At 41.9% G+C, this 288358-nt stretch overlaps 1 protein-coding gene across 2 annotated transcripts; it reads left to right on the forward strand.

The window, feature by feature from the left end:
- Positions 1 to 59064: 59064 nt before the first annotated feature.
- On the forward strand, positions 59065 to 185735 carry LOC132828800 (TLE family member 5-like). Of its 2 annotated transcripts, none has more exons than XM_060845900.1 (7): positions 59065 to 59647; positions 89581 to 89678; positions 104236 to 104299; positions 106459 to 106503; positions 170691 to 170753; positions 170933 to 171007; positions 178044 to 185735. In XM_060845900.1, exons 1-7 carry the CDS (start codon positions 59624 to 59626, stop codon positions 178269 to 178271), a joined length of 597 nt encoding a protein of 198 aa, XP_060701883.1. In that variant the 5' UTR covers positions 59065 to 59623; the 3' UTR covers positions 178272 to 185735. The 2 variants fall into 2 exon arrangements, with proteins under 2 accessions (XP_060701883.1, XP_060701884.1); XM_060845901.1 differs by having other exon boundaries at positions 178047 to 185735.
- The last annotated feature ends 102623 nt before the right edge of the window (positions 185736 to 288358 follow it).

Here is a 288358-nt window from a genome sequence, read left to right on the forward strand (position 1 = left end):
CTGGTGTCGGCATGGGTTTCCTCCCCACCAATCCAAAAGATTAGATTACCTACAGTGTGGAAACAGGCCCTTCAGCCCAACAAGTCCACACCGACCCGCCGAAGTGCAACCCACCCATATCCCTACCCCTTCACCTAACACTATGGGCAATTTAGCATGGCCAATTCATCTGACCTGCACATCTTTGGACTATGGGAGGAAACCGGAGCACTCGGAGGAAACCCACGCAGACACGGGGAGAACGTGCAAACCCCACACAGTCAGTCGCCTGAGTCAGGAATTGAACCCGGGTCTCTGGCGCTGTGACGCAGCAGTGCTAACCACTGTGCCACCGTGCTGCCCTTAAAAGATGTGTAGGTTAGGTGAATTGGCCATGCTAAATTGCCCACAATGTTCAGGGATGTGTAGGTTAGGTGCATGCATTAGTCAAGTGTAAATATAGGGTAAGGAAATGGGTCTGGATGGGTTACTCTTTGGAGTGTTGGTGTGGACTTGTTGGGCTGAAGAGCCTGTTTCTGTACTGTAGGGTTTCTGGGATTATCAAAAGGTATAACCAACAGAGCAGTCATCTTAAAAACCATCAAGTAAGGTTGCCAGCCATTCTGCCCCATCCTTAATCACAACCAATAAATCTTGGGCTTTATTTCCCCATCTCCAAAAGAGTAATCTGCTCCAAAAGATAGATTTACAAACTAGGGACCGTGGGCTCTGGAGATACTGTGAGATTGCCAGGATTCTGTCTATCTCTCGTCAAATTTATTAATTTTGTTTGATTTGTGAATTTCTTGTGAGATTACTTCTGTAACTGGATTCTTCAGCGCTGACAGGTTTAGGTTTGATTGATGGCTCCGCTTTCAGAGGATTCAGGACAGAAGAAAATGTCATTATTTGCATCCCCTACCCAATAACTGCCCTCATATAACCACTAATTAAGCACAACTTCGGCACAAAGCATGGAACAGATGGAACCTGAATTGAATTTATTCCACTTAACAGAAATAATTCAAACACCAGAGAAAGTATTTTAATTCTTTTCTCCTCACTTAATGGGAACACTTCACATCAGAAAGAAATCTGTCAGGAGTAATTTTCAATATTGCAGGCGTGAGCTTGGTTCAATTTGTAGCATCGTCCCTGAGTCAGACTGCTGTCAATTCAAAGGAGTTAATGTTTCGGATCGAGAAACCCTTGCTCAGAACTCAGTTCTGATGGAGGGTCACTCGACTCGAAACGTTAACTCTCATTTCTCTCCACAGATGCTGGCAGACCTGCCAAGCTTTTCAAGCAATGTCTGTTTTTGTTTCTGATTTATAGCAACTGCAGTTCTTTCAGCTTTTGTTGTCAATACCAGCTCCCCTCTTAAACTCACAGCTCTGTGTCAGAAGATTGTGGGTTCAGCTCTCACATGGAGAGAATTATGTTGAAATTCCATGTTTAGTACAAAGTTAAAAATCACACAATACCAGGTTATTGTCCAACAGGTTTAATTGGAAGCACACTAGCTTTCAGAGCGACGCTCCTGCATCAGGTGGTGTGTTTCAAATTAAACCTGTTGGACTATAACCTGGTGTTGTGTGATTTTTAAGTTTGTACACCCCAGTGCAACACCGGCATCTCTAAATTATGTTTAGTACAACACTGAAGGATGTTACATTATCCAAGATGCAATGGAATTAAACAAAAGCTGTGTCTGGCCTCTCAGGCAGACATGTAAGATCCTGTGGCACTATATTGAAGAGTGGAGGAGTTATTGTTGGAATTTTGGCCAATTTTTATTCTTCAACCAATGACATTCAGCCAAATGCCTAACGTGGTCATTATCTAATTTCTTTTTGAAACTGTTATTACTCTTTAACACCAGCTTTGCTGAATAGTTGAACTTGGTATTTGTATATCTGGCATTAGACTCTCAAAGAAACTGCTCTGTTCAGAAGTTGGTTAGAATAGGAGGTTTCTGGGAGGTTAGCAGAAAAGCTTTAGGGATGAACACAGAGCATCCTTTAAGAAATTAAACAGCTTTGGTGACTAATGAGAGATCTGACCTAATGAAGAAGATTCATATTTAAAACTATTCTGCATTTCATTGCATGATTAAATCTTGCAAATTAATTCAAAATTGCTTTGCATATGGTAAAAATAAATTGTGGTGACCTGCTAATTTTCCATATAGTCATTTATATTGAGAGTCTTCATCAAGCACATACATAGGTGAAGTCAAGGTTTTGGAGAGAAGATGCAAGCATTTCAACAGTTCGATGTCCTCAAATCGTTTGCTGCATCTCGGAATCCATGGCAGTGGCCAAAATTTTAATGTAGACTTTAGATCTTTAGGATATCCCAAGTTCTTTCTTTATTATTAAGATGTAATAGTTTTTAGTTATTTAAGAAGCTTAGCCAGGCAGCTAATCTGCATTTCATTGCATGATTAGGTCATGCAAATTAAGTCAAAATTGCTTTGTATATGATAAAAAGAAATCGCGATGACCTGCTTATTTTACATACAGTCTTATTACCAAATAGGCTTCCAGGTTTGCAATGCAGTCAACAGACCAACATTGAAATGTTGTCTATGTAATTTTCACTGCTTGAGATTGTCAGGTGTGGTATAGTAATTGAACATAGCAGGGTTTATGCATGCTTATACCAATGTGGTCAGTTTTTGCCAAGTAGTATGTTTGTTTAATTTTAATGTAATAGCCCATGGTGGTTTAACTGGGGTCTTCCAGTCTCATGTCAGACTATTTCTAACTACCAATACTGGATGTGGTGTGGACATCAGAAATTATGTTAATGCCTTATTTATGTTACAGCACTATCACTGAGGAGAGCCATGAAGGATACATGACTTTAAGTGGGACAGCATTCCTCCCCCCCCCCCCCACACAGTGGCATACAGTGACCCTTGAAGTAGTAATTTTCTCATCTCCACCCTTGCTGTAGTTCTCCAATCTTCAGGCTGACCATCGGTGGGGGGACAGACACCATTTCTTCCTGTTTTGGCACAATGTAACTAGAACAGAGTGAAGAAGGTTAAGAGGACCAAGTCATCACAATGTGAAAGGAACAATAGACAGGTAAATCATCACAGATGAGGATGACTCACTTCCACTCTCCAGGGTGAGTTCGTAGGTGGCTCTACAGTCCGATGCATCTTCCGCAGACTGTTACACGGGGAGCAGAACGCAGAAAATCGTAAGAAGAGGTAAATGAGGCATTGGTTTGGCAGCTTTTGCTGTTTTCACCCGGCTTTCCCTTTATGCCAAAGGTAAGTCTAGTGATGCTTGATGTCTTCCCAGATGCTGCTTCTCTGCTTTGGCTAGTCTTGGGCCCTTCTGTAGGAATGCCTGCATTTCACCAGTAAGGCCTTGAGGGTGTCTCTGAAGCACTTCCTCTGTCCTCCTGGGGCTCACTTGTTGTTTCGGAGCTGCGAGTGGAGCCCCTGCTCAGGGTGTCTGCGATTGGTTATGCAGATATTGTGTCCAGCCCATTGCAGCTGATCAAGGGTGGCCAGTGCCTCAATATTGGCCTGAGCGAGGAAGCTGGTATTGGACGGTCTTTCTTTGCAGGATCTTGTGCAGGTAGCATCGGCAGTAATGCTGCAGTGCCTTGAGGTGACTGCTGCAGACAGTTCAAGTCTCAGAGCCATATAGGAGAGGGGGAACCATCACATCTCTGCATTCCATGAGCTTGGAGTTGGATCTGATGTTGTAGTTCTTGATCACCTTTTTCCTTAGGCACCCAGGGCTGAGCTAGCATACTTGAGGCAGTGCTGGGTCTCTTGATCAATCGACATATAACATGAGTCAACACCATCACCCTGCCACTGTCACTGACAGCAAAAGGCATCTAGATTTATTATTCTCACTGTGGCTTCAGGCATTCCAGAGTGGGAACTTTAGATTCGATTTCCCTTTTGTTCAGATGTGCATTACCCTGCCTCAGCTCCAATCTGGCTGAATGTGAACCTATGGATAATTTCACATTGGCTCACTTCCCGTTTGGAAATGACTTCTGCAATCGTGCTGTAACCGCTAGAGGTTCCCGGTTTCCTACCTCTTTAATATCGCACATATGGCTGGCAAATTGAGCTTGCTAATACAAAGGCCCACTATATCAGATAATTTCAATTCACCGCTCTGTTTGTGGGGGTTTAAGAAAACAATTGCAAAGTGCCCACTTGAGAAAAGTGCTGCAACCCTGCTAAAGCTTCCTATAGTCAAAAAAATAAATTCACATTCTATTCATCTGCTTTCTAATTATTCGGCTGCTAATTATTTCCTAATTTAGCTTCAGCAGAAGCACCGTGCTACACACACACAAAAAAAAGCTGCCTGGAGACATTTTAATGAGTAGCCTATTTACAAGCCGCACTTGAAATTTGTGTAAGGAGCATTTAGCAGCATTTGCATGCTGACTGACTGGCTGGCTTTGAATTCAGACCTCCAGCTGGGGACTTTGCAAATCACTGCTACCCCTTGTCCTTTATTAGCATATACCACCTGTGGAGCTGACAATGGTAGAAACATGCATCCCCTTTTTAATTATTAATAGCGGCCGAGCTCAGTCTGTCTTGCACAGAGCAGCTTCAGCAAACACCAGGGCTGCGGCAAAAGGCCATTGCTTGTCTACTTTCAGATGGGAGATTCTTTCTCAGATGTCACGTTGTGTAACTGATTTATTCGTTCAGGGAGTCATGCCACTTAGATTTTAATGTCTTTTTCTACAATGATACTTCTTAGAAGATAGGGGACCATGTACAGAAAGATAAATATTACACACACAGGCACAGACAGACTCACAAAGATATGTACATTATGCTTAATATATGCACACAGTTGGCATACTGATAATTGCGAATTGCATAAACCATGCAATCAAGCGCTGACACTATAATTACATCCTGATATTCCAATGCATTATTTGTCAGTAATGCTGATCAGGTTGTAGCTGATTGCGAAGCAAATGAAATTACATAAGTGTTATTATTAATATATTAAATTACTGTCGTTATAACTGTTATCTCCTGACACTTGGAAATGAGAGCTCAAATGAAGAGGACCTTGATTGTCCATGACAACGACTTCATGGCAAATGATTATGATCACTGTATGCAAATAAAGCAAAAGAGTATATCTTGGTGACTATGTGTATTATGTATGTACGTGTGTGTTTGTGTGTGTGTGTATGTGTGTAGTTGCTTGTGTGAGTGCGCATGTATGTGTATGTGTGTATTTTGTGTGTGTGTGTGTATCTGTCTGCCTGTGTATGTACACATGTGGGTGGGTGTGTGTGTGAGAGAGAGAGCGCGCGAGAGAGAGAAAACCATCAGTTACTGTCATCGGAAAACTGAATGGGTGGCAGTTGAGTCTATTTCACGATTTGCAAGACAAGTGGGCGCTGTGCCTGATTAGCCCTGCTTCAGACAGGAAATTTGAGAGCTCCATGCTCTCCCTCAATGACATTGTGGCTTTTAATGTCTGATCAGCTTACCTGACCAGTTAGAGATGACCACAGTTGAATGTTTCACCTGAAGGATGAGTCCTCTCAGAGAGTTGGTTCTTTGCTGGAATCTCAGCTCAGATTAGGCTTTCAAGGTTCCTGTTGTAGTGATAGTGTAGTTATAGTCTGGCGTACTGACCTCTACAATGCAGAGGCTGAGCGCCAGCTTCCAGATACCTCCTCCTGTCTCCCCCAGACCATGACACATCAGGTCATTGTATCAACTTCAGTCACTGATCTCATTTCATTTGGTGATCTTCCCCACACTACCTCCAAGCTGATAGTCCCACAGCCCCACACAGCTCGCTTCTACCTCCTTTCAAAAATCCACACAACACTGCCTGGGCAGACCCATTGTTTCAGCCTGCTCCTGCCCCACAGAACTCATCTCTTCCAAACCGTGATTTGATCTTTGCTCCCCTGGCCAATTTCCACCCTGACCTCATTTTTGCTTGGTCTATTCTGTCTTTTCCTTTCCTCAACCTCTATATTTCCATTTCTAGGCCATTAATATCCACTATAAACCCAATGACTCCAACAGCTGCTTAGACTATACATCCTTGCACTCTGTTTCCATTCTCCCAGTTCCTCCATCTCAGTCACATATGTTCTGATGAGGCCAACTTCGATAAGGGAGCCTCCGAAATGTCCACCTTTCTGCTAAACCGAGAATTCCCAGCACTGTTGTCGACAAGGCCCTCAACTGGGTACAACCCAAGTCCTGCTTTTCCGCCCTCACCCCAACCTGCAACAGTGATAGGGTTCCCCTGGTCCTTACCTACCAACCCACCAACATCCACATCCAGAAGATCAGTAGCTGCCATTTCGTCCACTTCCAGTGAGATACCACCACCAAAAACATATTCCCCACCCCTCCCTTCTCCACCTTCCACAGGGACCATTCCCTTTGGGACACCCTGGTCCACTCTTCTTTCACTCCCAATACCAACCCCCACAGCCCCATGGCACCTTCCCCTGCAAGCACTGAAGGTATAACACCTGCCCATTTACCCTCCTCCCTCCTCAGTATCAAAGGGCCCAAACATACCTTCCAGATGAAGCAGCACTTCACCTGCACTTCACTCAATCTAGTCCATTGCATTCACTGCTCACAATGTGGTCTCCTGTACATTCAGGGAAATGAAACATAGACTGGGTGACCGCTTCATAGAACACCTACATTCTGTCTGCAAAAAAGACTCGGAGCTTCAAGTTGCCTGCCACTTCAACACCCCAGCCTGTTCCCTGGCCAGCATCTCTGTCTCAGGTTTGCTGCAGTGCTCCAGCGAAGCTCAGTGTAAGCTGGAAGAACGACACCTCATTTTCCACTTGCAGACTCTGTAGCCTCCAATGCTTTGAATTCAATAATTTTAGGGCCTGACCTCTCCCATGTCCTAGCCCCAACCCCACACAGCAGGTCTTGTTATCAAATAGTCTGCCATTATACACCATCTCGTGTTAGCCGCTAACAGTCTCCATTGACAGCCATTTACCCTCCTAGACAGATTGTTCTCCACTCCTTTATCTATCCAACTGGTCTTCTCTCTCTTTGGGCTCTATTCCCATGTATCATTTACTCCTTATCCGCTCCCCCCCAACCTATCTTCTGGATGTAAACTGATATTTTCCTAGCTACCATCAGTTCTGAGGAAGGGTCATTCAGTTTTCTCTTCACAGATGCTGCCAGACCTGCTGAGCTTTTGCAGCAACTTCTGTTTTTGTTTCTGACTTACAGCATCTGTAGTACTTTCAGTTTTTATTGAGGTTCCTCCAGTGACTGGATTGTGTCTGAGGGGAGGTGTCTAGAGGAAGTACAATTGAAACAACACAGTGCTGCCTGGTGTAGAAAACACAGCACAAACTTACATGCCAAGTTAACACATCAGATAACAGAGTACCAACAACAGCCCACATTTATATAGTGCCTTTAACTAATAAAATACCTCAAGGAGTGTTACAATACTAAACTGTTCATATCAAGCCGTAATAGGAGATATCACCGCTGATGACTAAAAGCATAGTCAGAGGTTGGTTTTAAGCAACAGCTTACAAGCAAGCCAGGAAGAAAGTGTGAGAGGCAGAAGGGTATAAGATGGTAATTCTAGAGTTTGAGCCTTGGCAGCAGAAAACAAATAAAACAATTAAAGTCACCAGGACAGGGGAGGTTAGATTTATCTGGCTGAAGGGGATTATACTGACAGAGAAGAACGAGGCCATGAAGCGACTTGAAAAAGACGCCAATTTTCAAATCAAGGGTTTAGTTTAACCAGGCTCATTGTCTGTCCGCGAGCTCCCAGGAATGACATGTGAATAGGGCTCTTTATGAGGCAGAGTCGAGAGTGTGGTACTGGCAAAGCACAGCTGGTCAGGCAGCACCCAAGGAGCAGGAGAATCAACGTTTCGGGCATAAGCCCTTCATCAGGAATTCTGGTTGATCTCCAGCTTCTGAAGTCTTCACTTTCTCAGAGTTTTGGATGACCTCAAGTTTACAGAGAGAGACTGACTGGGAGAGCACTGGAAATTCAAAACAGAGATGAGAAAACCAAGGATGAAAAGCTGTGGCACAATCAAACTTGGGCTGTGCTCCATAGGTGGGAACAGACCATCTTGGTGGTGACATGAATTTAATGTGGAGTGCTCATCCAAGAGTTAGATTTGACATGATCATCAGTCTGGAGTTGCCAAGGTGCTGATGATGAGGAATTAGAGTTTGTAGCAGGTACTAAAGACAAGGGCTTCTCAATACTTCATGGGATTAAGCACTGATATCAGGAATTTCCAGGATGAGAGGTATCATATAGATCTCCACAGAAAAAGACGAGTTATCCTATTTTGCCTGTGCTGACCTCTAGAAGAGCAGTTCATTTAGTCACTTTGCTGTACTTGTTTATAATCTTTTCTCTTTCTAATATTTGCTGACTTCTGTTTTAAAATTTATCATGGATTTTACATTTACTAATGTTTCTGGTAAAACATTCCATATTCAAACAATGCCCTCTACTATAAAAAGAACTTTGTTCTCCTGATTACTTGAAATAATGTTATCCTATTTACATGATCAGCTCCACCAAATAACCTTCTGTATGATGAAGGAGATTCAAATTCTCCAGTCGTTCCTTGTAATGACAACATCTCTACTTTAGGCATCACCCCTTGTTTGCCCCTCTATTGCATCAAGCAAAGTTGGGAGAAGTGAAACCAGTGACAGGGAAGAGGATTTTTGAATGCTGATAGGACTACAGAGCAATGCAGTAGTCTGCTGTCATCTCCTCCAAGTATTACTAAAGAAAATTTTCTTGCTGCTAATTGTATTCTTCTTTGCCATTTTATATTTATTCAAAAGGGGTGCCTTAGCAAGATCAGAACTTATTGTCCAGCCTGAATTGATCTTAAGCAGATTGTGTTGCACATTCCTCTTGAACTGCAGTAGTCAGAGTGTTGAAAATGGTCACTTATAGCTGTTAAGTCGAGGGGTTCCAGGACTCTGACAGTGACACAGTAAGTAACACCAGTTCATGCCCAAGTTAGAATAGTGGCTAAAGGCAATATACTGTGGATGGTGAAAATATGAAACAATAATGGCAGAATTCTGAAGAAACTCAGCAATTCTGGCAACATCTATGAAGAAACAAACAAGAGTTCAAATTTTGTGCCTGGTATGGCTCTTCACACTTCTCAGGGTGTCCTTACATTGTATCCTCAATAGGGTCAGGAAGGTTATAGAAAGTTTACATTATATTAAGGAGGCCATTTGGCCCATCTTGCCTAGCCTGGCTATCAGCAACTTTGGCTCACTTTCTGTTCCCTTATGCTTCAATATTCTTCTCTTCTGATAATTGTCTAACTCTCTTTTGAAGGCTTCTACTGAACCTGGCTCCATCACACAATCTGGGAGTACATCCCAGATTCTAACCACTTGATGCATAAAGTAACTTTCCAAATGTCGCTGTTGCTTCTTTTGTTACCAATCACTTTAACTTGGTGTCCATCAATTCTCTATGTCTCTGTCAGTAGAAAGAGCTTCCCCTTACTTCATGGCTGAGCCCATTCACAATATTAAACACCAATCCCATCTGCTTTATTGATGGAAAAACAGCCCTAGTGGTGTTGCCTCTATGCCAAAGGAAATGGGAGTTTACTGTAGGAACTTCTATGTGTTCTTACTCGTGGTAACTGTGCAATCTATGTATTCATTGAAATAACTTACACCTTTTATCCAGTCACAGAGCTATAAGGTTCAAAGATCAGAGGTCAGCAGATAAATTAGGCGGGACTTCACTGCATTGCTTAAATAACAGTTAGGCGTTACTATTCCTGGAGAGTACAATTCACTGCCAGCAGTGTTGTACTGCAAGCTGATTCTGACCAGGGGTCACCCACTCTGCCCTCCAGGAGACAGTGCTGTGCATGAACAATTGCCAGCTTGTGCTGAGCCCTTCTCCAGGCAGACACACTATGAATGTTTTCAGCAAAAAACAGTGTACATATTCTCCAAACACTAAAACAAAGTCCTGTTTGCAAACCTTTCAGTATGTCCAATCAATGAGATTTTAAACAGGGCTAAACGCCAGAATGATGCGTTCCTTCGTCACTGTCTCAGGATATACAGTAGGCCATTTAGGACAGAGATGAGGAAAGATTTCTTCACTCATAGGATAATGAACCTGTGGGATTCTCTAGCACAGAAGGCTTGAATATATTCAAGAAGGAGAGTTATAGCTAAATGTGTATCTAAGGCATCAAAGGATACGTGGAAAAAAGGCGGAATATGACATTAAGATAAAGGATCAGCCATGATTTTATTGAATCAGGAGGTGGGGAAGCCAATGTTTCAGTGTAAACCTTCTTCAGTGTTGCATCCAAAACATTGACTTCACCACCACCAGATGTTGCCTGGCTTTCTGTGTTCTTCCAGCCTCCTGCCTGTCTACCTTGGATTCCAGCATCTGCTGTCTTTTTGTCTCTAAACAAACTTATTGAATAGCAGAGTAGGTTCAAATGGCCAAATGGCTGACTTCTGCTCTTATATTTCTATGTAAAGTCCCAATAAGTCTCACACCACTGCACTGCGCAGTCAGACCTGCTCCTAGAGTCACACTTACCTATGTCTATAGGTGAGTGTATAAAGGCTTTGAGGAATCTTTTTGCATGGTCTAAATAGTTGAGGTATGAAGCCGAATTGAATTATGCGCTTAACAGACCAGTACCAGAAAAAAAGGCTTAATTAACTCCTTCTGTGCTGAGAGATTCCAACAGTCATTTGAAAGACAGCATCTCCTTTATGTGGATATCTGATGCAAAGAGACGCTAACTGTGAAGGTTCAATTCCTGCCCTGACTGAGATTACCAGGAAGGGCTCTCCTTCACAAACTTCCCATTGCCTGGGATGTAATAACTCTGATGTTAAACCACCAGTGTCCTCTCTCTCACTAATGACAAAGCAATGCCAGAATACAATTACTGAACCTTACCTTTACCTTCAACTTTAGATTGGAGAGGAGGGGTTAGACATGGGCAAAGATAAATTTATTTTGGAGTGTGTGGTATCATCTACATTGGATGTAGGAATCAAACCCAGAAAAAAAATATCATTGAGACTATTAGCTGTGGAGGAGCCAGTCCATAAACCACTAAGTTAGTGCACAGGCACATAATTAACTAAAATGACAAGTGAAATATTGTTTACCTCAGAAAGATGAGAATTCAGAAGTGAGAATGTGAAGCTTCAGCTTTAAGGAGACTTGGCTAGACCCCCATTGGATCTTTCTTGCAGAATCTTTATTCTTCAAGATCATGATGGCCTTCTATGTTTTTACGTTTCCTCTCACCAAAGCATACACAGAAGAATCTGAGAGTGTGTACTTCAAATATAATGGTAAACCAAGTTTCCATCTGCCTGATGAGGTGGATTTTAAGAGCTCACATCTCTACCTCAACCTTCTTCACTCAAACAAGAAAATAGAATAACTATTATTCATTCCAATACTTCAGTATCACTGGCAAAAGACAAATTCTATTGAAGCTTTTTGTCTTGCACTCATCGGGACAATGCCTTGACCAATCTGATAGAACCTGACTTGTTTAAAACTTAAAATGGCAGTTATCTGTTGGTCATCATTAACTGGAGAATTCTCTATGATACCAATCAGAGTCCACTTGAAAACTGGTCAGCACTTCCCTCTCATACAAAGTCGTCTTTCTTTGCCTTTGGTACTTTTTGTGAATTGCCCTGATGATTATAAGAAGCAAAACTTCATTAGTGCATGTCTTTTTCTCAGCAAGACCCACGTTCTGTGCTACTAAATTACTATTTGCATCTTATTTTTATTGGTGAGATATTGCTTCCACAGATTGGCTGCTGTATTCACCTACATATCAACAACAATTGCTCTCCAGAAAGCAATCAGTCACTCAAAATGTTTTGGGAGAGGCAGTGGACAGAAGTTTTTCAGCTTAGCAGTGGAGACAAACTATTCCACCCTTTTCCAAGATTCCCTGAGTCAGGATTCAAAACAAGCAAGGAACCTCCTCAGATCTGATTAGTAAATAATTACAGAAGTTGTTCAAGTCTTTGAAACAATTAAATCGGTTTTAATCCAGGATCCTGAATTTCCTAGGTACAGAATATGTTTCTCAAACTGCTTGCACCTCGCCAGGGTGCACAGATGGAAGAGCTTCTTCAGTGGAATTGACAAAGTATGAAGGCTTTGATCAGTTACACTGAGGAATTCCAACCCAGGCCAAATCAAAAGCTGCTGTTCAAAACACATCTTCTCTCACACACTACTTCAGGAGTAATTGCCAACATCCTGGAAGGCGCTATACCTATCTATAACGTCACTCATCTTCCTGTTGCATTTCACTGATACCAGCATTCAGCATAACATTTGAACAGTTTATGAAATCTCCATTTTTCGCCCCTACTGAGGAACATGAACTGAAATCACGTTATTAGCAACATCTTCAACAGAACACCAGCTGTATTCTCCTCAGCTTCATGTCACTCTGAAATCAGAAGGGATGTACCACCAACTGAAAGGAGATGAAATCCCCAACTACAACAAAGAACCTGTTTGAGCATCAGTGCTTCAGGAAGCAGAGAATGTAGTGATGGGTCATGACTGACACCATTTGCCTCTCAGACCAAGATTCCTTCCCAACAGAGCAACCAGGCATGTATTGCCAGTAGCCAACCAAGCACCTGTCACTGGAGTACTACAAGGCCTTCTTCCACCTTCTCGCCAACTTGTGTGCTCACCACTCCTTTAAAGACAGAAAGCAGAGGTTCATAAAGTGTGGGGAGGAGGGAAGAACATCATTTCTGGAGGGTTAGTATGAGGCATGGGTATGTGTGTGCTGATGGCAAGAGTGAGTGTTTGGTGATTGGATGGGGATGTGAGGTCCCTGCAGAGAGATGAAAGAGTGATGATGCAAACATGTGACGTACTATGATCACCAGACAGTCGCCAACTCAAAGTGTGGAGCTTGGCACCTGAATATAAGGTGGCCCTCACCTTTCCTATCCTGAGGTTCTCAGTCTTCCTGGTCCAGTATATCCAGGTTGGAGGGATTATGGTATTGCTGACATCCTCGATCCCTTCCACCCTGCTTGGATGCAGAGATGACCCACTCCCCCACATCCTTGGGAAAACTCACACTGCCACAGGCCCTCAGCTCCCACAGCAGTGCCTCCAGGTAGGAGCAAGAGACCCAAATGAGCAACCATCCTCTTCTCTGTTTCTTTGGCTGCTATGACCCCCATAAATCCAAGTCCCACGGAGCCCCTTTAATTAAAAATGCTTCCTTGGTTAGAATGGATACATGATCCTGACCATCCTGCCTAACTGGCAGGAGAATCTGGGTGAGGGGGTTTGAGGTGAATGAAAATCAAGTTGGTTTGCGAAACAGTAACAACTGAGTGTGAGAAGTGATCCAAATGTTCTTCCAGCAGGGACAAATATAAGAAGGTCCAGCCAGGGTCTCCTCTAAGAGTCATGATGATTATTGCCAAACCCCCTTGTCTGAAACCCTCTATTCAGGTGTCTGCCTCATCCACAGTCCTAAGGTAGCTTCAATTGCTATCTGTAAGTTGGGGGGACATATTGAGTCGTAAATTCAAAGAAAATTAGATAAAATTGCAGGCCTGCAGGAAAGCAGAAGGGGAGTGGAACTAATTGGATAGTCCACCCAAAACATGAGCACAATTAGTCAAATGTCCGCCTTCTGTAACTGTCTGATTCTGTGATTCTACATTAAATAAAATCTGCCTAATACCAAGAACTAGATAGCAAAGACAAAAACAGGCAAAGCATCATTTTTGAAAATCTCAGTTGATACATGACCACAGGATACAGGGCTCCTCTGGGAAATTAGCAGGTAAAGACGCATACCATTCTAGCTCATTATATTTGAAGTTGACTTATTCAAACTGCATAAATTTCAGTCCATGAAACTTGAAAAACATTCATCGCACCTGTCAGATGCAGTCTTATATATCAATAATATTAAATCCTAGAGATTATTGTTTTTAAAATGTACCCATCAATGTTTTAAATGCTTTGGAGAGGGAGTACAGGGCTCTGGGAGGAGTTTTGACAATAAGAGGACATAGATTTAAGATAATTGGCAACAGAACCACTGGGGAGAAAAAGGGTTTTTTTTAATATAGCTGTTTATGATGTAAAATGCATTGCCTGAAATGAAGGTTGAAGCGTAACAATTAATAATTTTCAACCAGAAATAGTCCTGTGCTTGATTTAGTAAATTTGTGGAGTATGGAGAAAGGGCACAGGCTCTAATTTGATAGCCTTTTCAAAGACCTAGCATGGATATGATGGGCCAAATGGGCTCCTTTGCTGTAAAAAGCAATGGGTAAAATTTAATACCCACCCCAGTGGTGAGTTTGGAGGCTGGGGGTGCATTTAATAGGGCAGGTAGCTGCCAGGTGAGGACTCTGCTGCTTTCCTGCCTCTGCTTCAATTCAGGCTATGGTGGGTATGATCCATGAACAGCCTTCCCATCATGCCACCACAAATTGAAGGCCTTAAATGGACATGGTGGTTACACAAAACCAGCAGGAAGGCAAGCACTGTCAAGGTTACTTGTAGGCTCCCAGGGAGTGGATATAATTCTCATCTTGGATTTAATTGGAGTGGTATCCAGAAGTTGGCAGAGTTCCCACCATTCACCAATTCTACAAAGAAAATGTCCCCACTATCGAATCTTCGGCAGGGGTGGCTATTAAACTCTGCCTTATATTACCAGTGAAAGACAAATCTCCACTTGTTAAATGTGTTGCCTTTACCCTAGTCTTCTGTTTGGTAGGTGTAACTAACACCAGATGTGTCATGCTGGAAGCTGATGAAAAATTCCCTTAAAATACTCCTGCTTTCTGAAAAAATGTCCTAATTTTCCTCCATTCCCCTTGACTCCTTGTTGAAGGAATTTTCCTATTTGTGCCAGTTGTCCCTATGCATTCATGTAAAGCTTGGCATGTGATTGAACCAAGACAAATCGCCAAGTCAAATTCTGTCCCCACCTGATGTCAACCCATGCGTAGTTCTGAGCATAGGATTCTGGGTAGCAGCCAGAAGTAGAAGTTGTTGACTTATTTTCCTCTTCTGATCCCAATGGTATTTAGGTCAATTTTGACACAAGTAGTGGCGTGTAATTCCCCCAGTGATCAAATTACTCTGTGCATACTGAGGTTCTTTCTGTTTTGCATGTTCAGCTACTCATTATATAAATTCAGTAAGTCAGTCGGGGAAACTGAGGAGGGAACTGTTGGCCCATTATGCTTCTACAGAAATGCAAAACATTAGTTTGAAAGGCTCCACTCCTAACAAGGAGGCTTACTGGACAGCTCGAAAGTTTGGCACCAGCATTACTGTGAATTGCCCGAGTATCAACTGTAGATTACTCGACCCGTGGGTACAGTGTCAGCAGATAAGATGATATGGGCGCTGCAGCTGAACTCCACCATTGAATCTGGCAATGGTCCAATTTTTGGAAGTTTGGGGGAGACACTATGATATGCTGCATTAAAGATTCTACAAAATGCTGATGGAACATTGCTGAATGTGTGTCTGCAGGTAAACCCAGCATTGATATGGACTAATGCTGGTACCTGGTTTACACTACTTCCTTCCACATAAGGTAGAATTGCAGTCAGCAGATACTCATGTTTGGTCCCTTTTGGCAGATTTAATACCCTAAACCTACCCTAATTTCTTATTGTTAATAACATAGTGGAGAAATTACTAACTTTAAATATTAGCAACTTTAAGTAAGTAGCTAATTGGGAATTGTGATCCATCTGTGCTCAGTGGATAATGCAGTAGATGATCTTGTAAGGATTTATTCAGGAGGCTCACAAATGATAGAACTCTCCAAACACTGACTCTTCCAACATTAAGAAAGCAGCAATATTCCACAGTGTGCTGCACACTGATCTTCCTCAATAAGATTGATAATTAAGACACTTAAATCTACAATAGTGCGTTATAACAACTCAGAAATGCACACAGAGCTCTTGGGAGACCAAGTCAAGATAAGCCTCGGGCAGACATTCAAGGTTATATTGAGTTTTCAACTGTGGGTTTTTTTTGAAGAAAAATAATCCTTTGCTCTGAGTTCTGTATTCAGATCCTACAGAATTGTCAGTACAAGGAGAGAACCAGATAGCAGCAGCTCCCTTGCTCCTGTGCATGAGATGAATACAGATGACATAAACAATTTGACTTGTCGAAACTTAACTATCCACAAAGATAAAAACTCCTCACCAACTGCCCATCACCTGATCTGACTATATCTCAAATGAATCCAATATTTTCACTTCAACTACCCTACCCTGAAAACCCACTCTGAGTTTCAATCATAGCTCTAAATAGTCCTTTCTCATTTTTGGCCCAGCTCCCTGTTGTACATTTATTGTACTGTTCCATATCCACAGAGCAGCTATTTGAAGGGAGAAAATATTAGTCAGCGTTCCATCTGTCCACATTGCTATCCAATAACAGCTGATTGAAAGTACAGATATGAACCATGATTGAGAAGAACATTTTAGCAGCTCGTATTATGAACTGAATAATACTTGCATGAAGTAAAAACAGAAAATACACAACGGGATGCTGCAACATCTGAAAAAGAAAAGGTAGGTTCATGATTCAGCTGAAGATTTGTTTTTATTAACAGCACAGTATTATGGATGCAGGAGACCTGAAATAAAAACAGAAAATGCTGGAGAAACCCGACAACTCTGGTAATATCTGGTCATTTCTCCATTAAGTATATATTATGTATGAACAATAAGAAGTTAGGGTAGGTTTAAGGCATTAAATCTGTCAATAGGGACCAAATGTGAGTAACTGCTGACTGCAATTTTACCTTAAGTGAAAGAAAGTAGTACCAGGTACCAGCATTAGTTCACATCAATGCTGGATTTACCAGCAGACACATATTCAGCAATGTTCCATCAGAATTTTGTAGAATCTTTAGTGCAGTGCAGGGTAGTTCTTCTTTGGAATGAGAAGGGAGATCAAGAACAATAAAGCTGAACAAGCCAAAACATTAAAGTATAAATTCCATCGGAGAGAAGAGCAGAGCTTCTTCAAGGTGGGCATACCTGGAAGAGAAGTGGCAGTAAACTAAACACTTAAATGAAAACAAAATACTGCAGATGTTGGAAATCTGACAGAAAAGGTGCTGAGGAAACTCAGCAAGTCTGGCAGCATCTGTGGAGAGAGAAATAGAGTTAACATTGCATTTGAATGATGCTTCTTTACAATTTTTTTTGTCAGAAATTATTTTCAGTAAATGGCAGTGATCCCTTTTGATCTCTCAGTGTTATCCACAGTCCCAATTGGTAATGAGGTTGATCACTGTCTCTGAGGGCTCAATGTGTCTTGATTTCTAAGCCCAGTCACTTGGGAACATAAAATCTCTCCACTTTCTGTTTGATTAAGAGAGTAATCAATGACTCATCCAGGAAAAACAACTTGTATTGATATGGTGTAATATAATGTCTCAAAGCAGCCCACAGAGATGATTGAGTTACAAGTTTCAAACTTCATATTCGGGTAGATAACTAAAAAGTTGAAAGAGTGTGCAGGCTTTAAGAAGTGTCTAAGAGAGGTAGAGAAGTGGAAAGATGTTAGGTCAGAATTCCAAATCTTAGTAACTGAAGGAACAGCTGTAAATGATGGAACAAATAATCCCCAACATGCCAGAATTAAAAGAGCACAGATATCTCAGAGAATAGTGGGGTTGGAGGAGATTGCAAAAGTAGGGAGGGCTGAGGTTATAAAGGGAATGGAAAACAAGAATGAGAATTTTCACATCATGGCTTTGCCAACTCAAAGGCAATTCGGGTCAGCAAGCACAAGTATGTAAGAGCAAACAGAACATGGTATGAATAGAGACACAGACAGCAGAAGCTGTGATGACCCCAAGTTTGTAGAGAGGAGGATATGAGAGGTTGGCTCAGGAAATGTGCTGAAGTGGGAATAAACAGTATTAATAATGGCATTGACAAATTGTCTGAAGCTTATGTCAGGGTCAAGCATGAGACTAATGTTAGGAGCAGCCCAGTTTCACTTCAGACAGTCACTGGCAAGCGGGATGGAGTGGCCAGCTAGGGAATGGAGTTTATATCAGGAACAGAATGCAATAGCTTTGGTCAACCCAATATTTATTTGGATGAACAACACAATTTCCTTGTCTAAGTTCATTAGTGAACCAGGTGGCGTTTGACAACAATTTGGAAGTTATATCTTCTGACCACCAAAATGCACATTTTCCAACAGCTCTGGTGGAATTTGAACTCTTGTATCCAGTTATTAGCCTGCAAACAATGCAAGTGTTGCTTTAATGGCTAGGTTTACTGTGACACTAAGTGAAAGGTAAATGTTGGCAAGGACATCAGGGAGAACCCATCTTCTCTTCTTTGATTAAAGCCATGGGTTCTATAATATCCAACCAGGTTTTTCATTTAATGCCTGGTCAGAAAGACTTCATCATTCTTGGTCAGCACTCCACTGAACGTCAGCCAGATTATTTACTGTTGTGTCTTGACTGGGACTTGAACTCACAACAGTGTCGACCTAGAGCTGCCAACCGAGCCAACTTCTGGAAATTGTTATTCCCAGTCCTCATTCTGTGAGTAAGATAATTAATGTCACCTTGATCCTGCCCATGCAAATAATGTTTCAGAAGACAGTCACTTGATAGTAATTAGGATAAATGCAAGCTTACTCACTTTATGTAACTCTGGCACTGAGATTATTTGCAGCACCTCACATTGCTATTCAACAATGGAAGTGAACTCAGCACAGATTGATGATGTGACATGGGATATTCAAGGTAGATGTGACTTAATGAACACAGCAAAATTAGCTTAACACACACTGAGGAGTTTGGAATTATCATTTCCTACTTTTGTTGCAGCAACGTTAGTTCAGCCTCTAACATTTTAAATTCTACTTGTTCTAAGAATAAAGGTAGCAGCTATTGACTGCTTAAGAACATTATCAACAATGAAAATTATCTTCAGCAATACATCAAATATTATCCATTGCCAGCTGCTGTTCATACCTTCATAAAGGAATTATTGATTTCATTCTTAGCAAAAAAAAAGCCTGAGACAAAATATCTTGGCTGAGATGTTCCAAGAAAAGCCTGTGATGTTTATCGGTGTGCTTGCTGGCTGTAAATTGTTAGCCAGGGAGAACAAGCAGAGCTTGCAGTAAGCAATGCAGAGAATAATGGATATAAATCGACAGAAGCACAGACTATTTGAGAGACAATTACAAGCAAAGTACCAAGGAAGCAAGAAAAATTATAAGCCAAGTGTGGAGAATTTGATAAGGGCCACTTAGATTGATAATAATATTGTTGTTTTGTTCCTTTGTTGGGGACATTCTGGTGATTACCAGAGATGTGGATCTCATTACTAGGCCTGACTTCACTTGTACCATTAATAACTACCTCAGGGCCAGTGATGACACTACGACTATATTAAGAGCGCAATGGGCTCTACAATTGGCAATAATAAGCAGGAGTTGTAACAATACATATCAAGGGTATGCCTTCGCAGCTGGGACTTTGTGAATCTCAATATTTAAATTAAAAAGGCAATAAACATAGACATAAGATACAGCTTTAAAATTACTTAGGTTTATATTTATTAAGAAATGAAAACCTTGTTGTGACATTTTGATAAGAAAAAATATATACTTTTGTTATGGAAGATTAATTTCAAAGTCCTCAGGGCCAGTATATTTGTATTGTAGTTAAAGGTACATTGTCATTTCACGGCGATGCTCATTTTCCTCTCTCTTTCCTGAAGATGTTGATTCCTGTTCAAATAAAGTCTGATTACAAATGTCAGTGACCTTTCAGCTCCAATCATCCTTTAAAGCACGAAGCTAGACAGAAAAGCCCTGTTTTAAAATTACCCTTAACTTGATGTTAATTTAATTTTGATGGTGGATACCTGGGAAATGGGAGGGGGCTACATTAAAGTAAGTGCAGCAACAGCCTTTCTGTATTTCCACTGCCTTCTGGCTTCTTCCCAACATTTACCTGATCTTTTGAACAGCGGCATGAAAGATGTTCTAAATTTGAAAATTGTGTTCCTGTGATTTCATCGGCAGCTGATGGACATTTTAATCCAGGGTCCAAGCAGGGTGGATTTCTAAGGTCCTCACAGGCCACAGATCCCCCGACCATGGTCAACTATAACCTGAATTCTCCCTCCAACTTCCTCCCCATCCCATCTGTGAGCCAGGAAGTGACTCCAACCTGGAATCTGCCAACATTTGTGGAAATGAGGTCCAGCCATTAAATTAGAAAAGTTTCAACGCCCCGCATTTATTTCAGAGTGTGCTCTCTTTTGGGCCTCACACACAAGCCTAATTGGCTTAGTGATAGAAGACAGAGGGTGGTGGTAGAGGCTGTTTGTGTGACTGGAGGCTAGTGTTCAGTGGTATTCTACAAGGTCCCTTATTGTCTGTGACATAGGTAAATGATTGAAAAAGAGAAAGTGAGAGGATGATAATAAAGTTTGCAGATGACACAAAGATTGACTGCCTGGTTAATAATGAGCAAAAAAGTTTTAGGTTACAGGAACAAGGGGAGGCAATCATCTCGTGGCTTTATCACTGGGCTGTTAATCCAAAGAGTTGAGACTGTGTTGCCGGAAAAGCACAGCAGGTCAGGCAGCATCCAGGGATCAGGAAAATCGATGTTTCAGGCCTAAGCCCTTCATCCAAAGACCCAGGCAATCTTCCGGGGACTTGAGTTTGAATCCCACCAAAGCAAATGGTGGAATTTGAATTCATTAAAAATCTAGAATTGATAGTATAACAATGACCACCAATCCATTGTTGATTGTCAGAAAATCCCCAACTAGTTCACTAATGTCCTTTAGGGAGAGAAAGTGCCATCCTTACCTGGTCTGGACTACATCTGACTCCAGATCCACAGCAATCTGATTGACTCTTAACTGTCCTCTGGGCAATTAGGGATGGGCAATAAATGCTGGTAAGCCATTGATGCCCGCATCCCATGAATCTACATTTTTTAAAAAGGAAAATATAGATAGATTGATCAAATTGGCAGGTTAGTATCAAATCGAATTTAACCCTGAAAACTATGAGGTGATGCACTTTGGAAGAAATAACAAGACAAAGGAGTACTCAATGAATGGAAGGACACTAGGAAGTTCAGAAGATAGAGGGACTTTGAGGTAGTTGTCTATAGATCCCCAAAAGCAGTGGGATGGGGTAACAAGGCAGTTAAGAAGTGATAGAGGGATAAAACAGAGTCAAGAGTGTGGGGCTGGAAAGGCACGGCAGGTCAGGCAGCATCAGAGGTGCAGGAGAATCAACATTTCGGGCATTAGCCCTTCAACAGGAATGAGGCTGGTGAGCTGAGGGGGTGGACAGATAAATGAGAGAGGGGTGGGGCAGAGGGGAAGGTAACTGAGAGTGATAGGTGAATGGAGGTGGAGGTAATGGTGATAGGTCAGAGAGGAGGGTGGAACAGATAGGTGGGAAGGAAGATTGACAGGTGGGACAGGTCATGAGGGCAGTGCCAAGTTGGATGGTTGGATCTGCGATAAGGTGGGGGGAGGAGGATTGAGGAAACTGGCAAAATCCACATTGATGCCGTGTGGTTGGAGGGTCCCAAGATGAAAGAGGTCCCACTTCCATCCACCTATTGCACTCTCAGCTACCTTCCTCCCAGCCCCACCCCCCGTCCCATTTATTGTTCCACCCCCGAGGCTCACCAGCCTCATTGCTGATGAAGAGCTCATGCCCGGAATGTTGATTCTCTTGCTCCTCAGCTGATGCCTGACCTGCTGTGCTTTTAGAGCACCCCACTCTCGACTCTGATCTCCAACATCTGCAGACTTCACTTTCTCGTACTTGCCTTTATCAGTCATGGCATAGATTTTAAGAGGAGTGAGGTTATGTTGGAGCTGTAAAGAACTTTGGTTAGGCCATAGCTGGAGTACTATGTGCAGTTCTGGTCACTGCACTATGGAAAGGATGTGATTGCACTGGAGAGGGTGCAAAGGAAATTCACCAGGATGTTGCCTGGGATGGAGCATTTCAGCTACGAAGACAGGCTGGATAAACTCAGGGTGTTTTCTTTAGGGCAGACAAGGCTGAGGGGGGTCTGATTGGAGTACATGAGATTATGAGGGCATTGTCAGAGTGGATAGGAAGTAGCTATTCCCTTTAATTGAAGAGCAAATAATGAGGGAGCATAATTTTAAGGTGAAGACAGGTGGTATAGAAGGAATTTGAGGAAAACCCTGGGAATCTGGAATGCACTGCCTGGGTGAGCAGGAGAAGTGGGAAACCACGCATCCTTTCAAAAAGGTATATGACTGAGCATTTAAAAATGTCATAACAAAGACTATGGGCCAAGTGCTGGAAAGTGGGATTAGTGTCGGTAAGTGATGGGTTTCTTTTTTAGTGATGCCTGCTGGTATGATATCATTTTGTGTCTAAACAAATTACAATCATATTTCACAACAACAGTTCTTTTCATCCCTGTCGAGACAAATAACATTTTGAAGAGAAAGGAATCCCTGCTAGTCAACAGAAAGAAAATCAGTGTTAAAGCTTTCCTTTTTTTACAGCTTTTCTTGTAACAATCAAAATAATTCAAACATGAACAAATATTACAAAGGAGTAAAAATCATTTTAAATAGTTGATACAAAAAGGATACAACTTGTAGCTTCACTAATGTCCTTTAGGGAGGGGAAAATGCCATCCTTACCCAGTGTGGCCTACATGTGACTCCAGACCCACAGCAGTCTAGTTGACTTCTAACTGCCCTCTGGGCAATTAAGGATGGGCAATAAATGCTGGCCTGGCCAGCGATGCACTCATCCCATGAATGAACATTTTTAAAAAAGGAAGATATAGACAAATTGATCAAATGGGCAGAGCAGTGACAGATTGAATTTAACCCTGAAAAGGGTGAGGTGATGCACTTTGGAAGAAGTAACAAGGCAAAGGAGGCCTCACTGAATGAAATGACACCAGGAAGCTCAGGAACAGAGGGACTTTGGGGTGCTTGTCGCTAGATCTCTGAAAGCAGTTAGGGATTTACATTACTTTCAATACAAATATGACACCAGTTGTAATCTCACAATCTTGCTCTGTTGTCACAGCTATCACGGCTTGGTCTTGGGGGTTGAGGAAGTCCTGTCTGTGCCCCACCACACCCCGCAGTAACTCCAAGTCCCTGTCCACACAGCAGAGCACCGATTTACCCCTATCTGTCAATTCCAGGGCAAATGACAATCGCCAGGCAGATGACTGCAGGCTTAACAGAATGAACTGTGCTTGTCTGAGCGTACAATGGCATTCAAGGATGGTACTGGCATTGGGTACTGCCAGTTAATTTTTCGAAGCCCTAGTAATATTGAGTTATTCTGGGTACAGTGAGTGACAGAATAGAGCTAGAATCAGATGGGGGAGGGAGGGGTTGTAGACAATTAATGAGGCAGGTAGCAAGAAAACACACTAGGTGTTGCAGAGAGAAAACTACCATGAAACTCATGAAAACTAACACTTCGCCAAAAAACATAAGATTCAGACCAGTTTTTCAGTCTTTCACTTTTACATAACACTAATGCTGAGTTGTTTTTTTTAAATGAGCCTTTTTCAAATGTTATGAATAGAGTAGATTTTTTTGGGCAAAATACCATTGTACCTCCTGTCTACAATAAGATTTTTTTTTAAATTATCCACACTAACTGGGTGACACAGTGGCTCAGTGGTTAGCACTGCTGCTTCATAGCATCAGGGATCTGGGTTTGATTGCATCCTCAAGTGACTGTCTGTGTGGAGTTTGCACGATCTCCCCGTGTCTACGTTGGTTTCCTCTGGATGATCTGGTTTCCTCTTGCAGTCCAACGAAGTGCAGGTTAGGTAGATTAGCCATGCTAAATTGTCCATAGTGTCCAGGAATATGTGAGCGAGGTGGATTAGCCATGGGAAACGCAGGGTTAGAGGGACAGGGTGGGTCTGAGTGGGATGCTTTTTAGAGTATCAGTGTGGACTCAATGGGCTGAATGGTCTGCTTCCACACCATAGAGATTCTTTGAATTGAATCCCTGCTTGAAATAAGAAGACTCTGTTGTCAATTTTATGTTTGGACTGTTATATCAAAAGCATCTTGGATACTGGATATTGTTGAATGAAGTGGTTAGACTTCTCTTCAGATGTTCTTATTGGATAAACAGCAAAAGTGAGCACAAGATAGAAATGTCCATCAATGATCCCAGCCTGTATACTTGCTGACGAGAATGGTTCCAGGCATGATAATTTTTTCTTATGAGGATAGACGCAAAGGTTTGGACTGTTCTCCCCGGAAAGAATGTTAAGAAGAGATCTAAGAGAAGTTATCAAAATCATGAGAGGTCTTGATAAAGTAACTGGGAATAAATAGTTGCCATTGAGAAAGGAATCAAGCAAGAGAGGGCACAAATTTAAAGTGATTTGCAAAAGGAGCAAATGGAAATAAACTTTTCACACAGCGAGCGGTTCAAGCCTGAAAGTGTGGTGAAGGCGGGTGCAAGTGAAGCATTCACGACGGCGTGGATCATTATTTAAATAGAAATAAGCTCCTAGAGTAAGCAGAAAAGTCAGAGAATGGCACCAAGTCACTGATGATCATTTGGAAATCCAGCGTAGACACAATGGGATGAAGGCCCTTCCTCTGTATCGTAGCACTTCTGTGATTTTCTCCTTCCAGGCTATTACACTGCAACCGTGAAGGACAATATGGAGCAGAATGGTACTGCGTTCGAAACTGGTTTGCACCAGAAAGAGTGGGCGCAGGGCACACTTGATATTTGAACCTATTGACAAGAGACCTCAGATTAGTGTTTATTTTGTGGCTTATTACTTTCATTTTTGTAGCAATACCTCCTGGTGCCTTCTTGGTGACGATGCTCAGTCTGAGCTATAGGTAAATGTTGTAACCTGTTCTTTTCCAGCTGTAATTACTGCACCATTTCAAAGGTTCCCTTGCCCACCAGGATGTTTAAGCCTTGCTCAAGGAGCCTCTGCTGTTTGCTCACCGTTAAAATCCAATTGGGACATCTCCTACAGATTACCACCTTGCAATGCAGATTGTATCTGCTTTGTTGTTACTAATTCTCCTTCTCCAGGGAGCTGCTAACTCTCCTGTTACAGCATGTCTCTTACCAGATCTGAAGTGCTTTTATTATTCCCAAGAGTATTCTTCCTTGCTGATGATTGCCACAAGGATATTTTCTCTAGGGTTTTTAACACTTAAGCTCTTCCCTGTTGTTGACTGCACCATATGAGCAAACTGAGTCACAAGATGGTAAACTGCCGTTCACCATTGAAACACAATATTGTACAAGGATTAGAATAGTCATAGAGATGTACAGCACGGAAACAGATCCTTCGGTCCAACCCATCCATGCTGACCAGATATCCCAACCCAATCTCGTCCTACCTGCCAGCCCCGGCCCATATCCCTCCAAACCCTTCCTATTCATATACCCATCCAGAGGCCTATTAAATGTTTAATTGTACCAGCCTCCATCACTTCCTCTGGCAGCTCATTCCATACACGTACCACCCTCTGCATGAAAAAGTTGCCCCTTAGGTCTCTTTTATATCTTTCCCCTCTCACCCTAAACCTATGCCCTCTCGTTCTGGACTCCCCACCCCAGGGAAAAAACTTTGTCTATTTATCCTATTCATGCCCCTCATAATTTTGTAAATCTCTATAAGGTCACCCCTCAATTTCCGACGCTCCAGGGAAAACAGCCCCAGCCTGTTTGGCCTCTCCCTATAGCTCAAATCCTCCAACCCTGGCAATATCCTTGTAAATCTTTTCTGAACCCTTTTAAGTTTCACATCTTTCCAATAGGAAGGAGAGCAGAATTGTACACAATATTCCAACAGTGGTCTAACCAATGTCCTGCACAGCCATAACATGACCACCCAACACCTGTACTCAATACTCTGACCAATGAAGGAAAGAATAGTTAGATGCTAAATGACTAGTGCAGGCATGATGTGCCAAGGGACCTTTATCCTGCTGTAACATCTCTTTGATTCTATGACTATCTGTTGTAAGGTCAACCAAATCAAATTAGCACTGCTTGCCACCACGTTGTGTGGCCATGGGAACTGATTGTGCCACTTGACCTGCTGCTCATTTTGCAGCTTGTTGCCACTATCCTCTTTAAGCATTGGAAACACTTCCTAAGTGTTGCTTAGGTGTGGTGGAGCAAAACCACTTCCTGTTCCAACTAGAAGACCATGCCTTGTACTTAACAAGATATGGTTTATTATGTTTTAGCAACCAATTGCAGGTTACGTTGGTAAAAAAGATATTGTTACAGAAACTTTGAGGAGGATCAGCTGTTAGTAGGCCTCGCTCCTTCAAGATCCTAAACTGTTCTGCTAGCAACTCAATTTGACATCACCAAAGTGAATGTTACTTACCGCACTCCTCAGTATTAACCCTTTCAGATACATTTGCAACACTGAAAGAGGATAGTGGCAGTAAAATGTGCAATGAGCAGCAAGTCATTTGGCACACTGAGCTCTCATGCCCACATAACATGATGGCAATGGTACAGCTTTAATTTGATTGTCCACACAACACATCATTAAGATATTACAGCAAAAAAAAGGCCCATTGGCCCATCGTGCCTTCATCAGTCATGAAGCATTTCTAACTGTTCTAATTTGAATTCAGTTTTTAAAAATCTGGAATTAAGAGTCTAATGATGACCATGAATCCATTGTCATTTGTTGGAAAGACCCACCTGGTTCACAAATATCCTTTGGGGAGGGGAGACTGCCATTCTTACCTCATCTGTACTACATGTGACTCCAGACCCACAGCAGTGAGAGTGACATCTGAGCAATTAGGAATAAGCAATAAATGTTGGCCTGGCCAGTGATACCTACATCCCACGAAAGAACTTAAAAGAAAATCCATGTGCGCAATGCTGCTTTAATGGTGAACAGCAGTTTGCCATCTTGAGACAAGTTTGTTCACTTGCTCATACAGTACTGCGAGCAAGAGGGAAATTTTAAGAACTTCAGAGAAGAAATCCTGTGGCAATTCTCAGCAAACCAGGCATGTAATAGTAACTGTGCTTTCCGGTGTAAATCACATTTCATGGAATGCAGTCAGCCCGGAACAACCTAACTCAAGTCAGCCTGATCTTATAAAGGGGGCCTCAAAAAAGCAGGTGATTCCTAATTTTATAAGTAAAGGCCTGCCATAATTTTCAGTTATGGGTTTGGGGAATGGGGGGGGTGGACACTTCCCTGCCATTATATTTATTAACATCTAATTAACGCAAGAGGATTGCCCACCTTATTTCCTGAAGATTCCTGAAGAAGGGCTCATGCCCGAAAAGTCGATTCTCCTGCTCCTTGGATGCCGCCTGATCTGCTGCGCTTTTCCAGCAACACATTTTCAGCTCTGATCTCCATCAACTGCAGTCCTCACTTTCTCCACCTTATTTGCCCCATTTGACATCCGTTTTGCATCGAAAATATCTGGGCTAGCTCCAACAGGTTTCCAGGGAAATCTACTGAACACAATTCGACACATTGTACCTGATGCAGGTGAAGCTTTAGCAGATGATTGGGTTGAAATGGATCTGTGCAGTGTGAATGCATGGACATACTGACATGTTTGAAGTTCTTTTGTCTGCCCTTTTATCAGAGGCATTCATTTGATTATTTTAACCTACATGGCCTAATTTCCGAGGCTCAGTGTGATTCAGATGAAAAGCATATGTTGCAAACCAAAACACTGATGGTTTTTTGGATTTTTAAATAGGACTTGAGAGGCTGATGTTGAGCCACTAAAGAGTTAAGTACAATCTTCCCTCACTCTGGAAACAGCGTATGAGCCAGTTGCCTATTAGTGTTATACCTGGGGCTAGAATCCTAAATGCGACAAGCTAAACTGCAGTCACGTGGCATGGATTCATTTTTTTTGTTTGCTGCAGCTCTCTATATTATTTCCTTCAGGCAACAGTAGTCAATGAGTGATGTCAGAGAGCAACAGCAGAAGAGCCTCTTTGATTTATTGAAACAGGGCTATCTCATTTTCCAGCAAGCTATTTGTCAATTTCTGAGGTTTGCTATTGAATCTGAACTGGCTATTGATTCAGATTTGATGTGTGCAGTATGGAATATGCAGACTTGACTTGAAGAGTGCATGGTGGGGGGAATCATGGTTGGTTTCACATTACTGAAACTCTTCTTACAATTACACTGGTTGGCCTTTACCTAGTTTCAAAAGCTAAACACCGAGCAAGATGCAAGGAAGAAAGGGCTCGAGTCAAATCTTACTCTGATGTTTATTTTATTTCTGAATAAAAATTAGTTGGAACCTGTAATAATTAATAGCTGATTTATAAAATACAGGAGGAAGTAAGGCCAAAGATTTTGATTTGAAAAACCAAAATTTTCAATCTTACTCTCCCCACTATTATGAGCATAACAGTAAATAAACTCCTACTTGTGCTCTCTAACTACAGTTGCTACTCTTTTGAAAATAACACACACACACACAAACTGAGAAAATTAGATCTGTTAATCTTTATAGCATACACTTTAAAAATATGCCAATGTTGAATTATTTATCACAATGACTTCATGATCTTGGCTGAACTCTGAGAGAAAGGATATTGGGGGTGGTGGAATCATGGGGCATGTGGAAACAAGGTGTCGGGCCACATAAAGGATAAATATTTCTGCACATGTAGAAGGAAAGAATTAGAGAGTAACTTAACCTCCAATATACTTCCCAAATGACGAGTTTGGGAACTTTTTTTGGTTCAGTTCTAAAATCAGACTTTTTTTTGTCTCCTTCTGTTTTTTTGGGATCATAGATTATGAACATCTCAATAAAGAGAGAAACTATGGGCTGGACTTTCTAAGGAATGGCAATCCCTCACAGATCACCATTCCACCACTTTTTAACCGAAGGAGCAGGAACAGGAGATTCCAACTGGGATTCCCTCAGAAAGGGGGAGCCATACTTCCATTTTTATAGTTCTCTCACAGTAAAGATCTGTCAGTTAAGGGTGGCAGTGAACCATCTACAGCCAATTGCCATATTCTTAACATTAATTGACCAGAAACACAGACAGCCACATTGACAGCTACCACTAAACATTAGGAAAATATGATGTGGGGGTGCCAGGACACTGCAGTGCCAGATAGGTAGATAGTAATGTACCAAGTAAGTAGTGTGCCAGGTGGGATAGGGTGCCAAGTGGATAGGGGCAGGGTGCTGCATTTGTAAGATGCCAATGGGTAAGAGATAGGGTGTCAAGAGCTAAGATAACAGGTGGGTACAGTGCAGGAGTGCAAGGGTGCCAGGGAAATGATGCAGTATTTAGGATAGGTCAACGTGGATAGGAGAAATTGAATGAGTGTGAAGTGGGTGTCCCAGTGAGGGTCAGGTCCAGCAACAAGATAAGAGAGGGGTTAGTTGGGTCTGGTGCAGAAGAAGAGATCACTGCAGATCCAGAGAGGGACAAAGGAATGCAGTGGATTTGGAGCAGGGGAAGAGGGTAGTGGGGTGATTTGGTGGTCGGATCTGGAGCAGGAAAACATGCCAATGGGGGAGGAGATTGTTGGGTGTGGAGGGGAGAAATGGGAGTGTCAGGTATCTGAGGAAGGAGTAGTTTGGAGTTTATACGGTCAGTCGAATTAGATTAGTATAGATTTCTTACAGTTTGGAAACAGGCCCTTCAGCTCAACAAGTCCACACCAACCCTCTGAAGAGTAACCCACCCAGATTCATTTCCTTACCTTTACCCCTGACTACTGCACATAACATTATGGGTAATTTAACTTGGCCAATTCACTTAACCTGCACATCTTTGGACTGTGGGAAGAAACCAGAGCACCCGGAGGAAACCCACACAGATATGGGGAGAATGTGCAAACTCCACACAGATAGTCATCCAAGGCTGGAATTGAACCAGGGTCCCTGGCGCTGTGAGGCAGCACTGCTAACCACTGAGCCACCACGAATTATTATTCAAGAATTCAACTACATATTTATCAGTCAAACTTTTCCAGAAAAACTATTTTAACTAATGTCATCAGATCCTTCTGAACTGTCCAGTATAAATGGAGAGGATTCCTTTCAGAGGATTCCAGAGAAGGTATTTGCTCTGCAGAATCTTCAGTTTCCCGGGCAGTTCCTTCGGAGTGTGCAATGCTGTGGATTCTGAAAGGCTCCATGTGCAATTCATCGACAATGAAATAACAACTGCCTGGCCATCGGAAAATCCAAGCCATTGGAAAAAATGGATCCCAACTTCCCTGAGGTTTCAAGGTCACTGAGTCAGGTCATTTGGGAATGTTCCAAGTTTTCTTTATGGTCATTAATGAGTGTATGGAACCTCAGTCACACTGATGTCAGGCCAGAGAATTCTATAGAGATTGGTCTGAGTTCCCAGTTACTAACTGATATTCCTTGCATGGAATTTTATATATGGACATTGGAAAGGGACAAGGTCAGCTGAGATTGCTGTTGGACTGCTTAACACAGCTTGCTGACGAACGCACATGAATGATAACCTTTGCTTTTATATCAAAGGGCAACCACTTGTTGACAGAGAGAAGGAGAGGCAATCAGAAGGCAAGTAAAACAGAGAAATGAGCAAAAGAAAGTTATCTTCAGATTAATCTCCAGTTTAAAGCTTTGTTGAGATGGAAACAGAGATAGCATACCAGGTAGTTAATAATTCTCTGAATAATTAACAGTGCACACCTGAAACTGTTGTCAGCAACATTAAGATAAAGTTAATTTATGCTAGGCTGTCTAAAAATTGTTGTAAAGGATTGTCACAGATAATAATGATCTTGAATTGGTGACGTTGGAAATTGGAGAGTTGAAGCATGAACTTACTAACCTGAATTAAAGGGCGATTGTCATAAATTAAAGTGTGATGTGAAAACCCAGAAAAGGCTTTCCTCTTTCTTTTTCTGTGTGCATTACCTGTTTAATTGGGATTACCCACCTTCAGGGAATTGATGTGGAAATTCAGAATAGGAGTGGGCAGCTTATTGAAATATCATGGCTTGAGTCATGGCAAGACCAGACATGCATGTGTCAGTGTTTCCCAGAAGCGAGAGTTCACTCAATAGAATCTAGGACACTGATCTGGTTTCAACCCAGACCATCCCAGTTCCTCTTAGGTCAGATCCAGCATTCCAGCCAGCTGCAGTCAGGGATTGGAGATCCAAGTTGGGAATCTTCCTAACTTATCTTTGAAGTAAATTCAGAATTTGTTGGGTACTTCCTGTGGACTGAGTTGTACCATTGTAGCAAAAACTCACATCCTTAGGTTAAATGCCAGCACTTTCTGCTGAGCAGGTTTAAGCTAGCCTCCAGGCTTTTGGGTCATGAATCTAGACCTTATGCAGGACTCAGGAACCATTCCTGAGGCAGTTACAATGGGCCACAAATAAAAATTAACCACCACACTTTCAGACATTTCAGCTATTGTACTAGATCCTGTTGACTTAACACAGGTCAAAGGGCAGTAAATTGAACAGCAGTGTTAAGATTATAGGGTTTGAACTCATGGGATTTGTGTTTAAATAGGAGACAAAGAGCTGATTTAATCAGCTGCAGCTCCCCTACTCCAGAATGCAATTTCCATTTTGAGACACCAGGGCCATTAGAAGATAAATCCATTAGAAATCCCTTTAGTGCCGATTCGATTTAAAAAGGGTTATGGAACACAGCAGCTGCCTAAGTTAAAAAGAGCATTCCTGCAACATGATTATTGCCTACTTGCTTGTCAATTAGATTTGTTGGACTTTAATTGGGCACAGTGGCTCAGTGGTTAGCACTGCTACCTCACAGCACCAGGGACCCAGGTTCAATTCCTGCCTTGGGTGACTGTCTGTGTGGAGTTTGTACATTCTCATCTTGTGTGTGTGGGTTTGCTCTGGTTTCCTCCTACAGTCCAAAATTCAGGTGAATTGGCCATGCTAAATTGCCTGTAGTGTTAGGTGCATTACTCAGGGATAAATTTAGGGTAGGGGAATGGGTTTCTCTTCAGAGGATCGGTGTGGACTTGTTGGCCGGAAGGGCCTGTTTCCATAGTGTAGGAATGAAGGAGCATGTCAATGCAGCAGAAATGATCTCCAATCTTGTGGGTGCTCTTGTAGTACACTGGTAGTGTCCCTACCTCTGAGTCCTGGAATTCAAATTCCACCTGTTCCAGAGGTCAGTAATAACAAACCTGAAAATCTTCAATGAGGAAAATGTCTATGGCCTACAAATTCAATTGTGCCCTACACTCATAGGTTTAATATGGGCACCTAAGCATTTAAAATGACAGCTGCCTACCCTGTTGATAAAAGTTACGGGAGAAGGGCCTTTCATTTGTCTTTTTCCATACAAATATATTTATACAGTGACTTTCACTGCCACCAGAAAGCTCAAAGTGCTTTACAGCCAATAAGATTCCTTTGAAGTTCACATCATCTGAGCACATGGCAAAACTCCCATAAACACCATGATAATGATCAGTTAATCTCTTAATGATTTTATTTGAGGGATTAGTATTCATAGGACACTGGGTATAATTTTCCCACACTTCAAAATGGGGCCAGGGAATCTCCCCTACCCATCTGAGAGGGTATCCTAAAAGTCAGCCACTCTGACAGGGCAGCACTCCTTCAGTACTGCTCAGGAAATGCCAGCCATGATTACTGTACTGTTCTCCTGCTGTGGGATATAATGACCTCATGCCTGTTTATGACAACAGCTGCTAAATACATTTGTGTCTTCCCAAGTGTGCTCTGAACCAGGTGCTAAACAGCTAATGCAGTGAACCTTAAAGATTAGGTTTAAATTTCATTTATTATCCTTCTCATGGAGCCAGGGAGACAGCAGTGCTCCTCCTAAATCCATGTTTAATTTGCAACTTGCCCCTGGACTCTGCTTGTTCCTGATTTCCCCTCTTCCTCCCAAACATTTCCTTGCAACTTAAACCAACTTGTAAGGTGCTGATCTTTCCTCCTCCTGGAGCAGGTGAGTTATCTTAGAATCCCTACAGTATGGAAATAGGCCATTCAGCCCAACGAGTCCAAACTGACTCTCTGAAGAACATCCCACCCAGACCCAAACCCCCCCCCCCCCACTACCTTATCCCTGTAACCCTGCATTTACCACAGCTAAACCACATAGCCTGCATGTCCCTGGACACTATGGGACAATTGAGCACGGCCAATTCATCAAACCTGCACAATCTTTGGACTGTCGGAGAAAACCCACGCAGACACTGGGAGAATGTGCAAACTCCACACACTCAATCCCAAGGGTGGAACCAAATGCGAGTCCCTGGCATTGTGAGGCAGCAGTGCTAACCACAGAACCGCTGCACTGCCCTGTGTCTATTTCTGGAGATGTCACTAGCATTGAAATAGTCGTTAAAAAATACAGATAGTGTATCACTTGTCATTGCTTTGCCGGTTCTGGCCTCAGAACCACATCCCAGTGCAGGCACAATTCTGTTCCCAAACTTATATTTTGTTTTATTTTCCCAGTTGCCTCTTCCTCTTGCTGAAAACACTGAGGCTCACTTGTATCAGGGTTTACCAGGTCTCTGGCACCGTAGCCATATGACCATTCTTCATGCTTGAGACCAAGCTGTAACTATTTGTAATGTTTTTGCACATGGAACACATCCCCAATGACCAATAGCTCAAAAGCAAAACACTACAGATGCTGGAAAGTGCTGCTCCATGAGAAGGTGGTGCTGAGCTGCCTTCTTGAATTGCAGCAGTCCATGTGCTGTATGCTGACCCACAATGCCCATAGGGAGGGAATTCCAGGATTTTGACCCGGGGCACTGAAGAAGTGCCAATTTATTTCCAAGTCAGGATTGTGAGTAGCTTGGAGGGGAATTTGCAGGTGGTGGAGTTCCCATGTATCTGATGGCCTTGTCCTTCTGGATGGAAGTGGTCATGTGTTTGGAAGGTGCTGTCTAATTTGGTGAATTTCTGCTGTGCATCTTGTAGATAGTACACACTTCTGCTACTCAATGATAGAGTGGGAGAGAGTGAATGTTTGTGGATGTGGTGCCAGTCAAGTAGTTGCTTTGTCCTGGATGGTGTCAAGCTTCTTGACTGTTGTTGGAGCTGCACCCATCCAGGGCAAGTGGGGAGTATTCCATCACAATCCTGACTTATGCCTTGTAGCTGGTAGACAGGCTTTGGGGGATCAGGAGGTGTGTTACTAACTGCAGTATTCCTTGCCTCTGACCTGCTCTTATACTACCTGTGTTTATGTGGTGATTCCAATTGAGTTTCTGGTCAATAATATCTCCCAGGATGTTGCTCGTGAGAGATTCAGTGACACTAACACCACTGAATATCAAGAGTGATGTTCAGATTGCCTCTTATTGGTCATTGCCTGGCGTTTGAGTCCCCCGAACGTTAGTTGCCACATGCCAGCTCAAGGTTGGATATTGTCCAGATCTTGTTGCATTTGAACAATAACTCAGTATCTGAGGAGTTGCAGATCATTGTGCAATCATTGGCAAACATCCCATTCTGACCTTATGATGGAGGAAAGGTCATTGATGAAACGGCTTAAGGTTGGGCTTAGGATACCACCCTGAGGAATTCCTGCAGAGATGTTTTGGAGCTGAGATGACTGGTCTCCAACAACCATAACCATCTTCCTATGTTCCAAGTATAACTCAAACCACGGAAGAGTTTGCCCCCTGATATCCATTGATTCCAGTTTTGCTAGGCTTGATGCCACACTTGGTTCAATGCAGCTTTGATTTCAAGGGCTGTCACTCTCACCCCATCTCTGGACTTCAGCCCTTTTTATCCATGTTTGGATCAAGGCTGTGATATAGTCCTGGCAAAAACCAACCTGGGCATTAGTGACAGGTTATTGCTGAGCAGCACACCTTCCATCATTTCATTGATGATCAAGAGCAGACTGATGGTGTGGTCATTGGCTGGGTTGGATTTGTCCTGCTTTATGTATATAGAACATACCTGGGCAATTTTCCACATTTTGTAGCTTACTGGAACAACTTGGCTAAGGGAGTGGCAAATTCTGGAACACAAATCTTCAGTACTATTACCGGAACATTTTCAGGGCCTATAGCCTTTTGCAGTATCTAATGTCCCTAACCACTTCTTGACATCACATGGAGTGAGCTGAAAATGTTGCTGGAAAAGCGCAGCAGGTCAGGCAGCATCCAAGGAGCAGGAGAATCGACATTTTGGGCATGAGTCCTTCTTCATGCCCGAAACATCGATTCTCGTGCTCCTTGGATGCTGCCTGACATGCTGCGCTTTTCCAGCAACACATTTTCAGCTCTGATCTCCAGCATCTGCAGTCCTCACTTTCTCCATCACATGGAGTGAATTGAATTGGCTGAAGACTGGAATCTGTAATTCTGGGGACCACTGGAGGAGGCCGAGATGGATCATCCACTTGGCTGGGGATTGCTGTGAGTGCTTCAGCTTTATCTTTTGCACTGATATGCTGGGGTCTTCCATCATCAAGGATGGGGATATTTGTGGAAACACGTCTCCTCCAGTGAGTTGTTTAATTGTCCACCACTATTCAAGACTGAATGTAACAAGACTTCAGAGCTTAAATCTGATTCATTGATAATGGTATTATTTAGCTCTATCACATGCTACTTATGCTGTTTGGCAGCTACAGCAGATTGACACCTCATCTTCAGGTATGCCTGGTGCTGGTCCTGGCATGCCCTCCTGCCCCCTCCATTGCGCCAGAGTTGATCCCCTGGCTTGATGGTAATGGTTGAGTGGGGGATATGCCAGATCATCACATCAAACTGTGCTGGAGTTGGTCTTTCTATATTTCTCTATAGGATGTTTGTGTTACTAGTGTAGTGATTGTAATGAGGTGGACTGAATATGACTGGAAAATGAGTTCCCTGACTGAGCCAGATTAACAGCCCCAATCAGGGAGCCCTGGCTGACAGTTATAAACAGGAGAGTCCAAGGTTCTGTTCATTCTAAGAGCTGAGAGAGTTATTTCAGCTGGCAAGGTCAGCATTTGTTGCCATCCCTAAATGCCCTTGTGAGGGCATCACTATGGGTCTGGAGTAATATATGAGCAGAGGAGGTAAATATAGAGCCATAGAGATGTACAGCACAGAAACAGACCCTTTGCTCCAACTCATTCATGCTGACCAGACATCCCAACCCAATCTAGTCCCACCTGCCAGCACCCAGCCCATATCCCTCCAAGCCCTTCCTATTCATGTACCTAGTAGATTTAAAACAAAAACAGCAATTGTACAGTTTGTTCTGCTATAATGTGGGTTTCATGAACATGAATTCACTGTAACGTGATTGACGAATTAGGGACACTATTTCTAACCTGTGAACTTGTAAAACATGGGTCAGCTGTAATGCGATTACATCACCAACTCTTTAAACACCGTCTTTAAAACACGATTTTTCTATAATGCAGGGTTGCACAAGAATGCAACCATTGGGTTATGGAAGAACTACCTGAAAGGAGAGTATAGTATCCCTGCTTCAGAACTGAAAGGGAATGGTATTATGTTAAAACATGTTTGACGGAAGGATGAAAGGTACAGACAGTGTGACAGACAAGTGCAAAAGATTGCTAACTGGAGTTAAATGGAGATGGAGATGTAAAATGGATGAAAGATGAGGTACGGAAGGGTGAAAATGTATCCTGTCCACCCAGGCCAAAGTAAATCATATGCAAACAGGACAAGGCCACAGGGGGGTGAGAATGTAAGAAAAATGGAGGCAGACATCAGGCTCTGAAGTTGTGGCATTCACTATTGAGTCCTGGAGTCTGCACTATACCTGAATATAACTGAGATGGGGTTCCTCAAGCTTATGTGTGCTACATTGGAACATTGCAGCAGATGCAGGTCAGAAATATTAAGCAAGGTGGTTTATTCATAGCAAGTAACTGGGAGGTCAGGGTCATTCATATGGACAGAGTAGTGTGGTTCCACAAAGCACTCACCCAATCTGCTTTTGATATCACCAAATGGGGTGATGTGGTGGCTTAGTGGTTAGCTCTGCTGTCTCACAGTGTCAGGGTTGCAGGTTCAATTCCACCTCAGGCAACTGTCTGTGAGGATTTTGCACAATCTCCCTGTGTCTGTGTGGATTTCCTCTCACGGTCCAAAATGTGCAGGATAGGTGTATTGGTCATACTAAATTGCTCATAGTTCCCTGGGATGTGCAGGCTAGGTGGATGAGCCATGTGAAATGTAGGGTTATAGGGATAGAGTAGGTGGGTGGATCAGTGTGCACTTGATAGACAAAATAGCCTGATTCCGCACTGCAGGGATTCAATGATATAAAGGAGGTTGCATTGTGAGCAGTGAATACAATAGGCTAGATTGATGCTCATTCATCAGGAAGGTGTGTCTGAGGCCTTGGACAGTGAAGAATGAGGAGATGAATGGTCAAGTGCTCCAACTTCTGATATTACATGAGAAAGTGCCACAGGGAGTATGGAAGTGATTGAAAGATTAGGCCAGGGTGTCATGGAGTGAACAGTGCTGATAGGGAAGATGTGTTTGGTGGTGGCATCCTGCTGGTAACAGCAGAAATGGTAGAGGCTGATCCTTTGAATACAGAAGTCAGTGAGGTGGAAAGTAGAGTCAGAAGGAACCCTATCATTGTTCCAGGAAGGAGGGCAAGGGGTGAGGGCAGAAGTTCAGGAAATGCGTACATCATCGCTGAGGGCTTGGCCAATCACAGTCAGGAGGCATGTACTCAGTTGAGGAAAAGGCCCTGTCATTCCAATTAAACTTCCTCACAACCTACTTCCTGCAAAGATTCCATTCCATTCTCACAGTTTCTCCATCTCCATCACATGTTCCAATGACGCTACCTTCTATCGCAGAACATTCAGTGCCAACTAGACCTCAAACGTTAAATATTTCTCTCTCTCCACAGATGCTGCATTTTTCCAACACTTCCTGTTTTTATTTCAGATCAATAGCATCTGCAGTTTTTTAAAATTTCCCTTCTAGTTCTGAAAACCTGGGTCTAACATTTTTATTTCCTTCATGGGTTTTAACTCTCTAGGTCATGGAGGGATTTCCAGAATTTGTACAAGCAACAGCAAAGGAGTGGTGATACAGTTCTGAATCAGTATGATGTGTAACTTGTGAAGGGATGGGGTGCAGGCAAGTGGGTGTTGTGGGAATTTGCACTTGGTCGTATTCCCACGGATGTGCCCCCTTGACATTTTTGGTGGCAGATGTGGCAGGATTGGAAAGTGTTGTTGAAAGAGCTTTGGTGAGTTGCTGCAGTGCATCTTGTAAATAGTACACACTACTGCTACTGTCAATCAGAAGGGAGTGAACATTTTTGCTGGTGCCAACCAAGAGGCTACTTTCTTCTGGACTCAAGCTTCTTGAGTGAGGTTCAAGCTGCAGTCATCCAGGAAGGTGGAGAATAATCCATCACACTACTAACTTGTGCCATGTAAATGATGGAGAGGAATTGGAGGACAACAGACTCCTTAGCCTCTACCAGCTTTATAATCACAGCATTTATATGTTTCTCATCAATAGTAACCCAGAGGAGTTTGATAGTGGAGTTCACATAAGTGCCAGGCAATTATCATTTCCATTAAAAGTTCATCTAACCATCTTCCCTTGACATTCAATGGCATTGAATGCTATGTGAATGTTACTTGTAGTTATCAACTCAAACTGAATGTTGTCCAGGTCTTGCTGCCTATGGACACAGGCTGTTTCCGTATCTGAGGAGTTGCGAACGGTACTGAACACTACACATCATCAGTGAACATTCCCATTCTGACCTTATGATGGACAATCATTGGTGAATCAGCAGAAGATGGTTGAGCCGGGGTCTTTATCCTGAGGATCTCCCGCAGAGATGTCCCGGGTGGGGGATATACCTGTAAGCGGTGTGGCTGTGCATATGGGCAGGAGCTTTGAGATGCCATGCAAGGCAATCTGCTTTGGCAGGCTTATAATGGCATGACTTTGATTCTGGAAGTCACTGCTGCACACAGACCTTTAAGATTAGAGGGCACAGACCCTCTAATAGGCCTCCACAACCATTTTCCTTTGTATTAGAGATTTCTTCAATCAATGGAGAATTTTTCCCTAATTCCTATTGACTCTAGTTTGGTCTAGGCTCCTTGATGTCACATTCAAGTCAAATACTGCTTTGACACCAAGAAAGTCACTCTCACCTCACCTCTGGAGTTCAGCTCATTTGTCCATGTGTGGACAAATACTAGAATGAAGTCAGGAGCTGAGTGGCCCTGATGTATCCCAAAACCAACTGTCAAAGAGCAGGCTATTATTGTGCAATTGTCCCTTGATCAGAGGACCATTGACTCATTTCATCATTCTGCTGATAATTGAGAATGGACTGATAGGGCAGTAATTGGCCAGATTGGAACTACCCTGTATTATAGGTGCAGAAGACACTTTTAGGAAATTTTCCACATTGTTGGGTAGATGCTATTGTTGTAGCTGTATTGGAACAGCTTGGCTAAGGGTATGACAGATTTTGGAGCATAAGACTTCAGTGATATTGCTGCAATGTTGTCAGGGCCAATATTTTTACAATGCCTTCTGCTGTTTTGTGATACCATGTGGAGTGAATTGAATTGAGCTGAAGACTGGCATTTGAGATGCTGAGGACCAAAGGATGAGGCTGAGATAGATTATCCATTCAAAACTGTCAGCAGAAGGTTGTTGTAAATACTTCAGCCTTAACTTTTACATTGATGAGCTGGGATCCCCCATCATTAAAGATGGGAATAATTGTGGAGCTAACTCCTCCTGTTAGCTGTTTACTGTGCACCACCATCATTACTGGATGTGGAATGGCTGGAGAGCTTTGATCTGATCCATTGGTCATGGGATCACTGAGTTCTGTTTGTCATATGCTGCTTCTGCTGTTTACCATTCAAGTGGTCCGACAATGTAGCTTTACCAGGTTGACATTCCATTTTGAAGTGTGACTGGTCCAGCCTTTGGACTGCCCCCTTGTACCTTTCACTGAACTAGAGTTGATTTCCTTATTTGATGTTAATGGTAGACCGCGGGATGTGCCAAGCTGTGTGATTATAGATTGTGGTTACATGCAATTTTGCTGCTGTTAATGATTGACAGTGCCTGATGGATGCCTAGTTTTGAGTTTTCAGATTTATTCTGTTCATGATAGTGGCATATCACACAACACAATGGAGAGGATTCTTAATGTGAAGATAGGATTTTGTTTTCACAAAGACTCTGTATTATCCATTTCTACTATTACTGTGTGGACAGATGGATCTGTGGCAGGTAGATCAGTGAGGATGAGGTCAAGTTTGTTTTCTCGTCTTGTTGATTCCCTCGCCTGCCACACATACATCCAGCAGCAATGTCCTTTCATATTGGACCAAGAGCTACTGAACTACTCTTTTTGAAGGACATTGAAGTCCCCCTTGGTGCATCTCTCGTGGTGCATGTTCTAGCTGGCACTGGAGAACTGATTTATCAGCTGAGGGTGAGAGGAGAGGTGGAGTTGATGTATTTGGTAATCAGTAAGAGGTTTCCTTTCTCATGTTTGACCTGATGCTATAAGTCTTCACGCAGTCTGGAATTAATGGATAAGTACATGAATAGGCGAGATTTGGAGGGATATGGGCCAAGGAGCAGGCAGGTGGGACTAGTTTAGTTTGGAATTATGTTTGGCATGGACTGGTTGGACCAAATGATCTGTTTTCGTGCTGTAATACTCTATGACTATGACTCTATGACTGCCAGGCAATTTTCTCTCAATTGTATACCACTGGCCTGCCCCTGCTGAGTTTGTCTTGCCTCAGGCACAGGATATATGCAAGGATTGTCATGGTTGTCTCTGGGACATTGCAAGATATGATTCCATGAGTATGACTCTGTTGTTTGACTACTTTGTGGAACAGCTCTCCAGCTTTTGACACAAGCACCCAGCTGTTATAAAGGAGAACAACGTTGTTTCCAGTGCCTAGGTCAATGTTCGATGGGTTCATACATTTCTGAGATTTCTCAGTGGACCAGTCAACAATCACCTTTAGATGGGAAACTCCAGATTTTATTAAATAAATTCAATTAAATCATGGGATTTGAATCCTTGTCCCCAGCCTGGGCCTCTAGATTACATTGCAGTGATATTACTACTCCACCACCAATTCCCCTGGAGCTACACTAACATTGCCTGAGATCAGTGAACTCAGCGCAGATAAAAATCAAACTGGGGACCTTTTGATCTGTCTGTCTCAGTGTCACAGTTCTGAAAAGGTAAGAGCCATTTTATATGACCTTTCGTGTGATAGATTAACAGGAACTCAGCCACCTCCAGTGCTGTTTCTCTTTAACGCTGTTGTTATTGAAAGCTTTGACTCTTCCAAATCAATTGCAGCCACTGAAAATTAAAAATTCTTCCTCTGTTTGTAATGAAGTGCATTTATAGTGTGCCACATATATCGCACTGATAATTACAGGGTATTAGTCCACATTTAAAGCAGGTATAAAGGTCATTTCAGTAACCTGAGGGAAAATATTATAGCAGTACCAGTTTAAAAAAAATTGCAGTAACTATTGATTTTATTGTACCCATGGGCCTTGTTAAAGCAGAAAGTAATACTGCACTGTCAGCTTGTCTTGAAAGTGAGCAAATGAGCGTGCCGGTCTTTGTACTGTAATGAGATTTTCTGGTGGCCTATTATCCTTTAAATAAGGAATAATGGATAGGTAGGATGGAGCTACAAGACAGGATCACAATCGAGGGATTCAGGTGTTATAATAAACCATAACAGTGGAGCTCAGGCAGTTTATACTCAGTTGAGCCTTACAATTGCATTCCCTGCTTGGTTCGCTAATGTTTTTGAATCCTGTCCCTCATTCAGAAGACACCACGTCATGTTGAAGTACCATCTGACTATGCAAACATTCTCCAATACCTCTCCCAAAGGGGCACTCTTCACATGCCAACCTGAAAAGGAAGAGTTGGCAAACGACATCTCACCTGAGCCAAATCCATTCTGCAGCAGATTTCTACTCACGGCTGCTTGTCAGCATTGAGCATCACTGAATCATGATCAGTTGTCAGAATCCAGGATGATATTTTTACATCCTCTTCCAAGCCCAGGGGATCTAAGCATCATTAGTTTAATCCCCAGGAGGGAGATGTCCGTGGCAAATTGTTGGATTGGAAGGACATGCGGATCGTCTGTCTCTACATAAAAAAGGCCCATGCCTTGGCCAAACAACTCTTCCCCAATAAGTCACACTAAAGAATGATTATTCATCTCGCTGCAGTTTATGGGATCCCACTAGAGCAGGCATGGGCCTTTTTTTATGTAGAGACAGACAATCCGCATGTCCTTCTAATCCAACAATTTGCCACGGACATCTCCCTCCTGGGGATTAAACTAATGATGTTTAGATCCCCTGGGCTTGGAAGAGGATGTAGCAACAGTTACTGCTTGTGCAAGTAATTAATTGTGAAACATTTTGATGAGGCACTGTGCAAATATAACTTTTTTTCTCTTTAACAATTAACTCTACCAAGATTGGAGAGTGAATTTGGTTTCAGTGGTGTTATATACCAGCACATGAAGGAAACATTTTTGTATTCCTTTGTAAAATAATTGACATTTTCAATTTTGCAGTCTCCCAGTACTTTCTGAATTTATTTGTTGGGTAACATTTCACTGTATTTAAATATTTCTACTTCATATGTAAAATTATGTATCACTACACATCTCACGCAGCACTGTTACTTCCATTTACATTAATTGCCAATGCTTTTTAATACAATGTTGACACAGAGGATAGGGACTAAGAGTGAAAAAGACTTGATGTAGGATAGAGAATCAAAGCAAAATACAGAATTATTTGATTTAAAAACACTAACACTGGAGAAACTCAGCAAGTCTGAAGAAGAGCCACATGAAACTTGAAATGGTAATTCTCTCCACAGATGCTACCAAATCTGTTGAGTTCCTCAACGCTTTCTATTGATGTGGGATATGATACGAGAAGCAGGGTTTGAAAAGGCTGACGTTTTAGACACTGGACAAAATGAGTCAGGATGGAGAGTGGCAGTAGGGAGCAGACAGAGGTGCATAAAATTTGCTGCATCTGCAAGCTGGCAACAATATGGATACAGCCATTGTGCTGAGATAGGGGCAGAGCTGGAAATGAAATGTTTATATTGGAGAAGTTGTGAGACAGGAAGCTCAACACAAGGTTTGAATCATGCACAGTGATGATGAATGGTGGGATTTGCCTCAGGGAGTAGCTAGATCACAGAGAAGTGAACAAAGCTTGTATCATGGGCAGAAGATGACAGCTTTAGCTGTAGTGAGGCATTGTTTCAGATCTTCCAAATGCTGGTTTCTTGGCAAAGATTATGTCAACATAGTGGAGCACCAGGGCGGTTGGGAATGTTTGCGGAGAGGCATTGGGGAGGTTGGGGATGTTGGAGGTGTTCATGAGAGGCATTAGGGAGGTTGGCAAGATTGGAAATGCTTAAGGACAAGAGGTAAGAGTTTGGATTGTCCATGAGAGGCGGTGGGAGGTTGGGAATATTTTTGGAGAGAGACAGAGGGGAAGTTGAGAATGTTGGGACTGTTCATGGAGAGGTTGGGAACATTTGGGAGAGGCAGCAGGATGTTCAAAGAGAGTCAGCAGGGAGGTTGGGAGAGATAGTGGGGAGGATGGGAATGTTCATAGAGGATAAAAAGGTGGGTAAGAAAAGACTGTCTTTTTAACAGTAGGGAGAAGTTGGAATAGCATGGCATTGTCGACTGTGTCAAAGGCTGCGGAGACAATGGGGGACCGTGAGTGTCATTGCATTCCAGTCACTGAAAATCAGTGACAGTCACAGTGTCATGACATTGGCTATTTCACTGGCTGAAACATGTAAAAATCTGTCTAAAATCTGTCTACTAACATCTGAAAGACAATGGAGTTTTAACATTCACCAAGAGCCATCGATTCCATAGGCTAGAGAACATTCAAGATACGAAGAAAATTATTAAAATGTTTCCATTGATTGAACCAAATTAGTCTGCTGTCATTGTAAAGAAATATTTTGTGTTTAAATGAAGTTGGGGTAACATTGCACCGATGCTAATTTCACAACTTGAAAAATCTATATAACCACAATATATTACTGGCTATTTCTTCCATTTGATTTGTGTGCATGTACATTGACATAGAATTCTTTTGTCTGTGTACTCACCTCTTGCGTGGCATTTACTTAAAATTGTCACTTAACATCTAACTGACCACATGATGTGCCTGTTAACAACAATTAGATCTAATTATCTTGAAAGGACATGGTTTCATCTTAGGAACAGGCTAATAAATTGCAGCTGAACTAGTTCTACGAAACCAGCTTCCAATTTACTATGAACTGTGCCACAGAAAGAAAAATACATTTTATTACAGAAAGTAATAAACATCGTGCAAAGGGTTAAGACAATATTTCAGTTTGCACCTTGGTGAGGCACACAGACCACTTGAGTTTCCCTTGTGGTTTACAATGTCACAAAGAACTACTCAATTGAATTACTGCCTCATAAGTTGGAAGACATCTGATATCCGGTGTGTAACGGTCATTTCACATTACCAAATTACCATATTAGATTATCCAACATCACAGGATCCTGTTGAAATCAACTCATTGAACAACATGGAACTACACTGGGGATATCCACAGACATTGGCATTGCACGGTTGTTTACAGAAGAAGTTGAAATTCAAGTACTTATAGATATTTTTATCAATCTGTTCTGACACAAATCTGAGGACTTAAACCTTCTGACCCAAAGGTAAATTATATGATCATTCTCAAAGCAGTTTCAATAAAATTACTGAACAATGCATGCGTTGCTAATAATGGGCGGCATGGTGGCTCACTGGTTAGCATTTCTGCCTCACAGCACCTCAGGCAACTGTCTGTGTTGAGTTTGCACATTCTCCCCATGTCTGCGTGGGTTTCCTCCCACAGTCCAAAGATGTGCAGTTTAGGTGAATTGGCTATTCTAAATTGCCCGTAGTGTTAGGTGGATTAGTCAGAGGAACAGGTCTGGGTGGATTGCTCCTCAAAGGGTCGGTGTGGACTTGTTGGGCAGAAGGGCCTGTTTCCACACTGGAATCTAATCTAATATAGCCTGATTATCAGTGAATGCATACAGCACATCTTTTCAGTGTGGGCAATAAACTATATTGATCATACAATGCATAAAAAAGCATAATCATTTTCCTTTTGCAGGGAGGAACTGACCTTTTATCTTATATACAGATTTCTCCCTTATTCTTCCAGTTTCCCTAATTGAAAAACTGGCAAATCCACTACAAACACATTTTGACTATTACTTTGTAAAAAGGAAAGAACATTTGATTTTCAGTGCTTCTGCTATTTTTTCCCTGCCTCTTCAACAGCCCGAGTGTGACTGAAAATTGACCTCATGAAGAATTGAACTGTTTGCGTAGGAGTAGGAGTTGTGCCTCTGACAGCATCTTAGTTGACCCATTGACCCAGGATATTAGTCTCCCCACAACTGCAATGCTCAACTGCATCTCCTCAGAATAATAAGTGCGCACCAGTGGCCGTTCTCTGCAAATTGCTTCAGCTACAACAGTATGAAAGAAAGAATGATCTACAATTTCACAACGTCACTACTGATAAATGTCACTTCTGAAAACTGGCATCTGTGACAATGTAACACAGATACATCAGCTTGAATTATACCCTGATGTTTCTGGCGTGGGAGTTGAAACCACAACCTTCTAACTCAGAGGCTCAATAAGTCATGGTTGATACTACATCAAGAAAGTGTCCTCTGTCTGCAGGATTGCACATTTACCTCCTGTCTGCCCTCTCAGGTGAACATAAAAGATCCCATGGCTCTATTAAAGGTGAGCGGAAGAGCCTTTGCCACTGTCCTGGCCAATGTTTATTTCTCAGTCAATGTTTCTGAAAAAGCTGATTTGGCCAATATCTCATTTTGAGAGCTTGCTGTGGACCATTAACAGCTATGTTTCCTGAGCTGTGACAACTACTATACTTCAGTAACACCATTTAAGATGTCCTGACAAGTGCCAGCAAAGTACAAGTCTTTTTTTTAGTAATGGCAAGTGTTACAATTGTAAAAGGCAGGCAAACAAATGACACAGATTTGTACAAATGCTAACCGGCACAGGTGGATTTTAAGGCACAGTTGTAAGTCTTCAGATTACTGACCTTGAGAGCAAAGAAGAAACATTAGGAATTACAAGGATATTATGGGACAAGTCCTATGTTCTTCATATTCCTTGTAAAGCATGCTAATAATACTATACATCATTTGCTTCAACAATACTATAAATCTCTTCTGAATCTAACACATTCGTTTTTCAAAATAACCGTGGTAAACAACACAATCTGAATCAACTTGTCTCATTATTAAACATTGATCGCTGACAACTTACCTACTCTAGTCTAACTGCCACATTGCATAAGAAAAATCAAACACATTTTAAAATTTAAACACACTATAAATTATTTATCTCTAGCAATATAAGGACCAACACATCTAGTCTGCAATTACTTCAAGTGCTGCACCATACGATTTCTGTAAATCAGAAAAATGTAGTCATTTGGAATGGATAGACAGACTTACTCTGTACTTCAAAATACTTTGTTGGCACAAGGAGCAAAGGGAAAGATAACCATCAATATCAGTGGCCCCAGGGTGTAGTCAAAGGAAATAGGGACAAAGAAGATAGTGGATGAATCCACCTTTGGCTGGATTCATCCGATGACACCCAAAGTCATTCTCCACCTTCAACAGTTTGATGGTAAGAGGGTGCAACCTTACATTGTGCAACAATAAACTTACAACAGCAAAACAAAAACTGAATGGATCAGGCGAAGTGTGAGGAAAGGTTTAAAAAACAGTCAGGAAGAATAGAAACATTAACAAAATGGACAAGGCAGTTGCAAGTTGCACAAGTTAAAATCACCGTGGGTGGCCCAACAGCCAAAACACTTCAGTGGTTCAAGAAAGCAGGTCACTAGTATCTTCTCCAGGGCAATGAGGTATGGGCAATAAACATTGACCCTGACAGTGATGCCCACATCACATTGAAAAACAACAAAAGAGTGTATAGCTGGGTATTTCAGACAGAAACAAACAGGAGTAAGATCATACACTCAGTACAAAGAAATCAAAGGATGTACATAAACCAAAGGAGCTTCTTCTGCTTCAGCATTGGTTGTGTCAGCTGAATTAATATCCATATCTTGCCAGCATTAGGAATTTAGGCAGCAATGTGGTAATTATCAGATCATCTGTATTTGTGATGTTGATTGTTGGCCAGGTCTCTCGGTATTACTCTCCTCCTATTCTGCAAAATAGTGCTACAGGATCTTTTACATTCATCTGAACAGGAAGATTTAGGTTTAATGACTCATCAATAAGGCAGTACAGTATTCAGGCAGCACAGCACTCCCTCAGTACTGCACTGGAGTATCAGCCTTGATTTTATATGCTCAAGCCCATTGAATAGAGACATAGCAGTTCACAAGTGTACTTAAGTAATGCCTTACATAAAAAATGAAACACATTTTTAAAAATTGTAGCAGTGAGCACAAAAGCAGGAACAGGAGCAGGATTGGACCATATCATTTCTCATTTCTGCGTCATCTGACAGTCTGATTGTGGCTGATTTTCAGGATCAATTCCACTTTCCTGTCTGCCCGCAATATTCCTTGATTCCGTTAATATGATGAACTTGTCTGAAAGATTTGTTAGTCTACAGTTGGAATCCTGTGTACAGTTTATGGTAGAAAGGCGTTAAAGCAATGAAGTGTACTGCAGGGCAGGATCCCTTTTTTTACAAATACCTGACTTGTGAACACACATACTTGGGACCACAATTTCATACATGGGTGTAATTTTAATGATCTGGCATATGAACAATTCTTGTATTTACGAGCGGACACTTTATACTATCCTGCATTGTGTTCCGAGTTGTGTACAAATCAATATGTAAGTGAGCTCAAGAAATTTCCCAACCTGGAGACTGCCTGTACAGACTGTAGGTTCATACGAATGATGTCAGGGATGGAAAAATATAGTAATCATAAAAGCCTGATACACCAGAACTAATCCTCCTTGAGCAGTGAAGACAAAATGTATATTTTTTTGATTAGATTACTTACAGTGTGGAAACAGGCCCTTCGGCCCAACAAGTCCACACCGACCCACCGAAGCGCAACCCACCCATACCCCTACATATACCCCTTACCTAACACTACGGGCAATTTAGCATGGCCAATTCACCTGACCCGCACATTTTTGGACTGTGGGAGGAAACCGGAGCACCCGGAGGAAACCCACGCAGACACGGGGAGAACGTGCAAACTCCACACAGTCAGTCGCCTGAGGTGGGAATTGAACCCAGGTCCCTGGCGCTGTGAGGCAGCAGTGCTAACCACTGTGCCACCGTGCCGCCCCAATTTAATAGAGGATTTTCAACATTCAAAATTGTCGAAGTGAGGGAGGAGCAACCATTTCCTCCTTTTGAAGAGTGAATGGAGAAGAATTATCAATCTAAAACTGATGATGATACTGAGGAAAGATATTAGTGGGCATCTGGATTGTTGGGCATGGGGTAATTTGTTATTGGCAGCAACAGAAGCAGAAGCAATTGCATTTTTAAGGTCAAATTTGGTAACTACTGGAGCCACAAGAAGATTAATGGCTAAAAGGACACAGCAGGAGATATGTATTAGTTTTGGATTGCACTGCAAAATAGTAGAATATTCCCAATGGACTGAATGGCCTCTTTCAATACTGTAAATGTCTAAGGTTTTGTAAATTGGATCTCAGAGCAAAATAATAGATGTTGTGTGATATGGTAAGACACGTATAAAATGGTATTTAATCCACAAGGGATCCACAACAAGTTTATCAAAGGTCACATTCTGGCTCTCCCAATGCTGGCAACAGCTGGACATGAGCCTGGTTCAGACATCTTATTTCTTCTTATTTGCTTTAAAGATTTCTTGCTGGTCCTTTGCGTCCCATTAACAAACTCTTTGATAAACTTCACAGGGAGGCAACTGATAGAGAGTGAGTTGTTGGCGACACCCACTGCCCTCACTTTGAAAACAATGGCACCATTTGGTGACACCACAAGACTGACATTTTATTTCAGAATGCAATTTTCATAACAGGCTGACATTCAGATTTGCCTCCAAGGGTATTTGAAAATATAGTCCCATTTTTCTGAAGGAGCTTTGAAGTGCCACTGTACTTTTTTTTTATTTCCTGCTATTTGTGACTTGCTTTCAAACAGCATTGTTGCCTCTGATTCATTAGGTCAAGACTTCAGGACATAACCCAGGCAGGAACACTAGTGTACTGCTGAGCAAGTGCTACACAATCAGAGAGTTGAGAGTGTGGTGCTGGAAAAGTACAGCAGGTCAGGCAGCAGCCAAGGAGCAGGAGAATCAACATTTTGGGCATAGGCCCTTCATCAGGAAGGAGGTTTGTGGGCTGGTTGGGGTGCTGAGAGATAAATGGGAGGGGGGTGGGGTTGGGGGAGGTCACTCGGAAAGTGATAGGTGGATGAAGGTGAGGCAGAAGGTGATAGGTCAGAGGGAGCAGTGATGGACCGGTCCGGAGGGTGGTGCTGAGGTGGAGGCTTGGGACTGGGATAATGTGGGGGGACGGAAAATGAGGAAGCTGTTGAAATCCATATATATCCCGTGTGGTTGCAGGATTCCAAGGCGGAATGTGAGGCGTTCCTCCTTCAAGCATTGCTAGTAACAGTTTGGCGGTGGAGGAGGCCCAGGACTTGCATGTCCTTGATTGAGTAGGAGAGAGAATTGCTTTGTTCAGCCACAGGGCGTAGGGGTTGGTGGATGCTGGTGTCCCAGAGATGTTCTCTAAAACAATCCGCAAGAAGGGTCCTGTCTCCATCAGAGGGACCAACTTTCAGATGAAATATTAAACTGGAGCTGGTCTGCTTGCTCAGCACAATACCAATATCATACGCCACTATTACAAAAGCATAGAATTCATTTCAATTTTCTGGTCAATATTTATTCCTCAACAAATATCATTTAAACAAAACTTAAATCATTGTTCTGAGAAAAAATCGTGACAGACAACGTCATCTTTCATTGCCCCTTCCTACTTGCCCTATGAATGTGTGGTTTATGAAATGACTATTGTTCACAAGGTGGAGGCTACTCCCAGTAAACAGTAACCTGGGCAGCACCTTGACACTGACCAAGTGATGATGAAGAAAATGTAATGCACGTTGAAGTCGGGATGATGTGTGTTTTGGAAAGGAACTTGGAAGAAGTAAAGTTCCATGCACCAACTGCTTTTCTGCTTCGAAATTATCAAGACAATAGATTTGGAAAAGACCTCTGAAGAAAGCCAGATGATTAAGGTGGGGTGGTGTCATAATAATAGCAATATCACTGGCCTAGCAAACAAGGGACCCAGGCTAATCCGCTGGGGACATGGATTCAAACACTATGGCAGCTAGTAGTGGAATTCAAATTCAATTAATTTTAAAATAAATCTTGAATTGTAATCTACTTTCAGTATTGGTGACATAAGACTTGTTCTTAAAAAAACACATCTGGTTCACTAATGCCATTAAAGAAGGAAATCGTTTAGAGGTGACTCCAGGTTGATTCTCAAATGTCTTCTTAATTGTGTGAATATGATTGAGCCAGGGACATAGTTCTTGTTTATCTTTTTCTTATTCAAAATTCTTGTTAAAAGTATATGTTTAGTTAGAGACAAAAAAAACTGCAGATGCTGGAATCCAAGGCAGACAAGCACGAAGCTTAAGAACACAGCAAGCCAGGCAGCATCAGGAGGTGGAAAAGTCAACATTTCGGGTGTAACCCTGAAGAAGATTTACACATTGACCTCTTCACCTCCTGATGCTGCCTGGCTTCCTGTGTTCTTCCAACCTCCTGCTTGAATATGCTTAGTGACGGACCTCAAATAGAAGGATAATATGTTTGGTCTATCAAGCTAGGCCTCATTCTGGGATCTAATTGGTCAAATACAGTATTATTCTCAGCTGGGATCACAACAAGTGCAAGTTATTTATTTGTAAAGTCACTACATAAGGTCAAATGGGTCACTCCATTTAGTGGCAATAGGAATAGGCAACAAAAGCTGACCTTACCAGTGATAACCCACATCCAGTGAAAGGATAAAAGTAAAAACAGAAATTGCTGGAGAAACTCAATAGGTCTGGCAGCATCTGGCAGCATCTGTGGAGTAAAAGCAGAATTAATATTTTTGTAGGCTGCTCATACAACAGATCTTAGAGCACAGGGCACTGTGATGTGATGATTTAGGCGAGTGGTGGATACCTCATCTTCCATTGATACAGCAGATGGCTATATCATCCATATACTGTGTAAACTTAATTGAGTCCAGGGTATAATTCTTGTTTTTCTTTTGCAAAATTACATTTATGTTCTTCATTAAAAGTACATTGACAGCCCCTTGAGTCTCTTGTGAATATATTCAGTGACTGACCTCCATGGGAATCAAGTAGAAAAATAAGACTTTATGGTCCATCAAATCAGGTCTCATTCTGAGATCTGATTTGTCAAATATTATCATTACAATGGGACCATGATGAGTGCAAATTATTTATTTGTATATCATTATATCTCATTGCCAGCCAGTATTGTCCTATATACAATGATTGCCGTTCAAATTCAGCTGGTCAGCCTACACTATGATAGAGATTAGGAAAGTATCACCAAGGGAAATGAACCCAGTTCCATTCTAGTGCAGAATATTCTAGAGCTGTCCATCATTGTGTCTTTTATTTCAGTTGGACTATATCACCTGTACAATACTATAAATTGGTTCATTCTTATGAGGGTGAGTTGCATTATGAATTCGTATTTCACCACCTTTCCACTGCTGTGCTACCTGGAAACACACATTAATTTCACTTTCACAAGAAAGGGACAAATGGGAAACCAATGGAAATAGGAAATCAACATCTAACCTCAGGAATTGAGATTTTCCCTCAAAGCTGTGTATGATTAAATCTGATTCAAGTCAGACCAGTATCATGGTGGAGCTCAGTATTCCCAAGTTGGTGAAGAAGTGAAAATTATCCAAGGTTCTAGTTCCTCACCATTGACCAGTAACTTTTGCCAGTAGATATAAAAAGAATAAGAGAGAAAATAACAACATTTAATGTTTCAATATCTTTTTTTTCATTTTTCTAAAAGCATACATGCACAATACTAAAAAACAGGAATTAATTTCACCTTCTATTTATTGTTAGGAAGAAACAATTACACATTCACAAATGGTGGGAGCTGAAATAGATTAAGTTATGGTTACCTGGTATCAAGTTTAAGGTGTTATAAGTATGTTATTGTAGGACAGAATTAAGGCTAGCATGAAATTCTGCACCATTTGATTCCTGGAAAATAAACAATATGATGTTATTAACTTCAGAACAGCATGAACGTGGGGAATAGTAAGGGAGGAAAAAAATGACCCATTTGGAGGAGATGACAGGAGAAAGAGAGAGCCTAAAGGTTACTCATTTTACATTTATCTGGATTTTGTTTTTCTTCTTTTGAGCTGAAGAGTGCAACAAGTTGTTGATTATTTTCCCCCTCCCTAATTAATACTGCCAGAGGGGTCTGAGAAATATCAACTTATCTCAATGGTATTGGAAGATATCTCATGACATGAAATCATGCGGTATGGTGATATTTCAAAAGGAGTATTAACTGAATGGACACTATTAATTCTCTTTCTGACATTCAGTATTTTTTATACTATGTGCAAAACAAAACTACATCTGTTACTGCTCTGAATGTTGCCACTCAAGAGTTGTGATGTGGGCCTTCACAAGACAGCCACATGATGCATTGTATCTAGTAGTCAATTGGCATACAAGACCATTGTTAATAAAATGAAAGGAAGGAATACTTGGGTTTATGTCATGCCTTTCATGAGCTCAGGTCATCTGTAAGCCCATTACAACTAACTAAGTAGGGTTTTCTTTCTGAAGTGCTGTCATGAAGGGAGAGAAAATGTGTGTCTGTAATTGAGTCCTCATTTTGAGGTCACAAGTTCTGTTTTAGTTTTTCTACATTTCGATATCGTATTTGTAGTGGAACTAGTCCACCCAAACTTGTCACAACGTAATCGCACCTTCCTGTCATTGGTCCCATTGCAAGATTCCCACGAAAACTGGCATCACACAGTGAATCTTTGATAAATACCTTAGAAAGTTGCCCTGAGTTCACTGTGTTGTCATTTTCCCTCTTTGTATTGAACTGAAATGGTGGGGAACATCTTCCTCAGATTCATCAATTTCATTTTGGGAGCTCATCTGCCTGGAAACACTTGTTCATGCTTTTTTTGTTTGAAAACCTGACAATGGCAGTTGTATCCTGGCCAATTTCCTGACTTTCACCCTCCAAGAACCTGAGCTTTTCTGAAACTCTGCTGCTCAGATTCTAAATTGCATCTTGTTCCATTCACCCATCAAGCCTCTACTTGCTGGCCTGCATTGGCTTCCTGCCTTCCAATGCCTCAATTTTAAAATTCTCATCCTTACTTTCAAATCCTTCCATGGCCTCAGCCTTCCCTGCCACTATACCATCTCACAAACAGCAAAGGCTCCTATGCTCCTCTGTTTTTGGACATCTCCAAGTTTCCTCTGTCCATGATTAATGACCATACCTACAGCTTTATAACCCCATCCTCATAAAACGCCTTATATAACCCCATCCACCTCTCTTTCCTCTTTCAAAACACTTCTTAAAACCTACTTCTTTGACCAAGTGTTTGGTTGCCTGTCATATCATCTTTCGTGGATCAGTGTCAATTTCTTTGATAAGACTCCTGTGAGGTACCTGGAGGTGTTCCACCATACTAAGGATATATAAATTACCACGAGGTAGGGAAATGATGGGAAAAAATTCTGAAGTACAGGACTAATCAACATTTTGAAAGGCAGGGATTGATCAGGGATCATTGTCATGGATTTGTTGGAGGGAGATTCTGCCTAACTAATTTAGTTGAGTTTTTCAAAAGGTGACTCAATATATTGGTGAGGGTAGTGCAGTTGATGTGCTTTCCATTGAAGCCTTTAACAAGGTCCCACATGGAAGGCTGTGTAGAAGAGCCCATGAGATCCAAGGCAAATTCGCAAACTGGATTCAAAGTTGACTTGCAAATAGGAGGCGAAGGGTAATCATGGAGAGTTGCTTTTGTGATTGGAAGTCTGTGACCACTGTCACAGGGATCAGCGCTAGGTCCCTTGTTGTTTGTTATGTACATTAACAGTTTAATTAGTAAGTTTGCAGTTGACATGAAAATTGGTGGTGTTTTTGATAGTGAGTAGGATGATCTCAGTCTACAGTGTGATATTGATAAGCTGGGAAATTGCATACAGTAAAGGCAGATGGAACTTAATCCTGATAAGTGTGAGGTGATGCATTTTGTAAGGTCCAATAAAGGAAGGATTTACACATTGAGCGGTAGGTCTCTAGGGAGTACTGAGGAACAAAGGGACCTTGGTGTATAAGCCTATCGATCCCTGAAGTTGTCAGCACATGGAGACACTGTGGTGAAGAAGGCATATAGGACGCTTGACTTTATTAGCTGGAAGAAATTGAGGACTGCAAATACTGGAGATCAGAGTCAAAATGTGTGGCGCTGAAAAAGCACAGCCAGTCAGGCAGTATCCGAGGAGCAGGAGAGTCGATATTTCAAAACATTGATTCTCCTGCACCTCAAATACTGCCTGACTGGCTGTGCTTTTCCAGCGCCACATTTTTTACTAGCTGGAGCATAGAACATAGGTGCAAGGAAGTCTTGTTACAACTTTATAAAATATTGGATAGGCCACAGATGGAATACTGTGTGCAGATCTGATTGCCATGCTATCAGAAAGACATGGTTGCACTGAGAGGGTGCAGAGGAATTTCACCAGAATGTTGCCGAAGATGGAAAGACGCAGTGAGACTGACTAGTCTGAGTATGCCTTCCTTGGAGCACAGGAAGCTATGGGGAGATCTGATTGAGGTATGCAAAATTAGGAAAGATGTAGACAGAGCAGATTGTGAGATTTTTTTCCCCCATGGCAGACATGTTTAAAACCAGAGTTTTAGCTGAGGAGTATGTGATTTAGAGAGGATCTGAGGAAATATTCTTTCACTTAGATGGTGGTAGAAATATGGAACATAGTGTCTGTGAGGGTGGTGGAGGCAGGAGCCCTCACATATTTAAGAAGTGGATGGGTACTAAAGATGTCAGGGCATAGAAGACAAAATAATTATGGACTAGGTGTGGTAATGAGATGAGTGCACTTTGGTGTTTGTATGCTTAGGGCTTCAAAGATCCTAAGACTCCATGACTCTAAATGCAAGTTAGAGTTCTTTTTTGAAGGAAATCTATTTTGCTGCAAAGATCATGAGGAGAAACAGTATTTGGACTTTGCAGAAGCGAAAAAGCACGATGGTGTCCATAGCAGAAAGAAACACAAGATTAGTTTTTGTATTGAAAAAGAGAGATTGGACATTCTGCAATATCCTAGTTGGTTTTCCTCACATTTATAATGAGTGTTCATTTCAATATACTGTAATGAGAATGTAATAGGAAGGAAATGAATTTCAAAATACATTGATAAGTTGCACCTTAGCCTTAACTGTCATTGTCACTGCATATCAATGTGGGGGATTCTGGACAGTAATATCTTCCATGGTACCCATCCCCAACAAAACGAACACAAAAACAAATCAAAATTTGCAGTCTTTATCTTTTCTTTGTATCTATGAGTGTTCTTTCTGATTAATTTAAGTGTCTGTGCCATTTGAATCCCATTGGTTTCCAAAAGAAAGTCTCCCCGATCCAATGCCATAAAAATAAAGAATCATAATACATAAAAAAAAAACAGCATCTTGAATTTCTGATTCATTGATCAAGTTCCAGTAATCAAATTCAATTTCAGGATAAAAATGCAGGCATTCTGATTGGCCTGAACTTTGGAACCATCTTGCCACATTGGCAATATCAGCCATAACCATTTCATGACATTGTACCTGTTTATGCACCAGCCCACCATACTAGCAGCAGTTGGACATAGCTACATCAATACATGAAAGGCACGAGTGTAATAAAATGAGATATATTGGAATAATTACAAGGCAGTAACCTCAGCTCAGGTTCACACTGTTATAAACTCATTGAACTTTGATCTCACTAAGAAGATAAAGTCATATTTCTCGTTTTGTATAGAAAGAGAAGACGTATAATGCTATCAACTTTGTGATGTCTACAAGTGCTGTATAACCAATGAAATACTTTATTGAGGGAATTGGTTTAGCTTAGTTGCCTCGATTGTTGGTTGACCGAGCAGTGTGATGACAATGGTGTGAGTTCAACTCCCATCACCGGTTTGAAGTTACCATGAAGGACTTGTCTTCTCAACCTCTTCCCTTGCCCAAGGTCTGCTGGCCTCAGATTAAATCACCACAGTCAATTCTGTCAAATGAGAGCAGCCCTTATGGTCTGGCAAGACTACGGCAACACAATAATAATAACTTTATTGAAATGAATGTTAGAAATGCAGCACCATAAGACCATAAGACCATAAGACATAGGAGTGGAAGTAAGGCTATTCGGCCCATCGAGTCCACTCCGCCATTCAATCATGGCTGATGGGCATTTCAACTCCACTTACCAGCATTCTCCCCGTAGCCCTTAATTCCTCGAGACAACAAGAATCTATCAATCTCTGCCTTGAAGACATTTAGCGTCCCGGCCTCCACTGCACTCCATGGCAATGAATTCCACAGGCCCACCACCCTCTGGCTGAAGAAATGTCTCCACATTTCTGTTCTGAATTGACCCCCCTCTAATTCTAAGGCTGTGTCCATGGGTCCTAGTCTCCTCGTCTAATGGAAACAATTTCCTAGCGTCCACCCTTTCCAAGCCATGTATTATCTTGTACGTCTCTATTAAGTCTCCCCTTAATCTTCTAAACTCCAATGAATACAATCCCAGGATCCTCAGCCGTTCCTCAGCATGGTGGCTCAGTGGTTAGCACTGCTGCCTCACAGTGCCAGGGACCCGGGTTTGATTCCAGCCTCGGGCGACTGCATGGAGTTTGCACATCCTCCCCGTGTCTGCGTGGGTTTCCTCCGGGTGCTCCGGTTTCTTCCCAAAATCCAAAGATGTGTAGGTCAGGTGAATTGGCCATGCTAAATTGCCCATAGCGTTCAGGGATGTGTAGGTTACTGGGTGGGTTACTCTTCGGAGGGTCGGTATGAGCTTGCTGGGCCTGCCTCCACACTGTTGGGATTCTATGAATTTGCAAACAAGAAGATCTCACAAACAATAATGAAATTAGGACAAAAAAATCAGTTGAGGGATTAACAGGACCAACTTGACAGCTCTTCGTCGATTGGGAATTTTTACATTCATCTCAGAGAGAAAGATCGTTCAACTTCTTTTCTGAAAGACAGAAATCGAATAATGTCACACTCCCTCAACACCACATTGAAGTATCAGCCCGAATCGTTTGCATCTTTGTCCAGAGTGATGGGAATACTGAGGTATTAAGAATCAACTTAAAGGACACAAAGTTTGAATTATCAAATCAAAGCTTTAATGGGAATTTTTTTGCTTGTTTTTTCCTGTAACTGCATTGAAAGATGTGCAGTGAATGATAACAGCCATTAAGGATAAAGTTATGAATTGCAAAACCTTGATTTCTCTTTCAATGACTTTCGCAAGTTGAAGGGTGAGCTAAATGAGGTATTTAAACTATAAGAGATTCACTACTAGGAGCAAATTACTGCAGATGCTGGAATCTGTACTGAGAACAAAAAATTAGTCCAAATGACTCTAGCTTGATTTCTCTCTGTGGATGCTGCCTGACCCGCCGTGACCTCCAGCAATTTTTGTTTTCAGTTCATAATATTCACTAGAGTAGATACATTGAAAAAGGCATTTGGGACGAAATCGGGAAACACAGAAATCTGCTGATCTCTCCCCAAAAGACTGCTGGGTGTCAAGTGAAATGATCAAATTTGAGATCAAAGGATTTTTTTCTAAATGAAATCAGGGATTTGGAGCCAAAGTAGATTAGTTGAGTGAATTGCATGTTGAAGCAAGCTCTCGGGTCTGGATACTCCTGACCCCGTACTTTGATGAGGACAAGTCTTCCTTTGCACTCATTGCTGACCTATATAATTAACTCGTGCCTAATTTAATTCTGTTCGGTATTCGACGCATCTTTCAGCCTCTGTCTAAGCCACTCCCCTATCCACCCCTCTCTCTCTGTGCCTTCCGTGAGTGGAGCTGTCGTTTCCGCCCACGCGGGAGACAGCTCCGGGACAGTATGAGGCTAATTTGGAACCTGTTAAACAAACTGAGATATCCCTCCCCCACATTAGCATGTGTTGACACCGTCTGTCCTGACAATGTGGCGTTGGCGAAATGAAATCTAGCAAACATGATGGGTGGGATTACCAACAGAAAATAAGCCGCCCTGATTGATGTGGTCTTAAACCTTCCACGAGGCTTCTCACTTCTCTCTCTGGGTTATCCGCTATTTTTGCATATACCCTGGCAATACTGAATGTTACATCCACGTCCCAAATCATACACAATTTGCGTGAAATATATATATATTTTTAAAAATGTAAACACCCCCCTCCCATTTATGAAGCAACACTGACGAAATAATGACATCTGCAAATGAATTGAGGGGGAAAAAGACATACATTTAATGGATTAAAATGTGGAAGAATACACTGCGTTTAATGGGAGACTTTTTCATGGGAGATATGTTTTTGCTGAAAGAAAATGTTAGGGGGAAATGATTAAAAATGGCCCTGGGTAGCGGCTCCACTTCCGCATCACATGGCGAGTCTCTCACTCATTCCGCCCTATGGGGGCTGGCGCTCCGACGTTACATTCTCGCCTTCGGTCAATTTGTTACAGTGTCGCCCCGCTGTTGCGTTCGGCAACATTTGTATCCCAACAGAGGAGGACGGAGGCAGTGAAAACAGAAGGCAACAAAGACAGTCTCATCTCCCTCTCCCCTTGAAAGAATATAAAAGTCAGGGAGAAGGAAGGTGGGGGCGGTTTTAAAAAAAAACAAAGCAAGGAGGGATTGAGCAAAAAGGATGCAGACTGAGCAATGCACCGAGATGTCTCAGCGCTAAACACAGCGACTCATATCGTCGCCGTCTTTTGAAGAAAAGAAAAGGACGGGGTACAATGTATCGTGACTGCATTATGAAAGATACAAAATAAATCCCAGACGCAACCAAAATCCGTGCGGAAAGTGTCGGCGGAAACAGCTCATCTGGCTTTGTTTTACCCTCCGTCCGTACGCAGGATTTTTTTTTCCCTTGTGTGTTTTGTTCTTGGATTTCAAGGGAGGCTGTTTCATTTCAAAAGAAATTGGGGAAAAACCTACGTTTGCAAGCGAGAGGGGGGAGAAGAAAGGGGGCGATGTATCCGCAAGCCAGGCAGTCGGTAAGTGACTTGGTGTGTCTGGAGCGCACGTTTCAATTTCAGCGAGTTAATTTCACCCCACCCCCGTAACCGAAAATACTGAAGTGAAACTGACCCCGGCTCTGAATCCTGCCTGAGTGACCCTCGCTGCAGTTTCCCGAGCCTTTCCAAGCTGTACTTATCATTCCCTAGGGGTGTGTGTGTGTTTTAAATCAAGCATTGGTTTCTGTTCGCTTCTTTATTTCATTATTAAATTGAGGTTTAGATGCAAACGTTTTATTTTATTTCGATCCCTGATCGTTTAAAAAAATAAGTTCGATAGCATTAAGCTGCATGCTTCCTGCTATAATTTTAAAAGGGAAATGTGCACATACCTTGTCTTGTTTGTGTAATGCCCTGGCACTAGCCTTGGCATCTTTTGTTTCTGGTTGGTTATTGCCACTACATTTTAATCTGTACGTGGGCCCCAGTAATGTTTGAATTAACTGTTGTTTTGCGCATACTGAAAAAACACAAGTACATTGGCTATTTGTTTGCAAATATAATGTCTCAATTAAACATGGAGGTGGGATTGTGTACACAATATGATTGTCTTTTTTTTTGATGCGCAGAAGTTTTTTTTAAGGCCACTTCAGGTTAGCCATGAGTTGCGTTACTCTTAGAAATGACCTTTAACCTATTTTTAGATCACATCCAGTTTCCATTTTGTGTTTGCAACATGTCACAGGCTTCAATTATAAATCGTCCCTCAACCGATGTTGCTCAAAATCCAGCTCACTCCCAACTGATCAGAGAGCACTGGATCTGAAAGCTTTCTTAGTGCAATCTCTATTTGGTGATCTTTCCCGGTTCGCCTTTTCCCGGTGCCCACGAGCAGTATGAGTGACAATGAAATTGGGTTGAAGGACTATTTAAAAAAAACACTTAATCCATCGAATTGTATTTCCTCTAATTTTCTCGCCTCACCTTTTGGAAGTGCTGACGCATGCTGGGGTATCAGTCTACACGTCTCTGCGTAATTTTTTACTCGCAACTCATTCTCTCTGTGAGAGTGGAGATGTTGAATCCGGGCACTGTTTTTGTTTTTGCTTGGGTAATTCTATAGTTGGCCAGACTGTGAATTTACTAGTCAGGGATATGGAATGATCTGGCAGTGGGAACTTCAGTGAATAGTCCACCCTTCTAATGGATGTTGGTTTTGGCACCACCTTATGATGAATGAATGAGATCCACGCAGGGTAACAGATCTACTCTCTCAGCTGCGAGAGAGGCGGCTGTGAGGACCAGAAGGTGGTGGTTCCCCTTTGCCATAAGCTATGTGGAAGTATCTAACCTGTCCTCATTATCAGTGCTGTTCATGATTCAGTCACCAGGAGATGCTATTGGCTGGGTGTGGTCCTCCTTGATTTCTACTTCCTGCCACCCTTCCAGTTTGGGAGGTGAAAGAGTACTGTTTGTTCTGAGGATACTGCTGCATGCTGATTTGAATTTCCATGATTGGTAATGTGTACCCTGGATGAAGACAATGAATACCAGCAATCTTTGCTTACTCAGGGTTAAAGAGCTGTCTTAGTTGGATTGATCCACATCCAGTATTGACATTTGCTACCTTTTCAATAGGAGCCCTCGAGAATGGGAATATTGGCTGTGTTTAGTTCCAGCTTTGGGGATACAGATGCTTTGATTGAGCCAGATCGGAGAGCCAGATTAGAAATTATCATTTGTAAAGCTAAATGGCACCTTCAAACCAGGATGTGACCTTCATAACTGGATGACAAAACAAGCTTCCAAACATTGTCAAACCCCTTTGCCAAACATCTATTCACCTAAGTGGACCTGAGCTGAACATTTGACCACCTACTGGTAAATTCTGGCTGAGAAAGCAAGATGTACATTTTGGCAATCAAGTCTTGCCTGTTCTCCAGGGTGTTAGGTGGGGAAAGGGAAGAACATGTTTCCACCAGCCAGTGGGTTAGTTCCATGCTGCTTTGCTATTCCATTGGTGTAAGGTTCAAGTGGGATATTGACCGTGTGTGTCAGCAGTCTGTTCACCCGTGGATGATATTGCAGCCATGATATTGATCCTAGCCTCGGCCAGTGTGACCCATGTGCAAAGGTCATTTAACTTGCAATTGAGAATGGGATCCCTGGCTAATTCCCTTCTTCCAGGGGCACTGAGGCCAATTAACACCCTTCTACCCATCTAGCTCGAGATCAGACAGTTCAATTCAGACTGAGAAATAAACCAGTAATCTTCCAGAAAAGCTCTGGAAGGAGTTTACCAGGGCAATTAAAATCAGCACAAGTCTGTTGTGCAACTCCAGATAATCCAACTAGCAAGGTTTTTTTTTGGAACCGTATTAATATCTGTTCATTCCACCCACCCCAAACAAGACATGCACACACTTTAAATCTTCTCAGTTGTGTCATGCTATAATACAATTTACAGATGCATCACATGGAAGTGATGCTGGATTATCACTGTGGCAGCTTTGAACATTCCGTTGCAGAGCTGGTTGAAGTTGATTGGAAGGTTTCCATCAGACTGGTTGCTTGTTTTTTTTTGTTTGCCTCTTTCCCACGTGAGATGGAAAATGCTGCATGTGTCAAGCTGTTAATGTAAAAATGCAATGAGCCATACTGACTGGAATATTCCCCCGATCAATAGGTATTTTTCTTGAACAGCGTTTAACCGTACTCTTCACTGCAGCATTCATTGTGAAGCAATGCACGTTTTTGAGGCAGGGTTTGTGGGCAGGAAAAGGATACTCTGGTTACCCTTCTGGCTTAGGGCACCACCTGAGAGGCTTGCTGGTAAAAGTCAAATTGTGTATCCATGATCTGTGTGAGGATTTTGTTTTGAGAATGATTTGGGAAAGAATTGTTTTGGCTTTGCCCAAACAGGTGCTTTTTACACACTGCAAGCAAGGTCATTGGCTTTGAGGCAAATACATAAATAATGAGATGAATTTATCAGTGACTGGAGTGTCTTTCATTTCAGTCAAGGCAGTTGTTGAAGAGTTGGAATCTTTCAGTGATTGGGGCTCCAGGTCTAGGGAGAGGAAAGGAAAAATGACCAGGTGATTGTGGATCTTTAACCAGCAAGGAATATAAACTAGGCCAGGACACTGGAGGCAAGATTTGAATGTGCTTTGTTTGAGCAGCTTGTCAATATTTAGTGCATATGCTGTCCTGAAAGTTTAAGGGCTTTTGCCTGAAATGTCGATTTTCCTGCTCAGATGCTGCCTGACCTGCTGTGCTTTTCCAGCACCGCTCTGATCTCCAGCATCTGCAGTCCTCACTTTTGCCTCACCTGAAAGTTGTGTCTAGGTGGTAGTGCTGGTATTTGAGCCATTGCTGTCAGAAGAATATTCTTAGGTTTCAAGGCACAATATTGAAATATCAGCTTTGTTTTGTGCATAAAGGAGTGGAATATTTTCTGAAATTTTTGACGTTGCTCATGGTGAAGACCAATTAATGCCTGTATTCTACAAAACTAGGTAGATGCTTTTTCCCCTTTAGCTGTCTGATATCATCCTGTGACCATTCAGCTTTCAAAGCACCCCCCTGGTCGGTTTGTGGCTTAAGCAATCATTTAGTTGTTCACCTGTCTGTTACTTCAGAGCCAAAATTGCAGCCTTTGTATGTGAATTTGCAGGTGGAGCTGTTGTATCCATTTTTATGTGGAGTGGGCTGGGGGAATCTCAGCTTCCGATTGACATGTTGCAGAGAGGCTGGTGTGACAACCTAGCAGCTCATTGTCACACCCGATCGTGAGCAGCACGAATACTGTAGGGATTGGTAACATTTCATAATGTGTCCTGAAACATCTTGCATTTTATGTTGCAGCTCCTATTCTACAATAGACACTTAACACCATAACTCCTCCCATCTCATTGACTGACTGTTTTATAATCTCACTGCTGTACCTCAAATATTTCGTCTAGATATGTGTGGGCAGAAGGTTTTATACAATTGTGCAGAATTCAGTGCTGACGAACAGGAAACTTCATATTTTTGAGTCTGCAGAATTGGTGGCAATCAGTTCTGGAATGAATGTAGTGCAATTCTATAATGTGAAGTTTTAGATAGAGTGCGTGTGAGACTCTGGGTTTGAGTTTAATTTTTTAGTGTCAAACTATGAAATATCACTTTGACATTAAAAACTATGCTTTAACATCAGTCTTTGAATTGGTTTGATCTCCCCTCTATGCTCTCTGAAATGAACTGTCAGCACACGTGGAACTCAAATTGGACAGAGTGGTTATTGCCACTGATCAAATGCCAATAAAATGAAAGGTTTAAATCTCTAGCTGGGCTTTGCATTCCAGAGTGGTTCTGATGCAGCAGCTTCAGCCTAGGTGCAGGTCCCCTGTCAGCCCATCCACATGTGCAAAGGTGGACTTGGTGCCAGCCAGTTCAGGGCTGTGAAAGCCAACAACAACTCATTCCCAGTCGACACAGCACATCACAGGCTTGCATCCACCCCAGTTCCATTATGTGCCAGCACAGAAACAAGGAAATGCTGCAGGTTTTGTTTATTGATCAGTGCAATACCATACTGACCAAGAAAGGTACACTGGAAACTGCACCTGGAACTATCTCCTCTGTGGCTGAGACAAAAGTGTTACACTTGGCTGTCTACGGCCCTTGGAAAGAGAGGCTGAATTGCCTGGGATTGTCCTTATTTTTGATCGCTATCTGCTGAACGCCTGGAAAGCAACTAGATTTGGTTTAGCTGCAATAACATCCATCATCAGTGAAGACCTTTTATCTTGGATAAGACACAAATGGTGAACTGATACACGCCTACTTGTAAACCAGCATAGCCTCATGTCACAATTTGAGCAGGGGCCACGGAGCAGAGAAGCAATAACATGCAAGTAAAATACTCTTGATGGAAATGTGAAACACAACCAGGAAGTGCTGGAGAACTTCAGCATCTGTGGAGAAAGAGAGTTAACATTTCCACTCCAATGTGACTTCATGAAGAGTCAGACTGGACTTGATGTTGGTTCTGTTTCTATCTCGAACCACTTTTCAGTAGTTTGTTTGTAATAGCACAGAAGCATATTGTTTCCAATATATGCCTTTGTTTAGTCTGTGTGAAGCTCACTAGATCAGAACAACACTATTGTTCAATTGCTGGACATTCTCCATTAGTCCAGAAGTGGAAAGAGCAAATCAGTTGATGGATCTCTCGATAGTTGCTCATGATGCCGCCATGATTATTAGTAAATCTGTTGTTCTTCCTACCTGAATATTGATGAGGTGAAGGTGCAGACTTCTTGAAGGCAGGGTAGCTTTGGGCTGAGATTTAAAATGGCCATGAGCATCATGACTCTTTTCTGTTAAACCTATTGAGCCATGGTGATGATCTGTGAAGTACTGAGATATTGTATTGTTTTCTAACTGCAGTTCAGGCATCGAGAAAATGCTTTAATGCTGTTTGATAAATGTCAAACCATGTTCTGTAGATTAGATTTGTGCTATTGTTGCAGCTACTTTCTGTGGCATAAATGAGATGGTGACTTTGAAACTTACTTTTTGGAAGTTGTTCAAAATTGTCATAGTTAAAAATCCCACTATACCAGGCTGACCAGCTGGTTGTAGAGCAGGACCAGAAGAGACGGCATTTATAGCAAAAGGGTTACAGTGTCATGTTATAATATATTAAACAAAGATGCATACTAAAAGTTGCATTTTTTTTAGAATGTACAACTACCTTACGAAAAAGCAGTGCCTCAAAAGCTAGTGCTTCCAAATCAACCTGTTGGACTATAACCTGGTGTTGTGTGATTTTTAACGTTGTACACTCCAGTCCAAGACAGGCATCTCCAAATCAAAACTTTTTTCATGTTTGCGTTCAAAAGTTGATATTTTAATGCATTATTCACCCATTTGATAAATCCTGGTAATCATTTTGTTTTGACAGTACTGACGGGTCAGATCAACACAGGATAATATTATGCGAGAGGCCTTATTGTAGCTCCTACTTCAATTTACTAAGTGCATCAAAAGCTTACGTACAAGGGGTTAGACCAAAGTGTGTTTGATTAGATTAGATTACTTACAGTGTGGAAGTAATTGTTGTCAACAAGTCCACACCGACCCGCCGAAGCGCAACCCACCCATACCCCTACATTGACCCCTTACCTAACACTACGGGCAATTTAGCATGGCCAATTCACCTGACCCGCACATCTTTGGACTGTGGGAGGAAACCGGAGCCTCCGGAGGAAACCCACGCAGACACAGGGAGAACGTGCAAACTCCACAGTCAGTCGCCTGAGTCGGGAATTGAACCCGGGTCTCGGGCGCTGTGAGGCAGCAGTGCTAACCACTGTGCCACCGTGCCGCCCATCATGGTTTGCATGGTAGTTATGTTGGAAAACTTTTTTACAATGTCAGTGTTCCTTTTTTTTCCCTACAGCAGTAGGCCATTCATCCCTTTAAGCTTGCGGTATCATTCAGTAGGATCATGGATGTTTCCAACATTTCCTCTCATCCACTTTCCAGCCCTTTCCTCATATTTCTTGATTTCCCCTATTGTTTAAAAATCTATCTATCTCACCTTTAAATATGATTTGGAGATGCTGGTGTTGGACTGGGGTGTACAAAGTTAAAAATCACACACCAGGTTATAGTCCAACAGGTTTAATTGGAAGCACACTAGCTTTCAGAACACTGCTCAAACCATCTGATGGAGTGATGCTCCGAAAGCTAGTGCTTCCAATTAAACCTGTTGGACTATAACCTGGTGTTGTGTGATTCTTAACCTTTTTAAATACTATATATATAAAACTGTCCCTTTCTGTTAGTCATTTGTTTACTGCTGTTCATTTCCCTGTGTGAAAGGTCTGGTACAATACTGAAGTTGGATTATCAAATTTTGTGTTGTTTTCACATGCAATGCCACAAATGCATCAGACTATTTTAGAGTGCGAAGTTGAGGTGAATATCAGATGCACGTGGGTAGTATGGTTTGTATCAAGCCCTGACCTCTTGTCATCCATGACCAGACCTGTGGTTAACATCACGCTTGAATCGGTAGCAATTGAGGGTAGAAACTCTTGTTTCTTTTTCTTCCTCTTCGTGCAGATGCTCAGGCTGTTTGTTTGTTGCATCCTTATTGCGCTCCCACTTTCATCTTGCCTAAAATCTGCTAATAAACCAAAGATTGGAAATCAAATTTGTAACCTGCATTAACAATGTTTTTCACCCGAGTCACAACTAAAAGCTCTTCTGTTTGCTGTTGTACTGTTTTGTCTTAAAATAGCCAGTGATTTTGTATTGGAGGAATTAGTGACTGTTAATTTCAGCAGCAATGACCAAGATGCTCAAAATGAAAGGTTCTGAGGTATTTGATGGGTGGACCGGTTAAATTGGTCAATAGTTATGCTGGAGTTTAATCTCTTCTCTATGCAACTCTATTTAAATCCAGATCTCTGAGCAACTCGAAGTCTCCATGCTATGATGACGATCATAAATTAAAGAAGTTGAATAATGTTTTTAGTTCAGAGTCCAGAGGATTGCCTTGAGCATCTCCTGGAGTATTGCTTTTTAGACAGTCATCATTGATTCCATCTATAGTCCATGTTATTTAAAGCTTTGATGGAGGTGGGGGGAGACAGTGGAGAAAGTACCATATTAGATACACTTGCATTCATATTGACCAGTTCCTTGTCTGCACAGCATTGTGAGGTGTTTCATGTGATGAAATATTAAGGTCATATTGGCAAATATGACAGCCTTATTGCACATAAAAAATTTCAGTTAGAGGTATTTTAGGCTTATGTTTTGGGGAAACATTAGTGCTTCTGAAATTCATCTGGATGTGATTTGATGTTTCATCATGGGCCGATGCTCAAGTTGTCCTTGGTGTTTCCACAAAGTGCCAAACTACTTTGGGTGCTGTGGACATGTCTGGCCAACAGAGAGATTTTTGAGTCAAAGTCAGCAGTGCAAGAACACTTAACAATGGTCCTGGTACCCTTTCTAACATCTACATTAAGAAGATGTCCAGTGCAATGACAGCAGTTTATTTACACTGGCAATATCCCCTGATGGCATGATCAAAATCTTTCAATGATGTGCAAACCACATGAAACTGCCAGAAGCTGAATATTTCAATAATTGGAGACTGGAGCACAACCCAGCTAAGTCTGTCACCTCTGCATTCCAACTTGGAAATTGCAAGGAACAATACCCAAAGTACCTTCTGTAGGCAGTGGATGTGATCCTGACTCCCACCTGTCTTGGAATGATCCTTGGCCATACTCTAAGCAACCATCACTGCTTCTAAAAAGTTACTGAAAAGACTAAGCTGGGACTGAACAATCTGTGTAATGAAACCAAAGTTCTTCTTTACTTCTGCCTTAGATCTGACGGTCTTAAAAATTGATTGCATCCATGTGACCCTCTGGTGACGTCATACCAAACCCATTGGTATGCATTTGCACATTATTAGTTTCAAAGTGTATTGTCATTCCTATGTGGTCAACTCCAGTTCAGTGATGACTGATTACCAGTCCTTGTGAATGTAACCCTATCCTCCACTAGACCAGGTGCAGTAACAGAGAGAAATGTCTCCTATCAGGAGGAACTTGGACTTTCCCATCCACCAGTGGGTGAAGAGGACTTCAGGTGGAGTGAGCACCAGAGGATGATTATAATCATAGATTTGGCAATAATAGGTATGAGCAGGCTGATTTGGAATGCAACTGTAATTGTCAGTCCTGGACTGTGAATCATTGTGCACTTCAGTGTTACCTTTACCCCATCCTGAAACCACCCCACCTCCTAGAGTGGAAAGGTGAGCTTCACTGTAGGCAGATTGTAGATATCACACCAAACCAAGGTATTGAGTAATCTGCTTGCGCAGAGTTTCATATTCGCCGACTTTTGATAAGTGCGTTGTCTTCAGGGAGCACCCTAACAGTTTAAATCTGAAGAGCTCATGGTTGAGGCTTACTAATTAATGCAATGTGGGGCGCCTACCCGTAGACATACTCCTAATGAAGAGTAAATCCCTTTTGTGGAGCAAGAGCAGGCAAAACTAAAAGAAATGGCACACATGGAACTTGCTGTTGCATGAAAGGGTTTGGGGTTTCCATCTGAAAACATTCAAGCAAAAGGAGAGTAGAAAATATGCTGTAAGATTGAGTCTGACATCTACAAACTAGCACAGACCAGTTTGGTTGAAGACCCTATATTTTGATGTCCTCTCTCTGCAGTGTTACAGATTCCTCCACGTTTCCCACTGGATAGCATTTAAATATGTCTGTCGTACTCCAAAGTGTTAATATTTTGTTAAACGTAAACGACTTGTTTTTAAAAGGCTGCTCACTTAATACTGGGCTCTTGTGTCTGGAGCCTGACATTTAATGTTTCCAATCTGCAGAGTTCCTTGCCAAACAAGTTAAGCTCTGATTAACCCAAGGCTATGTTCCCTTCCCAGTGACTGGATTTTGAGATACAACAAGGTTACCACTTTTAGCAGCAGAATCCAATGTGACTTTTATGGCAAAACACTCCTATTCTTGTAAACGAATGCGTGACTTCTTGTGGAAGCAACAGTTGGAGAAATAGTCAAGTTTAAAACTGAGTTTTTTGAATGGATTAACCCTAGACAAAAAATAAATCTGGGCAGCTGAATGAGTTGTCAACTCATTTTGTATGAATGAATGTATATATGGGCAATAAATCCCTGAAACTTCAATTACTTGTTAATATTTTGACCTATTGGTGAATAAAATTAATGTAATATTGAGAGAACAATGGTCTACTTATGAATATTACTGACCAACTGATACATGAGTTAACTGCTATTCACATTTATTCTTGGCTTCTGAATGCATGACCAAAAATAAAATCAATTTCACCTTTGGAAATAGCCATTTCTTTTATTTTTATTTTTAAAAACCGAATTGGATTGTGAACCAGGAACAGCTGGCATTTTTTCATTTAGTCTGAGAAGAATGTTATACACGAGATACTAAAAAAACTCGTAGAAACAAGGAAATTCCAAATATGAACCAGTCTCTTTCTAAAGGCTAAAGAGGAGTGTTTAGTGTAACGGTTAGCCCCTGTGATGCTGCATTAGAATAGTCTTGATTGCTTTCATTTTGTCCTCTGAGCTCTGTAGCCCCTCTGTTAAAATGTGGAGTTGTGACACTATCACCTGATGAAGGAGCGTCGCTCCGAAAGCTAGTGTACTTACAATTAAACCTGTTGGACTATAACCTGGTATTGTGATTTTTAACTTTGTACACCCCAGTCCAACACCGGCATCTCCAAATAATGATAATACAGCTGGTGTTCCTTTCCTTGGGGCAAAATAAGCAGCAAATTTGTATTGGGGCAAGGGTGGAAATGACAATTTAAATGCTTTTATTTCCTGAGAATTCTCAAAAATCAGCATGTTGTATGATTGGGGTCAAATTGAACTTTCCTCACTGTACATTAGTACTATAAACCATATCTATTCAAAGCTACTCAGTTGCATTAAAGTTTACATCGATATGGCATGTATCTAAATCAGAAGATTAAATGAAACAATCAGCAAAAATTGCCTCCAATGTTATAGTCTAAAAGAGATGGATAGAATACTTTACAGCATGGGAATAATAACTATGAGGAAACTGTTGTGCTTTTAGTAAATCTCTTGGCAATTGAAGAGTGTATTATCACTCCAGGGAGTCTGGGCCCTTTGTTTCTATTCTGTGCAAATTCAAAACCCAGTTGAATTGAAAGATTGCATTGTGGGGTTGTTTGTCTTGTTACTTAATTGTGTGGTCAAAGAACAAGCACAATGCAACTTTACAGCTCCCTAACCAGTGGTGCAATGGGTTAGCACCTGATTTATCTCTGCAGGTTGAACTACGACTTGAGACAGAAGTCTCTTGTTTGAAATGGGTTTGAGGTATTGAAATGTAATTTCTAATGGATGTGAATTTGCATCCCAATGGAATCTAGTGGACAAGCTCACTCCGAATGGAAGACTTGCAATTATTGAATGCCTGTTGTCTCTCCACGAAACAGTGCAGTGCACTTGTTAGTTTAAATGCCTTGACTGTTGTGGTTTATACCTGGGGATGTGGGGCAGGACAGGAGGAAAATCCCAAGTGTGCTGTAATGTTTGTTATCGTCTTTTGAGGTCATGACCTTTTGTGAAGCGGATTCTGCTGTGGCAAATCCACTACTGATTTATTCTTTTTCCACCCCCCCCCCCCTCATTATTTTGGAAAATAGCCTTAGGTAGGAACACCGTGTTGGTCACACTGCTCATGAGAAGGAATCACTCAGTCGCAAAACGGAAATCTTTCTTCATGAACCTAAGAGTACATGATGTACTGTTGATGTTGAATCTGATGTTTAATCTATAGTGTACATGTTGTTTTCCATTGCTCTGCTGGCAAATACAATGCTCCACTACTGTGTCTGCATACGGTGCAGTTAGTCTCTAGGTCTAATGTCAGCACCCGGTGTTCTATTTGTGTTCTATCCAGATAGCCTTCTCAGGGCTATAAGCAAATTACCTCTCTATCTTGAAGTTTCACGATCAGAAGAGCCATGGAACCGGCTTGGTATCAGGATATAAAATAGGAGCCACGAGAGGCTTTTGGATTTGAAAGGATGTGGCTGATTTGGAGAAATATAGCAAGTGAAACAGTAGATGAATTTTATAAAGGAAAATCCTGCTCTCAAACAGCTGAACTGATGACAGACAAATATCACATTCCTGAACAATTTCATGCAAAGGGTCATCTAGTAGTGAAATGCATTCTTGGACATTTAGAAGCTTATAAAATAATGAGGAGAGGTATAAATAGAAGTAATGGTAGTTGTCTTTGCTGTAGGATGGGGGATTTCAAAACTAGGGGCCACATTAAGGTGAGAGAGAGATTTTTTAAAAAATAGATATGAGGGGTGACTTTTTTTTATTGAGCTTCACGTGTGGAATGAATTTCCTGAGGAAGTGATGGATGTGGGCACAATTACAATGCTTAGAACACTTTTTTTGGATAAGTACATGAATAGGAAAGGTTTGGAGGAATATGGGCTAGGAGTAGGCAAGTGGAGCTGGTTTCATTTGAGAATATGGTCAGCGTGAACTAGTTTGACCAATGGTTCTGTTTCCATGCAGTGTGACTCTGACTCTGTAAGTAGGGCAGTGAAGGTATTGACTAGAGCATCATTTGAGCTGTTTGTTTGTTTATATTTGACTTCAGCATTGTGTCTAGTGGAGGCATTTTTTTAGTTGACATGCTCCCTCAATGACCTAATGAATGGTGGCATTGCCTACAGCTCAGTATTCAAGCAAAGTTACCGACTCAAAGACTCTCAATTATCGATGCAGAGAGAACCATCTGAAAGTTGTTTCCCAGGTTTGGAAAAAGAAGCAAATGATAGAATCTGGAAATCATGGAGGCTAGTTAAGATGCCAAGAAATGGTGCAAAGGAGGATAGCTGACCATTTAAATCTGATTACGTGCTTTCACAGTTGTTTTACTGACCTTGTTAAGTCAGCTCAGAGGTCACCATTTTGATTGCAGTTTGTACAGTTGCTGAGGTAATTCTGATAGCAGATGTTTGCAAATTATTCTTTCACAATATAAAAACAGAGGGTTGTAAACTATTCATATGCTATTAATCAAAAGTAAAATCATGGTATATACCTTTCCATCACTGCACTGAGATAAATCATGGGACGTGTAGTTACATTAATTTTCGCTCACTTTCTAAAGACTGTGAATGCCTTTTTGAAACTTGCTCTCCTCCCACCCTGAGCCCCCACTATCCCTCAAATGAGAGGACATCTCGCTTTCTTTTCATATCTGGTGATGGGAAATGGGCAATACATTTGGTGTTGTGTGATGAAGAGACCAGATTAAAGGGTAAGCAGGAAATAGTTTGTGCTGATGTGGAAGTGAACACTAAGTGTGATTTTCAAGAGCACTAAATTGAACATTAAATCTGAGATGAGACAGTAGTGAATTTCTAGACAAAATTGACCTGATGCATTAAATAGAATCATGACTGATTGCTCCTATTTCCACTGGGATGAGGCATTCAAGCTGTGATCTAGGACGTGATTACAGTTGAAAATGTTTGGAATACCAATTCAATGGAAAGGTTTAATGAATTGGGCACATCCTCGCGTTGAAATGTGCAGACTTGGCTATTTGTCAATGGGATTTCAGTCCAGTACAGTGCTGGATGTTTTGTTGTCTGCCCGTTTGAACCAGAAACTTACAAAGCTGTACAATTGTATTGTTAAAACTTGCAAATATGCATGGTGTTTGGAAAAGTTTAATGGTGTACATTGATTTTAGCTCTGTCACTGATAGTGGGCTAACCTGGGATGATGAATGTAAATTGTACATGTCATGTATTGGGTTTCAGTGTGAACGGTCCCTCTGCCCCAGCATAGCATATCGCACGAATTTGCAAAATAGGCCTGATGGCATTTTGTCACAGGCCAGGCACGTGTGTTATGTTTCCAATGAAAAAGCAATTAGAAGTACTTAGCACTGGTTTGTGTGTGGAATTAGTGAACCAGGTTTGCAACATTAAGGTCAAATTGGGGTGGGTTCATTGTCAAACATTAGTGGCCTGAATAAGAGTTCAGACTGCCCAATCCAGTGTAATGTTAACTGACTTTATCTATATCCCTCGATCTTTATGATCAAAGTTTCATGGCAGGAACCTTGTGGATATGCATTTTAATTCCAAATTGCTGTACTTAAACCAGCCCAAATGTGGCCATTTTTATGCAGGTATAAGATTGAGAGAATAATTTGTGGAGGGGAGGTTTCATACTGGATCTGACTCCGACATATTAATAATGTTTCTCTTTCTCTCTTGGTTTTAACCCCAAACCTCCCTCATTTTCCCTTTTTGATGCTTTAGATTCTGTTAGTAGATAGAATCTATGGGCATTATCACAGATGAGGCTGATTTTTTTTTTCTTTCTCCCTCTTTTTGTTTACTTCCCCCTGCCTCCCCTTTTAAAACACTTTTAAAGAAGGGCTGTTGTGGTGCGGTGGTCGTCTCTCTACCTTTTTTTGAATCAGGAGAGCCCAGGTTCAAGTCCTACCTGTTCCAAAAGAGTGTAATAACATTGCTGAGCAGGTTGATTAGAAAATAGGGTTGCAGTTTCTTGCAGAGAGAGGGCACGTGTGATGCTGTGGTGGGGGCCTACTTCTGATCCTGCTACCAGCCCCAGAGACATGTCTTAACGTTTCTGAATCGGCTGATCAGTAAACATTTTGAGTTGAGCTCCAAATCTTGTGGTTAGTGTGTTTTTTTAAAAACAGAGGTTTTAAAAAGTCATTGACTTTGGTGGGAGAAATTTGCTTGGTTGTGCCTGATGACACTTCTGAGCATAAAAAGAAAAAATTTTTTTGCAGTAGGCTATCTTATAGTGGTAGTGTCCCCACCTCTGCACCAGGATGCCTGGGTTCAAGTCCTATCTGCTTGAAGGGTGTATCATAACACCTCTGAACAGGTTGATGAGAAATATTTAAAGCATGCTGCAGCTGTGTGGGGATCAGTAGCCAAGTCATTGGCCAGAAATGTGTTGAGGCCAGGAGCAATATATCAGTGATGTTAAGCCTCCTGATGGACTTGCAAAATGTAACCTTCACAATTGTACCTCGTAATTGACCAAATAACACTTTGGACTTTAACACCCGTGTCTTGTGTCTGCTAGAACAGCAATCACTTATTTTCAAAGGAACAAGTCCTTCATTAAAAGGGGACTGTTGCTTGTCCAATGCCGAAATACTGCAAGTGCAGTACTGGATGCCTTCAGTCCCTGCATTTCCAGTTGCCGGTGTTTTCTCTCTTAACATAGAACATTAAACATATCTCGATGAATATTTTAAAAGCAAATTCTGTCTCAGTTGTCGACTGTAATGAGGTAGTTGCAGGCTGAAGCTAATGAGTCCCACTTCTAAGTGAGTCTCTGAAGTATACCCACGTCTTGTATTTTTTTTAAGAATCCTCTGTTTGTCAAGTAACTGAGCCTTGCAAGAATTGAGTAATATGCATTGACAAAAGGATGGGTGTCCAAAGGCCTGTTGGAATTGCTTCTCATGAGATAGCAGTTGGAGGGTGATGTCTTGATCATTACATTGAGAGTTTATGATTGCAGCAACTCCAGAGTTAAATCAATATATTATTTGGACTGGGAATGAAGTGATGTCAATGTAACCTGTTGACGTTGCCCGTTTCAAATCCATCTGCAAATCAACTGCAATCAATGCTTTGTGTCTTTTGAAAATGGAAATGGTGTGAATAAAATTACTGGAAAAATTAAAATGGGGATCGATGCAAAGCTGTAACAAGTGGCACTCTGGATTCTTTCAGAGTCGTGTTGAAATTTGAGACTCTACTGGCCTCCGTTTGCTTTTCTTCAATTGTTGACAGTAACTAGGTGAAACCATTTGATATGCTACTCCTGGGCTGGGGAAGGGAGGAGTGATTGCCGAAGTGGGCATTTTGAGCTCTGGGTGAGTGGGTTCCTGACATGCGATCAACTGTGCCCTGCAGGAGTATGTTGAGAGTAATAGTGACTGTATATAAGCATGTGGTTGAGGCAGTCCCATCATTTCCTTGCTGACTGCAGAAGCATGAAGGTTACTAACGGCCTTGGGGCAGATCAAGCGCGTGGGGAGCCATAACAATTTGAGGAGGGAAGCTGATCGAACAGATCGAATTATGAGATTCACATCTGAAATGGAAGGTCAGCATCGAACGTGAACGTTAGTCGACTGAAATATGTTTTGAAGATTCTTGCTGAAATAATAGCTGGTGAAATGGGAAAGTGTAAAGCTCAGCCCTGATGAAGGGCTTTTGCCTGAAATGTCGATTTTCCTGCTCCTCTTATTCTGCCTGACCTGTGTTTTTCCAGCACCACTCTAATCTAGACTCTGATTTCCAGTGTCTGCAGTCCTCACTTTTGCCGAGAAGTATAAATTTAGTTTAAATACTCAGGTTTTAGTAGACTTGTACTCACTGAACAATTTTTTAAAAATTAAAAGCCCTAAATGTTATGTTTCTTTTTTAAAGAAAACATCTGAAAGCAATCAATATGGGAAGGAGTTCCTAATTTTATTTTTATGTGCAATGATGGCCCTTTCACAGTCAGGGACCATCATTTCCTGGAAGTATACTCTCACTTCAGAGGTATCCTTCCTGTTTAACAAACTGATGTCCATGTGTTGAATTAGACATAAAAAGACTCTCATATTCACGAGTACTCATTATAAATTTTAGCTTATCACAAATGCCACTTTTCACCTTCCGTCCCTGTCTGGAAGCCAAGCTCCATTGGCAAAGAACCCACTTTTTTTAGACTAATAGCCTGGGAGATGGGTAGGAAAAAGAGTCCAAGTGATCAGTCCAGTCAGACTACCAGTATGCCACCACCACCGTTTCTCCCCCCCCCCCCCCCCCCCAAATTATTTTAATTGGTGTATTTGTGCACAATGGCACATGTCCAGTAAAGGTGGGTCTTGAATCTTGGCCTCTTGGTTCAGAGGTATGGGCATTACCATAGTGCCACAAGCACTCTCAGAAGCCTTGGGTGTAAGCCCACTACCAATTGACCAATTAAACCAAGCAATGGATTTAAAGCCTTGTCCAGCAGGGGCAATGCAATGATTTAAAAAAAAGTGAAGAAAATGTGTAGAAACAAAGGAAGGAACTAAATCAAAATAATGTCAGAGGGGATCGTGTGCCCCGGTCACTCTAGTGAAGAAACTCGGGTCTCTCGCGCGCTCTCTCGCTCTCTCCAAAAACCCAGGTCTTGATATTTTGTTATCAACTTATTCGGAGACATCATTACACACCTATGGAGCTGAAGGATCCTGAGTCTTAAAAGTGCCATATTCATCGTAATTCATCGCTTGGTCACCACTGCTACCACCACTTGTCAATCTGCAAGCTTAGTCTATTCAAAAGCTCATAGACCTTGTCCTTTTGACCCACACATTACAACTAGTGTGTGCTCGATGTTTTTCACAGATCAGTTGGATTACATCTGATGATGATTTGTCTGTGCTGGTAGCATCTTATCGAAATCTACAATGACTGTCTTGCAAATTGAACTTGTAGTTGGTTCAAGCCTAGCCTTCAATCATTTTGTCAACCACAAGGGTGTACCATTGAAGGCCAGTAAAGAGAGCAGTAACCTTGCCTGCTTGTTTGCTCTTGTAGATGGCTTTTGTGTAATGAATAGAGCTTGATGTGACCACACTGGCAGCATCTGCTTAGGCAGGCACTGATTTGTAATCATAATGTCTGCATTCCTAACCTGAGGCAAGTTAGGAGAATCCATAGTACAGAAGCAGGCTGTTTGGTCCATTGAGTCTACACTGATTCCCTGAAGAGCACCCACCCAGACCCAGACCCACCACCCTACCGCATGTGTTTCCCATGACTCATCCACCTAACCTGCACATCTTTGGACTAGGGTTGGAACTGGAGCACTTGGAGAAAGCCCAGGCAGACGCTGGGAGAATGTGCAGACTCTACACAGTCGCCCGAGGGTGGAATTGAACTTGGTCCCTGGGGCTGTGAAGCAGCAGTGCCTCCATGCCTCCTTTGGACTTTAAGAGTTGCACTTCAAAGGTTACTTAAAAATCACTGATATTGTTTTTTTTTGTTTTATTCATTGTTTCAATTCTTATCAAGTTCAGGAGGGTGCACGCTAAAGATGAGTGAGACAGGCTTGAAGATTCTTCAGTCCAGCTGAACTTAACCCTCCTGCTTTCTCCCATTCTCTGACTCCCCTCATTGTCCCACATCTGCCTCCTGACTATCCCACTACAAATAACTGTAGTAATGTGGCCTCAGTCTCCAAGTGTCAACATTTCATTATAAATTTTCCATACCAATTTTAATCAAACATTTAGGTCAATAATAATCATGCCTTTTTGTGTAAATGTGATCAGTCCAATGGTTACTTGGAGATGCAAAAGTGAGGACTGCATGAAAGGCTCCTGCCCGAAACGTCGATTTTCCTGCTGCTTGGATGCTGCCTGATCTGTGCATTTCCACCCCACTAACCTTGACTCTACTGGTTTCTTAGACCTGTCTTCTCCGGTTGCTTCAAAGAGGTGTTCGGTTTTTGCTGTTGAATGTTCTTCGCTGTTCATTTGGACAACTTAAGAATCAGGAAATCACTCCTTGGTAGCTTTGCCCACGCTGTTTTCCCCTCTGCCCCCACCCCTCCCTGATTTGAATTGAGCACTCCAATACTGCAAACATTGTCAGCTCATGGGGGTTGATATGACAGATTTATTTTGCTTCCCCTTGTGGTACAATCCTGGGTTCCTACACAGTGTACTTTGGCACGTGGTTTTTTTAACTAGGCTCAGGATAACATTGCTTTGTGCTGAGGAATGCTCTGGAGGAATGCTTTGCCCACTCCCATGGGAGATTGTGTGCAGTTGTGTGACAACTTGGTTCTGGTCAGCAGGAACCTTCAAAGTCTGATTGGGTCTTTTTCTCCGAGCTTCTCACTGGCTTGAATTAATAGTGCACATAGCCTATTGCTCAACCACTGGCTGCTGTTTAGCTTGATCAGTGTGCAAGGTTGCTTTCTTTTATAGACTACATATGCTTAATAGATCAGCACTAGTGTTTTAAATGGGATTTAAAGTCAATAGTTATAATGGGAGCCAGATTTGATCTCTGACCAACAAAAGGTCTGACAGAAGATGGGAAGGAGAACGATCCAAAACATTAAAGTTCACGCAGGGAAGTTACATTTTGGCATCAGGATAGGAAAGATATTATTAAATTGGAAAGGGTGCAGAAAAGATTTACGAGGATGTTACTGGGACTGGAGGGCTTGAGTTGTAAGGAGAGGCTGGATAGGCTGGGACTTTACTCCATTGGAACATAGGTGTTTGAGAAATGGCTTCATACAAGTTCATAAATTAATGAGGGGCATGGATAAGCTGAAAAGCAAAGGTCGTCTTCCCCAGGCAGGGGAGTTCAAAACTAAAGAGCGTAATTTTAAGCTGAGAGGTGAAAGATCTAAAAGGGACCTGAGGGGCAACTTTTTCACTGAGGGTGGTACGTGTATGGAATGAAATGCCGGAAGAAGTGGCATATGCAGGTACAGAAACAACATTAAACATGTTCATGAATATCAAAGATTTACAGGGTTATGGACCAAATGCAGGCAAATGGGACTGCTTTAGTTTGGGAAACATGATCAGTATGGATGAATAGGACCAAACAGCCTGTTTCTGTGCTGTATGACACAAAAAAACAAATACTAAGTGTTCCATTATCCTGAAGCGTTCCAGTACTGGCCTGGTGGTAAAGGTTTACAGAGGTTAGGTGATGTTGTGTTTTGGACTTTCTGTCCTACACCATAGCACCCCCCCCCCCCCCTCCCATGTGACTAAGGGTCTCTGCATGTGACTAAGCCCTTCTGCTCAGGAAAGGAGGGTCTGTTTAACCTGGATCTTGTAACTTGTTTCAGAGGAGCACTTGAGTCTTAAAAGGTTACATCTGAGAACTGTTGGTTTAGTAAATAGTGTAAATTCTAGAGCATTCCTTTTAACTACAACTACAAGATGGAGCAAAAGGCGATAGTTTCAAATCCTTTAATTGCAAACTGGCTAATGTTGGGATTTTTTCGTCAAACGATTGACTCTTTTTATGGATTCCAGGGACAAATAAGGAGGGTAAACAAAACATTGGAGTGGATGAAAAACAATTTAAATGCCACAATGGTGAGAATTTGGATCCTGCTTGAATGGGACGAAGATGAGCCAAATGACTGCTTCCATGCAACTCTTGGGGCATTGTGAGCATCTGCATGTCATCTAGCCAGGAATGCATGAACCTGGAGAAATTTGGGACTCATTTTGCTGCGGAGCAGCACATTCGGGTGATGGATTGAAATGTTCCGAGGACACAACTCCCTGATTTTTCAAGGGTCAGTGGAGGTTAGGTGCCAAGGGCAAACCTATTTCTGATGTGTTGGATCCCTCTTCACGTTCCTGTCTGTTCATTTAGCTACCCAACCCTAGAATTAAATATCGCATAAGGAGACACTTTTTGGCTCATTGTGCTTATCACAACTTTGGTTCTCCTTGGAAAAATCTTACAATTTGTGTTTAAAATAGACACTGGAACCTTGCACAACAGCTCTCAGAAGTCCCATGACCACTCTTGTGGTTTCATGTGATATTGAGATTAACTGTACTTTAGTCAGGAAGAGACCACAAGAGGCATTGAAATTAATTGGACATTACCAGGGTCAGACAGAAGCTCTTGGGCGATGGTTCCCCTGAGTTGTGAATGGCTCTTCTTGCTACCTAACGATGGAAGTCATTTGTTATCGTTGCTGAGGTAATTTAAAAGTGAATTTTCTGGACTTGAAGGTAATGGATTGGATCTGTGCCCTGGGCACAGGCAACTGTATGTCTAATATGGAAATGAGCTTCATTAGTTTTGGCTTAGTGGTCATTTTTGAGTCTTGATTTTTATGAAACAGGCCATGAATCATTTTGGAATTTCCCATTCCACCCAGACAAGTGGAAGAATGGTTATTCTGAACTAGGTTACTGAGGACCCCAGTGCCATGGAAATCAAGCAAAGGAGCTTATACTGTGTCCCAAAAACTGATTCTGCTCAGTCCCCTGTGGGGAAAGCCTCCAACTATTCAATTACAGAGGCCATTACAGCTGTGTTGTTTATTTTAAGTTTTCATCCACTTTTCCCCAAAAAAGAATCTTTTGAGAAGTGACAATCTTGGAGAATTCTGCTCCAGAGTCTGAGCTCCAAACATTTAACTCTATTTCTGTCTCCACAGATGCTGCCAGATCTGCCAAAATTCTGTTTGTCTCAGATCTCCAGCATCCACCTTTAATCTTAGGCATTGAAATTGCTTTTATTTGCATAAGAATCTTTTGTCCTTGCCAGCTTTTAATCATTTCTTTTTAGCTGATAATCTTATCACATTTATTGTTGATTAACTACAGTAGTTCTGCAATAAGCTGACCTTTATCTCTTAAGACTAAAGCTTCACTGGTTATTTTTGAAATGAAAGAACCAAATTACAAGGTGACTATAAATGATCTATACAAATTCGTAAATAGTAGACCATTGCTATTACTTCCTGCGCCTGTTCTGAGCATTGCAACTAGTTCCATTTAACTGCTTGTTTTTCTTTAAACTTTGTCAAAGCCATTTCTGATTTTGAACACCACCTAACAAATCATTTTTTTTCTCCAGCCTCTCCTCAGAGCTTTTCCGTTGACCTTGCAGATGCTAGATTTGTAGGTCTGAATTATTACAGACACCAATATGTTCATGATTCATTCTCATAAGAGTCGTGCAGCACAGAAACATACCCTTCAGTCCAACCAGTCCACGCCAACCATAATCCCAAACTCAACTAGTCCCACCTGTCTGTACTTGATCCTTATCCCTACAAACATTTCTTATTTATATACTTATCTGTATACCTTTTTAAATGTTGTAACGGCTGCATCCACCACTTCCTGTGGTCGTTTATTCCACATACAAGCCACCCTGTGTAAAAAAAATGTCCCTTTTGTGTGTGTGTGTGTCCTTTCAATCTTTATCCGTTCACCTTAAAAATATGCTCCCAGTCTTGAAATACCCCACCCTAGGGAAAAGACACCTGCAATTTACCTTTATCTAGTACCGCCTTGATTTTAATACAAGGTCGTCCCTCAACTTCATATGCCCCATGTGAAAAAAGTCCCAGTCTCTCCTTTATAACTCCAGACATGGCAACATCCTGGTAAATCTTCTCTGAACCCTGGGACGCAGCATTTATTGCCCACGATGGTGGGGGTGAGCTGAATTTTGCAGTTGTGTGTTTTAGGTGCTGTGTGTAGTAGTTTGATGTAATGCTATGGCATGCTTACAGTTTCAGGGAGGACTCTTAACAGAGTCAGCCTGATTATTGTGCGATTTGGTGTCACATGTAGGCCAAACTAGGGGAGGGATGGCATGTTTCCTCCCCTGAAGGACACTAGAGTGCCAGGCAGGGTTTTCAAACTATCTCCGATCATGATTGTTATTAATGTGACAAGTATCTTATTCAAGACTTATTACCAGATTGAACTTAAATTCCTCCAGCTGACGTGGCATTTGAACTTGGCTCTGGAGCATTACATGGAGACACTGCATTATTAATTTTCTAGCATTCCCACCATGCTACCTTTCTTTTCCCCACTTGCACCTTCAGAACTTTTTTTTTGCAAACAAAACCTTGTAACTTTGTTCTTCCATCAACCAATATACTTTATTGGAAGGGCAGCACGGTGGCACAGTGGTTAGCACTGCTGCCTCACAGCGCCAGACACCTGGGTTCAATTCCCGACTCAGGCGACTGACTGTGTGGAGTTTTCATGTTCTCCCCATGTCTGCGTGGGTTTCCTCCGGGTGCCCCGGTTTCCTCCCACATTCCAAAGATATTCAGGTTAGGTGAATTGGCCATGCTAAATTGCCCGTAGTGTTAGGTAAGGGGTACATGTAGGGGTATGGGTGGGTTGCGCTTCGGCAGGTCGGTGTGGACTTGTTGGGCCGAAGGGCCTTTTTCCACACTGTAAGTAATCTGATCTTTACTCTGTTTCCTCTTTTTCGAGGCTCTCCAGTAAAACTCTGAAATGTCTTCCTCGATGTAAATATAAAATGAAGCTGGAATGTGGTGCCATGATTTTCTCAAGCTGCTTGCGACAATATTGCACATAGACCTGAAAGAAACGTAAAAGGCTTTGCCGTGTCTGCAATCTGTCACACAAATATAGACCTGCAAAAGGCGATCAACTCTTAATTGCCAATTGAATCTTGCCCTAAGTAGCTACGTTGAGCTCCTGTGATTTATAACACGCACTTGTGGTTTGGTAACCATGGCAATGTCACCCATAGTCTCGCAGCCATTCTTTCTCCCACCAGCTGATCAGTACAGCAACTGATTTCTCTGTTTATATTCAGGCCTTTCATGACAAGCGATACTGCCAGAGTCAGCTTGTCATTGGCAGCTGAATTAAGAATTCCTCTTTTCCAAGAGAGGAGATATTTGTCTTTTTTAGCAAGAAATTGTGCATTTAATTGTTTGAGCTCCAAGTTCCGAGCCACTGTGAATAGAATAATGAGATATCACAGGTTCCAACTTCAGAGTAATATTCAGATACACACACTCATTTTCGGGTTTAAAAATCACACAACACCAGGTTATAGTCCTTCATCAGGTGATTGTTGCTCCGAAAGCTAGTGTGCTTCCAATTAAACCTGTTGGACCATAACCTGGTGTTGTGAGATTTTTAACTTTGTACACCCCAGTCCAACACCGGCATCTCCAAATCATTTTCAGGATAAGTCACAGGTTTTCAGCATATCACCAAGATATTTTGCATTTTTTTTTAAGATAAGCAGAGAGATCTAGCAACATTGGGTCGACGGAATTCAATGTGTAAGGAATTAAAGATCCACGTGCAGCCTTGCATCACAATCAGTGCATGTGCACCATTGAAATGACTTGATAATTGAAACACTCTGACTCTTCCCTCTCAAACTAATCTGATGCTTTTGCATTGTCTTGTTAATTGACTCCACCCAAACAGTCGTCCCAGTGATGTTTTCTGTCACTGCATCAAAACAAATTTGTTCAGGCTTATTCTAAACCGGGGAGGTATGGAGTAGGGCTGAAAATGTGTTGCTGGTTAAAGCACAGCAGGTTAGGCAGCATCCAAGGAGAGGAAATTAGACGTTTCGGGCCAGAGTCCTCCTTCAGGAGTGGGTCAGGTTGTCCTGAAATCTCCTGCAATTAAAGGTTTATTTGTTGGACACTTACACTGGAGACATAGTACAGCATTTTAAAAAATGATTACGGGTTGTCCTTTTCAGACTTGGATGGAGAAGCCCTTCTATCTAGAGGGTCGTGAATCTTTGCTCTGTGAAATTGAGAATTCCAATGAAGGTTCAGTTGAATGTGTCTATTTTTCAATCACTGGGGAGATAAGGATTACAGGGGGCTGTCAGAAGGGTGAAGTTGAAAGCAAGTTAAGATTAGTGACGACCTTGTTCGTTGGCTGAAATAAGCTTCTCAGATAGACTCTTCCTATTTCCAAATTGCTTGAATTCTTCCTTGGGTTGTGTGTATCGCGAGCAAGCATGGCATTTATTGCCCATCTCGATGCTCTTAAGGTTTTGCCGGGTAGGCCATTTCAGAGGATAGTGGAGAGTAAATAACAATACTGTGGATTTGGAATCATGCGTACGTCAGACTAGGTAAGGACGGCAGATTTCCTTTCTTAAAGGATATGAGTGAACTTGATGGGTTCTTGTTAACAAAAAACTGACAGTCACCATTTGGTTAGCTTTTATTTTCAAATTTTGAATTCAGATTTCACCATCTGTCATGGATTTACACATGTACCCAGGACACTAGTTTGGGTCTCTAGAATTATTTATCCAGTGATTTTGCCATTGCGCCACTGCCTCTGCCTCTGCAATTCAGTTCATTTTTTTTGCCTTGAATACATTTTATTTCTCAGAAATAAGATACAGGAAAAAGGCTGTTGAATGGGTGGTTGGAAGGGGATGTTTAAATAATTTGATCTCTAAGGATATGTCCAACAACAGTTGGAAACGATGAGAGAAAGGTGTAGTAATGTTTTAGGGGAACAGGGAAACCCCAAATACTATTTCTGCTCTTATGTCAGCATGTACATAATCATGGCTGCGTGCTGATCTTCAAATTGGTCTCAATCTTTTATTGAACGGACGCAGGAGTGCATTCATAGGGCACCTTGGAATCTTACAGCTGAGATAGAATGGCCATGCCTGTTGCAAAATGTATTGGTCTCATTTCAAACCTGGTTGCATTCAATTGGGCTCTTTAAAGCAATGATTGTAATGTTTATCAGCAATTGCATGCAGAAAAGCTTTGCATTGGCTCAAACCCCTGGGAGGATCTCTGTTTGAGTGACTTGACTGCGAAGATGAGTTAACTCTTTTTGGTTTACTCCCTGTGGTGAATGCAACCCACGTTCTGACTGTTTTTGTTCACAGAAGCACGGATGTTGTCTTTTTGGGGGGTGGGGAGAATGAAGAAAAGAGCCAAAAAATATTGTTTTGCCAAAAGAAATTTCAACTCCACAAAGCACTCTTTGTTTTGTAGGAGAGAAATGTTTCCCTAATTTGTAATTTTTTTTTGAAAACAGGTTTTCTTATTGCAATAAATTACACTTGTCCTGGATGTTGCTTTGAGGGAAGAAAAAGATGATGGACTTGAGAGCACAGCTCTTTTCTTCTTGGCTCACAAGTGTGAGACCTTTGCAGGTTGTGGTGAAACATTATCTATCTTGTCTGAAGCAGCTAGAGGCCATAATTTCAATGCTGGAATAAATATTTTCCCATTAATATGTAGCTTGAACTGAGGGAATTTTTTTAATAATGTGACAGTCATGGATATTTAAATTGTGTTCAGGCATGTGGACAATAAGGATCTGTTGGCAGACTGGCTTTTTATAAGCTACGTTCTTTCCCCTAGCTATACCAACTTAGTTAAAAATTGCTGACTGCAGTATTGCTGGACACCAGCTTGAATGTAGGCAATCCTGGGTTTTTGCAGAGTTTTTTGCCGTCAGGAACTGCTTGGCTTATTTCAACACCACTATCTGCTTTCCAGTATGCACAGTGCCATATCATAATGGTGATTTTCTTCTTCTCTAACTTGCCAGTGCATGTTTCTATATTGATACTTTACAGAATGTCTCACCTTCCCGGACTCTGGTTGTGAAAGCTAGCTGACCTGTGGCAAGACTATTTAACCTCACCAAATACCGAATGTGACACTTGATCAAGTTCCCTGAGCAACACACTTAAACGTGTGTGTTGGAGTTTGCATATTTTAATTCTAGACTTGAACAACCTATAATTTGCTGTCCATTCCAATTGCCAATGGCAAATATAATACATTGTCTTGGACTGATTTATTCTGATAGATATCACTTCTTTATAAGTCCACTGACAATTGTGGGCTGAATAAAGATATAGCAGTCACAAGAGGAAGTGTTGGCCTAGTGGTATCATCACTAGACCATTAGTTCAGAGACGTGGTTAATATTCTGGGGACCTGGTTTGGGATCTGAAATGGTGGACTTTGAATTCAATTAAAACAACTGTGGAATCCATATCTGTGGATGACCATGGGACTGTGGTGTCAATTGCTTGGTGAACAATATCTGGTTCAGTAATATCCCTCTTGGGGAGGAAACTGCTGTCCTCACCTGGTCTGGCCCACATGTGACTCCAGGCCCATATCAATATAGTTGACTCTTAACTGCCAGCCAGTAACACACACATTTAAAAACAAAACACTGAACACTAGAGAAACTCAGCTAGCATCTATGGAGAGAGAGAAACAGAGTTAATGTTTTGGGTCTGGGTGTGACCTTCAGAAATTTGTTTTTATTCAAGGATATAACCGTCTCCTTTCTCCTGTCATTTTTTGAGGTGTTAATCTGGGAAAACAGTGGGCACTTTAGGGAACTGCATCAGCGTGCTTGAGTATTTTTGTGCGCTGAGTGAAGGGAAATAGAGGGAGAATGTTCTGTTTCTGTGGACCGAGCCCCACACTGTTTGCCTTCTCTGTCACAGCTGTGAGCTGTGGGGGCCAGATGGATTGAGCAAACATAAGAAGGTTGCAGCTCTGTTCTAAGCATGGACTTCGAATTTGGCATTGGTGATTTTCAGTGAAGTAGTTAATCAGTCCGGTGCACACTCACTGCTCTTCTCTGTAACATTATTGACTTGTGCTATCCCACTTAGGAAGCAGTTGACACTCCCAATGACTTTCCTCAGGACCATGAGAAACTTTGTAAAAAGTATTTATTCTTCATTATGGATACCATTTGAGCCTAAATGAATCATCAACCCAGGATGCTGATGTTTCCTTGTTATACATTTTTGTGTGTTAGGAAGTTATCTACTTCTGATTGCTATTGAATTACCACCTTTTTGCGGGAAGATATGTGTTAGTTATTTGATGATTGATTGAGAGAGTTTTCCTCGTGCAATCCAACAGTTGAATAACCTGCCATCTCATTACAGTGTATGCTCATGCAAAGAATAGATGCATAGAACATAGAAAGATACAGCGCAGTACAGGCCCTTCGGCCCTCGATGTTGCGCCGACCGAATCCTACCTAACCTACACTAGCCCAATAACTTCCAAATGCCTATCCAATGCCCGCTTAAATGACCATAAAGAAGGAGAGTTCACCACTGCTACTGGCAGGGCATTCCATGAACTCACAACCCGCTGTGTAAAGAATCTACCCCTAACATCTGTCCTATACCTATCACCCCTTAATTTAAAGCTGTGTCCCCTAGTAACACCTGACTCCATTAGGGGTAAAAGGTTCTCAGTGTCGACCCTATCTAAACCCCTAATCATCTTATACACCTCTATCAAATCTCCCCTAAACCTTCTCTTCTCCAATGAGAACAGCCCCAAGTGCCTCAGCCTTTCCTCATAAGATTTTCCTACCATTCCAGGCAACATCCTGGTAAACCTCCTCTGCACTCGTTCCAATGCCTCCACATCCTTCCTATAGTATGGCGACCAAAACTGCACACAATACTCCAGATGAGGCCGCACCAGAGTCTTATACAGTTGCAACATGACCTCAGGACTCCGGAACTCAATTCCTCTACCAATAAAGCGCAGTACACCATATGCCTTCCTCACAGCACTATTTACCTGGGTGGCAACTTTCAGAGATCTGTGTACATGGACACCAAGATCCCTCTGCTCATCCACACTACCAAGTAGCCTACCATTAGCCCAGTAATCCAACTTCTTGTTACTCCTACCAAAGTGAATGACTTCACACTTAGCTACATTGAATTCCATTTGCCACATTTCTGCCCAGCTCTGCAACTTATCTATATCCCGCTGTAAGCTACCACTTCCTTCCTCACTATCCACAACTCCACTGACTTTTGTGTCATCCGCAAACTTGCTTACCCAGCTTTCAAGCCCTTCCTCTAGATCATTTATAAAGATAACAAAAAGCAATGGTCCCAAAACAGATCCTTGTGGTACACCGCTAGTAACTGCACTCCAAGATGAACATAGTCCATCAACTACTACCCTCTGTCTCCTTCCAGCCAGCCAATTCCTAATCCAAACCTCTAATGTATCCTCAATGCCATACCTCCGCATGTGGAGAATCACTAGCTCATGTGTCTCCAACTATAGCAAGATCTCACTACCTTTAGGTTAACAGAGGGAGGGATGAGAGAGGATTGGTTAGTAGAATGAGGGTGTGCTCGATACCTTCACAAAATTGCATTAACCTTTTTTATGGTGGTCCAGTAATCACTAAGTGTAGGTTCTCAGAGTTGTACATGGTCTGAACTTATAAATGGTAAGGATCAGAGAGACTCGATACACATCAAAGGAATGCACAAATTTAGTATACAGGTACAACAAGCACTTAACCAATTGGTGTGGCATGGTGGGTCAGTGATTAACACTGCTGCCCCTCAGCATCGGGCACCTGGGTTTGATTCCAGCCTCTGTGGAGTTTGCACATTCTCCCCATGTCAGCTTGAGTTTACTTTGGGAGCTCTGGTTTCCTCCCACAGTCCAAAGATGTACTGGTTAGATGGGTTGGCCATGCTACACTTCCCATAGTGTCCAGGGATGCGCAGACCAGGTGGAAATGCAAGGTTACATGGGATGGGGTAAGGTAGGGGGTGGAATGCTGTTCAGAGAGTCAGCGTGGGCTGAATGGCCTGCTTCCACACTGGAGGGATTCTATGAACATTACATGTTGGCCTTCAATATTGGATGGAGAAATGAGGACCGCAGATGCTGGAGATCAGAGCTGAAAATGTGTTGCTGGAAAAGCGCAGCAGGTCAGGCAGCATCCAAGGAGCAGGGGAATCAACGTTTCGAGCATGAGCCCTTCAGGATTCCTGAAAATGGGCTCATGCCCGAAACGTCGATTCTCCTGCTCCTTGGATGCTGCCTGACCTGCTGTGCTTTTCCAGCAACACATTTTCAATTTCAATATTGGAATCCAATCACCTTGCACTAAAGGCAGCTTGCAGCAATTGGATTACAGTGAGACCAGCACCTGAAATATTGTGTAATTTTGATCTCTATATGTAAGGAAGGATATATTTCCACTCAACACTGTACAGTGAAGGTTCATGCAATTGGTGGGTTAATTGCCTTGTGATGGGCTAAGTAAATTGGGCTCTATATTCTCTGGAGTTTAGAAGAATAATAGGTGAGCTCATTAAAACATCGAAGATTAATTAAGGGGCTTGCCTGGACCGGGTAGATACTGAGGCAATATTTCCCCTGGCTGGGGAATCAACAAGCAGCCACTGTTTCAGGATAATGGAGTGTTCATTTAGGACTGCAATGATAAATTTTTCAGTCAAAGGATTATGAATCTTTTGAATCATCTGCCCCAGAGGATTGTGGATGCTTCATTGTTGAAGATATTTAAAGCTTAGATGGACAGATGTTTGGCCTCCTGGGAAGTGGATGGGAAAGTTAAGTGCAAGCCACAAGATCAACTATGATCAGATTGAACCGTGGAGTAGGTTCAAGAGATCATGTAGCGTACTCCTCCACGTTTCTTAGCTCTAATGTACATTGAGAAAAGCCAGACACATTTGACAAGCACATTAATGTGTCCCATCACAAAACCACCCCCTCAAAGGTAGAAAATCGAGCAGACAGCATGAACAAGCCTTAAAACTGTGATCTGTCCACCATCATCTGTTTTTGTTTCAACGTTTCCTATTCCTAAAGAAATTATCGTAACACATCTGTTTTTTCTGCTTGTAGGTTAAAATGACTAATTATATATCGTAAGTTGTTTTATCTCGTAATTAAATTTTTTTTCTTTTTTTTAAAGGCTCCATCACAGTCAGCACAACAGTTGAAGTTTACTACCTCGGACTCGTGTGATCGAATCAAAGATGAGTTTCAGTTTCTGCAAGCACAGTATCACAGGTAATGAGATTTTTCTTTCATATACTGGAAACCATTTCACTTTAGGATAATAAACGACAGTACTGAAAGGTGAAAGTTACAATTCATTCTGGCTAAGCTCTAGTGCACATTAAGATGCCAATAACTTTATATTGATGCTTGAAACCAAATGGCAGCCTGTGAGTCATTACTTTGCTATAGACAGCTGCATTCAACCTGTGCACACCAGTCACATCAAATCAAAGGAAGCAAGAAAGAGCTTTCTTTTTTAACAAAAAAGTGCAGAGTAAATGTAGTTCATTCAGTCCCTCAAGCCTGCCCACCGTTCTAATCTATTATCTGAATTCCACACCTTGATACGCAAAATTGATGTGAAGCATCATTTTGTAATTGTGGCCGCCTTCAGGATAACGTTCTGTTCTTAAACTTTATCATGCGTTATGGTAATGAGGTGCTTCATGGCTGAGAAGGGTCTCTTGGTTAACCATGTTCCGGATATCTGATGTCCATGGGTTGTGAAAAAAATTCTAAGCCATACAGTGGGCTTTTAAATTAAAAATTCAAATTTCATTTCACAATTGAAAGAAATGCTGTTTCTTAGCTGTTTAGGATGCCCAAGCAAAATGTGGCCACATTCTTAAAATAGCAATTCAGGTGGCTTCTTTCCAAGCAGGAGGTTCCCTTTTGACTATCCACTCAAATGTAGGTGTTTAGACAGAGGCCTGTCTGGTTTAGTAGCTGCCCTCAACAAAGTAGACTGCATTCTGTCTTAGTTTCTCACAACAAACTGAAATTTAACTTTTTTTTTTACAAAGACATTTTGTGTTTTATATTTCTTGGCGGACCTGAGCTAGTACTGTGGAGAAAACAAATTTAATTCAACGCCCTTTTGTGAAAATAACAGGAATAGTTTCTTTAATAGAGGTCATTAAAAGAAAAAAAAAATTCCAGTTTATTTTTTTTAAGGAGGGTTACTTATAAATTACGTAACTGGTACCAATTATTTGCTTTACTTCCGACCCCTGTTTGGAGCTGTTTTTATTGTTCAATAATGACTAGCTTGGAGAGGCTCTTAATTTATTAGGTATTCACCTGGAAGGAAGCCTGTGAAGAGCATACTGACGATGGAGGAAAGCTTGCTCAGAACAAGCTGTCCATTGATCTCTCCTATTTCTGAAAAGAAAACTGCTTGTTGGGGGGGAAAAAAATTAAGAAATTCTAGATGTTGTTTTTCTTGAACAATCAGAGTCTCTAAGACTTCAGAGAAGTTTGTAATTTGTGACTTGGCCACATCTGGAATATGCTCTGTTTTAGCCGAACAACCCATTGACTAAAGTGTTCGTTTTTTTTTTGAAAGCCCATTTTTGCAGAGAAATCTTTTATTTTCCTCCAAAGTATGTACGTGTTTTGGAAATATTTTGAGAGAAAGCCTTCTATATTATTGATAACATAAGTTGTTGCACTTTTATTGAATAGATTATGTTCAGATAATTAAGACATCTCCTTCAATAGATCAGTTTGTTTAAAATCTAATTTAGATGAGATATTGAATTGGTTGTCTTGGCAACTGGGAAAGTTATGTTTAGTTTTGCTGTGGTCCATGGAATAATGAGACAAGTGGGACACTGTACCACTGTACACTTCAAGCCCCAGGAGCAGCACCACTTAATCTCTAAGCTGTGTTCTTCACTGCAGGACAATACTTTACTTCCTGGATATGGTTGGAATAGGCTAGGGGCTAAATACAGTGTGTTAGATTGGCTGTAAATTGGCAAGTTGTTAAAATGGGAGCTAACTGGGCAGAACATTGGAATCGAGAGTGTGGTGCTGGAAAGGCACAGCCGGTCAGTCAGCATCTGAGGAGCGGGAGAATAGATGTTTCGAACATAAGCTCTTCCTCATGAATGAGGCTTGTGGGCCAAGAGGGTAGAGAGATAAATGGGAGGGGGATTGGGCTCGGGGCAAGGTAGCTGAGAAAATGGTCTGTATTTCCATTTATTCACCAAAAGGGTTTTTTTTCATTTTACTCAGCAAACTGATAGGCAATTGTCTCTCCTTTTTTTCAAAAATGTACAGTGTGATTTCATTAGCAGGCATGGGAACAAAAGGCCAATCACCATGTAACTGTAATCATCTCTCTTAACACTTCTCAAACAGCGAGTGAAGCACTTAACTGATTTCAGATCCGGGAAAAAGTTCAGTGATGCAGCTGTGCAGTGCACACAATTTGTCTCGAAGAGAATGAAATTGGGACAAAACTGACAGCCCATATAAATGGAAATACTTGACTATTAAAATACGTGGCACTGTTATTTTCTTTTAGAGATGTCAAGCTGTTTCTCCATTTCAACCTGTTTGGTCAAATGTAGGACTCTTGAGTTGTGGACTTCCTATAAAATTATTCAGGCAAATTATTGGGAGGACATTTTGTGGCTGTACAGGACATTGGTGAAGCCATTAATGGAATACTGCATGCAATTCTGGTCTCTCTCCTATATGTAGGATGTTATGAAACTTGAAAGGATTTACAAGGATGTTGCCAGGATTTGGAGGGTTTGAACTATGGGGAGAGGCTGACTAGACTGGGGCTATTTTCCCTGGAGCTGAGGCTGAGAGTCATTGAGTCAGATGTACAGCATGGCAACAGACCCTTCAGTCCAACCTGTCCATGCTGACCAGATATCCCAATCCAATCTAGTCCCAGTTACCAGCACCTTGCCCATATCTTTCTAAACCCTTCCTATTCATATACCATCCAAATGCCTTTTCAATATTCCATACACGTACCACCCTCTGTGTGAAAAAGTTGCCCCTTGCGTCTCTTTTATATCTTTCCCCTCTCACCCTAAACCTCTAGTTCTGGACTCCCTGACCCCAGGGAAAAGACTTTGTCTATTTATCCTATCCATGCCCCTCATAATTTTGTAAACCTCTATAAGGTCACTCCTCAGCCTCCGACACTCCAGGGAAAACAGCCCCAGCCTGTTCAGCCTCTCCCTATAGCTCAAATCCTCCAACCCTGGCAACATCCTTATAAATCTTTCCTGAACCCTTTTCAAGTTTTAAAAGATCCTTCTGATAGGAAGGAGACCAGAATTGCACGCAATATTCCAACAGTGGCTTAACCAATGTCCTGTGCAGCCACAACATGACCTCCCAACTCCTGTACTCCAAACTCTGACCAATAAACGAAAGCATGCCAAACGCTGTCTTCACTATCCTACTTACCTGCAACTCCACTTTCAAGGAGTTATGAACCTGCACTCCTAGGTCTCTTTGCTCAGCAACACTCCCTAGGACTTTACCATTAAGTGTATAAGTCCTGCTAAGATTTGCTTTCCCAAAATGCAGCACCTTGCATTTATCTAAATTAAACTCCGTTTGCCACTTCTCAGCCCATTGGCCCATCTGAGGTAACCTTCTTCGCTGTCTACTGCACCTCCATACTGTCATATGCAAACTTACTGACTACCTCTTATGATCACATCCAAATCATTTAGGTAAGTGACAAAAAGTATTGAACCCAGCACCGATCTTTGTGGCACTCCATTGGTCACAGGCCTCCAGTCTGAAAAAACAACCCTCCACCACCACCCTCTGTCTTCTATGTTTGAGTTAGTTCTGTATCCAAATGGCTAGTTCTCCCTTTATTCCATGAGATCTAACCTTGCTAACCAGTCTCCCATGGGGAACCTTGTCGAATGCCTGACTGAAGTCCATATAGATCACAGCTACTGCTCTGCCCTCATCAATCTTCTTTGTTACTTCCTCAAAAAAACTCAATCAAGTTTGTGAGACATGATTTCCCACACACCAAAGCCATGTTGACTATCCTTATTCAGTCCTTGCCTTTCCAAATACATGTACATCCTGTCCCTCAGGATTCCCTTCAACATCTTGCCCACCATCGAGGTCAGGCTCACCGGTCTATAGTTCCCTGGGTTGTCCATAAGTCCTTACCACCCTTCTTAAACAGTGGCACCATGTTTGCCAACTTCCAGTCTTCTGGCACCTTACCTGTGACTGTCGATGATACAAATATCTCAGCAAGAGAAGTGACCTTAGAGGTTTATAACATTAGGAGAGGCATGGAAAGGATAAATAGACAAGGTCTTTCCCCTGAGGTGTGGGAGTCCAAAACTAAAAGGCGTGGGTTTAAGGTGAGAGGGGAAAGATTTAAAAGGGACCTGAGGGGCATCTTTTTCAAGCAGCGGGTGATGCATATATGTAATGAGCTGCCAGAGAAAGTGGTTGGAGGCTGGTACAATTACAACATTTTAAAAGGCATGTAGATGGGTACATGAATGGGAAGGGTTGAGAGGGATATGGGCCAACTGTTGGCAAATGGGACTAGATTTATGTAAGATATGTAGTCGGCATGGACGAGTTGGATTCAAGGGTTGGTTTCTGGGCTGTACAACTCTGTGACCCTAAGAAAGGCAAAGATTATGCTTCAGTCGATTAAACTTTTATTTAAAGCCAGGTCCATGTTTTATTGAGCCAAGTCTAGTCCCTTTTATACCAGCGTGGATTTGATGGGGAGACTGGTTTTGTACTGTGTAATGATGAAAGGCAATTTTTAAAAATGAGGTCTCAACCCTTCCACCCCGCCCCAATACTTTTGTGTATTTTTGACACTTGACAAAAAGTGTGAAATTGTGGTTTAAGCCATCTATAACAAATGAAGGTCTTGTGCAGTGGTCAGATCATTCAAATTCAACAGGCTCCCAGGTCATCCAAATAATAACACAGATTTTTGTGCAATCCTCAGATCATAATTGAGTGCTAAGTTTGCAAGTTGCATGAAACTAGCCGATGAAATCACTGAAAGACCCATTGGACTGGATTGTTACATGAGGTTACTGGACAACAGTGTGAAATGATTAGAAATGTGGCCATCACTTCAGTGATGAAACAGCTATATGATGAATAGATTTTTGTAAACCAGAGTTTGTTCATGGACACTTCATATCTACTCAATTTAGCTTCTACATGAGAAAGAAAAAAACTTGCATTTATATAATGTCTCGCCTAACCTCAGTCTATCTTGGAGCACTGATACCACAAATCAAGTTCTTTTTTTTGAAGTGTGCCACTATTTTAATGCTAATGGCTGCACAGTAAGACCCCATAGATGGCAATAAACTGAGGACCAGGTTTAATATTTATTGAGAAACAAATGTGAGCTCAGACACCAAGAAATTCCATTCTCTTCCAAATAGCGCCAGAGTCTGTTTTGCAATCACCTGAGAGTGTAATCAGGTGTTGGCTAAATGTTATGTCTGAGAGATGGCACTTCTGATAGCAGAATGGGAATGATGCACTTTGGTTGGATTGTCAATGTTGTTTTAGCGCTCAGTTCTCAAAGTAGGTATTCTCATGTCATTTTACCAGGAGCATGTTAAAATTTAAAGGACTGATTCTGTATTCCCAGGAGGTAACCGGTCATGTGGGCTCACGTTTAAGGAGTATCAGCTCTCCACATCACACTTCTAATTGCCAGCAATGTTGAGAGCGCCTAAACTGAGAATACCCTTTGTGTTCCTTTTTATTGTTTCATCTCGATGCGCATTAAATGGTCTCTCAGAACTAGTAATTGAAAGTTCAAGTACAGAACATGGTTCAATGATTTGTGTTCAGATTTGTGAATATGAGCAAAATTAGATTCTGAAGCTCTGTATAGTTATCATATAAAACTCCACTTGTTTTCTGTCTTGTTCCAAACTTCGTTAACGCTTCGGTTTGCCAACCATCTGGTGCTTGGTTGAGAGGATCTTGATTTTTAAAATTCTCAATTCATACTTTCAAATTTGTTCCTCAACTGTGTCGTATTATCTCTGGGATTACCTCTTCCAGATTCGCGCTCTCGCTCTCCTCTCCACCCTCCCCACCCCACCCCACCAACCCTAATTCTGGCCTCTTAGCTACTACCACCTTCCATCACTTAAGTGGCAGTCACTGTCTCAGCTGTTCGGATGCTAGGCTCTGGAATTCCTTCCTAAACTCCCCTATCTCTCCTGTGCTCTGTGTTGCTCTCCTTGCATCCCTCTCCTTTCAGAAGCTGCTTTTAAAACCCACCTCTTTTTAATCAAGCATTTGGCCTTTAGCTGTAATATTTCCCTGTTTGGCCCAGTGTCAAAATTTGGTTGAAAGTGCACTTTAAAAGGGCCTCAGGATGTTTCTGCATGTTCAAGACTCTATTTAAATATACAAATGTTTTTAAACAAAGCAAGCTGGTGCAGAGATGATTATTACGGCAGTGACATGTTACTGTGCATTTAATAAACCAAACGCTACCATCTTGAGCATCAGTTTGACGGATGCCTCCACTGCAACATAATTACAGTTGCAATCGTCTGCAAGAAGTTGCCTGAACCGGAAGCAAACAGAATATATCCACTTTTAGCCTCTGATTGTCTACCCGCGCCCCCCCCCCCCCCCCCCCCATGACTGGTTCAACTGCCCTGCAGTGTGGACCGTAAGCAGGTCTGCATTTCCTCAGATTTAATACCCAAAGGAAAATAGGATCCAATAAGGTCATTGGAAGTGCTGATACAATCCATTTGCTGAAGTATTTGATGAAAATCAATACTCCTGCTTTCGGCATTTTAATTTTGAACTTGTCTGGTTGGGAATTTGTTAGAAACCTGATTCTCGACCAGTGCGGCAGAGGTGCCTGAGTGTCAGTGAATTATTGTGGACAGCGTGTGTATGACTGAGTACAGACACTGCCCCATAATGGCAAATATAACAATCATTGAAATACTCCACTCGTGCAGTTGTTAACTGTGCACAGTTGGTAACCTATTACACATGGCTGTTTCAAGGTCAAGACTGATGCACTGGTTAGCTAGCGTCTCATTTCAATTGTAATTTGCAGGACTTAATATCAATGAGGTAAAGTTGATGGTTTAATTGAAAGTATATGTGCATTTGTGTGTGCAAGTTGGTGATCATATGGCCCCTTTTTTAAAATGGTGGCCATTTTCCACACAAGATCAGGATACAGGGTAAGGGACTGAAGAGAGCAGTAGTAGTGTGTGTCCTTCAAATGACATGCCAAGTTAAAATACCCTCAATCAAAGAAATATATTGTTGTGAACGCTCAACTGATTCCTTTGCGTACTGCACTGTATCTATGCTGAGCAAAGTCATTGCATCAATTTGCTTGGTTTAACAATGGCATCAGACCATTTTTATTTAATAGCACCATGGGGATGTATCGGCTGGGCAGTTCTCTGACAGATTGTTCTGGTATGTGCCTGTCTGGGAAGTGGAGCTACTTGAGCACCAGAATATCCCCTTAAAAACAAGAGTCAGCCAAGCTAGGAGAAATTGATTGTGGTTTGGATTTGAGTCCTGACTGACTGTAGCATTGTGTAATCTATCTTGGGGAGGATTACTGTGTTCAGCTGGTGGGAGGCTAGAGCCTGAAATCGCAGTAGATCTAACCTGGCATTTAGACAATGGCATCACTTTGCTCTTTAGTTCTGCAGTGAAGATGTGGCCCTTGTTTTTGCAGGCATTCTGAATGCAGAGCTTTATAATGTTAACAATATCTCCCATGCTGAGTTATCTGTATGTATGAGCATTCTGCTGAGATTATCTGGAATCTGTCATTACTGCTGGCCTGTTTGTATACCTGTCAGGAAGATCATTGCTGCTTCTGACCTCCGCAAGAATTTATTAACGCAAGGGCTGTAGTCAAACATTTCTGCGTGTGTGTTTTAATAATTAGATTTTAAAAATGAATTGTGTCACATGGGAATTTGTATGCTGATTGCTGACAAGCCTTTTCCCATCAGTTTGCTCCACTTTTTTTTCTTTTGGTGACTAGTGTGTGTTATATAGTTCTACAGATGCTTCCAGCACACACAAACCATTCAGCCCAGCTAACTCGCGATGTCTGTCTTGCTCTCTCACTCACTGTCTTAGTCTGACTCCATATTATTTCAACAAATAGTTACAATCTCTGTCATGAACAAGAGATGGCCCACCTCTGACCCTTTAGGCACAAGTCCCAAATGGCAAAAGATCTAAGACTGTGTTGGAGAACCAAAAAAAAGTCCTGTTGCTCAAAGTGATGAGAATATTTCTTTCTAATAACATTTTAAAAAACTTTTCCTAACTGTCTTTGCTTTATAAATGTCCTGATTTCCTGGAGGGAGCTAGAAGTGTTGAAGCTGTCAGTTCCATCGTGCCTCATCTCCCAGGGATTGGCTATGAATGAAAGACATGCTGTCACTAATTGAGACATCATGCTTGGTATATGAGGTGTGTCCGTTTTTGTGTTCCAGGGAATAACTTCTGTTGGTCAATCTCCTTTTGCTGTTCTGGTTTAAGAACTCTCGCATCTGCATCAGCAGGTTGGAGGCTGTTGCAATTGAATGAAGTCTGTGTAAGACTCTGTGCACAGTTTTGGTCTCCTGATTAAAAGATGCATATACTTGCCTTTTCGAGGTGTGGAGGTTTGAACACCCAATATGAGGCTGGCTATAATGCAGAAGAGCTGGTGGGGATGCAGGTCTCTCACTCTGTGTCTCTCTCTCTCTCTTTCTGGCTGCTACCTAACCTGTTGAGTATTCACAACATTTTCTCTTTCCCAAATTTTGTTTTGGTGTCATAAAGTCCATTCTTTACTTGAAGTGAATGAACTGATTTTATTCTGCAGAAGCTTTATAAATGTATCGTGTTTGCTATTTGAATGCTGCATATTAATGTAGGGTATGTTTAAAGTCAGCCTTGTGGCTGTTGTGCCCTGGGAAAAAGATCTGTTTTTGGTCATCTGTGTTTCGTATGAAGCTCTAGCAAATACTGTTGACTGGAGTGAGAATCCTTTTGGCTTGTTTAGTGGAAAATAATTAAATGTTGTACGTCTCTGTGGTTTACTCAATAACTACCTGTGTGTTGGAAATGTTGAGTTTCAGTTTGACTCCTGTAGTTAACCTCTGAGTCAGTTGCTTTGAGCTCCACTCCAGGATTTTAAACACATTATTTAGGTTAACATATCTCCCAGTTCTGCTACGCCAGTCAGTGGTGCTATCTTTGACAGGAAGCTGCAAAGTCCAAGCAGATCTGAAAAGTCCCACAAGATTGATTTTTTGAACTGGAGTAATCTGGCTACTTATTTCAAAAGTAATGGCGTGCTGCTCAGTTTGGGATGTTTTGAGGATAAGATGCTCCACAAATTGAAGGTTCCTGTCCCTCAGTTTCCAGGTTCTCTCGCTTCATCAAGGTGTTGTTTGAACAGTAGCACAGCCTTGCATTATGCTAAGTCAGAGGTTGTGCTGTTTGACTGAGTATGTCAATAGCCTTTGTTCGTGGCAATGACCTGGAGTTGGAAATCCAGACAATCCTAGGGCTGCTTTCCTTCCTCCAGAGGGACAAGAAAATTTCCAGTTTTTTTCTCCCCCTTTTCCCTATCACTTTTTTTTTCCTGTCCCAGTACTTGCCGTGAACAGTCTGACTCCAAGTTTGGGGAGAATGATGAGCATTAAACTAAAGCTATGTTTTTGCTGTGCGCAGTCCTGGAGTGGTGTCACTGGGTGTAAACGTGAAGTAAGTGTCTGAGGTCTGCAGCTGGGAGAGTAAGTGGTCACTCCCAGATTCCGGGCCTCAGGAAGCTGTGGGGGCTTCGAGAACAAGTCAAGGTCAGTACCCAACAGCAAGACATTGAGTTAACAGGTGTAACCTTTTGGTGAAAGGGTATAGACTGTTAAGTAGCCTTGCTGGCAGCAGTCTACTTGCACACATTATCACATTGATCCACTTGGAGGCTGGTAACTGTTATCATTTTTTAAAAAAAACCTTACGCTTAATAGCTGAAAAAAAATGATACATCAAGATTACACTTTTTAAAATATTCATTGGAACAAATTACTAAAAACACTATTAACTGAACAGTATCTTTCTTTGTGACTTGTTCCATATGTTGTATAACGGATGACTCCCTAAATCTTGGACCTACCAAAATAAACACACACAATCTCCTTTTTAGGTATTCAATTTCTGTAAAATCCCTGCAGTGTGGAAACAGGTCCTTCGGCCCAACAAATCCATACCAACCCTCCGAGTAACCCACCCAGACCCATTCCCCTCCCCTCCCTATATTTATTCCTGACTAACCTACACATTCCTGCACATTATGGGCAATTTAACATGGCCAATTCACCTAACCTGCACATCTTTGGATTGTGGGAGGAAACCAGATCACCCGAAACCCATGCAGACATGGGGAGAATGTGCGAACTCTACACAGATGATCGCCCCATGCCAGAATCGAATCTGGGCCCCTGACGCTGTGAGGCAGAAGTGCTAAACAATAATGCCGCTCCACAAGTTACTCAATCAATCCCAAAGCTAGAAATAGTGAGATGTTGCAGAGCTAAATGGCTTGCATGTGACAGCCAGATTCTTCTGCATTTCAGAGCTTAGATTAGATTAGATAATCTAATCTAATCTAAGCTCTGAAATGCAGAAGAATCTGGCTGTCACATTACATGAATAGCAAAAGGTTAACACCTAGCACAGGAAGTAACTAGGAAAGGCATATTCACACTTATTGAGAAAGGAATTGAATGTAAATATATGGTAGTTATGCTTCAGTAATGTTTCTTCAGTGCACGGGTGTGACCACATTTGGCACAGTGAGCAATACTGGTCTCCTTATTGAAGGAAGAGCACAAATGCCTTTTGAAGTAATTCAATGGTGATCTGTTAGAATAATAGGTGAAATGGGCAAGTTTTCTAATGAGATGAAGTTAGACAGGTTCAATTCGTATCCACTGGAGTTCAGAAGAGTTGGGTGTGATCTAGAATCCCTACAATGTGGAATCAAGCCATTTGGCCCATGGAGTCCACACTGATCCTCAGAAAAGCATTCCACCCAGCAACCCATGCCTCCATGCACCCCCACCCCCCAAGATCCCTAGAACCCACAAATTCCGTGGCTAATGCCTCCAGCCTGCACATCCTTAGACTTATAGACAACTTTGCATGGCCAGTGAACCTAACCTGCACATCTTTGGATTGTGGAAGGAGCCCAGAGCACCCAAAAGAAATTTGCGTAGACACTGGAAGTTTGTACAAACTCCACACAGTTGCCTGAGGCTGGAATTGAACCAGTCACTGGTGCTGTGAGGCAGCCGTGCTATACTCTGCAGCCCGGTAGGTTTGATTGAAACCTAGAAGAACCTGTGACATCTTGACGGTCTACATGAGGCAAAGATTTTCCTGTTATGGGAGAATCTAGAACTGAGGTCTTTTTTTTCTCAAAAACCAAAGGTTTTCAATTAAAGACACCAGATGGGGTAAAATTTAATTTTTACTGAAGATCATGAGTTTTGGACTGCACTGTTTCAAAACTCTGTGGAAGCCAAGTGTTTGAACGTTTTTAATACAGGTAAAAACAATGACTGCAGATACCGGAAACCAGACTCTGGATTAATGGTGCTGGAAGAGCACAGCAGTTCAGGCAGCATCCGAGGAGCAATAAAATCGCCATTTCAGGCAAAAGCCCTTCATCAGGAATACAGGCAGAGTGCCAGAAGGGTGGAGAGATAAGCGAGAGGAGGGTGGAGGTGGGGAGAAAGTAGCATAGAGTACAATAGGGGTGTGAGGGTGGGGATGGAGGTGATAGGTCAGAGAGGAGGGTGGGGGAAGGTAGCGAAGAGAATGGGTGGATGGAGGTGGGATGAAGGTGATAGTGAAGTTGAACACTTCTCCTCCACTTCTGAGCTTAGTTTCACAATCATGACTCCCGCCCACCTTCCGAGGAGCCCTTCGCTCACCTCCACAACACTGCATTCACCTGGACACCCCGCGCTGGCCTATTACGCCCTCGACCTCTTCATTTCCAACTGCCGCCGGGACATTAACCGCCTCAACCTGTCTACCCCCCCCCTCCTACTCCAACCCCGACCTCACCATCAAGCCAGCAGATAAAGGGGCGCAGTGGTAGTCTAGCGCACTGACCTCTACAGCGCTGAAGCCAGATGCCAACTTGAGGACACCACCTCCGACCGCACCCTCGACCATAATCCCACCCCCCTCCATCTCCCAGACCATACAGAACCTCATCACCTCAGGCAATCTCCCACCCACAGCTTCCAACCTCATAGGCCAGGAACCCCACACTGCCCGGTTCTACCTCCTTCCCAAGATCCACAAGCCTGACCACCCTGGCCGACCCATTGCCTCAGCATGTTCCTGCCCCACTGAACTCATTTCTACCGACCTCGACACTGTCCTATCCTCCCTCGTCCAGGAACTCCCCACATACGTTTGAGACACCACCCACGCCCTCCACCTCCTACAAGACTTCTGTTTCCCCGGCCCCCAACGCCTCATCTTCACCATGGACATCCAATCCCTTTACACCTCCATCCACCATGACCAGGGCCTCCAAGTCCTCCATTTCTTCCTTTCCCAACGTCCCCAACAGTACCCTTCCACCGACACACTCATTCGTTTGACCGAACTGGTCCTCACCCTTAACAATTTCTCCTTCGAATCCTCCCACTTCCTCCAGACCAAAGGAATAGACAAGGGCACCTGTATGGGCCCCTGCTATGCCTGTCTCTTTGTTGGCTATGTAGAACAGTCCATCTTCCGTAATTACACCGGCACCACTCCCCACCTCTTCCTCTGCTACATTGATGACTGCATTGCCGCCACCTTGTGCTCCCATGAGGAGGTTGAACAATTCATCAACTTCACCAACACATTCCACCCTGACATTAAATGTACCTGGATCATCTCTGACACCTCCTCCGCTTCCTAGACCTCTCCATCTCCATTAATGATGACCGACTTGACACCAACATTTTTTTATAAACCCACTGACTCCCACAGCTACCTGGATTACATCTCTTCCCACCCTACCTCCTGGAAAAAATGCCATCCCGTATTACCAATTCCTCCGCCTCCGCTGTATCTGCTCCCAGGAGGACCAGTTCCACCGCAGAACACACCAGATGGCCTCCTTCTTTAGAGACTGCAATTTCCCCTCCCACGTGATTAAAGATGTCCTCCAACACATCTCGTCCACATCCCGCACCTCTGCCCTCAGAACCCACTCCTCCAACCGTAACATGGACTGAACCCCCCCCCCCCCCCCCCCCCCCCCCCCACAACCCGGTGCTCACTTTCCACCCCACCAACCTTCTCATAAACCAAATCATTCGGCAACATTTCCGCCACCTCCAAAAAGACCCCACCACCAGGGATATATTTCCCTCCCCACCCCTTTTCCGCCTTCCGCAAAGACCGTCCCCTCCGTGACTACCTGGTCAGGTCCACGCCCCCCTACAGCCCACCCTCCCATCCTGGCAGCTTCCCCTGCCACCGCAGGAATTGCAAAACCTGCACCCACACCAACTCCCTCGCATCCATCCAAGGCCCTAAAGGAGCCTTCCATATCCATCAAAGTTTTACCTGCACATCCACCAATATCATTTATTGTATCCGTTGCTCCCGATGCGGTCTCCTCTACATTGGGGAGATTGGACGCCTCCTAGCAGAGAGCTTTAGGGAACATCTCTGGGACACCTGCACCATTCAACCACACCGCCCTGTGGCCCAACATTTCAACTCCCCCTCCCACTCTGCCGAGGACATGGAGGTCCTGGGCCACCTTCACCACCGCTCCCTCACCACCTGGACATCTGGAGGAAGAATACCTCAGCTTCTACTTCGGAACACTTCAACCCCAGAGAATCAATATGGACTTCACCAGTCTCCTCATTTTTCTTTCTCCCACCTCACCCCAGTTCCAAACTTCCAGCTCAGCACTGTCCCCATGACTTGTCCTACCAGCCTATCTTCTTTTCCACCTATCCACTCCACCCTCCTCCCTGACCTAGCACCTTCATCCCACCCCCATCAACCCTTTGTACTCTATGCTACCTTCCCCCATCCCCACCCTCTCATTTATCTCTCCACCCTTCAGGCTCTCTGCCTGTATTCCCGATGAAGGGCTTTTGCCCGAAACGTCGATTTTACATTTTTAATACAGCCTCAGAAGTACATCTCTGCGTTTATATTCAAGCGCTCTCAAAATAAATGTCATCATTACATTTGCCTTCCTAACTATTGACTCAACGTGCAAGTTTATCTTGAGAGAATTCTGGTCTAGAACACCCAGACTTCTGAATTTTCTGTCCATTTAGGAAATAGTTCAGGCCTCTATTCTTCTTACCAAAGTACATTACCTCACACTTCCTCAGATTGTACTCCGTATGCCACTATTTTGCCCACTTTCCTAACCCGTCCAAATCCTTCTGCACTCTCCACCTCAATGCTACCTGTCCCTCCACCTATCTTGGTATCATCTGCAAACTTAGCCAGAATGCCCTCCGTTCCTTCATTTGGATCATTAGTGTAGAGAGCATGAGAGCAGTGGATTTTTATTGTCTTCAGCGGATGTATTGGGTAGTCATACAAAGAAAATGTAACTGGGTATAATGTTTTCACTTTATTTCCACAAGACAGAGCTTGGATTTGGAATGAAACCTGAATGAAAACAATGTTTTCTTCGAATTTGTCATTTAAAAATTTTTTTTTGTATTTTTAACAACAGCCTCAAGTTGGAATGTGACAAACTGGCCAGTGAAAAGACAGAAATGCAGCGCCATTATGTCATGGTAAGGACTTTTTCTTTGATTGCACCTTTACAAAAGGGTTGTCGTCTACCCACATTGTATTCTGCATTGTGTCAATGTTCAGATGCACATATACCTGCAGGGGTGGGGGAGGTCTCACTAATCGTAAAGAACTATAAATCTTTCTCCACCATGTCATATGTACAGTCTTGCCACCTCTAACTTAAAAATGGTGATATAATGTTGGTATGTTATGCATTCTTTTTGAACTGACAGGCTAGGAACACTTGAGCTGCCTATCCATTTTAGCCACACATGGGGTTTCTGGGCACTGCTCATGAGCAGTTTCTGAAAAGTTCTGTAAATGCTGGAGGTCTGAATTTGATTTATTTTTAAAAAGCTAGAGAAACTCAACCGGTCAGGCAGCATCTAATGAAGTTAGCATTTCAAGTTCAGTGTGAATCATAATCAGAACTGGAAGAGTTAGGAAAATGGTGGATTTTATACCATTTGATAAAGTGCAGGGGGAGGAGGAGGAGTGGAACAGAAGGTGATGGTGTTTAGTGCAAAAGTCAAGGGAGTGCTAATAGTGGTAAAGTAGAGATAATTAGGTGTGAAAACTTTTAAGATTCATTAGCACTCCCTTTCTTTTATCCTGAGTACCTGTCAATCTGTTCCACTTACGTTTGCACCACCCCTCTGTCAACAAAAATAAACCCACCGTTCCAAGGACCTCCAGTTCTGGGGAAGAGTCTGATCAGACTAACTCACTCACACTTTCCACAGATGTTGCCAGAGCTGTTGAGTTTCTCCAGCTCAGTTTTAATTCCAACAGTTGCAATGTGACCCAAATAATTACTCTGGGACTTCCCTGTTTAATTTGAAATGGATGCTTGAAATAATTGTGCCTGATCTTATTACCATCAAAGGTGAACCTGCATTCCACCCCCCCACCTTTGTTTTTCAGTTGGAAGACAGGGCATGAGATTTTTTTTTTGTTTGTGCACTAAGCAGTGGGATTTCCTTACCAACATGGAATGCAACTCTTGGATTAAATATTGAATGAGGAATGTTTGATACCCTATTCTATTTTTACATTGCTCTTGATGTGAAAAGTGTAGTTGACTGTGTGTTCCCCTCTATGCTTCATTTTTCACTCCTCCCTGATCTTATCTCCTCTCTCTTTGTAACTTCTCTTGAATATGGAGGCACATGGGCCACCAAACACTTGATTGTTTTAAGTACTTAATCCTTGATTTTTCCGCTGACATTTCTAATCGGGAGCATAAACCTGTTTCCCTAGCCTACATTCCATTAGCTGATCTCTGCCTTGGTTTATTGATCCAGGCTCAAAGGGGAATTTGACTAAGGTTTCTATGCCTGATAATGCCACCTTTTTTAGATGTGTGTGTGTGTGTATGGTGGTGGAAAGCAGATTTGAAATCTGGACCAAATGTGGCAGGCCACTGGCTAAACGTAAAGTCATTGGACGAGTTACCCAGAGGCCTAGGCTATTGTGCTGGAGATGGGTTCAAGTACCAACATGGCAGCTGGTGGAATTGAATTTAAATTCCCAAATCTGAAATGTAATATTATTTTCAGTTATGATGAGTATGGCAACAATCATTGAATGTTGTAAAAGCTCATCTAATTTACTAATATCTTTCTAAAGAAGGAAATTTGTTATTTCCCACCATTTCCCCCAAAAGCAAACTGGCCTTCACGTGACTGCAGACCCACCGCAAATTGGTTAACTCATTGCTGTTTGACAAAACCCCAAACAGCCACTCAGCATTTAGGAGTAGGCGCAAAATGCTGGCTTTGTCAGGAGCACCCACCTCCCATGGAAGAATACAGAAGCGTGAATGCCCATATAGCCTAGGAACTGCGAGCAGCATCCTAGATAATGTTGGGAGACCGAATGAAGACATTTCTGTCTGGGGGAATAAAAGGCATAGAGCTCACCATTAGGCAGTGTGCTTTATAGCAGTCTCCAAGGACAGGAATTTGGCTTTAAAGGGTTGACATACCTTGTGTATTTATCTGATGCATTACATTTGATGCACAAACCAGTTCCACTAGAGATCAGAAATGGATATCTTGGTGATCATATCTTGGTTGTATGAGTAATAACCTAACCAGAGAGTCATTCAGAAGAGTGCAAGATGTTAACATTTTGGTTTGATTTTCTTTCCCCCCAGTATTATGAAATGTCTTATGGTTTGAACATCGAAATGCATAAACAGGTACGTAGCCTTCTTGGTCTTTTCCTGAGAAACTCTTCATTGCTTGTCATTGAACCGTTTACAGAGGCTATGTATTCTCCCTGAAATTAGTCCTACCATAAATGTGACAAATTTCATGATTGAGCTTGGTTGTAAATAGAACTTTTCTCTTTGTAATTTCCAATTATTCATCAATGAATAATTAAATGTTCTTTTTAATTGGAACTGCCGACAGATTAATTTGAATGATAAATTAATAATGGGCACTGTCTCATTTATTATTACTTTTTATAAAGTGCTTCAGAGCTTTCAACCTTTATTAAATATTTAAAAAGTAAATGTCGTTGACTTCAGTTGTGCACCTATTGTTTGATGTTTTACTCTCTCCTTCCACTCATGTTCCAGGAAATCAAATGTGACATTATATTATGAACTGTTAACATCTTTGGGGGGGCTCATTTCCTGCTGAATAGCATCTAGAAATGGAATGGTAAAGATCCTGTGGTCCCTGGTAGAACTTGTTGACTCCTTGCAGGTTCCTGTTTTTTTTGTGTGGTATGAAAATCCATTGTAATGGGTGAGAAGTTCAAGCAACACCTGTGTTATGATTAATTAACTGCTTTCTCATGGTGTGTAGTTGCTGCATGGATATCGATTAAAAGATTTTTTTTGTAACCTGTCCGCTTGAGCTCTGCAGCAGTCTCAACATCGTGCATCTTGCCTGCAGATTGAAGTTTTGATCTATGTACGTTGGGCTGCAGTATTGTCACTTCCAGATTCCCTTCCCTAAAGGACGGATCAGATTTTTTAAAATAATAATTGATCATGGCCACATGGTTGCTTAGTGAGTTTTATTGACTATAAAATGCTTCGTTTGCCATGATCGAATTCAAACCAATGTCCCCCAGAACGGTAGCCTGGGGTTCTGAATTAATAGCTGAAAATGTGTTGCTGGAAAAGTGCAGCAGGTCAGGCAGCATCAAAAGAGCAGGAGAATCGACGTTTCGGGCATAAGCCCTTCTTCAAGAAAGGCTGTTCTGAATTAATAGTTCAGTGACCTTACTACCCCCACCCCCTCCCCTCCACCAATGATGCCTGACCTTATGAGTTCCAACCGTACTCGATTGTTTTAATTTCAGATTTGCGTATGTGCAGAATTTTACTAGAATGATATCAGCAATGTTAAAAATCACTCAACACCAGGTTGCAGTCCAACAGGTTTATTCAGAAACAGCAGCTTTCAGAGCGCTGCTTCTTTATCAAGTAGCTGTACAGCAGGATCATAACACTCAGAATTTATAACAAAAAGATTAATGTGTCATGCAACTGAAATGCTCAATGTATCATTTCAGTTGCTTGACTCTAATCTTTTGCTATAAATTCTGTGTTTTATCTTGTTCCAATACTACCTGATTAAAGGAGCAGCGCTCTGAAAGCTAGTACTTCCAACTAAGCCTGCTGGACTATACCCTTGTGTTGTGTGATTTTTAACTTTGGCATTGCTGACATCTATGTGGGTGGACAAACTTAACTCTGGAGTCGAGGAGAGGCAAGGGTTGCTGTCCTTAGAACAGAAAGGGTTCAGAGGAGAAGACCTTTTGGTCCACCCAGTCCATGCCAAACATTATCCCAAGCTCAACTAGTCCCACTTACTTGCTCCAGGCCGATATCCCTCCAAACCTTTCCTCCTCCACTTATCTAAGTGGCGTAAAGTAGAGCAAACTGGCAAAAGAACTGGAGATGACCTGAGGAAAGAAAAATTTTGCCAACTTGTTCTCCAGCATGCCTGGCCTGGAAACCATTTCAATCATTCTTCTAAAGGGGAAATTTACAAAGCTCGAAGTGCCAGTACGTTCACAATGGGCAGAATGGTCACCTTCTGTATTATTCTACAAATTATGTATTTCTCTGCTCCCCTACACCAGCACCTTGTTCTCTCCAGTTTGACCAACAGTCTTTCACACTTTTTCTGGTCTTGGGGAAAACTTCATTCCAATTCAAAATGTGACTTTGGACTTTCCAAGGATATTGGCTGAATCTAGGATTTTCTGTTTGCTGTTGTAAATTTTAATGTGAAGTTGCTAAGGAATGAGGTATGATGGGTATGAGTGCTGTACCATAGCCGATTGATGTGGTATTGACACTAAAAATGGCAATTGACGACATCGCGAACAGTTTACACTCAAACTTTCAACTATGTTCATCACTTTGAATAGTCAGTCTGTATGACTTTTGTGCCTGTTTTTGTGTGCTCTCTTTAATAGAGCAAGAGGGTATTCTTGCTATTTAGAATGGAATTGAAAGGAGGCAGGGTGTATAATTTGTCCACTGTTTGTCAAACAGGACTAATTTCTACTCCAAAATTCTGTGTGCTGTTGACCATGTGCACAGCATCAGAAAAATAGTGATAAAATGGAACGGCACTGCAACAGCCCACTCCAAGAGTAGGTCATCTGGTCCCTTCGATAACAGAGCCAGGCCATGATGCTCTCTGAAGGGCTCATGCCAGAAATGTCAATTCTCCTGCTCCTCAGATGCTGCCTGACCTGCTGTGCTTTTCCAATGGCACATGTTTCAACTCTGACTCTCCAGGAACTAGTGTCCTTACTTTCTCCATGATGCTCTCTACCAACTCATTCCCTGGTGTGATCTATTAGCGAGACTAGACTTCTGGACGAGGAGTATTTGGCACCTGCACTGGATAACAACAGCAAATTCTGAGTCATCATAGTGTCATAGAGATGTACAACACGGAATCAGACCCTTCAGTCCAACCCGTCCATGCCGACCAGATATCCAACCCAATCTAGTCCCACCTGCCAGCACCCGGCCCATATCCCTCCAAACCTTTCCTATTCATATACCCATCCAAATGCCACTTAAATGTTGCAATTGTACCAGCCTCCATCACTTCCTCTGGCAGCTCATTCCATGCACAGACTACCCTGTGTGAAAAAGTTGCCCCTTAGATCTCTTTTATATCTTTCTCCTCCTAACCTAAACCTATGCCCTCTAGTTCTGGACTCCCCCACCCCAGGGAAAAGACTTTTGTCTATTTATCCTATCCATGTCCCTCATGATTTTATAAACCTGTAAGGTCACCCCTCAGCCTCCGACGCTCTAGGGAAAACAGCCCCAACCTAGTCAATCTCTCCCTAGAGCTCAAATCCTCCAACCCTGGCAACATCCTTGTAAATCTTTTCTGAACCCTTTCCCATCAGAAGGATCTTGTGAAACTTGAAGGAGACCAGAACTGCACGTAATATTCCAACAGTGGCCTAACCAATGTCCTGTACAGCCACAACATGACCTCCCAACTCCTGTACTCAATACTCTGACCTATACTCTGAAAGCATGCCAAACGCCACCTTCACTATCCTATCCACCTGCGATACCACTTTCAAGGAGCTATGAACCTGCACTCCAAGGTCTTTGTTCAGCAACACTCCCCAGGACCTTACCATAAAATGTATAAGTCCTGCTAAGATTTGCTTTCCAAAAATACAGCACCTCACATTTATCTAAATTAAGTCCATCTGCCACTCCTCAGCCCATTTGGTCAAGATGCCTCATAATCTGAGGTAACCTCCTTCGCTGTCCACTACACCTCCAATTTTGGTGTCATCAGCAAACTTACTAACTATACCTCTTATGCTCCTATCCAAATCATTTTTATATATAACAAAAAGTAGTGGACCCACTACTGATCCTTGTGGCACTCCAGTATGTTGATCAATTTTAATATTGGTTAATCACTGTTGAGAGATGTGTGTTGATGACTGTGGCTCTGTTAGTATCCCTCTTTGCCATTTTGAACACAGGTTCAATTCCCATTCCAGAGCTGCTTCACCTAACAAATCAAAGCTGACTCTCCAAAGCAGGACTGGAGCACTGCACTGCTGTTGGTATCATCTTCAGATGAGACATTAGCCTCTTTGAATGAATGTCACCTCAAAGTAGAGCAGAGGAGTTACCCATGGTGTCTTAGTCAATATTTATCCTTCAATCAGCACAAAAACAGATTAGCTTAATGTCAGTGGGATTTGGATGTTTGCAATATTAACATAACCTAACCTAAGCAAAACTAGGGAGAAAGTCTTCTTGGATTGTGTCTCAGCTAGGCAGCAGATGAATTCACAACTCTAGGAGAATCTAAACTTCTAGAATCAAATTGTGTAGTGAGGACAGATCACAGAAGTTTTTGGCTGATTAAAAAAGGAGTCTGTGGAATGACATTTGGGTATTTGGTTACTGGTTAGCACCAGCTTGATGTTGGGACTGAATGTTGCGTGTTGATAAAACTCCTCATTTGAAATCTCTTGTAGTGTGATGAGATTGAATTGCATTTTACTCTGCAGGGTTTTTAAGAAAACAAATTAATGAGGTTGTAATTTCGGAAACCAGCTGGCATGATGAGCATCAAACCTGACATCTGACAGGATGAATTTCAGGAGGTTAATTGAAGTGAGCCAAATCTTCAGTTTTAATTCAGCTGTTTCGAAATGAACTCGCTGTGTAGGCAGGAAGGGCAAGCTTGGAGTCGGAAATATTACTGCGGTTTAACGTTTTGACTGAAGTACCATTTCTGTGCATGCTCTTTTTCTAGCCTTATTTCTATCTCTCACTGATAGTCGGTGCTTACAACACTTTTTTCCAAGTTACCAGTTGCAGCTCCCCACCTGTGCGATGTTTCTGATGAGGCGGTGCAGTGGTGTGGATTGATTCTGGTTTTGTGTTTGTTGTAGGATGGGGGTGGGGTGGGGGGGGGGGGGTGACTCTGATGCTATGTTGCTGGAGGAGAGATTGTGAATGAATATATGAGAGAATTATGAGGCCTAATATTCCCAAATCTTGATGTTATAATGTCACACTCTCTGTATGTCAGTATTTGTTTTAGTGACATGGGGGTCCGTTAGCTCAGTTGACAGGCCAGTTTGTGATGCAGAGTGGTGTCAACACGAGGGTTCAGAACCCCCACCAGCTGATGCTACCATGAAGGACTTTCCTTCTCAACCTCTCTCCTTGTGTGAAGTCTACTGCCCCTCCAGTTAAACCACCACCTGCCTTCTCTAATAAGAGAGCAGCCCTTGGACCCTCCAAGACCATGATGTGACCAAAGGATGTGACGGTCTCCTGATCTGTCTTGACATACTACTGGAAGCATGTTCCTCTCTTGTTAATGTTAGTCCAAACATTTAAAAGATGTGTCTGTGAATGCAACTCATGTACAGAATAGCTAACTGTAATAAATGTCTGTTAGATTCTTTTAATACCATGATATCTACATCTAGTTTCTTCTGTTACAAAGATAGCAGAAGCATTCTTGCAACCATTGAAATAGCCTGCATGAGGGAAGAACCGCATTGTTAGGCTATGTTATGGAATTATTTAATTTAGGGTACATTTGAGAAGTGAAGGGGTCATGTGACTTGTTCTGAATTCTGCCTAGCACCAAGATTGGCTGGCTTTATTGTTAAAGGGAAGCCAAGGTTGCTTTATTGGGAAGCAGATAAAAGATATTCACACCTGTAGGCAATAGGTATACTGGTAATGGTGAGATCATTTAAAGCGTGGTCTGGCAGCCATCAGTGCACACTTTGCAACTTTAAACTGTCAATTTGATTATGATATTAAGTGGAATTGGTTGTCCAGATAATAAGTAACTAATTAACCTATCTGCCTGGATACAAGGCCCATGAGATAACCACTGCCAGGAAGATGAACTCTGGAATGGGTACTGTCACAGTACACCATTGTAGAATTGGGTTGCAGTTTTTTTACTGAAGAAATCCCTGAACCTTGTACAGTATATAGGAAACTCTACATGAATCTTTGAGCAGAGATTGACATTACCAGTCTCGTTCACCGTGTGGAAAGAGTATGGGAGTTCAAGCTCTGATCAAAAAGACCAAGTTAGAATCAACGAATCCTTACAGTGTGGAAGTAGGCCATTAAACCCAACAAGTCCACACCATCCCTCCAAAGAGTAACCCATCCAGATCCATTCCTCTGACCCTTTATTTACCCCTGACCAAAGCATCTCACCTACACATCACACTATAGGTGATTTAACATGGCCAATTCACCTAACGTCTCTCATCTTTGGACTGTGAGAGGAAGCCAGAGTGCTCAGAGGAAACCCACACAGACACTGGGAGAATGTGCAAACATACAGACAGTCGTCCAAGGCTAGAATTGAACCTGCCTCCCTGACGCTGTGAGGCAGCAGTGCTAGCCACTGTGCCACCCAGTTTTTGAGGATTTGAATGAAGCTGGAAAGTGCACCTAACTGTGTGTGGGAGAGGTAATCTCCAGAAAAACGCATATCACGAAAGATTGTTTGGCAATTAAAAGTTGCCCAGCTAATGAAGGGAAAATAAAGGAGCACTCTAGACCTGTGAATTACTCAGGACTGATTCCTGGAGGGGCAGAGCTGGTCCACTTGAGCAAGTGTAAAGCCTAACTATAACACTTATAGTTTAAAAGTGAGCAGAGAACAATTTGCCTACAAAAGTAGTGCTTAGGTACTGTTGTTTTTAATTTGTTTGTTACAGTAAAAGTTTTAAGTCTTAATCCTTTTTGATTAGTCAGCAAAAATTCAGATTTCTTTTCTCATTAAAACCTTTCCAAGTTTATGGGGATTGAAACAGCGCTATTAATAAATGGTTTATAATACTTTGGCCTCCATCACCTATAGAGATGAGCAAAGCCAGCAAAGGCAGAGTGCTGATCCTGACACAATATTTCTTGTTGTTGAAAGGAAGGTAACACTGAGCAAGGACCAGGACAGAAAATATTGTATGATTAAGATGGTCTCCATTGTTCTGTCAAAGCGAATGCTTTCTGTCACTCAGTGATTGTGCTGTTTTGTACTCTCCGAGCTGAATGATTTCCAAGACGTGGATAGAAAGTTGAAGGTAATGCAGTAAGAGTCATTTGTCCCTCTTGCCCTTCAAAGCTGGGAGCTTAAGCAGTTTTACATTCCTTTGACCCAGCATTTTATAGAGCTGTAATGTGACTGTACATTATGGCACTGATTTATTATTTCTGAAATTTATTTTCAAACCCATTGGTGTGAAGATTGCATTCGTTCTCCAGAGAAGGCTTAATAAAGCCATAAATCAATGTTGTTACAATTGCTGGTATGCTGCACAATAGATTGGGCCCCGATTACACTTCGGCAAAGTCAACCTGATGCTGTTTGGGGTGAGTAATGGCATTTAATGATCGGATGCGCCGCCGGAGTGGAGGAGTTGTAAAATAATGTTAACCAACTAGTGTAGTTGCCTTTGAAATCCCAACTGGATCATTTGAAGTGAAGAGGAAAAGGGTTAGTTCAAAGTTCTGTTCTTTATTGGAAACATAACAGGATGGAGGAGCAGAAAGCAGAGACTGTGTGCTGTTATTGTAAGTACTGGGTCAGTGCTTGTACAGTTTAATCTGTGTCAAAGATCTGGTTAACATAAGTGAGCAGCTATCATATAACAACATGTTTTACTTGGAAGAACATGTTATGAAATAGAAGCAGCCCATCATGGTTGCATCAACTTTGCTGCACATGTGCTTCCTCTTGTCATGTCTAACATTTTCATCGTATCCTTTGACTTCTTTTCACCTTCAGTACTTCACTAGCATTCCCTTAAATGCATTACCCAGTACATTACTGGCTCTCTTAATGTCAGTTGACTAATAGTTTGAGTAAATGGGCAAAACCTTGTCAGATGTGGGATTTTGAGAGAAAATGTGAGGTTATGCACTTAGCCAGAAAGAATAGAGGAGCTGGATATTGTTTAAATGGAGACAGACTGCAGAAATCTGCAGTACAAAAGGACTTGGATATCCTTGTGCATAAATCATAACCTGCTGAACTTGGATGATGGACTTTTTATGGAGAAGGCAAATAGAATATTAGCCTTTTGTGTAAAAGGGAATAGAGTACAAAAATGGAGAGGTCTTATTAAAACTATACAAGACTTCATTCGCCCACAGCTAGAATATTGAACAGTTCTGCTCCCCTTCAAAAGTAATCTATGCTGGCATTGGGGGCAGTTCACAGAAGGTTCACTAGGTTGGCCCTGGATCTGAAAGGAATATCATATGCGAGGAGGCTGAATAGGTTGGTTTATGCTGCATGGAAGTCTGAAAATAAGGTCTCCTCAAATGAGAATTTTCTTAAGGGGCTTGACAGGATAGATGCTGAGAAGTCATTTCCTTTTGGAGGAGAGTCTAGGACCAGATGGAATAATCTGTGTAAGGGAGCCACTTATTTCAGACACGTGAGGAATTTACCCTGAGAGCAATGAATCTATGGATTCACTAAAAGAGCTGTAGAGGCTGCATTAAGAATATTCAACACTCGGTCTGATTTTTAATTGGTAAGTAAGTAGAGGGTTGTGAGGAAAAGGTACAGGAGTGGGGTTGAGGATTAATGGATTAGCCATGATCTCATTGAGTGGTAGAGAAGACTCAACGGGCTAAATGGCTTACTTTCAACTCTTCTGGGCTTACAGTGCACTCAGACGTCGAGGCTAATGATTTGGGTTGAAATCCCACCACAGATTTAAATTCCATTCATAAATCAGTAATGATGACTGTGCCCGTGATCATCAGTTGCCACTCCAAGGATTGCAGTGGTTCAAGAAGCTCACCCCCACCCTCTCCAGTACAATTGGGGTTGGGCAATAAATAATGGCCTAGTAAGCGGCGTCTACAATCCCATGAACACATTTTATAAATAGCAAATCAACTTGGTTTACGAAATATCCCTTTTAGGAAAGGAAATCTGTCTGAAGTTAGTTGGTCTGGCCTGCATAGGACCCCTGACCTCTGGTAGGATGGTGACTCTGAAATGGCTAAGTAAGGCATTTTAATCTAGGGCAACTGGGGATAGGCAACAAATGCCAGTCTTGCCAGTGATGCTGAAATCCCAAGGAATGATAAATGTTCAGTTTGATCATCTATTCCCATCTATTAGCAAGCTGCACATCCTAACCACGCTCTGGCTGTAGATGTTTCTCCTGACTTAAAACATAGAACATAGAACAATACAGCACAGAACAGGCCCTTCGGCCCACGATGTTGTGCGGAACATCTATCCTAGATTAAGCACCCATCCATGTACCTATCCAATTGCCGCTTAAAGGTTGCCAATGATTCTGACTCTACCACTCCCACGGGCAGCGCATTCCATGCCCCCACCACGCTCTGGGTAAAGAACCCACCCCTGACATCTCCCCTATACCTCTCACCCTTCACCTTAAATTTATGTCTCCTTGTAACACTCTGTTGTACCCGGGGAAAAAGTTTCTGACTGTCTACTCTATCTATTTCTCTGATCATCTTATAAACCTCTATCAAGTCACCCCTCATCCTTCGCCGTTCCAACGAGAAAAGGCCGAGAACTCTCAACCTATCCTCGTACGACCTATTCTCCATTCCAGGCAACATCCTGGTAAATCTTCTCTGCACCCTCTCCAAAGCTTCCACATCTTTCCTAAAGTGAGGCGACCAGAACTGCACACAGTACTCCAAACGTGGCCTAACCAAAGTCCTGTACAGCTGCAACATCACTTCACGACTCTTGAATTCAATCCCTCTGCTAATGAACGCTGATACACCATAGGCCTTCTTACAAGCCTCTATCCACCTGACTTAATTATTGAATTTATTAGTGACCTGTCTTGTATATCTGAGCCTTATTGTTTTATTTAGATTTGGTTCTACAGATGGAAGCATTTTCCCGTTTGTCTATTCCATTAAACTGCTCGGTCATTTTAAAGGCGTGCATTAGGGCAGTCTTCTGTCATCTTTGTTCTCCCATTCCCACAGATACTCCAACCAGCTGTAGGGCTGCGCAGGCTGCCTTATAACAACTCTGTGCTCCAGGAGTGGAAAGCTAGGAAAAAATTTAGTACTGAATAAAAATGGAGGCACAAGATATTTCCAAATTTGCTGCATGCTTTTCATTTTGAGACAATTGAGTCTGAATGCATTGTTGTTAGTTGACCCCTAAATATTTCACCATTAGAATTGGACTGATTGCAGAAGACAGTCAGTCAGCTTAGTTGGCTGGACAGCTGGTTTCCAATGCCAACAGAAGTGGTTCCATAAGAACGTAAGAGTTTGAAGTAGAATTAGGTCATTTGAGACTGGTTCGCCATTCTATCGTGTCTGATATGTTTCTCAGTTGTGTTCTCCTGCTTTCTCCCCTTAACCCTCAATCCCCTCATTAATCAGATGCCTATCTATCTCTGTCTTAAATGATTTCTCAATGCCTTAGTCTCCACAGCCTTCTGTGGCAAGGAATTCCACAGATTAACCATGTGCTGGCTGAAGAAATTCCTCCTCATTTCTATTCTAAAGGGCCTCACCTTCTCCTCTGAGGCTGTGCCCTTCGATCCTGGTCTCTCCTACTAGTGGAAACATCATCTCTCCATTCGCTGTACCCATGTCCCTCCGTATTCTTTAAGTTTCGATGAAATCTCTCCTTCGTCCTTAAACTCATGAATGCGGACCCAGAGTCCTCAACCGCTCCTCTTGTGATAAGCACTTCATCCCAAGGCTCATTCTTGTAAACTTTCACTGGAAGAAAGTGAGGACTGCAGATGCTGGAGGTCAGAGTTGAAGAGTGCAGTGCTGGAAAAACCCAGCCGATCAGGCAGTGTCCGAGAAGCAGGAAAGTTGATGTTTTGAACACCTGATGAAAGGCTGATGTCCAAAACATAGTCTGTCCTGCTCCTCAGATGCTGCCTGACCATCTGTGCTTTTCTAGCACTGCACTCTTCAACTCAAACCTCCACTGGACCCAAAGCCGGTGCATCCTTTCTTGGATATGGAGCCCAAAACTGCTCTCAAGTATTCCAAATGTGGTTTGACCAGACCCTTGTATAACCTCAGCAGTTCACCTCTGCTCTTTGTAGCCCTCTTGAAATGAATGCCAACGTTGCATTTGCCTCCCTGACTGCCAACTAACCTGCATGGTAACCTTGAAACGACCCTGAGCGAGGACTCCTAAGTCCCTTTGTGCTTCAGTGTTGCCCTTTTAGAAAATAACCCTCTTGAAATTCCTGCACCGACTGAGATTACAGTGAAGGTCTTTCCTTCTCAACCTCTCCCCTTGCCTGAGGCCTGGTCACCATCAGTTTCGCCACCACCAATCGTCTCTCTAATGAGAAAGCAGCCAGATGGTCTGGTTAGACTACAGCAGCTTTACTGTACCTTCTAATTGCATGCCTTGCATTTGTTTTTTTTTAAAATTCAGTCATGAGGCAAAGGCATCATGGCATTACAGACCATCCCTGATTGCTCAGAGGACAGTTGAGAGCCAGTCACTTTGTGGGTCTAGAGGAGAATTTCCCTTAATTTTTGTTCTGGCTCCAGAGGCCTCTGAGGTCCTTACACGACAGTGACGTCCGGAAGCGGACATCAATGCCACGATCGGCATTTTGACACTGATTACCATGTATGGAACCTCGGAGTCATGCAGCTTTAGAAGAAATGTTGGTCTGGAATTGAGTGGAGGCAAGGTAAGACTAATTCCTTTGCTGAAAGACATGAGTGAACTAGATGGGCTAGGAATATGGCATTATGTTGTACTTTCCTGTCAGACGAAAAGTTCAGGAGGCAAAAAGAGAAATATTTATCCTGCAACGTTGCGTTCTCCCACCCCCCTTGCCCCGTCCCATCCAAGCCTTCAGTTTTGTCGTTTGAGACTCTGGTATGAGAGGAAACGGCCCCTCAGTATGTGCCCTGTCAAACCCCCTCAGAGTCCCGGATGTTATATTCTGGTTGACTGTGTGTTCACTCCTATTCTTCCATCTCCCCACCTTCATTTCCATTAACCTTCGATTTTCTTCTGGTTGACAAATGTGCATCAATTATACTTCAAAGTCCATTTTTTTTCCCCTCTGTCATTTATTTTGAAATCAGTGACTATATTTTTTTGGTGTGGGAGGAAAAGTGCTCTGGGTGCCGAGGTAGAATTGTTGGTGGTTATATTTAGAAAATCTCTGCAAATGAGAGATTCCGTCCGGAGATGCGTGTTCTGCTTTGTAAAACGATGTATCTTTTGTTGAACCTCATTTACGTTCACCACGGGGAGCTGAGCCCTTTCAAGTTGAAGAATCACTACCTCTGGGTGAATTCTAGGAAGAAGGTTAGTTGGTTTTAAGAAGCTTGTGATTTTAACACCGCTTAAGTTTTTATATTCAAATGTTATTAGGCTATTTCTCCAGGGTGTTACATATTTATTAATAAGTCCACTTGCTTAAAGAAGCAGCAATGTCCTGAATTTATACAGTGTTTAACATTAAAAAATCAAGATACTTCATTGTTCAGTAAGCTTTGCCAGATTAGAACATCTGACCTAAGCGTAAGTCAGATGTTTTTAAGGGATGACATCAGGTAGAGAGATTTAAGGTAAATGTCAGGGTAGAAGGTGAAATTATGGAAATTGCACCCACAAGAGGCCTGAAATCTGTTGGGTCATATTTTAAGTAGTATTCCCAGAGCTTTAAAATAAAAAGTTCAACATTTGCCGCATCTGGAGACCTGATGGCAAACATGCAAGACTGTGGTTGGTTGTTCATGTCTCTGGGGCCTCTGATAACCAGTCGTATTTGTATTTGAAGGCAGGAGTACTGTCTGTAGTTGACTTTCCAGTCGTGCATAGCCATCTTCACTTTTGAGAGCAGCGTGGTAAATGTATCATAAATCAACTTGCACATAGCCAGCTGAGTTGGAGCTAATGGCCAAACATGCTCATAAAACTGTAGAGTTTTTTTTTAAAACATCTGTTTTTGATCAAAGAGTCTGGTGTAAAATGACAACCTTCCTTCAAGATGCTTTTACAACTTTTCTTTTTGTAACGAGGACTTGGGACCCTGTGTGTTGCATTTACAATTGTTGACCTCTATTTGCTGCTGCGAAGGTCCTGCCATGTTGAATCAGAAAATGCTTCAAAATATGACTGGGAAATAGGTGTGATACTAATGTTGCACATGCTGAGGTTGTGTCTGTGTTTTGTGATTGCTGTTCTGTTGTTGCTGTGCACGGTATAACTAGAATGTGTGCACACCATTAACCTTTTGTAAGTGAGCGCCTTCCCTAGGTGTGGGGGGAGGAGCAGAAATCCTGGCAATGTGAGAATGACCTTTTTGCTCTAAAATCAAAGTGAACGTTTTACCATGTGTTTTTCTTTCGAATTGGACATAAGCAGAGTTTTCAAGCACCCTTCATGTTTCCCATTAGCTGATGTGGCCATTTGTTTTTGATAGTTTAGATTTTTTAGATTAGATTACCTACAGTATGGAAACAGGCCCTTCGGCCCAGCACGTCCCCCGCAAACCCTCAGAAGCGCAACCCACCCAGACCCATTCCCCTACATTTACCCCTTCACCTAACACCACGGGCAATTTAACTTGGCCGATTCACCTAATCTGCACATTTTTGGACAGTGGGAGGAAACTGGAGCACCTGGAGGAAACCAGGGAAACCGGAGCACCCGGAGGAAACCCACGCAGACTCGGAGAGAATGTGCAAGCTCCACACAGAGTCACCTGAGGCGGGAATTGAACCTGGGTCTCTGGCGCTGCGAGGCAGCAGTGCTAACCACTATGCCTTCAGTATTCCCTTTTTTGTAAAAGGTTGAATATTGTGAAAGGTGGAGGAAGGGAGTGCAGGAAGAGAGGGAAATCTGAAATCAAAGCACACAACACTGACCATGCCTAGCAGGTCAGGTAGCTTCTGAGGAGGAGAGGGTGAACATTTCTGGCTGATGGCTTTTTACTAGAACTGGGACCCATTAGAGATCACGTGTGGTGAGTCTTAAGTGAGTAGGCAAGGCAAGCTGAGTCAGGTGGTAGACAGAGTTGAGAATGAAAGGGATATACAATAATGAATGTTTTGATAGTGCAAGACCAAATGAGGTGGTCGTGAGATTAGTTTGATTTTTAAAGTAAGAAAATAGGTCTTGAGGAGGTGTAACTGACAACAACAGAACCTTAGCCACCCGATTGCCATCCATAGAAAACAAATAGACAGTTAACTGTGAACTGGCATTCTATGTTCTGGAGAAGCTCACACTCTATTTGTATTATACTACTCCCTCTGATGAAAACATACTCAGTTTGTGTCCTCACCTTTACTGGGAGCAGACCTGGCGAAAAGTGTTTCTCTTCTAATTGGCTGAATTTCAGCAACATGGATTGTTTTGGACTGTTGGGAATAATAAATTTCATTTGGAAAGCACCTTTGTCCTCCCCAAGGAGCTTCACAGCAATAACCTCAAACATAAAGTGAATATTTGTCTCTTTTATTCATGGGATGTGGACATGCTGACAAGGCCAGCATTTCGAGTCATACAGCATGAAAACAGACCCTTCCGCCCAACTTGTCCAGGTATCCTAAAGTGAATTAGTCATATCCCATATCCCTCCAAACCTTTCCTATTCATATCTCCATCCAGACGCCCTTTAAATGTTGTAATTGTACCAGCCTCCACCACTTCCTCTGGCAGCTCGTTCCATATGTACACCACCCTCTGTGTGGAAAGCATTGCCCCTTAGGTCTCTTTATCAGTCTTGCCCCTCTCACCTTCAAATTATGTCCTCTAGTTTTGGACTTCACTCACTCTGGGGAAAAGACCTTGGCTATTCACCCTTCCTGTGCCCCTCAATTTTATAAACTTCTTTAAACCCATCAGCCTTCAACATTACAAGGGGAAGAAGTCCCAGCCTCTCCTTAAACTCAAACTGTCCAGTCCTGGCAACGTCCTTGTAAATGTTTTCTGTACCCAACCCTTTTCTAGCTTAACAACATCCTTCCTATAGCAGGGCGACCAGAATTGTATGCTGTATTCAAAAAATGGCCTCCCCAATGTATTGTACAGCCTGAACGTGACCTCCCAACTCCTACACAGGGTGACCCTTGTATCTGCAGAATAGTTTTCTGCGGTTTCAGGTAACCATGTTTAACTGTGGCTCGAACGTATAGGGAACCTTCTAAAACCAGGGACTTGCCGGGAAGATAAATTTCTCATTTAAATGAATGGCTGTGCTCCAATCCGTGATTTCCATTTTCAGTGATAGGTCTTCGAACATATCTCCTGCAGGTGTTGGGGGAGCTGCGTACTTAGTGCACTGACCACTGAAACCAAGTGTGCCAAATGCTGTCGTCTTCACCTTGTCTATCTGATACCACTTTTGAGGAACTATATACCTGCACCCCTAGATCTGTCTGTTTAACAACAGTCCCCAGGCCCCTACTATTTAATTGCATAAGTCCTGCCCAGCCTTATCTTACCGAAATGCAGCACATCCCATTTACCCAGGTTAAACTCCATCTGCCACTTCTTGGTCCATTGGTCCAACTGATCAAGACCTTGTAATCTTAGATAATCTTTTTCACAGTCCACTATACCACAAATTTTGCTCATCATGTCTGTCCCTAATTAGCCTTCAACTGAGTGACTGACTAGGGCCATTTCAGAGCATGAGTAGGGGTTGACTGTGTTGCTGAGAGTCTGGAGTCACGTAGACCAGACCAGTTGAGATCTGCTAAATTAGCCTTCCTAAAGGGATTTTATGACCATTGCTCGTTGTTCATAGTAATCTTTACTGAGCCTTGTCTTTGTTGCTGATTTTATTAATCAAACTCAAATTCTGTTCCTGCCAGGGTGAGATTTGAATCCTAAACTTGAGCAGCTGGACTACAGTTTCAAGGACATTACCATTTTCCTTGTTGGGAGATAGGTCGCCGAAAGTAGTACCAAACTGGGAAATTTTAAGGTGCATTTTATTCGAGAAGAAAATGGTAGAGAGTCTTAAGTTGGGAACTGTAGAGTCCAGGCAGTTAGAGATGTCCAACAAAGGTTACAATGGATGAAGATATCGGCTGCACAAAACTCCAGAATAGGTCCTAGAGAGAGATTGTAGTGTATGATACTAGAGATTAGGAATGGGGTTCGAGGGTGGGATGATGCTGCCTCTTTAACAAAGTTATTTTGTCGGTGGGATTTTTAAAGAGAGGTTGGAAAAGCAGAAATACCAAAATGTTTGGGAAAGAGCCTAGTTCAACAATAGCAGGGGAGTAGCCACTTCTTCCATTTCAGTTTTTGTTTCAGTTTCTTTTAGTTGTGACAGTGAGAAGCTGCTTCAGTGAAAAACATTCCATGCTTCAGCAGATGATCCCTGGTTGACTTCTCTCTGAAATCCCTCCTGCTTATAAGAACCTGTGTTTGAATTTACCTTTTTTTTTGCCAAGGGATGCGTTTCTGGGATATTACGGGAATTGGAACAGCTCCTTAGTTGGTGTCAAGTTGGTTGAGTTTTCAAATTAAGTTATTCTAAGTTCTGTTTTCTTTTGTTTGTGTTTCAGTTGTAGTGTTTAAATAAATCCTGCTTTTCATAAAGCTGAGTGGTTTGACCAGCTGCATCACTCCTGGAATAGCTACTTCACATCTGACTTTAAAATAAGAAGAAGTTAGGGTCTCGGCTGCGTTGAAATATTTTGAGGGGGTCTGGCCTGACTAATAACAAGGGGGTCATCTCGTTAGTGGGTGGTTGTGGATGAAACCAGTTGGAATTTGAAAACCAGTGTGAGTACGTTAAATTTGAGACCGTGTTGCAGCCCACTTTTCTTGGATCCTCCAAGATCTCTTAATGGGAGGCACGGTGGTTAGCACTGCTGCCTCACAGCGCCTGAGACTCGGGTTCATTTCCCACCTCAGGCGACTGACTGTGTGGAGTTTGCACATTCTCCCCGTGTCTGCGTGGGTTTCCTCCGGGTGCTCCGGTTTCCTCCCACAGTCCAAAGATGTGCAGGTGAGGTGAATTGGCCATGCTAAATTGCCCGTAGTGTTAGGTAAGGGGTAAATGTAGGGGTATGGGTGGGTTGCGCTTCGGCGGGTCGGTGTGGACTTGTTGGGCTGAAGGGCCTGTTTCCACACTGTAATCTAATCTAATCTAATCTCTGTGGATGGATTTGCCGCATTGCTGGCTAGAAGATGTTACTATCTATGTCCAGCATTGTCTGTGGACTGTCCTCAAAGCAGTTCCTGTAAAAGCACAAGGAGCTGCATGTTACCAAGCTCCTGAATATATGACCCATCATCTCAGACACCCCAAAGATAAATATTTGAACAGGAAGCTTTGAAATAGAAAGTTCTGCCTACAAATTGCATGCATGTTATAAGTTGTAAATCTGGGTCAAAATTTAATTTGTTAGGATAGACTTTAAATGAGGAATCGTTTTAAAAACAAAAGCTCATGGCATTTTATTGAGAAGGTACAAAATGCTTTTGAAAAACTGATGGATAGGGTATTAATAAACTTTTTTGTTTCATTCAGATTCAAAGCATCAATTGCTTGTAGATCTTGAGAAAGAGTGGAATGTAAATTCCAAAAGCCTCAATGAAAACCCTATACAACCTAACATTCCATGTCATTGGAATTGAATATTATGTGCTTGGTTACCGCTAAACCCTGGTATTTAACTTCTTCAATAGAGTGTTGTATACCCGCATATGTTTCTTAAAGGTATTCATGTGGCAATTCCGTGTTTGAGGTGTGTGCGAATCTGGACGGGGGTCTTGAGGTGATTGACAAACAGCTTGGGGTATTGCTGTTTGGATTTTGCCATCTGTATGGCAACGTAAAATCAACATTGAGAATTATTATTGCACGCTGGCCTCGAACTAGTGCACTACCGTTGCACCAGAAGGGTCTCTCTGGTGTAGAACAGAACAGGGACCAAGTAGATTCATCAGCTTATGAGCAATGAAGGAATCAGTCTGGCTTAAAAATTGATCAGTTGGGATGTTTGTTTTTCCAAAAAGCAGAAGTCAAGTGTAAAGCATGTCATCCCCCAGGGGTGGGAACTGGTGCCCATTCTGCTCAGATACTTGCCTCACTGCTAAGTTTGTAGGGCCCATTACTTTGGTCATCCTCGGTGGCCACTTAAAGCAAGCATCAAGTTCCTAATTCACTATGGGCCCCAGGTGTAACGACCTGTTCATGGATTCCTCTGTGAAGCAAGTTAGCAATGAGAGAAGATTTAACCAGGGTGTTGCTGGGAATGGAGAGTTTAAGATATAAAAGTAGACTGGCGAGATTGGGACCCCTCTTCACTGAAGTGTTGGAGAGTGACCTTAGTATAAAGAAGGTTTGTAAAATCGAGGAGCATAGAGAGGTGAATGACCAGGGCCTTTCTCAAGGGTGATGGAATTCAAAACTGGGGAGCATAATTTTAAGGTGAAAAGAGATTTAAAAAGGACATGAGGGATAGCTTTAATTTTTACAGTGCTTTGTATGTGGAATAAACTTCCAAATAAAGTGGTGGGTTCATGTCCAGTTAATGTTTAAAGGACATGTGGATAATTTCATGAACAGGTAAGCTTTAAAAGCAATCGGGGTCAAGTGCAGGCAGGTGGGACTAGTTTAGTTTGGGAACATGGTCGGCATAGATTTGTTAGATCGCAGGGTCTATTTTCCATGCTCTAAGATTCTGAGACACCGTGTGGCTCACCCTGCTCTACATAGCAACAGAGTGTAGCCTTTCTTGAGCCAGATGGAGTTGGAGAGAGCCTTCTAATTCACAGCCTGGAAAATGTGGTCCCCCTCATCAGGTGAACTGTCTGAGATGAACACTTCACCCCTGATTATGGGGATCAGAATGGGAGGTCAGTTGGGCTTCTGTGTGATAGTATGCAACCAAAACATTGCCCACTATGGACCCAAAAATAAACTATCATTTTAACTTAGTATTTTGTCTTGTTTAAATTAAGACTTTTTTTTTCAAAAAAGAAAGCCCTCATCAAGTGTGCTGTAATTCTAAACATTGCCTTCCCAGTGACCACACTAGCAGAAACCATGAGGAGATCAACTCTGATCGCAACATGACGGGCTCCCTCGATGGTTTACTGATTTAGCGTCCTTCAAGTTTTGAGTTGTTAAATATTCTTGCAGCTTGTGTAACAATGCTTTAAATCGTTCTGATTCCATTAATAGCCTAGATCAATATCCAATCATTGGTTCTTTGGGTCTACATGTTGTGGTACCGAAGCGTGTAACCTAGCTGAGTGCTGTTCTCCAGGGAGTCTGTAATTCATTGGCACCAATGTCACTGTGATGGGTTGATCTGTCAATACAGATCAACCTGGTTCTGCACAGACAGAAACCAGAATTAGCAAGTTACCCGAGTATAGAAGCTTCTACCTGTGACAGAAGTCTTGGATGTTTTTTAAATGGGCATTTAACTTGGTGCAAAGCTAGACCCAGGATATACTTAATTCAACTCCGAAGTAGACCAGGTATTTGGGAAATCCAGAATACCCAGTGCCCTGATAATGGTTCTAAAACACCATGCCCTTTCTTCACCCATTAGAAGCTGAATACATAGAAGGGATCCATCTGCATTTGGCTTACTGCACAAATCTAATTCAACTCTTGCACTTGGCAAGCATGACAAGTGCTGACATACATACTTATAAAATCTTTGCTTCAGGGATACTCTGAATTTGGCAGAAATGATTGCTGTTGTACCTTGACTGTAAGAAAATTTACCTTTTAAGGTCTCCATGTGCTGTAAGTGTTTATATTATGTACGTAAAGTTGAGACTCTGCCTAACCATCTGCTGCGCAAACTGCACAGATAGGAATATCTGGCTTGCTGTGATGTCTGCTTCATCACTTTTATTATGTGTTTTTTCAAATAAATCAACCTATGGCATTAATCAATCCCTAACAAGTGACTGAGTATTAGATCATTATCATTGACCTAACAGGCTGACCCTCAAAAGCAGTCCAAGAAGTCTCCTGGTTTTTGGTAGGTATGTTTAGGATTAGAATGGTAGGATTTGTTTTGGGGGCACTTTAATTAACTACAATTGAAAATTCAGTTTAGTACCATTTTTAATTCTATTTTTGTCTATTGAATGTATACAAGGGCTTGTTTGAAATGAGCGCGATCCTTGACACCAATAATTGAATAAATTCTGAGCATTGCAATATGAGAGGGGGTGCAGAAGAAATTCACCAGGATGTTGGCTGGGCTGGAACAACTCCGCTATGAAGAGAGTCTTCGAGGAGAAAGTGAGGTCTGCAGATGCTGGAGATCAGAGCTGAAAATGTGTTGCTGCGCTTTTCCAGCAGGTCAGGCAGCACCCAGGGAACAGGAGATTTGACATTTCGGGCATAAGCCCTTCCTGAAGAAGGGCTTATGTCCGAAACGTCGAATCTCCTGTTCCTTGGATGCTGCCTGACCTACTGCGCTTTTCCAGCAACACATTTTCAGCTATGAAGAGAGTCTTGACAGGATGGGTTGCTCAGAAGGCTGAGGGGATCTGCTGGAGTTGTAAAAGGCTTTGATGGAATAGAAAGGGGATTTGGAGTGCAACCTTTCCCTTTTAGTCAGGCAGTCAATGACTGGGTGGATATAAGGTAAGGAGCAGGTAGGTTTGAGTGAATTTGAGGTAGACAGGTTGTATTCATAGGTGGGAATCTTTCAATAAATGTAAGAACTGTTTAGATGTACTTTTTGTAATACTGTATTACAGAAGGTTATGGGCCATATTCTGATAAATGCAATGAGTATAGATGGCTGGCATGGACACAATTGGTTCAAGGACCACTTTCGATGTTTTTTATTTAAAACTGACCCTATGAATGAATGCTTTTGTCCATTGAGGAGTATTAGACTTTAAATTCATTTAAGCATTTGAACAGTGGCCAACAGGAAATGATTCCCTGCACCACTTAGGCTATCTCACAGAATAGAGAGACCTCCTTTTAGTGCATGTATTGCGAAACATTGTTCATTTGGTTTTGTGTAGGGTTATTTAAGGCAATTGTTTAAAGTGAACTCTGACAATGAATGTTATACTTGCAGATTCTAGTTTTGCCAGGTTCTGCCTGTTTTGCCCCAAATAATAATGCTGGAGGCCTGGTGATTTTCTGCAAAAGCACTCCATTTACAATTTGATCTAAGTTGTATTCTTAAATAGATTCCAGAAAAGCAGCATAATTTTAAGACCATGTAAGAGCAAATTACTGCTGATGGTTGAATCTGGTCTGCAAGCAAGAAATGTTAGAAATTGCAGTGGGTCAGGCAGCATCCATGGAGAGAGGGCAAGGTAACATTTAGAGTCTAGCTGACTCTTCATCAGAGCTCTTTAAGACAGTTAGTTGGATATGCAGTATGACATTCCAGTGTGAGGTTTCTTGTCTGTCCTTCATTCTTAATGTAACAGAGTCAATGCAATATTTAATCATTGCAGTCAGCAGACTATAATGTTTGTCATGTAGCCATAATGTTGTAAGTGTAGAACCCAGATTATTTGTAAATCTGAGAGTTTCTAACATTGTAGAGTGTTAATAAATTTTAAGAGACCTATCTCAACAAGAGCTCCATATTCATTATACACATTTAATGTGGGATATAGTAGAGGTCACATCATACATAAGGCTGTAGTGCTTGACCCAAAAAGTCGCAGCAATGCATTCTTCCTCTTCACGTTCAGTTAGAGCTCCTGTTCCCTTTTTACTTTTCTCTGCTTTAATCGTGTCTCTCTGACATCATCCCTACATTATTCATTATGTAAGTAACTGAAGTTTTAACCTCATGCTCTATTCTGGTCTGGGCACCTCTTCAAGATTGTGGACACTGATCTTTTGGGTGCAAGTTCACAGCTCCTTGAAGGTGGTGTCACGGCTAGACAGGGTAGTGAAGAAGGCATTTGGCAAGCTTGCCTTTTTATTAGTCACTGCGTTTGGTATAGAAATTACAATGTTGTGTTCCAGATATACGGGACATTGATTAGGCTGTTTTTCGAATACTGCACCCAATTCTGGTCTCCCTGCTACAGGAAGAATGTTGTGAAACTTGAAAGGGTGCCGAAAATATTTAAAAGGATGTTGTTGGAGTTGGAGGGTTTGAGCAATAGGGAAAGGCTGAATAGACTGAATATTTTTTCTGGAGCATTGGAGGCTGACCTTGTAGAGGTTAATAAAGTAATGAGGGGAATGGATAGGATAAATAGTTAAGTCTCTTTCCTAGGGTGAGGGAGTCCAAAACTGGAAAGCATAGGTTTAAGGCGAGGGGAAAGATTTTGAAAGGGGCCTTAGGCAACTTTTTCACACAGAGGGTGGTGCATGTATGGAATGAGCTGCCAGAGGATGTGGTGGAGACTGGTACAACTACAGCATTTAAAAGGCATCTAGATAGGTACATGAATAGGAAGGGTTTAGAAGGATATGTGCCAAATGCTGACAAATGGGGCTAGATTTATTAAGGATATCTGGTTGGCATGGACGAGTTGGACCGAAGGGTATATTTCTGTGCTGTTTAACTCTGACTCTGTGCCTGTCTGAAGAGGACCAGTGTTCTTGCAGTGTGCCAGGTAATATTGCAAATGACTCGTGTATCCTATGAGTAACGCAGTGATCCTGCTGTGTGAAAAATGGCTATTGCTTTCCTATATAAACCACTGCACTTCCAAATCCTTTACAGTATTTGAAGTACTTTGAACCACTGCAGTGTGGTGATGTGCTACATAAATACATGTCTGAAATATTATTCTGGTAATGTTTTATTCATAAATGTGCTGCCTTGATGACATGAAGAATTGAGAGAACAGCATGACTGGTAAAAGCTCAAGCTTCTGGAGATCAATTGTATCAGAATTTACCTGCTGAACATTTTACTTACATTGTATTTGACTGTACTGGGGAGCAGGAGGTACCTGGACATCTGGCTGTGCCTCCATTTTTAACCCCAAATGTTCCATCGTCAAATTCAATTATGGGGTCCAAAATAGAACTTTCTCATTCAGTTGACCCTGTTTTCCTTCTGTTCCTTGTCCCTTTATCCTGTACTGTGCAAAAGCCACGTTTTAATCTTGTGTCTGCACTAGCATAACACACCTCTCTAGTGGTGACCCATTTCGGAAATTGATTCCAAAACAGTCACCACAAGTCAACAATTGACCACTAGGTACAAGTCACGATAATTCAATATGTTAAGCAAACTTTGTAAAGTGACTATTCCAGCTCTGTTCAGTTGTTATTGCTGGAAGCATAGGTTTCATATTGAAGTGCAATTCCATGTCTGAGATCACTCTCCAGTACCACGTCCAGCTGCTTCCTCCCCCCACCATGATCCTGGGTAGTTATTGGCCAAAGGCTGTTTGATCCTGCAGATGGGTGTTTATAATCCAGTCACATCTTGTTTTTAGCCTGTGTCTGAGGGAGCGCAGTATTCTGTCGGAATTGCTGGATTGAGAGTTTTCATTTCACCTAGTTTCTGACTGCTAAGACTGACTTGTCGAGTCACTATGGCATTGGCCAGTAATCAGACTCTTATCCTTGGCATTACTGTTGAGTGTGACTTCTTGATATAAGAAATGAACGCTGAGCTTTAAATTTTTCTGCTGTGTAGTGGTAGAGTTTCCTGGATCATACGCCACTGACCTGAGTGCAGCCCCTTTTTGTTCACTCACATCGCAACTATACAACAAAGACACGGTTCTTGTTGAGCCCAACGTCTTGAAGTTTAATAACCGCATTAGGTGTTTACACTGTTCTCAGTTTTGCACATGGACTAGGTCTGTGCTTAGTGATAAAGTATTCTGTGTACAGAACTAGCTGAACGCACTATCTGATTTCATCAAACAAAGTGACTGAAGGAGAAGCAGGCACCTTTTTTTTATATTGAAATGTCACGCCCTATAAATGTCATGTAACTGGCTGAAAGATATGCCGTCTGTCTGGCCTGGAATCTATGCAATAAAACAAAATACAGTACAGTTGGTTCCTAGGTTAAATTGCTGAACAGAAAATGTCAATATGCTTAATTCCTTTCTTTCTCACTCTCCCTTGTCTGATTTGGATGGTTCGAAAATGTGTATTTATAAAATGATGCCTGGTGGCTGATCAGCTCATGGTTTTATTTGTCTCCTCGACAACTGACAATGAAATGGCACCTGCTTTCATTTAGATTCACGTCAGAATTCTTGTGTAATTCACTGCGGAGGTCTCAAAGAATGGGTTGATGTAGTGATACCATAAACTGCTCGGTTCCTATGCTTTGTGTGGAACTCAAACCCAGTCCATAGAGAACCAGTTGTGGAGCTTCTCTGCATTTGCTTTTCTTGCTGGTTTACTCAGCTGCTGCAATGTTGGGGGAGGGTGGAATGATTTGAATGGGTTGCCTTTGAAAGCATGATGGAATACACCCCGTGTGACAAAAGTCAAGTGCTGTGGTCCATTTGAACACAGTAAATTGATTTTTGACAGAACATTTATTTCACAAACTCTCTTGACCAGAGACTGTTGCTTTCAGAGGCTGCAGAGGTCAGTCAGGTAAAAATAGTTTTTGTGCTGAAGAGGATTTGAAATGGGTGTGGAGTGAGGAAAGAGGAATTGACCCAGACTTGCAAGCTCATGCTTACAGTTTAATGAATGAAGTTTGTTTCCATACTGGACTGTGTTGATTATTAAGGTCAATATGAATTCGCTCCTTGCAGTTGTCAGTTAATCAGCATGTTTATAGCTGGTGTGCAAATTAATAGTCCGGTCCCCCCCCCCCACTGTTGTTCTGGCTTTTTCTATATGCCTGCAATAGGACCCCAACTGCATAGTATTGTTCATGCTACTGTCCATTCTTGTATTTAAAGTTAGCTATAATTGCTGTTGGATTTCATTGCTTGACCCACGTATTCCTCACCTCCTCACACCCCCCCCCCCCCCTCCACGCACACGCACACCCTCTTGCTCCCTCCTCATTTCCCCTGTAATAAGTCTGACCTCAAAACCCTATATTTCATACTAAGCTGAATCTTGTGGATGTAGAATTTCACTACAGTTGGATGCAGGTGATTTCTCCCTTTTCTAAACTTGCGTGTTGTCATGTGCATTGTTTTTAATATCCTCTGTGCACATTTGACTGCAATTCTCACTGAACTGGCGTTAGATCGAGACGAGAAAAAACGCTCAATACCTCCTAATTTTTAGAGAGTGAGGGGGGTGTGTTCATTCACAGTCTGAGTTGTTGGCAAATCTAATATTTACTGTTCATCCCTAGTTGCCCTTGAAAATGGTGATATAGCCTCCTCTGTGCTGCTGTCCATGTGCTGAAGTGATTCTCACATGTTACCAAGTAGAGAGTTTGGGCCAGTGAGGTGGTAGTAATCAGGAGTATAATCTGGATAATCGTGTAGTCATGTCAACTTAATGACTATTATTCTTCCAATGGATACAAAGGCATAGTTAGCAATGGCTCGGTTGGTCATACGCTTAGTCCGAGTCTGCAATTGAGAGCTCAAGTCCCGCTCTAGGGCATTAGCACAACAAACTACCAGAAATGACCATTGGTTGTTTAACCTGAGTGTCACCAGTGAATGGTAAGACCTTTTTAGAACTGAGATGAGGAGAAATCCCTTTAACCAAAGGTGGTGAATCTGTGGAACTTATTGTCACAGAGGGCTCTCAAGGTCACATCATTAAGTATATCTAAGACAGATTCTTGATTTAATAAGGAGATCAAGGGTCATGGAGAGAAGGCAGGACAATGAGATTGAGAAACCGATCAGCCATGATCAGGAGGAATGAAATTGATGAGCTGAATAGCCTAATTCAGCTCCTATATCTATGGTCGCTTTAGAGTCGGTCATCTAACATGAAAACAGATCCTTCAGTCCAAGCATTATGCCGAACATAATCTCAAACTAAACTAGTTCCACCTGCCTCCTCCAGGTTGATAATCCCCCATACCATTTCTACTCATGTACTTATCTATGTGCCATTAAACTGTGCCTGTATCCACTACTTTCTCAGCAAGTTCAGTCCACTGCAAAATACCCGGAGTTTTAAAAGAATTTGCCCCTCATGTTTGTTTTTAATCTTTCTCCTCTTATCTTTAAAAATGTGCTCCCTATGATTGAAATCCCCCATCATAAGGAAAAGACACTTACAGTGAACTCTATCTATAGCCCTCATGATTTTATAAACCTCTATAAGGTCACCTCTCTCAACCTCCTATGCCACAGTGAAAAACATCCCAGCCTTTATAGCCTTTCTTTATAACTCAAATCTTCCATACCCAGCAACATCCTGGTAAATCTCTCCTGAAACCTCTCTAGCTTAATCATGTCCTTCTGATAACAGGGCAACCAGTACTGGACCCAGTACACCAGAAGAGGCCTCACCCAGGTCCTCTACAATCTCAACATGACTTCCCAACTCAAAGGGCTGAGTAACAAAGCAAGCATGCTAATGCCTTTTTAGTCGCTCTGTGATACAAACTTCAAAGAATTATGTACCTCAACTCCTAGGTCCCTTGATACTATAACACTACCCAAGGCCGTTACTTTTAATTGTTTAGTTCCTGCCCCATTCTATATTCTCATCCAAATCATAACTTTTTCTCCTTCATCTTATCCTGCACCCTTTTAATCTTGCAGGGTGTTCTTGGATGATTGGGGAAATGGTCAGTTTGGTCAAAAAAAGGAAGCATTGTCCGGGCAACTGAAAGTAGAGTCCTTGAAGAATATAGAGAAAGTAGGAAGCAGCTCAAACAGGGAGTTAGAAGGGCTAAAAGGGGCTGTGAAATATCCTTGGCTGGCAGGGTTAAGGGCAATCCCAAGGGAAGAGTGTAGCTAGGGGAAGAATTGGCCCACTCGAGTAAAGGAGGGAAGTTACGTGTGGAGCCAAAGGAAATGGATGAGATGCTTAATTGGGTACATTACATTGGTAATCACTAAGGGTGGTGTGTATATGTATTGGGGGGGGAGGCTATTGATGCAGTGCTAAGGTGGGGCTCCATCAGCCCTTTCAGATGGACACCAGACATCCCACGGGACTCTTCTGAGGAATGATCAATATTTATCCTCCGTCGTCATCACAAAAGTTATCTGGTTATCATTGAGCTACTTTGTGAGGTCCTTCTGTTTGCAAATTAGTTGCCATACTTTACAAAAGTGATTGCCCTTCAAAAGTGCTTCATTGATAAAATGCTTTGCAACATCCAATGGTTGTGAAAGGCACTATCTAAAAGTAACTCTTTATTTACAGCTGTGAGTACAACATCATGTAACTTGCATGTTTACATCAAACTTGCTCACGTTTTCCTTTGTTAACCAAGGTAATAACTGCAACTATCCAGTATAGGTTAAAAACATTTTATGATCATTTTCTTATGGGTTTCTATCCAAATCTGAGAGAGTTTGGAAGCTTTCATAAACTGCATAATTTTGGAAGTTATAATTTCATCCAGCACCCTTATGTAGGTATTTTCAGTCATCCCTGATGTTGCGTCTCAATGTGCAGACTCCCTTTTGCGTTCGTTTTACCACCTCTGCAGTTCAGCATCTGCTGTAGTATCCCTCAACAGTAATCACTTGGCACTCCCATATTCTGTTCTCATTCTCTAATGTTTATAGTCATCTGTGATGGGGTCACATTTACAAACATTTATGCAACTTCCCATGGCACTTTGGTCATGGTGTTTCTTAAAATATATGTTTTTGCCTAGGTATGTGCTGTTGACATAAAATCAACTTTTTAAAAAACTGGGGCAGTACAGTGACTCAGTGGTTAACAATGCTGCCAGGGACCCGGGTTCGATTCCAGCCTTGAGCGACTGAGAGTTTGTACATTTTGTGTGTGTGTGTGTGTTTCCTCAGGGTGCTCTGGTTTCCTTCCATAATCCAAAGGTGTGCAGGTTGGGTGGATTGGCCATGCTAAATTTCATGTAATATGCAGGTTAGGTGCATTAGTCAAGGGTAATGTGGAATAAGAGGGGAATGGATCTGGGTGTGTTGCTCTTCAGAGGGTCAGTGCAGACTTGTTGGGCCAAAGGGTATGTTTCCACACTGTCAGGATTAAATTCTATTCTATTCTAACTTCTGATTACATGTGCCTGCTTTGACCCTTTAGCCAATCATTATTCTATTAATTACTATCTGAAAAATTAAATGTTGGAGTAATAAGAATCCTTTGTGACTGAGTCAGCACTGGGCAAACATTCCAACCTGGTTCCTGCTCTTTTGGACACTATTATTGTCACCACAGGCACACAATTAGATAATTTAAAAAGTCAATTCATGTCCTGACTTTAGATCCCTACAAAATAAGAGCACAGCAAATCCTCATTGATTGACTTTGTGCTAGTTGCTGTTGAAATATTAGGACTTTGAAGTTGTTTTCTTGTTTTGTTGTCCTGTCGCAATCATAGCAAATTATAAGACTACACACAAGCTTTTGTGAATGAGAAATGTTGGCAAAAACTTGAAATATGATATGCCCAGAGGGGAGTACGAGACTACAGCATCATAAGTCTGGCATGTATCCTAAGAATGTCCACAATGAGCACTGTGGAAATCCAGGTGTGCCACCTCTGAGAACCATATTTAAAGTTCCAGATTTAAATTTACAATGACATTTAAGAGCTTGAGCTGCACACGTATAAATTGGGTCTTGTGGCACAGTGGGAAGATCCCGAACTCTGGACCAGAAGAGTGGGTTCAAGTCCCACATGCCCCTGAAAACATGTTCTGTAATCATACCTCAACAAAATGACTGGTGTAAGAAGAGTGTATTGGGTGACAGGTTACGGGTGGTAGAATCTCTAATGTGAAAACTCTGCATGCCCCATTAGTGTAGGGCATCTGTTCAGGAAATGTAACAAACACCACCACGCGACAATCTTCGTGTCTCTAAAATAGAAACTATTCCATGTACCTCAAATATAATCCTCATGCTGCTCACCAAGTCGCATTGGGAGACATGACCAAAATCTTGCCCAATAAATTGGGTTTGTGGGGTGGGGGGGGGAGGTGAGAGAGAAGACGTTTCGGAGGAGGGAAGGCGATGCAGATAAAAATCAGACTCTGCTTTTCAGAGTGTTCTTGAAAGTGGGGAGGAAGGGGGTGTGCTGTGCAGGGGACAAGACAGTAGTCCATTCGGAGAAGATCATAGAGTGGGAAGCAGCACAAAAGGTTGAAACAAAAGACAGAAAATGGGAATTTCAAGAGGTCAGGTGGTACGGAGCCTACATAGGTCAGCAGAGACCCAGGTGAAGCGTAGGCAGGATTTAGTGCTTGACAGGATATGCACAGCAAGGATCTCAATGAGCTTGTGGGAATGAAGGATGAGCTGCTGAACTGAGTTAGAAGGAATAGCTGAATTCCTTAAGTCTTTGACCATCAATAATTCTGGTGATCCAATATTTCCAGGAGGTGCCATGTTTGAAAGGAATGCCAGTCAGAGGCTGCAACATGAAAACTTTGATCAATTTATCCTCTGTCTCCCTTCCCATTCCCCTTCCTGCTTTCCACCCCATCTCCCCCCTCTCTTCCCCTCCCCTGCTCTCTCTTCCCCCCGTGCTCTCTCTTCCTTCCCCCCCCCCCCCCCCCCGTGCTCTCTCTTCCCCTTCTCTTTGCCCCCCCCCATGTTTTCTGTGTCTCTCTCTCGCTCGCTCTCTCCTTTTGTGCTTCCTTTGCTGGGTGCTGGTGATTATCTGCCACCTCTGTGCAGTATTTATACAGCATCTTATTATTCTGTCAAAACATTTCAAGCTACGTCACATAATGAATTACTCTAAGGAGTGCAGTCATTGTTGCACAAGTGTCTCAGCCATTCTACAGTAACAGCAATCCACAATAAAGCGCAAAATGAATCTCAATAGTTGGTTTCTTTGAATCAGTCTGGCTAAGGATGGAAGGTTGTTCGGGACTGTAAATAATAATTGACAGGGCGCTCTTTAGATGCATCATATTCAAAAAAGTGGAACCTGCTTCTGTGGAGGCTGGAATCATGCTGTTCTTGGTTTTGGTTTGAATGTGTATAACCTTCTGTCCCAGAAATGGACAAGTCATCAACCGAGCTGGCCTAATAGAAATAACACTACTATGTGAAAAGACAGAGCCTTGCACTGATATTGCACCTTTCATGACACTGCACGGGCTAACATTGTCCATTGCTAGTTGTTGAACAGGTGACAGTGAGCTGCCTTCTTGAACACTTACAATCCAGTTGTAAGTGGATCCACAAACCATTCAGGAGGGAATTCCAGGACTCAGCGGTTAGCACTGACACTGATTAGCCTCACAGCGCCAGGGACCCAGGATTGATTTCAGCCTTGGGCGACTGTCCATGTGGAGTTAGCACATTCTCCCTGTGTCTGTGTGGGTTTCCTCTGGGTGCGGGTTAGATGAATTGGTCATGCTAAATTGCCCGTAGTGTTCAGGGCTGCGTAGGCTAGGTGTATTAATCCGGGGAAATTAGATTACTTAGTGTGGAAACAACAGGCCCTTTGGGCCAACAAGTCCACACTGACCCACCAAAGCACATCCACCCAGACCCATTCCCCTACATTTACTCCTGCACCTAACACTCGGGGCAATTTAGCATGGCAAATTCATCTAACCTGCACATTTTGTTTGGACTGTGGGAGGAAACCGGAGCACCCAGAGGAAACCCATGCAGACACTGGGAGAATGTGCAAACTCCACACAGTCAGTCGCCTGAGGTGGGAACTGAACCCGGGTCTCTGGTGCTGCGAGGCAGCAGTGCTAACCACTGTGCCACCGTGCCGCCCACAAATGTAGAGTAAGAGGATAGGGGAATGGGTCTGGGGGTGGGATAGTCTTCAGAGGGTGTGTGGACTTGTTGGGCCAAATGGCCTGTTTCCACACTGCAAGGTTTCTATGTACAGATTCTATGAAAACAATGTGCTGCAAGTCACTCAGTACCGGAAAGAGTTGAAACGTTTGAGATGTAAACTTCTGAAGAACTCCAGGTACCAAGTGTTGCATGCAGAGATAAGAACAGGTGGACACCCTCCAACTTTGTAATGTTCTGGAGGGGAACAACTAGAGTAAATAAACCAAAGTGCTGGAGAAACTCAGCAGGTCTAAAAAATTCTGTGGAGCGAAAACAGGTTACGTTTAGCATCTGATGTGACTAGTCCTTAAAAAGACCGAGCCTGTGCTCTAAATACCAATTGTATACACTACCCAATTCTCCCCTTCAGAGTCACTCCACACTACATTGGGTTTTTTGATGCTCTCTAGGGAGATGGTCTTCCTGAAGTCAGCCCTGTGCTTTCCTTTTACCATCCTATTTCTTGCCTTAAAAATTGTGGAGTCCTTCTCTTTAATATATTGTACAAGATCTTTAAGCACCAGACTCGGACAGCAAATTAATTTGATCTTTAGCTGCTGCTAAGGAGAGTTTGGAGATTCCTTTTAGCAGCAGGCCCAGTTGAAAATGAGATGAAGGATAAAACGTAATCTGTACTTTTAAAAAAAAATACGTACCCTTCCATCATCAAAAAATCACCAGACTTAAGTTTTTACTAATGCACGATGCTGTAACTGGTGTGTGAAATATTAACCTTCAAGAAGGCTTTACCGTCAAGAACTGACAGCACATAGTCAGCATTTTCTGTCTTAAGGATTTCAACCCATTGAAATAATTTTTAAAAAGAAATTCCTTGCCCTCACTTCTATAGCATGGAAAGCGTGGCCATTAGTTTGAAAGTTGCAAATAGAATCAAATAGTGAATGATTTAATTGCAGTCTGGATCCATGCAGTAAATACAGCACAGCAGGCAATCCTGGACACTGCAGGATGGGTTTGACAGATCACTGATCCGATCTTTCTTCATGAGCGTTGAATCAGACACCAGTTTTCAAAAAGAATAAGACTGCTGTCAATTCCTGATGAGTGATCTAGCCCAGCCTGCTGGTCTGTCTGTGAAGTCTCCAAGCCGATTAGGTGCTGCAGCGTACATAATGAGTGGTAAATTGGGTTCACTCAGCTGACAGGTCAGCTCTATTCAGTGTGAAGTTACGGATGCAGCAATTGCTGAGACTCTGATTATACATGGGGTGACTTGATTGGAAGAGGCCCACCCAAAGAAGGGAAGCAAATGCAGAGAAGCTTTAGCCCTTTAGCTCGTGGGAGCATCTTTCTGGGTGGCATATTGCTTTTTCCCTTCGCTGTGTATTTTAAATGTATAGCTTTTCCAGATGCACACGGAAACCACAGCACTCCCACCTACTATGGAGTGGGCAATGCCGCCTGATATTAGAGGAACAGTTTCAGAAAATCTCAAAATTGTTGCAGCATAGAAGAAGGCTGTTCAGCCCATCATGTCTACAACAGCTTCCTGAATAAATCATTCACTTGGTTGTTCTGCTGCTTTCTTTCTGCCACCCTGAAAATTGTCCCTCTTCATGGATCATTGTAACGTTCCTTTTCGAATGCTTCAGTTAAATGTGTCTCCACCCCTACCCACACACCTAGCAATGCTCCCTTCCCCACTTCATCCCCAACCTCCCTATTTCCTCCTTTCCCTTCTTCTCTCCCTCATCTGCCCCCCCCCCCCCCAAACTACCTCTTCTCACCAGAATTCCTCTCCTCCCCCTTCTCTTGCACTTCCTCTCTCCTTCCCCCACCCCAACTGTCCTCACTTCCTCACACCCCCCACTCTCCCTCCCCATTTCTTTCCTCCCTCCCCACCCCTGACTCCTTCACTTCCCTATCCCCCTCCTCCCTCCATTCTTCTTCCCAATCCTCTCCCCCACTCTTTCCCTGGCAGTGCATTCCAGATCTTAATCATTCGCGGTGTGTGAGGGGTGGGGGGGGGGGGGCTTTTTCCCCATAACACTTTTTTTTGCTTCTCTTTACGCGAATTAATCTTAAATCCTCTGTCCTTTGCGATCCTTTCACAAGTGGGATGTTCCCTCCCTGGGGATGAGTATTTCTTACACTGGCCTGTCTTTACAGCTTTGCTTTGTGCCCTCAGTTGCACGTGTGTTAATGGGGATGGGGACAGAATCCCCTGCTGGGTTACACCATCCACCTCCAGCACTGCTGCATTCCTTCCGTATAACGTTCTTGCAGATCTATTCCTGCATCTGCTTAGCTTATGTTTTCATAACACTTCCTATTTGAACTACTGCCCAGCGTGTTTAGTATTTTTGTGAAGTACTTTTTAAATGTTGTTTTAAATTCCACCCGTGTCCAATGAATTGCCTGGCATGAGTTGTTTCCTGCTGCAACATGACTGCCAGCCGGTTGGAGAAATCAAAGTCTCTGGTGTAGTTTACCCCCAGGCAGCCCTAAGGCTGAATTGACCCCCTTCCCAGGGTGCTTTGTTTCTGAAGCAAAGTAGTGTTGCCCAATCTCCAAGAAGTAAATATTTTAACCTCTTGGATACTGGGTAACTCAAAACAGAAATATCAAGTGTTTTAGAGGGATGTATATTTCAATACAATTCTTTTCTTATTTATCTGTCAAAATTAATTGAAGATGAGGGTATACAGGCTGTTTGCTAGGGAGGGTGGTTGAAGGTGGAGATTATAAAATGGTTATAAACAGAAGCCTTCAGACACCAGATTTGGTGACTCAATACTGCAGGAATTGTAACCTTGCATATTCTATGCATCCATCCCTAGTTTTGATCCTTTTGGGGGGTGACTTTAATACTGAATTTTGTGTTCCTTCTGGGAACGTCTGATACTATATACTGTGGAGTGTGAGGTTTGTGCTTTCCAAAGAGAAGCATGGCATATTGTGAAAATTCTTCAACATATGTATTAATGCCATTCTAGAGGATTTCATTGGCAATTATAATGCTTGTCATTGTAAAAAGAGCATGTCACTATAATCCCAGAGGGCCATTAGAGAGAGACAACTGATGGTGGTTTAACCTGAGGGGTCAACATCCCCCAGACGAGAGGAGAGGTTGAGAAGCTGGGACCTTCGTAGTGACTTCAGCCAGTACAGGAATTGAACCCATGAGGTTGGCACCGCTGTGCTTCGCAAACCAGCCGTCCAACCAACTGAGCTAACCAAACCCCAAAATGTCTTGGCTGTCATTGGCTGCCATGATAGTAATGTGAGCATTCCTAGCAGCCAGGATTGATGGTTTTGAACTACCTGTTATTACATTTTAGTGATTTTTTTTTAAGTGCTACATTGTCCATTGCAACCTTCCCTGGGCATTTTGAAATAAAGACTATGCTGGCCAGCCCTCCTTTTCAGTTGTTCACAAGCTCCTAATCTACCATACCTCATGGTGTTCCATCTTCTCCAACCCTTAAGATGTTGAACTGACAATAGTAGCACAAATCAATCTTTTCTAACAACCTCAACTGTTGAGCTGCTTTCTCCTCCTCTATGCCTCCCTGTTTTTGCTGTTCTATGGTCTTTAGGCTTTCTGAGCCGGGTGTGTTCTGGCTTCTCCTATTCCACATTCAGCAGCCAGATTCTCCTGGCAAGGAGTAAATACTCAGAGGGAGCAATAGTGGAGAATTGCCCAGTTTTTAATTCTTAAAATTATGGGGAGAAAAGGAGTAGTTTGCTGCTTTCTTGCTGGGAGCATCTGATTGTCATTAGGGCATTCTTTGTCAACCTCCATCTGTTCAACTTTGATCTTGAGCTTAGGCCCTTCCCTATGATTTGTTTGATTTTCAAATAAGGGGAGGGTGAATGGACCTTAAATTTTGAAGACGCAATGAAATGGGAAATAAAACCTCCAGGTACGGTGATGTTTAGTAACTGAGTTGGAGTGGGGGGAGATTCAATAATCTGAGAACATTGCTGTGTATGTTCATTCGTGGTTTACTTGGTGCTACTTGAGGTCACTGGGTTCAAGCCCTGTTCCAGGGTTCGAGCCCACCAATGGAGCTGACTCTTCAGCGCAATACTGGGTGGAGAGTTGGAATCATAGATTCCCTGCAGTGTAGGAACAGGCTGTTTAGCCCATCAAGTCCACACTGACCTTTTTGAAGAGCATCCCACCCAGTCTGAGCCCACTACCCTATCCCCATTACCCCACATTTCCCATGGTCAATTTACCTAATGTGCACATCTTTGGACTATGGGAGGAAACCCACACAGACACAGGGAGAATGTGCAAACTTCACACAGACCGTCTCCTGTGGCTGGGCTCGATCCTAGGCCTGTGGTACTGTGAGGCAGCAATGCTAACCACTGACCCACTGTGCTGTGATAGTTGTGCTATTGGTTATATGCTATCTTTTGGATGAGATACTCTGAATCTGGTTATTCAGTTAGATGAGAGAGATTCCTGGAATTGTACTGTACAAAGACCAGGCAGCTATTCCCAGTGTCCTAGCCAATCCCTCCCAACACTCGTGCAAAGTACTAATAATGCTGGAAATCTGAAGCAAATGCAAAAAAATGCTGGAGAATCTCAGCAGATCTCTTAGAAATAATTTAGATTAGATACCAGTCCACACCGACCCTTCGAAGAGTAACCCACCCAGACCCATTTCCCTCTGACTAATGCACCTAACCTATGGGCAATTTAGCATGGTCAATTCACCTGACCTGCACATCTTTGGATTGTGGGAAGAAACCGGAACACCCGGAGGAAACCTGCGCAGACACAGGGACAACATGCAAACTCCACACAGACAGTCGCCCAAGGCTGGAATCGAACCTGGGACCCTGGTGCTGTGAGGCAGCAGTGCTAACCACTGAGCTACGATGCCTGGAGAGAGGAAAATAGAGTTAACACTGTTTCAAGTCTGTTATGACTCTTTGAAACGGACACATCCTGAACTGGACTTTATGTTGACTCTGTTCCTTTCTCCACTGATACTGGGACACATCCACTGCGTTTTCCCTCCATCAAAATCTGGCTGTTGTCACATTGCTGTTTGTGGGAGCTTGCTGTGTACAAATTGGCTGCCATGTTTTCCATGCGAAAAGAAAAGTACTTCAATGGAAGCCGCAAAGTGTTGTGCATCCAAATGGAAATAAAACCTTGTAGTTTTCTGGTTTTGGAAATATTTCTCAGCGTGGTACATTTTTAACGTGTGGGTCTTTGTACAGGAAGGCTCGGGCTCTTGCTGCTCATGTTAAAGAAGCTTCTGTTTCATTATCTTAAACACGAGCCATTTTTTAATTGGAGAAAACACTGATCTGGAAACCAGCTAGAGCCGGTCTGGTGTAATCTGTGCAAATCCCCTCTCCTCTGGATGAAGACCACCCGACCAACGTTGTGCAGCTAAAAGGAGAGCTTCTGCCTCACTCACACTCAACAATGAAATCCCGAGCCACTGACCCTTTTAATTGCAGAGAGGGTTGCTCAGTATTTAGTAATGGCTGTTGTGCCCAGGGATTGTGGTTAGTCTATTGATTAATGGGTGCATTCTTTAATCTGTCTGCTCACTTCCCATTCCCTGGTACAGTTCAGACACACATTATATTTTTTTCCTTCTATTTGTTCGGGCTGCCATTTTTGTTATTGCTGTTATTTTCAGAAATTGATGCCTGGATATATGTATGTACTCTTTCCTCTGCCTCCTGCTAAATGTCTGGTTTGTTGTCCTCCTCATCCATGCCCTTGAGACCTTGATTATTCCACCAAAGCCCCTGGCTGGTCCCTCTCAACTTGGAGGCTATCGAAAACTGTGCTGTGATGATTTTAACTTACAGTAAATCTCTCTTCCCTATCACAGCAGTTGCTGGCAAAGCAAGGTCTTGATTTTAAAAACACTCGCTGCTTTCAAATCTCTGTGACTTTGCCCCCTCCCTATCTTTGTAAGTTCCTCCAAGCCCTGCACTTCTCCTATTTCAGGCCATTGCGTCATCGCTCAACCAGTGGTGTCTGTGCCTTCAGTTATTGGGTCCCAAGTTCTGGACAACTTCCCTGCATCTCCAGCAAGGCAAGACCCAAAGTCATGTACAAACAACTCAGTGGTTAGCCCTGCTGCCTCACAACACAAGGGTCACCGGTTCAATTCCAGCCTCGGGCGACTGTCTGTGTGGAGTTTGCACATTCTCCCGGTGTCTGCGTGGGTTTCCTCCCACAGTCCAAAGATGTGCAGGTCAGGTGAATTGGGCATGCTAAATTGCCCGTAGTGTTAGGTGCATTAGTCAGAGGGGAATGGGTCTGGGTGGGTTACTCTTTGGAGGGTCGGTGTGGACTGGGTGGACCGAAGGGCCTGTTTCCACACTGTAGGGAATCTAATCTAATGTAAAACTACAAATATTTGTTTCCATGACCATCTTTCCTCCCAAGGACCGTATTCCATAGTAGACTGAGCAGCCAAAGGAAATAGTCACTGCCACATCACTGGAAATGGTCATCATCAGGATTGTCATTTTCAGCAGGCCATTCCTGTTGTGGCTAGCTCTACCCATCTAAATGTTGGCAGAATATGGTTATTAGATTGCTGGCGCAACTAAAGCAGAATCTCTCCCTCTGTTGTTTTCCTCCTTTTTTTATGGCACTTCTTTAAAACCTACATATTTGACCAAGCACTTGGCCATCTGACCTAATGCCTGCTGAATCCCAGAGTTATGTTTTTCTGGATTTTTTTTTAATGGTTCTGTGAAGCACTTTTTACATGTTTCTTTACATTGAAGCTGCTATCGAAACAGGAATGGTAGTGCTGGCCGTCCTGTGTTAACAGCATCCTGTGCTGGCACTTGGCTTGCACAGCCAATCAGATTTGGTTTCGGCTGAAACACTTGGAGCAAGTGTAGCACAACTGATGACTTGAAGCGATTTTCAAACACGTGCCACTAAGCAACTCTGAGCTTATCGTCAGCTAAGTGGTGAAGTTGGCTGATTGCACAGACTGCCTTTTAAATCCTCCCTGTTTCATCGGGGTTTCGTACACACTGTCTTGCCTCTTGTGGCATTATAAACATTTGCTAGGGATTGTAGCCCATTGTGTTATTTATTTGTTGGCTTGACTATATTTCTTAAAAGGGATAAATGTCGCTTGGAAGTTCGACTGTCAATCTGTAGTGAAGTTGCAATGGGTTTCCTGGGTTGGGATGGGAGCCAATGAGCTACTGTCTAACTGTTATGTAGAAAAACTAATAGAGCTGGGTGTTGGTGGATTTTAGTGGTGAATAAATCTTAGTGGAATCAGCGCAAACATGACCAGCTGATTAAAATAGGGGCAACTATCTCAACAGAGACAGCAGCCAGGTTTCCCTTGCCTACCCCAATTTACTTTCCTCCTCTTGGAAGAGTTGACTCACCTTGGATACCATCTAACTAAGTGAGCATTCCCAGTGAGACAGCCTTCATAGTGCTGACTGCTTTATTAAATGTCAGACTCTGTAGCTGAATCTGAGCACCTCCCCCTAGGACATGTGTACTTGCACTTGAAAACGTGGATTGCTGAGTGGGATCTGTTACCAGTATTTACCGAACCTTCCTAATGCCCCTGCACCCACACCCCAGTTCCCCAATCCTGCTCCCCATTTTAAACCCTACAGGTGGCAGGGAATTAAAGCAGGGATTATATTTGTGACTCAGTAATGGCTGGGCCATTAAGAGACTTGAAAGAAAGGGTAGTAACTTTCTGGAGCCCAGGAACCTAGCAGAGGTTGGCGAAGACAAGCTAATGGAAGTGGGGAATTTGACCCAAGGTGCTGATTTGTCTGCTCACCTGTACCAATCATGAAGTGTGTCCAACTTGTCACCCCATACCTCTCCTTTACACTTGCCACCTTTCTATCACCAGGTCGATCTTCTCCCCTGTCTCTGCACCTATCACTCCATTCTCCCATGGGTGTTTAAACCAATCATCCAAACTTCCTCCATCTTGATGCTCAATTGCTTTCTTTGACAGCCTCAATTTTCAAAAACACGGTGGGGGGAACCCAGTAGTGATCATGCCCTGTGCAAACCTCCTGCCACAAATCCATGTAATGGTCACTATTGGGGAGCTCTGGCAGCTGCAATGGGATATTGTGTAACTCTGAGTCTCTCCATCTTAAATGCATACACCAAAGAGAGTAGCAGGTTGGAGCACTGCCAAATTGACCTAATTCTGACCCTTCTTTCACTGTTGCTTTTTTTTTTAAAAAGTCGCGCTATTGTTGGAGTTGTGCTCAGAAGTGTTGGCAGGAACTGAAGAAAACAGCCTGTGGCCTTGATTGTATTGAGGACAGAATTCTGATCTTGAGGCCATACAGTGAAGTGGACAAAGTCGCCTTGCAGCATCCCTGATGAAGGGCTTAAGACCGAAACATCGATTCTCCTGCTCTTCAGATGCTGCCTAACCTGCTTTTCCAATACCACACGTTCGACTCCCGTTTCTCCAATGTAGCAATGGTCTCGAGTGAAATATGCTCCCAGCGTGGTAAAGCTAGTCAGGGTACATATAGATGGAGGGCTTATGAAGGGCTTATGCCCGAAACGTCGAATTTCCTGTTCCTTGGATGCTGCCTGACCTGCTGTGCTTTAACCAGCAACAGATTTTCAGCTCTGATCTCCAGCATCTGCAGACCTCATTTTTTACCCTTACATATAGATGGCCCCCTATACGAAGGAATATTTAATGGGTTTGTTTTTCCCTCTTTTATCACTAATATAGACTGGTTGTTAGAACTAGATTAATAGCTTTGAACCTTATGTATTTATTGGACCTGTTACTGCCAAGCAAGATCAGTACACACACTTTAATAGTGTTTGCTTAATGATCAGATAAACCAAATGTTTTACTCACCACGTGGATTTTTCATTAACAGGTTTCCACTGCACTGGGACCAGAATCTTTCCAAATGATGTACAAAGTCTAATTCCTTTTGAAAATGTGAAACATAATGTGTAATTAACTCTTCACCTGCTGAAATCCGTTTCTTTTGTCCCAATTATGTCTGGTCAGCCAGTTGCATACCAAACTCTCATGATTTTTGTTAATAGGATTGGATAAATCTGTTTATCTGCAAAATATGCTGTCAAAGCAGGACAGGCAGAAATATTTTAAATACCTATGCTAATAGGGTTCAATAAATTTAAAATTGCAGGAGACTTGGGTGGACCATAATGGCTGAATAAACCCTTTGTGGGTTCGAACTCTTTTTGGAAAATATTCTCCTCCCAAAACGTTTTCAGAACTAACCACAAAAATAACCCTTTTTTGCTTTTGCTTCTGATCCTTTGGAAATCCAATGTTTTGATTTTGAAGCCATATCAGCTACTCCACCAGGAGAATGTAAAGATGGACTGGAGACTGAATGCATGGGGACATTTCAGTAGCAACTTGAGTCTAGTTTGGTGTGTAATTTATCCTTTTATCGGAAGCTCTACATGTTTCAGGTAGTCAGGTGGGTAATAAAAACCTCATTATTGCAACAGAGAGGTCCAGTATCCTTCAATTATCAGCCATTACTTAACTACCCTCAAATATATTATTCAATCATTCATCATATCTTAAGTTGTGCTGTGTGCTGTTTCGATCCCACATCCCTCACAAATCAGCCTTGTATTTGCCTGCCTACAGTAGCTCCCTGTATGCATTTATTTTAAAATTTTTCATCCTTGTTTCAAATTCTTTTCAGGCCTGCGCTCCTCCGTCCATCACTGTACCTCCACTTCTCGCTAACTTCCTTCAGATCCACAGTGCTCTGAGAATTCTTAAACTCCACAATTGGTACTTTCAATTATTCAGATGCTAAGATTGAAGATTCCACCCCTAAACCTCTCTGCCAACTTGGTTAAAAGTTGCTCCTTTTAAATCAACTCTTTTGTCCACCTGTCTTAAAGTCTTGTGTGGCTCATGTAGGGTCAAGTGCTCCTCCTGGTTTAAGTATAGCTACTGAGCATGTGCAAAAGGTATTGGATGTCAGTTTATATGTGGACAAGTGTGAGGTGATGCACTTTGGATGGAGTAATCTGAATGCAAAGTACTGGGCTAATGGTAAGGTTCTTGGGAGTGCAGATGAGCAGAGAGATCTCAGTGTCCATGTACACAGATCCCTGAAAGTTGCCACCCAGATTGACAGGGTTGTTAAGAAGGCATATAATGTTTTGGCCTTTATTGATAGAGGGATTGAGTTCCAGAACCAGGAGGTTATGCTTCAGCTGGACAAAGCTCTGGTACGGCCACACTTTGAGTATTGTGTACAGTTCTGGTCACCGCATTAGATTAGATTAGATTAGACTTAGTGTGGAAACAGGCCCTTCGGCCCAACAAGTCCACACCGACCCGCCGAAGCGCAACCCACCCATACCCCTACATTTACCCCTTAACCCTTACCACTATGGGCAATTTAGAATGGCCAATTCACCTGACCCGCACATCTTTGGACTGTGGGAGGAAACCGGAGCACCCGGAGGAAACCCACGCAGACACGGGGAGAACGTGCAAACTCCACACAGTCAGTCACCTGAGTCGGGAATTGAACCCGGGTCTCCAGGCGCTGTGAGGCAGCAGTGCTAACCACTGTGCCACCATGCCGCCCAAAAGAAGGATGTGGAAGCTTTGGAAAGGGTGCAGAGGAGATTTACTGGGAATGTTGCCTGGTATAGAAGGAATGCCTTATGAGGAAAGGCTGAGGGCCTTGAGGCTGTTCTCGTTAGAGAGAAGAAGGTTGAGAGGTGACTTAATAGAGACATACAAGATGATCAGAGGGTTAGTTAGGGTGGACAGAGAGAGCCTTTTTCCAAGTATGGGAATGGCAAACACGAGGGGGCACAACTTTAAAGTGAGGGGAGATAGATATAAGACAGGTGTCAGAGGTAGTTTCTTTACTCAGAGTAGTAAGGGTATGGAATGCTTTGCCTGCAACGGTAGTAGATTCACCAGGTTTAAGTGCATTTAAGACATCATTGGACAGGCATATGGACGTACATGGGCTTCAGACTTGTATGACAGGGTGGCGCAACATCGAGGGCCGAAGGGCCTGTACTGCGCTGTTATGTTCTATGTTCATATAGAACTGGAAGCAGAGTCCTCTCTTGGCACACCTTATGCACAGTTATGTTTAATGAAGCTGTGGGAGTGTTCCGTCCCCTCACTGCTGTCTCATACTAAGACAGCTTGGTGTCATGTTTTATCTTATTGCTGCTGTGGGAGTGCCTGGTGATTGAATATTAAAGATGCTACCTAAATGCAATTTGTTGCTGACTAGGATCTTGTCCTATGCAATGTCCTGCCATATGTGTCCATATAATGGCCCCTGCACTTGGGGTGCTCCGGAAGCACTTGGAGCTGCAATGAGGTACTGTGTAACTCTGAGTCTCTCCATCTTAAAATATATGCACCCCAAAGAAAGTAACAGTTCAATGCACTGCACAATTAATCTCATTCTGGTTCTCATGCATTGATACAGTTTATCTTTTAATTGGGCTGATTACTGATGTGCAGCATCCACTATGGTAATGTTTCACGATGCTGTTGTAACTACCTGGATAAGTGGAACGAATCTCTGGATTAATCTGCCCTGTGAAATGGATCTCCAGGAGTGAACAAAGAAAAATCAAAATGGGAATTTTGATCCACAAGGCATGAGATTTTTTTTAAGGGGCAAAAATCAGCAAGAGCTCTTCAATAGACAGCAGTGTTTAGGACGTTCCAAAGCTTTTCCAGTCAGAGTTGTATTTGAAATGCAGGTGCTGCTGTGTTGCAGGAAAGTCTGTTTGGACATAACAAGATCACACCAGTAGCAGGAAGTGATGGGTGAGCAATTAACATGCTCTTGCTTGATAAATGCTCTCTGGGCCACTGAGAGGACTCCTGCTTTTCTCCAAGTTGTGTTTTGTATCTTTCGTGGTCACCTGAGGCAGAAGAGAAGACCTCTGTATAGTATTCTAAAAGTGAGCTCATAATCCCTCCATTCCCTCATTGGAATATCAGTCTGGGTTATTTGTTGAAATACCTACAGCAGAGCTTGTTTTGAGTGGCTGAGTTATAAATTAGATTCGATTAGACTTAGTGTGGAAACAGGCCCTTCGGCCCAACAAGTCCACACCGACCCGCCGAAGCGCAACCCACCCATACCCCTACATTTACCCCTTACCTAACACTACGGGCAATTTAGCATGGCCAATTCACCTGACCCGCACATCTTTGGACTGTGGGAGGAAACCCACGCAGACACGGGGAGAACGTGCAAACTCCACACAGTCAGTCACCTGAGTCGGGAATTGAACCCGGGTCTCAGGCGCTGTGAGGCAGCAGTGCTAACCACTGTGCCACCATGCCGCCCACAAATGTCAGCCAACATGGTATGGACTGACTGTCTTAATGAGGAGAGGTCGGACACATTGGATCTGTACTTGGTGGAATATGGGAAAGTGGTAGGTGACCTTATTGAAACGTGCAGAATTCTTGGAGGACTTGACAGGGTAGATGCAGAGAGGAGAAAGTGATGTGTGCAGATGCTGGAGATCAGAGCTGAAAATGTGTTGCTGGAAAAGCGCAGCAGGTCAGGCAGCATCCAAGGAACAGGAAATTCGACGTTTCGGGCATAAGCCCTTCATATGCAGAGAGGTGGTTTTCCCCTTGTGGGAAAGTGTAGGACCAAAGGGCATAATCTCAGAATAAGGGATCGCACATTTAAGGCAGACATAGAAGTTTCTTCAGAACTGAGAATCTGTGGAATTGTTTATCTCCAAGTACTGTTGAGGCTGGATCATTAATCATATTTAAGAAACAAAATAGGGTGGAAAAAATTAAAGTAATTCAAGGCTGAGGTAAATACTTTTAAGGGAGACGTAGGTAATGGGGTAAGGGCCAGAGAATGGATTTAGGAGGATTATCAGGAGAATGGTATGGAATGGTAGAGCAAACTTGATGGACTGAATGATCTGTTTCTCCTACGTCTTAGGGAAGCTGGCAATATCCCATGGTCCATCTTTGAATAGTCATGTGAGAGATTTCTCTCCACTTGGTTGGTTTAGTGTTCTTTCTTAAAGTCCAGCACTCACTTCACCAACTCTTCACCAAAATGCTGAAGACCCACAAACCTAGACATTCAAGAGTCCAGAAGCAAATCTTCCCCTATCTCCTACCCTTGCATTACTCTGAGGAATGTTCTGTTCAGCAGTCTCCAGTCCTTTTTACCCTTTTTTGTTTCTGTTCCATTATAAACCATTGGATGTTAATGTTTTTCCTCCGGGGCTTCAATTTGGTGGAGGTGGGTGGATGATATTCAAAGGAGACCCAGGGCTTGAAAAAACACTTACCAGCCCTTACAATTTTCTGAAAGGTTTTTATATTGCTTGTATGCTTGTATTTCACTATATTAGCACAACATAGTTACTTTACACAGAGGGTGGTAGGTGCTTGGAACGTGTTGCCAGCAGAGGTAATAGAGGCAGGTACAGCAGATTCACTTAAGATGCGTCTGGACAGATGCATGAGTAGGTGGGGAGCAGAGGGATGTGGATGCTTAGGAATTGACCGACAGGTTTAGACAATAAATTTGGATTGACTCTGGCTTGGAGGGCCTGTTCCTGGGCTGTAAAATTTTTGTTCTTTAATATCAGATGTCTGGCCTGCTAGAAATGAGAAGTTTGTTTCTTTGTGTGGTTTTGTTCAGCTTAGTTGACAATCGGAGGCAAGGAAACAAGGTCAGACTCCTGAGAGGTTGAGATTCTTGTGATTATTGTTGATTCTTTGGGAGTGTTATAAAGCATCTATTGTGCATTTCTTTTGGGTAAAAAAAGCTGACATCATTGGTTTCTGAATAATTGTGACAGATACTTGGGAATGGATGGAAAGGGAAGGACAGTTCTTGTAGTCAATAATTTGGAAGGCAAAGAATTCTTAACATAAGCTCCCTGTGAGTGGCCGTGCCAAGCTGCTTAAGGTTAGCATGACACATTCTTTGATGTTGAACTCGACTGTTTCATTCATACTCCTGAGTCTGGCTGTGACGATCATCAATTGCATGTTGCCTTGGAGGAGTCAAATCTTCAACTCTTTCACACTGAGAGAGACTGCTCCAAGCACACTCCCTTGAAACACTAAGCAGTTAGATGCTAAGTTTACTCAGGCATTTGTCCAGGAGTGCCACCATTATAGCAATCTGTCTACGATGAGCTAATACAAGGGGAATGTTGAACTAAATCTGGATTAATGCTAATGTTTGTATCAGAGGCGCTAGCACCCTGTGTGTGTGAGAACAGTTGGCATTGGATGGCAGTAATCGCTCACTAACTAGTGTGATGTACCACCTGCCATTGGCCATCGGCCCTGTGTGGCCTAGAAACCTGATCCTAAAGCCACGTCTCCAACCACACATTTTGGAAGATATTTCTGTGACGTGGAATTGGACCCTGGCCTTGAGATCACTAGCATTACTTTCTCCAATTCCTTTTCCATACCTCATCTTCCCGACACGCATTCACACAGAGTTGTGTTACTTCATACAGGAAGCTCTTCAAAGCAGGCTTCCTCTAAACAAAGGTCTCCCATGCATTAACACCTATGCTGCATTTCTTGAGAAATGCAATAGTTGGTATATGGAGCTATTGTTGCAGATCGGCCATGATCTCTGAAGAGTGAAATAAGCTTGATGGATAAATTACTTGTCTCTGAACTGGTGGTGAGCTGAAACAGTCTTTGCGATACTAGAACATTTTAAATATGTGACTACAGTCAGCCTTTCCTTCCTTCCTTCCTTCCTGTAAATGTTTCTAATTGTTTGAAATTCCATTGTGCTTGAGTATTATAATGTACAAAGTCCAAAACTCCAGTTATTGTCACCACTGAATGTCACCAGTTAATTCATTATTTTTGTGTGTGCAATGCTCAGCAACTAAATCTGCTGTCTCATTAAACAGCACACTCCTTTTATGCTAAACCATTTATTAAACATTGATTAGATCTCAGCTGAAATATTGCATCCAGTTCAGGGCACCATGTTTTTAGAGAATGTTGAAGTCCTAAAGACTGAAGAGGAGAATGGCAAAAATAGTAGCAACGATGAGGGAGTCGCGTTACGTTACATGACTAAAGCTAGAATTGCTTAACTTGAAGGGAAAGTTCAATAAAGATTTAATAGGTCTTGCCAAGTCATATTGGCTTTTATAGGATAGATGGGGTGAAGCTGTTTTAAACTAGCAGAAGAGTTAATAGCTGGAGGATGAAGATTTTAAGCTCTTTGGGAAAAGAGTTGTTTTAATCTGGTTTAAACTGTCTAAAAGGGTGACCGAAGAAGACTCAGTGATGACTTTCATGAGCAGCAGATATATAGGAGAACCTGCCTTTCGCCAAGCCACTCAACATTGCAACCTAGAAGTTTGTTGCCACTCCTTCATTGTCACTGATTACTGTGTCCATCCCCATCCCTTACTCTCCAAGTTCTGCAGCAGTACAAGAAGGCAGCTTGCCATAATTTTTCTCCAGGACGGTTAGGGATGGACAATACATGCTGGCCTCTTCATTGATGCCACATTCTATGAACAAATCAGGGAAAACTGAATGAGGTACAGATTTAAAAAGGAAAATAGCTGCAAGGTCAATGGAGATAAAGTAGGGCTTTGGGATTAATTAATTTGTTCATTTAAATAACTGATTTGAGCACCGTAGGCCACACGATTGTTTCTTTGGGTGGGTACTTTGGTTTAATGTTTCATTGGAATGTGCTTCCAGGTGAGTTTGCCTTTCAGTGCTTCAAACATCCAGGAAAAGTCAACCACATGGGTGACCAAATGGCAGGTGGGGACTGAGAATGTCGCCCCTGTAAGTGGAATTGACAGGACTGGTGTGAATCTGTCTGCCAACAACAGCACCTCCCAGGAATCACTTGCGATTGGAGGTGCAGTCATGGAACTAAATTACAGCATCTTGGGACTCACCAGGGAAGCTAAAGCTTTTGTCAGGGCTATAGATTGGAGACCTTTGCTGGGCTGCAGATGGAGTTGCAGTGGAGAGGTATCGTTACCAGGGAGTGGAGGGAGATGGAGACTGAAAAATCAGGGACTAGGGACCAAGGCTGCAAGGGAGGCGAAGAATGTTCCAAAACAGTGGGGACCATTTTAAAACTGTCAACAAAGAAATATCCAATAAACGGGGAGCCAGGACAATTTGGAATAGCGAGCTAATGAATTCACAACTGCATGTGGAATCTCTAGTTTAAGATTCTTGAATTTGGAGTTCTGAGATTAGTAAAGAATGCCATGGGTGCAACTATACTGAATACTGTCAGTTGTTAAATTTAAACTGGAGAAAGTGTTGTAACTGTCAAGCTCCAATGTTGTATTGTTATAATTGTGATGGAAATGCATTAGCTGTGATCCTACCACTCTACATTTGGTGTGGTTAAGGGGTGGATTTTTGTTAAAATTCAGTTATTTCAAAAATGGTTTATTGTTTCTAACTTGCATGTGATGTCTTGTGCCAGTTCAATGGTGTCTAGGAAATGAATGGTTTTGTTGTTTGTTGCATTGGACAGTTAATGATTTGTTGAGGATATTGATGAATTCTTTTCAATCTGTTTCTGAGTGTCTAAATGTCCCATGTGTCAATATAAGGACAGGAGTTGTTACTAATTGACTGCATTATCTAATGAAAGAATTAGTGAGAATCAAAAAGTTGCCCACCAAGCTTGCAAAGGTGGAAAAAGAATTATTATTTTGGACCCTGACCTCCAACAATGTAATCCTCCCTTAAAATTGTATTGGAGTGTCAGCCTTGGTTTTTATATTGAAGTCCAGAGTTGGGACTTGAGCCCAGAACCTTGTAGTTCCGTCATAAGGACCACAGTTTTCGTATTGAATTTCAAGTCTTTCTTTTTCCATTTGTCCTGTTCCCTCAACAATACTCCAATTGCATGCAGCAGAAAACTGCCAAGGAACAATGAAATGGCTGGGTGATGTACGTATGCTCTGAAGTGCTGTTCAAAGAAGAAATCTGTCTTGAGAGATTAGAACAAATGAGCTGAGCTCAGTAGAGCCAGCTATTTCCGCGAAGCCTTGTTATCCAGCTTCAGCTTCTTGTCTGATTAAGGCTGTGAACAGACCAAGTTAAAAGAGCAATTCTCAGCCTAGGCCATAGGTTATCCAAATCTACAGTAGTGAACCTTTAACTAGCCTTGAGCGGTATTGATGTAAAGGGAAGCTGGATAGGCACATGAAACTGCAATAATAGAAGGATTCTATTAGTAAATAGCGGAGCCTGGTTATCCAAGTAATTGTTTGGTGTGGAGGAAGGTCCCACGTTGACTAGTTTTAACAGTGGTGATCAGTGTTGGTGTTAGCTATTGTGTAATTGCCTTGCATGTAAAGGATGGCTATTTGGGCAAGGACTAGAACCCAAGGAGCTAGACCCCAGCGAGAAACCTAAATGCCTCTAGGATGACTGGGACAAAATGGAGAGGGGAAGCAGGAAATGGCCTTGGGAATTTCTACTTTGCAAATTAAGCAATTGTCGAATGCCTGTGTGACAGTTGCTAGGCAGTTTTATTCTGGTCCCAAATGATGATTTAAGGCCAGTTTGTTGTCACGGGCTTCACAATGAATGGTAAGTGCACCCCAGGGATTCAGGGCAGTGTTGACCTTCATATTGAAGTGCAGTGCTCATAGCCTCCTTTGATAGTTGTCTGTGGTGTTGTCACTGAGTAGCCTTGTCATCTACTGTAGGTGTGTTTTATGTACAATTGTATCTGTCCTGGGGGGTGGGGGGGGTGGGAAAGCAAAAAAAAACACCCGGTGCTGGAAATGGCCACATTGTGCTATTGCTTGATCTTGTTTCTTTAAAAAGAAATGGAATTAACAGCCACTAACCCAGAAATAAAATGAGCTGCACTTTTTCAATGTGGGGTGAGGATGGGTTTGCCAAGAAGAGAAATAAAACATGTGCACATTTATTAGAAGTGGAAGGCTCCAGTGAATGTTCATGCTAGTCTATCACTGCTCGGTGATTAATCGTTTACAAGAAGGCTGTAATCATTACATCCTTACTGCCTACCTTGGAAGATCAATGAGATTTAGTAAAGCATATTATCACTGAGGGAACTGCTAATTCAATCAGGCCCTGATGTCCTGGCTACAGCAGCAGTTCAGTGCCTGTCTGGAAAATAAGTGGTGCGATTAGCAAAGCAATTTGCGGTCTCTGCTCCCATTGTCATAGCAACAGTGGTCAGATCGGTCCAGTTTCCAAGTATCTAAATAAAATTAAGACGCTTCAGCAAATAACTGTCTTCAGGCCATTATTCAGATCTCTTAATCTGCCTGTAATCTCTGCTCTTTGTTCTTCTCCTGGTATGAGCTGACAGCTCAGTGGAAAAAGATTAACTCTTGGTGTGCTGCAGCCTTGCTTCATGACTGATCTCTCATTCCAAATACAGTATTGTGTGCTCATGAAAGTGCAAATGAATTGATGCTGCTGCCAGATGGGGTGTTCAGGAGAATGTTGCTGAGCTAAGATTTAGCATTTGGAGAGAATTGGAACTTTGGAAATCACTGTTTCTGGTGCTTCAGCCACTGGATGCATCTACACTGCCGTCACAAGTTTGTCTGCATGATTCATTTCAACGAAGCTTCATACTTCAGCTGTCGTGAAGTGGATGGAAAAACCAGTTTAGCCGCATGCCTCTTGCGTCTCAAAGGTATTATCTCAGAGGGGTTGACTGAAGAGGAGAGATTTGTGAATCCTGCAGTCACTGGTTGAACTATCTTGCCTTCCCAATTCAGACACCATTCATCCCATCTCTTACCTGTCCTCAGCCATTTACTATTTCTAGGGGTGTAACAGGAAGGCCATTCCAAATGCTTCACTCTGTGACCAGCTTTAGTCCATGGAAGTGGAGAAACGGGGCAGCAATTCAATCCCTCAAGCTATTCTATCATAGAATCCCTACAGTGTGGAAGCAGGTCATTTGGCCCATCAAGTCTACATCGACCCTCCGAAAAGCATCCACCCAGTCCCACTCCCCTACACTGTAACCCTGTATTTCCCATGGCTAATCTACCTAGCCTACACATCTCTGGACACTGAACAATTTTTATTATGGCCAGTCCACCAAGCCTACACGTCTTTGGTAGGAAACCGGAGCACCCAGAGGAAACCCACGCAAACATGAGGGGAATGTGCAAACTCTACACAGACAGTTACCAGGGGATGGAGTCGAACCCAGGTCCGTGTCGCTGTGAGGCAGCGGTGCTAACCACTGAGCCACCGTGCTGTCCTGTCATTCACTTAGATCTTAATCAACTTGTATCTTGTCTCCATCTACCTGTTTTTTGGGTTTTATAACCTTTAGTACCCTTGCCTGATGATCTAGTGATCTCAATTAATTTCTAATAACCCTGCCTCAACAGCTCTTTAGGATAGTTAACTTGAAACTTTTACTGTCCTTTTGCGTGAAAGGTGCTTTTGACTTTACTCTGAAATGAGCTAGTGTTAATTTGTCATGACCCCTTGTTCTGGAAGGAGCTTATCCCCCTCTTGCTCTGTCCCATCAGCTTCAGCCTCATTAGTACAAGCTCCCCTCATTTGACACATAGCCCCAGCATCGTTTTGGAGAATCTATAATTACTGCATCCAGTAATCCTAAACAAATCTTTAATAAATTTAAGCCCATGTTTTACGATCATGCAATTTAAACCCAATAATTAACACTTTTTTTCCCTTCATCCAGTTAAATTCCAAGATTAAGAAGTTGGGAAGTTGGGCTTCCAATCGTTTATCCTACGGAGTGCATATCATCTTTATAACATGAGTCCATCGAGGGTATGGGGACAGAATGGTTAATGGGGCATGTGTGAGGATAGGCACTGATATGGACTATCTGAAGCAAACGGCAGACTTCTGTTATCTTTAGTTCTGGTGGTAAATGCAACCACTTCAGTAGAGTTCCTGAGGGATCATCCAAAGATGATGATTATCCACTCAAATCGTCTCTTCCTTTTAAAGCTCCACAGTTTGGCAGTGTAAAATCCCTAGAATCCTAGAATCCCTACATTTTGGAAACAGGCCCTTTGGCCCAACAAGTCCACACCGACCCTCAGAGTATCCCACCCAAATCCAACCCCCTACTCTATTACTTTACATTAATCCCTGACTAATGCAGCATCCTCAACACTCTGGGCAATTTAGCGTGGCTAATCTATCAAACCTGCACATCTTTTGGATTGTGGGAGGAAACCGGAGCACCTGGAGGAACTCCACTCAGACTAGGAGAATGTGCAAATTCCACTTAGACGGTTACCCGAGGCTGGAATCGAATCTGGATACCTGGTGCTGTGAGGCAGCAGTGCTAATCACTAAGACACCGTCCTGCCCCTAAATCATGACTACACATCTGGTCAGTATGGGGATTTAACCCATAACTTTGGTGTTATTAGCACCACACTTGAACCATCAGAACTAACTGACCATAGGCCACTTAGCCCATCGTGTTGATGCTGGCTCCTTTTGTAAGAGCTAGTGTCACTTCCTGATGTACCCTATGGCCCTGCAAACCTTTCCCCTTCAAGCATTTATCCAATCACCTTTGTAGAAGTTGTGATAAAATCTGCCTTCTCCATCCTTTTGAGCAGTACATTTCCAGTCATTATAACTCATTGTGGTCTTCTGTATATTGTGTTCCTCTGAAGTACCTTAGGATTTTTAATCTTTTTGTCAAAAGTGCTATATAAATGTAAATTGGCGTAACATTGAATATAATTCTCTTCATCCTATCTCTCTTGTGCATTTGTATAATTCTATTCTGCTTAACTTAGTTGTTGCTTAACTTGAACCTGGCAATCTACATGTTTGGTTTCAGCTGATTTCACCCATTTATATTTTTAAAAATTTAAAGCCTGTAGAAAGGAAGCAATCAGTTCTGTTCTTTTTAAGTTCGATAAATAGGAAAAGGACAGGGGTGGTAGGAACTGTGATAATTTAATAAGTACGCAATCCATTTTGTCTTTATCATATAGTTGATCTTGTATTCTAAAAATGGGAGTGGGGTGAAAGGTTTTAAGCCTAATTAGTAATGACTTCAAAAAATCTATAAAAAGGAGAGGAAAAAAAGGGTCACCTTTTATAAATGAGAGAGGGAGCTAAAAGTCAGAGCTTCAAGTGCAATTTGAATGGAGCAAATTAACTCCGTCCTTTGAGACACAATATGCTGTTTTATGGTAGAGGAAAGAAATTGTCAATTTTGCTAAACTCTTCTCAGGAGTGGCTGCAGACCACCCAAACTCTCATCATTTGGCATCTTTAACACTTAACTCCCGCTGATGGATTTGAAGTCAAACCCCAGAGGTAATAGGCAATGTTCTCATAGCAGTGCCACTCCTCCCCTGATAGCACAACAATCACATTAAATGCTCATTTCCATTTAAAATCATTTCGCCTTTTCTCTGCTGTAATGTATTGCAGCTTTTAATTTGTGTTGTGTGAAATGGTCTGTGGTTCATAGGTAGAGGGTGGAAATGAATGTCGATAGAGAATGAACTCTTGCAGCAGTTGATATTGAATACTCTGGGATACAAGTGACCTTAATGTGAGCTTTTTCATATCGTAATTTGCAGTGCGGAGACTTTTTTAATGGGGGTCACTCAAAAATAAATTAGCTTAAGGAATATGAAATCCATCTTGAGATAAAAATTAAACTTTTAAATGTGCGTTTTCTTCAAATGTTGGGAATAAAAAAATCACGATGGTGAAATGCTCTCAGTCCAGTATCTTCGAGCACTTTATGAAACAAGTGTTTTTAAATGCTGCAATAAAATTCGAACTGCAGCAGCCAATTTCTGCACAGTAAGGTCTCACCAATAACAGAGACTGACAAGTTTCAGTTTTTTTTCTGTTGCTTAAGAGCTAATTGGCTAAGATCGTGGAGGCTTCTCCTTTCATGTTTGGAATGGAGCTTGGGATCTCTCATGTCCACCTGAAAGCGTGTACAGGGCTCTGGCTTAACTACTTAGTTAAGGAAACATGTTGTTACACAGGATTGTCAGACTGGGTTTATGTTCTTAACAGTTCGATGGTCTTGAACCCAAAACTTTCTGATCTCAAGATGTTAAAGTAATACCCCATCTGCTCATTAAGTAAAGGATGAAAGATCCAATGGAGTCTTTTCAGGAAGAGTAAATTGTCTCCCATTGCCCTGGTCAGTGTTTCTCTCTTGATCAACATTACAGGAAAATAAATTAGCTGATAGCTCTTTGATTGTGACCTTACTTTGTGTGATTAGTTACTGTACTTGTCACCGAAGAGTTCATAAGCTACACATAATTAAACAATTAATTATGAATTGCTTTGAGGCATTGAGGCTGCATTACTTGTCAATTTGTTTGTAAAGTTGAACAAGATGTTGCTCTGGCAGCTGTTAGTAAGGCTACTACTTCAGATTCCCATTGTGCACAAAATGGCAAACAAATAACAAAAGGTTAAGCACACACAGCTTGTGTTGTACTGCAGAAACCTTGGACTGGGTATGCAATGCATCCTATAATGGCAAGTCTTAGATTTGGAAGATGTTGCAATGGCTTTTGCTTTTCTCCTAAGTGGCACAATTTTTATTGAAAAGGGCTCTTGACAGCAAACCTAGAAGAAATCTTTTCCAAGAAGGAGTGATACTATAGAGAAGTGTTTTTACCAGGAGCCTCTACTAACCCTACAAACTTTTCTCCCTGACAGCTCTGAACTGAGGGAGTGAAATTATTTGTCACTTTATGGGCTGATTTACTTTTGCTGACAGTTGTAATTGGGGTTAGTTTAAGCTGTGTGGAAAGAATGTTGGCCGGGACAGTCCTACCAGTTTTTTGTTGCTGAGCAGTTTCTAATTATCTGTTTAGTTGTCGGTGGTTTGAGCTCCAGTTGACATGGTTCCAGCTGATGGTAATAATTAGACAAGTCAGATTCCTGAGTGAAACCTTGCTTTATAGATCATTGTCACTGAGTCCTTGGGTCATACAGCATGGAACAGGACTCTTCAGTCCAACTCATTCATGCCAATCATTAATCCAGTCCTGTTTGTCAGCCATGGGCCCCTATCCTTCTAAAGTCTTTCTGTTCGTCCACCCATCCAGATGCCTTTTAAATGTTGTAATTGTACCTTGGTCTAGCAGCTCATTCCATACCCACACCACCAACCTCTGTATGAAAAAGTTGCTCCTTAGGTCCCTTTTGAATCTTTCCCCCCTCCCATTTTAAACCTATGTCCTTTAGTTTTGGATTCCCTTACCCTGGGAAATGACCTTGTCTATTCACCCTATCCATACCCCTCGTGATTTTATAAACCTCAGCCTCTGATGCTCCAGCGAAAATAGCCCCAGCCCATTCAGCCTCTGCCACAGCTCAACCCCTCCAACCCTGGCAACATTCTTGTAAATCTTTTCCGAACCCTTTCAAGTTTCACAGCATCTTTCCTGTAGCAGGGAGACCAGAATTGAATGCAATATTCCAATAGTGGCCCAACCAATGTCATGTATAGCCACAACATAACCTCCCAACTCCTATACTCAATGCACTGACCAATAAAGGCAAGTGTACCAAACACTCCCTTTACTATCCTGCCTACCTGCGATAGGTTTGCTTACCATAGTGGTCAACAACTGAACATGCTCTCACAAAGCTGTTAATATACTTTTAACGAAAGAGCATATGTTTATAATATGGAAGGTGGGGAAGGAAGCTGCAATAAATGACTCCTTTGAAATGTTTCACACGGTAAAAATAATTCGGCCGTTTTCCACAGCAATATCCTTTACGGACACTCAATCCCAATGAAGCATCACTCCTATTTTTCTCTTCAAAACTTATAACTCAACTGCTAAAGTTGAGCACGTTTCCTTTTGGTCAACTTTCTATGTATTCACTAGATATGATTCACTGCATCTCAGAGATGTGTAAGACACTGGTTAATTGGTTTTTTAAAAAAAAAATAACTTTCCCTCACTGAATGCTGAGGACGGTTTAAGAATTATTTCCAGGCCTGTTGGACTGGGCTTATAAACAGCTCAAGACTTCTTTCCAATTATGATGATCTGAAGATTTGCACAAAGCTTTTTTTTAAAAACAAATCCTGCTGAAATTTATATTCATCTCCAACATCCCCACCACCCCCACCCCCACCCCCAAACTTTATATGCTTGTTGCCATTGGCCATTTGTCTCTGTAGAGCTTAGTTGCTACAATATTGAACTTTTATCACACCAGTTAGCTTGATCATTTTGCTTAAGTTTGGAATAACTATTTGAACTTCCGATTGGTTCAAAAACCTTTTACCCCATTCTTTTTTTTTAGGTTAGATTACTTAGTGTGGAAACAGGCCCTTTGGCCCAACAAGTCCACACCGACCCGCCGAAGCGCAACCCACCCAGACCCATTCCCCCCTTCACCTAACACTCCGGGCAATTTAGCATGGCCAATTCACCTAACCTGCACATCTTTGGACTGTGGGAGGAAACTGGAGCACCTGGAGGAAACCCACACATTCTCCCCGTGTCTGCGTGGAGTTTGCACAGTCAGTCGCCTGAGGCGGGAATTGAACCCGGGTCTCTGGCGCTGTGAGGCAGCAGTGCTAACCACTGTGCCACCATGCCGCCCACTATGTCCCTTCATGCTAGCCATCACCATCCAAGGAAAAAGGCTTTAACTATATCTTATCTAACCTTATCTAACCCTCTGATTTTCATATGTTTCACCTAAGTCGCCTTCTTCTCTCTAAGAAAAGTAGCAAACCATACCTTCACAAAACTGAAAACCAAACATTCATTAAACTATATTTTAAAATCCAAGTTCCTCAGAAATAATATAAATTCTTATCTCACCATTGGTAGAAATAATAAAGGTGATGATGGTTGTGGAGTCGCCATGTTCTACATAGCCCAACAGGAGCTTATCATGAGTTATCTTTCTAGTGAGAAAATGTGGTGCTAGAAAAGCACGGCAGGTCAGGCAGCATCCAAGGAGCGAGAGGATCGATATTTCTGGCATAAGACCTTCATCAGGAATGTATTAACACCTTTTCTCCCCCAGCACTCCAGTCATTCCAGATGAAGGGCTAATGCCCGAAACGTCGATTCTCCTGCTCTTCGGAAGATGCCTGACTGGCTGTGCTTTTCTAGCATCAGGTAGGTAAAAACAATGACTGCAGATGCTGGAAACCAGACTCTTGATTAGTGGTGTTGGAAGAGCACAGCAGTTCAGGCAGCATCCAAAGTGCAGCGAAATCGCTGTTTCGGGCAAAAGCCCTTCATCAGGAATAAAGGCAGTGAGCCTGAAGGGTGGAGAGGTAAGCTAGAGGAGGGTGGGGGTGGGGAGAAAGTAGCATAGAATACAATGGGTGAGTGGGGGAGGGGAGGAAGGTGATAGATCAGGGAGGAGAGGGTGGAGTGGATAGATGGAAAAGGAGCTAGGCAGGTAGGACAAGTCCAGACAAGTCATGGGGACAGTGCTGAGCTGGAAGTTTGGAACTAGGGTGAGGTGGGGGAAGGGGAAATGAGGAAACTGTTGAAGTCCACATTGATGCCCTGGGGTTGAAGTGTTCCGAGGTGGAAGATGAGGCGTTCTTCCTCCAGGCGTCTGCTGGTGAGGGAGTGGCGGTGAAGGAGGCCCAGGACCTCCATGTCCTCGGCAGAGTGGGAGGGGGAGTTGAAATGTTGGGCCACAGGGCAGTGTGGTTGATTGGTGCAGGTGTCCCGGAGATGTTCCCTAAAGTGCTTTGCTAGGAGGCGCCCAGTCTCCCCAATGTAGAGGAGACTTTTTTGACTGAATCTCCAGCATCTGAAGTCCTCCCCTTTCTCGTGGTATAATGGTTGACCACGAGAGTCTTCTCTGACCCCCTGGTGATATCGATTCATTGCCAGAATTTCAACAAAGGCGTTCTCAGCTTGTCCACCAGTTTCAGTCTCAGCATTCAGCATGAAAATATGGGAGATGGTTTGAGACTGGATTGAAAACAGCAAATACTGGATGTCACAGCAAGTCAGGCAGCATCCATGGAGAGAGAACGAACTAACGTTTCAAGTCTAGATGCTCTTCACCAGAGCTGACGTCTGGAAGGTACAGCATTTAGGTAATTGTCGGGGCTGGAGAGCTGGGGGAGAAAGGGTGTTGTAGCACAGATTAAGTGGAGCTGTGTGCCGATTTTCATGATCTTGTGGAGACTCACCGTATCGCAATTTTTGTACTTTTGCAGTGGCAAAGGAAGCCGCCTTTTTTTTTGTTGTTGTTGTTAATGTGAGCTTCCAGTCAGCAGCTTCATTAATAATTTGGCGGCATCAATTAGCTCACGTTTTATTGCATACTAGTTTGTTTCCATGCTGATTAAAGCACAATCCTGAAGCGGACTGACTTTAATAAACTACACCTAACTCCCCAAAGACTAGGAACTCAGCATTTGTGTGTGTCAGGTTATGTTCTGCACCAGCTGTGCCTGAAGCCACACTTGCATGTTGATGTATTATGCAATTGATCAACTACATCAGCAGTCTCATTAAAATGAAGCTGTCCACCTTTCTGTTTAGTGGGTGGAAGAAACAAATCCCGAATTATTTTGAATTTGCCAGAAGGCCATATCCTCACAGTAAAAGATATGAAAGTTTCAGCATCAGAAGTACTTTCTGCCTCTTTTTGTTTGTAGTATCATCCTCTGACTGACCATAGTCCCTACTGGGTAAAAACAAAGACTGCAGATGCTGGAAACCAGATTCTGGATTAGTGGTGCTGGAAGAGCACAGCAGTTCAGGCAGCATCCAAAGTGCAGCGACATCAACGTTTCGGGCAAAAGCCCTTCATCAGGAATAAAAGCAGCCAGAGTCACTACTGTTTATAGATCTAGTCTCGATATAGTGCTAAATATAAATTGCAGTGAGCTGCCTTTTCCTCAATTTCTCATTCTTACAGCAGCTTCAGTCTTGACTACTGCTGAAATAATGTGTGTAAGTAATGGCATAGAGTGCAGTGGGCTTGGATAGAAGAGGTGATCATAAGACCATAAGATATAGGAGTGGAAGTAAGGCCATTCGGCCCATTGAGTCCACTTCGCCATTCAATCATGGCTGATGGGCATTTCAACTCCACTTACCCGCATTCTCCCCGTAGCCCTTAATTCCTTGTGACATCAAGAATTTATCAATCTCTGCCTTGAAGACATGTAGCGTCCCGGCCTCCACTGCACTCTGCGGCAATGAATTCCACAGGCCCACCACTCTCTGGCTGAAGAAGTGTCTCCACATTTCTGTTCTGAATTGACCTCCTCTAATTCTAAGGCTGTGTCCACGGGTTCTCGTCTCCTCGCCTAACGGAAACAATTTCCTAGCATCCTCCCTTTCCAAGCCATGTATTATCTTGTAAGTTTCTATTAAATCTCCCCTTAATCTTCTTAACTCCAATGAATACAATCCCAGGATCCTCAGCCGTTCCTCGTATGTTAGACCAACCATTCCAGGGATCATCCGTGTGAATCTTCCGGAACTAAGGCTCCTAAGCAGCCTACCAATTGTGTTTTCATACAGCTGCTCTGTTGTTTATACCAGACTTTGAAGCTGCTTTTGAGCAATGCTTATGAATATTTATCTCATCGCATCTTCCATGGATTGAGAGCTTCGCCAGCTGGACCAGCATTTATTGCCCATTCCCAATTGCCCCAAGGGCAGTTACGAGTCAACCACATTGCTGTGGGTCTGTAGACAAGACTAGGTAAGGATGGCAGTTTCCTTCCCTAAAGGACATTAGTGAACTATGTGGGTTTTATGAATGATGTTAAGGCAACAGTGCAGCTCACAACATGCGGCTCGATCTCGTGGCTATGGATGTCGTAGCTACAGTACATTGTGCTTGGAGTCGTAGAGTCACGCAGCATGGAAACAGACCCTTTGGTCCAATTCTTTCATGCTGTCCAGGTTTCCCAAACTAAACTAGTGTCGTTTTGCCTGCATTTGGCCTATAACCCTCTAAACCTTTTCTCTTCCAGGACCTATCTAAATGTCTTTTAAATGTTAAAACTGACCTGTATCTATCAGCTCATTCCATACATGCATCACCTTCTGTGAAAAGGTTGCCCCTCCGGTCCCTTTTAATTCTTCCTCCACTCACCTTAAAGCTGTACCCTCTAGTTTTGAACTCTCTTCTCTCTCTCTTTCCCCCCCCCCCCACCCTGGGGAAAAGACCTTTGCAATTCATCTTATCTATGCCCCTCATGAAATTATTAACCTCTGTAAGGTCACCCCTCAACCTCCCGTGCTGCAGGGAAAAATAGTCCCACCCCTATCCAAACTCTCCTTATGACTCAAACCCTTCACTCCCAGTAACATCCTTGCAAATCTTTTCTGTATCCTTTGAAGTTTAATAACCTCCTTTCTATAGCAAGGTGATCAGTATTCCAAATGTGGCTTCACTAGTGTCCTTTACGTCTGCATGGTGGCTTAATGGTTAGCACTGCTGCCTCACAGCTTCAGTGACCTGGGTTCAGTTCCAGCCTTGGTGACTCTCCACGTGGAATTTGAACATTCTCCCTGTGTCTGTGCTGACTTTCTCCAGGTTCTCCAGTTTCCTCCCTCAGTCCAAAGATTGGCAGGTTGGATGGATTGACCATGGGAAATGCAGGGTTAGAGGGATTTGGTAGGATGTTCTTTGGCAAGTCGGTGTGGACTTGTTGGGCTGAATGGTCTGTTTTCACACTGGGGATTCTATGAATTAAAAAAGTTGCAAAATGACATTCCAACTCCTGTACTCTTATGTTCTGACCAATGGAGGCAACTGTGCACAATGCCACCTTCACCACCCTTTCTATATGTGACTCCACTATCAAGGAGCTATGTACCTGAACCCCTCGGTCTCACCTATGTATTGAAGAAATTCTATCTCTTTCTCTTTGGGATTTGCCTTGCCTCATATCTGGATAATTATTGACTAACCAATAAAGACAACTGCATCTGAGTTTTTTAAAAAACTTTACTATAATTAGGCTTGAACTCCATTATTGGGGCATTTAATATTCAATGGCTAAAATTCTATCTGTCCATTTTTTAAGATGCTACTTTAAAATCTACCTGTTTGATCAAGATTGTAATCAGTGATCTTGATGTCACCTGAATATGATTGGGTGTCAATCGTTAGGGACATGGGAGCAGGAGCAGCCCATTAAGCCTGCTATGCCATTCAATATGATCATGGATGATCATCCACTTCTAGGACTTTTTTTTTCCCCGCACAATCCCATAGCTCTTTGTTATTGGTATTTAGAAATCAGTGCTTTAAACATATTCAAAGACTGAACTGCCACAACCCTTGAAGGCAGAGAATTCCAAAGATTCTCAGCCTTCCGAGTTTAAAGAAGAAAAGAATTCTCTTCATCCTCGTCCTAAATAGAATCCCTCTTTTATTTTGAACTTGGGTGGAAGTATACCCAATTAAAAGAGCAATCTCCCTGAATATTCCTTTTAAGTACTTTGTAGGTTTCGTTGATATCGATCTTAGTCATTGAAATTCAAGAGAATGCAAGCTCTGTCTCCCTGATCTCTTTGCCATCCTGGGAACAATGTGCTTAAATTCCTGTGCAACAATATCTTTCTCCAAGTAAGGGAACCAAACCAGTGCTCCAAGTGTAGAGTAACTGTGGTTCTACACAATGGATGCAAGACCTTGCTACTCCTTTTTGCATTTCCCTTCCTAATTCCTTGCTGTAACTGACTGTTAGCCCTCAGTGACGTTTTGCAATGACACCCCGTTCCTCTTGTGCATCTATACTTTCTAACCTCTCGTTATTTTAAGAAGCACTTGCCTGTCTGCTCTTTCTGCCAAAGTGGATACCCTCACATTTTTGTTAGTAGTATTTTGAAGCCCGCTGGGACATGGTAAGTATGTTAAAGGAGTTGGATAAATACAGGTTATTGTGATGTGGAAGGATGTTGTGAAACTTGAAATGGTTCAGAAAAGATTTAGAACGTAAGAACTAGGAGCAGGAGTAGCCACCTGGCCCTTTGATTCTGGCTTAGTGGTGCTAGAAGAGCACAGCAGTTCAGGCAGTATCCAAGGAGCAGCGAAATCGATGTTTCGGGCAAAAGCCCTTTATTGTTCAAAAAATTATCTATCTTTGCTTTAAAGACATTTATTGAGGAAGCCTCACCTACTTCACTGGGCAGGGAATGCCATAACCCTCTGGGTGAAGAAGTTCCTTCTCAAGTCAGTACTAAATCTGCTCCCCCTAATTTTGAGGCTTATGCCCTCTTGTCCTAGTTTCCCACCAGTAGAAACATCCTCTCTACTTCTATCTTATTGATTCCCTTCATAATTTTATGCTTCTATAAGATCGCTCTTCTCCACCCCACCCCCCCAACCGTCTAAATTTCCATGAATATAATCCTAGTCTACTCAGTTTCTCCTCATATGCCAACCCCATAATTCCAAAATCAACCTAATGAACCTCCTGTGCACCCCCTCTAGTGCCGGTTCATCCTTTCTGAGGTAGGGAGAGCAAAACTGCATGCTCCAAGTGTGACCTCACTAGCACCCTGTACAGCTGCAACATCACCTCCCTGCTTTTAAACTCAATCCCTGTAGCAGTGAAGGACTAAGTTCCATTTGCCGCCTTAATTGCTTGTTGTACCTGCAGATCAACCTTCTGTGATTCAGATACAAGGACACCCAGGTCCCTCTGCACAGCAGCATGCTGCAATTACATTTACCATTCAAGTAATAGTCCTGTTTACTAGTCTTTACCAGGATGTTGCCAGGGTTGGAGGGTTTGAGCTATAGGGTGAGGCTGGATAGACTGGAACTATTTTCCCTGGAACATCAGAGGCTGAGGGATGACCTTACAGAAGCTTAAAATCATGGATTTTGGGGCATGGATAGTGTAAATAGGCAAGATCTTTTCCTGGAGTCGGGGAGTCCAAAGCTAGAGGACATAGGTTTAAGTTGGGAGGGGAAAAATGTAAAAGGGATCTGAGGGGCAACTTCTTTCACGCCAAGGGTAGTGCATGTTATGGAATGAGCTGCCAGAGGAAGTGGTAGAGGTTGGTGCAATTACAACATTTTAAAAGGCATCTGGTTTTGTGTACAAATAGGAGGAAGTGTTTAGAGGGATATGGGCCAAATGTTGTCAAATGAGGCTAAATTAATTTAGGATATCTGGTCAGCATGGACGAGATGGACCAAAGGGTCTGTTTCGGTGCTGTACATCTCTTATGACTCTGTGTGACTACGATTGTGGAAAAAGGCAAACTCAGTGGATTGTAATTGTCCTCAGTTCTTGAATTCAAGAATGGTTTTGGCAGTAGGATTTCAGTGAAGTGTCCATCCAGGTGTAATTTTTGTGCAATATCAATTTAAACTATGAAAAGCACCCTGCAGTATGTGTATCTGTATAGACTTTGTCCTTTGCAAGTTGGAGTGTCTCTGGAGAGAGCTTTTTGAAACATAAGTGAGGTGAAGTACTGGTGTTATATAGGTCTGTTATAGTGTAGTCACACTGGGGCACATCTGTGTTGTATTTAGAGCAACATACAAGGAGCATATTGCTATCGCATCCTTGGCTTGGGTTAACTCTTTCTTCCACATTCTGTTTGTATTATTGTACTAAATCTCAGAGAACACACAATTGGGAGTCTGTTACGAGGCAGCTGCATCTAGAGAGACCAAAATTGCTGGGAGAACTGTTTAGAACAAGGAGGGTCCCTGGACCTGAAACGTTAACTCTGCTTTCTCTCTGCTGATGCTGCCAGTCCTGCTGAGTTGTCCCTGCAATTTTTTTGTTTTTTCTGATTTCCACAATCCGCAGTTCTTGTGCCCTTTGTTTTTTGCATCCTGAGAGACTCCAATATGTCTCAAGTCTATTGTGTTTCATTATAGTCTGTTTTATTCCTTTAACCAACAGAGCTGTATTTTTTAATCTGTCCTGAGAGATTTAAGAATCTGGTTGTCTTGGCAGGGTGGGTTTAATCAACTAACCCTACTTTCTGGTGGCTGTATTGTCTTCCTTGTTGATGTGATAGGTAGGGGCTTGCCGAAGTGCACCCATTTTTTTTTTTCCCTTTCTCTCTCCCTCCCTCACTCTCTCGCACTCACTCTCCCTCACTCACTCTCCCTCCCTCTCTCCCTCCCACTCTCCCTCCCACTCTCTCTCCCTCTCTCTCTCTCCCTCTCTCCCTCTCCCTCTCCCTCACTCACTCTCCCTCTCACTCACTCACTCTCCCTCTCACTCACTCACTCTCCCTCTCACTCACTCTCCCTCTCACTCACTCACTCTCATAGCCCTCTCTGGGAACATATCCTCTCCCATACCTTGCAAATCCCTTACCTTAACCCCTTTGAGATTGTCAGCTTTGCAACATCTAATGTTGCAGGTCTGTGACCTTTTCATCAGAACTGAAGTATTAATTCTGTTTCTTCCTCCACAGAAGCATCCATTGTTCAGATTTATCTCTAGTTTCCGGCATCTGCAATATTTTTATTTTCGTAAGGGGTGTAATAGGTAGTGTAGACCCATCTACATTGGGCAAATGTTGGGAGTAAAATTTGTCACAAACTAATGTCAGAGCCTGAACACATTTGACCCTAAAAGAAGTCCCCTTAATTAGTTTTAACAAATGCATTTATGCATCTGGAAGAAATCCCCCTCTTCTGTATTGATTGGGTTAGTTAATTGAAACTTAGCTGGAAAAGGTCGTGCGGGATAGCGGCAACTTTGTTTCTAAGGGGTGGGATATGTCAGGACACAGCCATAACAACACTGAAGCAGGCCATTTGGTCCAATGTCTCCATGCTGGCTCTAGAAAATGGAATCTGTCCCATACCCTACTACATCTCTGCAGCTGTGCGTATTTATTTTTTTTTAAAGTGTCCATCCAATTTTCTTTTGCACCAAGACTTTTCTGAAACAAGTTCAAGGTCGTTAGTGTTTGCAGCGTGCAAATGTTCTTCCTCGCTCCCATCAACCCACATCTTTTGTTCAAAGTCTTAAATCTGTGTCCCCTACTCCCTGTACAATCAACTAATGGGAACAGCTTCACTTTGTTTAACTTAAGTGATCCTGTCATAATCATACACACCTCTATTTTTAAACTAAAATGACTTGAGATTCGACAGTTCAGGGCATATCGATTTCTTAATGCTTTGCAGTTGTGCCAGTCCAATACACTCTGCAGTGCTGAGTTTTAATCAACCACGTGCAGGTTATAAGGTCATCTCACTCCTGGAGTAATGTCCCGCTTGCTCTCTTGCACGCTGTCACTCTCACGCGCACTCTCTCTTTTCCCCATACTGCCACCCCCCTCCCCCTTTTCTCCAGCTCCTTTTTTCTGTTACTTTCGTTATGAAATGTCATTTCAACTTATAACTTCATGTTTTTAATGGAAGCTTCTTTCTGTTAAAGTTGTCACTGGATTTGCTGCAGTGATGTCTCTCATCTTGGCCTTGAGTGGGCATTTTATTTGGTTATGCAAAGCCTGTTGAGATTTGCAACGCACTACAACAACAACAACTGGTAGGCAGTTGTGAATGTGTTTGAAATGAACTAAGTATTTCCTTTTCTTCCACATAGGCTGAAATTGTCAAACGATTGAATGGAATTTGTGCTCAAGTCATCCCCTTCTTATCTCAGGAGGTAACTGCATTTTAGTTTAGTTTGACTGACTGTTAAAACTGTCGTGCCAATGCAAGAGTCATTCAGTGGTGGTGTAGCTCAACTTCTGATTTGAGTTGTAAATGATTCGTAGTGCTCACCAGCTCTCCATTTGAAAGGCTGTGGTTTAACTATATTTGTGTCTTTTGTCTTTATTTCAGCATCAGCAACAGGTGGTGCAGGCCATAGAACGTGCAAAGCAGGTGACTGCCCCGGAGCTTAATACTGTCATCAGGGTATGTCAACTTTATTCATCCATACACATGTGCACACTTTCATTCAGCCCAGCAATAAGGCTTGTACCAGAGTGCTGGCTAACTTTGATTTATACTTCAAAGGCTGTTTGATGCTAAACGGTGGTTTGAGAAGCAGTGCCATAAAGATATGAGGGGCTCAGTGTGACCTGAGCTGTTAACTGTATTAATGCAAACCAGCAATAAATATACATAATATTCCCTATCCCTTTCTGAAGGAACCAATCCATGATAGAGCAAGAAAGTATTCCAATGTGTCAGTACTGCAGTCTATTCTGATATAACATGATAGTTCTGTTCCTATGCGATCCTGCGTTATAAGAAAATTACATAATAGCAGCACCGTTTAAACCTATGGGACTGGAGAAGTGTTATAGCCAATACAGGTAAGGAAAGTTCACATTCTACAAATAATGGTCCAAGTTCTTCAATCGCATTCTAGCCAATTCACCTTGAAGAGCCTCGCATTATAGCAGAACTCACTGTATCTGCCTCTAGTGTCAAGCCCAGGTGATATTGCTCAAATATTCAACCATCTATAGCAACACAACGAAGTCTCAGCTGGCTGCTAGATCTCACTTATTATTCCATTAGGAGCTAAGCTTGATAACCAGGTGAGAGAGCACTGGCTATTTCTCTTCCTCTTCCTGCTCTCCTTTATTCCCATCCAGAGAGAGATTTTTAATCAATATTGGAATCAAGGTTATGGGACTAAGGCAGGAAATTGAAGTTGAGGATATCTGATCTGTCACTATCTCATTGAATGGTGGAGTATACTAATTGGGCAGAATAGTCTACTTCTGCTCCTATGCCTTATGTTGTAACCATTTGGAACTTTTCAATGAGGTAAACTAACACAGTCCAGGACAGGGGGATTGTACTTGGGGCCTTCAGAGAATGCGTGTTAGTCATGCAGCTTTTAAATGCTTTACATCTTTAAAATGTCTCCCTAATACTATTAAGATAATCTGACTTTATCGAGTGATTGATGAGTAGTGAAAGCAGCCTGTATCTCTGGGAAAATTACTGTAAAATGTCTCTTAACACTTACTGGCAGAACAAGATACCTTGTTTATGACCTTGTCTCGTTACTTCAATCTCCTTACTTGAAATCCTCCAAAAATAGCACTGCAGAGTAAGTCTCTTTATGATAAATCAGCTGTCTGTTCCCAGACTGCCCTATAACAAACAGTCCTCTGAAACACAAGGTATGGTCACTCAAAGGGAATAGCTTCTAAATTGGCACTTGGCTGTGGCTGGACCATCTTTCCTTCAGCCATCACCCTGCATGAAGCTGTTGCTCATGTGCCTGAGGTTCAGCTCACTGGCTGCTTGACCATGGGATCTTATCCATGGGATAAACCTTGCCCTGCCACCGCAGGAATTGCAAAACCTGTGCCCACACCACCTCCCTCACCTCCATCCAAGGCCCTAAAGGAGCCTTCCACATCCATCAAAGTTTTACCTGCACATCCACCAATAGCATTTATTGTATCCATTGCTCCCGATACGGTCTCTTCTACACTGGGGAGACTAGATGCCTCCTAGCAGAGCGCTTTAGGGAACATCTCCAGGACACCCGCACCAATCAACCACACCGCCCTGTGGCCCAACATTTCATCTTCCCCTCCCACTCTGCCGAGGACATGGAGGTCCTGGGCCTCCTTCACCGCCGCTCCCTCACCACCAGGCGCCTGGAGGAAGACTGCCTCATCTTCCACCTTGGAACACTTCAACCCCAGGACATCAATGTGGACTTCAACAGTTTCCTCATTTCCCCTTCCCCCCCCACCTCACCCCAGTTCCAAACTTCCAGCTCAGCACTGTCCCCATGACTTGTCCTACCTGCCTATCTTCTTTTCCACCTATCCACTCCACCCTGTCTCTCCTCTGTGCCCCCCGACCTATCACATTCATCACCTCCCCCACTTGCCCATTGTACTCTATGCTACTTTCTCCCTACCCCTACCTTCCTCTCACTTATCTCTCCACCCTTCAGGCTCTCTGCCTGTATTCCTGATGAATGGCTTTTGCCTGAAAAGTCGATTTTACTCCGATGCTGCCTAAACCGCTGTGCTCTTCCAGCACCACTAATCCTGAACCTAGTTTCCAGCAGCTGCAGTCATTGTTTTTACCATGGGATATTACTAGTCTGTTCCCTTCTCTTCCAAGGGAGAGCAAAGATATATTGGGAGGAGACTTGTCCACTATTTCCAAATTCAGTGTAAGTTGACCTCTTTCACTTTTAAGACCTGTGTATTTTACAACATTAACGATACTACAATTTTACGCTTCAAATTGCTGTGGGAAAACTCTTTGCTTGGTTGGAGTGGGTCATCTTGGCATTGTAATAGTGCAGTAAGAGGCCATTTGGTCCACGTTGTATGCGCTGACTTTGTGAATGAGGGATTCACTTAGTTCCATTTTCCCTGAAGTCTTGCCCATTGAAAAGGGAACAAAAGTTTAATTCCTTTTGGAAACTTGCCTCCACCACATTGTCAAGCAGACCTTTTACATTGTGAAGAACATTTTGCTTTTGCTGCTTTTACCAATTACTTCAAAAAGGTACGTGCTTATTCTCAATTCTTTCACTAATGGAACAGTTTCTGTATTTAATCTGTTCAGACTCCCCATGCTTTTGAATACCAGCATTTAAAGCTCCTCTCGGATGACTTTTCTTCAAGGAAGCCAGTCCCAATTTCTTTAATCAAACTTCATCCTTGTTCCTGGAACTGCTCTTGTTAATCCCTTCTATATTCACTCTAATGCTTTCACATCCTTCCTAAAGGGTGGTTCCTTGAACTCAATGCAATTGCAGTCGCATGTGCTGCCACTGTGGTGAGAGTTCTTTTGTGTTTTTTGTATTATAAATCATTCTGTTCAGGACCTGAAGGGCAACTTTTTATCACCAGAAGGTGGTGCGTGTCAGAATGTGCTGTCGAAGGAGGTGGTGGAGGCTGGTGCAAATACAACATTTAGAAGGCATCTGGGTGGGTGTATGATTCAGAAGGGTTTAGAGGGATATGGGCCCAATGCTGGTAAATAGGGCTAGATTAATTTGGGATATCTGGTTAGCGTGGGCGAGTTGGACCAAAGGGTTTGTAGTTTCTGGACTGCACAGCGACTCTGTTATGACACACCTCTGGAACAGATGAGACTTTAATGCAGGCATTCTAGGCCAGAGATAGGGGCACTACCACTGGTTCTCTATTATATTCCAACTCTCGGTACATTTCAAAGGTATTTAAAAGGCTGTAAATTGCAGGCAGGTGGATCAGACTTGGGACTGGACAGCCTCAATTAATTCTCACATTGATTGAATCAAACAGTACAGAAGAGACTCTTGAGCCAATTGAGTCTGCACCAACTAAGCTATATTCACTTTATAACACTTGCCCGTCACTTCAAGTATTCTGATACTTGGTGTTCGTCCACGTACTGTTTAAAGGTTGGAGTTTTCCACCTCAGCTACTCTCCCAGGCAGTACATTCCACATTCCCACCACCCTCTGGGTGAAAAACATTTTCTTCAAAACCCCTCTGAACTTCCTGCCTTTCACTTTTTAAAATATCTCCCCTTGTTATTGATAACAGCTGCTTTCTTTCAACCCATCCATGCTCCTCACTATCTCCTGCACCTCTGAGGTCCTCCCTCAGCCTTATCTGCTGTCAAGAAGACAACCTGAAGTTGTCCAGCTTCTCTCCATAGCTAGGATACTGCACCCCCTCTAGTGCAAACATATCCTTCCTATGGGGTGGTGACCAGAAATGTACAGAATACTCTAGCTGGGCCCTAACCAAAGTTCTACACAGCACTAACATAACCTCCCTGTGCTTTTAGTCTGTACCACATTTTGGAAAGGCAAGTACCACATCTCCTTCCAACTTGCCTGATCTTCCACCTTCAAGTACGTCAAGATCCCCCTGTTTCTCTGAGCTTGCTAGTGTCCTACTGTTCACTGAGTACTGCTATCTTGTTAATTCTTCCAAAGCACATCTCCTCTCACTTTTCAGGGTAACTTCCATCTGCTCATTCTGTCTACATCCTTCTGTAACTTAAGACAACCTTCCTCACTATCAACCACCTGGCCAGTCTTTGCAGATGAGACAAACTCAGTTATCATTGCTCCCACTTTCTCGTCTATGTTGCTTTTATTACAAACATTGAGGGACTCAGCAGTGATCTCTGTGGTATACCACTGGACTTCAATCTCCAAGCACAAAAACCATCTTTTACCACCACCCTCTGTCTCCAACCTCTAGGCCCATTTTGGATCCAAATTAAGTTACCCTGCACCCTGTATGCTTTTACCTTCTTTATCGGTCTCCTGTGTGGGACCTTGTTAAAGACTAAACTGAAATAGATTAGATTAGATTAGATTCTCTACAGTGTGGAAACACCCTTCGGCCCAACAAATTCATACCGCCCATCCAAAGAGAAACCCACCCAAACCCATTCCCTCACCCTATATTTATCCCTGACTAACCCACCTAACACTGTGGGCAATTTAGCATGGTCAATTCACCTGACCTACACATCTTTGGATTGTGGGAGGAAACCAGAGCACGTGGAGGAAACCCACGCTAACACAGGGAAAATGTCCAAACTCCACACGGACAGGTGGGAATCGAACCCAAGACCCTGGTGCTGTGAGGTAGCAGTGCTAGCCACTGTGCCGCCTGTAAATACTTCTAATTACAACAGTTGCATTACCTCATCTCTGCACTTGGTGACCATCTTGAAAAATTCAAATTTGCTAGGCATATCCTCCCTCTGACAAAGCCACACTGACTACCATAAATCTCCAAATTGAGATTAATTCTCTCTCTTTTGGAATTTTTCCAATTGTTTTCCTACCACCAATGTGAGACTCATGAATCCATCGTCAATTGTCAGGAAAACCCACTTGGTTCACTAACGTCCTTTTAGGGAAGAAAACTGCCAAACTCTCATTGGTTTATCTCTGCCAGCCTACTTGAAAATGGAACCACATCAGCTGTCCTGGCAGTCCTTTGCCTCGGTTTCTTATCTATGATACGCTGTGCCAATATCGAACTGATGAACAATGTCACCTGGCCCTGTCAAATTAGTTTAAACTCCTCTCCTCTCAATGAGATTGGTGCTATTTCCAGGTCAGATACAGACCATCCCACTTGTATAGGTCCCACTTTCTTCCAGGAATTCCTCCTCCCACACCAACTCCTGTACCTTGCATTCAGTTGCCCCAATCTCCCATTTCTCCTCTTGTGTGAAGTATTTTGGGGCATGCTGAAGTACTGCGTATGGAAATAAACACAGTGCAGAAGAAACATGGCAAGTCTGGCAGTACCAATGGAGAGAAAACATTAACAAGCCCAATGATTCTTCATCAGATGTCTCGCACTCATTTGCTTTCCCATCCATATGGGGACAACTTTGTTTGGAATCATTTATCTGGTTGAGAATAATTCTGGTCAAACAGATGAAGTTAAAGTCATAATATGCTGGATGACTGGCAGAGGAAAATTATTTTCATGTTCAATTGTTATTCAAATTCATCAGTGTTCCTACAGAATATTGACACTCCATAGACGCAGCTCAATCCATGGAATTTCTCCAGCATCATCTGGGTTTGTTTCAGCATCTGCAATTTTTGATTTTATTTTCTATCTACCATGTATTGAAAGCGAAACAAACCGCAGCTATTAAAAAATCTGAGACATCCGTGTGTTTAGATGCGTTGTATAATTTACGAATGAGAAATTTATAATGGGGAGGCAATGACCTAGTGGTATTATCAATGGATCGTTAATCCAGAGACCAGGTAATGTTCTGTGGAGCTGGGTTTGAATCCTGCCACAGCATATTGTGGTATTTGATTTTAATATATTTTTTAAAAATCTGGAATTAAGAATCTGATGACCACGAATCCATTGTCAATTGTCGGAAAATACCCACCTGGTTCACTAACGTCCTTTTAGGGAAGGAAACTGCCATCCTTGTCAGACTACATGTGACTCCAGACTCTCAACAGTCTGGTTGGCTCTTAACTGCTCTCTGAGCAATTAGGGATGGGCAATAAATGTTGCCCAGCCAGTGATGTCCATATCCCATGAATGATTAATTAAAAATTCTTTCTCAACAACGACCTCAAGGTATCGGGGAGGAGATGAGTTTAGGTTATTGTGATAGGATTGTCAAAATGTTCATGAATGGTGGAGTTAGCTCAGTGGCCTGAAAGCCCTATTCTTGTCTCTGTTTTCTATGCTGTGTTGGTTTGTAGGACTGCAGAAGGTAAGTTTGTGTACACTTGAGCAGGAACCAGCGAGTGAGCTAGTTGAGTGGATTTTGTACAGAGAGAGGTCCTTGGTAGAGCACTGTCCTTAAGTTCACATCTTTTAAAAAAAAATGAAATGGCCCACCTGGGGAGAAAGTGGCCTACAATATATGCTGAGATGATTAATGCCAGTTTAATATTCTCCTGTGGGCATCACTGATGTTGGATTTCAATTTAACTCTCAAATCCAGAACAGGTTTCTTTCAAAATGGTACTCAGCCGTAAAGTAAGCATTTTAAAAGGAACACCAAATATAAATTGTGCAATGTGTGTATGCTTTTATGTAATGGCATGCAATGAATTGCCAAGCTTTTAATCAAATCTCATTGTTCGGGTGTTTCATAAAAAGCTCAAAGCTTTGCACTTTGTAATGTGACATTCTCTGAACCCCTCATAATAGATTGGAGTTTTATGATTCACTCTCTGCTATCTGTTATTCTATATGTTTTCAACCAGTGGGATTTAGTGCTTGATCTGCTATTGTGCCTGGGAAAGCTCAGCACAATAATCAATCAACTGCTCATCCTGCTTATGGAAGGAGAGAGCTGTTCCTTCCTGAATATGAGTGTAATATTGCATTAAAATGAAACAGCCGTTGCTCTCCTTTCCAAATAACAAGTCCGTTTGTTTCCATTTCTCACCACCCTCCTTCTCCTACGCTTGGTTTAGCTTCTGACCATCTTTTTCTTTGTGTTCCTGCAGCAGCAGCTTCAGGCGCAACAGCTGTCTCACCTCCATGGTCTCACGGTGCCACTCACCCCGTTACCAGCTGGCCTGCAGCCTCCGGTCATCCCTTCAGTCAGTGCCAGTGCTGGACTACTGGCATTATCCAGCGCTTTGGGCTCACAGATCCACCTCCCCTCGAAAGATGACAAGAACCACCATGATGGTGACCACCAGAGAGATGAGGGGGTACAGAAACCCGATTAGGAACTCTTGAGGATTGTGCAACGCAAAATCCTTAAACATGATCTTTGGTGTTTGTTTTAATGCCTGTATATATCTCGGAGGTGGCAATTTTGTGCTGTGTATGTTATTATTTAGGAGAACAAAGCCTATTTTAAAGCTGCAGTATATTAAAAGCAACTTTGTTTTGGCATGAACAAAGCAGGGGGACACTAAGTATGAATTTGCTTCAGATGAGGGCATAACATATTGGCTTGTCCACCTGATGGACATTTTAGTGTTCAGCATCTTCAAGATAAAAGCTTCTGATTCAGCCTGTCCATTGAAACTGTGCTGGGCAGGAATTGCCTTTCCGACTAATTGCCCACATAATTGGGCTGTTGAGTGATTTTGTTTCAAGTCAAATGACCTGTAACGTGCAGATCAGTACATTGTCAGAAACCAAAGCAAATTTGCCAAATTGATGGTAAGATCGCTGATGTTCTGTGCTCTTGAAATTGCCATATTGTTGACTTTCTTTAAATGGTTGGCCTATTAACACACTCTAAATCAGTTACATGGGAACAAATCTTTTAATAGGAGAAAAATATATATGTATAATAGTCATCTTAGATTCTTTACTTTCATCTGAATGTTTGTGTATTGATCTACAAAAGTTTGAGAACACTTTCTTTTTGCTATCTAATCCTTGTTGGAGATTTGATCTGCAGTTTCAAATTTCTGTCACCATCTAAAGTTTGTTGAGTAAAAGATCTACTGAGCAAGATAGAGCTGATCATTAAAATTGTTATTGTCAGCTTGTTTCTGGATGGGGAGAGAGGAATGCAATGAGAGTTGACTTTAGAATCTGATGGGAGAGCTTGGCAGAAGATTTTTCTGTTGGATTGTGTTAAGCCTTCAGGACAGGGGCATCATCACCAACTTGCAGCTCAACTCCAAACAAAATAGGTGTTTCTGTATTGTGCAGCGTTTACTCAAGAAAGCTCAGATCTTTGAAAAAATATCAGGGAGTGAATTCTGAACACACGGCTGTACAATTGGATGTTTCATTTGCTGCATTGGCAATAAGCTGCGAGGGGGGGGAAAGGTGCACCCAACTTTGTGTCGATGACTTTAACTTGAATCTTTATAGGGTTCAACACTGGGCTTGTTGTGCACCTGAAATGTGCTTGTAATTGGTACCTCCTTCATCCCAGTAATTTGCACATTGTAGTTTTCAGTGATGGGTGAATCAGTTTCATTTTCTTTGCTGACCATATAAGAAGAATCATAAAGGGGATCCATCAAGGCAAGTGGGAGAGGTTGGAGCTGCAATTGTGTTCCTGTTGGTTATGGTTGGTGAAGGATATGTGTATGCCATGCTTGAAGTTCCTATTTTCCTATCCCCACCTCCCACCATTCCACTCCCCCACCCCAAAAAAGGAGAAAATATTAAACTGAGACTTCTCTCTCAATGACGTGGTCACACAATTAACATCCAAGAAAAAACAGCCATGCCAAATTTGGTTTCATGAAGCCCTTTGCAAAAACAAAAGGAATGTAACTCAGCCTGTGGGACAGATTAATGCCCCCCCCCCCCCCCCCCCCCCCGTGGATTTGAAATTATATGCCAGTTTTAGCCATGACTGGGAATGTGTGTAATACATTGAAACCCTCCAATATTAGGCACTTCGCATTCACGTTTTATGGCTTAGAAGGTGGAAAGTGGCCTCAGTAAGGTTAGGGAAAAATTATTGACAATGTACAGCCTAACTCTTGGATAGGTTGATTATTAAAGCTATTTTTGACTGAGGGTGTTTAAGGTATATCTTCAGGATTATTTGCCATCCATGATGGATCATATCCTTTTCGAGTTTTTCTGTCGCTCGTCGACATTTTGAAACCCCTATCCAGCGAAACCACAGCCAGATGATCTCAAAGGGACGGTATGCTAAAATACAGAAAAAATAAGTAAAATCTTAAAAAGGCAGAATTCATCAAGGACAGGGATGAGCTGGGTTATTCAACCTTTCGACTCGGTTTACCACTCATCACCTGCTGTGTTGAGCGTGAGAAATTTTAATTTTCACCTATTACCCACCACTAATTAACCGTGAATTTAAAACAAACTTTATTTCTAAAATTCTAAAATCTAAAACCTTAAAATTAATTAAGATATTAAAACTACTTCTAAAAATATTTAAAATGTCTAAAAACGCTATTAAATTATGTCAAAAGGAGAGATTAAGAGTCCATAAAAGTTCTCAGCAGCTCGAGAGTCAAGGATAAAACCAGATTCGTAGTATTCTGGGCAAAGGTTTTAAATTTCTCAATTCCGAGGTCCTTTATTAATTCTCCATTCTTCTCCAGCCATTTTCCTCGGGCACCCATCACGAATCCGTAGAAGGATATGTTTCCTCTTCCAGTGAGGTGCATAATCTCTTCTTTCAAATGTTTGTATTTGTTTACCTTTTCCTCCCAAGCCGCTTCTAAAGAGTTAAGTTGGAGATCTGACCTAATTGTTACGTCTACTAATATTATTTTTTCCTCCTTTTTAAATATTAGGTCCGGGATCCAAAGTTTCCCTTCTTTATCTTTAATTCTTGGCTCGATAAAAGTTATCCACCCATTCTTTCTAACAAATTTCACGAGTTCCTCAGCAACTCTGTTGTGTCTTTTAATATGCATGTTTTTAACAAACGGGCACCATCTGGAGATATGTGCCAAGGTTTCCGATGTTTCATTACATCTCCTACATATTTTGATGTTGAAGGGTCTTCTGTAAGACAAGGATGCCCTTGTAGGGAACAGGTTGGTTCTTAACAGGAGCGAGTTGATTACCTTTGAAGATTTCATAAATTGAGTTCTCCTCAACCAATTGTTGGATATACTGTCATCCCTGAAGTAGTGGATCCCAGCCCCCTGACAAGGGAGAGCCAGCCACTTGTCCATCTCTTTGGATCTCCACTTGGCATAGTTAGAATTGCTGAGTTCTTCGATCTCTTCATCATCTACTTCATCAACGACATTGACTTCGGCCAATTGTCTATTCAGATTTGGGTTCCAGATACTTTCCTAGAATCTAATTTTCAGAAATCCTTATCTCTAGTGGGACCAAATTCTTCTCGTGCATTTCAGTACATGAATTTGGGCATTCTTAGTGGGGCGACGGTACTTCCTACAAATAAATGGGCAGAATTCCCATAGACGTGCCACATTCTGGTCTTTGTTGAAGAGCAAAACTGAAATTGTAACTTTCGCTCACCGATGTTGTCTATCCTGTTCAGTATTTGCAGCATTTTCTGTTTTTATTCTTGATTTCCTACATCTCTTGTGCTTTGTTTCTGATGCAGTATGATAACGTTGGGCTAGTTTAGAGGCTAAGTGTGGACTCTTTACGCTTCAGTGTAAATGTCAAGGTGGGTCTATTTCCCCTTAACTGGCTCACCTCTGCTTTAATGTTTTGAGTGACAGCCTTTTAATTATTAAGGTACAATTCTAGGTGGAAGTTTCACACTGTAGAATTGCTGGCCAATTGGATGCCGGTAGCTGTGCACACTGGCCCTACCAGGGAGTGGTGGTCACTGCAGATGGTCCAAGGAGTGGCAGTCAGCAAAGAACCCAACCACTCTGGTATGGCCAGGATCTTGCCTCAGTCAGGTTATCCATCTCTGGCAGTGGCAGAGTCACTCGGAGGCCATGTTGGACAAGGTGGTGGTTTGGATTGGAGTAGGGAGGGTTCATTTTGAGTATCTGCCTTCTATCATCTGTGGTGGTGAGTTGAAGCCCAAATTTAGGCACTATTTGACCTACCTGAGGACTTCCATTCTGTCACAGGACCACAAACAAGCACGTGATCAGTAAACTTTAGACCACATGTCTCCAATATTGTAGTAAAGCATATTTATTTAACATCCAGCACCTTCCTGAATAAGGTTCTTTAATCTCAGTAGTAGCATAGACGTCTCACTGATCAAAACCAACCACCATTAACTAAAATCTCCTGTGTGAGTGTGTGTGTGTGTGTCATTTGGGAATGCATTTAGAGTTTGGGCAATTTGATTTTGTTCCATTTTGGGTCAGACCGAGGCTGCTCTCGTTGAGGTTGGATTGGAGGTGGTGAAGAAAGTTGCTGGTGGTGGGGTGAAAGAACCTTTTTGAGTCAATTGGTTTTGTGTGTGTTAAGTGTGGCCTATATTAGAGTAAATATGGTATATTTTTGTTCCTTGTGTATATATTCTGGTTCCTGAGAGCATTTCATTATTCAGGTCAAACTCTTTTTCAGTGGATTATCTGGGCCTCACTTGTGTCGGAAGCAGTGAACAGGACTACAGTGCTATTTTGCTTGTATAATATTAGGATTTCATGTGCTGTTGATAGATTTCCAAATGAGGGCTTCATTGAAATCCGTGTTGAACTACAGTCTATATACTACAGCTTTAAACATTAGACCACTGCAAGTAGCTTCAGTTTGTTTATTTGCTTATGATTTAATACCAGTTTTCTTGCCACTGCTTGTGACTGGCTGTGTGCCACCTCTGACATGCCAGATACAATTACTCAGTTACAACTGGCCCATATCCCTCATCTAGCAACTGAATTACAGACTTGGCAGACAAAGGTCCAAAGATGATAACTTTCTCCAGAGCATATGTTCAGTCATAAAATGACTGTTTTCAGGAGTAAACTTCAAAATGAAGCTAATCTCTAATGGGGGAGCGAATGTTTTTTGTGGCATTATTTGTTTATTTGTAACGGATTTAAATCATGCAAAGCAGTTTCTGACAGTAGGATTGACAGAACGCAAATTCGAGATCTGACCCTAGAGTGCATCAAAGAAAAGTCAAAGGCCCCTCCAGTTTGAGGTGGAGGTGGGGGCTGAACCTGAGTCATGACATGTTTTAGTGCACGCACAAGTATTGTTTCAGAGTGACGGAGAGACCACTTACTCAGTGGGAGGAATGTGGTTCCCTGCCACCCAGCCCCAATCCCAAAGCCAGTTGCTTTGCTTGGAGACCGACAGAATTCACTGTTTGCCCTGCTAACTTTAAATACTGGCTTATTTTGCATGTTGTTTGCATGTGCACATGGACAGTGCTTTGCCAATACAACAGCCATAATCGGCACCTGACCAGCTTTCATTTACTTTTATTTGAAGGGGGCAGTGGTGGGAGCAAGTTTGAACAGTTAGGTGCCACTACATCAATTGCTTTAATCAATTGCCCAACAGTTAAACATGCATTGCCTTCAGAAAGGACTTGCCACATAAAGGGAGCTCTTCATTACTGTGAACCTTCCTCTCAAATTCCTAAACTGCTTAAGATACTTAGTTGGGCTGCTGTTGTGTTTTTTGCACCTGCTAAAACTGGAGGCAAGTGATGTGGCTGAAGCTTTACAGTTAGCGATATGTCTCCCATTCCCAGTTTATTTTTTAGTTGGGCACAGCTTTTCACTTTGGAAAAGCTCCACCTTAAATTGGTGAGGTGCTTGAAGCAACAGGATTGTTTTTTGTACTTTTGAGGGACCTGGTAATTGGACCTTAATGGATCACTGTCCCTTGCATTGAATTTTGCACAGGGTAGCTGACCCACACACAGGTCCGCAGTGGCACTATCTGCCCTGACCTCTTAACTGGAGAAGGGACTTAGTGAGTTGGCCTAAACACACAACAGCATACAGACACTGGCTGCTGGAGTAACACTAGCAGATGCACTCATGGAATTTGAATGGAGAAGGAGAATTTCTTTTGCCATTTGGGGCTTTCTTCTGCTTTTAGAAGTAGTTTGAGCAATAGTTCGCTAAAAGGCTCCTGTTTTCTCTTTGCTGTTTGAACTAAATATGAATCTTTAATAACATTCTTGTGTAAAACTAAAACTTTTAAAAAAAATCCTTGTAGCTTTTGGCCAAGCACAACGTATCTCACATTTGATATATTTTTTTAGAAAAGTGAAAGAATGCATTCTGTACAGCTGAAGTAACACACAGTCATGGTGATATACAGCAGGCTACCCAGTAGCTGAAGGAAGAATAAACATTGCCCCCCTCCCCCCCCCCACCAATCTTTGACCATATGCATTTTGTTGCGGAGTCTTGACATGGAGAATATAACGTTGCCCCTCTTTGATTTCGGTAGAAGCCAGCTCCAAATTGCCAAATTGTTCTCCCAACAACTTATACAGAGAGGTTCTGTAACTGTCCAGTACCTTGCAGATTATGCCTGGTTCCATTGAATTAATCTTGAGTGGAATGCAACACTTACCAACCTGGCCCTAGCAACAACAGTGAGAGATTAAAACCTTTTTCTTTGAAAAATTGCACCTGTACTAAACAGCCACTCATTAAATACAGTGATAGTCATGAGCAAACTTGTCATTACAGCTATGTTTGAAAGTGAAACATGAATAAGTAGTCTCCACGGTCACTTTGTTAATTTAATTTTTATTATTTAATGAAATGAATTGTTACATGCAGCATGCACTAGGGTGCCTCACCTCCTCTAATTTGAGCATGATGTATAATTGTCAAATCTTGAAGTTTGTATAAATACAAAAAAAAAGCTGTGCGCTTGTACAGATTGCTGCATCTCATCATCCCAGTGGCCTCTGTGGAAACTGTGCAATATCAGCATTGCATATCCAGATTAGAATGGCCATAAAAGAAAATGGTTATATCATACGTTGCATTAATGTATTGAAGTGTATCACAAGTTATAATGGGAATAATGTTTTATTTTAAAAATGCATTGTCGAAGTAAAATGTCCTTGAATACAAATAATGCTTTCTCACTCTTGTATAGTTTATATATACCAGTTTTCAGATCCTGAATGCCATCAAGTACAATTGTATCATTCTACAAAATTTCTTCTGTTCTTTGAACCAACTGCATACAAGTTTGAGGTACAGTGGACCGTATTAAAGATTGACTCTGATAAAATCTCTTTAAAGAGTACTTTTATAAAAGGAAAAGAAACACCCAAACAAAGATTATTTTGCATCCCAAAACCCATTCAATGTTCCTATTTTTGGTCGTCCTGTAATGGACTTTATTGAATAGATACTTTTTAATTTCCAATGTATTTATTTTCCTGCCGTCGCAGTCCTCAAAAGGTTAATAAGGCTCCAGAGATAAACGATGCTTTAGAGACCTCCCTGTGAATGTCATTGCATAATGCATAATCTCTCGTATGACAGAATTAGAAAATTATAATTATTGAATTAATCCATCTGATGCTGTGACTTCAGAGCTTCGAATCACTTAAAAATAATAAAACACTTTGCTTTTTCAAAGTCCATTTGTTTCGACTGGTGCTGCAAAGGCTATATACTGCACTTGCACCAGTATCAGTTTGTATGAATATGTATGCAAATTGTGTTGAAGATTAATGTGGCGGTGTTTAAAAAAAACATTATGTCTTAAATAAAACAAAAGTGTATTAAATTAGTTCGCTAGTGCTGTAAGGAAATATCTATGGTGCCTTACAAATAAAAGCAAATGTGATTAAATTATAATGTGGATGTTGTTCTGCTTTTATTTTGCTTCCTCTGCAAATCTGATGATTTTGTAAGTGTGGCCTGTTATCTGGGTTGCTCCTCTGGAGTATTTGTGTGCATTTGATGGTGCCGGCACTGTAGCAGAGATACAATAAAACTCATCAGAAATAAAAACCAAAGATATCAATGTGAGGCATCCTAATATGAAGAGAGGCATGTTTGATTTAAATTAAGCTGATATTAACAATAGCTGCTCAACACAAAGCTACCTCCCTTCATGAAAGAAAAGAGTTTTGCAATTTGTACATAACCTCGTTTTCCTAAATCCAGGTCATCCAAACACTTTTTAACCAATGGAGTATATTTTGAAGCAGGAAATGCAACAGTCACAATTTGTGCACAGTAAACTCACAAAAACAGAAATGCGCGAATGATCAGATAATTGGTTTTAATGGAGCTAATTGAGCATGAAGTATTTGCTGGGACACCATCCTTGCTCCTCTCCGACAAGCACTTTTGAGATTTTCTACATCTGCCAGACAGGCTGGACAATAATGTCTCATCAGTTGTGCTGCATTCTCATGCATGGGTGTGTCCGCCTTGATTTCTATGTTTGTTGAACTACAGCTGATATCTGAATTTGCACTTATATCATGCCTTTTGCGTTCTTCTTGAGCTTCCATTCTTTGAACGGCTATTGAAGTGCAATCCTATTTATGCCAGCTGGTTCAAGAATGTAACGTGCAGTAAGATAAACAATTGGTTCACTGTTTCGGAAATGTAGGTGGACAAATACATGCACAACACTAGCAGCATTCTCATTCTTTCTGCTTGCTCGAGTACTTCTGCAGCATAGTCAACCACTAGCTTACAAAACCAAATCAGAAGTCACACTACACCAGGTTATAGTCCAAAGGCTTATTTGGAAGCACTGCTCCGAAAACTTGTTATTTCAAATAAACCTGTCGGACTATGACCTGAATTTTGACCAGGTGACTTCTGATTTTTGTCCACCCCAGTCCAACACTGGCACCTCCACATCATTCCCAATCCAGACAAGGGAATTTGGAGGGAATGGTATTCTGGAAGGAAAGGATTAAATGGCTTTCTTTACCTGTTTGACCTTGATAATTTTGCACCCTCTCTCTTTGATCAAAAAGGCAAGGAAAGCCATTAAAAGCCATTTGATCCTTTCCTTCCAGAATACCGTTCCCTCCAAATTCCCTTGTTTGGATTGGGAATGATGTAGCAGTTCTTCCAACACAACCAGCTGGTACCTTTATTGTTGAGCGAATTGCTGAAGTAGAGAAATCGTCATCTTGTTTAGCCCTCCCTTTTCTGAAAACCAGGCTTTTTTATTTAAAATCCCTGTCCAGAGTGCAGCCCTATCAGAAGGGTCTTTGTCTGTTTCGACCTTGTAGGACAAGAGCAGTAATTAATCATCCTGTATCTCAAGGTGCACATGGTACCGTTTAACTTTCACATAGTAAAGATCTTCATGTCAATCAACCTCCATACTTCACTAATATTTCCAAAAGAATAAGATTCAATTTAGATTGAATATTTTGCATGCATAAATTATTCAGACCAACATTGACTATTGGGAGTACCAGGCGTGTGATGCTAATTCTTACCTGCTAAACTCTGAATATAAATGTGCCTGTATTAAACATAGGGTTCAATATCATATTAACATACTACCAGCAGGTAATTTACAGAGGAAAATCTGACGTGATTAAAAGAATGATAGGTGCCGAAACAGAACATAACCTAGTTGATCGTTTTTTTTTATGCAGTGTTAAATTATTCTATTTGGAGTCTTGTACAGACCATTAATCATTTAGTGGCAGAGTCATGACATTGCTTCAGTTGTTTAAACTGTGCACTTGCAATGCTTGTGGGTGATTGCCCCTTCTGTTTATGCCAGGGCCTCTGCTATTTTAACCGTGATTGCCTTTCTGTACCTGTAGGCTAATAAAATTAATGGCCGCTAGTCTGTCTCATGTAGGGGTTTCACAGACCAGGGCTTGACGTCCTGGAATGCTTGCCAGAAGATCTTTGCAAAGTTATGCGTGATGTTTTAGACCGAAATGCTCATGAACTTCGCAAATTTAAGTATAGGTTCATTGCGATTGGATATGTTCACAGTTTGTGTCTGATTTTAACAGTGCTGCCACAGTTACTTTTATGGTTCTGACAAAATTTTGCACAGTCCATTTATTCTCATGGGAACAGAACCACAAGTTCTTTGAGGGTGGTTTTGACATTTATTAAGGTACTTTAACTGCAAAAGAATGTGCACCAGTCATTTTTGATTGAAGTTGTACATTCCCATGGAGAAACACAATCATGAACTTCAAGTAAAATGATTTGTTTCCTAAAAGAATAGTTCTTTTGTATACAAGTATCTTGAACATTGGAATGACTATTTTTAATTTGTCAAATCACTCCAAAAGCCTTGTTCAACAATTTATTTCTCCACCGTGTTCTTCAACAGTGTTCTAAGAAGGCGTTTGGTATGCTTTCCTTTATTGGTCAAAGTATTGAGTACAGAAGTTGGGAGGTCATATTGCAGCTGTACAGGACATTAGCTAGGCCACTGTTGGAATATCGCGTGCAATTCTGGTCGTCTTCCTATTAGAAAGATGTTGTGAAACTTGAAAGGGTTCAGAGAAGATTTACAAGGATATTGCCAGGGTTGGAGGATTTGAGCCAAAGGGAGAGGCTGAACAGGCTGGGGCTGTTTTCCCTGGAGTGTCGGAGGCTGAGGGGTGACCTTGTGGAGGTTTACAAAATTGTGAGGGGCATGGATAGGGTAAATAGACAAAGTCTTTTCCCTGGGGTCAGGGAGTCCAGAACTAGAGGGTATAAGCTTCGGGTGAGAGGGGAAAGATATAAAAGAGACCTAAGGGGCAACTTTTTCACAGTGATACAGGTATGGAATGAGCTGCCAGAGGAAGTGGTGGAGGCTGGTACAATTGTAACATTTAAAAGGCATCTGGATGGATATATGAATAGGAAGGATTTGGAGGGATATGGGCTGGGTGCTGGCAGGTGGGACTAGATTGGGTTGGGATATCTGGTCGGCATGGACGGGTTGGACCGAAGGTTCTGTTTTCATGCTGTACATCTCTATGACTCTATGTTCCTCCAAATTGTGTATCCCAACAACCCTTTCACTCCTCCACCGATAATCATGTCTTCAGCTGTCTAAACCCTGTGCTCAGGAATCCCCTCCCTAAAGTTTAATGCCTCTCCTCCCTCATAAAAACCTTTATGACCAAGCTTTTGGTCACCAGTCCCAATGTCTCCTTTTTTGGTTTGGTCATAATTATTCTTTAGTCTATGAAAGCTCCTAGGAAGCACTTTGGAGCATTATACAATAATTTGCACCAACTCCTATTACCCAATCAACTAGTCATACATAAGCCATGAGGATCATGTGGTTGTAGAAGAAAATCACTCATGTGGTCCCATTCCAGAACTACATCCAGATGCACTTTCCAACATGGATGAGGATGGGAACCCAAGTATGTGTCTTCAGTGAACAAGGGTGTGATCTGTAGGTTGATTGACATGAAGATCTTTACTATGTGAAAGTTAAACGGTACCATGTGCACCTTGAGATACTGGATGATTAATTACTGCTCTTGTCCTACAAGGTTGAAACAGACGAAGACCCTTCTGATAGGGCTGCACTCTGGACAGGGTGTTGTAAGTGAATGAGGTCAAATGAGAAAGAACTGTCAAGAAACAGTTCTTTGGATGATACGTGAAGCATTAACTCAGAGTAATGCTAAACCCTCAAGTAAAAAGTGAGGTCTGCAGATGCTGGAGATCAGAGCTGAAAATGTGTTGCTGGTTAAAGCACAGCAGGTCAGGCAGCATCCAAGGAACAGGAAATTCGACGTTTCGGGCCAGAGCCCTTCATCCTGATGAAGGGCTCCGGCCCGAAACATCAAATTTCCTGTTTCTTGGATGCTGCCTGACCTGCTGTGCTTTAACCAGCAACACATTTTCAGCTAATGCTAAACCCTGCAAAGTTGGAGATCATTGTATTTGATCTCTGGCCATGTTTCATTAACTCAGTCAAATCAGTGTTTGAAGGATACAATTAGAACTCAGCACCTCTCAGAAAACGTACCTAGGCTGTCACTCCACACCACGAAGAGCTTTTGCTGGAAACATGCTTGAACATACAGCACCTAAAACAAACCAGCCAACCCAAACTGGTTCATGCCAATAGTCAATGTTCAACTTCTGCTTCTCATTGCAAAACACTGCCAGCAAAGTCTTCTGTTAATTTAAGGTGACAGGCAGGTTTTGTCTACACAGAGTGGTAGGAATCTGGGGCCTACTGCCAGAGTAGTGGTGGAGGTAGGTATGTTAGGGGGATTTCAGGGACTTTTAAGCACAAGAATATGTAAGGAATGGAGGGATATGGAACATAGGCAGGCAGAAGGGATTGGTTTAATTTGGTGTCATGTTCAGCACAACATTGTGGGCCGAATGGTCAGTTCCCATGCTGTACTGTTCTATGTTCTATTTCTCTTATATACATCTAAGTTGCCCTTAAAATGCACCTAGACAAACAGCAAGATCAGGCTCAGCTGTGATTCTTTTTTATGTTCACACTCCCCATTTACTCTCTGACCTGAGCTGTCAAACATAGAAAATAGGAGCAAGAGAAGCCCATTTAACCCTTGACCTGCGCAGCCATTCATCCAACTCAATAACCTGCCCCTGCTTTCTCTCCATTCCTTTTGAGCCTTTAGCTGTAAAAACTATAACTCTTTCTTGAAAACATTCAGTGTTTTGACCTGATGTTTTCTGTGGCAGAGAATTCCACAAACTCACCACTCTCTGGCTGAAGACTTTTCATTTCAATCTGAAATGGCCTACCATTAGGGCTATCCTTGGACTATATTTATCCTATCTAGTCCTATTAGAATTTTATGTGTTTCTGTGGGATTCACCTTCGTTCTTCTAAGCTCTGGTCAATGTAATACTAACTGAGCTGCAAATGTGTTGCTGGTCAAAGCACAGCAGGTTAGGCAGCATCTCAGGAATAGAGAATTCGACGTTTCGAGCATAAGCCCTTCATTATGCTCGAAACGTCGAATTCTCTATTCCTGAGATGCTGCCTAACCTGCTGTGCTTTGACCAGCAACACATTTGCAGCTCTGATCTCCAGCATCTGCAGACCTCATTTTTTACTCGTAATACTAACTGATCCAATTGCTCTTCAAATGTCAGCCCTGTGATCCCAGGGATCAGTCTAGTAAACCTTCATTTCACTCCCTTCAAAGCCAGAACATCCTTCCTTCATCTTGCGTCTGTATCTCTCTTCTCTTTGTCACCTCCCACCCCTTGCCCCCACCAAATTCACCTCCGAGGGTTGTGGGGTTGGGGTGGTGGGCGAGGAAGGTGAATGATGAGTTTCCATCTTCCACGATGATGCTTGACCGATTCCATCTGTAGCGTTAACTTGCGTTAAGTTGGCAAATCGGTCAGCACACATTCTCCTCACGGCAGCTCAGCCCCAAGATTGTTAAACAAAACACAGGAAGATGCCAGCTTTCTAATTCCATAAGCCCACTTGAGATCAGTTAGAACATCAACTTGTTGGGGGTCTGCAAACCCAAGATCCTATTTGCTAGATTCTCTGATGTAATACAGGAATGCTGGGTTACTGAAGGTCAGACAGAGCCCAATCTAGCCAAAGATAACACCTTCAAGACAGAAAGAACAAAAGACAAGTGATAAGAATAAATAAGTAATGAAGTAAATGTGAGAGAGACTCCTCAAACAGTTAAATATATAACTTGCCACCACCCTCAATCTGACTTCTTATCCCTGCCTAAATGAAATCAATTTCAAAAAGTTACATATTTGGTCTTCATGTTTCAAAGGTCCCTTTTATCCCCAATAGTATTGAAACTTAGCCAAGATGTAGGAATTACAGCTCCAGGAACTTTCACACACTGGAGAGAAAGATGGTATTCAGTGTCCAAAACAAAGGGGTCATTCAGTGCGGTTTCTCTCAGCAGATAGGAATACTGGTGTGTTTTGATTTTGTAGACGTTTTCCTGATTATTTTTGCTGGAAACAATTCTCTTTCAGTTCATTTACCTTCAGTCCGGTCGGCCTGGCCTCAGACTCATGAGCTGTTTCATGCCTGCCCTTCAACGTTTTCCAAATAACGTGCAGCTTAACTATTATGAGAAATTACATTTGTTAACCTGTCGCCAAATGCAAGGCAGAAGTTGATGTGTATGAAACTGGGAATGTATCAAGGTCAGGTCTAAGTGGGCTGCATTGAAAATAGCTTTTCTCTTTAATGGTGTGCAGTACAATAGTGCTGTTACAAAAAATCAGCAGGATCAGGATACTATTCCAGGTCTGAATGGTGAATTATTATTTTCAGACAACTCAGTGGGGGATGTAAGATTGTTTCTTTGTGACAATTGTTTTCTAACCTGTAACCTTCAACCCTACCACTGGCCTTCATACACAAAGTTAAATTAAATGATTTTAGATCATAAACTCTGCCTTCATTTTGTTTCTGTTTCTTTTTTCCTAGTTCAATTTTTCTCAATGTGTTACTTTCTCCACTTGCCAACTATTAATACCTCATCTGGACCCTTTTTTTTTGCTTCTCTATCCCAACCATTACCATAAAATCTTTAAAAACCAGAAGAACTGTGGATGCTGTAAATCAGAAACAAAAACCAACATTGCTGGAAAAGCTTAGCAGGTCTGGTAGCATCTGTGGCGAGAAATCAGAGTTAACGTTTCAGGTCCAGTGACCCTTTCTCAGAAACTCAGTTCTGAGGAAAACTCGCTGGACCCAAAATGTTAACTCTGATTTCTCTCCACAGATGCTACCAGACCTGTTGATCTTTTCCAACAATTACCATTCTTGTCATTGTTGATAATAAAACCTTTGTTATTTAATCTCACCTGGACAGCACCCTATTACATGCTTCTCTTTTCTTTTTTCCACCCCCTTCCCCCCACCCCCACATAATTTCACTCACTCCAAACTGATTGACTAAGGAAAGACAGTAAGTTATAATAAAGAGACATTGACCTGAAGCATTTACAAACTTTCTCACTTCAAACACTTCCTGACCTGTTGAGTATTATCAGCAGTTTGAGTTTTTTATTTCAGGTTTTTGACATCTGCATTATTTTGTCTCAATCTATGACCATCTTGATGTCCCTAACTCATTAGCATTGTTAAAAGTCACACAACACCAGGTTGTAGACCAACAGGTTTATTTGGAAGCACTAGTTTACTGAATGCTGCTCCTTGATCAGGTAGATAGTGGGTTACATATGCACACACTCATGCAGACCCTCTCAGGAGAAAGTGAGGACTGCAGATGCTGGAGATCAGAGCTGAAAATGTGTTGCTGGAAAAGCGCAGCAGGTCAGGCAGCATCCAAAGAGCAGAAGAATCGACGTTTCAGGCATGAGCCTGAAGAAGGGCTCATGCCCGAAATGTCGATTCTCCTGCTCCTTGGATGCTGCCTGACCTGCTGCGCTTTTTCGACCCTCTCTCATACACATGCTCTTTCAGACACAACACATACACCCCCCATACTTTCACCCATGTGCACACACTTCTACCCATGCGCACACCCTTTCACAGGCTTAAACTCTGTCACACTCACACTCACACTCTACCAAGCACACGTACATACATGCACATGCACACACACTTGCACTCACACACACGCACACCAACATACACATGTAAGTCTATAGGATAAATTTGCATTTGCAGAATTGTATTTGTAGATACATTCTATTTTGCTCAAAATGCACACAATCTGCAGGCAGTCATAATCATAGGGATGTACAGCATGGAAACAGACCCTTCAGTCCAACTCGTCTATGCCAGCCAAATATCCTAAATTAATCTAGTCCCATTTGTCAGCATTCGGTCCAAATCTGTGCAAATCCTTCCTATTCATATACCTATCCAGATGTCTTTTAATGATGTAATTGTACTAGCCTCCACCACTTCCTCTTGCAGGTCATTCCATATACGCACCACCATCTGTGTGAAAAAGTTGCCCATTAGGTCCCTTTTAAATCTTTTCCCTCTCACCCTAAACTTATACCCACTAGTTCTGGACTCCCCCAAACCAGGGAAATGACCTTCTCTATTTACCCTATCCATTCCCCTCATAATTTATCAATCTCAGCCACCAATGCTTCAAGGAAATTATGTTTCTATAAGATCCTCCTCATTCTTCTACCTCCATTGCGTGTAGTCCCAGTCTACTCAACCTCTTCCTCATAAGCCGACCCTCATTCCGGAATCAACCTAGTGAACCTCCTCTGTACCCCCTTTAGTGCCAGTGCATCCTTTTTCAAGAAAGGGGATCTAAACTATACACAGTACTTGAGGTGTGGTCTCACCAGCAACCTATGCAGCTGCAGATAACCTCCCGGTTTTTAAACTCCATCCCTCTATTATCTGCTGCACTTGCAAACCAACATTTTGTGATTCATGCACGAGGGCACCCAGGTGCCTCTGCACAGCAGCATGCTGCAGTGATTCACCACTTAAATAATAATCCATTTTGCTGTTATTCTTACCAAAGTGGATGACCCCACATTTACCAACATTGTACTCCATCTGCCAGATCCTTGCCCACTCACTTAATCTATATCCTCCTGCGGACCTTCTGTGTCCTCTGCACACTTTGCTCCACTTGCTTTGCTGTCATCTGAGAACTTTGATACATTACACTTGGTCCCCAGCTCTAAATCATCTGTGTAAATTGTAAATCATTACGCCATTTTATAAATTTCTACTTTGCAAATAGAACCAGTCTGACTCAAGGTTGGAATACATACAGACTTTTATGCATTGTCTGAGCTGAGATGTCACTTTTTTCTATAAAAGGTTACGTTATCTCGGGAATGTGACTTGAGAGAGGTTGTGGGATTTACATATTTAGATTGGGTTGCAGGTTTTGATTCATTAATGATGAAAGACTTAACAGCAATCTAGGATTGTTTAATACATCATATTAGTTGCATGACATTTTAATCTTGTGCGATAAATTCTGTGTCTTATGATCCTGGCCCACCAGCTATTGATGATGGAGCACCACTCTGAAAGCCAGTACCGTACTGCCAAATAAACCTGTTGGACTATAACCTGGTGTTGTGTGATTTTTAACTTTGTCCATCCTAGTCCAGCACAACACCACCACATCATTAATATTGGGTGAGTTTGTATCCAATAAGACCTAATTCAGCCAAGTTTGTGTTATCTCCTAGGACTAGGTGTGGATATTGTGCATTGAGAAATCCAACAGACATCTTTTACAGCTAACTGTTAAGTACATATATTACAATCCTCAAGCAAATTAGTATCTGGGCTAATTGTACGCTATTAGTTTATAACAGAGGAGCATGTTTCCAGTAGAATGACATGCTTCAAGCAATAGAAGGTTTGAAGATGTCCAAGAACTTTCTAGCCTCAGGTCACATGCTAGAGTACAGCAATGAAACGCAAGTGTCCCTCAAAAACAAACCAAGCATGTCACAACACAACAGATATGACAATGATTCAGTAAGCTTTCTCCTTTTTGTAACCTGCACATGCATAATTCCTCCTCCCATGTCATGGTAGATGAAAGATGCATCACTATATTTACTAATCATACTCGTTTTGTCCCAACACCTCAAAGCTGAAATTCCTTACAACCTTCAGCCTGGCTTGACTCTCACAACTCATTCCTGATGGAGAGCTTTTACCAGAAACATCAATTCTCCTGCTCCCCGGATGCTGCCTGACCAGCTGTGCTTTTTCCAGCACCACACTTTCAATTCTGATCTCCAGCATCTGCAGTCCTCACTTTCTCCCACAACTCAAAGGCATTTTAAACTCAAGTGAGAGGTCAAATTGGAGGAAGGTCTCCTTCAAGCTAGGTTAGGAAAGGGAAATAAGAAGTCACAGAGATTGATAAACGCTTATTCGTGTTTACTTCAAGGTTAGATATCGTACTTTACTGCTGACTGTGAAATCCATGCCTTTACAACGTTTAACAAATTTTAGAACAACTAGTGGGCTCTGACTGAGTCAAAGTATATTTATAATATAATATAGTTATGATATAACATGAGACCACGATTATTTATTGCCTGGAGTCTGGAGCACATTTGATGTTTAATTCCTAACTGAAGGTCAATGTTTAAAATTGCCATGTCCAGATAACTGAAAAGGTGATACTGAGGAAATCTCATTGACCTGAAATTATAGCTTTCTCTTCCGAGATGTTGTCTGACCAGCTATGAATTTGTGCAATTTCTGTTTTTATTCTAAGTTCAAACACTGTCATTTACAGTGCAATCATAAACTGTGTCAGGTTGTCTCCTCCACTAAAGGTTATTTTGCATGTACTGTACACTGTAAACGAGTGTGACACCTAGTGTGAACATATATGTTCTAGGTACAGTATGTGTAAGTGGGTGCGTGGGTATTTGTACTAACTTTAAATGTCTTGCATGGATATAACAAAATGATGTGATGTTCACGTTGCTTCATTGAACAATGATGGACGGTCCATTGAATGTGTATGAAAACACGCACACACCATAAGACTGTCAATTCACAGAAGTTGTAACAAACATAATTAAATCTATTTGCATTTAAATGTGTAAGTAGACATACTAGTAAAATTGAAATTAAAACTGTGGACAATGCACACAATTACACACATGTGGATGCATGTAGTGCTTTGTAATTATCCATAATTAATATGCAATTGTCTAAACCTACAATGAAAATATTACATAAATTTTAATAATGTTTCTGAATTATAATTATATGTAGAAACACAGAAAATTTATGGCACACAAGGAGATCATTTTGGCCTAATAAGGGTTTTCTTCTTCTTTGTATAGATTATATATTACATAACTAGACTTATAATTAATCATATTACAGATATGTATCCTTTATTCTTTGATGTCCTTTTTGTTGAGTGTGTGAATATGAAATATTTTGAACTGGCTGTGGCAACAAGATTATGAATTGGAATGGATGGTGAGAAAGTGATGGGTGATAAAATGTTCAGAAGAGAGTAGAATGGTGGTAGACAGTGGCTATGCTGAATGTCTATACATGTTATAAGTATATGTAAATATTATTAGAAATACATTTTACTTATACATTGAATGTGGGATGGAGCTGGAGTAAGACAAATAGATATAAAACAAAATACTTTGGATTCTGCAAATCTGAAACGAAAACAGAAATCGCTGGAGAAACTCAGCAGATCTGGCAGCAACTGTGGAGAGAAAAGAGAGTTAACATTTGGAGTCCAATAACTTGTTTCAAAGGAAGGTCACTGTTTCAAAGCTTCAACTCTGTTTTCTCTCTACAGATATTGCCAGACCTGCTGAGTTTTTGAAATAAATATCGTAAGGTATATTTTATATTTATTAATGTAGCAGTTCTTAGGAGAGGCACTTTTTTCAGTTCAGGTGAGAAAGCTTCAGCAGAATAAACAATGTAAGGTAAAGTCATTGGCTCAAGCATCCATTGTTTTGACTAAAGGTGTTCTTTCAGCTAGGAACACAGGAATCAGTAACAGTAAAATTTTGATCCTGTTCTTTTGAGTAATTGCACTTGAGAGATAAGTAGGTATGTTTCAAAGGAATGCATTGAAGGAACAAACATGCATTGGGAATATTGAAGGATCAAGTTTATAAAATGGAAGTAGGCCGACAAAGGAATAAAAGAATGAATTAATAAACTGGAGAAGGTACAATGAATGATTCAGATAAATTTCATTGTGTTAATGAGAAATATCTAATTTTAGCATGCCTATTATGTTGAGTTTATTTTTAGCATTAAAATAATTCTTACTGGAAATATTAAGATATCTGAGTAAAAAAATTGTTATGGAGATGTGTTATCCATGATATTAATCTAAAACATCATTGATTGGACATATATCCCTTTCTTGGACTTTTTGGAATGGACACCTTGCAAAGAAATGGAGATGGTTACTGTAGTGGAAAATAGTGGTACAGTAGGGGCATCTTCTCAACCAATAACCACTAACTCTATAATACTTGCAGTCAAAGAGGTCACGTGACTCAGTTTGTAGGTGTGATAAAGTTATTGGATATGAGCAAAGAGAGCCTAAAGGAACTTGCAAATGTGAATAGCTGCTTTTGCCGACTATCTTTTTTTAAACCCCTCTTATCAAAAGTTTGGCATTGGAAGATATCATTATCATCAGGTGAGGTTCCAAAAGGAAAATTTTAAATAAGCACCACTATCACCATGAAAGTAAATTCAGTCAGCTATCACTGACCAGGGAAGACATCCCAGTACAAACAGTTTTGTGGAAGGTAGTTATGGCAACAGACCAGTATCTGGACAAACCTTAAATAATTCTTCTTGCCTAACTGATCAAAATACCCTTAAACAACAGAAAAAAAAATCAGAATAACAGACATTTAAAAGGCATCTGTATGGGTATATGAATAGGAAGGGTTTAAAGGGATGGGGCCACGTGCTGGCAAATGGGACTAGATTATGTTGGGATATCTGGTCGGCATGAACAAGTTGGACCGAAGGGTCTGTTTCTGTGCTGTACGTTTCTATGACTCTACGTATGTGCATGTGTAAATTCAAATTCAAATCAATGGAGGAGTCAGACAAGGAAAGGAATTGTGTCATCCAGCCTTATCAGTTTTATCAATTGTAAAGAGTTGGTTTGAGGGAATAGATTGAGGAAAACGTGAGGTCTGCAGATGCTGGAAATCAGAGCTGAAAATGTGTTGCTGGTTAAAGCGCAGCAGGTCAGGCAGCATCTAAGGAACAGGAAATTCGACGTTTCGGGCATTCCTGATGAAGGGCTTATGCCCGAAACATCGAATTTCCTGTTCCTTGGATGCTGCTTGAGGGAATAGATTGGCTTATTTAGTAAGCTTATTTAATAACTTCATGTAATGGGTCGTTAAAGTCTATAAATTTATCCTTTCTTCAGTTGGGATGAAAACTTGCAGTTGATCACCTGAAAGAATTATGCCAGTATTAGTTACTCAAAATTCTTCTTTTGTGTTAAGTTTTTTATTTTCAGTCACCACTCCCTCTAGCATCTTGGCTGGCACCAGTAAACTTCCACCTCAGGAGAAGGAGAAACTCCAGGTGTAAATGCTAGAAGTGGCTATAATTCACACCTAAATGTGTTAATGGACCCACTAAGGGTTCCAACATTTCATACCTCTTTGGATTTCCCTTGTAGAGTTTATTTTCCTGCGCATAGCCATATTGTGGCATGCATCTTCCAGTGATAGACTGAGCAAATGCCTGTATTTAGTCAACTAATGAAACAGTTTTACTGCTAATTATTTAACTGTACAATTAGCAGTGAATTAGCATTGAAGTTGCAAGAGAATTGGACTGATGTGTGTCAAAGCAATGTGCAAGCTTCCCATTCTAAGATTCAATTAAAAGCAGGTGTGACTGACAAGTGAGTTATTATATTCAAAACATACTGTGCTCCATTGGCACCTCAATGTTTAAATGCCAGTCAATAAGTGACTATTATTTCTTCACAACTGGATAAGAGCCAGTCAAAACCAATCTGACAGCCAACAGAAATACTTTCTGGGAACAGAATATGTCAAGGTACAGATCAGACCACAAAATAAACAGTGTCCCTAAGCTGTTAATCGCTTGTGAGCAAGCATCCGGTTGTTAAAATATTTGAGGTCACAGAATTCTACTACACAAATATTTAATGCAATTCAAAACAAATTACATTTTTCTTCTTAGTATAAGCCCCCATCTCTTTAGGAGGAACCTGAATAATATAAGCTTTCAGAATTCTGAGCTGTGTTTTGCATATTCATTCCCAATTACTTGGACCTTGCAGAGAAACTGAGAAAACATCCATTGTACAAATTAGAACCAGCGAATCTTTAGAAAATGAATATATTTATTTTTGTAATTATTTTTCTTCCTATGCTGAGATTACCCTTTGCCATGGAGAATAGAGGACTTTGGCTATGAATGGATGAGGTGTTCAATTTTCTTACTCATTATCCTTAGTTGGCCTTTCCCCTTAGTTCTGTGCATTCTTCGTGTGGAAGAATTAATCCTGAAAACCTTGTCCCTTTGATTGCTTTCCTCTAACTGGGAACCGAGGACATCATTGGACTTGACTTCTGTACAGTGACCACAAGTGATTGATGTAGAAGACATGTTCAGGTTACACAGTACAGTTTTTCACCTTTCTTGAAATGAGATACTCTGCCTTTCTCTAAGTGTTTGTTGGCTGGTCAACTATAAATGAAGCTCTTTGAGGATTGATAAGTTCAAAAGGAAAATTGGATTTGCATTTGTCTGTTTGGAAGTGTTGTAATGATATATATGAAGCTGCTTTTGCTTTCCTTTATGGATTTACAGCAGGATTGAGTAAAATATTTTCAAGATTAAAATATTTTCATATTAATTTAAAGGAGCAATTCTTTGCAAGGCAAAAATTGGAATGTCAGGTACTACCGTTTCCCTAATTAGGGAATGTTGTTGAAAGAAAGTATTGGATATTTTTTGGATTAACCAAGAGAATTGTGACTGTGTTCTATTTTGCTTTGTACAGCATTTTAATATTAGGTACAAATATCTCCCACTCATGCAACATCCTCTGTCCTTTTGCTTTTCAGTCTTGGAATATTGGTTGCAAGCCAGTGTTTACCTTATCTATAGATCATATTTGGCCTCACTAAAACTTATCCACTTTTATAGAGTTAAATCAGGCCAAATATAACTGTTCATACATCCCTGAGAGCCTGTGCCCTTGAATTTCCATGAAGGAGCAAGTAAGCTGAACATTGTTACTCTACTTTGGCTGTTTTGCAGATTCAAAGTTGTTTACAGAAGTATTGTAAGACAATGCGACAAATGAGTTAAAGTTGAAGTGGAAAAAATTTTGGGGATTTTTGTAGCAATACAGATTGTATAGAATGAATTGGCTGTCTCCCCATGACGTACCAAATATTAATTTCATAAAACAATGCTAGTTGACTTACAATGGGATAACTACTTGAATTTCCTTCATGCCCGTTACGGCACATATACGAAGGGCAATTTCTTGGCTCTCCTGGTGGCTGTGTAAGTGAGCAGTAGAGAAACTCAGACAGGCAAGGTCACAGATTCAGTTGCGAATCTGCTGAATCTGGCTGATTTTAGCTGGAGCATGAATAGATCCATGCAACAAAACAGTGAAGAAGGCCATTCACCCTTTGTTTCTGTACTGGTTCTTCACGAAAGCTATTTAATTAGACCCATTCCCTCATTTCTTCTTGATAACATTCTGTTGTTAAGTACAGTATTTACACATTTCCTTTTGAAGATGGTTCAGGTACTGCATTCCAGATAATGGTAACTGGACTTATCCTCCCTGGGGCTGTTTGTCATTTATCTCAAATATGCGCTCCCTTGTTACCAAACCTTCTGCTAGTGAACAGGGTTATCTGCCTAACTGCTTTAGTTTAGCCCCTCACATCTGGTACATCAAGTTGTACAGTAATTGGTTTCTGTACCTGAGAAGGAGAGTTGTTTTTATTTTCTTGTTGGACATGGACAATGCTGACTGGGCCAACATTTGTTTCCTGTCTCTAGTCACTATTGAGAAGATGGTGGTGAGCTGCAGTTCCTGATCTGTAGGTAGACCCACAACTCAATCAGGGAGGGAGTTGCAGGATTTTGACCCAGTGAGACTAAAGAAACAGTGATATATTTTCAACTCAGAGGGCTGCTTGCAGATGGTGGTATTCCCATGAATCTGCTGCCCTTGTCCTTCTAGATGGAAATAGTTGTGGGTTTGGAAGGTATTGTCTAAGGACCTTCTGTGAAGTGCAGCTTGTAGATTGTACACAGTGCTGCTACTCAGCATCAGTGGTGGAGGGAGTGGGTGTTTGTGGTTGTGGTGACAATCAAGTATGGCTTCAAATTTCTTGAGTGTTGTTGGAGTTGCACACGTCTAGGTGAGTATTCCATTACATTCCTGTTTGGTACCTTGTAGATGATGGATAGGCCTTGGGAAGCCAGGATGTCAGTTATTTGCTGCAATATTCATAGCCGCTGACCCGCTCTTGTAACATGGTACTGTGGTATTTCTATGGTAAGTTCAGTGAGTTTCTGTTCAAGGATAATCCAGGATGTTGATAGTGATAAAACATGGCATTGTTGGAAGTGCAGGTACAGATCTGAAAATGTACAGAAAATGTATTTGAGACCAGTACTGATGTTCAGAAGTGAAGTAGCCCATCAACACTCACCATCAACTCATGCGCATGATAAATGAATATTTGGGTATGATACCAGATGCCATCTGATGCGAGAAGTAGAACCAGTGAGCAGTCAAACCTCTCAATGAGGTGGCATTGAAGAACCTGGTGAAAATATTTGAAGAAAAATCAATATTCTTTGAGGAAGGGTCACTTGACCTGAAATGTTAACTCTGATTTCTCTCCACAGATGCTGTCCGGCATACTGAGGTTTTCCAGTAATTTCTATTTTTGTTTCTGATTTAAAGCATTGGCAGTTTTTTCTGGTTTTTATGAAAAAATTAACCTTTTCCCCCATTTGTATATTGGACAGCTTAATGAGAGAAGTGTAAAGTGCATGATCAGTGTCAATTTGGCTAGTAAGCATGGATAATAAATTTCATAAAGCAGAATTATTATTTCACAAGAGGAAATAAAAATGAAGGATTCTTTATTTGTGATGTGATTCAACAGAATAGAATATCACACATATGGAAATGAGCAATGAGCCCAAGACCTTCAGTTTTAGCAATAAAGGCATTCCAGAGCTGTGTCTATTTTGAGTTTCAGATTTTCATAAACTCCAGTAGACATGTTCAATTGTCATAGGTGAATGAAAATGGGTACACAGAAGCTAGTGCTTTTCCAAGGCAGTGGGTTTGTGTGTGTATACTATATGGACTATAATCTGGAGATGTGTGATTTTTAACTATATCCATATATGTATATATAAAATAAAGGATTAGCTAGAGTCATAGTTATTACAGCATGTAAAAACCTCCTTAAGCCCATTGCGTCTATGCCAATCATCAAGAAGTTTGCTATTCTAATCTCATTTTCTAGCACTTGGTCCATAGCCTTCTATGCTGTGGTGTTTCAAGCTTCATCTGAAAACTTCTTCAACATCCTGAGTGTTCCTGCCTTTACTAGAGCTCCAGACATTTTTCCCACAAATTACAGGTCTGGGAGCACCTATGGGAAGAGAAGCAGTGTGAACATTTCAAGTCCAAAAGTCTCTCATTCACGACTGAAGGGGATGGAAAATGACTGCTTTTTCATGTTGACAAAGGGAGGAGGAGGAACAAGTGAGCTGATGTGGGAGATGCAGAAAGTAAAGGGCATACTAAAAATGACACAATCTTCCAATCTCTCGCCAATACGCCATCTTGCTCAAACATTTCCATCCCAAGCCTACTGCAGCATTCCAGTGAAGGCCAACACAAACTGAAGGCATAGCACCTATTTCCACTTAATACCCCTCAACCATCAGGACTCGATATTGAGTCCAACAGCTTCTGACCATGAACACAGCCTTTAATTTTGATTACACTCCACCCCTTCTGTGTCTAGTTTGCATGGGTTTGCTGTCACCAGAGTGGCTTCTTTAATGCTATTAATACCTTTGCTAACACCACTAACTTCATTTTTATCTCTCCTTTACTCCTATTAACACTTCCTTTTTTTCTTTGCTTTGGACGCCCTCAGCACCTCCCCGTCTCCAACAGCACAAAAACATCTTTTTCTAGCCCCTTTCACTTCCATTGAAGCATTTACTGGATTTGAAACATAAACTCTATTCCCCTCTCCACAAATGCTCTCAGACCTGCTGAGTTTCTGCTGCACTTTGTTTTTATTTCAAATGGTCCAGTATAGTCTTATTGGGCTGAATAGCCTCCACCTGTGCTATATTATTGTATAATTCTTTGAACTCGAGTGGTAAGAGAGACACGTACTGCATAAACACCAGTGTACTTTAACTGTGCCTTTGTAAGATTTATGCAATTTGTTCTCCATTCCAGTCAGTACAGAATGGGTTGTAGGAAACAGGTCTCTAATATTTTTAAAAACTGTTTTTGCCTTTCATCCTTGTCAAAACACAATAATGGAAACTTAAAAAGTTCTACCCTTGGTACTCTCTGTTCGATAATTCCTGTTCCCCAGTGCTAGTTCTATTATGGACAGAAGTGCTATTTCAAAGTGCCATTTCAGATGATTGCCTTAAGACTTTGAATGCTACTCACTAGTTGAGGGTATAGTTTTTCAGAGGCTGTTATGTCTTCTGCAGAGGAGATACTAGGTTCCCTTTCAGTCTCTTTTCAGTGATACTGTTATTTTCAAAATATACTGCTGTTGCAGGCAACCATGTCATAGGGAGAGGAGGGTCATCAGATCAGTGTGTTTTATTGCTGGTGTGTGAACCAGCACATTAGTTTGAAAGTGTACTTCTCCCTAGTTGCACTCTAAGTGCTGGAAATAACTTTTATGCCATTGTTTTTATCAGGCATCAGGAAGGGATGTTTGTAGCAGCTTACATAATATCTAATTGCATTCAAGAGCTTTCAAGACTGAGATCAATAGATTTTTGTTGACCAGGGTTAGCAAGAGATACAGTGCTACTGCACGGAAAGGGAGTTGATGTCCAGATCAGCAATGACCCTTCTGTTTCTTTGTTCTTATCCAGAAAGCCTTTTTTGGGATTAAAGATTACTGCATGTCGTTGGAGAATTGGCTAACACTGGTTCAAATAAGATGGCCTGTATTAGCTACAAAAGTTTCAAGGACAAACTTTAAATACTTCAGGTCCACACTGGGTTGATTTTGATCAGCAGGTTACTGCTTCAAATTAAAAGCAAGTTCCTTGAGTGAAGCTGGTGGCATCTTCTAACACTCGTTGAGAAGTATATTTTTGATGGTAGAGACTTGGTCATTAGAATCACTGAATCCCCAAGACGTGGAAGAGGCCTTTCAGCCCATCGAGTCTGCCACCACCCTTCCTCACCCAGACCCGTAAACCCACATTTCCCATGGTTAATCCACTTAGCCTGTACCTCTCTGAACCAAATGTGTGATTCAGCATGGCCAATTCATGTAACATGCACAACTTTGGACTGTGGGAGAAAACCAGAGTAGCCAAAGGAAACCCACACAGACACTGGTAGAACGTGCAAACTCCACACAGATAATCATCTAGGACTGGAATCGAACCCGGGTTCCTGGCGGCTATGAGGCAGCAGTGCTGACCACTGATGAGCCAAAGGGCTTCTTCTTTACTGTTTGGTTTACTGTACTTGGATTCCAGCATCTGCAGTTTTTTTTTGTCTCTATGTTTCTAAGATCACAGCTATATTGTAGCAACCTGTTAAGAAGTGACTGAAAATGTGTTGCTGGAAAAGCACAGCAGGTCAGGCAGCATCCAAGGAACAGGAGAATCGACGTTTCGGGCATAAGCCCTTCTTCAGGTTTCCTGAAGAAGGGCTTATGCCCGAAACGTCGATTCTCCTGTTCCTTGGATGCTGCCTGACCTGCTGCGCTTTTCCAGCAACACATGTTCAGCTCTGATCTCCAGCATCTGCAATCCTCACTTTCTCCTGTTAAGAAGAGACACCATCATACACATTGTGTAAAAGAAGGATCTACATCACAGTCCTGTGCAGCTTTATCATTTGGCCACTTACGTTGACAAATCAGAGCAATGGAAGAGATCAATGTCTTGTGGGAAAATGGGATGTTAGCAAAGAAGAAACGCAGGCAACTTCCTGGCAATAGACCCAAGGCAGTCCGATCCAGGGAACAGTGCTGATTAAAAATCAAACAGGGTTTTTGCAGATGAGTTAGGAAGTCAACTAGCTGGTTAGGGGTAGTGGAGACGACAACATGAATTTATGCTCAAGCCTCACCCAGTTTTGACTGCAAACTACCTTTCACCTGAATTAGTTGACACAAATGCCTGAATTTGCTGATATGGACTTTTTCTTCTCATCTCCAACCTGTTTCTGGCCCCTTTCTGTAGGTTATAAATGCTCATTATCTCACGAGACAGTTGTTCAGTCACTTAGCGAAGTCATGTAATTTCTTGGAAAGTCTGCCCTTTATTCACTGTTCCAAATGATATTCTGACCCTTTCTTCAATAAAATCAGATCAGACCTTCACAGCACTGAAAACCAAAAACCCATTTGTCTCTACTTTAGAATCCAAGTTCTCAAGCAATAATAAAAATAATAAACCTTCATCACAAGTCACTCCACTCTTCTTTTTAAAAAGCTGTCATTTGGCATCTGATCAGAAAGACAGTGCCTCTGGCAATGTTGCATCCCCCCAGTCCTGTGCTGGACTCTTAGCTCAGATTTTAGTGCTGAACTCTCTGCACTGGCATTAGAGTCCAGAACCATCTGGTTCAGAAGTGAGAGTGTTCCCCACTGAACCACTGATGAGTCAACCTTACACCAGCCATTTTCAGTTTATTTGGAAATCAAATAGAACAACTTATTACAGCATGCGCTGACTTTAAGTGTTGTAGTTCATCGCTCCTTCATCTGACAAGCAGAAATCCAGGGCAACAGGAACATCATTCAAGAGTGTGAAACTCTTACAAACCTGTCAATACCACCATTCAGGGATATCTTCCAGTTGGAAGATCATCATTGCACCAATGTGGACAGGAAACATGTGCCTGGGCCACACAGAAGTCCCAGTGCAGCTGACTACTCAGAGATTGTCCAGGAATTTTAAACTTTTGAGCAATTAGTCCATGTCTGGGCACCGTCAAAAAATTAAACTTTGAGTTAGAGTCCAAAACTTCAGAGGGTTCCAACTGATGTAGCTGAGTAGTTAGCCAGGAAAGGTTCAGGGTATTAAAACCACCTCCACATCATTGAAAACTATAAAACTGACCCCTTCACTGATGTCCTCCAACAGGTCCCAGCCCAACTTTCCCTATTGATACTTCTTCCAACTATTGGACCTACTTCAATTCCCCAACTTGTCCCCTCCAACCCAATTCCCTGATCCATTTACCCCTAACTACCAGCAATCTGACCTGCCTGGACTTCATCATTTGACTCTAACCCCCATACCCCCCAACTCTCAACCAGGCCTCTGACTTTCCCCAATCTAGCTCTCCTATACCCCCAATATCCCCTCAACTCCCCCCCCCAACACACACCAATACTTGAACCCTCAGCTTCTTCCTTGCAACCCAATCCAGCCTACTCCTTCTTCCAACTGCCACCCTACTTTTGGCAGTGCTTAGTAACCTGCCCATTTGCCTACCTGCTACTTTTCCTACGAACCAGGTTTGGAGGGTTTGAGCTATAGGGAGAGGCTGAAGAAGCTTGGGGCTAATTTCCCTGGAGCATCAGAGACTGAGCAGTGACCTTAAAGAAGACTATAAAATCATGAAAGACATGGATAGGGTGAATAGTCAAGATCTTTTCCTCAAGGGAGGGGAGTACAAAACGAGAGAGTATACGTTTAAGGTGAGAGAGGAAAATTTTAAAAGGGGAAATTATTTCATGCAGATAGTGGTGCAAGTATAGAATGAGTTGTCAGAGGAAGTGGTGGAGGCTGGTGCAGTTACAACATTTAAAAGGCATTTGGTTGGATATATGAATAGGAAGGGTTTGGAGGGTTATGGGTCAAATTAGCTTAGGAAATCTGGATGGCATGGATGAGTGGGACTGAAGGGTTCTGTTTCTTGCTGTACACCTCTACATCTCTATCACCACATAACTGTTGTATCTCTGCCTTAACAGCTGACTGTGCTTATTAGCCAAGGTTGGATGACACCATATGAGGAACGTGCTGAATTAGGGATGTGGACAGAAGTTGCTCTGTACCTGCAAGGTATCAGTTTGCCTGTTCAGTAAACTTACTTGAGATTTTCTAAGTTGAACCTATACTGCTTAGCAATCTAGTATAAGTGATAATTCTGTGAGAAGGAACACAATGCAAGAAAATGCCACCCTATTTACCAAATATTGCAAGGTATTGCGAATAGTCAACTGGGAGAATATCACCTTAAACAGATAACACCCTACATCCTTTCCCATTGTCTCCAACCTCACCCACTCACCCACTGACCTCACTCATCCAACACTTACATGAAGAAGGCCTATTCAATTGTTGCCAGAATCACAGAAACGTTATGACACTGAAGGCAGCCATTTAGCCCATGGTGCCTAGACTGACTCACTATGAGCATCATTATCAAGTGCCAATCTCCTGCTTTATCCCCACACATTACTTTTATGCAAATAATCATCCAATACCCTCTTGAATACCTCAACTGAAACCGTCTCCACCACCTCTCCAGGTGCTGTTTTCCATACACTAACTGAGAAAAAAGTTTTTCCTCAATTTATCCTTGTTTGTTCACCTTTGTTTGCTTAATCTATACCTTTATGTTCCTGTTCCTTTTACATATGGGAACAATTTTGCCTGTGTATTCTATTGAGACTATTTATGATTTTGAAAATCTTTATCAGATTTCAAGTTAGCTGTCTTCTTTCTTACAAGAACTGACCCAACTTCTCCAATCTATCCTTATGGCAGAAGTTTCTCATCACTGAAGTCATTCCTGCCAATTGTTTCTGTGCTCCCTCCAATGTGTTCTCATCCTTCCCATAATGCATTGCTCAGAATTGTACACAAGACTCCAGCTGAGGTCTAACAAGTGTCTTATGCAGCATTGAAAGGCTGGTGTAAAAGCACAGACTGTTCCGTGAGTTGTTTTTCTTCCATCTGGCATTGGTTAAAACTATTTTAATACCTATTATAGATTCTATGCTTCGGTGCAAGTATTGTTCCACCAATTTCTACTGCACTGAAGGGATATCTTTTATGCATTTCATGGAAATGGGGTTAATTTAGCAGAAGATTGAGTTAAGTAAAGTTGGGTGAGAAATGGTTCTGGCCTGGAGCAGTTGGTCTGAATGACGTGTTTCTTGTCACATTGATACAGCCGTCTAATAATCAATGTACTTCAAGGATTGATGAATTCTGTGGGCTAGTCATTTAAGTAAGTAAAACACATTGTAAGTTATAAAACCAACATTATAGTGTACCAACTGATTTCTGTGCTCACAGCTTGCAAACTCCCAGCATGCAGATGCACAACATTGTATACATGCAACATGCAGACCCCTTAAAGGTACACGTTCAGCATGGTACACCATGTAATAATACAAGGGAGTTTTGGCAGGGAGCAAAATAGATAGAAGAATCTGATGAGAATTGGTTAAATTTTCTTTTCCTGCTTTTATCCCCATATTAAAGTCAAGTACATACCCAACAATGACCTCCCCAACCCCACCCCACAACTGCAAACTAATGGAGCCTGAGAACTAAAGTTGGTCGGGTAGTGGACAATTTGGACGAATGTTACAGGTTGCAGGGGGACTTGAATAAATTGCAGAATTGGGCTGAGAAGTGGCAAATGGAGTTCAATGCAGCTAAATGTGAGGTGATGCACTTTGGGAAGAATAACAGGAAGGCAGAGTACTGGGTCAATGGAAAGATTCTTGGTAGTGTGGGTGTACAGAGGGATCTTGGAGTCCATGTACATAGATCCCTGAAAGTTGCCACCCAGTTGGATAGTGCTGTTAAGAAGGCATACGGTGTGTTAGGTTTCATTCGTAGAGGGATTGAGTTCCGGAGCCACAATATCATGCTGCAACTAAACAAAATGCTGGTGTGGCCACACTTGGAATATTGTGTACAGTTCTGGACCCCATATTTTGGGAAGGATGTGGAAGCATTGGAAAAGATGCAGAGGAGATTTACCAGGATGTTGCCTGGTCTGGAGGGAAGGTCTTATGAGGAAAGGCTGAGAGACTTGAACCTGTTCTTATTGGCAAGACGAAGGCTAAGAGGGGATTTGATAGAGACATACAGTGGATTAGATAGGGGAGACAGTGAAAGTCTTTTTCCTAGGATGATGACGTCAGCTTGTACGAGGGAGCATGACTACAAATTGCAGGGTGATAGATTTAAGACAGATGTCAGAGGCAGGTTCTTTATGCAGAGAGTGGTAAGGGCATAGAATGCCCTACCTGCTAACATAGTCAACTCAGCCACTTTAGGGAGATTTAAACAATCCTTAGATAAGCACATGGATTGTGATGGGATAGTGAGCTGAGAATAGTTCACAGGTCGGCACACCATCGAGGACCGAAGGGCCTGTTCTGCGCTGTGTTGTTTGATGTTTTATGTTCCATGTAATAACTCTGAAACGTTCGGATGGAAAATTGTATGTTAAATTGAATGACACGTGTTACACAAATAAGTCAAGTGTTGCAAAAACCAAATACACTGAAACAGGGGGTCTATCTTCCAAGGATGATCTCATTGCATCTGTTCTTCTCGGCTGATAAAACCCACGACTTTCCGCAAAAGGCAAGAATCCTCCTCCGTGGCAGCCCCGAATGTTTACTACAGCATTGCTGCTATCGTTCCAAATCACACAGCTGCCGACCTTCAGTTTAGACGATGCCTCAAGTATATCTAATCTGTAGTAAAAATGCTAACATCGTGGAAAAAAAGTAAATGTTCAAGGAAACTGTACACTTAACTGATAGGGTGTCATCCTTTCCCATAAAACAAACCAACAAAAAATGTGCACAGAAGGCTTCACTGAAGGTGACAGCAGATGGATCTCGTTCTGAGAGTGAATGAATGAGAATTATAACCTGAAAAGCAACGATCAGTTTGGTCATACAAAATTGAATACTTCTGAAAAGAAAGACATGTTGCCAAAACTTTTCATTTTGCATCCTACAAGAGCAATGTAAGCATGTAAAATTTCATGTCAACGAATTAGCCAAATTTTACCAATAGAAATCTTTTTGTAGGTTTTTTTTAAGAATCCCTACAGTGTGGAAACAGGCCCTTCAGCCAAACAAGTCCACACCAACCCTCTGAAGAGTATCCCATCCCCCTACATTTACCCCTGACTAACCTACACATCCTGCATACTATGGGCAATTTTACCATGGCCAATCCACATGATCTGCATATCTTTGGACTGTAGGAGGAAACTGGAACAGCCAGAGGAAACCCACACAGAACAGGGAGAATGTGCAAACTCCACACAGACAGTCGCCCTTGGCTGGAATCGAACCCAGGTCCCTGGCACTGTGAGGCAGCAGTGCGAGCCACTGAGCCACCATGCCATCCCCTTGGTTGTCCAAGCTCCCAGCTAATTCATAGAAATGGAGAAAATAGGAGAAGGAGCAGACCATTCAGCTCTTTGACCCTGTTCTGCCTTTCAATATGTTCATGGCTGATCATCCACTTTAATAATCTGTTCCTGCTTTTTCCCCATATGCTTTAATTTTTACTTATCCACTTGTGCATTACAAGTTAACCAACATTTATTGCTTATTCCTAGTTGCCTCTGAGAAGGTGGTGGTGAGCTGCCTTCTTGAACTGCTGCAGTCCATGTGCTGTAGGTACAACTACAAAGACCTTATTTTGACTCGGTGACAGTGAAGGAGCAGTGATATATTTTCAAAAGTGGGGAGTATTCCATCACACTCCTGACATGTGCCTTACAGATGGTGGACAGGCTTTGGAGAATCAGGTAATGAGTTACTCAACTTAGTATTCCTAGTCTCTGACCTTTCTTGTGGTCAATATTATTATATAATGAGTCCAGTTGAGTTTCTGGTCAATGATACCCCCAGGATGTTAATAATGGGAAGTTCAGTGATGGTTACACTACTGAATATCTATGGACGATGGTTATATTGTCTCTTATTGGTGATGGACATAGCCTGGCACTTGATGGTCATAGCCTGGTGCGATGTTACTTGCCACTTGTCAGCCCAAGCCTGGCTATTGTCCAGGTCTTGTTGCATTTGAACATGGACTGCTTCAGTATCTAAGGAGTCACAAATGGTGCTGAAGATTGAGCAATCATCAGCAAACAACTCGACTTCGGACCTTTTGATAGAGCAAAGGTCATTGATGACGCAACTGAAGATAGTTAGGCCTAGTACACTATCCTGATGAACTCCCACAGAGATGTACTAGAGCTGAGATAATTGACTTCCAACAATCACGACCATCTTCCAATGTGTCAGGTATGTCTCCACAGAGGAGTGTCTACCACTGACTCCCTTTGATCCCTTGAGCCTAAGAGCTATTCCGAAAAGGGTCAAATCTTAAGCATGTTACCTTTGTTTGTGCAGATGGGTCTGTGTATATGGGTGCATGTTACCTTTAGCTAGTGTAAGTAGTTTACCTTGAACTGGTTATTGCCATAGCTATTAGCACTCACCATAAGTAGTCACAATGTCAAAATTACATTGATCGTCAACAGAGTACAGTAGTCCCCCCGTATCTGCGGGGGATACGTTTAGGAACAGAAGCCTGAAACCATGGGTAGGAGTGAACCAATTCATTTCAATGGGAAATTTATCTTCCCAACAGCCTGCTGGTCTCTGGCTCCAAAAGGTTCCCTATAATATGTTCGGGACGCAGTAAACCATGGGTAACTGAAACTGAGGAAAATGATTCTGCAGATACAGGGGTCGCCTTGTACTGTTTCCCTTCATTCATCTCTGAAGATTGGGAAGGTTTCCAACTTGTTGTCCAAGATAAAACTGGCACAGCAGATGAAGAAAGCAAACAATTTTACACTGGATTTCAATGGAAGTTAAAACTAGGCTGTTTCTATAATGGTTGGCTGCGCTGTATTGAAATTTTACACCTGAGCAGCAAGTACAATGTCCACCCCAAAGTGCCTGAACTGCTATCACGAAGACTACATTTTTTTTGCATCCACCTATACACATCACACCAGCTGTTCCACCAGTCGTCTGTCAATTTACTGCTACTTCAGCTTGAAGTTTTTAGAATATTCATTTTCATGTGGATGTCACTTGCTGGGCCATCATTTATTGCCCTGAGAAAGTAGCGGTGAGCTGTTTCTTAAAATGCTGCAAGCCCTTGTGGTGTAAGGACACCCAGACTGTTGTTAGGAAGGAATTTCTGGGATTTGACCCTGCAACATTGAGGGAACAATGAGTCCCAAGTCAGGATGGTGAGTAAGCTGGAAGGAAAATTGCAGGTGGTGGTGCTGCCGTGTTGGGGCTTCCAGCTGGTAAAGTTTGACGGTTTGGTGATTTCTATTCCTGCCTGGGAGGTAGTGCAGCACAACGCAAACTGGAGGGTCTGAAGTTTGATTCCTGAGTTTGCTGATTATAGCTAGGGTGGCAGCAGGAGAAGAGAAAGGCTATCAATCTTCGTTCTGACAGGGCCTCCCTTTGCATTGAGAGCAAGGGCAAGATTGGCTTGTTTGTGCAGTCCTATGGCTGGATAGGTTTTTCATACACACTGTGGTGACACATGAAGAACGATTATTCAGCAGGAGAACAGCAGAGTAACAAAAAAAAAGTTTCATTCCCCCAAGCCATAAAGGTGGGAAATAAATGCAAGGATAATTTTTCACTTCCAGGCCCTGATGAGTTGGAGCGTGAAATTGGAAAATTACTCCAGTTACCAATCTACCCCATCACCTGCTCACTTACACCACCAAGAAGTGATTGTAATAGTTTGTAACTATTGCATTTTTAATGAGGAAACTGTGCAGTTCTGTTTTTCTATAACAGCAGGTAGTAGTTAAAGTGATATCTGTCCAGATGGCGGGATTGCAATAAGTTTTATTGGGACTGGGAAACCAGAGGTTTAACAGCCAAGGCCCGAATAGGAGAGGCACCTGGACCACCCATGTCCATCGCACGTCTCTGATGGCTGTGTACCTGAAAACACACACTTTGGCAAATAACCCTTAATGCATGACCTTCCCTTTTCTGCAATATCTATAGCCAAGCCTTCCTCGTGCAATCCGATAGGGAACATTTCTGCAAAGAGAGGTTTGAGCTTCTCTGTCGATTAAAAGGCAAGATTTGCCAGGACCACAGGAAAAGACCATTATTAAAGGGGTAAGTAGGAATAGCAGAGTTTGTTATAATATAACACTGGCTCTATTTTTTTAAAACAGCCCAACATGGCAAGTCTTTCTCCTTTTTTAATATTTGCAGAACTGACGAGGGCAGAGTCAGTGAGCTGAAGGCCAAATAAAACAAAATGCCTTCACATATTTTAAATGTTTTTTGCTCCATTCTGAGTCGATGTAGCAGGCACATTTTTTTTAATATATTAAATCTGTCATTAGCAATAAATCATGTTTTTACAGCGAACTCCCTCAGAATGAGACCTGCATCCCCATCGTTTTATTGGCCACCTGGGTGCTCTCTGGTACATTTCTCTTGCTTGATTTATCGTTGAGCGTAAGGAATTTGTTATTATCTTGCTCAGTTTGTTCAATAATCTGCAGCAAACAGCACAAGGCTTCTCGTCAGTGCCACATATAAATGCATAAAGGCCTCATTCACTGAGATGTGTTTTTGCAGGTCCTGCAGGTAGCCTAGTCTAACACGCACTGAATATGACTGAATCCAATCTCAATAAAGAAAGATGTCAAAATGATGTCTCTGTCTAAACACAGGGGACAAGAAGCAGTCGAAAACAAGATAAAGATCGTTTTGAAAAAACCCTCTGTGATAGGTTTAGTCAGTATGGGTTTCATCATTTTAAATTGAAACTACAGTAGCGTGTGGTCCAATTCTTCCAGTCATAACCTCTTAGAGGAGAGCATCTGTATAACAATGCTCATTATTCAAGACCTTATGAACATGCACATAAAATTATCCATCTATATCAATCATTCAAATTAACCTAGTAGATTTATCTTTATTTAAATGACATCTAGCACTTATGGTGGAATCCAATATTGTTAGATTAGATTCCCTACAGGCCCTTTGGCCCAACCAGTCCACACCAACCCTCTGAAGAGTAACCCACCCAGACCCATTTCCCTCTGAATGATGCACCTATCACAATGGGCAATTTAACATGGCCAATTCACCTAACCTGCACATCTTTGGATTGTGGGAGGAAACCCATGCAGATGCAGGGAGAATGTGAAAACTCCACACTTTTCCTCCTCACTTTTCCATTCCACATTCTTGTTCCACAGATTACAATGAATGGGGTTTTATTCTTGCCTCCTCTGAAGGCTTTTGAGCTTTCATAAGATCTAGGAGCAGGGGTATGCCATCTGGCCCCTCGAGCCTACTCTGCCTCTCAATAAGATCATGGCTGATCTTTTTGTGGACTCAGCTCCACTTACCCACGCTCTCACTGTATCCCTTAATTCCTCCACAACCAACTGATGAAGGAGCAACGCTCCAAAAGCTAGTGTGTTTCCAATAAAACCTGTTGGACTATAACCTGGTGTTGTTTGATTTTTAACTTTGTACACCCCAGTCCAACACTGGCATCTCCAAACCATCCCTTAATTCATTTATTGTTCAAAAAACATCTATCTTAGCTTTAAAATTGTTTAATGAAGTAGCGTGAACTACTTCACTGGGCAAGGAATTGCATTGATAATTTCATGTAATACAGTTAAACCAATGCCGATGGCTTTTTGGCACCACGCCCAAGTCTTCTATCCTTACTCAAGAACTTTAGTCATCGCTCTCAGCAGTCTGTGCCATTACAGGGGCCCTCACAATTAAGTCTGTCATGTCTGCAGTTGTTAACCTTTGCAGCCAGTTTTGCTAGATAGCAGTCACAACACTGGGATTCTCCACCTTTGACCAAAGCCGATCTCCTCTGCTCACCCTCTACCCTCACCTAAGACCAATTACAGCCGCCCAATTTTGTCACTATGGTTGGAGTAAGGGTTGGTCAGCTTGGATTTTGGGGCTTTCTCTTTACACTGGGTGGCATTTCCCTTCTAAAACCATTGCAGAAACTGACGAGGAACAGAAAATGCTGAATGACAAACTTGAGTGTGTATTTTACTATTGTTACAATGACAGAAACAAGAATAAGCAATGTTATTTTTGTGGGCTTTGCCAGTTATATGATACGGTAGACAAGCAGGAGGCTGGAAGAGCACAGCAGCCCGGACAGCATCAGGAGGTGGAGAAGTCGACGTTTTGGGTATAAACCTTCTTTAGGTAAACCTGAAGAAGGGTTACACATGAAATGTCGACTTCTCCACCTCCTGACGCTGCCTGGCTTGCTGTGTTCTTCCAGCCTCCTGCCTGTCTACTTTGGATTCCAGCATCTGCAGTTTCTTTGTCTCTAACCAATGATATGACAAAGACAGGTTACACAAACTTAGTATTTCTTTCAGTCTAAAAGATTGAATAGAGACCTGATTGAGGTGTTGGATATGTTTAATGATTTCAAGTAGATCGATAAACTATTTAATCTGGTTGGGAGACTCAAACATGAAGGGACTTACCGTACAAGATCAAAAAGCATAGGAGAAATGTGGAATTCTCTGTTCCAAAAGGATATGGATGATGGGACAATTAGAACCATCAAAACTGACATCAATAGACTTCTGATGATGTGGTGTGATGTCTTCAAAGATTTTAGGGTCCACTGCTCTATGCTAGAAATCTGGCTAGAATCTTAGTGCTTTTAAAATTTTATTTATGTTAAACTAACTCCGTAGATTTGAATTAAGCATGAAGTTTAAGTTGTTGCTTCAGGGTCTCTCCATTATATGATCATGTCTTCATCATTGAGATAACTTCCTACGAACATATTCAAGAGTGAACCCTTTTCTGCACAAGTGTCAACAATATGGAGCCAAGACTGAGAAATAGAGTTAAGATGTGGATAACCTAATTGAATGAAGGATCGAGGTTGCAAAACTAAATGGCTTCCTTCTGTACCTAATGGTCCTCGGCTCCTTTCGTTCATCTCATGAATATTTGGAAACCAAAGTTTTACGTTAGGTACTTGTTTCTGGTCCATTCCAGTCATGCTGCCCATTGTGAACTGGAGCTACATTATGACGTACCTTTTCCTGCAATCTCACATTATGTGTAACCACACTCACTGTAGGTCCTGTTTACATTGTGCAACTACAAAGGGTACTCATACTCCTTTAACCATAGCAATACATGGCAGTACAGTTCACAAGAAGATGGATTGACTACTGAGCATGAGTTTGGAGTCTGTAGTGGGCCAACCAAAGACACAGTTGAGGAGTAGGTTCTTCAGGAGCAATTTGAAGGTAGAAAAAACAAGGTAACAAGTGGATTGCTAGAGTGCAAGGCTATAATGACTAAAGGTTTTGTGACTGATAATAAAATAAAGGGAATGGGACGATGTGCAATTGAATATACACAGAAGTTGCAAGCTGGGCCATTGGAGGCTTTAAAGGTAGGATAGGACTCAGTGAGGGATATGTGAATGAAAATAGTCATTTCAAAAACAATCAATTGGTTTTGCAGTGACTGCACCTTACAATGAGATGATATTCAGGATGTGTTATGATACGTTGGGAGCAAATTTCCTCAATTTTCACTTTATCCCACATCATTTGAATACTGTTAGGGATGGCCTTTCAAGGAAAAGCAACAGCAGTAGCCAGATCAGTGGTACCACAATTGGCTCTGTTGTAGAGGTGAGAGCATCAAAGTGTAGGTGTATAGTAATGACATAATCAGGTGCACATTAGACATTTCTGTGTCTGTGAGTAAGATTGCAGGATGGTGTGTTGCCTCCCTGGTACCAGGATCAAGGATATCTCCGAGTGGGTACAGATATTCCAATAGGGGAGCCTGAGCAGCCGGAGGTCATGGTCCATACTGGTACTAATATCATAGACAGAAAGAGAGATGAATCCTGAAAAGGGAATTTAGGGAGTTCGGTGGAAAATTGAAAAGCAGGACCTGAAAAGTAGGCTCAGCATGTGGAGTGCTTGAAGCGAAGAGAGGACTAAATCAGGTAAGTCCAGTAGGAAGAACAGGCAGGACTGGCAGCCTGAAGTGTATCTACTTTAATGCAAGGAGAATGAGTTTGTAAGTTGGATATAAAATTGGCTTTGTCAAAGAAGACAGAAGGTAGTTGTGCAGGGTGCTTTTCTGACTGAAGGTCTGTGACAAATGGTGTTTCACAAGGATCAGTGCTGGCATCTCTGTTGATTGTAATATAGAAATGATTTGGAATCTCACACAGATTGTCTGATTTGTGAGTTTACAGGCTGCATGAAAGTTGGTGGAGTTATGGACAGTGAGGAAGGTTATCAAAGAATACAGCAGGATATAGATCAGTTCGAAAGTTGAGCAGAGAAATGACAGATGAAGTTTCATCTGGACAAGTATGAGGTGACTCATTTTGGGAGGTCAAACACAAGAGGAAAGTTTACAGTAAATGACAGGACCCAGAGAAGCATTGATGTACAAAGGAATTTTGGGGTGCATGTCCATAGCTCCATGAAAGGAGCAACACAAGTGGATCAGTGGTAAAGAAAGCATGTGGTACGCATACCTTCATTGATTCAAGCATTGAGTATAAAAGTTGGCAAGTCCTGTTGCAGCTGTATTAAAACTTTACTTTGTCCACACTTGGAGTTCTGGTCACCAAACTATTGGGAGGTTGTGGAGGCTATGTAAAGGTGGCAAGAGAGGTTTACCAGAATGTTGCCTGGATTGGAGTGTACTCGCTCTAAGAAGAGGTTAGATAAACTTGGATTGTTTTCACTAGAGTGTCGAAGGCTGAAGGGCGACCTGATAGAAGTATATCAAATTATAGGTGGCATGGATAGGGCAGATAGTTGGAGTCTATTTCCCAGGTTGTAAATGTCAAATATCAGAGGTCATAGGTTTAAGGTGAGAGGTGGAAAGTTGAAAGAAGGTGTAGGAGATAAGTTTTTTACACAGAGGACGAGAGGTGCCTAATGCGCTGGCAAGAAAGGTAGTCAAAGCAGATACAAAAGCAACATTTAATCCACATTTAGACAGACACATGAACAGGCAGAGAATACAGGGATATGGGCCATGTACAGGCAGATGGGATGAGCTTAGAAAGGCATTGTGGTCAGCACAGACATAATGGGCTGAAAGATCTGTTCCTGAGTGTACTGTTCTATGTCCTTATAACTTCAATTAAAGATGAGCGAAAATCCTAAAGAACACAGTGAGAAGAGTTCAAGTAGTTCATACAGCTTTTCTAATGATTTTATGGTGCGAGAACAGGAGAACCAGAACTGTCCTTTCCTGAAGAAAAGAGATGAGAATTTGCAAGGCGGTGGCATAACCGATATATTATAAAAATGAGCAATAAGTATAATGTATGGTGTGCATTCATTATTGTCTATATGCATGATGTATGACCAGGTCCTAAATAGAATGTATAAAATTTGACAATGAAGGAAAGAGCACTGTTATGTACCTAATAAATTTGAATTAATTTAAGCTAAATGAATAAAACCTATCTGCAAGAGTACATAATGGGACCATTATTATGTGATTTATTCTTCTTATGTAAACAATATTTAAATATTGTTCGTCAAGCGTAGAATGTAAAAACAGAAAGGTTAGCCAGGTAATCTATCTCCCATTTGTTCCATTCCACATCACAGAACCATGCGGGTCATTGTCATCACCCACTTACCTTTGGATTACCATCATGCCCATCTATTTATTAAGTTTTCCATTTCTTTGTGTCATTCAACAGAGTGCAAGTTGTTCTATAAGGTAATGCTTCTGAATGGGTTAATGTGTGAGCTGTACGCACACGTGGTGGTGAATCAGTTGCATTATGGCAAAAACCCCTGGTGGGGATTCACAGACTGTCTTCTTTGCTAATAATAATGAATATGTCTAAGAGCTGATATCGCCAGTGTATAATTATTGTAAGCTAATACGCTACAGCTTTTTATTTAACGTGCTTCTTACGCCGAGACTAGTCCATCCTCCACCAATGACTACTGAATAGCCCTTTAGCCCTTTAGACTGGCATAGGAAGGAGAACTGGGCTCTTGTGATATGGTGGTAGTATCCCTCGCTCTGAACCAAGAGGCCCCAGTTCAAGTCCCATCTGCTTCAGTGATGTGTAATAACATCATTGAACAGGTTGATTAGAAAAGGAGCATTGGTAGCAGCACTCTACACAACCACAGTCCACCAGTCATTGATAGCAGGGCAACACATCAAAATATAAGAGATGTCATCTCAAAGTAAGAAGGGGCAGAGAAATGGATAATAAAGTGGAGACAATTAACACAAAGGATATTTTTCATTTAGTGAAGAGAGGCAATATGGAATGAGTTAATTAGTAAAAATTGGAGAAAAACTTCATATGAAAGTTTTATTCATTCATGAGATGTGGGCATTGCTGCTAGGCTTTTGATTGTCCGTCTCCAATTAGTAGTTAAGGTCCACAACATTGCTGTAGATCAGCAGTTACATTGTATGTCAGATCGGGTAGTGATGACAGATTTTGTTTCCTAAAGGACACCAGTGTACCAGCAGTAGTAACACAGTCACTATTAGTCCAGATTTGTTTTTCTTAGAATTTCACAATCAGTCATGGGGAGATCAAACCCACATCCCTACAGTATTAACCTGGCAATCTGCATTATTATTCCAGGGACATTGCCACTATACCACCAGTTTCCTCTTAAGTGGGAGTCTGGAACTCAGTGCCTGTCAGGGTGGTTGTGGCAGAAACCCTTAACTGTTAGGCAGTATTTAGATCTGCACTTGTGGAAAATGGAACGAAGAATATCCAGGTGGTTGCTTTTGGTTGGCCAACCTCATGAATGTGCCAAAGGGCCATTTTTGTGCTAGAGATGTCTCTGGCTCTTTGGAAGAGCTAATGTTGGATATAATGGCTGCGGGTCATATGGCCCTACCTGTTAGTTGGACTGCAATGGGCTTTTCCAGTTGTGAGCTGTCAAAATCTCTTTTATGGGCAAAAGTGAGGACTGCAGATGCTGGAAACCAGAGTTTAGATCAGAGTGGTGCTGGAAGAATGCAGCAGGTCAGGCAGCATCCATGGAGCAGGAAAATCGACATTTCGGGCAAAAGCTGTTCCTGATTAAGGGCTTTTGGCTGAAATGTCGATTTTCCTGCTCCTCGGATGCTCTCTGACCTGCTGAGCTTTTCCAGCACCACTCTGATCTAAACCATAATCTCTTTTATACCTTCCTTGTTGTATCTTCACTGTGCCAGGTTATCAACCTATTTTATACATCGATAGCTCCAAGGATGAAGTAGTTAATCCCATTTGCACCTGAGTTTGCTTTATCTTTTCCTCAGTTGTTATGAATTGACGTGTGTCCACCAAGGTCTCCCCACTGCTTGGTGAACGGATTTAATCAAGCTGCAATAGATCAGCCACAACCTAATCAATTTACCTATTTAAATCAGCACTCCTTGAAGCACACCAGCAGTGCTGGCTCAATTTAAATCAACCACAGGAAAGGAATATATTGAGTGATGCACTTTAGCTGCCAGACTGTTAATGGCAGGATCCCGGAATCTGTGATTCTCCTGCCAACAGTCTCAGTCAAAGCATACCACTCCTGCAACCGGGTGCCTTCCACAACTAATTGAACACAAAATGAAAGATCCTGCTTCTATTGTAAACTTGCAAGGTCATATCTTAAAATTATGTTTGCATTGTTATAATATTTACAGGCAGAAATGGAAATTTAAATGAACTGCATCATGGTTAGTTAGCAAAAATATTCTTTCAGAACTGCAAAGATTGTGTTCGTGCATTGCTTTTTTTAATGAATAGTTATGTGTTCTTATATCATAAATAGTTTGTGCATAAATGTGTTTTTGAGTGTCAGTGTGTTTCTATGCAAATATGAATTGTATATTTAACTGTATATGTGTCCGTATTTTTGTGCTGTGTGTGTATGTGTGTATGTGTGTGTGTATATATCTGTCTGTGTGTGTGTCTGTCTGTCCGTGCATGTTTCTTGTGTATAACCAACAGGCAATCCCAAAAATGTATTTGGCTGTGATGAATAAATGATCTACTTAAGTTCAGTAGTTTTACATGTAAGGATTGGGCAATTGGGCAAGAAACGAAACGGCAATGGGTTGCCTTTAGTGGCACACTAGATCTTTGAATCAAGGGCTTCACAACCTGAGTGAGAAAAGGAAGATAAAAATTTAAAACGTCCTTCAGCGTCCGTTGCTGAATGAGCTAGGCGAATGCAGGCTGTGGGATAACAAAAATGTGACTGTTACTTTGTGCAGTCATGCTTGTGGTATATACTTACTGCTATATCTTTATTTTTGCAGATGGGTGACTGCATTATCCGAGATCAAAGCATCACATGCACTCTCAGTTTAGGCAGCTTTTATGCAGCAATGCATTTTCACAGACTGGATGTGTCAGCCTAAACTGGGTAATCCACCTTGATGTGTAGTAATGGGCCAGACTAAAATGTTGAAGTAAATGGTTTACATGGACCTCTGTCGCAATAAAGATACATCAACATGAGTGATGTATCTGCATATCCTGAGCATGTAAATGGAGAAAATCTTTAATTTAAATCACGTCTGATGGAATAACTGGCTCCTGTTGCCATGTCTGATGAATATTCAAACAAGATGAATGAAACCAACACTTCATCCTCAAGCACTGATGATTCTATTTGTTTAAAATCTGATTTCTCTTACATGTATTAGCAGGTTTGGGTATTTCTTTTGTTGTTCCATTATGGGATGTGGGTGTTGCTGGCTGGGCCAGCATTTTTTGCCCTCCCTAACTGCTCTGAAGAAGGCGGTAGCGAAAACATGTTAAGGTACTAAACATGGGTGGCTTCAGGTTAGGGAAGAGTGGGCTACCAAACTTTAAAATGCTTTAAAAAATGAACAAATTAAAGAAAATTAGGGCAGGTAATGGACACTGTAACAAAAGTCAAAAATCCAAAGGAAACTTGCAAATAATATTCTGTAGGGTGATGATGCACCCCAGAGCCTGCAGTGACCAGTGAAACATACTGGCAGATACAGAGTGCTCACTCTTCAAGCATACCCGGGGATCCAGCTTTCCTAGTACAGCCAGTTCTGTTATAACAAATGTCTCTTCAAAACGAATTGGCTTTAACATGATTGAAGAATTTAGAATATTATTTATACAAAGCAAACTTTTCTTACCTGTATTGGCTATAATGCTATTCCAGCCCCATTAGTTTAACTGGTGTGTCTATTGCGCGATATTCTTATAATGCAAGATTGCACGAGAATGGGATTATTACATTATATCAGAACTAACTGTATTTTATAATCAACTGTTCAGAGATATTATTATATATCTGAGCAAATACAAATTGAACACAGAGCTCCTGGCACAAAAGCCATAATCCACCTGTACTGAGTCTAAGGAATATCCAATTAACAGTTCTAGGAATATGATTATTGAGTTTTAACAAAGAGAGACATCTTTCTTACATAACAAGATGTAATTTATTACATGATAGCTATTGATGCAAATTACATTGGGCTAGCGAGACATAATGACAATCATGAGCCAGAGATGACTCTGTCCATTGGGACCTCAGGTTAGTCTGCTCAATTCTCCGTACACAACAATGTCAGATTGGATGGAGCTCAATGCTAATTCAACACTAACTCTTTCAGAAGCATTACATCGTATAACAGTAATGAACTGCTTCATCTGCTGCAGTCCTTGGGATGTAGGTACACTGTTGTTAGGAAGGCAAGTCCAGGATTCTGACCCACTGACAGTGAAAAAACACAGGTACAATTCCTAGTGTAACTTGGTGTGTAATTTGGAGTGGAACTTACTGATGGTGGTGTTCCCTTGTGTCCTCTGTCCTTGATGTTCTATGTAGTGGATGTGATGAGTTTGGAATATGCTGTTGAAGAAATCTTGTTGAATTACTACAGTGCATCTTGTAGATGTACACCCTATTGCTACTCTCCATTAGTAGTGGAGAGAGTGAATGTGTTGAAAGTGATAGATGGATTGCCAATCAAGCAGGCTGCTTTGTCTTGGAAGATGTGGAGCTACTTGAGTGTGTTTAGAGCTGCACTCACCCAGGCAAGTGGGGAGTAATCCAACACACTCCTGACATGCACATTGTAGATGTTGGATGGTCTTTGGGTAGTCAGGAGGTGAATCACAGAATTCTCAGCATCTGATTTGTTTTTGAAGCCACAATGTGCAAGTATGCCTGTGGATGTATTGGGTTATTAGTATATGTGTGTACTGTATATAGGCATGTAAACTTGTAAGTGTTGTACATTATTTGAAATGAGTCACTGTTAAATTCAGTGATTGACAACACTCCAACTCTCCCTATTCTAAATGTAAAATACAAGGTGAAAGTGGGAATGTGGATTTTCTCTCTCATCAGACTTGTATCTTGTTTCGGTTGTACAGTTCTGTGATTTTGGATTGAAGGATTATAAGCAATTTTCTAAAAGGAGTGAATGGAATGCCAGCATTATATGTGTGTCCATCCTTTTTTCCTGACAAAGTGTCCATTCTTTATGTTAAGGGTTACCCAGGCTGCCTGTCTCAGACAGCAATGAAAGGGTTGGGGGAATGGATCCTGTTATAGAAACAGTGAAAAACAAATCCTTCTTCTTACTTCCCACCCAATCCTCACAAAACCAAATCCCATGCAAACAAAATGTAAACTGATTGCTAACCAGCTGTTGTAATCCAGTTGAGAGTGTGGTGCTGGAAAAGCACAGCAGGTCAGGCAGCATTCGAGGAGCAGGAGAATTTATGTTTCAGGCATAAGCCCTTCACTACTCCTGATGAAAGGCCAGCACCCCACTCTCGACTCTGATCTCCATCATCTGCAGTCCTCACTTTCTCCCTATTGTAATGCAGACTCAACATGTTACCAATATCACTATATGTAATTACACAACAGAGGGCTGTGGTAGTGTCCTTATTTCTGAGCCAAGAGGCCTAGTTTCAAGTTCTCAATGCTCCATTGATGTATCAGAACATCTCTGAACAGGTTCAATAGGAAATACCTACATTGCCTTTCATGTAACAAAATGCCACACAGAGCTTCAAGGGGGTGTTATCAGACAAACCTTAACACTGAGCCACATTATGAGATGTCAGCTAAAGTTTTTGATAGTGTGACATAGATCATAAGGAGAGTCTCAAGGCTGGAGAGAGAGGAAGGTTGTAGGGAGGAAATTTTTTAAAAGATTCATTCACAGGTTTTGGACATAGCTGGCTCGCCAGCGTTGGTTGCCTGTCCCTAATAGATCAGTGGGTATTTAAGAGTCCTCCCTGTTGTTGGAGCTCTGCAGTCACATATAAGTCAGACCAGGTAAGGATGGTAGATTTCCTTCCCTAAAAGACATCAGTGAACCAAATTAGTTATTACAACAATCTACAGAAGATGACTTAGTAATCGTTAGCTAGCTTCTCATTCCAGACTTTAACCTACCACCCAGGCATTGGCAAAGGTGGGGTGATTTAAGGAAAGCAGCATTGTGCAAGAAATCAGAATTGGAAAAATAAAAGGTGATTTAGATATTGTAACACTTCATTGTAATATTAAGAAGCTGTAACTTACAGTAAAAAAATTGACTTGCTCGATACAATGTGTCTAGGGAAAATGGGGAGATCCTCTGTTTATAGCCCAGCTTGTGCCTCTGCCTTTGTAACTCAAAATCCCTCTCTGGCCACTCATCCAATCTGGCTGCTATTCTGATCCCTTTAGTTTTGCCTTCTCTCAGGCCTTTTCCTCCCAATTTCTTCCTGCCACCTGTTGCCCAGTAATACACACTTTTCATTTCTCTCCACATGGGTGTGACATTCTGCCACACCTTCTCTTCCACTCTCTAATGTTACTCCCATCACAATGTTACCCAACACAAAACTAATCCTGAGACCAAACTTCTAGCCACCTTCCCAATATTTCCTTCTTTGGTTCCATGTCCATTTCCTTCCCTTGTGCCTCGGGGAAATGCCTTGGGATTCAGTTTGAATGTAATTTGTTGTTGCTATTCCCATGATAGCACAGTAGACTCAGCCAATGTGTCACAGAGCTGTCGAGGAAAAGGACGGTTTGGGTTTGTTTATTGATCCAATCTTTTTCTTTTGATTGCAATGTGCTCCAGTGGTCCCAATGCATCAACTGGCGGTACTCTTGATTTTGATTTACTTTGATTTATTATTGTTATGTGTGCCTAGGTACAGTGAAAAGTCTTGTTTTGCATCAGTAAGGCAGATCATATTATGCAAAGTACATAGGGGTAGTAGAACAGAGCAGGGAATGCAATGTTAAGGCTGCAGAAAGAGCAAGATCAACATTAAATTTGAAATTTGTAAAGTTCATTTAGAAGCCTAATAACAGCAGGGAAGAAGCTGTCCTTGGATCTGCTGGTCCATGTTTTTAAGCTTTTGAATCATCTGCCCACTGGGAGAGATTGGAAGAGATTATAACAGTGGTTTGACTATGGGTTGAAACCTATTTCCAGGATATATACTATCCTGACACATCAGTTTTGTCAGAGATGCAGTTCTTCAGAATAGACAATAAACTTAGAGTGCAGCTTGCTCAATGATTCCTCTCCCCACCCTGCAACACACCATAATCAAAAACATCACAGAATTTTCTCAGCGCCTGAGGAAGCATCCCTCCCTCAGTCAATGACCCGTAATCTGCTTAACTAATTGTTCAGGAATTCACTGCCTGATTGGGTGAAGCTTAAATCATTACTTCCAAAAGAAACTGGATATAATCTTGGAAATGAAACATTTGCAGATCTAGAGGAGGGTAACCAAATTCAATGCGTACCTCTTTTGAATGGCTAAGACAGACATGATGGGTTTAATGGATGTCCTCTATGATGCAAAAGCAGAAAGTATTGAAAAACTCAGCAGGTCTTGCAGAATCTGTGGAGAGTGGTTCTCTGATGTTCTACTATTCTATCATCATTTGCCATTTGTGGATTTTGCAATGGTTACTGTATTTGCCTATAAGACATTACAGACTGTATGCCATATGTAATGCACTTTGAATTAGATGTGCTTCGAGGCATTTGATGTTGTGCCATTTAAATGCAAATCTTTCCTTGTTTTAGTAATGGATACATTAATATTCTTGCACTAATTCTTTGTTTGGAACTGGGTGCCAGAGTGGTTTGACGCTATTCTTTCATCTCTGGGAACTGGATGCAAATCCATCTCAGCCTAAATGGATGAAAATCTCCTGTCTCTGCTGGTTGTAAATGTCCACTGTGAAATCAATTTGGACAGTGTCAATCACAGTGAGTAGATTCACACAGCAAAAATCTGACACTGACTGGCAATCTCATTCACAGAGATCACAGGATAGCTGGCATGAGGAATGGAATTTAAAAAAACACAAAACTGGAGCAATATGGGTCAAACTGTGGGGTAAGCACATTATTGACACGCAGCAATGAATGCTTTATTCCCCGTTGTGGTGGCAGGTACCTGACCTGGGAGCACCAAATGCAGGGAGCTTCATTTCCCAAGATAAGGACCCCTTGAGACAAGGAAACTTTTCAGTCTGTGTTAGGGAAGAGGTGCAATCCAACTTTGGGGACAGTGTGGGGAATGTGTAAAATGGTGGGCAAAGGATCATGGCTGACTATGCAACACATCTAATTTCTTTTTACATGGAAATAAAAATTATGTGGAATCGCTTGTCTGTTTTTACCCACATCAAAGATAAATCTTCCCTCATATGGGTCCAAAATGGGTTACTGCCTTTGCTGAAATACTGAACAGAGGAATCTCAGCACATTCATTATTAATGCAACACATATGGTTTCAAAGCCCTTTATTTTCACATCCCAGATTCCAGTGAAATATTGTGATCTGCTGAATTTCTATTAATTCATGGGACGTAAGCAATATGTACAGGCTTCTGCTTTCTCTTGCAAATATTGAATTGACTTATTAGGGAATTCCATGGGAATTTCACTGCCGCTTGAGTGCTTCTAGTTAATTTTGTTATTCAATCTTTATGTAAATATATTCATGACATTCTTTTCATCTGTTATAATTTTAGCAGGTTCATGTAGCGGAACAAATTTCTGCACCAAAATTGATTGCGTTTGCTACTGCATGGTAACAATGACTGGTTAATCTAACATTTTTATTTGTGCTAGACTGCCTGCAAACAGGATACATTTGCTGCTTGAAATCAGTAGCAAAGATAACCTACTGCATGTATGTTAGTGATCTAGGTGCTTTTGAAGTATTTTTACTTAACTATTGTTTTCCCTAAGCTATTGGTGTGGATTTGTGGTTACCATGGTAATCGTTGCTACTTTGTCACGATTTACCGCATCATTTGAGTCCAAATTGCTTCTATAGGGCCATCTCTTTCAGACCAATAGGTGGCACCCACTGTCTGCTGAGAGTAGGAGATTTCTTTGACTGATTATAGGTCACTGCTAGAATTTTATGTTGCATCATGTGGAAAGGCAATTTCTGTCTGATAATGCTCTTTAAGTGCAGGCTTCTATTATGAAGAAGAATCCCAAGAGCAGAAGAGCAGATATTTTGTAGTTTAAAAGTTGATATCATGTTTAGAACTCCAGTCCAGGTTCACTTGTAATACCATGCTGTCAATGATGGTATAGGCTTGAAAAAATAGCAGTCAGAATTGGGAAGTAATCAGTTGTAGTTCACTTGGTAGCAGAAAGTGAGGACTGCAGATGCTGGAGATCAGAGCTGAAAATGTGTTGCTGGAAGAGCGCAGCAGGTCAGGCAGCATCCAAGGAGCAGGAGAGTCGACATTTCGGGATGAGCCCTTCTTCAGGAATGGCTGAAGAAGGGCTCATGCCCGAAATGTCGACTCTCCTGCTCCTTGGATGCTGCCTGACCCGCTGCGCTTTTCCAGCAACACATTTTCACTTGGTAGCACCCCTGCCACTCCAGGACAAAAATCAAGGTTGGCAAGACACGTGGTACTGTGGGAGTACTGCACAGTTGGAGGTGACATCTTTCAGATGAGATGATGAACTGAGGGCCCATCCAGTCTCTCAGGCACATGTAAAAAAATCTTTTGGCACTATTTTGCAAAGGAGAAGTGAAGTTATCCCAAACCTAACTAACATAGGTTATATCTGCTCAGTGTCATGGCGTGCTGCATATGGGAATTTACTATCAGCTATTTTTCCTGCACAGTGACTGTAAGAAATGCTTTTGAAAGCCATCAGGTCAAGAAACATGGTTTGGAATTCAAGTATTTCCTACATTTTAATTGATGATTAAGATCTTTCAAATTATTGCAATTTTCTACAGTTCTGAAAGGGTGCTTTATAAATTCAAACTTCTCTTTCTGAATTAAGAAATAATGCAAGGTCACTGTAGGTTTCATCATATGATATTGTACGATCGTTGCTGTCACTGTGACCCATTCGTCCAGTAGGATTTCATTTGCAAGCCTGGACAAGATTATGGTTTAATTTATATTCAGCTTTTAGAGTTAGTCAACAAAGGATTCATTTCCAAAGAGACATAACCTGCCTGGGAAGTTGTTGGAGGTAATTAGCTGGAATACCGAAAGCAGCTATTAAAAATGTATGTATTCTCATGTGTCATATTAGTTCTGAGACAATAGAGGACATCAAACACATTCCAGAACTGCTTACATCTTTATGCTACAATGGTTTTTTTTCAAGGCAGCTGGAGTTGGGGGTGGGGGGGAGGAATAGCTTAGCTAAACAGACAATGTAATTGTCAAAGTCCCAAGTCGAGGAAAGGGGATGATTGCAGTTAAGGAGGTAAAGCAGACTGGTGAGCCAATTCTTGACACTCAGAGCAGTAGGACGGGGTCAAAGTGCAACTGTTGCATGTGTATAAGAGTTTCTTTCACTTATTCTACATAAATACCAGATATTGAGAGACGCGTATATAAAATATTAAGAAGGAAAGCACATGGGGTCCAGTGCTTCATAAATTGTTATGAAAGCAGGGAAATAAGGTTTTACATTGATTCTTGTCATCACATGTTAGAAAGGTGAAGGTTCTCCAGATGATGCAGTGGTGATTTACCGGAATAGATCCGATGGAAGGGAAATGATTTGTTACAACATTACACTGGAAAGATATCCTAGGTGTACATGATCTGGAAGGGCTGATTTGTTAGAGCTAGTGTACAAAATTATTATAGAATTAGGTAAGGTAGGTAGGGAAAATCTTTTCCCATTAATTGATGAAAGAAAGACAGATTTTAAATTTGAGGTAAAAATTGGAGGGAGGAAAATGAGGAAGAGACTTCCAATGTTGCGTGTGATAATAAATTGGATCTCTGAGCTGATGAGGATGGATATGGAAGCAATCAATGATTTTAAAAGGATATTGGACAGTCCTTGAAGGAAGTAAACTTGCATGGCTATGGAGGATCAAGTGGGACTAGGCAAGGACAATGACTTTAATGAAGGTCTTGGAAGCCAAAGCTAGCTCAGCCCTCAGGCTGACAATGGACCTAGACACAAAGTGTTGGGCATTTGCCTACTTTGTCGGTCATTACTTCAAAAAGAGGGCACATAAGTTAATGTGAGACAATTTTCAAGGTCATTCCAGCCTACAACACTGGCCTTATGTTCAAGCCTAGTTGTTCTCAGCAGAAACAAATGCAACGGACTATTCAGACATAAATATATATGAAGTAGGGGCAGAAGTAGACCATTTTTCATGCCAGTTTTGAAATCCAATGAAGAGGGGTCACTGGACCTGAAACATTGACTTTGTTTTCCCTCCTCAGATACTGCCAGAGCTGCTGAGTTTCTCCTGCAATTTCTGCTTTTGTTTAATGGCTGATCCATTTGTGTTTGATATTTCATATTCCTATCTACCTCAATTATTCTTCTAGGTGAAAATGGAGTCTTGCTCCTTCTATCCTATGACCCCAGCTGTAGGTGCATTGATATAGGATGATGATGACCCAAATGAATTGACACTCAATTTGCCTAATCTCCTGCATGGGTGGCTTCTCTGGTGAAGTCTCATCTAGCCTGTACCAAACAGTGCACTGGTGTAAGAACAGACTGGGGGAGGGTGAATTAAATGGGACAAATTGAGCTTGATTGTAGGAAGTGAATGTCCTCTCACAAAACAATGCTTAAGAATCAGGCACAAATGTTGCAGCATGAACTGTATGAACCCTGATGAAATGAGATAGCAGCTTGTCGATCAGAAAACATTGCGTGTGCTTGAAATGAAACGGAGATGACACAATGTTCTCTTTATACTTCACAGAGTGAGCCTCTTCCAATAAAAAGGGATTATCATGTTCTATAGAACGTATGAATAGAGTTAAATAGAAAATACACCTTTTCATTGTGGTTTTCCTGGAAGTCACCACAATCTCCTGTGGCAAGATTAGAAGGTCATATGTTGGCAGCAGGTCCCTCTATAAAATGAAGCTATTGAGACCATAATCGTGCTTGGAGTCTTGTCTGAGTTGGTCAAAAAGAGGGCCTGAATTCTGACACTCAATAAGTGCTAAGACTCTGCAAGGCTGATAATGCAATTATAAAATTTGTCCCACAGCTGGCAACCCCATCATGAATCTACCAAATGGGGAAGACATATTGGAAGTGCTTTTACCAAAACGAAATGCCAAGAAGTCTCAAATACACTTAAAAGACTCCTGATAAATACACCACAGCACTATTTTAACATATGCATGATCCCATTTCAAAAGCAGGTGAACAGCACCATTAAAATTGTGGTGGTAAGGCAACTTGCAGCTTTGTGCAGCTGTATTTTAGTTATTCATTCATGGGTTCTGGATGTCACTGGCTGGGCCAATATTTATCACCCTTGAGAAGCTGGTGCAATGCTGTCTTGGACTTCAACCGTCCATTTGAGTGGGTACACAATACTGTGGAGTTCTAGGATTTTGATCTAGCCATACTGAAGAAACAGTAATACATTTCTGATATATTGATTCTATGCAATTGTAATGTGGCAACTAATTTGCTGTTCAAGGTTGGTCAATTCCATAGGAAATTTTCATCCTTGTATTCAAATCCTTCCAATGCCAGGCCTTCGCTGCTATCTCCTGCCTCCTTGGAGCCTTCCAAGGCTCTGAACTGTTCCAGTTTTGATGTTCAATCCATTGGATGTAGTGGCATAGTAGTAACGTAACAGGACTAGCAATCCAGAGGCTAACATTCTGCAATTTGGACTTGAATCCCACCATAGAAAATAGTTTGAAATTCAGAAATTTGAAAAATACAAATCTGGAATAAGTAGTTAGTTTAATAGCAAACGTGTATCTGTTGATTGTTATGAATACCCATCTGGTTCCCTAATTTCCTTTAGGGAAGGATGTGACTCCAGGCCACAGAAATGTGGTTGACTCTTAACTGCCCTCTGAAAGGCCTCATGAGATATTCAGTTCCAAGGCAATTAGTGATGGACAAAAAGTACTGGCCAAGTTAATGACGTTGATATCCAATGAACAAACAAAAAAGAACTCTGTTATGCTACTATTGGCAGTCAAACCTTTACCTGCCAAGTATTAATGTCTAGAATTCTCTCCCCAAACTCTCTGTTTCTCTAACTTCCTATTCTCTTACAACATTCCTAACAACTTGTTTTTTCCTTTTGGTCATTTGCCTAATATCCAATTATGTGATAAACTGAGGACTGCAGACGCTGGAGATCAGAGCTGAAAAATGTGTTGCTGGAAAAGCGCAGCATATCAGGCAGCATCCAAGGAGCAGGAGATTGACTTTTCGGGCATAAGCCCTTCTTCAGGTCATTCCTGAAGAAGGGCTTATGCCCGAAACGTCGATTGTCCTGTTCCTTGGATGCTGCCTGACCTGCTGCGCTTTTCCAGCAACACCTTTTCCGGTTATGTGATAAACAGTCTTACAAGCAATCTCTTGGCCGTACTAAGCATTGCTGACAAAAGAGATATGTTTCTGAAGCTTTTAATTGAATGCTGATCAGGACAAAGAATGACAAATTCCAAATGATCACAATAGTTTATAGAAATGGAGAAAAGGGTGCTGATTGATTGGTAAGTCAAATCTGATTGGCTGAGATGCACCACTGAAATATTAATGGAAACCATTAGCTGTTCAAGCACTTGGGTATTTCTAAGAAAGGTTCAAGACTTAGACAAACTTATTTCATTTACAGAGAACATGTCCCTGCCAATGATTGGAGATCAATATTTCATTATTCTTTCATGGGGTGGGCGTGTGGCTAGCAAAGCCAACACATGTCGTCCATCCATAATTGCTCTCGGGACCTAATGGGCAACTTTTTCACACAGAGGGTGGTGCGTGTATGGCATGAGCTGCCAGAGGAAGTGGTAGAGGCTGGTACAATTGCAACATTTGAAAGGCATTTGGATAAGTATATGAATAAGAAGGATTTAGAGGGATTTGGGCCAAGTGCTGGCAAATGGGGTTAGATTAATTTAGGATATCTGGTTGGCATAGACAAATTGCACTTAAAGATCTGTTTCTGTGCTGTACAACTCTGTGACTCTATGATATTTGATTCGGTAGGCCATTCCAGATGGCACGTAACAATCAAATACATTGCTATGAGTCTGGGGTCATATATAGGTCAGACCAGATTGAGAAAGCAAAATTCTTCCCTAAAATACATTAGTGAACCACATGTCTTTTTATGAGAATTGATGATATTTCAAGGCCACCATAGCTGAGAAAAGCTTTCAATTCCAGAAATATTAAATTTAAATTCCATCCACTGCCGTGGTGGGATTCAGGTTTACAGATTCAAAGCATTAGCCTGGGCCACTAGATTATTAATGTCCTGACATTACCATTTTACAACAATCTCCTGTTTCTAGTTTATGTAAATGAGCCATGTTATGCCCTCAACGAATTACCGTACATTGGTTATTATTGCAGTTAATAGCACACTTTGGATTGTTAAACAATTGCTACCCAATTACAGAGCCATTTCTAATAGTAGATGTTTTGATTTGGGCTTTGTTAGTGTAGGTTGGTTAAATATAGTCTGTTAAAAATAGAAGGGCTCATGCCCGAAACGTCGATTCTCCTGCTCCTCGGATGCTGCCTGACCTGCTGCGCTTTTCCAGCAACACATTTTCAGCTCTAAATATAGTCTGTGCTTATTTCATTGTTTTGTTTTACTATTTTAAATCATTTTAATTACTTATTTTCTATGGTTGTCCATTTAGTGCAAAAAAATCCCAAAGAAACATGCTGCTTGATTTAGTCATCCAATCATTAGAAAATATGGCTTATGTACCAGTATCACACTGAAACTAGCCACGTCTTGCATTAAAAAAAACAGGAATATGTTTAAGCCTTTCACCTTTTCAATTTTGCAGAAATGTCGAGATCTTATTGTTCTCTGTTGCTTTCTCTAATAGCAATGCATTGGCTAATCAGAGTTGACTTGCTATCCAATTGGTACCTCTTTCTCCTGTAGTATGAATTGTTGTGACTGTTGGAAATTTGGCATTCTTGCCATTGTCCTGATGACTGCAAACTGAAAGCTTCAGCAAAACATCTCTCTTTTCAGCAAAGCTGAAGTGTCTTCGGACAATGTATTAAAGGAGCTTTGTTAATGTTAGTTGTTATTATTATATGGTAACTGGAAAGTAAATAAGTTCAGCAAATAGCAGCTCACATTTTGGAAAGCCAGCCAAGACCCACATGAAGCTGAAATCTCACTTCTCTGTATTACACTGCTCCCAACCACAGACAGGGAATCCTAATTGGCAGGACATCACCAATTCACTGACATTACTGATGTCTATTTTTTAAAATAATACTAAATATTTAATTAATACTTTCATGCTGCAGACTGGAGATCCACATATAGATTTGTGTATGCAAAACAAAGAACTCAATTGCCTCAGGATAATGTTGACCTAATGCTTATCATAACACTCTAATTACTGGTCTCAAACAAATAGCACCAATACAATCATGTATCTATCCAGTTTGTGAGATTGATTAGTTCCTTGGTTGGTTGCCTGATTGACTGAGTGAGGTGATTTAAAATTAAGGAAGTGATAATTATCTAGAAAGCTGCAGGTTGAGAGAACAATATGTGCACCAACTCAGATATAGACCTGAGGCACACCCAATCTTGGGCCTCAGCTCTGAGCTGCACTATGTAAAGGAGTTATGGATGTTCTACAGACAGCTTGCTAGTGAAGGAAATACCAACTTCAAAAATGAATTATGCTGGTTGAAAGGAGGAGACGTGCAGAAAAGCAAAGGCATGTTTAGAGCATCTGTTACATCTCTTGGCTAAAGGTTTTTCTGACGGTGCGTACACAAGTTTTTACCTCATTACATAAAAGTAAATAAAATTCTGCAACAATATAGACAATTGAAAAGACCAGTTAAGTATTTTCATTAAAACAAACATGTACATGTCTTCAAATAAAATCAACCTCTTCTCCCACATACTCTCACCTATCACCTTGCTAACTGCATTTTAAATCAAACAGTGAGGCATTTATAATTAAATTCAATCAAGAATTATCATTCTCCGCACTACCAGCGACCCTGTATGGAATAGAATCAGGGTGTGAAGAATTCATTGGAAAGGCTTCTTTTTATTGCAATATCTGAATGAAGATTAATTTTTCATTTGTCCAATAATCTCATGGCGCAAACAGGATAATAACATTCTTCATGCAGCTTCCACTTGGAAGATAGAACTCTTTAGATAGAATGATCTCACAGCTAATGAATTTGATTAGAATTCCAAATGATCACAAGTCAATTCCCTGTAAGGTTCTGCAACAAGTGGAAATTCTTCTGGGTTTCTTAAATTTAAAGGGTGAAATGATCATTACCTCGTAACAAGTTGTAAGAATTGGTGTGATATATGAAGAATGCATTCACTAAGTTATTAAAAAATTTGGAACATAATCTTGCCCCCCCCCCCCCTTTGTTCAGCTTCAATGATTAGCTATTTGAGTTTTCACCATGGTGCCACATGAATAGAAGGGCTGATGAAGGGCTTTTGCCCGAAACATCAATTTTCCTGATCCTCGTATGCTGCCTGACCTGCTGCGCTTTTCCAGCACCACACTCTCGACTCTGATCTCCAGCATCTGCAGTCCTCACTTTCCCCTAGTTGTGGAGAAAGGCTGCTTGCAGTCAAAAAAGGCTATCATTGTCTGTATATTAAGGCGGGTGCCAGATTTTGTTTGATAAGTCTGTCATAAATTGTTGGGATGTTTAACTGCTTTAAAGACCTATAAAAATGCAACTATTGTATTTTAGAATTGCCACTAGCTTCTAAGCGTGCAACAGGTGTACTTATAAAATATTACACCCATCACAAAATATCTGCACTGATGCTTATGGGTCAACTTTCAGTAGCTTCTGTAGTGTCTGTGCATTTTTATGGAACAATTGACCACTACATAAACTCACAGAGAAGACATTGAGCATTGCCGTTAACGAGATGTAAAGCTTGTCTGATTCCTTGAAGGAAAGTTGAGTCTGAGTCTTTGACTATAATGCTCTCATTACCATTAACAATAAGGAAAGCTAAAAGCAGAACAAAACTGATTGACGATTCTGAAACCATAAATAGTAGATCTCCTGGGGTCTTTCTACTTTCCTTTTTTGGAGGTTTTTCTCTTCCAAAAGTAAACACTGTTTCCATGACTTTTATTTTTCTCCTGTAGCAGTGGAGCACAGATCAATGTTTTCATCCGATGAAATGCATAACAACCAGTTGCATGCTTACAGTGTCCCTCAAGGGGATAAACATCTTGTGAGCACTAACAAGGGGAAACAGAAAACACAATAGGGAGACAGATGGAAATAAGGAGCGATGACCAATTACAATTCAAAGGGAACTTGACTTTCATTAGCAAGAACATGCATTCAAATGCAAAGCTTTGCTCACTGCATTTTTATTGATTAGACATTGATATCATAGAATCCCTACAGTGTGGAAGCAGGCCATTCAGCTCATCAAGTCCACCCTAACCCTCGAAAGAGCATCCCATCCAGACCAAACCCCTTACTCTATACCCGTAACCTTGCATTTTCCATGGCAAATCTACCCAGCTTTGGACTGTGGGAGTATTCGGAGTGTCCAGAGTAAACCAGCACAGACATTGGGAGAACATGAAAGCTCCACCTGAGGCTAAATCAAACCCAGGACCCTGAAACTGTGAGGCAGCAGTGCTAACCACTGAGCCACGATGCTAGTTGGCTGAATTTCTTGAGTTTATTGTCAGTTTAAATGTTACATCAGGAAACAATGATCATTGTGATTGTTCCTGTAATATCACTCTTGACTGGCATAAGAGCCTAGCACGACCAGATCTCTGGTTTCTCCCTCCCTGTTCTGTTCTTCCCATTCACCAATTACTGCTGAGGCATAGCTGAATTCTGGAAAACAACTATTTTGAAATTATCAAGGAATGAATAGATGAGAGTCAGTTTGCTGGATGGCTGATTTGCAATGCAGAGTAACGCCAACATGGTATGTCCAATTCCTGCACCACCTGAGGTTACTATGAAGGTCTCTCTTTCTCAACCTCTCCCCCTACTCAAGGCATGGTGACCTTCAGGCGAAACCACCACCAGTCATCCCACTCTAATTGGAGAGCATTCCTATGGTCTGGTTGGACTATGACAACTTTATCTTTAGTAGGATAGTGCTTTAGTTCACACTGGGCTGTGGAAGCTGAGTGTGAATAAGCTTTCTATCGGCACTGTTTCAATTTAACCTGGGTATTGTCATCTGTGGCACTCAGTTGGGGTGAGTGAGGGGGAGGGGGGGGAGTGTGAGAAGGAGGGTGAGGGAGTGGAAATGGTTACTATTGAGCAGAAACTTAATTGAACCAGCCATACTATGGCTACATGAGAAAGTTAGATGCTAGGAATTCTGCAGGGAGTAATTAATCTCCCCAATGCCTGACTGCCATCTACAAGACACAGGTCAAGAGTGTGAAGGAATAATCCTCACTTGTCTGCATGGTGCAGCTCCAACAACACTCCAGAATTTCAACCATTCACTAACTTCAGCGTTCACTTCCTTCCTCAGCAACACAAGAGCATCAGTGTGTACCATCTACTATGTAAGTTACAACAACTTGCTTCCAAACCTGTGACCTCTACCACTTACAGTGACAAGATGCATTGGAATACCATCACCTCCAGATTCTCCTCCAAGCCATACACCAGCTTGACTTGGAACTGTCTTACTACTCCTACACTGTAACAGGGTCAAAATCCAGAAACTCCTTTCCTAACAATACAGTGAGTGTGCATTCATCCCCAAGAAATGCAGCAGCCCACCACCATCTTGCCAAGGGAAATTAGGCATGGTCAATAGATGCTGGCCTAGCCAATGATGCTAATATTTCATGAATGAATAACAAGGAGGACATGGAGGCATTATTGTAATGCCATTGAACTAATAAGCCAGAGAACCAAGCTAACATTCTGGGCACATGTTCAGATCCAACACTGGCAGCTGCTGGTGTTTTAATTTAATTAGTAAATCTGGATTATAAAACTAGTTTCAGTAGTGGTGACCATCAACATATTTTGTAAAAAAAACAACAAATCTGATTTCCAGATAGTGTTACAACATTTAAAAGACAATTGGGCATATAACTGAATAGAAAAAGTTTAGTCCAAACCCATAGCACTGTGGTTGACTGTTGACTGTGCTCCCCTCCCCCCACTTCCCCACTCCCCCACCCCACCCCACAGCCTTGGCAAATGAATGGGGAGAAATTTACTTGGATACAGAGTATAGGTTATTGCTGAGTGAGACAATACTTCATACAGGTTTAGCCTGTACCAAGGATCCAATTACAAAGGGACAACGTAGCTGACTAATACTAAAGAAAGTGGGGGATGGGAAGTCTGTGCACTTTGACCTTGAGCCATTTTAAAAGCCATTTATAAGCTACCATTCATATGTCTTTTTACCTGGGAGATCTGAAGCTGTAACAAAGTTGTAGAAAAGGTTTGGAGGGATAGGGACCAAATGCAACAACAAGGATTAGTTTAGTCTGGGGAGAAACTGGTAGAACTGGAGGGTTTGTTTCCATGCTGGATGATTCTATGATTTGCCCTATATGTAACTCCAGACACACAGAATTGTGGCCAACTCTTAACTGCCCTCTGAAATGATCGAGCAAGCCATTCAGTTCATAGACAGTTGGGGACAGACAATCATTGGCATTGCCAATGATGCCCATATCCCACAAACAAATAATGAAAACATAACAATGTTTCAAAAGTACTTCACATGAGATAGCTGGTGGTCAAGAAAGATGCTGTATAAATGCAGATTTTTGTTGTTGCTGCATATTATATGCTCAGAATCAGCTGGTGGATCGGCTAGAGAGGAATCCCAGAGATAAACGTTTTGTTTTGTATCTTGGGCTGGGAGGAGCAATAATGTTGGTTATGTCAGTACTTAGAAGAGAAAATATCTTCACACTTTGTTTCCACATAGCACAATGTTCCAATTTTTGCTGTATGTAACAAGCATTTGCCAACTGTATCTGAGTGCTTCCCAAGAAACGAAAAGAAATTGATTTGTTTATACCTCCGTTCCTCCTATCATACGTTGTGAAGCACATATAAGTTGTGTTCAGTTGTCTGATTGTTTGTACCCATTAACTGTTTGCTATTTCACCATGAGTTCAGGTTGGTCTATGAAAAAAATTAGAAATTCAGCTAAAGTAGGAAGCTGTAAACTTGTAGTTGTAAATGTTTTAATCTTGTGTTGAGATGTAGGATTTGCCGTGTCATCTTTGCCTATCTCCAAGACGTAAAACCTAACACCTAAAACTGGAAGCAAACCATTTATTTTTACCCAGATGTTATTGCAGTTCTCCCTAAGTATTTATTAATGCCTCCCCTTTGTGGTGTTTGACTGTTATAATGCAAACAGAGTATTATGCACAACAAGGTCACACAACAACACATGGGTGAATGGTCAGTAGTCACATTTCAATGATATTGGCTATGTTTTCTTGGTGAACTTTGTTCATTATCTTTGTATGCTGTCATGAAACATTCTAGACCCTTTGAACAAGCCAGGAACCAATGGATAACATCTCTGACAATGCAGAACTCCTTTAATGCTACACTGAGGATCAATGTATATTGTGCAATCAAATATTCACAAAGGCTTCCGACAACTTTCTGGTTCTGTGGCATTGGCTCTAGCAATGGAACCAAGTTGACTCCTTTGTTTGTGATTAATTTCCTCTTTTGGCCTTAATCATCACACATCGTAGAATTGTTATGATGCAAAAGGAGGCCATTCTGCTCTTGAGTATTTTATTCCAAACATTTCCAGGCCTTTCGTGTCCATCATCTAACAGTATTCTTAAACATTGTCACGAAAGATGTTGTAAGAGTGAATCATAAATTCAGCACAGGTATGATGGACTGAATCCCTCTGCGCTGGTAATAGCCAACTTGCCACATTGATCTTTTGGTAACGCATTTCAAAACCTACAAAATCTACCACCTAGAAGGACAAGGGTAGTGGATGTAAAGAAGCACCACTTCCCTCAAGTTCCCCTTCAAGTCACTCACCATCCAGATTTGCAACTATCTCGCTGTTCCTGTCATTGGGTTGAAGTCCTGAAACCGTCACTTTATTGTTGGGGTTGGGGTCGGGGGGTACCTACACTACAGCAGTCGAAGAAGGCAGATCACCACCACATTTTCAAGAGCATTTGTGGTTGGACAGTCAATACTTGGCTAGCCAGTGATGACCACATCCAGTGAAGGAGTGAGAAAGCTCCAATGAAGTGAGTTATGAAGCTTGGCACAAGATGTGAACTGGTCCAAGCACAACTTTAACTTGCAACATAATTTGCAATCACACATAGGACATGCCATTGTGGAAAGGCTACATAGCAAGTAGACCTGAGCTCTTGAGGTCTATACCTGAAACTATTTGAATCTGAATGACGGGGAGGGTGCCTGATGGGGGTAAGTACCTGATTTGATCTCCACCCGTGTAAATCATCCTGGCACACATACATCATATCAAAACCCCATCATTAGCTGAGGTTGCCACTGAGATTGCGATGTCTCTCTCCTGTTGCATCATTCCCATGGCTAAATTGTAATTTCATCTCTCTCAACCGATTCAACTGAGTCCCAGCTGCCAATTCCCAATGATTAGTGCTTCAGAGTGACTGAATTCAATTTAGATAAATAAGTCCCGAATTGCATATGCCTCTGTAGTGTAAATGGGCTGTGGCTATGCTGTTTACATTACAAAAGCAGGAAAAGATATAATATTTTTTTAAATTCCAGAAATATATCTATGGTAATAGACCAGAAGATCTTTTACAGTCACCAGTGTATCATCTGCAACCAAGAATCTTCTTTAATTCAGAAGTATATCTATGTTGTCCTGTTTGGTGCACTTTATAACACTTGACCTACATTTGACAGATGCAGTTCATTTACCTTTGCTTGTCAGTGTTACTTCTGCATAAATTCAGAAGTGCTGTGGGTCTTCCATTATTGTACAACATTTTCTTTCGAGATCCAATTATCAGATGCATTTACTTTGACATAGGGTTAGAGCTGATTAAGGGAGCCCCTTGGGACCAGCCAAAGATGGATATGGAATTGTACCTGATGCTGCGCAACAAAGCAGTTCATGTACAAAAAACACAATCCAACCAAAGCTGTGCTGATTAAAAAGGTTTCTGAAAAGTTATTGTGGTTCATTTTAAAATGTTAATCCTTCAGTGTTCTAGTGGATCAGAACATTTCAAAATGGAGGCCACATCAATGAAACTCCGTTGTTAAACAATTGATCAACAGGGTAGTATCCTGCTGAAAATATGTAGCAGTATTAAAAAGGATAGTCCCATCTGAAACACTAACCTGTCTTTTGTTCTTTAATGTCTTGACTGACCAAATTGGAAAGAGGCTAGACCAATTTAAAAATGTTAACAATGTGATTGATATGAGGTGTATGAAGTGCTACGGAACTAAGGTAGGTAGATAGGGGTAAGAGCAGATCCAATGAATGGCAGAAAAAAATTGGAGGGCGAATACTTACTCCTGTTCCACTTCCTAGAAATGTCTTTATGCATTATTAGCTAGCTAACACCCTTTCATCATTTTAGTGGCAGCCTTAACCATTTGAAGTATAAGGAGTAATGAAGACAACAGGCAGATTCTTTGCTCTAATATTCATTTACTTCAACACTGAAAAAAAAATGTATAAAACCAGCCACCAACAGTAATGGAAAACAATATAATAGATAATAGGCAGGCATATTCCTGTTAGGGTGAAAGGAAAGGCTGGTAGGTATAGGGAATGCTGGATGACTAAAGAAATTGAGGGTTTAGTTAAGAAAAAGAAGGAAGCATATGTCAGGTATAGAAAGAATAGATTGAGTGAATCCTGAGGAAAGTATAAAGGCAGTAGGTGTATACTTAAAAGGGAAATCAGTTCTATGTAAAATAAGAGGAAAAGAAAAACTAGAATTGATGAGCAGTCTTTAAAATTTTGTTTTCAGGAGGGATCCATTTGCCAATGTTGCCTTTGATTGCCTTAGCTTCTCTAAGTGGATTGATGGTGAACTTTATCCTTGAACTTCTACAGTGCATCTGATACTGGTGCTCCTATAATGCTGTGGGTCTGGACTTGCAGGCTCTTGAGCCAATGGCTTAGCAATCACTGCATGCTTTAAATAAGCTAATTGTGTTCTCATAGTTTGTGCTTTATTTATTCAAGTTGGTAAAACTTGCAGAGGCAATTGGTGTTGTCGAGATAATCTAAATGAGATGCTATAGTGCATCCTGTAGGTCACCTATTACAGCATTGGTTCACTAATGGTGGAACGAAGTGACATTTTGCCAAATCACCAGGGAGCAATCAAACAATCTGCTCCATCCTGAATCATGCCAAGCTTCTTCAGAGATGTAACTGTGCCTGGTCAGATAAATTGAGCATAAATTGCAGATTGTGAGGAGTTATTAAAGGATGTAGAGGAGAACAACTCAAGTAACTGGTCTCCTTTCTGCTCTTTTAGATTGATTTACTTTCTATCTAATGATGGTTGGATAGTTGTGGATAATTTAATGATGATGGAAGCTAGGCAGTTTCTTGATAGAGATGTTCAGTAGCTAACTCTGGCTTAGGGGTTGGTTAGTTTAGTTGACCATAAGACATCGGAGCAGAAATTAGGCCATTCAGCCCATTGAGTCTGCTCTGCCATTCAATCAAGGCTGATAAATTTCTCAAACCCATTTTCCCACTTTCTTCCATAATCCTTGATCCCCTTTACAGTTAGGAAGCTATCTATCTCCATATTAAATATACTCAATGACCTGGCCTCCATAGCCTTCTGTGGTAGTGACTGGATGGCTGATTTGAAATGCTGAGATATGCCAACAGTGTGGGTAAAATTCCTGTACCAGCTGAAGTCACCTTGAATGGCCTACTTTCTCAACCTCTCCCCTCACCTGAGGCATGGTGACCTTTAAGATCTCCAGTGAGAAAGTAGCATTATGGTCCTCTTGGATTATAATAACTTTGGCTTTAGCTAGCACTCTGGTGTTAGCGAATTTTGAGATGATTTATAGCTCAGGTTGGGGTTCTGGATGTAAGTTTGCTCACTGAGCTGGAAGATTTGTTTTCAGATGCTTTGTCACGTAGTACATAACATCATTAGAGAGCCTCCAGTGAAGCACTGGTGGTATGGCCCACTTTTTATTTTTGTACTTAGGTTTCCTTGGGTTGTCGACATCATTTCCTGTGGTGATGTCATTTCTGGTTCTTTTTCTCAGGAGGTGGTAAATGAGATCCAAGTCAATGTGTTTTTTGATAGAGTTCCAGTTGAAATGCCATGCTTCTGGGAATTCCCATGTGTGTCTCTGTTTGACTTGTCCTAGGATGGATGTGTTGTCCCAGTCATAGAGATGTACAGCATGGAAACAGATCCATCGGTCCAACCCGTCCATGCCGACCAGATATCCCAACCCAATCTAGTCCCACATGTCAACACCCGGCCCATATCCCTCCAGACCCTTCTTATTCATTTACCCATTCAAATGCCTCTTTAATGTTGCAATTGTATCAGCCTCCACCTCATCCTCTGGCAGCTCATTCCATACCTTCCTCATCTGTATGTAAAGATACTAGTGAGAGTGGTTCATGTCTTTTTGTGGATAGTTGATGTTCATGTATCCTGGTGGCTAGTTGATGTTCATGCCTGTTTGTCCAACATAGTGTTTATTACATTCCTTGCAAGGTATTTTGTAAATGACATTAGTTTTGCTTGTTGTCTGTATAGGATCTTTAAGTTCATTAGCTGCTGTTTTAGTGTGTTGGTTGGGTTGTGGGCTACCATGATGGCAAGAGGTCTGAGTAGTCTGACAGTCTTTTCTGAGATGTCTTTGATGTAGGGGAGAGTGGCTAGGGTTTCTGGACGTGTTTTGTCTGCTTGTTTAGGTTTGTTGCTGAGAAATCAGCGGACTGTGTTCATTGGGTACCCGTTCCTTTTGAATACACTGTATAGGTGATTTTCCTCTGCTCTGCGTAATTCCTCTGCGCTGCAATGTGTGGTGGCTCGTTGAAATAATGTTCTAATGCAACTTTGTTTGTGGGTGTTGGGATGATTGCTTCTGTAGTTCAATATTTGGTCCTTATGTGCTGTTTTCCTATAGACGCTGGTTTGAAATTCCCCATTGGCTGTTCGCTGTATTGTGACATCTAGGAATGGCAGTTTATTGTTGTTTTCTTCCTCTTTAGTGAATTTTATGCCAGTAAGCATATTGTTGTTGGTCTTGAAGGTTTCCTCTAATTTGTCTTGTTTAGTGATGACTAAGGTGTTATCCATGTAACTGACCCAAGGTTTAGGTTAGACGGTTGAGAGAGCTGTTTGTTTGAGTCTCTGCATTACTGCCTCTGCTAAGAACCCTGATATCGGTGATCCCATGGGTGTTCTGCTGGTTTATCTGTAGGTTTTTTTGTTGAAGGTGGAGTGGGGCATAGGTCCACTAGCTTGAAAATACTGTCCTTGCTGGTCAAGTTGGTAGTGTTTGGTGTATGTGTCTTTGGTTCTTCTAATAGTGTAATCAGTGTTTCCTTGGCCAGGTTGATGTTGATGGATGTGAGTAGGGCTGTTACATCCAAGGAAACCATTATTTCATCATCTTCTATCTTGGTGTCTTTGATGGTCTTCAGGAATTCTTGGGTGGAATGGATGGAGTGGCGTGAGTCTTCTACTCAGTGTTTTAGTCTTTGGCATAGCTCCTTGGTCAATCTGTAAGTTGGTGTTCCAGGTAGTGAGACTATAGGTCTGAGGAGGGCTCCTGGTTTGTGAATTTTGGGTAATTCATAGAAACGTGGTGTGTCAGATCTGTCTGGTTTCATTGTTTGGAAGTCAATCTTATTTATTTCTCCAGATCTCTGAAGTTTTTTGAGAAGGGCTGTGTTTCATTTCTCTAGTTGTGGGGTCAGATCTATTGCCACTTGTTGGTAAGTGTTGCTATCTGCCAGACTACTCAGACCTCTTGGCATGGTAGCCCACAAACCCACTAATACACTAAAATAGCAGCTTATGAACTTGAAAGACCCTACACAGACAGCAAGCAAAACTAATGTCCTTTACAAAATACCTTGCAAGAACTGTAACAAACACTACATTGGACAAACAGGCAGAAAACTAACCACCAGGATACATGAACATCAACTGACCACAAAAAGACATAACTCACTCTCACTAGTATCTTTACATACAGATGAGGGAGGACACCATTTTGACTGGGACAACACATCCATCCTAGGTCAAGCCAAACAAAGACATGCATGAGAATTCCTAGCAGCATTGACTTGGATCCCATTTACCAATCCCTGAGAAAAAGAACAGGAAACGACATCATCACAGGAAATGACATCACCAACTCAAGGAACCGTAATCACATAAATAAAAAGCAGGCCATACCACTAGAGCTTCACCAAAGGCTCACTGATGATACTACCTAGTATGGTGACGAAACCTCTGAAAACAAACCTTCCAACCCAGAGAGCAAGCATACATCCACTCTGGTGTTACTTTGTTATCTCATCCTTTCATATTTAAGCAGACTTTAAGTGTTGTAGAGAGGCTTAGGTTGCAGTCATGATCTGCAGAGTAAAACATTGTAACATTAGCCGACTGGATGATGGTAGAATTAATAAGAAATCTCAGTGAAGGACTCGCTAGGAAGTAGTCACCTCAACATAGAATTTCAAATTCAATTTGTTAAAGAGCAACTCAGGTCTCAAATCAATGGTCTCAACCTAGATAAGGACAATGACAGAGATATGAAGAAAAAATTGCTAAAGTGGGATGGGAAAATAAACTAAGGGGAAAATCAATGGCAAACAACCAGATATTTCATAAAGTGCAGCAAAAACTTATTCTGGTCAAAAAAGACGGCCTCTGTGAAATGGATGAACTACCAATGATTAACAAAGGATCTATTATTAAAGAAGCAATAGCTAGGAGTTTAGAATAACGTATCACAATCAGAATCAATATGGTTTTGTGAAAGGTGAGGCATGTTTTACAAATTTGCTAGGGATCTTTGAGGATGTAACAAATAGCGTTAATAAAGTGGAAATGGAAGATGTACAGTATCTTAGACTTCCAAAGGTGCCATAGAAAAGATCATTGCACAAAGTTGGAGGTCATGACTTTGGATAACGTATCAGAATGGGTTGAGGATTTGTTAACGGATAGAAGTGAAAGAATCAGGATAAATGGTCTTTTTTAGGTTGTAATAAAATAATTAGTGGAGTTCCCCAAGGATGAGTCCCAGGGGCTCAATTGTTTACTCTATTATTATCACTGCATTAATGAAATGGAGAAGGGGATGGAGTATACTGTATCCAAATTTGCTGACCCTACAAAAATAGTTGGAAGGGATGTTGTGATGAAGATATATGGAATCTGCAAGGAGATATAAATAAGTTGAGTGAGTGGGCAAAGCATGGCAATTTTTTTAATTTGATTTGATTTATTATCGTCACACACACTGAGGTGGAGTGAAAGGTTTTGTTTTGCCTGCAGGACAGCCAGACCACACCATACAAAGTGCATTCGGGTAATAGAACAGATCGAGGAATACAATGTTACTGCTGCCGAGAAGGTGCACCAACAGTGAGGCTGACATTACGTTTGAAATTTGAGAGGTCTATTCAGAAATCTAATAACACAAGGAAGGAGCTGTTTTTGAGTCTGGTAGTAAGTGTGTTTGAGCTTTTGTACCTTCTGCACGATGGAGATGTAGTTTAATTTAGGAAAGTGTGTGATCATGCTCTTTAGTAGGAGCACAGTCGAAAGGCAGACTATTATTTAAATGGAGCAAGAGTCTACGAAGTGCAGTACAAAGGGAATTGGGTGTTCTTGTGGATGAAACATTGTTGTTGGCAGCAGGTATTTAAGAATACAAATAGAATTTTGGTGTATTTGCACGGGGGTTGGAGTTTGAAAATGTCCCACCGGTCCATCTTCCTTCCCACCTGTCCACTCCACCCTCAACTCTGAACCATCACCATCATCTCCCACCTGTATTTACCGATCACCTTCCCAGCTACCATTACCCCAACCCCACCTACTTATCTCTCAGCCCCCATCTCCTTCCCTCCACCCTCCCCCACATTCCTGATGAAGGGCTTATGCTCGAAACATCGCCTCTCCTGCTCTTCGGATGCTGCCTGACCTGCCGTGCTTCTTCAGTACCACATGTCTCAACTTTGAAAATGGGGAAACATTGTTACAACCCGACAGGATGTTGGTGAGGTCACACGAAGAGCACTGTGTACAATTTTAACCTCCTTTGAAGTTGAGGTACATAGATTTTTGAAATATCAGGAAGTTGAGGGTTATGTCGCATGAATGAAGAGTTGTCGTTGAAACCTGGGGCAGGTCAGCCTTGTTCCTGTTGAATGGTGGAGCAGGATTGAGGGGCCGAATAGCCTATACCATTCCTATTTTCTATGTGGCTTTTCTCGTATGGAGTTCTGTCCAGTTCCATTCATGGGTGGTACTGCAGTGGTCATTAGTGTTCTTAATGAGTTAAACATTATGGAATGGTCTGGGAAAAGCCCTTTCCATGCCTTTGGTTGTACAAAAAGTCATTAAGGAAGATGTTTAGACCAAGGCGTTTCACTGAGGAAGTCCTTCAATGATGTTGTGACACATGGTCCGGTGCTCTGCAGGAGTCTGACATCACTTCTCTTGCATGTTCTTTGGATCCAGCTAGCTTTTGTGTTTAACATTTCTGGGATATTTTATGAGGCATTTTCATCTGTGAGCCTGGATTTGGAACTGGCTAACTTGATTCCTTGCTCTCACTACAAATGAAATGTAAACAACATGCATCAATGTGAAGCCAAATGTAAACTTGGCATAGATTTTGAATCAGAGACAAACCTTGCCAATGGGTGAAATACATTCAGTGCAAAGTAGTCTTCCAAGCTTCCTATGAAAACACTTTTAAAAACATCTCCCAGCTAGAATGCACAATCTGCTGGCCATTAAAGAGCCAGTATTTCAAATATTGAGTAAATGCCAAGATGGTGCATAGAAACATAAACAGAAATTGCAGGTCTGGTAGCATCTTGGACAGAAATCAAAGTTAATGTTTTGGGTTGAGTAACCCTTCCTCAGAACTGGTGATGCCTGATGGTGCTCAACTGTGTTATGGACTAGATCAAACCCCCTTAAAATATATGAAGAAGATAGCCTAGCCATTTACTTTTTCTAATTTTAAAGACAAGTGCCAGTTGTTGCTTTCCAGCTGCAATTCAATTGGTCAAACTCCCAAACTTGAAGGGAAACACCTCATTCATACACTATTGTTAAAAGACAACAAAAGAAAGAAGAAATCAGAATAACTTATCTCTATTGGAAAACTTAACAGAATAATAGATTATTTAATTACTAAGCAGCAACTGTTCCAATGCAATAACATCCCATAACCCCACTGGCAAAGGGAAATTCAATAAAAGTATAGTCTCACATGAGCATCAGGAAGAGGACCTCAACTTTTACTGTAACTGAGAGAGAAGTAACAGCTTCCACATCCAGCTGCAATTCCCCACATCTGCTACTGAAAAACTAAAACTAAAAATCCTGGTTCTGTGGAAGTTTGACCTCACCCATTCAGGCTGCTTCTATTGTTGCAACTTTAAAAAAAAACCCAAGTCCTCACAATCTGTTTTCTTTATTGGCTTTGGAGCTGACTGCTCAGCACCTCCGTATTAACCATTCTTCAAAACAAAACAGGATAAAAGACACCTCCTAAAGCCATAGTTTTGTCACAATTGACATGAACACTGCATTCAGTCAGCTGGAACCTGTCATCCCATCAGGAAACAACATCCTTTTCTTACCTGTTAAACTAATTTGTAACATTGCTGTACTTCCACCATTACAGTGTGTTAATTCACTAGAGGCCTGGAATTTTCAAGATATAGAGGTGCCGGAGTTGGACTGGGGTGGGTAAGGTCAAAAATCAATATTCCAGCAGGTTTAATTGAAATTGTAAGCTTTCAGGTATGAGGATGGAGCAGCGCTCCAAAATCTTGCAATTTCAAATAAACCTGTCAGCCTATAACCTGGTGTCATTGGAATTTTCAATAAGTATGTGTGTGTGAGTTCTTAGTGCTTTTTTAAAAGGCATGGCTGACCTTCTGATGAGGGTGGCCAACTATAATCTCTCCACAATTGAACGTTGCAACATGACATGACTTGGCCTTGGCCACGAGTTGACGTGGTGCCCAAAGGCAATTGACCCAGCCATTTGGCCAGACATTTTGTCGCTGAGTTTCTTCTTTTCTTTTATAGGGGGCCATTTTTGTGCTATTCATCTCCAAATTTGCACCTGCAGGATATATTTCAAGGATAAAGCCAAGGCAAGTTGCTTCTGTAAGTACAAGGCTGACTTTTACAAATTTATACTCCCTGTTACTTCAAGGATGACCAAATTAGATAAGAAAAGAAAATGTCAGTGAACTGAATTTTGAATCGTTAGGTTCTAGTTCTGATGTATATGTGAGTGCATGATCTGTAATGTTTTATGTTCATTTTAGAAGAGAGCAAGAGGGAAGAAAAATCCCTCGTGGTTCAGTGTTCTCATTTGTTGCTTTCTCTGAGGTATCTAAACCCAATGGCCCAACTCCACAGTGTATATTTGTTTTTTTTCCCTGATAATAACAGACACTCACTTGATCTTTATCAGTATAGTGGAGAACTGTATGGTTTTTTTTAAGGGCATTCTGATGCAAAATTTGTTTCTTTTTGTTCAATCATGTGGTGTGGTCACTTTTGGGAATGTCCAGCATCCATTCCTAATTACTCCAGAGAAGGTGGTTGTGAGCAGCGTTCTTAAACAGCTCAGGTCCCATGGTAGAGCTAGCAGTTTGATAAAACTCAAAGGCTTGCTGGGCCATTTCAGAGAGCAGTTACGTGTCCTGCATATCGCTATGAGCCACATGTCGGCCAGACTGAGTAAGGACAGCAGATTTCTTCTACAGGACTGTGGTGAGTTCAGGGTTAAGATTACATAGGCTAGTTTTTTTTTAAGATTCCAGATTTATTTAATTTGTTGAATTGAATTCCCCTGTTAGAATGATGGGAGTTGAACTCATGTCTCAATTGCATTAGCGCAGGCCTCTGGGTTACTGATACAATAACATTCCAACTATCTTACTGTTCCCATGCTAATGCCAGTGTTTTTATGTTTTCCCTAAGGTCTAATGAGATTGTGAAATCCCTTGGCATTGAGTGTTGCCTAGTTACTCCTTCCCAAGAGCAAATATGAAACAATCTTCTTCAACAATCTGAACTCCACCGGTCCAGTGATATATGGTCTTGAATAATGCATTCCCTTTTCCTGTAGGCCCAGGAAAGCCTGGCCACTACTCACAGTCAATACGCATCTGGCATTGAAATGAAGGCAGCAGGTTCTTAGGGAAGTTAAGGAGAACACAAAACCACTTCATCTGGCAGCTTGTTTCAAATTCATCAATCCAGGGCAATAGCTTAGACATTTCAATTTTAGAAGGAGAAGGTGAGGATTACAGATGCTGGAGATCAGAGGGGAGAGTTGTGGTGCTGGAAAAACATAGCCAGTCAAGCAGCATCTGAGGAGCAGGAGAATTGATGCTTCGGGTATACCATGAAGGGCTTATGCCCAAAATGTCAATTCTCCTGCTCCTCAGATGCTCCCTGATTGGCTATGCTTTTCCAGCACCACACTCTAGATTCCAATCTTAGAAGTCTATTATCAAAAAGCATTGGTCTCTCACTTGGAAATCTTTGGAGGCTACAGCCGAGTAGGAAGCCTTTATCCAAATACTTCTAGTGACCAAAATATTCCCACCTTCTTATGGTCCTATGTATGGGGAAAAGGCAGGAGAGTGGACATGAGGAGTACATTGGATCAGCCATGATCCTATTGAGTGGTGGAGCAAGCTTGAGGCACTGTTCCTATTTTCTATGGTTTTATGGCTTATTTATGTGAGGTCAGGGAAGTGGTTTGCACTGAATACAGAGTGTCCTTATTATCTACGTTCCACAGTATGAGGGCTTCCATCATATCTCTGGTCCCCTTGGGAAAAATACATGGGTTTTCTGGTGGAATGTGAATCACTGGATTCAGAATATGCTTGACCTTTGCATTATTGAAATCAAAGTGAGTTGAAACCTGAAAATATACAGGAGCAGCCAACCACATCAACGCTCTGATCTGGAGTATTGTGTAACATACGTTTGAAGATAGCACATTTAATAGTTGGGAGGTTGTTGAAGACTGAAAAATGCCAAAAATATAAAAGCCATAAATGGGATTAGGTCTGTAGCACTTACACAAATACTGTCTGTGTTGACCAAACAGAATTAACAATAGAGGTACCAACTTTCTTTGGCTGGAAGGGAATTAGCATAATGGCTACTTTGGAAACATTCCAGTGTTTAGCTTCAAAGTGTTTTCCAATGGGCAGCTCACTATTGTGCCTTGATAACTGGAGCTATGAAAGAGATAGCTATCTTGGTATTTTGATTGGAAGGGGTGTGCCCAGTTTCAGTTACAATACCCTTGTCATATTGTCAGTTGTTTTGGCTAGGAACAAACGAGGAAAGGTGTTGAGGAGATTGACATCACAATCCCTTATCCTGCTGGGTGGCTTTCTCACTTAGCTGAAGAAGACCTTGGCTGTGGGGAATCACATGTTACTTGGTTGAATCCCAAGAATTCTCTGCTTTAATTCCTGCAGCCAATAACAATTTCAACAGGAGCCAAAATTGTCTGGTTGTCTGCAGCTTGCCCTTATCGTATTGGCTGTGCTTGCTTGATGTTTAGGCATAGATTGCCAATTGTGGGGAAATAAGGTCAGCCCATCCCTGTGAGAAACTATAAATGATGTAAATCTTGCACACAATTAACATCTTACAAGCCAGTAACACAAATTATTATTGTGTGTTTATACTAACGCGGAATTTATGATTATGAGTTGATGTGTGCATGACCCTGTGGTTGGGTTAGCGTGACCTGTTATAACAGCAGCCATGAATGAACATAGGTGAGTCAGTTGACTAATTCTAGCTGCAGCTTGGTCCTGTGTCTCTGCCAAAAACTCCAGTTTTAATATTTTCACAGTTGATTGTCTTTAAAGATGAATGAATAAATGCGAACAGTTTGAATTAGACACCGCATTTAAAGGCTTACTGTACCTGGGAATCTGTTGATTTGCAAGACGGGTAAAACACCACCCAGGTTTGATTGTTGTTGCCTGAAAAGGATTCTGTTCTAACTGGTGGTTCAGTTAATAATGCCAGTGAGTTTTAGAGCAATAACAGCAGCCCCAGGTTCCCAGTCTGTGTTCAGTTGGCTGATCTCAGACAAGGAAGCAAATTGAGAGATACAAATGGCTTCCTGTGCCTCAGCTAGAATGAGCATTCTGCTCATGATTGCTGCCCACTGTCTATCATTGGAAAATACACATTCTTAAACATTGCCAAGAAAACAATTAATATTGGCTAAGCACCCTGTGGCTAGTACTAGTGGAATAGTATCTACTGGAGTCATGAGTCACTATGACAGCCAGTGTTGAACTATCAGGATCTCTGCACGTGAACAAAACTCCCAGAGTACAGAGCAGTTGTTATCACCTTATTCCTGTACTGTCATTAGACCGAGGCTGTGTATCATAAGAGTTATACATGTGAGTGCGCAAGAAATTCCAACAGCATCACCTCCCCAACCTCCTTAGGATTCAATGGGAGGTTCACCCAACAAAGACTAGTGTCTTCCTTGGAAGCCCGTTCCACAAGTGTTCAGGCAAAACCCCTACAGAGTCAGTTTTGATGGGTTGTGTCGGGGTGGCCAAAAAGCATCTTCTCCTCCACCTCTTCTCTTCTCAATTTTTAGACAGCTAGCATTTCAGCAGAAGATTTTTTTAAAAAATGCTTTAAAGACACCTGAGTCTTTCCTTGAAGCCAGTGGCATGATGACTGTGAGGGGCTTGTGATCATTTGTTCCCAATGGCAACAGCCTGTCGAGGAAGCTGCCTTGCACTTCGAGTCACAACATATTAATGATGAGGCAGAGAAGAAAAGAAAACAAACCCTACTCTTTGGATACTCATGGGATACCCTGCCCCATAAATCCACAGGTCAAAATCTAGCCTGTTCAGTCACCTGCAGAGCCATGACAAAAACCCATGACCCTGAGTAAACATAGTCCCCGAATCAAGGGACAGTCAGTGACGATCCACTGAGATCATGCAGCACAAAAGGAGGTCATTTTAACACGGGGAAACAGATGGGACTTTATACAATGAGGAGCATTCCTTGCGAGCAAGGAAGAGCAGCGGGCACTTCCTTCCTGGACTGCAAGTTTCAGCCACCAATATCAGAGTGCCAACTCCCCTTCCGACCCATGGCAGTGCCAAACCTTCATCCCAAACCAACGTGGCTCCACATTCTTAAAAGGTTGCATTAACAGTCAGTAATAGCTCTTTAAGAGAGTGAAATTAAGAGCTGGACACCCCTAACAATGTTATTCCTCACTTTTGGCATTTACTTTTATTATTTCCATTTATACCTTTATTGAGACTTAAATGGCTCCATTAACTAGAGGAAAAAGCCAACATTTTATTTACATAGGCACATCATCTTCATTACATTACTCGCTTTACTAATACTGGGACCAGCCAAACAACAGAGTTATGTTCATTCAGCATATATCTTGTAGAAGCTGCATCTTAAGTTGTCACGGGCACATTTCTAATGCTAGCGCTTGCTTGGATGTGTTTGCTTCAAAAGGAGGTAGAATTGGACAGAAGAGTTTCTATGCTGTGCCAGAACAGTCACTGCTTTGCTGAAATGGAGCCAGCACAAAGTCTTCAAATGCCTTCACGGATCTGACTAATTCTGCTTCGATGAAGCTTTGGTTTAGTCCCTGAAGCAGAATCAGAGACCTTTTGTGTTCAGCAATCTTTCCAGGATGAGAGGTAATTGTGCTTTTGCCTGACCAGGGAAAATAAGACCTTGTGTATGCAGGCTGAGTTTCTCTTTCAGTTCAGATGCTTGTTTATTGCTGGATTGTGCAGTCTCATCTGGGCTTTTGTCCTCGCACAAGATGAGGCTTGATAGACTGAAAAAATGGGGGATGTTCAACCCCGTACCCCCCCTCCAAATTTTCGTGTTTTGCATGCAGTAGCAGTGGTGTGCCTGCAGTGAAAAGTAAACCTGTGAAAGGAGCCAAGCCAGAAATTTTCAGTCTTATTTATATTTGCAACCATGTGTAGAGTTTGTACTCCGCTCTGCTAGCAGCTTGGTATGTGTGGTTTTCAACTATTGCTACCCTGAGTCTCATACTGCCAGAGGCTGGAATTTTCTTGTCAAATAGCCTATAGGCCAGTGATATCACTGAAGCAACTGTGGTTTCATTGCATGTCTTTCTCTGTGTTTAGTGGTTTCCAGCTTAATTGAGGAAATATGCATGCCTGCGAGTGCTTGAATCTAACTTTCAGTGTTGCTCGACGATGCTTGTTTTATTTTGTAGTTCTTGGAATCCCCTTAGTAATCCATGTGGTTTATACTATCTTCCAATCACATCCTCTAATCCATCCTCATTTTGACAATGCAACACATGACTAGGAAATGAAACGATATGTGAAAAAATCTGTATTGTCAAAATTGGACAACACTTGCCCTCTTGAATTTTACATGAGTCCTGGCTCAGTTTTTGGTTTTCAAGCCCCTCTCCAAAAGCCAGGTTTACATTTCAGAAAAAAACGAGGTTTATAGTTTACAAAGAGAGCTTTGCACCTCCAGAGGTGCTGTCTTTCAGGTCAGATATTAAAGTAAGACCTGTCTCAAGGGAATATAAAAGTCTGCTTGGGAACTCTACAGTGGTCTGGGCTCAATATTGACTTCAATGATTTTAGGGCTTGAAGCTCCTTATCCCATGTCCTGATCCCAACCCCCATACACCAGGCCTTGTTATCACTTCAAAAAGTGAGTCAACTCTCCTGCTCCTCAGATGCTGCCTGACTGGCTGTGCTTTTCCAATGCCACACTTTTTGACTCTGATCTCCAGCATCTGCAGTCCTCACTTTCTCCTTGTTATCACATGGTCTGCTATGACACACATACAATTGATTGTTAGCCATTAAAAGTCCCCATTTGTATCTGTTCATTTTCCTAGGCTGATTGTTATCCATTCCTTTGTCTGTCGAACTGTTGTTCTCTCTCTTTGGGCTGTATCCCCACCTATTGTTTGCTACTTACTCCCTCCCTGCCCCCTATCATCTGCATGTAAACCAACCTTTCCCCAGCTACCATCAGTTCAGAAGAAGTGTCACTCGAACTGAAACGTTAACTCTGATTTCTCTCCATGGGTGCTGCCAGACCTGCTGAGCATTTCCAGCAATTTATGTTTTTGTTTCTGATTTCCAGTATTTGTAGTTCTTTCAGTTTTTATAAAAGTTCCCCTGAGACTATTCAAAGAAAAATAATCCCTGTGGTCCTAGCCAATATTTACCTTTCAAGCAATGTTACAGAAAAACTGATGAACTGATTCCTGTTTGTGGAAGCTTCCTATTTATGAATTGATTCCTGTGTTTCCTATATAACTGTCTACACTTCAAAAAATATTTATTTGGCTATAATGTACTTTCAGACTTTGTGAAGTTGCGAAAATTAATCAGTAAGTTCAAATCAAATAAAGGCCTTGATTTTTTTTTAAAAAGTGAATTCCCACTGTATGCCTCTGTATTCTGGGATATCTTCCTGCAAATATCAAAAATATTTCAGAAGTACAAACTTTTGTTCCAGTTGAAACTGGTACTTGCAAGTTAATTTGCATCTTTAAAATACTTAGCCTTCTTTTATTGAAAAACAATAGTCAAAAGACAATGTAAATGAACAAGAACTGATCCCAAACTATAGCAGTCAAGAGCCAATAACTATTGCTCCATTAGACTGCAATTCTATATAAGGCCATGAACTAGGAGCAGAATTAGGCCAGTCAGCCCATCAAGTCTGATTTCCTTCCTATTGGATGGATGTTGTGAAACTAGAAAGGGTTTGGAAATGATTTGCAAGAATGTTGCCAGGGTTGGAGGATTTGAGCTATAGGGAGAGGTTGAATAGGCTAGGGCTGTTTTCCCTGGAGTGTCGGAGGCTGAGGGGTGACCTTATAGAGGTTTATAAAATCATGAGGGGCATGGATAGGGTAAATAGACAAAGGCTCTTCCCTTGGGCGGGGGAGTCCAGAACTAGAGGGCATAGGTTTAGGGTAAGAGGGGTAAGATATAAAAGAGACCTACCTTTTCACACCAGAGGTGGTACGTGTATAGAATGGGCTGCCAGAGGAAGTGGTGGACGCTAGTACAATTGCAACATTTAAAAGGCATCTGGATGGATATATGAATAGGAAGGGTTTGGAGGGTTATGGGCAGGGTGCTGGCAGGTAGGACTAGTTTGGGTTGGGATATTTGGTCGGCATGGATGATTGGACCGAAAGGTCTGTTTCTGTGCTGTATATCTCTATGACTCTATGACTCTAAGTCTGCTTCACCATTCCATCGTGGCTGCCATGTTTCTCAGCTGCATTTTCCCAACTTCTCCTCATAATTCCTGTTCGCCTTCAAATCGAAGGATGTATCTGTCTCTGTCTTAAAGATACCCAATGACTTGGCCTCCACAGCCTTCTGTGGCAGTGAGTTCCACAGATTCAGTATCCTCTGATTGAGGAATTTTCTCCTCATCTACATCCCACAGGGTCATCCCTTCACTCTTGAGACTGTGCCTTCAGGTCCTAGTCTCTCTCCTTCTAAACTCCATCAAGTGCAAACCCAGAGTTCTCAACTGCTCTTCATTACACAAGTTCTTCATCCCAGGATCAATCTTGTAAACCTCCTCTAATGACAGCACATCCTTCCTTAGATACAGAGCACAAAACTGCCCATTATACTTCAAATGTGATCTGACCAGAGCCTTACACAGCCTCAATAGTACATCCCAGCTCTTGAATTCTAGTCCTCTTCAAATGAATGCTAACATTGCACTTACCTTCCTAACTGCCAGCTGAACCTGTTAAACTTAAAAGAATTCTGAACTCAAGACTCCCAAGTCCTTTTGTGCTTCAGGTTTCTGATGTCTTTACCCATTTAGAAAATAGTCTACATCTCTATTCTGCTAAGTGCCTAACCTCACATTTTTCCACATTATATTCCACCTTACCACTTTTGTGCACCCTCTCTTCACCTTTCCAGGTCCTTCATCAGCCTGTCCACTTCATCAACACTATCCTGTCCCTCCAACTATCTTGGCGTCATCTGAAAACTTAGCAACAATGCCCTCAGTTCCTTCATCCAGATCATTAATACCGAATGTGAACAGTTGTGTATGCTAACATGGATGCCTGTGGAACTCTGCTAGTTACCAGCTGCTATCCTGAAAAAGTCCCCTTTATTCCTAGTCTCTGCCTCCTGCCAGTCAACCAATCCTCTGTCTATGCCAGTACCTTGCCTCCAACATCATGGGCTCTTATCGTACTTAACAGGATCCTGTGTGGTACCCTGCCAAATGCTTCTGAAAATCCAACAAGATCGCGTCCACGTGTTCTCCTCTGTCTAACTTGCTTGTTACCTCCTCAAAGAACTCTAGCAGGTTTATCAGACATGACCACCTGTTGATGAAGCCCTATTTTACCATGCGTTTCCAAGTACTTCATCTTTAATAATGGAATCTAAAATCTTACCAACCCCCGAGGTCAGACTAACCAACCTGAATTTTCAATTTTTTTTGTCTCCTTCCCGTCTTAAACAGGAATGTTAAATAACCATTTTCCAATCTTTTGGGACCCTGCCTGACTCCAGTGATTCTTGAAAGATCAACACCCAATACATTCATAATCTCCTCAGCTGCCTCCTTTGGAACACTGGACTGTAGTCCAGTTGGTCTGGGCAGCATATCCACCTTCAGACCTTTCAGCTTCCCCAGCACTCTCTCCTTAGTGATGGTCACTACGCTCACCTCTGACCCCCGGCCTCTTGAAATGTTAGTATGTTATTGGGGTCTTTCACTGTGAAGATTGGTACAAAGTACTTATTCACTTTCTCCAACATTTCTTTGTTCCCCATTAATGCATTTGGCACCTTGTTTTCCAAAGGTCCAATGTCCACTCGTGCCTCTCTCTTACTTTTTGTGTATGTTAAAATGCTCTTGCAATCTTGAATGATTTTATTGTCACATGTATTTTGCAATGAGAAAAGCAGTAAAATACAGTGAAAAGCTTTTCCACTGTTGCCATGATCCAGCAACATTTTGAATAGTTTTAGCGATAAGACAACAAAAAGGAAAGTATAGCTTAAACAGAGTCCATCAGTCCTGAACCAGCTCATCATCAATGACACTTGCCCCACCATCCGTCCTTCGCTGAATTGCTGTTGTCTACACCAGACCCAAACAATGTCAATGTAAGCGCTCTTCAGGCATCATCTTCCACCAGTGGGCTGATTCTCCTCCCCCACCGCCACCTATGCCAAATCCCAATGTCAGACTCACATCCTTCGCCGCTGCGCCCACCTCGTCAATGTTGCTGTGATGCCCTTCCGCCACCGCCACAGGCTTACGCAATGACAAAGTCTCCGATCCTCAGGTGCCAATTTTCTGGGATTTCTGGGCTGTCATAGAGTCATAGAGTCACGAGATGTACAGCATGGAAACAGACACTTCAGTCCAACCCATCCATGGCGACCAGATATCCCAACTCAATCTAGTCCCACCGGCCCATATCCCTCCAAACCCTTCCTATTCATATACCCATGCAAATGTCTCTTAAATGTTGCAATTGTACCAGCCTCCACCACTTCCTCTGGCAGCTCATTCCATAAACATACCACCCTCAGTGTGAAAAGGTTGCCCCTTAGGTCTCTTTTATATCTTTCCCCTCTCACCCTAAACCTATGCCCTCCAGTTCTGGACTCCCCCACCCCAGGGAAAAGACTTTGCCTATTTACCCTATCCATGCCCCTCATAATTTTGTAAACCTCTATAAGGTCGCCCCTCAGCCTCCGACACTCCAGGGAAAACAGCCCCAGCCTGTTCAGCCTCTCCCTGTAGCTCAAAATCCTCCAACCGTGGCAACATCCTTGTAGATCTTTTCTGAACCCTTTCAAGTTTCACAACATTTTTCTGATAGGAAGGAGTCCAGAATTGCATGCAATATTCCAACATTGGCCTAACCAATGTCCTGTACAGCCACAACATGACATCCCAACTCCTGTACTCAATACTCTGACCAATAAAAGAAAGCATACCAAACGCCTTCTTCACTATCCTATCTCCCTGCAACTCCACTTTTAAGGAGCTATGAACCTGCATTCTTTGTTCAGCAACACTCCCTAGGACCTTACCATTAAGTGTATAAGTCCTGCTAAAATTTGCTTTCCCAAAATGCAGTACCTCGCATTTATCTGATTTAAACTCCGTCTGCCACTTCTCAGCCCATTGGCCCATCTGGTCAAGATCCTATTGTAATCTGAGGTAACCTTCTTTGCTGTCCACTACACTTCCAATTTTGGTGTCATCTGCAAACTTACTAACTGTACCTCTTATGCTCGCATCCAAATCATTTATGTAAATGACAAAAGGTAGAAGGTGCAGCACCAATCCTTGTGGCACTCCACTGGTCAGGCCTCCAGTCTGAAAAACAACCCTCCACCCCCTGTCTTCTACCTTTGAACCAGTTTGTATCCAAATGGCTAGTTCTCCCTATAATCTGTGGGATCTTGATTAGCAAGATCAGTGTCCCATGGGAAACCTTGTCAAATGCTTTACTGAAGTCCATATAGATCACATCTACTGCTCTGCCCTCATCAATCCTCTCTGTTACTTCTTCAAAAAACTCAATCAAGTTTGTGAGACATGATTAACCACGCACAAAGCCATGTTGACTGTCCCGAATCAGTCCTTGCCTTTCCAAATACATGTACATCCTGTCCCTCAGGATTCCCTCCAACAACTTGCCGAGCATAAGAGGTTGCAAGTGTTTTCAATTTGTACCATTGGTACTTGGATGATTGACACATCTATCAGTCTGTAGTAACATAAGGTCATTGTGGGCAAATGTAAGGAAATTAATTTTTTTTTGTTAAAAGAACAATTTCTGTATACAACCTGCTGTCACCAGAGGATTCATTATGCCCAACCACCCTCCAAATAGAATCAAAGCACCATGGTCTAACGTGAAGGGTGGCACAGTGGCTCAGTGGTTAGTACTGCTGCCTCACACCACAGGGAACCCAAGTTCAATTCCAGCCTCAGGAGACAGTCTGTGTGGAGTTTGAACATTCTCTCCATGTCCATGTGGGTTTGCTCCGATTTCTTCCCACAGTCTAAAGATGTGCGGGTTGGGTGGATTGGTCATGCTAAGTTGCCCATAGTGTACAGGGCGGGTGAAATGGATTAGACATAGGAAATGTAGGGTTGTCAAGATAAAGTGGAATATTCTTTGGCGGGTCGGTGTGGACCTGACGGGCTGAATGATTGTTCTGGACTGTAGGATTTCTATGATTCTAAATGCTTGAAGGTGGGTGAGGAGGCAGGGGGCATTGGAGTTATGAGAAATGTGAGGGTTGAGTGTCAGCAGGCCTTATCTTTTTAATTACAACAGGGGTGAGGTGCCAAAGTACTGAGGCATCCACCTAAACAACACATCGGCAACTGGTAGCCCTTGTGGCTGTCTCTGCACTCTCTCTTGGCTGGCCTGAAACGACTGCAGCCTGTATGTGACAGCACATTCCCCACTTGCCTGGAAGCGTGCTGCTCTAACAACTGTCATCAAGTGTTCCCTGATCAAAGTCATTGGCACCAAAGGAGCTGCAGGGATTTTATTTTACAAGCAACTTGTACGGCCAAGTGATTACATCTTAAAATATTACTTCCTTTTTTTTAATCATCATGGGAGGTGGGCATTGCAAATTTAGTGCCTATCCCAAATGCCTAGCCCTTGAGAAGCTAGTGGTGAGCATATTGAACTGCTGCAGTACTTCTGATGTGGGAGACTCAATGTATTTCACGAGGGAATTCCAGGATTTTGACTCAACAACACTGACGGAACAACCACTGCATCTCAAAGTTAGGGTGGTGAGAAGCTTGAAGGGAACTTGTGGGTAATGGTGTTCCCATCTGTTGTCCCTGTCCTTCTATATGTCAGTGATTATGGATGTGGAAGGTGTTGGATAAGGAGCTCAGTGAACTTCTGCAGTACATTTTGTAGATGGTACTTACTGCAGCTGCTGAGCTTGGTGCTGGAGGAAGTGATGTTTCTCGTTGAATGAGGTGCCAATCAAGTGGCCTGCTTTGGATGGTGTCAAGGTTGTTGAATGTTGTTGGAGCTGCACCCATGAAAGTGGGAAGAGTTCCTTCACACTCCTGACTTGTGTCTTGTAGATGGTGGACAGGCTTCGGGGGGAGGGGGGGGGTGTTGTCAGGAGGTGAGTTACTCACTGAACCTTCTTATTCTGCTTCTTTTATAATACATATTAATCCTGATGAAGGGCTTTTGCCCAAAACGTCGATTTCGCTGCACTTTGGATGCTGCCTGAACTGCTGTGCTCTTCCAGCACCACTACTCCAGAATCTAGCAGGTCTACCCATCATTAACTGGACTAATTTGTGAAAAATAGTCACTTAACCAGCTTCTGTGTTTGGAATACTTATAGTATTGCATAGTGAATATCGTTCAAGTGCCCTCATTTTTTCTGCTGGAGGGATAGCTTTCCAGATTTGCAGAACTCTGCAGCTGCAGGGCTAACTTGCAAAATATATTGCCCATTCTCAATCGTGGCTTAAAGAAAAGGAAAAATTTCAACTTATTCAGCATTTTGTTTTCATCCACTAGCCATATCTAAATGTAGTTGCACTCAAGCAATTTTAAACTGGAGACAAATGTGAAACTGAACAAAGAACAAAGAAAATTTACAGCCCAGGAACAGGCCCTTCTGCCCTCCAAGCCTGAGCCAATCCAAATCGACTGTCTGACTGACTCTCTGACAGTGCAGCGCTCTCTCAGTACTGACCGTGTGACAGTGCAGCATTCCCTCAGTACTGACCGTGTGACAGTGTGGCACTCCCTCAGTACTGACCATGTGACAGTGTGGGACTCCCTCAGTACTGACCCTCTGACAGTGTGGCACTCCCTCAATACTGACCCTGTGACAGTGCAGCACTCCCTCAACCTGTTGCCCAATTCCTAAGCATCTGTATCCCTCTGCTCCCCACCTACTCATGCATCAGTCCAGACGCATCTTAAATGAATCTACCATGCCTGCCTCCATCACCTCTGCTGGCAACGCGTTCCAGACGCCCACCAGTCTGGTTTGTGCAGGCAAGGAGTTTACAAACATCAATGAGATGAATGATTGATTTTGGGCATTGCCTGAGGTTAGCTCCCACTCTTCAATGGAATCAGAGTTTGTAAACATCCATCTAAACCATTATCAGGTAGACAGGGCTTCAGTTCAATAGGAAAACTTCAGTGGCCATGCACTCTTTGTGTTTCGGTGTGCACTATGGGTCACAGAAAGGGCTACAATATGGAGCGGAAGTACTCCAAATCTTCAGCTCATTACTGGAATTGCTTAATTTATGCTATTGTCTCTTCCAGGGACTATAGTTCTTGAAGCTTCAGCCCATTGGAGACTTAGTCTGCTAGTTCATATTTTTGAGTCCTGGAGTGGCCCTTGACCCCATGACCTCTGCCTCAGGTCTGACAGTGTTTTGATGAATAAGAACCTGCAGGAAAGCCGGAAGAAAGAAAGGATGAAACAAAGGTTGAAAAGAAAACCAACAATACAGCTATACAAAACAGAAATTACTGCAAATACTCAACAAGTCAGGCAACAGCTAGGAATAAAAGGAACAATGTTGTCCTTTGAGGTTTAACTGAACATTGCATTGGTTACTCCAGTGTTTGATAGGGTCTGAATGTGTAATTTTATTCAGATCAGCCATGATTTAATTGAATGATGCAACAGATTCAATGGGCTGAATGGCCTACTCCTGTTCCAGTGTTAGTCTACAAAGAGATGCCTGGCTCCACAAATGTGATTTGGTTACATAAAAGAAAGCATAATATTTTATTTTGGAGTCTAGCTTTACATATGTTATCGAATTTGCTTTTCCAGGAAGGAGCCATTAACACTTAGTGAGAATGAATCAGTCCAGCAGTTGCTGATTTGAATTAGATTAGTAATGATTTGGTTTTATCTGTTCTTTGTGTCAGATGGTTCACATTCAATCGCAGAAAAATATCTGCTGTTAAAAGCTTTTCAATAGTCTTCCTGATTTCTTCAGAATGCAAATGTGTTGCCGATTTTAAAAAGAGTTGTCAGAATGGAGACAGCTTGATGGCAGGTCCTTATTATAACAAAAGGACCTAGAGTGGTGCACTGAGGAACAAATGATGTCAATCACATTTCTGCCAACGATCCATTATAAGCAATTCTTTGATTATATCCCCACAGAATGAGATAAAAGCTCCGTCCCAGTTTTATTTATAAACCAACATCATGTCGTTTATTACAAAATATCGTAGGAGAAATGCTTGTGACACTGTCAGGGAAATATTATCTTGTGTAAACTACCGTTGTTGATTCTGAACTATAACTGATTGGTAAATTGATGTAAGGCTCTACAAATAGAAAGCACAAAAATGGATGACTATCTGACACGGTAACTTAGTACTGAGCCCGCTAGTGATTTGCTTTCATGACACCTAACCTAGTTCTGTTTCTCAATTTTTGTTTTAGTTTCAGCAGGTAGACTTCCAGTTCCAGTTAGACGGGTTTGTTCAAACCTCTCGTTTGGGTTTGTGTAAAAATAGCAAATAGAGAGCTAGAGGGTTGTCTTTGATTTGAGGTAAAAGGGCAGATCTTACTGTCCTGGGATTTTACCTGCAGTAGGGGCAGGATTGTTGCTGGGCTGGCCGTTGACAGACTGGGGGAAACCCCCCGCTGCATTGATGAAGCTCCCAACCTTTCTCTGTTGACAACCTGTCAACCTTGCCTCAGATTTGCCTTTAATTTGGGGCCCACAAAACCCTCCTTCAGGGATTACCCATAGTCCTGTTGGTATCAGGAGGAGGTGGTTTGTACATTCACAATCCAAAGGGTCAGGATAAGACTATGGGAACACCAAGTTCAAATCCCATCAAGACAGCAGGTGGAGTTTAAATTGAATGTGAATTAAAAAATAGTCACAGCAATAGAGACTCTGAAAATGTTGTTATAAAATCATATCCAGTTTCCTAGAGACCTTTAGGGAAGGTCTTATCTGGTCTGACCTACATGTGACTCCACATGTTCAAGGGCAATTAATGGATAAGCAATAAATACTGGCCCAATAGCTTTGCCCACATCCCATGAATTAATGCTTTAAAGGCTACAGTAAGGTGACAATGAATGAAACTGGATGGATCACCCAGAGTTGACCAGAAGTGACAACCTCATCAACCTTGCGGTGTCCTCCTTGCTAATATGTGCGAGCCCGTGCCAGATTTGGGAGAGCAGTTCACAGACTAGACAAGCATAAGCTTGATATTTAAATACTCATTGAATCATACTTCACAGCCAATGCTCTGGACACACCATCTCAGCTATGTCCTGTTCTACTGACAGTGTAGATCCAACAGAGATGATTCACATTATTATACAGTCAGGAGGGAGTCCTTAACGTTTTGTTCAGAGTCCATGAAATCTCATGACATTGGGTCAAACATGGCGTCCTGCTGATTACCATCTACTGCCGTCCCCACCATCTCCAGCTGAGCAATCAGTGTGGCTCCAAGCTTGGAGGACACACTGAGGGTCTCAAAAGATTAGGATATGGTATATAACATAATGGTTTTGAAAGGGTTAATGCTGAAGACTGCAATAAATCACATCTAATATAATGTGTCCTAAGAACTTGGATGGGGAAAGTCAGAAGATCATTGGGAATCTCAAAGGGACATATCTATTATTACTGGGTCTCCTGGTGGTCTTACTAAAAATGTTTAATGATACAATCTAACTCATGCCCTATTTCCAATGTGCAATAAACTATATCTTGTTCAGATGTGGCAATGTTTATTTTTTTTGTAACATAAGAAACTAGGAGTGGATAACATGGGATTGAAAGATCCAACAGATGTTTATTACATCTGGCAGTTATGTATAATTTATACATTCACAGGCTCATAAGTGTCTGGCCTAGCATTAGGCTCTTCAGTTCCACCAGAAGAGCTTGTTTGTGTTAACAAGTCACACATCAAATAATCTCAAGTAAGATGAGATCTAAGACCTTTCTATCCTCAGGCCACCTGCTATGAAACAGTGACGTTATCATGAGCAGGTCTCTTAAAGCTTTGCTGACTGTGGCCCTCTTTCAAAACGTAAAGAAATTATTTTAAACAGATTTATGTTGTTGTTCATAGACATGTATTGTCAAATTGATAATTATACAAACAGGTAAAACAGAGTTTAAAATGACTAACGTTTCAAACCTCAGTGTAATGCTGTGGAGGTTTGACATCCCTTCCTGATCTGATGGTTGTATCTAGAGCAGCACACATTGTTCTCTATGACATTTGTTTGACAATTTGGTTGGCTTGCCGCTAGCTATTGTCACTTAACATCACTGCGCAACCAGCTATAGTGGAGTTTTCTTCCTCACTCTCATCCTTTTTTATCAGATGTGGCTGTTCCTGACTAGGCCAGTGCTTATCACCCATCCCTCATTGCCCTTGAATTGAGTGGCTTGTTTGACCATTTTATTATTGACCATTACCTGATGGCTGCCACATCCTGTACCCTGGAGCACTCTCATGTACCTGGCCCATGTGCCTTACAAGGCTGGTCACTGGGCTTCCCTGTTTGGACCAATCTGGGGGAGCCCCCAGTATAATCTGGACAGACTGTGCCACATCATTCCCTGTACAATTGGAGCAGGCAATGCAGTGTTGTCTGAATGCTGAGGAATTGGGGAAAAGGAACAATCATCCAAGTAAGAGGAAGAGGAGGAGGAAGAGCACATTAGGGAGGAGGAAGCTGACCTTGTGCATGAGGGAGGTCATCTGTGCCAGGCACTAAAAGCCAGACAGGACATGATTGATACCCAGATCCAATGGACGAGAGCTGGGTGCATAGTGAAATGTAAAATACTCATGGTCATCATGTCAGCATTTGGTCTCCATTGTGGGAACAAACTGAAGCCTCTATTTGTATTATTTGCATTTCCTTTGATGGCTGTAAATAAAAGGAAAAGTGTCCAACTGCAAACCTGTATCTGATGTTCCCCTCTTGGATACGATGTGGGATTACTGTGGGCACTGGGGACAGAGTCACAGTGACTTAGAGAGGGTGTTCAGATGGAATGCAGCTAAGGACAGATAAACTACATGGCCTTGTGGTCAAACAGTGACTCGGATGAGAGAATGGGTTTAGGTGAGCGAGGAAGTGTCAGCCACATCAGCTGTGTGCCAGGAGCAGCATAGGTTTACGGCTGCTGTGCCATTACAATGCCAGGTTGCCAATGCTTGTCTGCATTTACAATGACCTTCAAAAGAAGACACAGGCACAAGGAATACAGGTATTTCAGAGGATATCAGATGAGTGGTGAGTTCGTCCAGAATGGCAGGTGGGAGAACGGGACTAGAATTGAGCATAAAGAGAGCTGGAGGGGTGAGTGAGATGATTAATGAGTCGAGTTTGATAGGATCCAGCTCAAGACCTTGCTAGGCCTTGCAGAGAGAAACCCTTTGTGAAAGGTGACCAAAAAAGAACTAAAGATGAAATTAGATTCAGCCCAATGTGTAGATCTTTGTGTGGTTGGGAAATCTGCTCAGCACATAAGACTTAATAAGTTTGGATTTGGAGTAGATATTTTCTTGGGATCAACATTGTGCATCATCCTGGTAACTGGATGATGCACTTCAAAGACATATCTTCCACCTTGACAGCAAAATGCTGCAAGTGTGATGGTACATCCATTAGCAATTTATGGTGGATCACTTCTTACTGCCTCATCATTTGTTCCAACAGTGAATTTCCTGCTGATTAAATAGGTGTGAAATCGCTTGATGCCAGCACCAAAGTGGAGAAAGTGCAGTCTGCAGATGCTGGGGATCAGAGTCAAGAGTGTAGTGCTAGAAAAACACAGCAGGTCAGGCAGCATCTGAGGAGCAGGAGAATCGACATTTTGGGCATAAGTCCTTCATCAGGAATGAGGCTTTTGGGCTGAGGGAGTGGAGAGATAAATGGGAGGGGGGAGGGGTTGGGGGCATGTTAGCTGAGAAAGATAGGCAGATGAAGGTGAGGGAGAAGATGATAGGTCAGGGTGGTGGTGGTGTGTGGAGTGGATAGATGGGAAAGGTGATGGACAGATTAGGAGGCCAGTGCCGAGTTGGAGATTTGGGACTGGGATAATGTGGGGGGAGGGGAAATGTGGAAACTGTTGAAATCCACAATTACCTGTGTGGTTGCAGGGTCCCAAGGCGGAAAATGAGGTGTTCTTCATCCAGGATTCTTTAGGGCCTTTGACAGAGGTGAGGGGGGAGGTGTGGGTGCAGGTTTTGCATTTCCTGCAGTGTCAGGGAAAGGTGACTGGAGTGTAGTGCGAACTGGTGGGGGTGCGTGGACCTGACGAGGGAGTCGTGGAGGGAATGGTCTCTCTGGAATGCTGACATGGGTAGGGAGGGAAATATATCTCCCACTCACCTCCGTCCAAGGCCCCAAGCGATCCTTCCACATCCAACAGAAATTCACCCCAACCAATGTTGTCTACTGTACTGTTGCACTGGATGTGGTCTCCTCTCCGCTACATCTCCTCGGATGCTGCCTGACCTGCTGTAGCTTTTCTAGCACCACACTCGTGACACCAACACCAAAGTGAAGGTCTCATGCTCTGTATTGTAATCATTTAATTGTGCAGATGACAGGGCTTTTGAACCAAAATCTTGACATCTTGCAAAAGATTTGCACCTCAGCCTTTTTGTAATACATCCTGTTTAAGAAACATGTTCTTCCTGAGGTGATTGTATTATAGTAAATGAGATTTTGCTGAGAGAACAATACCACTCATTGTGCACAAGTCTTGAGCAAATCTGTCAACAGAGATACCTTTTCCAAGAAGCAGGAATTACTGGAAGTTAAAAAATCCTATGCAATGTTGCAGATCCTCTTTACCCTGTGGGTTGGTTTAACATCTTTGATCTCACCTGGATTGGGACAGACTCCATGGGCAGGGTAAATGAACACAAAGATGTTTGCCTGGTTGACATTGAGCTGGCAATTCTTGCTGTGCAGTGACTTTCAGTGTCATGGTGCTGCTGCCATCAGTGGGTGAAGGTTGTAGTCATCCTGTGATTTTGTCTTAGCAATGACCACAATATCACCTCAGGCAGGTCCATTTTCAATAATCCTATCCATGGGCTGCTGAAATGCACCTTAACACACTGTGGGACCAAATGGTGGCTGTTAGAAACCATAATATCCACTGGCACTCTGAATGGTGTGAGCTCCTGGGACTCTGCTGCTAAATGGGTACTCTGGTGACCAAGCTTTTCATTGAGTTTAGAAAAGAACCTGGCTCCAAAAAAGTTAGGATTCAATTCTCCCAAGAGTCGGTATTTGTGAGTGACAGGTTGAGGTGCCTTGGATCCAGCTGAAAATGTGTTGCTGGTTAAAGTGCAGCAGGTCAGGCAGCATCCAAGGACCAGGAAATTCGACGTTTCGGGCATAAGCCCTTCATTAGGAATGCCTTGGATCCAGGCATACTCTTATGGTGCAAACTTACTTTAAGAAGCACACGATATAGCATCACTGATCTGAGAGGTTGTCAGCCTTCTGAATTATATCATTCCATTCCATCCTGTTAAGTTCCAATTAAAGCTTCTCCTGAATGTTCATATTGCTGTTCCTTGGAGGTAAATAGAATTGCTTCACCTTTGAGATATAATATTGCATTTTGCATTTCCCATTAGAGAGACACAGAGTTGCAGCATTGTACAGCATGGAAACAGACCCTTGGGTCCAACTCGCTCATGCTGACCAGATATCCTAAATTAATCTAGTCCCATTTGCCAGTATTTGACCAAAGTCCCTCCAAATCCTTCCTATTCATATACCCATCCAGAGGCCTTTTAAATGTTGGAATTGTACCAGCCTCCACCACTTCCTCTGGAAGCTCATTCCATACACGTACCACCCTCTGCATGAAGACATTACTCCTTAGGTCTCTTTTATAACTTTCCCCTCTCACCCTAAACCTATGCTCTCTAGTTCTGGACTCCCCTACCCCAGGGAAAAGACCTTCTCTATTTGCCCTATCCATGCCCCTTATGATTTTATAATCCTTTATAAGGTCACCCTTCTGCCTCTGACGCTCCAGGAAAAGAGCCCCAGCCTATTCAGCCTCTCCCTGCAGCTCAAACCCTCTAACCCTGGCAACATGCTTGCAAATCAGTTGTCAATTGTGCCAAATTGGTCTGGATATGGGGTGTTCAAGATCATTGACTGATTTCATATTATCACTTGCAGTCTGCTCCACACAATGGATGTGGTTTGAATCTCACGAATTATGATTATACTGAGATCTGTATATATGGGTAGTCTTGCCATTACTGGATCATTGTTATTTAATGGAGAGAAGATTTTTGGAAGTCAAGGTGATCTTGTGTATTGACACTGAAGTGTGATTCTACCAATGCATGTAATTATTGATCCAATATCCACTGCGAGACAGCCTTTCATTGATTGTATTTAGATAGTTGGGTACTTGAATTTTCCACTAAGGTACATGTTTTTCAGAATGAGCATGGATAATATGTTGGCACTAGATTTTAATGTGTGCTCTCCTGCTTTTCCAGAGCCTATAATGTTCACAGTTTTAAAAGCGTCTGATCAATACAGATCAACATGGTGCATGAAGTTAACAATATGGAAAGCTAGGGGGTGCATCTCCTCTGCCCTGAATATTGAAAGCTAGTCATCTTCTTTTGAAATTTGCCTTTCACTTGGTTGACTCTGAACTTCATGAATGTGTTTACATTTGTGCATCTTGTTGACATTTTCCCTGCAACCAATGTGGTGCTGCTGTACTCTCTCGATTATCTCTTGCAGTTTGTTCAGGGGTCTGAGCTAGTGTTCTGAGCCAGGTTTCCTGCACATGCCTTTCGTATCATATTCTTTACAGATGTCAAGGAAAGCTGAACAGCTTGTGAGTGGGTGCAACATAGTGCATCTTTCACAGGTATAATTGTTTGATGACCTTTGCGCACAATTCCAACAGTGTTGACTGCAACTAAAATGTGTAATTGTTGTTGATCTGTCCCTTTGACTACATTGTAAGTCCACCCTCAAGGAATGTACCAAAGTTATGACCATTTCTCTTGCCTAATAGATCCTTCTTAAAGCCAATCACTAAGTCAATGGGTTGCCCTGTCAATTCCTCTTTGGGAAAGCCATACTCATACCCTTTGCCTGGCATTATATGACAAACTGGTCAATAGACTAGTTGGGGGTTACAATCTGTGTGACATAAATTGGAGTCTGTAAAACCTGAACTAAATCTTTACGTTGAGCTGGTATTCAAGAACTTCCCACAACAATTTTTCTGAATCCGTCTAATTGTGGAAAAGGATCCTGGGTAATCCAAGATGGTGGATTGGGAAAAAGGTTGGGAAAAAGAGCTGCTCCTTTTTTGAGGTATTTTAGGTGTTGGAACTGGTTTCCTTGAATTCCAGGAGCAGTAATTACTGTTTTATAAGCTGTTGCATTCTTTTGGAACTTTGGGGGGAAAAAATTCAAACAACGATACTTTAAAAAGGAGGAAGAGAGACAAAGGCAGAGACCACATGGTCACGAAGAGAGAGAGAAAGAAGCCTACACTGCTGTCTAAAACAGCAGTGAATCTGGACAGCTACTGTCTTTCCTGTTTGAGTTCAAGTATTTCTGAACATCGGAGAGTGTCTGAGAAATATTAACAAGCAACGAAATTCACAGCTGACCTTGGAAGAACCTGTGTGGGAGAGCACAAGGCACAGGAACACATAAGTGTATGGTTTTTAAGCGTAACTCTGCTGTCTGTTTTTAAAAATACTGAGTAGAGTGGGCTCTTTTTGTTTATGCATTTTATTGAGATCTATCTCTTAATTAAAATTTAAAAATATAAAGCATGGTACTAAGTTAGCTGGGAGCAGTGTTTTTAGAACAGTAAGATTGTGCTATTTTCTGGGTTTGTAGATTGTTAAAGTGCAAAAATGGCCTTTAGTAGACTGACGTACTCTTACTAGGAGAAAGTAAGGACTGTAGTTGCTGTAGATCAGAGCTGAAAATGTGTTGCTGGAAAAGCGCAGCAGGTCAGGCAGCATCCAAGGAGCAGGAGAATCGAGGTTTCGGGCATGAACCCTTCTTCAGGAATGAGGAGAGTGTGCCAAGCAGGCTAAGATAAAAGGTAGGGAGGAGGGACTTGGGGGAGGGGCGTTGGAAATGCGATAGGCGGAAGGAGGTCAAGGTGAGGGTGATAGGCCAGAGAGGGGGTGGGGGCGGAGAGGTCAGGAAGAAGATTGCAGGTTAGGAAGGTGGTGCTGAGTTTGAGGGTTGGGACTGAGACAAGGTGGAGGGGAGGGGAAATGAGGAAACTGAGTTCATCCCTTGTGGTTGGAGGGTTCCTAGGCGGAAGATCAAGCACTCTTCCTCAAGCCATCGTGTTGCTATGGTCTGGTGATGGAGGAGTCCAAGGACCTGCATGTCCTTGGCATTGTGGGAGGGGAAGTTAGAGTGTTGAGCCACGGGGTGGTTGGGTTGATTGGTCCGGGTGTCCCAGAGGTGTTCTCTGAAATGTTCTGCAAGTAGGCAGCCTGTCTCCCCAATATAGAGGAGGCCACATCGGGTGCAGTGGATGCAGTAAATGATGTGTGTGGAGGTGCAGGTGAATTTGTGGCGGATATGGAAGGATCCCTTGGGGCCTTGGAGGGAAGTAAGGGGGGTGGTGTGGGCGCAAGTTTTGCATTTCTTGCGGTTGCAGGGGAAGGTGCTGGGAGTGGAGATTGAGTTGGTGGGGGGTGTGGACCTGACAAGGGTGTCACAGAGGGAGTGGTCTTTTCGGAACGCTGATAGGGGAGGGGAGGGAAATATATCCCTGGTGGTAGGGTCTGTTTGGAGGTGGCGGAAATGACAACGGAAGATGTGATGTATATGGAGGTTGATGGGGTGGTAGGTGAGGACCAGTGGGATTCAGTCCTGGTGGCGATTGGAGGGGCGGGGCTCAAGGGCGGAGGAGCGGGAAGTGGAGGAGATGCAGTGGAGGGCATCGTCGATCACGTCTGGGGGGAAATTGCGGTCTTTGAAGAAGGAGGCCATCTGGGTTGTACGGTATTCAAACTGGTCCTCCTGGGAGCAGATGCAGCGGAGACGAAGGAATTGGGAATATGGGAATGGCGTTTTTACATGGGGCAGGGTGGGAGGAGGTGTAGTCTTACTGTCAGATGTGGGAGATCAGGGAGAATTTCTATGTCACTGATGATTATGTCTGCAGGAAGTGTGTTTGGTTGCGGATCCTATCAGATCGCACAGATTGATTGGAGCAGCAGTTAGTGACAATGAGGAATTTCCTACAAAGGGTGGTGCATGTATGGAATGAGCTGCCAGAGGAAGTGAAAGGGTCTGGTACAACATTTAAAAGACAGCTGATAGGTATATAAATAGGAAAACTTTAGAGGGATGTGAGTCAAGTGCTGGCAAATGGGACTAGATTAATTTAGGATATCTGGTTGGCATGGACAAGTTGGACCTAAGGGTCTGTTTCCGTGCAGTACATCTCTGTAACTCTATGTATGGAAAGACCAGATATCTTGATTCTATGAAATGGCAAGCAAGATCTTCAGAGCTGTTTCCATGGGATCACCTATTGCTTGATGTATAAAATAGAAGCGCATTTGTTTTTGCATAGTTGAATTCCATGAAGGTATCATTGGCTGCCCATTCCATAATTAGGTGTTTGTACTCCATTTCCTGTTGAAGGTCTTCGCTTTGTTTTTATGAAATGGAGTGCAGTGTTTGTTTATTATTGCTGGTGTTTGCCTTTTTCCTTTGCCTGCTTTTGATTTCCTTTTTTTGTCTTGTTGCCGTCCCTCATACAGGCCTTCAGCACTATAAGAGTAATGTTTAAGAACTACAGCACTGGAGTTTTAAAATTGTGGGCCTGTAGTTGTTCAGATTTGAGGTGCCATTTTGATTAAATAAAAAGTGATGACACCTTGGGGACCTCACTCTGCTTTCACATGAAATTAATGGAAGATCATGACCCAACTAACCACAGTCAGCCTTTTTGTGCTTTTTCTTAGCTGGTTTTTATTTTTCAGGAGAGATTTGTGACAATGCTGTGAGAAACATTCAACTGCCATTTTGTTGTTAGATCAGAACAGTAGGCCATCAATTAATTTTCTTTTTGTAAATAAAGAAAGGCACAGCAGTAGAGTATTCACTGTCTGACCATGGGTCTATACCCTTCAGCCTTTTAGTTGTCAGCAAAGGGATTCATAGAAATTTCCAGTATCTTGAAGGAACTTCAATTTTAATAAAAAAGAAATTAGCTATCTTATAGTTGGCCAATGCCTATCTACAGATCTATACTACTGCCTCTACTCACAGTAGCTGATGTTGCTGGTTGTTTGAATTCTTTGATAGTCAGGACTGTTGCCTGGTTGATTTTCAATTAATTTTCCAAATATGTGTCATCAAGATCTTGAACTCTTTTATATAGTTGGTTATTGCTGCTGACCACGTTATGGGTTTTGACTCCAGCAGGGTATCTTTACTTGATGGACAACGCTTTTGTTATCCTTCGTAACATAAGGAACTAATCATGGATAATGTACTGTTGAAACATCCAACAGATGTTTATTATACCTGAATAATAAATGTTACATTCACAGGTATGCAGTGCTAGGGCCTGTATTAGGCTCACAGCAGAGAAGTATGCTTCCTCAGTGTGTAATGCTTCATGTGATGCCCAGTAGGACATCTTTGGAAACTGTTTTACTCTCTGGTCACATTGCTATGATACAGTGACAATATGATGAACATGCTTCTGAAAGGTATACTGTACTGGCATATTGAATATGAGACACAACTCAACACACAGCATTCAGAGAAGCTGTAAAAGCGAACATGAATCTTTATTAAAGTTGTAAGTCAATTGACATTATCGGAAACACCACAGAAAGCATGAATTGTTAAGCAAAGAGGATTCTACTTTAAGGCTACAGGTTGTAGGATTTATTTGATAATGTCAGTGAAAATTATGGTAATTGTGGTTTATTGGCTGTAAAATGTGGACAAATGTCTGTGTTGGTGTTGAAAAGGCAGGAACTCTCCATTTTAGTCACAGGAAAGTTGGGAACATTGATTTTGGTTGTAGAATTGTAAGAAACCCCTCCAGATAGCAATACAGTGAAGCAGACTACACAGTAAGATGTTCTTAAGATACAAAACAGCATTGTGATTTCAGGAAAATAGCATAAAGGAGCATTACATGCTACAGGATTGATAGCTTTAAAAGCAACAAGGTTAATGCAGCATTGCAACACGGCAGAATTGTAAAGCTTTAAAGTAAGAAGAACACATAATCACATTAGGGATAAATTACAACAGAAGTAATACTGCCAGGAAGTTCTAATTTCTGAGGTGGGCAAATGGAACAAACAATTTGACATCTTGGAGAAAATGTTTCTTAAGATACAGAATTGTTTTTAAACTAGAACCAAATTAAAAGCAGAACAAATAAACATATCTTTGTATTCAACTGGGACTACAGCTGCGAAGGTACAAGAAATGGCATGGTGGCTCAATGGTTAGCACTGCTGCCTCACAGCGCCAGGGACCTGGGTTCAATCCCAACCTCGGGTGACTATCTGTGTGGAGTTTGCACGTTGTCCCTGGTGTCTGCATGGGTTTCCTCTGGGTGTTTCAGCTTCCCCCCACAGTCCAAAGGTGTGCAGGTTAGGTGGATTGGCCATGCTAAATTGCACATAGTGTCCATGGATGTTTAGGTTTGGTGGATTAGCTATGGGAAATGCAGGATATACGGGGTTAGGGTAGAGGCTGAGTCTAGGTGGGATGCTCTTTGGAAAAGTTGGTATAGATTTGTTGGGCCAAATGGCCTGTTTCTACACTGTAGAGAACCCATCAAGTCATTAAAAAAGGCACAGATGCTTTAATGAAGTTCCACAAGCATTTACAACTACCTCAGAACAAATACTGTTCTTGAAACAGCATAATTCAGGAGACAGCAGCATCAAGAGGAATCTATTAGTGGTTTCATTATGGTCTGAAAGTTTTGTAAGAAAATATGACTATGGAGATTTGAAATCAACATTTTGTTGGAATTCCTGATGAGTCTTTGTCAGATTTATTGCAAAAAAGATTGCCTTTTGAGAAAGTCATTCAGATGGTGAGTGAAGCAGAAACCCATAAGCAATGCAGATCAATCTTAAGAGGAAAAGATCCACTGTGTCACCGAAGGTCATCAGAATCCATTCCGGCTATTCAAGTGTGAAAGCCTAAAGATAGACATCACAACCTAACACAAAGGGTAGGCCAGACAGCAAGTATTGAAAGTCAGACTCAATGTGAAATAAGGAAAATGCACAAACACATACAGTGCCTAGTTAATAAAAAGGAATGCTTTATCTGTAAAACAATCAGTCATTTGCAGAAGATGTATAAGACACAGTCACAGAGTAGCAGGAAATCAAAAAGTCAATTAGCTAGCACCTCACACAAATATATTAATGAGTAAGAACATTTCTACAATAGAGAGCCATCTAATGTACAGGACAACCTCGATTATCCGAACGTCAATTATCCGAATTTCGGATTATAGGAAGAAGATTTCAAGGTCCTGTAAAAACGATGTTAGGCAACTCAGCATTTAGTTATCAGTTAAACCACATTGTGGCATGCATTATCAGATAACTGGCACTCATAAATTACTACTTGTTTACAATCAAATCAATTATCCAAACAATCAATTATCCGAACAAAACAGCCTCCACCCGTCTTGTATGGATAATTGAGGTCGTCTTGTATTTCTAGAGGAAATTGGTGATCCAACAAATACATTTTTGGTAAGAAGTGATTTATTTGGATAGATATTTCATTACTTTTAAGCTTGATACTAGGATGAGTGTCATTCATTTTTCCCATCCAAATCATCAATGCATTTTGGGCCAAGTTTCCAGATGCCACAAAAACAAGTAGAAAGGCAAGTGGTGGGAATGACACAGAGTCTAGGCGAAAGTAAAAGGACTGCAGATACAGGAAATTAGAGTTGAGAGTGTGATGCTAGAAAAGCACAGCAGGTCAGGCAGCATCCGAGGAGCAGGAGAATTCCTGATGAAAGGCTTTTGCCTGAAACGTCAATTCTCCTGCTCCTTGGATGCTGCCTGACCTGCTGTGCTTTTCCAGCGCAACACTCATGACAAAGAGTCTGCAAAGTGATATAGCAAGGTTAAGTGAATGAGTGAAAGCTTGGCAGATGGTAAATAATGTGTTGAAACTTGAGGCAATGCACTTTGGCAGAGAGAATAGAGAAACAGAATATTACTTAAATGAAGAAAGACTGAAGAAAGTTAAAACAGAAAGAAATTTGGGAGTTCTCATGCATAAAGTCACAAAAAGCTAGCACATAGGTTCAGTAGATAGGGAAGTCAATGGGATGTTGGAATTTATCTAAAAGGGAATGAAGCATAAAAATAGGGAAGCCTTGCTAAAATGATACAATGCACTAGTTAGAACACACATGGTGTAATGTGAACATATTTTGTCACCTTATCTAAGGTACTCTGGCATTGGAGACAGTTCACAGAAGGTTTATTAGCATTGGTCCTGGGTGTTGAGAGTTGACTTATGAGGAGAGGTTGAGTGGGTTGGGATTGTACTCATTGGAGTTTAGAAGAACGAGAGTGACTTTATTGAAATTTATAAGATTCTTATGGAAGTTGATCACATAAATATTTTGCCTCCCCCTTTGGAGAGTGTGTTGCTGGAAAAGCACAGCTGGTCTCCCCATCCCACCCTTCCCATTTATCTCTCCACCCCCTAGGCTCTCAGCCTCATTCCAGTAACTCACTAAAACTCTTGCAATGCACCTTCCAAATTCAACATTAATCACCCAGAAGGTCAAAGGTCGCAGACACTGGTGAACAACATCACATGCAAGTTCCCCTCAAGTCACACACAATCCTGACTTGAAAATATGTCGCTGATCCTTCACTGCCACTAGACCAAAATCCTGGAACTCCCTCATTGACTGTAAGTGTATCGTGGCCAGCATAGATTGCTGCAATTCAGGAACATGTCTCACCGTTACCTTCTCTAAGGCTATTAGGGACACCAAAGTTACACTCACTTCCCATAAAGCAAAAACAAAAAGAAAATTCAATAAACATTGTATCAGAAAAAAGTAACTTTTTATTTTAATTCACAGTTCCTGTTATTTCTAGATTTAATACACAGAAACATATACTGTTTTTGCAAGTGTGTGTGAAACGTTCAGCGTACAATTTGGGATCAGTTAGGGTAGAGAAGAGTTAAGGATTCTACCCTGGTGAATTATGGCTATCTCTTTTGTGAAGGTCAATGTAATTTTTTTTATTATTTCAGTAACCTTGAAATTTCTAATTAAAAAATTTTAAAGGCATTTATTTAGACTGGGCCGGCAAATGGGAGTCAGTGTTTTATCTATGAAGGTCTTGTGCCAAGATTATGTGAAGGCTTCACAAACATGTTCCAATTAATTCAAGTGGGAAAAGAGTTTATTCCCAGGCTGTTTGACATTCCTTTCATCTGATGATGCATTATGGCTTATATTGTTCAGTGTTGTCTGGGGATTCTCCCTGTGGCTACTGTACGTGATATATAACCTATGGTTTGGCATTAAAGTAATTATTTATTAATCATGGCTCGAAATTAAAGGATACATTTACCTCCTTAACTTAGAAATATTGTCTAGCACCAATTTGCTGTCAATTTAAGCAATTGCCAATCCAAATGGTGTTTCTTTTTTTCATGACAATTTTGTCACATTCAGCTTTATCAGCTGGAAAGCTAGTAAAAAATGTCTGTTCATAATTCTTTAATGAACCTTGTTATTGGCTAGTGGCTCAGTTCTGGCTAGATTCAGAAATGGTCAAAGTATGGATTTCCCTGGTCTGATTTATGAATGTGGTCTCATACAGGGGTGTAATGTTAAAGACTCGACACATGAACATTTCCTGCACTTACAAACAGCTGTTTTATGTTGTCCTGCATTTTGTTCTGACTTGCATACAAATCAACATGCAAGTAGGGTTCAGAATGAACCTGTTTGTAACTTGGGACTGCCTATACATTCTGTCCCATTTTACCCAAGCCTGTACAAATCATCAGGGAGAGATTCAGTATTGAAAACCAGGGAAACCAGACAGCAGGAACTTAAATTGAGCCCAGTACAGATGACCACCATGTATGTGGATTAATAACAACTATCTCAAGGTACTTCAATAGGTGTATTTATATAGCACCTTTAAAGTAATTAAACATATCTTCACAAGAGAGTTATTAAAATAAAATACAACATCAAGCTACATAATGTTGGGTCAGATGGGCAAACATTTGATCAAAGAGCATAGATTTCAAGTCGTGTCTCAAAGGAGGAAGGTGAGGTGGAGGGATGTAGAGAGGGTATTATTGAGCTTTGGGCCTATACAGACAGCACAGAGCTCAGCCACCAATGGTGGAGCAATTAAAACCAAGATCAGAACAGTTGGGAGAGTGCAGCTATCTCAGAGGGTTTTGGGAGCTGGTGTAGATTACTGAGATAGCCTGGGACTGAGGGAGGAGGTGAGGTCAAGGAGGGAATTTGAAAACAAAGATGAGAATTTTAATATCAATGTAAACAAACAAATAATTGAGCCATTAAGCCACAGAAAGGTAGGTGACCAAAAATTTGTTCAAAGAGGTAGGCTTTGTTGCACATGCATTTGAGAGGGTTAATACTTGCTTGAGTGAGCAAGCCTCACCTACTAACATGATGTAAAAAAAGATAAAGAAGGAGCTTGTAGGAGACAGACCTGAGGCTGGTGTGCCCCATCTGCAAATAGTTGCAGTAATGCAATAAATCCTGCTGACTCAACAGGACTCCTACCAACTTTCATAGATATATTATAGAAAGCATTCTATCTGGATGCATCACAGCTTGGTACGGCAACTGCTCTGCCCAGGACTGGAAGAAACTGCAGAGAGTTGTGAACACAGCCCAGACCATCACACAAACCAGCCTTCCATCCATTGATTCCATCTACACTTCCCACTGCCTTGGGAAGGCAGCCAACATCATCAAAGACTGCTCCCACCCGGGTTATAATCTCTTCCACCTTCTTTCATTGCGCAGTAGATACAAAATTTTGAACACACATATCAACAGATTCAAGAACAGCTTCCTGCCCATTCATATTAGTTTTCTGAATGGACCTCTCAAATTTTAAATTTAATATTATCTTGCTCTTTGCGCACCTTCTCTGCAGCTATCACATTGTATTTTTTGCTCTTTTCTATTACCCTAATGCATTTTGTATGGTCTGCTCTGCCTCAACTGAATGCAAAACAAAACTTTTCACTGACCCTAGGTACTCATGACAATAATTAATCAAATCAAATCAAATCTTCTAGTGAGACCAGAAAGGTTGATCTCCACATCCACACTGAATTATTTAGGGTTTGAAGGAACTCATGTGCAGATTCAACATCCTGAGGCAGAGAAAGTGAGAGAGAGATTGGAAATGCCAGATTGGGAAGTGTAGTGTCTCTTTAAAATAAACCCAATACCCTCTGAAATGGTTCAATCTCTTCCTGGAACATTCCAATGGGTGGACCAGGTGAACATTAAAATTTGCAAGAAGGGAAGATGTGAAGTATCAATGACTGCTGTTGCTGGAATTCAAAGGAATCAGACAGCACCCATTGGGTTCTTTCCCAAGGCCAGGGCAGGCAGATTCTCCAGCAGTCGGTCATAGCTGCTCTGTTTTTAAAAACCTTGCCAGTTACTGAAACATAAGGGGTTAGTAAAACTTATACAAACTCACCCCAAGGGGCGTGATTTTAGTGGCAGAATTAAACATGCCTGCCCGAGTGTGCTGAGTCTTACCAAAATTTCAAAGCCCAGCTGACTAACTTATTGTGCCGCAGCCAAGGGAGCACTGCCTTGTTATGAGTCGGCTCTATTAGCATCCTACACATGACCTTGCTCCCCTCTGATACCTGTGACCACCCACTTTCCAGTCACATTCGCTGATTATCAGTCAGTAGCAGGAGCCACTTTATTCCTTTGCACTCTACTGGTTTCATTGAAGCAAGGGGTGGCATGGTGGCTCACTGGTTAGCACTACTGCCTTACAGCACCAGGGTCCCAGGTTCAATTCTAGCCTTCGGCAACTGCCTGTGTGGAGTTTGCACATTCTCCCCGTGTCTGTGTGGGTTTCCTCTGGGTGCTCCGGTTTCCCCCCACAGTCACAAAGATGTGCAGGCCAGGTGAATTGGCCATGCTAAATTGCCCATAGTGTTAGGTGCATTAGTCACAGAGAAATGGGTCTGGGTGGGTTACTCTTCAGAGGGTCGGTGTGGACTTGTTGGGCCGAAGGGCCTGTTTCCACACTGTAGGGAATCTAATCAATACAGGGCATTAAATGGCATTAGCCGTGCAGGATTAAAGAGGAGAAGAATGCACAAAAGTATAGCTAGAAGGATAAATTTGATGGGAACTCCCACTACCCTCAAAGTGAGAAAAAAAGAAGATTCACAAACTGTATGAGGCTGGTAAACTGAATGAATTTACTAGTCAATGCAAAGTTGCATGACTTTGGACTCACAAAGTCTGTCCAAAATGAAGTTTTACTTTAATAAATTACTGTCCATTGTGAGCAGCTTCCTGAAGGAGATGATAGTCAGGAATGGGTTGATGTCATAGAAATGTAAGAAGTAAGAGCAGCAACAGGTAATTTGGCCTCTCAAACCTGTTCTGCCTTGAATACAATCATGGCTGGAAATAACTCCACAGAATTGATATGCCATTACCAAGTTATCATTTATTTACATGGGGAGAGTCCTTGACACTGATCCAGCTCCCTCAGAGCCAGCTCTCAGAGTGAACAGAGCCCCTGACACTCCTGGTTATTTTTCTTTTTTTTTCTTTTACTACCTGACAATGGTAGTGCTTGTTCTTCCCCAGCACCCGTGTCGTGTATGTGCAGGTGTTGGACACAGTGAAGAACAACAAGTGTGTAAATGTTTATTTATATTCCACCATCAGGAAGAAAGGAAACATCCGAGTGGCTGGTAACGAGCAGAGCCTTTCTTGAGAGAGTGCAATGTTGCATGATCAAAAGGTAAAGGGGAGGGCAGGGATTAAATCAAAATAGAGTTTGTGGGGGAAATAATACACTCCACTCCCTCCAGTGCCCACCTTTCCCTGAAAATCTTGAGGGTTTTGGTGGACACTGCGTGCTCCTTCTCCAGGAACAGCCTGGCTCTGACACTGTTGTTACTACCTGTCAGTCAGGGCTCCCTAATGGACCAGATTAACAACCCCAATCAGGGAACTCATTCGATAAGGCCCACCTAGCTGATGTCATTTCAATCACTACAATGGTCATCCAGACAGCCAGGAGCAACTGGTATTTCCCACATGCAGCAAGATGCGCAAATCATAGATCTCAGCTCCACAGGCATGTCTAGTCTAAATAGACAATGGACCCTGTGCTTTCATTTTGCCATTGCAACTACTTAGGTACAGACCAGAAAACCCTTATTCTTGTTTAGGTTCTGGGGCCCAATCAGTTCCTCAGGCCCAGATATGTCTGAACCCTCCCCTTTGAGGCCCCACACCTCACCCCCTCTCAGTGACACTGACTGCCTGTCACCATGTCCTCACCCCACTCCCTCTCAGTGACACTGACTGCCTGTCACCATGTCCTCATCCCACACCCATTCAGTGACACTGACTGCCTGTCACAGGGTCCTCACCTCACCTGACCCTGACCCTGACCCTCTCCATGACACTGCCTGCCTCTCACAGGGTCCTCATCTCACCCCCTCTCCTCTGTCACAGAAGGAATTCATTGTACCAACGATCAAATGTTTTTTAATAGAAGACTGAATTATTACAGAGATACAATATCATCTTTTGCAACATCTACGCAGATAAGTTATTTGTTATTATTTAGTTATTTCTTATGTTATTTTTCTGAAAGGCTTACAATGATGCAATAACAGGTTACTGCCTCCTTAAAATGACTGAAAGATAAATTCCAAGTAAACATGTTAATCTCCAAATTTTCCCAAGGCACTATTTCCAAGGCCTCAGAACTTCTATTCTTTGCTAATTTCTTTCTTGTTTCCTCCTGAGGTTGCTTCTTTACTGTAAAATAGTAAAATTAGTGAAATTAGTGTCATCTCAACCAACGTAGAGAATTCTCATTGCATGATGGCAGGAAGCAAATAGCTTCATCATTAGAATCTTTCAAATAGTCACAATTGTCAAATGAGTGGATTCAAATTAGACTTGTCAAAGAATATTCTCAAGTGAACTTTAACAATAGGTGCCATGTTGGCCCAGATAATGTATTGAAAGTGTGAGGTGCCCTGTGTGAAGCTGTCTGTGCCCAGAGCAGTTTGCTCAAAAACTGCATGAATCCATGTAAGGTTCTGTAAATCCCCTTTTTGGATTAGAATCAGTCTGAACACTAGGGCACAGACAGCCTCACACAGGGCATCTCACAACTTCAATGCATTATCTGGGCCAACATGACACCTATTGTTAAAGTTCACTTGAGAATGTAACTTTAAGAAAGTTCAGAAATTTACATTTGAAAGGACTGAAAACAACATGCCCATTCTAAAAGATGAGAGACTTAACAAACAATCCAGGTCTTTTTCAATGTATAATTTCAGTTACATCACACTGTAACTGAAATATGGGCGGCACGGTGGCACAGTGGTTAGCACTGCTGCCTCACAGCACCTGTAGACCCGGGTTCAATTCCCGACTCAGGTGACTGACTGTGTGGAGTTTGCACGTTCTCCCCGTGTCTGCGTGGGTTTCCTCCGGGTACTCCGGTTTCCTCCCACAGTCCAAAGATGTGCGGGTCAGGTGAATTGGCCATGCTAAATTGCCCGTAGTGTTAGGTAAGGGGTATATGTAGGGGTATGGGTGGGTTGCGCTTCGGCGGGTCGGTGTGGACTTGTTGGGCCGAAGGGCCTGTTTCCACACTGTAAGTCTAATCTAATCTAATCTAAACTTTTGCTATAAATTCTGTGTCCTACAATCTTACACTCCACAATCACCAATGAAGGAGCAGCGCTCCGAAAGCTAGTGCTTCCAAATAAACCTGTTGGATTATAACCTGGGTGTTGTGTGATTTTTAAGAGATCAGTCATGATCTTATCGAACAGTTGAGCGAGCATGAGTGAATGAAATTCCTACTCTTGCTTCTAACATATATATTCATAGATGAGATGTTACTGAGCCATTATAAAAAGATTGATAATATCAGAGAGACTCCTGGAAGTCTTAAATAGGACAGCTACACTGATTAGTAATTTATGACAGCTAGTTGTTTCCACCAAGAAGAGGAGATTATTCAATAACTTAATCCATAAATGTGATTGTTGATGGATGTATCCTCGCGAATGTCAAAAACGACTCTATAAATATACATTGCATTGTGTATATAGTTGGGACAGCGATTGATATTCTGAAAGGGTGTAGCTCCTACAACATCCAAGCAGTTTGAAATCACCCAGGATAAAGCAATGTAATTGATCAAAATCCCATTCACTGGCTTCTACACCTACTCCATGCACCATCATCCCAACTTGCTGGAGTGTGTTGTAACTGGAAGATGATGCAGTACAGAAAGTCTGCGAGACCACTTCAGCTGTACTGTACATCCCAAACTCTTGCCACCTAGAAGTGTAAAGGTAGAAGATACATGAGAACACAATTATAGAACATAGAAAAGTACAGCACAGAACAGGTCCTTTGGCCCATGATGTTGTGCCGAGGTTTAATCCTAATGTAAAATATAACAACTTAACCTACACACCCCTCAACTCACTGCTATCCCTGTGCATGTCCCGCAGTCGCTAAAATGTCCCCAGTGACTCTGCTTCCACCACCACAGCTGGCAACACATTCCATGAATTCACAACTCTCTGTGTAAAGAACCTACCTCTGACGTCTCCTTTATACCTTCCTCCTAATATCTTCAAACTAAGACTCCTCATACCAGTCAATCCTGCCCTGGGGAAAAGTCTCTGGCTATTGATTCTATCTATTCCGCTCACTATCTTGTATACCTCGAAGTTATCTCCAAGTCCCCCTCCAGGTCACACATACAATATCCTTAATTTGGACGGATAGTGACCTTCCTTCATTGTTGAGGGGTCAAAACTGGGAGACGACCCTCTTTACAGTGTTGTTTTCCAGCCTTGGGTAGATTCACTGCCAGTAATCCTTCTCATTGGCATTAATCAATCTTCAGATACCAAGTGGGAAAGGATACCCAAGAGGTGTGTTCATCAAAAGCTGGGTGCAATCTTGATAAACAGTAAAAGTTTTTCAAAAAAGTACTTATTAGCTAGTTATATTACATCAAAGATACTTGATGGATTCTGGTGAGACAATAGTCTGATTTTGGAATAAATACACATTATTACTTCAGCTAATCACTATTAACACTGAGCACAATCCCTGAAGCACTATAGCACTCTGGTGAACACATGGGCAACTTGTTAGGACTCCTATTTCTTTCTCTCATGAACAGTTCTCTATGTCCTGATGGGTGGAGTTTATATTATAGTGTTGGTTAACTCTTTCAAGTACTAACCATTTTAAGCAACAGCTTTGCAGAAGGCTCAACACTGATCAGACTGTAGTGATTCAAACCGAAGGAGCATTATTACCCTCCTGAAGGGCAAATGTTTGAGGAATGGGAATGGGAAATGCATTCTACTTTTGATAGCAATGCTCACATCTTGCAAAAGAATGAAAGAAAATATATTGGAAGAAAATATTGTCGTGCTCTAGGTACTAGTGAGTGGTGCCTTACAGAACCCATTATGACTAAATTCACATTTTTCAAGATTTTCAGTCAGAGCTGTATGAGTGAACTCATTCAGAAATAATGCACACTTTCCACATTATCAGACTTCATGAGATCCACCATGATGTTACAGAGAGTAATTTGAGTAAGCTTGCATTCTGTGCATTGGGTATCCCAGCAGTAACGGTAGAATTTGATTAAAGATTGAGTGAAAATGAGTTTCCCATTCCCTTGGGGGGGCTCCAGATTTACAAAGCGAGAAGGATACATAGCTTTCATCTGAGGCTCATCACTAATACACGATGGGAGAGCTGGTGCTACAGCGAAAGAATTCAGGTCAAAGTGAAAAGCAGCATCAATAATGGATCAAACTGAGATGCCTGTAATGCAGAGCGACAGCTAGCACACATCCACAACAGCTGTCAATAATTCTACACAAGACAATGGAGTTTACAGCACACATTGCAATGGGAATACAAAATACACCCCGAGTGATTGTTATTAAAGAAATGCAGTTAACTAGAGATGATTCCATTTTGTTCTCTATTCACTGACTAAATGTTTAAAATGATTGGCATCAGGATCTTTTGTTTAATATTTTAGGTGTCAGTTCCAGTCTGCCAAAAAAAAATCCTGTCAAGTATTTTTCAGGTTTCTGTTTCATTACTGAAATTAACACACTCACTAATGAAGCCCCTAGTTATAGCCATGTTATTGCAGGAGAGCTAGTAAAGCATAAAATACTTGCAATTGGCAATGCAGAATTACAGGCAAACACCTTGCATGAATTAGAAGTAAAAAAAACACTTGCTTTTGATTCCAGCCATATTGCTCATAAATATCATATTTTTGGGTCCTCCCCTGATAGTCTAATAAAATCAGCCAGTGAATGATTGATTTAAAAGCACCAAGAACCTCCTGGGCATTTGCTGAATTAGCTGACTCCAACTGAACTGGTGTGAGGGACTGCCATGAGCTAAGCAAGGGAGGATATCTTCCATACCTACTTTATGAAGGGGCTCTTGTGGATGTAGTGGAGTAGAAGGCCTTACTTCAAGTCCCACCTGCTCCAGAGCAGAAATACACATGAGTTAAAATATCTACTTTGATGCAGATGAGAATTAATAATTGAGTTCAGTAGTGACATTTTCTGCATCTTCCCACGTGCAAGGTGATTGGAAAGGATCGCGATCTAATTCGCATATGTAGTACAGGAGTAGCTAATTTTCACGGAATCCCAACAAAATTATATGCTTTGGAAAATGCGAAGGAAGAAAAGTTGAGTTTTCTTTCCAATCCTTATCTTCCACTAACTTTGACTCAATGCTGCCCTTTCAATTTAAGTATCAAAATGTTGGTGGCACATTTGGACCACCAAAAATGCAATGGGGCAGAGATTTCATCTATTCTTTCATCATTGACTTTCCAATCCCTGGGTATGGGTCATTTGGATCATGCCTTTGATTGTAACTATACAAAAAGGCACTCCATCCAATGTTAACACCAGAGACTTGGAGTAACATCCTGCCATCTCAATGAGGGGCAGCCTGAGTTTGGGGTGGGCCTGAAATGAAGACTGACAATCCCTGTTCACTCCTGTCAGCAAGTCCAGGCTGGAGCAGCAATCATTTCCTCTTCAATGATCAATTGTTATTCCATTCTTTCTGATTGGAGGCCACTTGTTAGGGAGGAATCTAGATGTGGACTGAGCAAATATTGATATTGTTGGGGGTGTCGTTGCCAAAAGTTCCATCCAGTTGAGGAATGTAAATACCCACACTCACATCTCCACCCAAAAGCTGAGACAAGCACCAAACTATTGCTTGAAAATCAAACAGAAGATATACTCCCTTCTAAAGTGGACGTTTCTTCTTCTCATCTCCCCAGATGACAGGTTCAATGTATCAGACCATTGAGAGGATAAATAGGATCTCAGTTCAAACTCTCATCTCAAAAATAGCACTTATCTGTAACACTCCTTCAGCACTACCCTGAGATGACAGCTTGGATTGTGAGAAATATCTAAGTCCTTGAGCTTGTAACCTTTTGTCTCAAAGATGAGAGCACTACCATGAGCCAAAACTGACCATTTCCCACAAAGGATATTTCCCACAAAACAGTTGCCCGAATAACCTCATTTGATCTTTATCTAAAGCCGTTTGGAACAATATTGCTTTGAACTTTACTATGACCACTCTGGTTAAAATAAAATCAAGGAATATGTAACAGAACAAATGTGGATGTTAATACTGACTTGAAATACAAAAGATGCTAAAAATATTTTATATGGAAGAATTATGCATGACACTATTAATATTCAAGTATTAATTTAAATATACTTCAAGACGGCTAAGTTCAGGAATGACCTAAGGAATGTAAGATGCTGACTTGAGAAAATATCAAGGTAAGTTTTTGAACCAAAGTTTTTGAAAATGTAAAGCTTAATCCATCAAAGGTCCATCACATAGAATGTCAACCTATTTTTCACAATTTTTGGGAATTAAAAGCGCAGGAAACAATCATATCACTGAAGTTCCATCTAAAGTAGACAGGAATTCAATCCTAAATTTAGCTCTGAGATGAGTATGGTGTATGGCTGAAAGGGATTCTGTCCAAGAGTTATACCTACAGTGGACCACACCATCATCTTCCACACCTCAATCCGTGGGGGGTGGGGGTGTCGGGGTGGGGTTGGAGGTGGGGGCGAATTCTCCTTGTTTATTTCCACTGCTTCCTATCTGAATATGGCAATAATGTTTTCAAAGATGTTTTCTCTTCCCACCCCAAATAATATTCAACCCAAGGATCTATCCTTTCACTCCCCAGTAACTTCTACCATCAATTGAGGTTACATTGTAAAAATAAAGTTAAATTGAGACCTCAACTAGATCAGCCACGATCTTATTACATGGCCAAGCAAGCATTTGAAGGACTGAATGGCCTACAGCTATTCCTAAGTACTATGATCAACTCTCATAAGAAGACCGCCAACATCCAGTGGTACTTATCCTGAATCAACCTACTTGACC

The sequence above is a fragment of the Hemiscyllium ocellatum genome, chromosome 28 (assembly GCF_020745735.1).
Source record: "Hemiscyllium ocellatum isolate sHemOce1 chromosome 28, sHemOce1.pat.X.cur, whole genome shotgun sequence".
Taxonomy (NCBI): Eukaryota; Metazoa; Chordata; class Chondrichthyes; order Orectolobiformes; family Hemiscylliidae; genus Hemiscyllium; species Hemiscyllium ocellatum.

What these genes read in the sequence shown, in the direction of transcription:
- LOC132828800 (XM_060845900.1), top strand. Translation starts at nt 59,624, where the DNA reads ATGTATCCGCAAGCCAGGCAGTCG. An exon ending in ATCCGCAAGCCAGGCAGTCG is followed by an intron (nt 59,648 to 89,580) that starts GTAAGTGACTTG and finishes TTTTTTTTAAAG; the next exon opens with GCTCCATCACAGTCAGCACA. An exon ending in TCCCCTTCTTATCTCAGGAG is followed by an intron (nt 170,754 to 170,932) that starts GTAACTGCATTT and finishes TCTTTATTTCAG; the next exon opens with CATCAGCAACAGGTGGTGCA.